Source organism: Bos mutus, chromosome 5 (genome assembly GCF_027580195.1).
Source record: "Bos mutus isolate GX-2022 chromosome 5, NWIPB_WYAK_1.1, whole genome shotgun sequence".
Lineage (NCBI taxonomy): Eukaryota > Metazoa > Chordata > Mammalia > Artiodactyla > Bovidae > Bos > Bos mutus.
In genome coordinates this window covers 52,749,054-53,037,411 of record NC_091621.1, presented here as the reverse complement: position 1 = coordinate 53,037,411, position 288,358 = coordinate 52,749,054, and the positions used below count along the sequence as shown (strand labels likewise).

The 288,358-nt window shown below is 40.1% G+C and overlaps 1 protein-coding gene, 1 non-coding gene and 2 pseudogenes across 4 annotated transcripts; 2 read left to right on the top strand and 2 right to left on the bottom strand.

Annotated features, from left to right (window-relative positions):
* Positions 1 to 25,426: 25,426 nt before the first annotated feature.
* LOC102283059 (small ribosomal subunit protein eS26-like) lies at positions 25,427 to 25,773 on the bottom strand (annotated as a pseudogene).
* Positions 25,774 to 61,235: 35,462 nt separating this feature from the next.
* Positions 61,236 to 193,085, bottom strand: ATP2B1 (ATPase plasma membrane Ca2+ transporting 1). 3 transcript variants are annotated; one of them, XM_070370931.1, is made up of 22 exons: positions 192,693 to 193,085; positions 130,188 to 130,615; positions 118,363 to 118,560; positions 112,649 to 112,903; positions 112,432 to 112,557; positions 108,226 to 108,366; positions 106,878 to 106,916; positions 105,993 to 106,154; positions 104,154 to 104,368; positions 100,920 to 101,162; positions 98,598 to 98,839; positions 95,820 to 96,057; positions 90,913 to 91,092; positions 90,177 to 90,264; positions 89,708 to 89,814; positions 75,772 to 75,963; positions 75,321 to 75,534; positions 74,680 to 74,891; positions 73,157 to 73,264; positions 71,061 to 71,243; positions 70,586 to 70,672; positions 61,236 to 62,767 (listed from the first exon to the last, which is right to left on the bottom strand). In XM_070370931.1, exons 2-22 carry the CDS (start codon positions 130,393 to 130,395, stop codon positions 62,456 to 62,458), a joined length of 3,750 nt encoding a protein of 1,249 aa, XP_070227032.1. In that variant the 5' UTR covers positions 130,396 to 130,615; positions 192,693 to 193,085; the 3' UTR covers positions 61,236 to 62,455. The 3 variants fall into 3 exon arrangements, with proteins under 3 accessions (XP_070227032.1, XP_070227033.1, XP_070227034.1); XM_070370932.1 differs by lacking the exon at positions 192,693 to 193,085 and adding an exon at positions 192,071 to 192,329; XM_070370933.1 differs by lacking the exon at positions 70,586 to 70,672 and having other exon boundaries at positions 192,693 to 193,083.
* Positions 88,722 to 88,854, top strand: LOC138988061 (small nucleolar RNA snR80). Its single transcript, XR_011464403.1, has one exon. It is a non-coding gene; the product is annotated as a small nucleolar RNA snR80 (small nucleolar RNA).
* Positions 193,086 to 205,513: 12,428 nt separating the features above from the next.
* LOC138988064 (5S ribosomal RNA) lies at positions 205,514 to 205,631 on the top strand (annotated as a pseudogene).
* Positions 205,632 to 288,358: the final 82,727 nt, after the last annotated feature.

Below are 288,358 nucleotides of genomic sequence, written 5' to 3'. Positions count from 1 at the left end.
ATTATGAAGGCAGTCTATTACAAGTCAGCATCCTGGGGTCCGGAGCAGAGTGGAAAGTGGTGGAGTGTAGAGCTAAAGGGACAAACAGGAAACAATCAGCACAGAAGGAGGGTGAACCCCTGGAGGAATAAACAAAATCTCATAAAGCATCCTGGGGGGCCCAGGACGTTATTGAAAATTTCAAAGTTGGAGCAACACTGGCCTCTAGAGGGAGCTCAAGGATTTCTCTCCTTGCACTCACTGGCTCTAGAGGCAAAACATCAATAGAGGCTTAAAGAAGAAATATATAGATTCCACGGAAAAAGCCCTCAGCTGGGAGAGGAAAGGAATTGCTCCCAGAAATGGAAAATTTCCCTTCGCACTTAGATTTGCTACATTTGGGTTGATTTGTAATAATACCAATTAAATAAAACTGCCACTAAGCATTATTCACTGGATGCCAAGTTTTAGTACAGCGTTTAGTACAATTCTTCAAGGTATACACCACTTAAATTCCCATTTTACAGATTAGGGGACTGGGAGAGCCTGGATTTGGACCCACATAAGGCTAAGCCACTCTGCTCCTTTTTGCTTCCAGGTTGCTGGTTTAGTCCACTAAAGTTTGCCTTTCCTTAGAAGCCTAATAAAGCCATATAGCCTAATAAAGCCAGGGCAGGGTCCAGGGAAAAGGAGCTTGAAAGTGGAAGAAGCTTTCTATGTTAGGGTTTATCGTCATTGAACAATTTTAAGCACATATTTAATGACTGACACTGACTACCTGCCAGGCTCTGGACCAGGCGCCAAGGTTCCCCAGATGAGAGCACGACCTGCAGCACCTAAGGGAGTTCAGAATCTGCTTAAGCAGAGGCGCATCCCGAGTCTACGACATGCCACCTGGCTGAGCGGGGCCAGGCACTTAAGTCACTCAATACTCTGTTTCCTCATCCATAAAACATACAGAGTAGATAAATACTACTTAAGAGCAATGCCATGGGAGCTTCCCTGATGGCTCAGTGGTAGAGAGTCCACCTGTCAATGCGGGATACATGGGTTTGATCCCTGATCTGGGAAGACTCCACGTGCCGTGGAGCAGCTAGGCCCGTGAGCAACAACTATCGAGCCTGTGCTCTCTAGCCTGGGAACCACAACTACGGAAGCCCGTGCACCCTACGGCCCTCTGCAGCAAGAGAAGCTATCGCAATGAGAAGCCCACACACCACAGCTAGAGAGCAGCCCCGCTCTCTGCAGCTGGAGAAAAACCTGATCAGCAATGAAGACCCAGCAGAGCCAGAATGAAAGAAAGAACAGCACCGTGCATGTTGTTAATGTTACAAAAGTATGAGCTGCTGTCTTTACGACATGCTGTCAGCCTCTGAAGCTTCTACAGTAGGTGGAGAGATAGAAAGACAAGGTCAGGTTTTTGGCCTGAGGAGCCAAAGGAATCAAAAAGACCACACTGTCTGCCACATTGGCAAAGTCCAAGGTTATGTGGGGGGAAAAAAAAGTCTTCTGCAGGCTCTAAGGAAACCCAGTTCAGCTGTTGGTCTGGGGGTCAGAGCTCTAAGTTCCAAGGCAGCAGACAGCGCTTGTCTGGCATTCCAATTCTGATCAGTTGATATTGGCTGCCTAGACCAATAGTCAGAGGGCTTCTCAGACTATATGTAGGATTAATGGAAAGAATGCCACGAGCCAGAGAAGATGTCTGCCGTTGATTCAGGATTGAGAGGGGAGAGCACGTGATTCTAGAAACGTGTTCTTTTGCCTGGAATATTCCTTGAGCAGAGTCCTCTGGGGAGGACTCGGAGGTCCTGACCAAAGTCTGAGATGAAGGTAATCCCCTGGTTTCCCAGTCTGTCCAGGACCGTCCTTGACTCAGCGCTGAAGGAATCCCCTCAATCTCAGGCACAACCCAATTCATGTCACAGGCTTTTTATACCTGACAACGCTTAACAAAACAAACAGCAACAAAAAACTATGAACTCAGACCAGCTGAGATGACTGGGTGTTTTTTTTTTGTTTGTTTTTCAGTCTGAGGAGAGGCATGGATTCTGGCCTGCTGTAATGTGTTGGCCTGTATATCCCCTAAATTTCCTTTCTCCTCACAGCAGCCAATCGTATCTCAATTTCTCAGCGATTTTCCCTGCTCTATGCACTGGAAGTCTTAGCAGGAAACAGATGGCATCCTCAATGGGGTTTAACTGAAAAGCATTGCGCTCAGGGATTATTTACAGAGGTGTGGGCAGGGTTAGTGGGGCTGACAAGATCTAGGGAGACCCCCAGGGATTAGCCCTCAGCCCCAGAGGGGTGCAGCTCCCGGTGTGCTGAGAGCGGAGCTGCCCAGGGAGACCCACGGCTGGGAGCTGGAGCCTCGGCCAGCAGGAGCCCAGGGAAGGCGGATGCCTCCCTGACCTCGCCCGCCTCCTGCCCTCTGGCCTCCTGCCAGTGCCTCCGGTCAGAGGGCAGGGAAACCATGCCAGGCGCCTGGTGCAGTAGCAGTCAGACTCCAGGCCCCAGAGCCTGGCCAAAAAGGACAGAGAAAAGACCTAAGAAGAACCGGGCTAGGCCGCCCTGCTGTCACTCAGCTTCCATTCTAGTCCTTTCCTCCCCTGGAGAAAGCAGCTCAGGTCCACAGTCATGAGAACACTCGAAGTTTCATCACTGAGGGATGACGGAGTTCGTTCCTGCTGCTTGCTGGACACTAGACCCGGCAGGCCACAAGGTGGCCAGGAGAGGGAGATGAGGAGCAAGCAGGGACAACAGAGTCCGGCTGCTGCAGCCCCAGGCCTGAGCAGATCTAATGTGACCATCCTGACTGCCTTCTCCCGCCCCCTCTCCTCATGATGCCCCAACTCTCAGCTAGCACCCTGGCAGTGAAGGCAGTGCTGACCTGAAGGAATGAGCCCACCCTTCAATTCCTCAGGACCCAGCTATCATACTTAGCGCTCTGTCATTATGGAGTTGTTCTGGTCTCCCCTTGACCATGTCAGCTGCACAGGGAGTTCGATAAATCCCATGGGCTCCAGTCACAGCACTGTCCCCATTTGGTAGCAATCCAATTTCTCCCTGTTAAACAGAATCAATCACACTGGCCCATAGAAACACCCAATGCTTTGCCCTTAATTATGGTAGGCACAGCCTGAGATGGCCATGGGGCATTTTCAGTGCTGTGCAGTGGAAATATGCCTCCCTGTTTGGCACAAGGGCTGCAAACTCACTAGATACAAAATGTTTCAGGGACAGGAAGATAACCTTCTTGAAGAGGGTTATTCAGGGTAGCAGTGAGAGAAGTCACTTCCGCCTCTGCCCTGGGTGCCTACAGACATGTACTCAGCACCTTGTATGTATTGACCACTGATCTGACCACTTGATGAACAACACTCCAACCTCACACGAGGTCGTCTCCCTTGCTGCCCCTTCCATAAACCAGACCTTCAATAAGTCAGACAAAGACAAGTACCATATGATATCCCTTATACCTGGAATCTAAAAATAATGATACAAATGAATCTTAAAAATGAACAGATTTAGAAAACTAACTTGATCCACTAAAGGGGGAAGTTGGGGGGGGGGATAAATCAGGAGTTTGGGATTAACATACACACACTACTATAAATAAAATAGATAATCAACAAGGACCTAGGGCTTCCCTGGTGGCTCAGCTGGTAAAGAGTCTGCCTGCAGTGCAGGAGACCTGGGTTTGATCCCTGGGTTGGGAGGATCCCCTGGAGAAGGGAAAGGCTTCTGGAGTATTCTGGCCTGGAGAATTCCATGGACTGTATAGTCCATGGGGTCACAAAGAGTCAGACATGACTGAGTGACTTTCACTTTCACTTTTCACTGTAAAGTACAAGGAGCTCTACTCAATATCCTGAAATAACCTATGCGGGAAAGGAATCTAGAAAAGAATGGATATACGGGTACGGATCACAGTGACTTTGCTGTACACTTGAAACTAGCACAACATTGTAAATGGACTATACTCAAATATAAAGTACAAATTAAAATTAAGGAAACTGAGACTTCAATATGACACTCCACCATTCCATCAAGCCAGGTGCTTCTAGGTGATGCAAGAAACAATGGATTTCTTGATGTCAGCTCTCAGTACCACAGTTATTTCATGGTAACTGAGTTCCGCAGTCAAAGGCAGTGACGTGCCTGATACCATGGGGATGAAGAAGGCAGTCTATCAACCACCTATGGTAACGCTGGCGGAAGCACAACAAGCAGTAAGGGGGGATCACTCTCCAGAATACTCAACTATCCCCATAAAGATGCAGTATAGCACTGCCTCTTCCAAACTGGAGTGCGCCAAAATAATTGACCTGAGTGGCTGATGCTCCTAGGAAATGGTGCCACACAGGGACTCAGGGTTGGATTCTGGTTTAGAAAGTTGGACACTCTGCGGCGGCACGGGCTAGATCAACTGTGGGGAGAGGAAACACACATTTTTGTCTCCATGTATTGCGTCTATCTCGGTTCCCACAGCCACTTGGAACTTGAGCCATTTATGCAAGTGCACAGATGGCCAGGGGAGGGGGTTCACTGACAAACAAGGTGTAGGCCATCTTGGCTGCCTCCTTACTTAGCCTTCCATGCAATGAATGTCCTCTGGGGGCCATTTACGTGAGACTCAAGTCGCTTCAAACACCGTGGCCATTCTTAGGGGTCCATGACATAATTTCCCTGCAGATGATCTTGGCATCAGTCTTCCAAGATGTTTAAAAGTTACTGAGTCCCTGATTAGTCCATCCACCTGTTAGCTATTGCCCATGAAACAGTATATTTCAGGAAAACTCATCTTACCTTTTTTTTCATGTCAAGTGACCAACCAGATCACTTCAGTGCCTGAAGTTCTATCAGAGGGAGATTTCCCTCCGAATTGCAGAGCCACCCTAGACAGATACATCCTTAAATCAGGCCAGAGTCCCCCTGTCTTCTGATTATTTGGTCAGAGGGAGTTCCCTGAGGCCAGAGGTAGGGTTTGAGGGAGAGGTGGGAAACAGCAAGAAATCTGAGTCATCTGCTTCTGCAGCAAAGAGAAGTGCTGAGAATAGAACTGGGGATGTGAAGGGATAACAGCTCACCCACATGCGTGCAAGTTCTTTACCCTTAAATGTAAATGGGATTTAAATGGAACTTCAGGAAGCTTCTTCTTACTTTATGTGAGAAATTCTTATAGACCTAACAGCATCGATATTCAAGCCAAGAAGACAATAAAGGAATAACAACTTAGCACTTGACATATATTTCTGACACACAATGTATTTCTTAGTCCATCTTAAATGTACCTGAGGTAAAAGTAGATGCTTCTTACAACTGAGCTTAATTGATTTTTGCCAGAAAGTCTGTTTGGAAATGTGAGCTTCTGATACATTTCTTTTGTGTGTGCTTTGTAAAACATTTCATTTTTCTGTTTGCTTTCCCAGTGAGGGGAAAAAAATCACATCAGTTCTATAAGATCAGTTATATATAAGCAATCTTAAAACTGCTGGAGCCCCAGTATGGAGTCTTTAAAATAAATGTGCTTAAGCTAAGCCATGATGTCAGAAGCCATGAAAGGTAGCACAAGGGGGCATCTAGTGGCTGATAATGTGTGTTTCTTCTTCTGGGCATTGATTACACAGGAAACTTCATTTTGTGAAATTACAACAAGCTATGTGCTTATGATAGATGTACTCTTGTACATGTCTGTTATACTTCAATAGGAAGGGGAAAATAAAATGCATTTTATATAATCATGACATTCTTGCAAAAGTTTTCCTGAGCTAGAAATTAGATTAGACAATTTTGCAAAATGCTGCACAATTAGTGCCTTTTTCCAACTAACCAACCCACCAGAATCATGTATTGGAAGGTCTAGGATGCACAGCATTGCATTAAATATTGTCCATAGCTTTGTGGGGAGAGCAACATATCTACATTAAAAGCAATTAATTCACAACAGAAATATTTATTGAGTACCTACTAAGTAGCAGACATTATTCTAGATTCGTGAGCTTACACAAGTGAGCAAAACAGGCAGAATTCTTGTCCTTGTGGAACTGATGGCTTAGTGAGAGAACACAGCCAGTTAGCAACAGATAATAAGTAAACTGCATGATGCATCAGATGGTGACATGGGATGTTCAAGAAAGTCCAGCAGTGTAAGAGGGACTGGGAGTGTTGTGAGGGAAGTTGCAATTTTAAATAAGATGTTCAGGGAGGTGTTACTAAGAAGGTGATAGTTAAGTAAAAATGCCCAACTCTTTGTGACCCCAGGGACTGTAGCCCACCAGGCTCCTCTGTCCATGGAATTCTCCAGGCAAGAATACTGGAGTAGGTAACCATTCCCTTCCCCAGGGGATCTTCCCAACCCAGGGATTGAACCTGTGCCTTCTGCACTGCACACAGATCTTTTCACCATCTGAGCCACTTTGGAAGCCCCAAAAGAAGATGCTACCTATGTGTAAAGGTGGAGGAAAGGAATCTAGGTAGAGGAAACAATGAGCCAGGAAAGGACCTGATGAGTTCCAGCCAAGGAAACCAGTGTATTAGGATAAGGTGAGTCAAGGGAAAAGGAGTAGTTGTGAGGTCAGGGAATTAATGGAAGGAAAGATAACTGTAAGCTGCTCTATGATTTTGGTATTTACTTTCAATTAAATGGGGCAAAAATCTGAGTAAGGGAGTGCCATGAGCTGACATACATTTTGAAAGTATCTAGTTGCTTTTTGTAAATAGACAACAAAGGAGGAAGAGTAGTAGGAAAGGAAAGCCTCCCACACTGTTGGTGGGAATGTAAATTGGGCAGCCACTATGGAGAATGGTATGGCGTTTCCTTTAAAAACTAAAACTCAAGTTACCATATAATCAAGCAGTCTCACTCCTGGGCATATATCAAAAAAAACCCCTGAAAACTCTAATCTGAAAAGATACATACACCCTAATGTTCATAGCAGCACTGTTTACAATAGCTAAGACATGGAAGCAACCTAAATGTCCATTAACAGATAAATAGATAAAGAAGATATATATAATATATATGCTATATACATACATAACATATATATATATATATATACACTTTTACACACAATGGGATACTGTTTAGCTGTAAAAAGAATGAAATAATGCCATTTATAGCAACATCAGTGGACCTAAGTGATGATCATACTAGGTGAAGTAAATCAGACAAAGATAAATATCGTAGGATATCACCTATATATGAAATCTTAAAAAATGATTAGAATGAACTTATTTAAAAAACAGAATAGTGTCAAAGACATAGAAGGAGTGGGGATAAATTAGGGATTGGAGATTAATAGCTATACACTGCCGCCGCCAAGTCGCTTCAGTCATGTCCGACTCTGTGCGACCCCACGGACTGCAGCCTACCAAGCTTCTCCATCCGTTGGATTCTCCAGGCAAGAACACTGGAGTGGGTTGCCATTTCCTTTTCCAATGCATGAAAGTGGAAAGTGAAAGTGAAGTCACTCAGTCATGTCTGACTCTTAGGTACTCCATGGACTGCAGCCTACCAGGCTCCTCCATCCATGGGATTTTCCAGGCAAGAGTACTGGAGTGGGGTGCCACTGCCTTCTCCCATACACTACTATATATAAAATAGATAACTAATAAGGACCTACTGTACTGTATAGCACAGGGAACTCTTTGCAATACTTTGTAATGACTATATGGGAAAAAAATCTGAAAAAGAGTAGATATATGTATAACTGATTCACTTTGCTGTACAGCAGAAACTAACACAACATTTTAAATCAACTATACTCCAATAAAAATATTTTTAAATAATGAGGACCTACTGTATAGCATAGGGCTTTTCATATCTTGTAATAATCTGATAGAAAAGAATCTGAAAAATAATATATTTATATATATGTATTAATATATACGTGTGTGCCATGCATGCTTAGTCATAACCAACTCTTTGTGACCCCATGGACTGTACCCCCGCCAGCCTCCTTTGTTTACGGAATTTTCCAGGCAAGAATACTGGAGTGGGTTGCTATTTCCTCCTCGAGTGGATCTTTCTGACCCAAGGGTTGAACCCATGACTCCTGCATCTACTACATTGGCAGGTGGATTCTTTACCACTGCTGCCACCTTTGAAGACCCATATGTTTGTATGTTTATAAATCACTTTGCTGTATACTTGAAACATTGTAAATCAACTATACTTCAATTTTTTTTTTTTAATTGACAAACAGAAAAAGAGTAGCAGCAGGAAGACCCATCAGGAAACTTTTGCAATAACACAGGGGAAAAACGATGGCGATGATGGTGCCTGGGCCAGGCTGGTAGCAGCAGACATGCACATCATTGTCAGAGTTTGTGTATATTTTGAAGATTGAACCGACAGGATTTGTTGAAAGATTGGGCATGAGACTTGAGTAGTCAAGCGTGGTTTTGAGGTTTCAGGACTGAGCAAGGTGAAGTTGTCATCAACTCAGCTGAGGAAGACTGTGGGTAGGGCAGGGCTGGGGAGGAACATGGCAGGTTCGGTTGGGGGCACCATGAGTTTGGGACATCTGTCAGACATCCCAACAGAGAGGTCAAGTAGGTTGTGAAGCATCTATGAGTTTAGAGTTCAAAATAAACGTGTGAATGCAAATGTAAATTACAGATTAATAGGCACACAGGCTATATAAGATTAGATGAGATAACCAGGAAAAGAACACAAAATAGAGAAGCGAACCAAAGAGAAGGACCAAGCAATAGAGAAAGAACAGCCAGTTCTGTTCTAAGGCATCCTAAGCCCGCGACAGAACTGGTTGACTTTCCACTGTAATAACTACCTTCCAGGAAAAGAAGTCCAAGGGCATTTTACTAGTTTCTATGCCAAGCCATGATCATGAATAATCGCACAGTACCTGGAACATAGTAATAAGAGCTTCTGAATTATTACAAATTGTTGAATGAGTTATTTCAGGGCTCTGGGGACAGGCTAAAATCTCCTGAGGTTTGAGCTCTTTTTATTAGAGAGATTTGATATTCTAAATACATTTAGACTTCCTCCCCTTCATACCCTCCGGGCACAATGGGGATCAGATGGGCCAAGGTGCTTCCTCCTTGGGACTGAGCTGAAAGGCTGAAGGTGGCTTCACTCAAAACAAGGTGCTCTTTCTCCCTAATCAACTCTATCTGATCAATTCTTTTTTATTTTGAAACATCTACCTGCTGTGACCAAGCATTCTTCTTGGTATCCCCGGAGAGGGGAGAGTCTCTGGGCCATCTCCCCTCTCAGCAGCTTGCTTCCTCTCTTCACTGAAGCCTCTGTTAATGTCATCTCCTCAGAGAAGCCTATTAGCATCATTTGATCTCAAGCTGTCCTAGTCTCTTCCACTTACTTTTTATACCACTCATTACTATCTGCCACTTTATTAATTTGTTGGATGGTTGGTGATATGAACTGAGATGTATCCCCTTAAACTTTGTATGTTGAAGCCCTACTTCTCAGCATACTATATGTAGATTGAGAACCAATTAAGATTAAATGAGGTCCTAAGAGTGGCTCCCTGATCCAACAGGATTAGTGTCCTTATAAGAAGAAACACCAGAGATTTGTCTCTCTCTTTGTGTGAGGACACAGAGATAAGGTGGCCATGAGCAAGCCAGAAAGAGCTCTCGCTAGAAACCAAATTAGCCAATACTTTGATGCTGGACTTCTAGCTTCTGGAACCATGAGAAATAAATTTCTGTTGCTTGAAGCCTCCCAGTCTACAGTATTTTGTGAGGGCAGGCCGAGCTGACTGAGACCATTGGTTACCTCCTGCCTCTTCCACTAAAAGAGTCTTTTTAAAGCAGGATTTGGGGGGTTTATTTTTCTTATGTCAGTGTATGCAACTAGAACAAAGTCTCACTCATAGCAGGCCACTCACTAAATGTGGATGCACGAATCAACTCTCAGATCTTGTCGAGATGTCACTTAGGGGATGACCTAAGGGGATGTGGAAGGATCACGCTGAGCAAGAGCTAAAGTCAAGAACATGTGGTCCCTGGCTCACGAGAAGCCTGCAATCTGATCACTCTGGGTTAGGTTGCTCTGTTAGGCTGATAGCAATTCACTTCCCCAAACTCTAAATTCTGTTTCCTGCTAGGCTGCAGAGAGGAGGGACAGTGCTTCGGGTAATAACAACCCTCATTTTAGCAGAGGCTCCAGGCTGTTTTCCATGAGAGTCATCTCCGGGCAAACACAGCAGGTTTTCAAAATAAATTTAGTGTCTCATTTGGGATGAATAGTCTGCATTTTCATCTTGTAAATCATACCCAGCAATCCTTTTCTCAACTTTGACCCTTGAAGAGTGGAGGAAATGGTATTTCTGAGCAAACCTGTCACTGGATGGGAGTCTAGTACACTTGTAGGAAAGGGTATGGAGAAAATCCTTATCTCTTTTGTCAGGAGTCTCCCAGTGCAGGATCTTTTATCCTTGACTAAGCTCTGACTCAAAGTTTCCCAAAACACACACACATACACACACGCACGCACCAGAATTAATATATTCAGACTGAAACCAGCAAACACAGTGGCTCATTGTGTAGAAGTTGACCTTTACTGTGACCTGACTCCATGAACTCCATAGACATGAGAGTCAAAACTAGACAGTTGTATGGGGGAAAGGTAATGATATTATGGATCCACAAGGCTGTAAAAGAATAACAAAGAAGATAAGCAATAAGAAAAGCTTTCAAGGTCTCACAGCTCAGTCCCCTGTTTGGAGGGAAAAGGGTTTTATTTCTGTCTCAAACATAGGCTTAGGCAAACCCAAGCCTTGCTCTTTGTGGTGGGCTTATAAGCAGGGTAAATGGAAAAAGGGAAATTCCTGGCAAGTACTGGTTTGGAGATGGTACAAAAAAACCTCAGTAAGTATAGTGTATTTCCTCCTTTCCTGAATCCATACTAACTTGCCCAGTGAAACTTTCTTTAGTCCTTTGCTGATTCCAAAACTTATTTTAATTCGTGTGTTTCGTTTCTTATTTCCTTTCCCACAGATGGTGGGTAAAATATAAGCCTGTAAAAGTGAAGCTTAAAAGACTTTCTTTTCTTTTTTTGGGTTTCAAATATTTCACATGACTATACGGTAGTCCCACCTCATCTGCCCACACTTACATTTTTCCTCTTCCTAGCATTAATAGGTCTAAACATTTGGTTAGGCAGGAAATTTAGAATAGAAATTCCATCCACCATTCTCTTGTCTCTTGTAGGAGTTTTTAAAAACGATTGAAGAGGTTCAATTCTAGGTGCAATAGAGTGAGCACACTGAGTCATTCCACCCTCTTCATCCCACTGACTGTAGCTACGAAACCTGCATACAATAAATGAAGCATCTGAGAGCTCTGAAGGTAAATAGTAGCAGTCAGATTGGAGAAGATGACCAATATGGTGAGTTTATTACTTTTTCCCCTCTAGTATCACTTAAAATGAACTCAAGTCTGCCCCCTAATATGCAAAAACAATAATATACAATGCCAAGTGAAATTTATTCTGAGAATGCAAGACTGGTTCAGGGTTGAATATCAGTCAAGGCAATTTCATCATATCGACATTCTGAAGAGTAAACTAACAAATACCAAAAGTATGAAGTATAAAAGAAGAAATTGATAAATTGGACTTCATCAAAATTAAAAATTGTTGATATGCAAAAGACAGTAAGAGCATGAAAAGACAAGCTATTTGCAAAAGAAAATATTTGCAAATAGTATCTCTAAAAAAGGAATTTAACCAGAATACCTAAAGAACCATCAAATATCAATGAAAAGAAAACAATCCAACTCTGACATAAATCATAACAATGTTTACTTAGGTCAGTCTCCCAAGGCAATAGAAAGAAAAGCAAAAATAAATAAATGGGATGTACTTAAACCTATAAGCTTTTACACATCAGAGTCTCATTTCCTAAATGAGATGAAAAGATAGCCTACATATTAGGAAAAAATATTTGCAAATGATGTGTCCAACAAGGGCTTAATTTCCAGAATATACAAACAGCTCAGACAACTCAGTAACAAAAAATAAAAAAAACTCAATCAAAAAATGGGCAGAAGACCTAAATAGTCTTCTAGTATAGAAAGTTAAAAGTGAAAGTGAAGTCGCTCAGTCGTGTCCGACTCTTTGCGACCCCATGAACACCAGGCTCCTCCATCCATGGGATTTTCTAAGCAAGAATACTGGAGTGGGTTGCCATTTCCTTCTCCATCTACTATATAGAATAATAATAATTTCTCCAAAGAAAACATACATATTCTAAGAGGCATGTGCAAAGATGCTCAACATCATTAATTATTAGAAAAAAGCAAATCAAAACTGCAACAAGGTACCACCAAATACCAGTCAGAATGGCCATCATTACAGTCTACAGGTAACAAATACTGGAGAGAGTGTGGAGAAAAAAGAACTCTCCTGTACTGTTGGTGTAAATATAAATTGGTGTAGCCACTATGGAGATCTTAAAAAACTAAAAATAGAGTTGCCATATGATTCAGCAATCCCACTTCTGGGCATGTAACCAGAAAATGTAAAAACTCTAATTCAAAAAGAAACATGCACCCCAATGTGCACAACAACACTATTTATAATAGCCAAGACACGGAAACAAATGTCCATTGACAGACGAATGAATAAAGATGAGGTGGTACCTATGTACAATGGAATACTACTCAGCCATAAAATGAATGAAATAATGCCATTTGCTACGACATGAATGGACCTAGAATTTATTGTAGCAAATGAACTAAGACAGAGAAAGATATCGTATGTTACCTTTGTGCTTAGTCGCTCAGCCGTGTCCAACTCTTTGCGATCTGATGGACTGTAGCCTGCCAGGCTCCTCTGTCCATGGGATTCTCCAGGCAGTGGGTTGCCATTTGCTTCTCCAGATGATTCCATTATGTGGAATCTAAAGTATGACACAAGTGATCTTACTTATGAAACAGAAAGAGACTCACAGACGTAGAAAACAAATGGATTGTTACCGAAGGGGAGAGAGGGTAGAGGAAGAATAAATTAGAAGTTTGGGATTAGCAAATACAAGCTGTTAATACTATATACAAAATAGGTAACAAAATCCTATCTAATAGCACAGGGAACTATGTTCAGTGTCCTGTAGTAAACCATAATTGAAAAGAATATGAAAAAGAATATGTTTATATATGTATAACTGAACCACTTTGCCATACATCAGAAACTAATACAATGTTGTAAATCAATTATATTTCAATTAAAAAAAATAAAAGAAGCTAATATTAAAACGGGTAAAAGACTTGAGTAGATACTTTACCAAGAAGAATGCAAAGATTGCAATAAGGCCCATGAAAAGATGTTCAACGTTATTAGCCATTAAGGAAATACAACTTATAACCATGACACATTTTTAGAATGGGTAAAATAAAAATTACCAAAATACAAAGTGGCAGCTAGGATGCAGAGCAACTGTAACTCTCGTACTTTGTTAGTGGGGATGTAAAATGGTATATGCCCTCTGGAAAAATTTTGAAAAAAATTTTTATTAGCATAGAGTTGATTTACAATGTCACATCGGTTTCTGCTATATAGCAAAGTGTATCAGGTAAACATAAACATATTTATTCTTTTGGGGGGCTTCCCAGATAGCTCAGTGGTAAAGAACCCATCTTTACCAATTCAGGAGATGTGAGTTCGATCTATGGGTCTGGAAGATTCCCTGCAGAAGGAAATAGCAATCCCTTCGATAGTCTTGCCTGGGAAATCCCATGGAAAAAGAAGCCTGGTGGGCTACAGTCTGTGGGGTCCCAAATGAGTTGGATACAACTTGGCAACTCAACAACAACAAACAGCAGCACATTCTCTCTCAGATTCTTTTCCCATATAGGTCACTAAAAAGTGCTGAGAAGAGGTCCTGTGTTACACCGTAGGTCCTTATTAGTTGTCTATTTTACATATAGCGGTGTGTATTTGTCAATCCCAGTTTCCCAGTTTGTCCCCCCTTACCCCCCACAACCGTACGCTTGTTTCTACATCTGTGAGGCTATTTCTGCTTTATAAATAAGTTCATTTGTACCACATGTAAGCGATATCGTATGATACTCGTCTTTCCCTGTCTGACTGACTTTGCACACTCACCACATCCAGCAATCCTATTCTCGGGTATTTACCATACAGAGATAAACACATTTACAAAAGCAAACAAGCTTTGTACAGAAGTGTTTACATAGCGGCTCTAGTCATAATCACCAAAAATTGGAAACAAGCCAAATGTCCTTTGATTAGTGAATGGATAAACAACCCATGGTGCATCAACATAATGGAACACTACTCAACAATATCATGAAACCAACTTTGAATCATTCAACAACTTTGATAAATCTCAAAGGCATTAAGCTGAGCAGAAGGAACCAGTCTGTAAAGGTTACCTATTCAATGATTCCATTTATATGAAAGTCTCTAAAGGACAAAGTCATAGTGATGAACAACAGATTAGAGCTGGAGAGAGAGTGTGATGGCAAAGGGACAACACGAGGGTGTTTGGGGCAGGATTGAGCTGTTCTGAATCTTGATTTTGGTGATGGTTCTATGAATTTATGTACATGTTAAAACTTACAGGACAGACAGTACATACAAAAAAGTCAACTTTACTGTATGTTAACTTTAAAAATAAAACTGGAGAAAACCCAGAAGATTGCACAGACACAAAGCAGGCAGAAAATCATCATTTTACTCAGTTTTCCATTTCTACTTATCTAGGGTAGAAAACTGTTCAGGCCAAGTACTTTCAGGTTTAATATTCTACATGTGTATTCATTCCCAATTTCCATCAAAGCATCCATGCAGCTTGAGTGACCCAGTGAAGATCTGGAACAGATAGCCGGGGGAAAGGACTGGCTGTCAGAAAGTTAATGACTTGGCCTGATGCCATGTTTAAAGGAACAAGAATGACATTCAAACCTTAATGGAAGTATTAAGGTTCAGTATAAAGTATTCAGTCCAGGAGACAAGGAGACAGGCTTTAGTTTTAATCAGCTTTTCCAGCAATAATCAGCAATATGTTCCAAGAGTTTGCTGGGTCAGCAAATGACCAACTTCAAGTTCTTAAGCCCACAAGAAGGATAAGCCATTGCTCTTCTATGATCCTCAAAACAAAGCTCTATATACAACAGTACTATGCCACCTGGCCTAAAATAAGACTACAAATTTGTTATTTTTTTTTTAGACTGAAGCTGCCTGAGGACTTACCTGCCTTATGCACAGTTGCTCCCAATACCCAACATATAATAGATATTCACCTAGTGTTTACTGGATTGTGTTGAATAGTAGAAAGTAGCTTTAACTTGGGGCTTCCCAGGTGGCTCAGTGGTAAAAAATCCACCGGCCAACGCAGGAGCCACAGGAGACTTGGGTTTGATCCCTGGGTCAGGAGCATCCCTTGGAGTAGGACATGACAACCCACTCCAGTGTTCTTGCCTGGAAAACGCCAAGGACAGAGGAGCCTGGCAGACTACAGTCCATGGGGTTGCAGAGAGTCGGACACGACTGAGCATATGCCTCTACACAGAGCTTTAACTACCAGGATTATTTTAGAGTCTTAGTTCCAGATGAGGTTAGCAGTCATAGTAAAAATAAAATGAGAATGTCTGGTAGGAAAGAGGGCTAAATGTTTTTCAAGGTCTGAACCACAAGCAGAAAAAGGAGGCATCATCTAGAATCCTAATGACGGAAGTCAGGAGACGTGAACTTGGCCCAGCCTGGGCTCTAGCTCTGCAGCACTCACAGAGCAGAAGCACAGGGAGTGCATAGGCCGGGGGGCCACACCCCTTGAGCCCTGGGGAGCAGAGCTGGTATTTTTTTGAAAATATCAAGAATGAACTGAGAACACGCTTTAGCTTGGCTTGGGTCAGTTTTCAAGTCACCTCAGGAAAAGTGAGAGCTACTTGCAGGAATCTCCACGCATTATTTCTGTCAACAGCTCAGGAACGCAGGCAGCCTCGTTCCTGGACCAGCTCTCTCTCAGTCTGTCTGCGATCCTTTATTGGCTCCATTTTCCTCTCTCCACCCACCGAGTCCTCTGCTTCTGCACTGACTCCTGTTGCCACTACTAACAGGGAGATCTCTTAGAATTTTCTAGTTCTGATAGGTTACAGGATGTCACTGGGCCACGATAATGTCACAGCCTAGACAACGGACGGGCTGCCCTTGGGTGATAAACGCCTGCACACATGAGGCCACAAAAAGTCGGGGCCAGGGGTGGGGCAGTTCTCTTCACAAGTGCTAGGAGGGGATGGGACCTGACATTCAAGCACAGTGCTTCCTTGGGGTTTGGGGTTGGGGCTCATGGTATTTGGGTGACTCTCTTCTTACTGAGATGACACAACAGGTGGAGGGGAAGTGAAGGCAGCGACTCTGCAGGCCGGAAGGACAAACTCACAGAGACTGGAGGACACAGCTCCTATTGCTGCCAGGCACTCTCAGGCCAGACACAGAGTTGGAACTTTGCTCTCTGGACCGGGAGGTGCCCTCTGCTGCAGATTTCTTTTGAGGCTCCTGCGACTCCTGCATTGACAGGCGGGTTCTTGATGACTGAGCCACCTGGGAAGCCCAGATCCTGTTACTCTACTACCTAAAACCCTGCATGCCTCCCACTCCTCAGAATCACAGCCCAGATTCTTACAATATCTGACAACGCCCAGAACAACATTGGCACCCTACTCATCCCCAGGCGCCCCCGCACCCCCACCTTGTTCTGCTGCGGGCACACCGGCCTACTGGCTATTACTTGGACACTCCAGACCTGCTCCTACCTTCGGCCCCTTGCACTAGCTGTACCTTTGGCCCCTTGCACTAGCTGTACCTTCTGCCTAGAAAAACCGTCACCCAGGCAGCTCCAAGATTCTCTGTGATCAACTTCCAGTCTGTCCCGCCCTCTGGCCTGTGTTCTAGATTCCCCTTGTCCTGCTTCACTTTTCCATAGCTCGGATCCCTTTCGAACACAGCACATAATTAATTATTGATCAGGCTTATTTTCTCTCTCCGGTAGTAGAACATAAACTCCAGAGAACAGGAATTGTATCTATTTTCTCCACTGATCGGTCTTTAGCACCAAAAACAGAGTAGGTACAGAACAAGAGCACAAGAAAGAGCTTTGAATGAATGAGCAAGTGGGTATCAGCTACCGTGGGCGGCGTTTCCCTCCCTGGCAACCTCAACTTCTGATGATGACCTGAATCACTCCCTCACCTTTCATTCATTCATTTATTCATTTGTTTGCTCAACAATTATTTATGTGTCTGTTCCGTACCAGGCATTAGAGATAGCGAACAAAACTAAGTCACCACCTCTTTCCTTGCCAGGAAGACAGGCGATAAATACATAAACAGATTGAATGTGCTCTAATGTTACATGCTATGAGATACCAGGATATGCTGCCCCCAAATATGCTTCTTTTGCATAAGGATTATTGTAAGCTGATTATTTTGAGAAAGAAATCAGAGTAGAAATTACCCTTTTGTAAGGAAAATTTCCATTCATAAAAGAAATCTCCATTTGTAAAAAGCGTCTCTCACTCTGTACCAGGGAGAAGAGGACTCTAAATCACAGAAACCTCTTCTCCATAGAGAAGGAAGGCGCAGATGTCACTCTGCAAAGCAAGACTTACTCTTGTTTATTATATTTTCCTAGTCACCTTCCCTTAACTTGCCACCTCCCCTCCCACCTTTCTTCTTTTGTTGTAGTGGAAGATAATGTTTAAGTCCAAATTCTAAACCACTTCTGAGTCACTCTTCCCAGAGTTTCTCTCTGTATATGAGGCACGCTGCTGCTGCAGCTATTTAATCGCTCATTCATGTCCAAATCTTTGTGACCCCATGGACTGTAGCCCCCAGGCTCCTCTGTCTGTGGAATTTCCCAGGCAAGAATACTGGAGTGGGTTGCCATTTCTTTCTCCAGGGGATCTTCCCAAGCCAGGGATAGAACCTGCATCTCTCGCTTCTCCTGCATTGGCAAATGGATTCTTTACCACTGTGCCACCTGGAAGCCCAGGTATACACATGTTAATAAACTTCTGTTTGTTTTTGTCTTTTAAACTGTCTTTTGTTACAGGTTTCCCTGGTGGCTCAGACAGTAAAGCATCTGCCTCCAATGCGGGAGACCTGGGTTCAATCCCTGGGTTGGGAAGATCCCCTGAAGAAAGAAAACCCGCTCAGTACTCTTGCCTGGAAAATTCCATGGATGGAGGAGTCTGGTAGACTACAGTCCATGGGATCACAAAGAGTCGGGCACACTGAGAAACTTCACTTTGTTACAAGGACCCCAGCTGAGAACCTCAAAGAGAGGAAGTAGGATTTCTTCCTCCCCTAAAGGCCATCGTATGCTAAAGCTGGAATTTTCCTGGCAGTCCAGCAATTGAGATTTTGCCTTCCAATGCAGGGGGTGCAGGTTCGAGTCCTAGTTGAGGAGATAAGATTCCACATTCCTCGTGGCCAAAAAACCAAAACATAAAACAGAAGCAATATTGTAACAAATTCAGTAAAGACCTTAAAAGTGGTCCAATTCAGTTCAGTCACTCAGTCATGTCTGACTCTTTATGACCCCATGGACTGCAGCATACCAGGCCTCCCTGTCCATCATCAACCTCTGGAGCTTGCTCAAACTCATGTCCATTGAGTTGATGATGCCATCCAACCATCTCATCCTCTGTCATCCCCCTTTCCTCCCACCTTCTATCTTTGCCAGCATCAGGGTCTTTTCAAATGAGTCAACTCTTTGAATGAGGTGGCCAAATTATTGGAGCTTCAGCTTCAGCATCAATCCTTCCAATGATATTCAAGACTGATTTCCTTTAGGATTGACTGGTTGGATCTCCTTGCAGTCCAAGGGACTCTCAAGAGTCTTCTCCAACACCACAGTTCAAAAGCATCAATTCTTCAGCGCTCAGCTTTCTTTATAGTCCAACTCTCACATTCATACATGACCACTGGAAAAACCATAGCTTTGACTAGATGGACCTTGGTTGGCAAAGTAATACCTTTCCTTTTTAATATGCTGTCTAGGTTGGTCATAACTTTCCTTCCAAGGAACAAGTGTCTTTTAATTTCATGGCTGCAGTCACTATCTGCAGTGATTCTGGAGCCCAAGAAAAGAAAGTCTGTCACTGTTTCCACTGTTTTCCCATCTATTTGCTGTGAAGTGATGGGACCGGATGCCATGATCTTAGTTTTTTGAATGTTGAGTTTTAAGGCAGGTTTTTCACTCTCTTCTTTAATTTTCATCAAGAGGATCTTTAGTTCCTCTTCACTTCCTGGTCCCCATAAAAGAAATAAAAAGGAAAACAACCAATCAGGATGAGGTAGAGTGTTAGTCTCAGGAGGGTGACTAGGGAGGCATCACTGTAGAAATAACATTGGTGGAAGAGTCTGAGTGAAGTGAGGCAGGAGCTGAACGGCTTTTGGGAGAGGTGCTCTCAGCAAGAGAACGGTAAGCAAAGGACCAGCAGCAGCGGCGACATGCCCTCACTCAGCCAACCTCAGGTGGTACAGCCTGCCATCACCACCCGACACCTGATCAGTGGGAGGTCCTGATAGCACTGGGCAAACAGCGATGCTGTAGATGTACTGTTTCAACTCTCAGATGGTTCCCCTCTTGTTCTTAGTTCTCTCTCCTGAGACAGGAAGGAAGTGGGCAGGGAACAACCATCAAAAGACAGACAGAGCTACTGAGGATACAACATAAACTGCTTAGAATCTACTAGGCCCACGATGGCAGATTTGATTTCCAGTAGGCCCTGAGTCTCGTTACATGCTCACTGTAACACACCAGCATGCTAAATGACACACCTACAGATGCCATGAAAGTTCCAAGGCCAACACTAGAAGGCCAAAAAGTAGGTGGTGATCCAATTCCTGCAAATTCTCACCCCTTCCCCCAAATAGCTGGAACAATTCTCCCACTCATTAGCCTAGGAAATAACCCAGCTGGTAAAAATTAACCACCCCCACACTAGGGGGTTGCTCTTGCCTTTTGAAATGGACCTGTGTTCTGCCTATGGAGTGTGCATCTCTGTTTTCACTTTACTATGGCTCATTCTTGAATTCTTTCCTGCAGGAAGCCAAGGAACTTTGTGAGACCTGGGACATGACCATTCTCTCAAGCCCCATTTCCTGCAACCTCTTTACAAAGGATATAAATAAACCTACTTTTACCTAGCACTTTGCCTCTCACGGAATGCCTTCTGCACTTAAACATAAAGAAGTTGAGTTTCATTAAGTCTGGAGATGAGTCATGCAGCTTCAGTTGGAAGATGCAAATCCCATCTGAGGTGTGCAGTTTCACTCCCACTTGCCATGGCAGCCCTTCCCAGCATGCACACATCTCCAAACCAAAAATAAAATTAAAACACAGCAATGAAACACAGCCCTTCCAAACATGCACACATCTTCCACACCAAAGATAAAATTAAAAACACAGCAACAAACTTTTACTCGAAGCCTCTATGCTGCAGGCAACATGTTAAATTTTTTCCCACACATTTAATTCATTTAGTCTCCAAATATACAGGTTCAGTTCAGTTCAGTCGCTCAGTTGTGTCCAGCTTTTTGTGACTCCATGAACCACAGCACGCCAGGCCTCCCTGTCCATCACCAACTCCCGGAGTTCACCCAAACCCATGTCCATTGAGTCGCTGATGCCATCCAAACCACCTCATCCTCTGTCGTCCCCTTCTCCTCCTGCCCTCAATCTTTCCCAGCATCAGGGTCTTTTCAAGTGAGTCAGCTCTTCACATCAGGTGGCCGAAGTATTGGCGTTTCAGCCTCAGCATCAGTCCTTCCAGTGAACACCCAGGACTGATCTCCTTTAGGATGGACTGGTTGGATCTCCTTGCAGTTCAAGGGGACTCTCAAGAGTCTTCTCCAACACCACAGTTCAAAAGCATCAATTATTCAGTGCTCAGTTTCCAATGGCACCCCACTCCAGTATTCTTGCCTGGAAAATCCCATGGATGGAGGAGCCTCGTAGGCTGAAGTCCATGGGGTTGAGAAGAGTCAGACACAACTGAGCGACTTCACTTTCACTTTTCACTTTCATACATTGGAGAAGGAAATGGCAACCCACTCCAGTGTTCCTGCCTGGAGAATCCCAGGGACTGGGGAGCCTGGTGGGCTGCTGTCTATGGGGTCGCACAGAGTCTAACATGACTGAAGTGACTTAGCAGCAGCAGCAGCTTTCTTTATAGTCCAACTCTCACATCCATACATGACTACTGGAAAAAGCATAGCCTTGACTAGATGGACCTTTGTTGACAAAGTAATATCTCTGCTTTTTAATATGCTGTCTAGGTTGGTCATAACTTTCATATTTAGGTACTCCTATTTTATAGATGAGAAAATTGAAGCATAGGGATGTAAAACTTGACCAAGGATCTCACTAGTAACTGGTGGAAAGTGAAAGTGAAAGGGTTAGTCACTCTGACTCTACAACCCCATGGACTGTAACCTGCTAGGCTCCTCTGTCCATGAAATTCTACAGGCAAGAATACAGGAATAGGTAGCCATTTCCTTCTCCAGGGGATCTTCCCAACCCAGGGACTGAACCTGGGTCTCCTGCATTGCAGGCAGATTCTCTACCATCTGAGCCACCAGGGAAGCACAGTAACTGGTGGAGCCAAGAGTCATTTTTTTAAAGACAATTTACTTCTTGAATCTTTAAATAGGAATTGTCAACATTTTTGTCCATAATTGAAGCATTTTTTAGTGTTATATGAAATAATGGTGCTTCTGATAATCAGTAATCACTTAGATGTGATGAAATTTGGTAGGTAATTGTATCAGTAATTGTTTGACCATCCCCATGCTCTTCGTACTCAGAGCAGATGAAGTAAGAGATATAGAGAGGTTGTTTGACACTGTAAGATGATGGAGTAGAAGGATGTGTGCTTATCTTCTGGGAGAACTTCAAAATTGCAGCTCGCTGCTGAGCAACCATAGAGAGGAGAATGTTGAATCCCACCAAAAAAAGATACTCCATATTCAAGGGTAAAGGAGAGGCCCCAACCAGACAGTAGGAAGGCAAAATCGCATTTAGAATCAAACTCCATACCCGTCGGAGACACTCGGAAGGGTTGAAATAGAGATGAGATCAGTTCAGCCCTGACTCTGAAGTAACTGATGGAACCGATAGTCAATTCAGAGCCAGGGCTGAACTGACCTTATCTAAATTTCAACCCCATCCCTGCTGGCAAACAATGTCTCTGCATCTCTTACTTCATCTGCTCAGAATACGAAGAGCATGCTGCTAAGTCGCTTCAGTTGTGTCCAACTCTGTGTGACCCCATAGACGGCAGCCCACCAGGCTCCTCTGTCCCTGGGATTCTCCAGCCAGGACACTGGAGTGGGTTGCCATTTCCTTCTCCAATGCATAAAAGTGAAAAGTGAAAGTGAAGTCGCTCAGTTGTGTCTGACTCTTAGCGACCCCATGGACTGCAGCCCACCAGGCTCCTCTGTCCATGGGATTTTAGAGGCAAGAGTACTGGAGTGGGGTGCCATTGCCTTCTCCAACGAAGAGCATGGGGATGATCAATTACTGATACAATTACCCACCAAATTTCATCAAATCTAAGTGAGTATTGAGTATAAGAAGCACCATTATTTCGTATAACACTAAAAAGTGCTTCAAGTAAATTACGGAAAAAATGTTAAGATGACTCCTATATAAGAGATGGTTCAAGCAGTAAATTTTCTTTAAAAAATAGATGATTTTTAAGTATGGTACATCCATAGCCATCAAAACCTTTTTCTTTCCTGTGTCAAAAGCTGAGATATCCCTCCTCCAATCTAAAATTCTCTCATTATGTTCTCTATTTTTTTCTCCTCCTTGACCTTTTCCCACTGATTTTTTCCCTTTCTCTCCAGTGTGTTTCAGTCCAACTTCCTCAGACTAAAAACATCTCCAGCTCTCTTTTATCTGGAAAGTCATCAGCCTGGCTCTCATAATGTCATCCTCTAGCTATTATTATTCCATTTTGCTCTTTCTCTTATTTTCCTTACTTCCTCTCTACTATTTATGTTGAGGCTCATAAAGGCTATCAGACATCAGATATTCAGATCCTAATTATTAATCCTAGTGTGTGTCTGCAACATCTTTGTTGTGAACTTGTTGCTGTGGTTGTTCTTTGCCCAGAAACCTCCCACTAGGGAACCCATCTTCCCTCACACCAACCCTTAGAAACATTGCTCAGGAGAACTGACTCACCCAATTACTTCCACCAGGAATGCGCATGTGATCCAGGCCCTGAGAGAATGCTACCTCAAGACCAACACCATGGGCAGGCACATGATCTAAACCAGACGCAATCAGATTTCTGCCCTGAACTTTCCTCTTAGGGCTCTCATGAGAGATGGAGTCTTTCTCTCGAGACTGTCCTTTCACTGCTGGTGGCCATTTGGTCCGTGATGTGGAAACAGCCTAAGTGATGGAGAAAGATATGGATCCCTCAGGTCATTCTTTGATGTCATAGATACAATTATGTATCAGACTAGGATACTCCTAGACTGTCCCCTACGTGAGTTAAAAAATTTCCTTTTTTTCATGGTGCTTGATTTGTGTTTTAGTTACTTGCAATCAAAAGTGTTAATGCAGTCTTCTACGTGCTTTTATGTGATGGTCAGTCAAGGGCAGCCACAGGAGATCACAAGAAAACCAAATTTATTATACTCATGGGTCTAGACTGGAGTCACTGTTGCCATACAGGGTCACAGGAAAAGCACCAGAATGTGGGTTTTATCTTCAAGCAGAAGACAGGAAAAAGGAGGAAGGCTGAGGCTAGAAATTTTTTGCAGTTTCTAGGGGAAAGTCAAGGCATCCCAGGGTAAACAGTCTTGTTTCTGTGGGCTCCAAAGTATAGTGTCAGTCACTCAGTCATGTCCGACTCTTTGCAACCCCAAGAACTGTAGCCCAGCAGGCTCCTCTGTCTGTGGGAATTCTCCAGGAAAGAACATTGGAGTGGGTTGCCATTTCCTTCTCCAGGAGATCTTCCCAACCCAGGGGTTTAACCCTCATCTCCTGCATTGCAGACAGACTCTTTACCATCTGAACCACCAGAGAAGTCCTAGTCACCTGCCACCTGGCCTAGGATGATTAAGGCAGAGGGATATTGTCTGCTGGGGTGTGAGGCCTGATAGAGGACGGCTCTAATTGGTTTGTTGGTATATCAAAGGTGTGCTCCCAGACAGGTTCTTGGAGCTGCTCAGTCACTAAGTTGTGTTCAACTCTTTGTGACCCCATGGACTGCAGCCTGCAGTGGTTCTTTACCACTTGAGTCACCTGGAAGCCCTTGGCTATCTCTTAAGTTTGCTAGCTCCAGGAGGAACAGTCTATCTCCAGAAAGGCTTTTTAATTTTTTTAAATTCATTTACTTTTTATTGAAGCATAATCGCTTTACAGAACTTTGCTGTTTTCTGTCAAACCTCAGGTGTCAAAATAGCAAATAAACAGAAAATAAAAATATATATGATACCTAAAGTTTCACAGTTTTCAGAGAGCTTTGATATGCTTTGTTTCACTTGATCTGATGGCTTTGCAGGGCAGGATATGTTTGTCTTGTCTTGCTTTTGCTCATGAGTAAATTTCTGGGACTTAGCACATGTTGGACATATGACAATTGCTCAAAAGTATTTGTTGAGTTAAACGAGAAGTATATATGTTATTATTTCTCCCATTTTATAGAACAGGATATGGAAATCAGAGAACTAGTTAGGTCCTAGAGTTGATTTAGAATGGTCTAGATTAGGAACTTCTCTGGCAGTCCAGTGCATAAGACTCTGCCTTCCAATGCAGGGGGCACAGGTTCAATACCTAGTCAGGAAGCTAAGATCTCACATGCCAGCGTGGTTCAGCCAAAAAAGGAGAATGGTCTAAGTTAGACTAGGGTAGCAGGCTATGGTGAAAAGCTAAACTGGGAGTGTAGGACGGACTTGGATTACAATACAGGTGGCGAATTCCATCTTAGCTTTTTTTTTTTTTTTGAGTTCTACAGCAGTTCTTAACTATGTCTCATTAACTTTTGCTCTCTACAATCACTCCATCCACCCAGCAGCCAGAGTGAGCTTTTTAAAGTGTCAAATCAGATCCTATCACTCTTCTGCTGTAAGGTCTTCAGTCGTGGCCCTTTTCTTTCAGAAATAAGAGCTCCAGTCTTCAGTACATAGTGTGGGGTCCTTATGACCTGGCTGGTTCTGCCCATCCTTTGGACTTTTCCTCCTACCCTTCATTTCCTCCTATCCTTCTTGCTGCTCCAGCCCCTGTAGACTTCTTTCCATTCTAGAAAAATACAGTCCTCTCCCAATTCAACGCCTTTGCCTGGAACACTCTCCCTCCTTCGCTCTGTTCTCTCCCTCCTTTGCTCTGTTTTTTTTTTTTTTAAGTATAATTTCCATTTTATTGTCATTTCAGAGAACCCAGTATTTCTTTAATCTTTAAGGACTTGGATTCTTACTTGGGCTTTGGAGGAGGACATGGGGTAGCACCTGGACGTCTAAATCGAGGATACAGGTGTTCAGTCTTTCGGGGCTTCCGAGAGATTCCTGACTACCTTACGATGCATTGCACAATGCATGCAGTAATGGAAGCTTGGGAACACATGGCATCAAAGACACTCGCTTCAAAAATGTCCCTGAAGGCTGCGAGCGCTATGATGTTCTAAATAAAGACTTCTTAGTAAACTTATCCTCGGGCAGGCACCAAGCACAGTTGGTGCAGCGAATAGGCTGCACGTGGCCGAGGCCCTTCTTGGTCCGACCATTATTCTTGTTTTTGGTCATTATTCTTTTCTTGGTCATCTTGGAAGTGCAAAGGCAAGAGAGATCCTCCTTCACTCTTTATCTAGTTAATTCCTCCTCGGTGTTGAATTTTCAGTTCCAACATCGTTTACTCTAGAGGTTTCTGAGCTCTCCTTCCCCACTCTCATTCTAGACCAGGTCTCTTGCTACCCACTCTTTTCCCCGTGTTTTGATTTCATAGCCTCTATCAGCTTGTCATGATTTATTGAGTATAGCCTCTCCAAAAGACCACCAGCATAACCTGTCACTCAAGTAAAACTTAGAAATGTCTCAGAAAGGGGAAGTCAGGAGCTGATATGATAAGAGTTTTGAGGTCTTGACTCAAATGGTTTTAAGGGGATCCAGTTGAGATCAGGCAAAGTTCTTTATTTAATCATTTAGAAGTAGTGAATTGAGAGTGAGCTGGGGGTCTTGAAGCAAGGAGTTATACAGTGAAGAGTTCTGTTATCCTGAGACATTGACTGTTTGAGCAGCTAAAGTTCAGATAAATTGATTTTTTAAGGAAGTTCCTAAAGCAAACAATAAAGATATTTACCAGTGTATAGTCGTAGCTCCCTGGGCAGGAATCACTGGAATAAATCATGCAGTCTTGCTGATGTAGGTGGCCTTAGTTCTGAGTCCCAAGTTACAATGATATGTGTGCAAGCAGTCTCAGTCTTTTTGACATGCCTGTGTCTGTTATCTGCGGCAGTTGTAACTTTACACCAGATGGATATCCATCTCTACCATGGAGTCTATGCTTTGTGAGGGGAGATTGCATATCTGCTTTGCTTACCATTTTATTCCCTATACCAATCAGAAAACCTGGAGCATACAAGGTATTCACCTAATATTTGCTTAATGACTGAGACCTTTGACAAGAGCCTATGGGAGGATGGGATAGAAATCAGAACCTGCATTTGTCTTCACTCCTACATTTGAGTGGCTCTAGTAATGCCAAGTTGGGTGCTGGAAGAACTCATGTAAAGATGAGAAGTTCCACTTTGGGAAATGGAATTTCATCTCTGACAGCAAACACATATCTAGAATTCAGGAAAGGTAAAAGTCAGGGCAATATATGAAAATGTAATGAATTTTGTTGATTCAGAATGGCTTAAAAAGCAAAGTAATGTGGAGCTGTCAGATAACTATCGTTGCTATAAATCTGATTTTATCAGAAAAAAAATCCTTAAAAATCCATTTAGATTGAAAGTCCTCCTCAATCTGGCACGGGCAAGACTAATTAAAATGTACTAGGTTGGAAAGATGATGATAAATAGATACATAACACCTTCTGCGTGCCAGGTACTTTTTCTAAGTGCTTAACCTCCATTAACTCATTAAACCTCATAATAACTCCATGAGGTAAGTGCTAGAATCATCTCCATTTACAGATAAGAGACATAAAGAACTGAGAAAATCTTCTTACAACTATACAAAATAGGACTCCATTAACATAGCTTTCTACACTGGGAAGTTCTTGCCCAAGAAGATAGAACTTGTAAAATATTTGTCTCAAAAACATCCAGAAAATGCATTCCTGTGAAGGCTAGACAGCTCAACTGGGAAAACCAGAGTGCTTATCAAAGAGTTGTTTACTTACCAAGAGTCATTTCAAAACCTACACCTTGCTGAATTCACCAGTCTTAAATTGTGCGTCACACACTTGGTCCAGCCACAAGCAAGTTCCCACACTGGAAATCTCATCTTCACCTTATAAATACCCATCCTTGAAGTTCCACTCTGAGACACCCTAAGATGATGCCAATACAGGGCTCTCCTTCATTGTAATGAGCAGCAAACTCAGCTTTGCTTGAGCAATATATTAATTTGGTGTTCTTTTCAGAGGCCCAGCAGTTAATAGAACAACAAGACTAATGCCTTGTGTCCAGGGCTTTACTAATGTGTTCACTAATTTTGTGTGGAGATGGAAGAAAAACCAGGATTTATTATCCAAATAGATGCCCACTTCATTTGGGTAAAGACAGTTAAGTTTTGAGAAAATTAAGGGCAAAATTCTTTGTATCTGAACCAGAGTTGAGTAGAGCTTTAAACTGCATTAAATAAAATCATAGGGAACTCGGTGCTTTCACTGCCATGGGCCCTGGTTCAATCCCTGGTCAGGGAACAAAGATCCTGCAAGCCATGTGGCCAAAAAAAAAAAAAAAAATTAAAAACAGATATATATATAGTCATAGACTAACAGACAAAAGCAAGATACTTAAGTGAATATAACCAAAAATATCATCAAAACCAGCCAGGTGAGAAGGAAGGTTAGGATGCAGAAGGTCCTATCAGGCACAGAGATGAAAAGCACTTGGCTTTGCATTCAGAAATGAATTTAACTTCTGGCTTCAACACGTAACAGCAATTTGACTTCGGGCAATTAACTTCCCAAACCTCGGCAGCTCACCTATAAAACAGAAATAATGTTCATACCTACATCACAGAGTTAATATGAGAACTGAAAGGGATAGCATATGCCAAGAGTTGGCCATGGTGTAATTGGTGTACGTGCTGCAGTTCATGGGGTCACAAAGAGTCGGACGCGACTGAGCGACCGAACTGAACTGAACTGAACTGATTGTTATTCTTACCATTCACTGCAGGATTTTAGGGCTTGGGAAGAGGGAAGATAAGATCAGTGGTAGACTTGAAGGAAACTGGAGAATTCAAAGAGAAGAAGAAAACTGTCTTGCTGGCTAGGAATTCAGTGTTGGGCTTTTCTGTCATAATCTGGTATTTTTCCGGGAAGACTAGTTACCAAGGCCAGAGGGGTAGTTCCCCAGCGGAACTTTTTCTCTCTTTTTGACATGAAAGCATTGTTTACCTCCCAAGTGGCAGAGTGTAGGACTGTAGCTGAAGTTTGATCTTAAAAGTTTAAGAATTCAGAACCCTGAGAGAGAGAAGGAATCTGTCAATGAGAAACACCTAAACATTTTTGTGTGGCTGGCTGTGCATGAGGTGAGCACTGTGCAAAGGAACAGGAGCTCACTGAGCCAAGACATGTTCTTTTCCAAACTTGCTTTTTCATCAACCATGCAAGTCTTGCCCAGAAGCCCAGATAGGAGGTGTTGGGTGGGTTCAGCGCTTATTGCAGCCACCCCAGCTTTTTGTCTGGCCCCCAAAGATGAATAATCTTGGAAAGGGAGGCCATTTTCTCATGACGAAGAGAACTGTAGAGTCAGTGTTTATTTTGTATTTATCATGAGCCTCTAGGGGCTGCTGCTTTGCCTGCGATACCTTATTGGATCCTTCTCACAAACCTTTGCAGGTATTATCATTCTCGTCATTGAACTCCTACTTGATTTACTTGTGTTTTCTTTAGCTTTGCGAAAGAGCCCCAGGGTCGGGAAAATTCAATGCTTTGTAAGCAGGCAGGAGAGACGTGGTGTGGCGTTTCTCTGAATGTGGAAACAGAAAACAATAGAGAGGATCAATGATCCCAAGTGCAAAGTAGAAGCAGCAGATGGAAAGACGGTAGGTTGAAAAGATAAGAAAGGCTAATGACCCTTATTTTAACAGCGTGGCCTTGAATCGTAATTTCACATGCAGGAAAAAGCCTCTAAATAAAAAGACGAGTTTCGAGGGTGAACTTGAGAATATGAGACTCGAAAGGGTGAATTTCTTTCTGATGCTAATGTGGCCACTTGGAAAACTGGGTGGTTTTCCAGATCCTAAATGAATTCTTGGAATAAGGTTAAAAGGTATGAAACAGAATATTGTATGTATATTTTCAGTCCCACCTTCAGCTTTATATCGTGTGACTTGATTTTAAGTTAATACCATGTCAAGATACAGCCCACATGGGTTTTAATAATCTAAAGTCCATCTCTTATTGCTGTATAAGAGATAGGAGACTGTATAAGAGATATCCTATAAGATAGGAGAGTGATTCACTCCTGTGTTAGTTAATTTCAACCCTTTCTCAGATGCAGTCAAAATAAATCAAAGTTCTTCAAAAGTAACCTAAGGGCAATAGAGCTGTGCCAGTGTTGTGAGATAGACACAGATCCTTTCACAAATGTTCTAACTTGTTGAACTGTGTATTTCCAAGTTTCAAGCTTAAAGAATCCATTATGTAATCTTAAGAGAGGAAACATCATCCCAGAAGAAATGAGATTTGCCAAACTCTTCAAACCTTCTTCAACAACTTAGCAAACATTCCTGAGCTTCTTTTATGGGTGATGCTCTCTGCATGTTTTCATATACACACAGAAATGAGAGAGCATAAGCTGGACAAAAGTTATAACACAAAGTAGGAAACGAGTTAGCATCAAATCTCACTGAGTTTAGAAAAATCAGAGATGGGATTGTTCAATGGAATACCTTAGGGTAGGTGGGGTTTGAATTTTTTCTTGGGTAAGTGGGATGTGGTGGAGGGCAAGCAGTGGGGGTTTGGAATAAGTAGAATGGTTAAAGGGCTTCCCTGGTGGTTCAGATGATAAAGAATCTGCCTGCAATACAGGAAAGTGAAAGTGAAAGTCGCTCAGCCGTGTCCACCTCTTTGCAACCCCATGGACTGTAGCCTACCAGGCTCCTCCATCCATGGGATTTTCCAGGCAAGAGTACTGGAGTGGATTGCCATTTCCTTCTTCAGGAGATCTTCCCAACCCAGGGATCGAACCCAGGTCTCCCACTTTGCAGGCAGATGCTTTACTGTCTGAGCCACCAGGGAAGCTGGAATATAGGAATACAGGAACCTGGGTTCAATCCCTGGGTCAGGAAGATCCCCAGGAAAAGGAAATGGCAACCCACTCCAGTATTCTTGCCTGGAGAATTCCATGGACAGAGGACCCTGGTGAGTTACAGTCCATGGGGTCACAGAGTTGGACATGACTGAGCGACTAATACACACACACACACACAGAATGGTTAATAGCCTACTTTGACTGAAAAGGGGATTATACTGATTAGGGTCCCATGATAGGTCCGGTGCTGTAAGCTTGCTGGTTTGCTTCCTAGAGAGAGCCATTGAATATTAGGTAGAGGAGTGATTTCCTTTGCTGTTAGTAAATAATGTGAAAAGGATCACAAAAGGGCCTAGGATGTCCCTTTGCCCTCCAGACACATCTCTGCCTTCTCCTCCTGCTCTTCTCCCCGGTGGGCAGGCCTGTGGAAGCGATAGGCCCTTACCTCCTGGTTCAGCCACGGAGTGACTAAGGAAGTTAGTGATGCAAGGGAACCTATTTTCTAGGTTCCATCCTTGCAGGGTCATCTCATGCTGCTGCCTCCCATAGAAGAATTGCACACTTCCCCTTGGGTCCTGATAGCCATTTCTTCTTTTCTGGTTGGGTCCAGAGGTGGGGACAGCTTAGCTTGAGTACTATCTTGTTCCTGCTCCCTACAGCCTGCTCACCTTGTTAGTAGTCTTTTTCTTACACTTTCCTCAAGTTGTCCTAAGATGCGTACACTCTCTCTTCCTCACTGAGACCTCCATCAGTCCTGAGGTAGAGACATGCAGGGTACCTGCTCACCCTGATCCCAGGCGGGGTGCCAAGGATCCATGTTCATGCAACAGGGTTCCATGCTCCAGGCCATAGTTCACTCAAAGAATGTTTGGACACCTCACCCAAATTAGTCCAGTCAGATATTCTTCTGGGGAGAATGCCTGAAGGAGTTCTCCATCTGGACTGAAGAGGAGGGGAATGCACGGGTTGTGCTGTGCCATTTCCACCCACCAAGTGGACTGACAAGCTGAGTAAATTGGTCCATAGAGAAATTCACTCACTGAAATCGCGTGAGTTCTGAACGGTTTTGCAGTTTTAGGTTCCAGTCCCTCTTGAGGGCCAGGTAGGTTCTAGTCCTCAGGCCCCATGAGATAACTATTTTTTTTACAATAAACAGCACAGCACCACATCCCACATTCTGTGTGTGCAAACACACACACACACGCCTGCATGCACACAGTTCTTTGTTGGTTTAAATATGTTGCAGTTATTTTCTGTTCACAGAGATTTAATAGAAGACCCAAAACATGTACCCCTCTTAACCACTTACGGAGCTCTTAGTGTGCACCAGACTTCATACGACTTATCTCGTTTAACCCTTCCAACTCCCTGAGAAGGAGTTCTTGTGACTCAGCTCTCTCTTGGGTTAAAAGTTTCCTCTAATAGCTTCAAGCATCCCCAAATATTTTCTTGTGTCACCCAAAGGGGCCCTGGTCACTAGTTCCTGATGGGAGAGGGATTTCCTCATAACACCAACAAACAACACTCCAGCACCAGCTGGGTGTCAATCTGGACTCTATCCACTCTGAGACCGCATCAGTTTCCGTAGGTAAAGGGCTCAGTCCCACAAGACCATGCTCTATTTCAGATGCCAATGGCAAATCCAGATTGTTACTTGTACCTCTGATTGATGGAGTATGAATCAAAGGGTCCCAGGACTCCCTCCTTGGGTTTGATTAATTTGAGGGAGTGGCTCACAAAACTCAGGAAACCCATTTATTCACCAGATAACCAATTTATTACAAAGGATACAACTCAGGACCAGATAGATGAAAGAGACGCCTAGGGCAAGACATGAGGGAAATGTGTGAAGCTATAGTGTCCTCTTCAAGGGCAAAGCTCTCCCCATATCTCTATGTGTTTGCCAGCCCAGAAGCCCTCCCAACCTCACTCTTCTGGGTTTTAGGGAAGCGTCATTACACTGGCATGATGGATTACATCATCGCCATCGATGACTGAACGCAATCTCCAGCTCCCATGCTCCCCGGAGGTTGGGGGCTGGGGCTAAAAGTTCCAACCCTCCAGTCATGCTCAATCCCCTTGGCAGCCAGCCTCCACATTTAGTGCTTACAAAGTTCACCTCATTAACATAAACGCAGTTGTGGTGGAAAGGGGCTTGTTATAAATAAAAAGGCATCTATTCCACCTTTACAGTCCTGAAGTGATTTCCAGAACTGAGGAGAAAAGACTCCCATAACTCCCATTACCCAGGAAATCCCAAGGGTTCTGAAACTGTGAGCCAGGAACCTGGGACAAAGACCAAATATAGATGAGAAATCTATTTTAGTCATTGGAATGACCAGATATATGTTCCTTCTAAATCGCAATATCTCACTCATAGTTTCTTATAAACCAGTCTGTCAGCCTCAGTCACCGCACCGTCTGTTCTGTTCTTTTTCTTCACACACAGATGTCACTGTGAAACAGCATCTACAGTCAAGATCTCAGCTACAGATGCTCCTGAATGCTACTGGTCCTTGGGGTGCCCAGACATCTCTGAGTTTAATGAAGAGACGGGGAGAATGTTTCCTTGCCCTCTGTGTCAACGCATACCTTTAGCATTTCTTTGCATGGCCAGTAAGTAGCTTGTATCTCCTAATGAGAAGCAGGGCTTCCTAATAGCGCACCTGGCGGCACTCATGAACCACAGAAGCTCCTGGGGATATTGGTCCCCTTGGCCCCTGGGGCAGCCCGGTGGGACTGGAGCGACAGAGCTCAAACACCTCCATGTAACCTTGAGCAGTCTTTTTCATCACCCCCCAGTGTGGCCTATAGATACTATCATTTTCTGCACATATTATGACATGAATCTAGCCATCTATACAAACCCAACCACACAAACCTGTGCCAACCACAAAAGGGATAAAAATCCAATCTGGACCAGCTCAACAACAGACACTGTGCCATTACTTGACTGCTTGCCTTTCCTGTTTTCTGGTTTCTCTTCTTTGTTAGGAAATAAAACTTGCATGCAAAGGAAAAGGCAGATTGTGGTGTATGTATGAGTGTGTGGGTGGGTGTATGTATATATTATTAGATATAATATTGTCTATAAAGATCTTCCTTGACTTATGACGGGGTTATATCCTGATAAACCCATCACGAGTTCAAAATACTCAAAGCAAAAATGCATTTTATACCCTAAACATACAGAACATCAGAGTTTAGCCTTACCTACCTTAAAACTCCAGTGTTCTTGCCTGGAGAATCCCAGGGACGGGGGAACGTGGTGGGCTGCCATCTACGCAGTCGCATAGAGTCGGACACGACTGAAGTGACTTAGCAGCAGCAGCAGCAGCAGCAGCAGCTTAAAAAAAAACAAAACTGTAGGGTTACAGTTGGGCAAGATCATCTAACACAAAGCCTATTTTATAATAAAGTGCCAAATATCTTATGGAATTTATTGAATACTGTATTGAAAGGAAAGAATGGTTGTCAGTGTATTGGTCACTTATGATCGCGGGGCTCCCTGGAAGCTGAGCTCACTGCCACTGCACAGCATCATAAAAGAGTTATCGTATTAACAGCCTGGGGAAAGATCAAAATTTGAAATTCAAGGTACAGTTTCTACTGGTGTGTATTGCTTTCACACCATCATAAAAGTTGAAAAGTCATGAGTCAAATCATCATAAGTTAGGGACTGCTTGAACTCTCTTTGTTGTTGTTCAGTCGTGTCCAACTCTTTTGCGACACCATGGACTGTAGCCTGCCAGGCTCCTCTGTTCATGGGATTTCCCAGGCAAGAATTTTGGAGTGCGTTGTCATTTCCTCCTCCAAGGAATCTTCCCTACCTCAGGGATCAAATCCATGTCTCCTGAATAGGCAGGCAGATTCTTTACCACTCAGCCACCAGGGAAGCCCTGAATTCTCATTGCTGCTGCTGCTGCTGCTGCTAAGTTGCTTCAGTCGTGTCCGACTCTGTGCGACCCCATAGACGGCAGCCCACCAGGCTCCCCCATCCCTGGGATTCTCCAGGCAAGAACAATGGAGTGGGTTACCATTTCCTTCTCCAATGCATGAAAGTGAAAAGTGAAAGCGAAGTCGCTCAGTCATGTCCGACTCTTCGTGACCCCATGGACTGCAGCCTACCAGGCTCCTCCGTCCATGGGATTTTCCAGGCAAGAATACTGGAGTGGGTTGCCATTTCCTTCTCCAGAACTCTCATTAGCCAGCCCCAAACACCCTCTTAGAACGACCCCACCCTGACTACTGTGGACTGTTTTGGCCAGCCAGGTCACCTACCTGAGGTCCCATGTTAAGTGACAGCTGAGATTTCAATCTAGGCCCATTTGGCTCCAGAGACATGTGCCTGAGTCTTCATGATTGCCACATCCTTCTTCCTGATGTTGCGTTGATTAGGATGAGAAATTTAACTCTCCGTTTAGAGACCAAGTTCTGGGGCAGCCATGGAAGCGTGCCTCTCAGCACTCCCACAAGAGGGAACTTCATAAGGAGTGGAGTCAGGTGACAGCTTCCAGATGCAACAACTTTGGGGTTTGGTGCAACATTTGAGGCAAGGACACACTCTCTCGGCATAGCTGTGGCCAGCGACTGAGCATGGTAGGGGTACTAGGGCCTGGCCACTTCTGCTTAACTTGGAACTCCTCTTCAGCAAGTCAGTGAGCTGGAGCTCTCCTTTGGGCTAGCCAGGATGGTCTCAGAGCTGCATTATGGTCCAAGGCTCACGGTGCCTGTTGCTTTATCCCTTTACCATACATAAGCATTGCCCCCTGTAGATCTCCTGCCCTCCTAGCTCTGTCTTGGTGTTCCTTCCTAACACAAGCTCCTAGAGAGGTGGGCCCTCCCATATAATTCTATTTATCCTCCACCAGCACCTAGTACATTTTGCACATAATGAGTTTCTTTATTCCTTTTTGTGATGGGGTTTAGGGAGAGGTTAACAAGCAGTTTTACATGGTGGTAATGAGCAGTTTCAATATCTTTTTATACTAGTTCTGGGGAAGCTCTGGACCCATAGTAACACAGGTCAAAGATGCCCCCACCACCTTTTTGGCTGTGCTGCACAACTTCCAGGATCTTAGTTCCCTGACCAGGGTTAAAGCCCCTGACAGTGAAAGCGCCAAATCCTAACCACTGGAAAACCAGGGAATTCCCAAGGATGGCTTTAGAGCATCAGATTCAACTTTAGATTTTGTTTAAATGAGGATTCCTGTGTCCCACGCTCAAAGATTCTGACTCAGAGCCATAGGGAAGGGCTAGAACACCTCATTTTCAGTGAGTATCCCCAGTGGATTCTGAGCCAGAGGTCCTCAGACCATACTTGAGAAGCACGGATTTTGAGACTGACTGCAAGCCTCCAAAGTTCTCCTCTTCTCCCACCGCTACCACATTCAGTGGTGCATGCATCCCTGAGAACTGGGGGGGAACCTTGGCATAGTCTAGAATGAGGGTTTTTCTAACTTCTAAATATGTTCCTGCCTGCATTTAGAAATGAATAGGTCCCCAAGGACTGAAAGGAGATCAAACCAGTCAATCCCAAAGGAAATCAACCCTGAGAATTCATTGGAAGGACTGATGCTGAAGCTAAAGCTCCAGTAGTTTGGCCACCTGATGTGAAGAGCTGACTCACTGGAAAAGACCCTGATGCTGGGAAAGATTGAGGGCAGGAGGAGAAGGGGATGACAGAGGATGAGAGGGTTGGGTGGCATCACCGACTCAGTGGGCATGAATCTGAGCAAACTCTGGGAGATAGTGGAGGACAGGGGAGCCTGGCCTGCTGCAGTTCACGTGGTCACAGAGTCAGACACAACTTAGCTACCGAACAACAATGGCACCAAGAGTAGAGTGTAAAGATTTCCTTGAACCTGGAAGAGACATAAACTGATGCTATTCCCAGCTGACTTCTGGATATGGACTGGGATCATGAAAGGGAAGTACTAGGCTCATCTTCCAGTGTGGATTGCTGGCACGGGAGTCATTATGAAGGTAGCCATTCAGTTTAATCCAACCTTGTCCCTTTGTTATTCAAGCAGAATGTCTTCCGTTCATCTCTTATCTTTCCTACAAGGAAAGTCTCAAATCACTTTCTGACTCCTCCAAGTGCATAGCTGCGTCCCAGACCCCATTGCCCCTTGTATTTTTTTTTTTTAATGAAATATATTACATTTAAGTTACTTACTTTATGTATCCTTTTCACTCACTCACTCACCTGAAAATTATTTGAGAGTGAAGTCCATTTCTTTTTATGTCTTCATTCCAATGCCTAGACTGTGGTAGGAGCTCAATTAATGGGATGGATGGAAAGAGGGAAGGATGGGAGGATGGTAGCAGGGATGAACTCAAGATGACCAGACACCTCCTTGAGACTGCTTCAGTTCACTTCACTTTGCTTCCCATAGGCACATCCAATATCACATTAACTTAAAGATAAATGCTTATGTCACAGAATGTATACACATACATCTCTCCTTTGTGCTTTCAATGGATTTAAATCTACATACTTTTAAAATTATAATTATTACGTATTTCTTTTTGGCTGTGCTGGGTCTTCATTGCTGTATGTGGGCTTTCTCTAACTGCAGGGAGTGGGGGCTACTCTCTAGCTGTGGTGCGTGGGCTTCTCATGGCAGTGACTTCTCTTGTTGCAGAACACGGGCTCTAGAGAATGTGGGTTTCCATAGTTGGGGCATGAAGGCTGAGTAGTGGTAGCACACAGGCCTAGTTGCACCGAGGCATGTGCAATCTTCCTGGACCAGGGATGGAAACCGTGTCCCTTGCATTGGAAGGCAGACCACCAGGGAAGGCCTTAAATCTACTTTAAATGAATTTAAATATATGAGAACATTTTTAAAAAGTAAAAGAAAAGAAAATTTTCTAGTCAAGATGAAAATTTATATTGTAGGAGGCAGTGGGATATAGCAGGCTGTGGAATCCATTATGCTGAGGTTAAAAATCCCACTTTGTGACTTACTGGTTATATAGCTTCAGTATCCTCACATGTAAAATGGGATCCATAATATTTATGTCATAAGAGTTATACAAGCCCAGGCCAAGTCCCCGACACATAGTAAAGGCTCAACAAATATTAATTAGCTTCTTCTTCTTTGGCCAAATCTTAATAGAATCCTTGTACTTGGAGAACAAACCCATGTCGTCACTTTTTAAAAATTTCTAAATGCACACACATAGATTAGATATTCAATAAGTACATGTTAGATGAATGAGGAAATTGTTTCATTGCTTCTAGCTTATTCCAAATTCTAATTTTAGTTCACTGCAGTGTTCAGAAATGAATTTAAAAGCATAGTGACATGACTCAAAAGATTAAGATTTTCTATCCAGAAATCTAGATTTAAATCTTCAGTGGTTGACTTCTGAGTGGAGTGCAAATGTTGGCATTATCTTCTTTATTAGCAATTTGTAAAGAGCTGGGATCTCACACAGCTGCGTGCAGCTCAAAGATGTACCGAGCAAAGAATAAATTTCCTGCCCACGCAAACTCGAGGCAAAAAAACCACAAGCTGTCTTACATTATTCTGACAGCCCAAGCAAGATTTCTTCTTTTTCTCATAAAGAGACTTGACACGATTACAAGAATTTTCCACTAGGTAGAGTTTTTACCTTATGGGATTGGTAAAGCTGATGATATATTTGTCTTAGGAGAGACCAAAGTCTCAAGAGTTACAGAAATGTACAGATCTCACTCTAGCAATTTAGTGAACAAAACATTTCTCCTCCAGGTGATTACTCCTACGAACTGAACTGGGTCTGCTCACAGCCCCTGCTGAGTCACATCTCAGAAGACACCAATACTTTGTCCTCACAGTCGTAGAGGACCCACACTTGTGGCCCAGGTCAAAGTGGGCCACTCCACCTTGAAACTGTGCTGGAGCCGGGTTCTTATTTAAAATGGACAACAAAGGGAAAAGGGGGTTCAACGGGGGGGGGTTCTGCTTACAGGTCTATTTATCAGAACCCATCAGTGTGAAGCACAGACAGGGCTGTAGACATCTAACCCTCTCAATGAAGCTCAGGACTAGGCAAAGACCAAGAAAATTCCTATCTGGGGCATTCATTCTAGAAGAGGCACTTAACATTATTAAGTATTTGTGTATTTATTTTATTTATACCTTCTTTCCAGAAGGAATATAAAACTTATAAGACAACACACAGGATAAGTGGGAACCCTATACAACAGGAAATAGCAATGAAGCCAGAAGTCAGGGGTATAGACAGTACAGCAGTCCCAGTCTTCCTGCCAGCAGTGGCCTGCCAACTCAGCTTACAATTCGTCCCAGCCAATGAAAGATCACTCCAGTGGTTCTCCGTGTCCAAAAGGCAAAAGCACATGAGTTGTTCTGAAACACAGAGCAATTCTTGATACTGAGCCTCCAGGGAGATATTTTCCTCTCTATGCTTCTGAAGGGTGAGAAGTTTTAGTGCATTATACAACCACCCTACCTGCTCCGTACACACTGTCTTGGAGCTCATTCTTCAGGACCCTGTATACACAAAAATAGAAGAATGGGAATCAGATTACTACTTGATTAATAGATGCTCAACCACTTATTATTTTCCCAAGCCAAGGTTGTCTGGTAGAACCACCTTTGGCATGACCTGAAGGCTTGAAGCAGAAGTCAGCTCTCCCCTCTCACACTGGAAATGCACATGTAGGTCAATTTTCGGAGCCTGCCTCCCCTACTACATGAGTATGAGAGAGAGCAGGGCATAATTAACCTGGGAAAGAGAATGTTGTCATCTGTGTGATAAACCACTCCAAACTTGGCGGCACAAACAGTAACGGTTTCTCATGACCATTGTCTCTCATGGCTCTGAGGGTTGAGGCAGTGAAGCGAAGCGTCCTCACACAGCCTCTCCCATGGGTGCAGTCAAGTGGTGGCTGGGGCTGGGATCATCTCAGAGGCTTCCTCACATGTGTGTCTGGTGCTCGATGTTGGCTGTCATTCGAAACTATCCCTGGGACTGTCAGCTGGAAGGTATGTATCAGATGCCCCCAGGGACACTGGACGTTCTCACCCCTTGACATCTGGAATCCAGAGCAAGTGGGGGTGTGTGAGGGGAGAGGTGGGGGGAGGAGGGGAGGTCTGGGTGAAGCTATAGTGTTAAAGTGTTAGTTGCTCAGTCATGTCCGACTCTTCGCGACCCCATGGACTGTAGCTCTGCCAGGCTCCTCTGTCCATGGGATTTCCCAGGCCAGAATACTGGAGTGGGTTGCCATTCCCTCCTCCAGGGGATCTTCCCAACCCAGGGATGGAACCTGGGTCTCCTGCAATTGCAGGCAGATTCTTTACCATCTGAGCTGCCAGGGAAGCCTGGATGAACCTATATCACCTCCTTACTTTCAAACAAACTTTATCTTGGAATAACTTTAGATTTACAGAAAAGTTGCAAACAAAGTCCAAGGGACTCTCAAGAGTCTTCTCCAACACCACAGTTCAAAAGCATCAATTTTTCAGTGCTTAGCTTTCTTCACAGTCCAACACTCACATCCATACATGGCCACTGGAAAAACCATAGCCTTGACTAGAGGGACCTTTGTTGGCCTACAAGGAGATCCAACCAGTCCATTCTAAAGGAGATCAGCCCTGGGTGTTCTTTGGAAGGAATGATGCTAAAGCTGAAACTCCAGTACTTTGGCCACCTCATGCAAAGAGTTGACTCATTGGAAAAGACTCTGATGCTGGGAGGGATTGGGGGCAGGAGGAAAAGGGGATGTCAAAGGATGAGATGGCTGGATGGCATCACTGACTCAATGGACGTGAGTTTGAGTGAACTCCGGGAGTTGGTGATGGACAGGGAGGCCTGGCATGCTGCAATTCATGGGGTCACAAAGAGTCGGACAAGACTGAGCGACTGAACTGAACTGAACCGCAAACAAAGTAGAGAGTATCTATACATGCTTCACCCAGGTTCACTTTCCCCTAATGTTACCATGTTAAAATTCATTAAACTCTAGACTTTATCAGGATTTCACTAATTTTTTTCAATAATGTCCTTAATTTTTTTTTTTCTGTTCCAGGATCCAATCTAGGATCCCACTTTGCATTTATTTTCATGTCTCCTTAGTCTGCTTGGGTCTATGGCAGTTTTGAGGGGTACTAGTCAGTTACTTTGTAGAACACCCCTCAAATTGGATTCATCTGATGTTTTTCTCATGGCTAGACTGAGGGGATGAATTTTTGGAAAAAATACCACAAAGGGGAAGGGCCTTTCCCATGTGTAGGTATACAATATCCATGTGATATCACTGGTGATATTAACTTTTATCACCTGATAAGGTCATATTTGCCATGTTTTACCAGAGCAAAGTTTTTATTTCCCCCTGCCCCCATATTCTATTCTTAGGAAGCAAGTCACTAAGTCTATCCCACTCTCAAAAGGGAGGGTGAGGCTAAACTCCACATCCTGGTGAGGTAGTATCTGCAAGGATCATTTGGAATTCTTTTCTTTGAAATATCTGTCTTTCCTTCCTCACTTACTTATGTCACATATATTTATTTTATACTTTGGATTATAATACTACAAGACTTCTCTGCAGGTCCAGTGACTAACATCCCATGCTCCCAATGCAAGGTGCCCAAGTTTGATCCCTGGTCAGGGAATAAGACCCCACAGGCCACAGTTAAGAGTGCATATGCCACAACCAAAGATCCCACATGCCTCAACGAAGGTTGGAGATCCCGTGTGTCACCACTAAGATCCAGTGCAGCCAAATAAATAAATGAATATATTTTAAAAAATTACTACCATAATACATTACTTTATTGCTCAAATTATTCCAGCTTTCGGCATTGGGAGGTCCTTTAGTTCACCCTTGTGTTCCTTTGACATGCCTTCATTCTTTAATTTTTTTAAGCACTTCCTGGTACTATAAGATGTTTGCAGGATCACTTGGATTTTCCCTATCCTATGCTCTAATTTCTAAAAGAAACCTCAGTTCCTCTCCCTGGAGAATGGTATTGCATTGCTTTTTGTGACCTAGCCTCAAGTCACAGATTCTCTGTCCGCCGACTGAGTGAGGCACAACGTTTCATCCAGGTTCAAAGGGAAAGGGGCCTCAGTGCCGTAGGTTAGCGAGAGAGAGAAAAGGGGATATTGTTAGAAGAGTCTCAGGATGAGATATTTTCTTGGCCATATTTGGAAGATTCAAGCTGTCACAGGGGGTAAGGGCCTCAAAGACTCACAGGAAGTGAGGAAGTCAGCTGTGTGGCCATCTTCGGGAAGAGTGTCCATGCAGAGGAAACAATGAGTGCAAAGGCTTTACAATGAGACCACAGCTGGTTAGAGAAGGGGATGATGAGCAGGGCCATAGAAGATGAGGATGCAGGGTACAGGGCTGAAGATGCTTGGAGAGAAGGAAGGGGTGAACGGCTTGTGTGTGTGCGTGCGTATGGTTAGGAGGTAAGGTTGAAGTTAAGTGAGCTTCTTTGCTGGCCCCAAGAGAGGGAAAGTCCCAGCTTCCATAACCGTTTTCCCAGCTGTGCAGCAGAAAAAGAAGGGGGACCAAAAAGCTACCAGCTGTCACGCATTAACAATGGAGTCAAGGGTCTTTATTACAAATATTTATTACAAATACACGCCACAAATCTCTTAGGCGAGAAGGATAGCATGGTGCTTAAAACTTTAAGCCTGGAGTGAGGCTGAAGTTTAAATCCTAGCTCTTTAGCTGTGTGATTTTCATTAGCTCTTTGAGCTTGTTAGGCAAATTAGTCTCTTTTCTGCATCTCAGTTTCTTCATCTGGAACAAGGTCACAAATTAGGTAACTCCTTGTTTGTGGTGAAGCTTAATGATGTCAGTAAACTGTATGCACAGCTTTGCAATTTAGCATGCCACATACTCTTCTCTCAAAATTCTGTGATTGAGGTTTCTATTTCAGACACGTGTGATCTTCATGGTAGAGCCATGTCAGGTTGCCATCCGTTCTAAAAATGTTATTTTTCAAAATAGTTTATTTCCTTTAATATTGAAATCATTGCATATTCACTGCACAAAAATTAAACTTTTCCTTTATGCTCTAAGCTCTTCTAATAGTTTATAGTTAGAAAACAAAACAACACTTAAAAAACCAGAGAAGGAATCTTGGGTGAATCATTTTGTAAGTAAAGAGTTCTTTCAATTTAGATATTAACTTATCTTTGAAGTTTAATTTTCATAGATAGGTTTTCTTAAGTCATAGGATGCACTTAATGTGTTTTGAGACAATAAAAGCATGACTTTTCAACATTGGTTATTGGCATCTCCTATATGTTTAACACTCATTCGTTCATCAAATAACTATCGCGTTCTTGGTTGCTCAGTCGTGTCTGACTCTTTGCAACCCCATGGATTGCAGCCCGCCAGGGTCCTTGGTCCATGGGATTCTCCAGGCATTCCCTTATTCAAGGGAATCTTCCCAACCTGGGTACCAAACCTGGGTCTCCTGCATTGCAGGCAGATTCTTTACCATCTGATCCACCAGGGAAACACCAACTTTGTTTGAAACCGGGGGATTATGCCATGTGAACAAGCAAATACAGACTATACTCCTAAGGGATTTGGTTGTCTAGTGGGTTTGATGGACAATCAAATAATATCATTCTAATAGGGTTTTTATTTGTAAAAGACAGAAACCAAGTCTGGTTACCATAAAGGGAAGAGGCTGTTTTGGAATGGCGCTGCATAGCCCATAGATACCGTAGGAAACCAGGAGAGAAATCTGCATAGAAAACGGGGATGTTGCTACGGGAGTCTGAGCCCCTGAATCAGGTCAGAGCCCAGTCCAGACATCCCTGCTGCCGCTGCTGGGTCCTGCCATGGAAATCACTGCCACCATGCACCGTCAGTGCAGCCGCTGCCTTTGCTTCTTTGTGGCTCCCACTCTAAGCAAATCCAGGAACAAAAGCGTTCAACTAGAGGTGCCCACAGCTATGCTGTTGGGTTGAAGAGGTCAAGAGGAGGAGGTTTTGTTGAGGAGGTCAAGAGGAGGACCTCCAGCTGGGAGGTAAGAAATGTTGGGTTTTCAACCAATCAATTGAATATAATTACATCCATCCCAGGCACAAAGAAGAGATTACTTTTGAAAAGTGCTTTGACGGGGCACCCACAACAAAAACACACAACATTCTTGTGCTTCCCAGTCTTCTCTAGGGCTGCAGCTGCTGCTGGCATGCCTCCTGGGGAAGCACCTTCTTTCAGTGTTTCCCACACATCATCATTCTCGTGTTTCCTTCCCCAGGTGGCCAGACCTGTGCCCCGTCTACATTCATACTTATAACCACTCCCTTAAATAAGTGTATTTAAGTGTCTATGCATCACTGCTGTAAATGGAAAGCCAGTATCATTCATCATAAATAGATGGTAGAAGAAACAATAAATACAACGGAAGGAAACAAAGCTATGAAGACCTAGCTACCTCCTTTACTGAAAGCTCTGAGGCTGTGTGCCCATTTACAGCAAATGTTAGGTACTGAAAACTGTCATCAATCAGAGATTTTATCTTTCACCATATTAGAAAACTTAAAAGAGGACAGAAAAGGGTCAAACCTTCAAACTTTGTATTCAGCGCTTTTCAGAATGTTTTCTGAGCACCATTTAAAATTACTTTTCATGCCATTAGTAACACATTTCATGCATTGAGTGATAAATGTTAGAAAGAGTGTGGGCTTAAACACGGGCAAGCTTTGAGTCTGAATTTTAGCTCCTACGCTTATGAGCTCTGTGACTTTAGACACGTTATGCAACCTCTCGGAGCCTCAATATGTTGTTGTTGTTTTCAGTCGCTTGGTCATTGACTCTTCGCGACCCCATGGACTGCAGCACGTCAGGCCTCCCTGGCCCTTCGTGGATCACTGCCTTGTTGTGGCCAAGGGGCTTGCATAACTCAATGAAGCTATGAGCCATGCTGTGCAGGGCCACGCAAGACAGATGGGTTGTAATGAAGAGTTCTGACAACACGTGGTCCACTAGACAAGGGAATAACAACCCACTCCAGTATTCTTACTGCGAGAACCCCATAAACAGTATAAAGGGTATAAAAAGAGCCTCAATACACCTCTATAAAATAGATGCAATAATACCAGTTTTCCTGGTGTCTTAATAGATCAGTGCTTCCTGAATCATATTCTACATATGAATCACTGGAAAATCTTGCTAACTGTAGATTCTGATTCAGTAAGTCTGGGGTGAGGCCCGAGATTCTGCATTTCCAAGAAAATCCCAGAAGATGCTAGGGTGTGGGCCACACTTTCAGTAGCAAGGCTATAGTTCTGTGCTGTCAGTATGGAAGTCATCAGTTACATGTGCTATTGAGCCCTTGAAATGTGGGCTAGTGCACCAAAGAAATGGCATACTTTAATTTCAATTAATTTTTACAAACTGACGCTTGGTTCAGTTATCTGAAAACATTTTTTTAGTATGTTCAGAACAACTTGTGAATCTATCTTTTCAGTTATTAATTTAATGAAATCTAAATAGCTGAACATCTTTTTCCAATGGAAACTTTATGTCTGAATTGAAATATGCTCTGAGCATAAAATAAACAACAGATTCTGAAGACTTAGTTAAAAAAAGTAAAATATCTTTTTAATAAATTTTCTAATGATTGCACATTGAAATGATATCTTAGCTATGTTAGGTTTAAATATACTATTTTTGAAAAATGTATTTATTTTTATTTTTGGCAGCTTTGGGTCTTTGTTGTTTTGCATGGGCTTTCTCTAGTTGCGGCGAGCAGGGGCTACACTTCATTGCAGCACTAGGGTGTCTCATTGCAGTGGCTTCTCTCATTGCGGAACACAGCTTTAGGTGTTGGGGCTTTGGTATTTGTGGCTCATGGGCTCTAAAGGATGGGTTCAGTAGGTGTAGCATACAGACTTAGCTGCTCCATGGCATGTGGGATCTTCCTGGACCAGGGATCGAATCCATGTCCCTTGTGCTGGCAGGAAGATTCTCATCCAGAGTTATCACCAGGGAAGTCCAAAAAATATACTGTTAAAGTTATTAATTTCATCTGTTTATTTTTATTTATTTTTTAAATAAAATAAAATAGTGTGGCTACCGGAAAATTTTAAACCACCCTTGTGGCTTACTTTATATTCTAGTGAGTCTAGGGGCTGGCTTGGTCAGCTCCCTTCCTCGGGTCTCAATTGGGTGGGTGAACTCCAGCTGGAAAGAGCAAGTGAAGTGGTGGAAAAAGACAAAGTTTCTTCCTTCCACAGTCAGGAGGCCATGGCAAAAAGCCAACATTAGCAGCAAGTTCTTTGGCCCACTGATGATTTCTTCTGTGGTGGGTTGTTTCCACCACATTCTAAAGCAGGCTCTGCTTTCTGAAAAGGTAAAAAAAAACGAAACACGTTAGCATCCCAAAGTAAGTTGCTCCAAGCTGGCTCTCCTAAGATGATCACTTTTCAAGAGTTAAGGGTCATGGGGAGGGGCCCACTCAACCCAACCTTCTCTGTGACATTCAGGCAAGTTAATTAAAACAGGCTGGCCTCCCACAAATATGTTGCATTATCTGCTGGTCCACTCAGCAGTTCCCAAGGAGGCTGAAAGTTTAATGAACAGTAATGAAGGCATCTGCAAATTTGACAACAGCTAAGAATTTAGCCAAAAGAAATTATGCAGAAATCAAAGTTAGGTTTTTTCATAAGTTTCATTATAGTAACTTCGCTTCCCCTACTTGTGTGGAAAAAGAAAATGTAACCCACTCAGGCAAATATTTACGTGTAGAATCAGACCTGGCAGCAGATTCAAAGGCTAGCAAGAGCTGCTTCTGTATCAGAGGCCTGGAGACTCCAGATCTCCATTAACCTTTCTAAACAGGAACTGACAGCCTTGGATGGAAAATGTGGGGGGAGATGCAAATGTTTTTGAAGAATGTTTGACTACAAAGTAAACAGCCCAAATAGAAAATATTAAATCAGATGCTGCCTCCACATTCCATAAAACTGAGTACACAGTAACATATACTGTATACTTTAAAAAGTCTTCTATAAAAGAATCAGGAAACAATTTTAGCTTTGTGATGATTCAAATGTCATGGACTTGGTTATGTTGACATAACACAGAGAATTTATTTTTTCTCATTATGTTAGATCTTGACATGAAGTTATATAGTTGGCAATGAAGGTATGATTTTTAAAGATATTTATCTTTAGGCCTTCTTGTTCTTTCTGTCACCAAATTAAACCATGAGAAAATATTTACTAGGTAAACCATTCATTAAAGGGTAGACTGTTCTTTCAGTAACCAAAAAAAAAAGTTTTTTTAAAAAACACAAAATAGTACAGTAAATATTTATTATTCTGATTCAGGATTTATTCTGCTTTAGATGCAAGTGAAAGAAGGTGAGTTTAGCAAATTCTTAGTATAATCAAGATTGCAAGGGAAAAGGAACAGCGCATGTTAGAAGCACACATTTATAAGCTATTCATTGTTAGTCTAAGATTCTTATTATCCAACAGTCATTCTTGTCTGAACGCCTTGGTATGTTTAATACAAGCCCACATCTTCAAGAATCTAGCTGATCAAGAAAAGCCTTTCCCTTTAGCCTGTTCTATAGAGATTTTTACCGTATTTTAAACATTCATCATTCAATTAACCTTAAAGGGTAGTGGATTCAGAACAATTGCTTACCTGACAAACTTGCAGACGATCACGGCAGAAACATCTCTGTCTTCTCTGCATGCTGCATCAGCTGCTTTCTCTGTCTGGACTGCCTCTGTCTGTCTCTCTGGGCTGGCAGAGCTCCATCTATCTCTCGATCTCTTGCCCTGAGGACTTCTCTGATAAGCATTCTTTAACCCTGGATTCCCATCTTTGTTGGAGCTAACCCCAACATATATTGTTTGACATCATTATTGCATTTATCATATTATCATAATTGTTCCCATATCAGTCTCAGATACTGGGGATTGTATCTTTTTCATTTGGTACATTTTCTGCCAAGGACAGTCCCTTCATAAGATGGATACCCAATGAGGTTTCTGAACCAGAATTTAAAGCATCAGTTTGAGTGATTAGCATAACCAAACTGCTTATTTCTGCTCTGGTCTGCTCTCCCATTGGGTCTTCCTCACTTGGCCCTTGGGACTATGCCATTTGAACTTCTTAAAAATCTACCTCCATCTCCTTCTCTGACTGATGGAGAAATGGCTTCTCTGTGTATGTCCTTGCCTCAGTTTTTGATGGTTCCATAGGAGAGTGGCTGGGTCCATGGTAACAAGGCTGTTTCATCCCACAGTCCTCTTGGAAGGTGGCCTTTACTGCGTAGTCGCCAGGCCTCTGACCACACAGCTCTTCTGTTTCATGTCTTCTTTCTCAGGAACAGCACTTACTGTGAACCAAGGTCCTCTGCCTTCATCCCTCTGCTGGTCTGGTCACTAAGGATCGATAGGTCATGACTTCCACCTTCACAGATGTGGACTTTTTTTTTCAGGGTGTCCCTTGTCACTTCCAACAATTATCATGGGGTTGCATTAGACTATTCCTAAAATCCATCTAAGTTTTTTTTTTTTAAATATCTAAAACTCCAGTTGTGGACAGTTCTGAAGACACAAGCTGTGGTATTAACTCACCGAATAAAAGCTTCTAAATATACATTCATATTTTAAGTCTGTGTGATGGGGTTAAGGGTAGTTTTTCTTGTCATCAGATACTGTCCCTATTTAATAATGAGTATAGATTATTCTTATAATCTAAATAATACTAATAATCTTTGAACTAAAAACCAAAACTATTTATGCTTAGGAATGTTTCATAATGAATATAATCCAAAATCTCCTATATAAAACTGTTTCAAATCCAATGATAAAAGGTAATGTTCCCAAGGGAAAATATAAAATGCTGTTTTCTTAATGGAATTACTAGCTATGTTGCTTTGTTTTATCTTTAAATTAACTCAATCACACCATAAATCTCAAAAGAACTTTTTGTTTTTATACATCCTAATTATATCTCATAGCATCAGCGACTCGATGGATGTGAGTCTGAGTGAACTCCGGGAGTTGGTGATGGACAGGGAGGCCTGGCATGCTGCGATTCATGGGGTCGCAAAGAGCTGGACACGACTGAGCAACTGAACTGAACTGAACTGAATTATATCTCACTTATTTAGGATAGAGTCATTTGTGAATTATCCATGTCATCTGCTTTCCAACTCCTTTGGGCTGTTTCCCTTTCCAGAAACTGGAGAGGGGAAGAAAAAGAACATAAAATATTGAAGAATGGTTTAATTCAGCTGTTTGTTATTTGTATTCTGTAATGTTGTGGAGAAGCTTGAAATGAATAGTCAGAAGTAATTACAGACACATTACATGAATCTATTATTCACAGGGCTTCTGGTTTCACAGGTAGTCAAGAGCCAGTGCAGTCTTTTCCTGATACGCTAAACCATGTCTGCAACTGACAACAGCAAAACCACCTCCACATGCAGGTTTCAAGGTTGCATGGCCTTCAGGAACAAATTCTGTCCAGGTTCTCCATTCTTGACAAAGGAAAACCATCAATGCAAAGTACTTTTCAAATGGTCTTTTAAAATTCACTATGAGCATTGCAACAAAACTAAAGCTTCTTGAACTAAAAAGCTTCTTGACATTATTGGAAAAATGCTAACAATATGCATTTAAAAAGCCATGAATTACATATGTATTTTGTAGAGGGAAGAGGTATCAGAGAGCTTGTTTACTCTGAAGAGAATTGACACTAATTTCTATCATTTAAAAATTAAGACAAAAATGATAAAATGTTTAGAAGTCTGAAAAATAGAGAAATAAAACTCTACATGTGATTCAGCCTCAAATTTGTTTCTAACTAAAATCTTGGGCATGTCACTGTCTCTGAGGGGTCTTAACTCACGCATACAATGAAGAAAAGATGATTACCTGGTCGAAAGTGCTGGTTTGTTACAGCTCTAGAATTTTAGGAGAGGCTACAGGTTCCATACAAACACCTATGGGGTCAGGTAGGTAACACATATTGAGTGAAAAAGACCTGAGTGAGAAGAATTCTTCTTGAGAGTGAATCCTTATCAATTTTACTTTATTCCACACTTGATAGCAATAAACATGTTTCACTTTGCTCTTAGTTTTACTCTGAAAGAAACAGGAATAAAGGGCCACCAATGCGGATAAATGACAGTGGTGTGGCCCTATAGGGAGTGATAGAGACTGTGGCAAACCAGTGAGGGCAGGTAAAGCATCAAGATAGTGTTACCATATGGGAAACAGGGTCTAGTTTTGCTAGATACTAATAATGTGAATGTTTTTAGTGAAATCTAATTGTCAATGCAGGCAATCATTTAAGAACATTGGAAAAACAGAAGCAACCTTTTTGCACCATTACCGTTCTGGCCAAATGAAAGACACTAACGGATCAAACATGGCTCCCAGACTACTAAGTTTACAGTATCGGGTTTACTTTGTCTCCCTCATGGTACTGGGATCAGCACACAGTGAATAATTTGCTCATAATACTCCTTTAATGACAGCTCATACTGTCATGACCCACAGAGTATTTACTGAGGTTTTTTTACATGCTATGCTCTGTGCTAGGACTTTCTGACATTTAATCTCCTTTTATGATTACAATTGGAGAAGGCGATGGCACCCCACTCCAGTACTCTCGCCTGGGAAATCCCATGGACGGAGGCGCCTGGAAGGCTGCAGTCCATGGGGTCGCTAAGAGTTGGACACGACTGAGCGACTTCACTTTCACTTTTCACTTTCATGCATTGGAGAAGGAAATGGCAACCCACTCCAGTGTTCTTGCCTGGAGAATCCCAGGGACGGGGGAGCCTGGTGGGCTGCCGTCTATGGGGTCGCACAGAATCGTACACAACTGAAGCAACTTAGCAGCAGCATGATTACAATAATCCTGAGAGATGGGTAGATATACTGTTACCCTAACATTTTGGGATGAAATAAGGCTCACAGAGACCAAATAACATGTCCTAAGTCATGTAACTTATTTTTTAAGGAGCTAAGTCTAAAGTACTGACATGTAATTATTTATAATATAATGCATAATGAAAAGACAGCTATAAAAGTATACATGACATAAACTTCCTTTTTCAGACTTTTAATGATTCCTTATTATTCTGTCATGAAGATGTGGTATAATATACATTAAAAAGCCTTTGCTACTGAACACTTGAGTTGCTAGTAAAATCAAGTAGGGCAGTCTTTTTGCAAAATCCTGACTTCATTCACTTGAAATTATTAATTGATGGCCTATACATCAGTCATTTTATTATATGCTGTCCTTGAAGAAGTGCCTGATTTGTAACTGCATCTTTGGTGAGCATAGACACACACCACCTGCCCTACCCCTACCCCACCCCCACACACACGGTATAGGGCTTCTATGAATTTTAAGGAAGTCCTCCGATGAGCTTCAAAAAAACTTAAGACATTTAAGCATTTGCCTCTGAATCAGAGGTCAGGTCCCAAATTATATCGATACTTGGTCTCTTGGGTGGAAAGCAGCTGTCCTCGATAGCTCAGTGTGGAGAATTGCACAGTAGGTTACAGTGGTCTTCTCAGCTAGAAACTTTAGGAGATTTATTGAGATTTATGTGCTGAACTTTTCAAGTTACCCCTACCAACAGGATGTACTTTGGAGTCTCTTTGTCAACTATGCCAATGACAAAAAAAAAAAAAAAAAAAAGGCTCCACATCTTTTCTCAATTTTCCACTTGTCAAAGCAGTAAATTTCAAACTCCACAATTTCAAAATAATAGCTGTCCGACTGTAGACACAGAAGGACATAGACACATTAGACAAAAGGGACCAAGATGATGATACAACTTAAAACATAATTTTTATCATTCCATCTAGAACACTTTTGAAAGTAAAAGACAGGAGATCTTAATAATCACATAGGGATGGCAGGTTTGTATACAGACTACCCCTGGGAACCTGAGACATATGGTCAACCTACTATGAAGAACAGTTGTAGAAACTGGCAATGGTGAGCATGGAGAAGAGAAGGTGAAGATGTGGAGGGACCTGCAAGCTGCCTCAGTATCTGCTGCTGCTGCTAAGTCGCTTCAGTCGTGTCTGACTCTGTGCGACCCTATAGACAGCAGCTCCCCCATCCCTGGGATTCTCCAGGCAAGAACACCGGAGTAAGGTTGCCATTTCCTTCTCCAACGCATGAAAGTGAAAAGTGAAAGTGAAGTCGCTCAGTCATGTCCAACTCTGTGCGACCTCATGGACTGTAGCCCACCAGGCTCCTCCATCCATGGGATTTTCCAGGCAAGAGTACTGGAGTAGGGTTCCATTGCTTTCTCCTCAGGTATCTGAAAAACCCACAAAGAACTGGTTTGATATGATCCTTATTCTAGCCCTTGGAGTGACTGAATCAAGCTAAAGAGGCTTTACCATCTGATGTAATGGTCATGAGCTTGGCTGCTGAACAGTTCTGGATTCAGTCCCAGATGAGGCTAACTAGCTGTGTGACCATAGGTAAGTCTCTTATTATAAAAGGGGAACAGAGTTGTAATGACATACTGAGGTAAAATAGAAGAGCAAGTGACCCAGAATAGGGGTTCAATAAATATTGCTGGGAGTAGTCAAGCACAGCGACAGACCACCAGTGGTGCAGTGCTGTTTTATGGATTAGTTAAATGGATGAGCAGAGCCAACCTTTTGTTTTCCTGAGTAATTTAACCTTTATTCTTATAAATAGAAGAAATTGATTAGTAATTTTTTCCAGGTATAAGATAAAGTGATTTTATGCAAAATCTTTAAGACATGTACTCAAGTAATGAATGATAAATATTTTAATAAAATATTTAATATTCATCATAAAATGACATTTTCCTGTCAAGCTATATATGCTGTTTAACAATGCAAAAAAAGCATGTTAGAAAAAAATTAAAAATGGCATATAGCTTGATTTTGAGACTGCATCTGTATAGAGATTAGAATTTAAGAAACAAGTAAACTTCCATTTGAAATCCTTTCATTAAAGACAATTGATTTTAAAATTGGTCATAATCTATTTTTCCAATAATAAGACAAAGAGGTTTTAACTTCTTACTAAAATGTATTTTGTTAGTTTTTAATGACAGTAAATTAAAAACAAATCTAAATATAGTCCTCTACAGTTTATTTTCTCTTGCTAACATTGATTTTTTGAAGTACTAAAGAGCCCGATTTTTTAAATGCATTTTGTCCAAGTAAACAGAACTTCTGGTACTGAACATCTTGAAGGCAAGTTTATAAAAAGATTACTGTTTATACTCTTCATTATACCTTCTTGTCCTTCAGCATTGTAGTTCTCAATGCCTCACTGTTTACCGCAGTAGTTTCCAAACTTTGGCTGCATAGTAGGATCACCTGGGAAGTTTTTAAAACTCCTGAAACCCAGGCCACAGCCTCTACCACAACGCCCGGGGAGTGGAAGCCAGTATGTTTTAATGTTCCCTGGGTGACTCCACTGTACAACCAAGTTTGGGAAATATGGTCTTATCCCATGGCCCATTATAGAAATAGTTATGACTAGGATTTAAAAAGCCATTAAAACTAGGTTCCAAAACCATCAGTGGTGTTTAGCTAAATACCATAGTTAAAAAAAAAAAAAAAATTAAGTGGGTTTCTAGCACACTCATCTGACCTCCACCTCCAGATGTGCAAGAAGCAAGCAAACTGCTTCTTTTTAAAATGTAGAATGTTTACAGTGACTAAAAGCACAGAAAAAAGGAAATGGAAGCAAACGCTACTACTTCTAGCAAGATGAATCTCCAGGGTACTCTTCACAAAGCCTTGGGTGTTTATAAACCAACTGAGATTTAAGGGCACTTTTCAACTCAGAAATTTTCTATTTAAACCAAATTTATTGGGAGAGACTGGAAGAGCTCTTCACAGGATTGTTTCTGTCGCTGTTGAGTCAACAGTACCATCTTGCATTGCCCTTTATAATTGCCAAAGTGCTTTCATGTCTCCAAGCCCATCTGAACATCCAGAGCTGTGGAAGAATCATAATGGTTGCAGTTCTGTTGAGGAAAATAAGGGCTCAAGGTATTAAAAGCTGGCACAAAGCAGAGTTGGAACCAGACCCCAGGGGTGACGTCTATGGAAATGCTCTTCTGATATTACATCACCTCTACCTAAACCTCAGCCATCTTTAAGCCTCAACATCCTCTTCTGGGAGCTGATTTTTCCTCTAAGAAAACACTCTTCCCTATTTCTCCCTAATACATCTGAGACGTCGAGGTCCGGTGGTTCAAGCACTACAAAGAGGCATAAAGTACAAAAGGGGCCAGGAAAATGGAGCTTCAAGGAGGAATCTGTAAGAGAGGGGAGAGAAGACGGATAGAGAGTGTGCTCAGAGCATGGAGAGCGGGCGTGTGACCATGTAAGGCCAGAATTATCAAGGAGCAATTAAGGGGCATTACAGCAACCCACTCCAGTACTCTTGCCTGGAGGATCCCATGGACGGAGGAGCCTCATAGGCTGCAGTCCATGGGGTCGCAGAGAGTCAGGCACGACTGAGCGACTTCACTTTCACTTTTCACTTTCCTGCATTGGAGAAGGAAATGGCAACCCACTCGTGTTCTTGCCTGGGGAATCCCAGGGACAGGGGAGCCTGGTGGGCTGCCGTCTATGGCGTTGCACAGAGTCGGACACGACTGAAGTGACTTAGCAGCAGCAGCAAAGTGTTTTTTAAAACTGGCTGTTTATTTATTTTTTGAGGAGAGGAGGGGTGATGTGGGCAGAGTGGTAATTTAGAAAGATTTGGGGTTACATGTTATGATGGACTGATGATGGGAGAGGAGAGGACAGGGATGTGGACCATATGGTTAAGAAACCTAAGTATATGGGCTTGAGGTAAGAGGGAACAGATTAGGGCAATAAGAGTGAAAATCAAGAAACTGACAAAATACTTGAAAGCAAGGATGAAGTATCTGTAGCAAAACAGGAAATGCAGCTATTTCAATAAGACATTTACTTTCGGATCTGATGGCTGTGTGTAGGATGACAGAATACTTAGTGACCCCTAATTGGTTGAATGACTGGATTAAAAGGGCATTAATACCAACCTGGTAGTGGTTTTGAAAAGTAAGGTGAAGGGTTGTTGGCAGAGCTGTCTTATGTCTTTCAGTTTTGGTGAGAAACTGGCTTTCATAAAGGAGTACAAAGAAAGCTAATCACTGTCTTGGGCAGCATTAAATTGAGAAGGGTCAGGGATAAAACTAGATGATCAAAATAGGAGTCAAAGTGCTATGAATGGACTAGCACAACAGTTTACTATAAACAGATGTAAAATCTTGTTCTTTGGGACCCCAAACCAGTAGTAGAATACAAGGTGAGGCAGATGGCTGCTGAAACGTGTGAATAAATACATGATTGGTTGACAGTGAGAGGTAAAACAGAAAGGTATGTTCTAAACTGAGACAAACCACATCTCGAATCCTTGCCCTGAGAAAAACGTAAAAGGTTTGGAATGCATACAAAGAATGACCCTTAAGAGAATAAGGGATTAAAGTCTGGTTTGAGCATCAGTGAGAAAAACCAGGAAATGAGTGTGAACTGTGGTCACCAGCAAGACTGTGAGCACACTCTGAAGCCGAGAACAGGTATGAAGCTAGAGGTGGTTCAGGATTGCGCACCGAGGTGTGAAATGTCAAGGAAGCAAAGCCATCTTGGTCGACGACAGAGCAGGTGTGAGGCAGCCTACTGGAGTGCCTTCAATGGGATGGAGCCAGGAAACTAGCTGAAAAAGACTGGGAGATGAAGGAATCAAGACTAGCAGTCACGCTTGGTATAAAAAATAAAGTTAGCAGGTGTAAAGAGCTTTTACAAAGGAAAAAAAAAGAAAAAAAGGCTAGTTTGGAGAAGGTGCAATTATAATCTTAGAGACTGAACAGCTGAAAAATGACTATATTCTATTTGTGACCATGTTTCTGAATAACACAGTAAAAACGCAGTACTATAATTCATGTGGGAAAATGCATATAGTCTAAAGCAAATGAGGAAAATATCTAGGTTCTGTGAATTGACTAAAAATGCCAGCCTTATGTCATCTGGATCAAGCATAAAGGTAAAACATGTAACAAAATAAGGGGTCCACAAGACCTTTTAGTAGCCAGAAGCTTCTAAAATACAGCTTTGGGGCCACAAAAGCAGAATAAGCTAAGCTGGAATGGAAAGCATCCAAAAAGGCAACGGCTCCCTAACTGGTTTTCTAACTTCCAACCTCTCGCTCTGTTGAACAGCCAACGAGCCTCTCAAAGGCTGGACCTGCTGCTACCCGGCCCAGAAACCTCCACTGACTTCCCATCTCACTCAGCCTGAGAGCCAATATTCTTGCCCAGGCTTATGAGGTTAGGCAAGTCCTCGCATTACACCTCTCAGGCTATATTCCACCAGCCACACTGGTTCACTCCACTCCAGCCACACTTGTTTTTCCTCAGCTACCAAGCACCAGCTGCTGGAACCTTTCCTTGGAAGGGTCTTCCAGGCAACGACGAAGTTGGCTGCTTCACTTCCTTCAGGTCTCTGCTCAAAGTCACCTCGTCTGAGAGGCTTCCCTGACCACACTATGTAACACAGCACCGTCTCCTATCACCTGACATAGGTCTCCCACCCATTACAATGGTCTCCAAGAGGAAGGACCTTGATTGGTTCTCCTGTCTAGAATGGTATGAATTTCCCCTGACAGGTACCAAATATCTGTTGACCAAATGACTGGAGAGGAGACGTAGATAAATGGCAGGAGAGCAGTTGTTGGGAGGGAGGAACTGGGAGATAGACACTAGAGTCGTGTTCTTAAGAAGTTGAGTCCCAGACTCTGGAAACACGGTGTGGTTTCACTGTCATACTCTCCTCCACACTTCAGATTAAGACCTATGTGCCATCCTAAGTCTGTAAGCGAGACAGTGAAATATTTTAGATACTTACAGGCTACCCTTCTTGGAGGATGTGAAGCCAACTGAGAGTAGGCTTATGGTTCAAAGAGCAGAATCCTAGATTCATCAGAAACATTCTACATTTGAAGTTCTAACCTCAGATAACACAACTCTCCCTGAGTTCACATTAAAAAATTTTTGCATTCATTTCAAACTACTCATTAAGGTATAAGGTATGCCTTATGCTAAATTTTTATGATTCCAAGAGCAGCCTAACAGGGAAAAAAAAAAAGAATCTTAAAATATTTTATCATCAGTAAGATAATTTTACCTTAAAGATTATAAAAATCAGCAAGTATCTCTTTTTGACAGACTGGGAGGATGGCTATTCACTAACTATAAACAATGTTAATATAAAATGGTATTGAAACAGCTGTGAAATAATGGGTGCAATTTGCTTATTTTAAAAATTATTGAAGTCTAATGTGCAATAGGGTTACTCCCTTAGGCTAAATACTAAAACATTAAAAATTTTCACCAAGGAAAATACAACTGGAAGACAGAATAATTCTTCAGGAAATTTACCCTATCCTTTTAGTTTCATAAATTTCAAGACAAATGATATTATCTCATCAGAGTGATCAATTTTCATTATACATTACTTAGGAAATGAAGCAACTGCTACCGAGTTTACCTTACATGAGGTCTGATTATAAGTAAAGTTTGGGTTATACATCTTAATCAGTGATTCTTTCCCTGTCTCTTCATAACCCAGGAAGGTTGTGAAGAATCTTTAAGACCAACTCTGATGCATTTGATATCAGAAAAGAACAACAACAAAGAAACACTTAAAAGTTAAGGTTTTTAGGCACTGGGTCTGGATTCCAGATAATAAGATGTTAGCACTGCAGTAAAACCAATAGCTACCAGCCTGGGCTTTTGCAAAGATCTGTTTAGTGTCAGTTCCAGCTCATCATGTGACCCCAGAACAAGTTACTTAAACTTGCTAAGCCTCAGTCTCTCCTTATGTAAAACAGCAGAAGTAACACAGGGTTGTCACTTACATAGTCCACATAAGCTGCTTAGCATATTGACAGATCAGGTACTCTATACATATTCACCCGTGATGTGACGAGATTCCTTTGAATAGTAAGGAAAGTATCAGTGTCTATATTTAATTACCTGAAAAGTAATTTGGAAGCTATGTGGCTCTTGTAATTTGGATTTAATTCAGACTTCCCAGGTGGCTCAGACGGTAAAGCGTCTGTCTACAATGCAAGAGACCCGGGTTTGATCCCTGGGTTGGGAAGATCCCCTGGAAAAGGAAATGGCAATCTACTCCAGTACTATTGCCTGGAAAATCCCATGGACAGAGGAGCCTGGTAGGCTACAGTCCATGGGGTCTCCAAGAGTCAGACACCACTGAGCGACTTCACTTTCACTTAAGACAATCTTAGTAACTTACCACATTGAACCCCTACACCCAGATTCATGTAATACTGACTTGGAAACTTGTTTTCCTAGGATATAGTGTGGGTTAAGAAAGTTGGGCCAAAGACTGATATTATATAAGCCCATAGGCCTATTTCTTCCTTTAATTTCCTACTTTGGAACCATTAATGTTAACCAGTTTAATAATGACACTGAATTCAGAGAATATAGCTTGAACATGTCTATGTTTAGTATTATCATCTAGAAGCAGAAACATTTTTCTAATGAATAAGAAAATGTTAAAGAAGTCGTTCTTAAGACAAAAAGTAGAGAAATAAATTATCGAGAGTTTGAGACAAAACCACCCTTACAAATTACAGAAGGATACTTCCTTTTGCACTGATGTACTGCTGAGAAGTACAGAAACACAACCAAGACTCCTCTTCCAGCATGGAACATTCTTTATGGTATTTTTATAATGCCTATTCTAACAGAAAAAAAAATTTCAAGGATCTTTCTAAGATTGCTTTTAGGTAGGTAGTATCATTACACTAATAAAATTTTTTGGTCTACAAGTGAATATAACACTAAGGAGATCAGGCCTGAGATTTCTTTGGAAGGAGTGATGCTAAAGCTGAAACTCCAGTACTCTGGCCACCTCATGCGAAGAGTTGACTCATTGGAAAAGACTCTGATGCTGGGAGGGATTGGGGGCAGGAGGAGAAGGGGACGACAGAGGATGAGATGGCTGGATGGCATCACTGACTCGATGGACGTGAGTCTGAGTGAACTCTGGGAGTTGGTGATGGACAGGGAGGCTTGGCATGCTGTGATTCATGGGGTTGCAAAGAGTTGGACATGACTGAGTGACTGAACTGAACTGAACTGGAAAAGGTAAAAGTCAATGTGGGATCTGGACATTAGGGTCCTAGAGTGGCAGAGGTTAAAAGAAAGAAAGCAGCTGTGGTATGATAGGAGCTCCCTAAAGACACAGGCAAGAAAAAAAGAGTCGATAAACAAAAACTTATAGAAACTTTCCTTAGTGAATTTTACAAAGGGATTTCATTCAAAATTCAATCCTTATACTTAGTACACTTACAGAATTGAACTTGACGATAAACAAAAACTTATAGAAACTTTCCTTAGTGAATTTTACAAAGGGATTTCATTCAAAATTCAATCCTTATACTTAGTACACTTACAGAATTGAACTTGACAAAGTGGAAAAATCTCTCCTCATAAATATGGTAATCATATACTCATTAGTTGAATAATATTTACTAATGGAAAAGTATAGTATTTGTAACCATTCAAAGTTTTCTCAGTAGTTCAAAGTTGCTAATTTATGTTAAAAATTTATTATAAAAATACCAGCAGAGGGCAGATTGACTAATTTTGTTACCATAAACTTCAGATAATTGCTATTGACAAGTTTGGATTAGTTAATGAAAAAATCAGGTCTTACAGTTAATGTGAAAATATAATCTTTTCTAAAACCAAAACTTTACTTTCCCCTGGACTGGAGAAATTAACTCTTGAGCTACAAAGATTGAAGACGGTGGGCATGAGAGAATGGACAACATACCCACGTTCATTCTAGGGGCAAGATCATGCATATTAGGCCACTGATTCACTGTAACAGAACCATAACATTTCAAGTACATTACAGAATTCTCATAAATTATAGATTTTTAAAATTTCAAGTAGAAAAAAGTAATTTCAAAATATGATGTTCAGATTAACTTAAATATTCAAAAAGTTCAGTCAGTCCCCATTCAGAAACAGATAAACAGTATATTTATTAAATGAGTTAAGACAAATAAACTTTACAAATAGACAAATAATAAAAGGCTCAGTGGCTAAAATAGATGGTAAGCATCATTGAAAGAAATCAACACCATCACGGTATCTCAGTTGGCTTACACGTGTAAAAAGAAATTTTCAAAGAGCAGTTTCACAGAAATGAAGCCAGTTTTTTTTTTCTTATAAACAAATTGCCATTTCTTGGTTCAAAACTGACATCTGTTATGAAAATTACCATATCACATATTTATAAGATGACAAGGAGTAACTCATCTTCAAAGTGCAAGTAAGTCTATTTACAACCACAAAAAAGGCAATGATGAGGAGAAAAAGATTTTTAAAAAATATACAAAGATTAAAAACATTTGGGATGCAAAATTAAACAATTTTTTGGTTAGAGGATAAAAGAGAAAGTGATTGAATTACAGATGCTGATTTCAGCTATACATACTATATAATGGGATCCAAGATCTTTAACAGCTTGCTTGCATTTTTTCCTACTTACATAATGCTCTGGAAATTTCTGGTAGAAATTACAGTGTCTCAGAGAGAAATACACACTAAGCATGTCTTGCTACTACTTCATGGATGTCATAAGACCCGTTTATGGATTAGAGTTGGTGTAAAAAGCCATTGCCTTAAGTTGAAAAATGAATACTGTAAAAGCTCAATACAAACCCTCCAAAGCACATGCACTTCTATATCTTTTGGTAATTACATTCATATTTAAGCATAATCAAAATAAAAAAGAAAACTGAAAACACTTCCCTTTTCTCTATTCCCTATGCCTCGTAGGCTCTCCAGTTGACAGGATAAATTTTTAGAGTTGAAAAGGGTTCTTTGAGATAGTCTAGTCCACCACCCTCTTGTAGGGGAGATGATTTTCCCAAGGTCATGCAGCACATTAATAGCAAAACCCAGACTAGAAACCAGGTCTTGATTCCTAGCCTAGTACGCTTTCCAGCATATCATGCTACCTCTTTTTACAGTACGATTCACTCTAAATACCTGATGAGTAATGTACAATTACAAATGCTGACAGAGCCAACGTGTTTCTAAGTCTTGCAGAGGATAACTGCAAAGGATTGCTGGAGAGAAAAAGATTCTCCCCGACCCACCAAAAATACCAAGCACCATCAACTAAATGTTTCTTTGCTGGGTCAGCATTTTCAGATGTTGTAGTAGTCCTTGTAAACTTTATGTCAGCCTGAGGATTATATATCTGGTGAAATCTGGGCCCTAACACAGTGCCAGTTCCTAAATGGTAAAGACAGAGGCCAAAGAGGGGAGAAGGCAGACCAAAGAAATAAAGACTTGAAAAATCCAACTGGCTTAGAGACAGGCATTCCAGCATACGGTTAAGTAATACATCTAAATATATATTTTTAGGGCCTTTCCCATCTTTTCACATTATCATTTTAACTAATTTGTTATTTGGCCACTTAAGAATGAAAACAAATGTATCCGAGACAATGGCGGTTGTTATTTTTTTTTTTTAAACTGAGACTATTTTAGGCAAACTAAATAAACTCTATGAAGAACATGTCAAACTGCAATGATTTTCTTAATCTGCTTCTAGTAGACTGCCACCAAGGAATTAAAGAGGGTACCTCATGGGGCTGTTACCATCTTGAAATTTATTCCAATTGCAGTTAAAGAGAACAGACCGATGCACCACATAGGCAGAATTGAGTAAAGAAGCTGAAAGTTCTTTTTAAAAAAAATTGCTGTGTATTTATTTAATAAAAGGGCATATTTATGTTTACAAACAAGTTTCAAAAACAAAAGGAAAACATGTATGCTTCTACTTATTAACCTTTTTCAAAATGCCAACAGCCCTCATGCTGTATGAAGGTTTCTAAGGATTTATTAGAAAAAAATAAAATCAATACAGTTCACTCACAGTTCACCAAGACATCACTGAACTAACATGTTCAGACAAAAACAAAAAGGACTAAAATTCTCTTGTAGTTTGATAGTTTGATTTAATTTGATTTGCCTGAAATAACAAAAGCATTTCAAGCATCTTTCATTATGTCGTTGATATCCTGCATTAAACAATCTACTAAATTCTGAACAAAGGTTATTAGCAAGTTTTCAAAAATTTTAAAAATTAAACAGTTGTTTCAAAACCATTAAGTAGTAAATGTATTTAAGAAACTAATTAAGACAGATGCCATAACTTCATTAGAACACCACTGCTCATGTTTTTTTTTTGTTTTGTTTTTTTGTTGTTGTTTTTTTTTAAACAAAGCATTAGTGTTATCTATTTGGCTATTAGTATTAGCAATTTATCTACAGTATTTAACAAGGTAAATTGTAGGCAAAAATTTAGTACAGTTTCAATAGAAACACCCCCCCCTCCTTTTTTTTCCTGAAAATACAGCAGTATTTGAAGGACTAATTTTATCTCTGCATCAGTTATAAGGAAGCGTCCCATCTATGAACAGGAACAAAAAAAGTATCTACAAACCTTGTAAACAGATCTGCATCATTTATAAACATAAATAATCCAAATTATTAACAGCCAACAGCAGAAATTAAAGCATCAATTCAATGATCCAGGGCTCTTTGCTTGCTTGCCCAGCTTTATTCCTCCCTCTCTCCCATCAAGGATTGAGATCAACTAAAACTTTGCTAATATACTGTTCAGGACCATTCTTAGGTTCTACTGATGATCCACAGGTCGACTTATGCTGAGTTACTGTTTATCTGTCAGTTCATTTCTCCCACCCCCCAAAAAGCACCCTCAGTCTGGCAGAAAGCTTTGCTTTTTTTTTTAAAAAAATAAATCTACATTCGTACAAGTATGTCTTCTGTTGAAGTCCAGAGACAAGAATACTATCTTGTCCGTCACAATATGTGAAAAGACCCAGTTTCAATTTGTTTCTTTACAATGCAGCTAGTGTGTTAACGTTCAGCTTACAATCAGAGTGATGTTTCCAAACTATGTAGTGGGCTTCCTGGGGATGAAGAGGTAGCAGACTTGTTCATTTCTATTGTAAGGTAAATCCCGCTGTCAACAGCATTGTTATTTTTGTTGGGAGAGGGTGGAGGACTGGAGTTACGTTTTGTAGGAGCATCATCTTCAGCATCAGTGTCATCAATAAGGGGAATATGAGGCTCTGAATCTTCTATCCTAAACTCAGGATGTGTCATAAAGTTGTGAATTGAACTTCTTGATTCCGGTTTTTCTAACCCTTCATATAAAGAACTACGAAATGCATTCACCACTCGAATCTGTAAATATCAGAAAACACAGAAACATATCAGTACGCTGTTACCTTAATTTAAAAATGGTTCATTTATGAGTCTGAATCCACAAACAGCTAGGGATGAGTGAATCATATTTGCATGTAATGCAGTGGAACTTGCAATACACTGTAAAAAAAATGAATATTTTAGTAGGACACTACAGAACAACAAAACCACATACTCTAAGAATTAAGGGGAATAGAATTCAAAGTAATGCTAAGAATATCTCATTGTCACTGGCTAAGAATTTAATAGCCATTTTATAGGATATTTTTCCCTAAGAAAACAAAACCAAAGAGAAAACAAACATAAAATTAACCATACACAAGCGTTAGCTGATTTTTTAAATAAAAGAAATATAATTTTTAAAAACAATTCAAATAAGTTAAACGAAGTCAAGCACAGAGGGTTACTACTCATCATGCTAGGAATTAGGGAGTCACCGACTATGAAAAAGCCAAGCAAATATAAGCTGAATGCCACAATGAACTCACATCTACCCCACTACACCCTTAATTTAAAAAAAAAAAAACAAAACCCAAATAAATATCTATGAAATGCCATTAAACAGCTATAAATATTTGAGTATATGCCATTTGTCTATAAAGTGTTAGTGTTTTTCTCTATAATGATAAAACTTAGATAAGTTTATGTACTACACTCCACTAGAAAGAACAGATTTAAAATAAAACAAAAAACTTTCTGAGATTCTTTTATGAAAAATTTCCCAAGGAGAAGAAAAAGTGTTCAAGCATTTTCACCCTTAAACACACAGACCAACAATTCATCTTCCTTCTCAGAATTCTGCTAAATGGAAGAAAAGAGGTCAATGAGTAATCAACTCAAATACATTACTAAACACACAGACTCGGGGTCTCATTAATTCAGTATCATAAAGACTTAAAAAAAAAACCCCAAATAATTGGATTATTATTATTTATTATGTCAGTTATCCAGATATAACTGACACTGACATTTCAGGAAAAAAGATGATTAAAGTCCTAAGTCACCAAAATCACTTCATAAAACAATGGTATTCAAAAAATAAATTTATTCACGGAGATATTTCAATTTATTTTGTAAAAATGTAACAATTTATGCCCACTTTTTTACTGCATATATTTAAGGCATACAAGACTATTTGATACACATCTACAGCATGAAACAGTCACTGTCTCTGTGTGTTGAGAACACCTGAGGTTGGACTCTCCTAGCCAATTTCAAGTAGACAGTAGTGTTGTTACCTACAGTCACCATGCTATACATCAGACTTCCGGAACTCATTCATCTTGCATAACTGAAACTCTCCACTCCCTGAACAGCATCTTGCAATTGCCCCTCCCCCTGGTAATCCCCATTCTACTCTACTCATATGCGTTTGACTCTTCCAGATCCCCACTTCTGAGACTTTAACCAAAGGAACTGAAATCAAGATTTTGGAGCGATTCCTGCACTCCCGTGTTTGCTGCTGTCAGTGGCCAGTATGCACAGAGAATACGAACTGGAGGACCAGCTAGCCTATCTGGTGGGTGATGAGCTGCTTAACGTGACTCTGAAGTTGCTGCTTATTGGACTTGTTTGCTGGTATTGCTAATAGAGCTCGAGAAGCAGTTGAGGTCTCTCTTTTGTTCTGACCAGTCTGGGTAGAGGAGAGTAGTGAAGAATCACGGGGAAAATGAATCAATTTTTGAAACATGTTAAATTTGTTAAACAACCAAAGTGAAAATATTAAGAGTTCAGAAGAAAGTTATGGGTGTAAGTTACAGATCTGGGAGTTTAGCAAAGCTCCAGGAGGGGTAGAGTGTAAAAAGTAACAAGCAGGTGAGGGCAGCAAGTCTATTTGTACATACAATCACACACACCTGTGACAGCTGAAATCGGATTCCTTTCCACTGAAGTTTTTCAATTTTTTCCCCCTCTCTGACAAAATTTATTATGTTATCCTAGAATATCCAAGCTTGAAAGGATATTTGAGATAGTTTATTTCAACCACTTTACAAATAATACAACCGAGTAACTGAAGACAGGTGGCTGCCTTTCCAGGTCACTCCAAATTAGTGCAGAAAGCCTCAGAGCTAAGGTTTCTGGACTCCCAACTCCAGGTTCTTTCAAGTCAATGAAAGAATACACGGACATTAACTTTATAACTAACTTTACTAGAATAAGGTACTTCCTAAGATTAGGGTCAGCACAGTACACGGGAAGCTTAGAAATGCTCCAAAGCAATATAATTTTCAAGTAACAGTTCTCATATTAGGCACACAAAACAACATCTAGATTAACCAGGGGTCACTGAAACAAATTTAGTTCACTTCCTGCTCGTTAAATAAGAAAGCACCCGACCTAAGGCATGCCACTGAGCTAGTTATATTTGCTCTCATCTCTATAACTTTCTATAGGTAAAATTCTCACAGAACAGTAGTAATTCTGAGTGATGAAAAAGCACAATTGCGTGCATTATACTGTAGGTAGATAGAAAATTATTTTAATACCACAAAGAAATCAGTTTAAGCAGAAACTGATTACCTATTTTTGATAATCCAACCCCTACTGTTTATTTAATCCAGTCTTTAAATGTTATTCTTTTAATAGAAATTAAGACCTCCTATGTACAACACTATTTAAGGAAAATTCAACAATTCCTATGTCAAGAAAAAATTTTAAAGAATAAATTATTGAGAGAAAAAAATCCGAGGCATGAGGCACAGATGGCAAATAATACATTGAAATGATTATTATAATAATAAAGTAATTTTAGGAAACTGAAAGTGATTACCAAGGTAAGCACTACATTAAATCTAGCAAAGTAAGATCATGTACCATGCTAAACCACCCATTTTCTTAAATATAATCCTAACTTTTGATAGGAGAAAAGAATATTACTGACCAAAACATGGTACACAGGAGACAGTTCTGTTTTACCTTCTACAACAGACTTTTCCTGAAATTTGTCATCATCCATTTACTATACGCACTATAAATTAAAGAATTTCAATGGTAAAGTAAAAGGTACTTTGCAAGGAAAGAAAATTCTAGGTTGCTTTTCAAAGTTGTGTCTTTGTACATCAAATTTTCTCAAAGTGAGACCTGGTAATAGCTAATGTTTTAATTATCTGGAATAGGGGCTGGAAAATATTTTCTGTCAAGTGCCAGATAGTACCTACTGCATAGCACAGAGGGCTATATTCAATATCTTGTAATAATCTATAATGGAAAATAATTTGAAAAAGAATGGATATATACGTCTAACAATCACTCTGCTATACCACTGAAACTAATGCAACATTGTAAATTAACTATACTCCAATTTAAAAAAGAGGTTATAAAAAAGAGTCAAAGTTTGACATAGATATTCCTAAGATTATTCTCTACTAGGGCAGGAACCCAGTGATAAAATTAAACCTCCCATTAAATGAATTAACACCATTATCCTGGCTACCTGTGCCCAGCAACTCAGAGGTTTCATACAGAGTTGTGCATCAAAAAAGAGTCTGCAGCAGGTGTGGGTGTGTAAGACTTAAAACAGAGCTTGTGATTGATTTGATATTTAATATAAAGCCTGGGACCCAATTATACAGAGAAATACAATTAATATGATACCACACCTAGTGAAAAAGTCAACTATTTAAAATTTTGCTAAAATAAAAATCAACAGAATTTATACTACCTACTAGATAAAACTTGTCAAAAGTTTAACTTAAAGCTAATCAAGAGCAAACAATTAAATTCAGAATGTAGGACACTTTATAAAACAATCTGCCTGGATTTTTAAAAAAGAAAATCAATGTTATGAAAAATAAAGGTAGAGAAAATGGATCCAGGTTAAAGGAGAGAAGAGTCATAACATACACTATTGAATGTCCTTTCTTGGATCCAGGATCAAAAAAGCTGTAATATATGACATTTTGGGGGCAAATGAAGAAATCTAAATATGGACTGTGTATTAGATAAAATGGTATATACTATTATAAAGATAAAGCAGACATCATAAAACATTAAGAAGTGGTAAATCCAGGCAAAGGGATTTTGTATGGATTAACCTTTCAACTTGCCTATCAGTTTGCAATTTTTCAGTTTTGAGGGGAGGGAATGTATCAGGATTAAGTCTCAGTCTGGCTCCTCCTTGTGGATATACATAGAAGCTTACTTTCCATTCCAGCCTCATCAACTCCTTCATTTCATTACTCTTTTAGTTTTAAACTATATCAGCTGGGATCTGCTTTCCTCAACCAACAAATTCTATCAAAGGGTCAGCTTGCGAGTCATTTCCTTAGATAATTTTCCCTGACATCTCAGGGAAGGGCGAAGACTCCTAACAGTTTCATCACCATGTCGAAATTCCTATCTCATCTGCTTCTCTCCCTAGAGGACAAAGTCGGGAGGTTCCAGAGCATGTGGTAGGCCTTGCAGTGTTTATGAAATACAACAAAGTGAACACTAAGAGCAGGAGGTGAAGGCCTGAGTGGTAACATGCCCTCGAAAGCCAGGAGTCATGTGGAATCCAGATGAGGGAGGGATGCAAGCGACATCAGCCGTCCCGGGCCTAAGGCCAGGCCTAAGGCTGCCTATTCCACGTCATTCAAGCAGGTGGCACCACGGTAACTTCTAAGAGGAAGATTCCTATCTGTCCATACATATAAATGTAACATCCTAAAGTCAGTCACCCTAAAGATATAACATGCCTAAAGTTACACGGTCAGTTTGTCTTTTCAGCACCTGGGTGCTCTTTCTTCTACATCATGCTGCCTCTGCTTATTGGCTATGGACACGTCATTCAAACTCTAAGTCAGCTTTCACACCTGTCAAATGGGGATGGTTCCTATTCTGCCTGCTGTGCAACACTGTCAAAAATAACAAATGAAAATTACTTAAGCAAACAGTGAACAGGCAGACTCTTGAGTGAACAGTCTTTTTTTTTTTTTTTAAACAGCATTATTTTCTCCCTTAATTTATCCTCTCCCCAGTTTCCCAATGGACGTGAGCTTGAGCCAACTCTGGAAGATGGTGAAGGACAGGAAAGCCTGGTATGCTGCAGTCTGTAGGGTTGCAAAGAGTTGGACACAAGGGAGTGACTGAACAACAACGTTTCCCAAGATTCCTCTTTAGTCTCTCACTGGCTAAAGATCGAATGGAAAAGATAAGTCACTGCCCAAATCAGGTATCTCAACTGAGTTGGAGGGTACGGATGAGGGGGTGGGTGTGTTTATATCTTTAATGTTTCCAATATACTGAGAATCCACCATGGAATCAACAAGCTAATTCAGAGTAAGGATGATAAAGGTTATAAGACTTCTGGAGAGTTTACTAAAATGCAACAATCTGTTATATTTCTTTACACTAATAACTACATGAAAGGGAAATTAAGAAAACAAATCTCATTTACAATTGCATTAAAAATAATAAAGTATCTAGGAATAAATTTAACCAAGGAAGTGAAAGACCTGTATACTGAAAACTACAAGACATTAATAAAAGAAACTGAAGATGACACAAATAAATGAAAAGATACTCCATTTTCATAGGCTGGAAGGATTAATAGTGTTAAAATGTGCATGCTACCCAAAGCAATACAGATTCAATGTAATCCCTAGCAAAATTCCAATGGCATTTTTCACAGAAATAGAACAAAAAATCCTAAAATTTGTATGGAATCACAAAAGACCCTGAATAGCCAAGGCAATCTTGAGAAATAAAAACAAAGCCAGAGGCATTACACTCCCTGATTTCAACTGCATTACAAAGATACAGTAATTAAAACAGTATGATATTGGCATGAGTTTGTATACAAATGGAGATACAGATCAGTGGACAAGAACAGAGACCCCAGAAATAAACCCATGCATAGGCGATCAATTAATTTACAACAAAGGAATCAAGAATATACAGTGGGGAAAGTCAGTCTCTTCAATAGATGGTGTTAGGAAAGTGGGACAACCACATGCAAAAGAACGACACTGGACCAATCTCTTACATCACACACAAAAATGCACTCAGAATTATAATGACTTTAATATGAGACATGGAAACCATAAAGCTCCTAGAAAAAACATAGATGCTAAGCTTCTTGACATAGGTTTTGATGACGAATTTTTGAATCTGACACCAAAAGCATAAAAGGAAAAATAAACAAGTGGGATTACATCAAACTGAAAAGTTTCTACGCATCAATGAAAACCATGACCAAAATGAAAAGGCACCATTTTGTTCTCATAAAATGTGAGAGAATATTTGCAAATCTATGTATATGATATGGGGCAAATATTCAAAATATATATATATTTCAAAATCTATACAAATCAATAACAAAACCCCCAAATATGGTCAAAAGATCTGAACAGCCATTTTCCCAAAAAATATATACAAATGGCCAAGTGGTACATGAAAAGATGCTCAATATCGTTAATCATCACAGAAATGCAAGGCAAAATCACAACGAGGTATTACTTCACATCTGTTAGGATGAAATGGAAACAACCAAAGTGTTCTCTGATGAATGAATGGATAAACAAAGTATGGTGGACACACACATGAATAGTATTTAACCATAAAAAAGAAGGGATTCTGGACATTTGTGATAACACAGATGAACCCTGAGAGTATTATTATCCTAAATGAAATAAATCAGACAGAGAAAGACATATACCGTATGGTTTCTCTTACATGTATATGTGACATATTAAACGCCCCCCCCTCCCCGCCAAAACCAAGCTCACAGATATTAAAAAAACAAATGGTTGCTGCAGGAGGTGGGAGGTGGGCAGTGGTGGGAGAGCTGAGTAAACTTAAAAAAAAAAAAAAATTGAGTAAAAAAAATTTTTAGTGCATTTTCCCTACTTTGGAAAACTCAATAGAATATCTTATCTAGGAAGCAATTTTAAATTGATTGTATAAATGAAAAAAAAAAAAACTCACATAAATATCAAAGAACTTAGAAGCTTCTACAGGGTTTCCACTTCAAAACAAAACAAAATAAATAAAAAATTCACAGCAAGCCCACAAAGTCTAGGCTAAGGAGGCAAGTGAGTGAAGTGAAGTCACTCAGTCGTGTCCGACTCCTTGCGACCCCATGGACTGTAGCCTACCACACTGCTCTGTCTATGGGATTTTCCAGGCAAGAGTACTGGAGTGGGTTGCCATTTCCTTCTCCAGAGGATCTTGCCGACCCAGGGATCAAACCTGGGTCTCCCACATTGGAGGCAGATACTTTACCGTCTGAGCCACCAGGGAAGTCTAAGAAGGCAAACACCTGCGTATACGCTCAGAACTTTTCTTCAGGGTACCAACTTACTTTCTAAACTGATCAAGATACAAGTCAAGGCACTACGTTCATTTTCAGCTTTAAAAACACAATTTCTTGGTTCTGTTAGATCAGTTTCAAATCACATGCTTTTGGGAATCATGCAGAATGGAATATGTTTAAAGGCATATACTCAAAAATTTATAGTCGTTTCACAAATTCTAAGCTACAGTTTTATTCCCCGTATTAACTACCAGAGTTAGCGTAGAGACAAAGATTTCATGTCTGATCTTTGGTTGCAATTGTTCCACCTGTTATCTAGCCCTCTAAGAAATAAAACGACAACAAGGACAACACTTTGAGGTCTCAATCCACTTTACGAAAAGAAAGCTTTATGAAAAGCCTGAACAATGAATTCAAACATTAAGGAGAAAATGAGAAACGTTAGGTGTGTGAAGTAGGAGATGTTAATTTCATGCACTTAGGAACACACACTCACACCCCACAGTAGTAGAAGCAGTAGAAGAGGAAAACACTACATGTGTAGGGGTAGAAATATTTGTTACATCATGATGCTGGCTGGCGATGGAGGGTTGCCGCCTTAGTGCCCCCTGAATGGAACTTCCACTCTGGAAAGCATTCACTACATCCATCTGCAAGGAATCAGAGATTGTGACAGCTTGCTCAGCAAGAGAGAGAGAGAACAAGAGAAAGGACCATTCCATCTATCAACATATAAAAAGTAAAGAAAAAGGCACTTTTTACAGAGCAGATAAATAGGCAAGAGGAGCATTTGGAGATGAAGGGGGTGGAAAAAAAGCTAGGAGAAAAGGAGCTTAGGGGCATACGGACACATTCTTTCGTGGTCAGTTAAAACTTGCACTCATTCCAAGCACCAGTACTATTTTTCAAAAGAGTAAGTTCTGTGGGTTGGGGAGGCTAGAAAGGAAGCAAAGGAGCACATTCAAACCTCCTCCCCAGCTCCAAAGGCCCTTGGCTCCCGCTCCCATTGTCTCTCCTACCTCTCCACCAGGCCCATACCTGTGTCTGGATTCTGTTCAGACCTCTAAACCACAAGATCTGGCCACGCCGCAACTCCCGCTCAGCGTGATCAATCTCTTCCACATCCTCCGCTAACTCCTCCTCGGGTATTTCCTCCTTCTGTGTGCCATGACCAGCTTCTTTGAGGAATTTTAAACGGCTAGTTGGAATTGTTGAAATAAGCTACAACACAGGGGAGAGAACTTAGAAACAAACCATATCAAAATACAATGAAACTGATCAACTTCAATACAGAAAAGGAATGAAAAGCTGCACTCAAGAGCCAACTAGCTTTACCAATGAAGCAATGAAATCTTGTCCATCATAGGCCTTCTTTCTCAGAACAAAAAACATTCTTCTGTTAGCTACACAAAAGATTTAAGTTTGAAGGGCAAAAGTTTCCCTGAATGAAAATAACCTGATTACATTTGCAAATTTTATTTAAGACATTCAAGACCATGAATTATCCAACCATGCTTTGATATACATATATATATACACACTTACTTAAACTCATATTAATATTTATTTCAAATAAAATGAAAATCAATCTTATAGGATGCAAAAGAAGTTTACATTTCATTAGCGCGTTAAGAATTCAATGAAGAAAAAACACACTAAAGTTCAGAAAACCTTCGAGGCTACACTGAAAGTACATTTATCCAATGTATTTATTTTCATAAAGTATAACTATTTAAAATTGGATTAACACTGATTGAGAATGACACCAAACAGGAACAAATGCCCCAGAAGACATAAAAGATAGAACAATACCAATATGTATTAACTTGTAAGTGTTAACAGCCATTTCTTAAGGAAGTTAGGAGAAACAGGCATGCAGTGAGTATCAGAACTGCTCCGAGAACTTCTAGTTCAACCACCTCATTTTAGAGACGAAACAGGTTCAGAGACACAGAAAGTGACTTGTTCATGGAGTGACTAAGACCCTAGGTTTCCTGACTTTAACACATCAGTGCTTTCTACCATGGCACCTAAAAATCAATAGACAATGTCAACCAAAGACAGCTACTAATGCCTATTAGGCATGTACACTATATTCAATTTCCTCTTCTTGAAAATAGCCAGATGTCGGGGGAGGCTGGGGGGGTTGGCTTTGCCTGTGAGGGAACATTATAAAGTAACTGGAACAGTTAAAGAAAAATGTGGACCTAGTACAGATCCTACTTAAAAGAAGATTTCTGTTAAAAAAGGTCTTTACAATGAGTAAGAAGAGAAAGCTCAGACCCTAGAAACAAAAGAAAAAGATAAAAAGCACGTAAAGATTGGGTTAAGGTTAAGTACAATCTGAATGTTTAGTCTGACTTGCAAAATAACCATAAATTAGTTCACATCAACTATACACTGTAACATGTGCTAACCTGCGTTTATGAAAATGTTAGTAGATTCTCTTATCAGTTTTCTAGTGATGGTAATAGACTTAAAATGAACACACACTGTTATCACTTATCTTTTAAGAAACAATGACATACATCTGCAAGTCAGCTACCCATCGTGAAGACGAAGGACATCTCATTTTTGAGGCAGTGTATTTTATATGTACACTGTTAAAGTCATTCAATTCAAATCATCTAAAATGTCATTTTGTGGCCTATTTTTCCAGACACCAGGAGTTTTATGGAAACATTTGTCATATCAACTGAAACTCGAGATTTTTTTAATGCTACATTTTTATGAAATTATATAACAGAATGATAAAAAGGCTAAAGCATATAATATTTTTATTAAAATATTAATTCTGAAAATGCAAAGTAGGTCATAGAGCAAAAGATACAGATATTAGCATTCTGACCAGTTATAAATGTATCATTTTAGTAACAGTTGTAAAACTTGTTCTAAAAAACAAGTTAAAAGACTATGTAAGAAATTAGTGTTATTGCATAGGCATAATCATAATTAATACCAAGTGACATACTAGAGCAAATATTATATTAAAAAGAATCTCTGAATGTTCTTTCTTGACCCAGAATGAAAACTACTTAGAATCAAGTTATAGAATTGATTAAAGAGCATACACACTAGAAATTTAAAAAAAAAATCACTTTAGGTTTGAACAAAAAGTGATGAGATTTTTTTACCTGGCCCCAGAGTAACGTTCCCATTCCTAGGAATATTGACCATAGCCACTGTTCTATTGAAAGTTCTGAACAACTGAAAGGTTTTCCACCAAACTGCACAATTATTATCTGGAGGAATAATCAAGAATAAATTTATTTAGTGAAGTTGCTGACTTACACTCTGACCCATGCTCCTTATATCTCATTGTGGACTTGTAATGAACAAACAAAATAGCTGATCCAGACATGCTTTGAGTAGCACAAAGGCACTGAAGAATGACCTTACTTCCATCAGTTGTCCTGGGCATATCAGTCTATGCCAGCAACTAAGTGTTATCAGACTTGCTTGGTAGAGAGACAAGAAGTTATGTTTTTGCAATCCTCATATATTAAAAACAGATAAAATAAACCTAACTTTGATAGTAAGTAGGAACTAACATTTTAGTGTATCAAGAACAATGATTTCTTTTAAATAAAATACTTCCAGAAACTATACAACAACTAAGCAAACAACAGTTCCTCTCAAGTTGACAGAAAAACTGAAAGCTAAAACAGAAACAGTCTGCAGAGAAATAATTAAGTTGAGAGTTTTGGGTTTCAGAATCCACAGTGCCCAAGGCATAGAATGAATAAATGCTTCAAAATTCTTAGATCTTCATTTTGAAACTAGCACCGTCACTGTCTGATTCTATCCTTGAAAGCTCACTTTTTAAATCTTACTGTGTTTACTGACCTGATGTGATCACGCACCACTCACCCACCTGCTCTGATTGCAGATTCTGCTATTAACACTCGTTTGCGTAGAAGAGTACCACAGAATCCAAGGTGGTATAAAACATATGTATAATACACAGTTACATAAAATTTACCATACGTAAAGCGATGCTTAGTTTGCCCTTATTATGGTCTTTATAAAAAATGGCAAAATTCGGTCCTTTCTATTCCTTCTCAACCTCACTGTTCATACCCCATCCTCCACTTCTCTTCTGCTTTGTTTTGACAATATTACAAAATATAAAACTGGCATATAACCAACTCAGGATGCAGTCATTTCAATCATGTGGATTTTAAAATACTTATTTCAAAACCTATTATTACTTAATAATGAACTCAACTGTAGAAATACAACTGCTATTAATTGCTAGAAGCAATTAAGGGATCACTCTAGGTAGACTAAGAAGTGGTTAGCTGTAAGACTGGCCTTAAATAAGATCAACATTGTAACAGTTTTCATAAAAGCAATGTAGAATAAATAATCAGAAACAGTGAGCGTGAGCAAACACTGCTGTGAGCAGTGTCACAGCCACAGAAGCAGTAGTGCAACTGAAGGAGTCCTAGTTTAATATACTCATTCACATGGAGAACTTCAGGACGGGGCAGATTTTCACTTGAGTTGTGATATTTAAAATTCTTCTTTGATGTCATCAAGGCCATACACAGAAGGCCCACACATTGAGGTCAAGTAATTTCTGGAATAAGCCACCTGCTTACCTAAGATCTCCACACAATAATCATATTTGAAACTCTCTTTTACAATTACCCACCTGTACCACAAAAGTGCCTAAAACAATTGTGCAGAAGATGGCATTATTAAAGATTCCTTCAAACACATTTCTTTCACCGTGAATTTTCCGTGCATTTATTTCGTTGAAAAGTTGCATCAGTACAAAGGTATTAAAAACAATAGTATAATGTTCCGATGGAGGAGCATGCAAAGGAGCGTTTCTTCCGCTATCAATATCAAAAAACTTTTCTCCTGAAAGAATGAAAAATTATTGCTTTGTAATTATCATACAAAATAACTGAACATTTTAAGGAAGCATGCAATAAAACCTAGCCAGACCGTTCTTTGCTCTCAAACAGCAGCACAGAAAGAGTCGTGAGGGACCTGGGATCCTCCAGTACCACTCTCTTATTTTATATGGAAGGAGACTGAAGCCCCCCTGAACTGTGGTGACATGTTCAAGATCACATCTAAGTTAGTGGTAGGGCCAAGGATAAGAAATCAGGACTCTACTTCCCACTACTATGACACTGCCTCTCAAAATGTACTAAGCATCCACTGACAGAAGAAATTAAAGATCAATGGGGAGCCAGAAAGAAAAATAACATACATTCTTGAAAAATCTGCAATATAAGCTCAGAACCAGAACAACCGAAGCTTTACTGGGCGTTGAATTCTTACCGGCAAACAAGAGTGTGAAGACTACAACAAGCTGATAGAATGCATGACCCAAAATATTCTTCATCATTGTGCGTGAGATGAGAGGCTTATTTCTACCATACGGTTTCCGAAGCAAGAGAGATTCAGTGGGGGGTTCGGTCGCCAGAGCCAGGGAAGCAAGCGTGTCCATGATGAGATTTACCCATAGCATCTGCACAGCCTTAAGTGGTGAGTCCTAGAAAAGACAGGTTTCTTAATAGACACTCACAACTTTCCAGGGATTCAGCAATTCCCAGGAAGCCACTTCTATTTAAAAACTTAAAGTACAGGAGTTAAAAATTACATTTCTATAGTAATTAACCTAAAATGCTAAGCTTGAACTTATTTAAATACTTAAATATTTAAAAAAGGCAGGTTCTATACATTTGTGCTCTAAAATAAGCAAGTTTTAATAAACAAATTGTCAACCTACCTGAGTAATACAGGCACCCGTGAAAGCAACAATCACAGCTACTACATTAACAGTAAGCTGGAACTGAAGGAATTTTGAGATGCTGTCATAGACATTTCGTCCCCACATAACTGCTTTAACAATGCTTGTAAAATTGTCATCCGTGAGAATAATATCAGATGCTTCTTTAGCTACATCAGTTCCAGCGATACCCTATTAAAGAAAATTTCTGTGAATTAGACTGAATGTTTAAAACACAACTTTTAAATATTTGAAAGGATAATATGTATTTTACAAATAAAAATTTACTATTATACTTAATAATTATTGACTTACATTTACTGTAAAAGGCGGTAATATAGTTAAGTCTAAGATACTATCTCCCAGAAAGACATTCATCTCAGTAGAAATTGAAAATAATAAATGAGACATTTATAATAAAGTTCAACTTGGGTTAAAAAAAGGAGAGAGAGAAATGGACACAGGTACTACCCCAAGTTCCTTCCAAAAGTCACATAAAAGATTTTTTTAAATTAAAAAATAAAAACTCACAAAGGCTAAAAGTTAGTGGGAAAAGAGATACATCGTAAGAGGTTGGAAAGCAGATAACTAGTTAAGAAACTCACAGACCCAGAAAGCTGAACCCTAAAGCAACAGTAGGGAGAGCAGAGTAGCAGCCTTTTTGCACCCCAGGACTCTTCTAAGTAAGGCTCAGGACTTGCAGCACCGGATGAAGAGGTGAAGGCATGAATAAAAACAGGAGAAATTCTTACGTTTACTGAAGACACTGAAGAAGTACTTAGAAGGTCCGCACTAAAATAACAGGGTCTCTCAACAGGGGAACGGGATGGATGAATAAGTTGTGGATTAATAAAAATGAGTGAACCACAGCTCTATGCAACCATGCAGATGAATTTCACAATAATAATGCATAAAGGAAGATGGACTCAAAAATAACATGTAACATATAATCCTAATGTACAAAGTACAAAAACAGACAAAGGGAATCTTCAGAATACTGGTTATCTCTGTGGAGAGACATAGCAGTAATTAGAAGAGAGTGTGGGTGAGGAATATGTGAATACAGAACATATTTCTTGCCTTGCACAGAACAGGTCTGTTGACTTGGGGTAATCCATTCAGTGCATACTTATGACAGAGAAACTTTTCTGTATGTGTTACATTTTAATAACAAAATTAAAAGAAAAGGCAACTGGGGCCCCAGAGGCCCTCCCTAAGTCACACAACTGGGCACTTTGCTACTCCCTGGGCTGGCAGGAGACTGCCTGCTAACTGACCAAAGAGGGTCCAACGGCAAACTCCAGACTCAAGGGTACCATGCACTGCTGAGTACAGTACTCTTCTTCTGCTTGTTTCCCAGAAATCGAGAGTGCCCTGTAGGCAGCAGATATGAAAACTCCTTCCTGAAAATCTGATCATCCTAGGAGATGAGACCGAAAGATACTGAAAATTCACGGCACCCTAAGAAAGTGAAATGGCCAAGCCAGATCACTTTACTGGGAAGCTTCTGGTTGATAAGGCGTATGTAGAGGCCTCAGGCTTTCCAGCTTCCTACTGGTAAAAATATGCAGCAACAACCAATCATCACTTTGACATGTGATGAAAGCACTAACCTGAAAGACACAGACTAAATTAAAGGGAGATAGAGATATAGACTCTACAGAGAGACAAAAGCTGATTAAAAACAAAAAAAAATCCGGGTTTCCCAGGTGGTGTTAGTGGTAAAGAACTCACCAGTCAACGGAGACATTAAAAAAAAAAAATCAAATCCTTAGAATGACAAAAGGCACAGCAATGAAACAAGAACTCAGAGATCCAAAAACAAGTTTTGGAAATTAAATATATGATTGCAGATATGAAAATACAACAGAAGCTGAGGAAATACTCCTGCATTCCTGCAAGATGATAAAAGTATGGCAGATAGGAAAAAAAAAAAAAGACAAAATAAGGCAAGCCCAAGAGGTTAAAAAATCAGGGGGACAAATCCACAAAGAATAAGCAGTGGAGAAGAAATAAGATGAGTATAAGAAAATTTCACAAAATTGAAGACAATGAGTTTTCATAGAAAAAAGTTGCCCTGAGACAAAACATCATGCCATTTCAGAGGAATGAGAACAAAGGAAAGACTTACATACCACCAAAATGGAAAGAAAAACAAAAGGAGGTTCAAAATTCAAAATGATACGTAATAACAATGAAGGTACAAATCCAAAATTCTGAGTGAAGTGCTTTTCGATCTAGATTTTTATACCAAGCAGGATGAAGCATCAAGGAGGAGTCTTTGAAGAAAGAGAGATTTCCCTCATAAAAGTTACGAAAAAGTTTAACTTTCATGAATCCTTTTTCTCAGGAATCTATTGGAGATGGCTTTACTATATGAGAGAGTAAACCAAAAAAGATGATGACATCACACAACTTCATAAATCAACTACACTTCAATAAAAATTGTTTTAAAAACAAAACTACATCAAATCTAAGAAATTCAAATGCAACATAATACAGGGGTAAAGGAAATTCTTAGGTATGGAGAAAGAAGAGACAGCTGTGCAGCAGGCTGAGCAAACAGTTCAGATTAAAGCATGTCAAAAGATCTGGGAGAGGTACTTGTTAGAAGGCAGAATGGTAAAACTGCCTGACACCTCTGAAATAATGAAAGGAGAAGATGCTGATGAATTAGTGTTAAGAACATTAAAAAAAATAAGAAAATAAGCAAATAAATAAAGATTAAAAGGTGAATTGAAAAAGAAAATGTACAGTGAATACAAAAAGTCATGCGAGGAAGTAATAGTAATTATCAGCGACCACATGGCTCAGCTTGGAACAGCATTTCCAATCACTATAACCAATCACAATAAGGATGGTATACTGACTGATCTCTAACTCTGATGGAAGAAGACAGGATAGAAAGTGTGCATGAAAGCTTATAAATGTCTCTGTGTGTGCCTATCAAAGTGCTAAATCCTTACCTCCCTAAATGAAAAGTCATCAACAGATGCTTTTTATTAAACAAATTTAAAAAATCCTTGTTATTGTGCTATTTAGATACATGGAGGCAAACAACTAAGGAAAAGAAACAGCGAAAATAGTTGCTTTTCTTTAGTCAAAAAATGAGCTGTAAGAAATGATATGTGGTAGGGGATATAGTTTATCAAGTCTTATACAACTGTCTGACTTTTTAAAAGCTATGTAATATTGTTTTGATAAACACAAAAACAAAGTCCAAATCAAGCTTTTCTTGAAATAGTTCATGAAGGAGCAATCTTAATTTAAAATTTTGGTTTCTAGCTCCTAATCTGAATATTTTACTTTTAATGTGCAACATATTTAACACATCTAAACCCAACACATTTCCCTGCCTCTAATCATTCTCCATCTTTAGCAAATGCAAATCTCACACTCCCCAGTTCAAAATCTTTTGAAATTTAAAAAGCAACTTTAAGATGTTAATTGGTGTCCAAATAAAAACTAGTTCCATTGTGAAACAAGCTTGGGAAACTTTCTATCAAAAAGAGTTTAAAACAGTTTTTTTATGAGCTTCTTAAAGCTGTATGCTGGGGTTTTCCAGGTGGCTCAGTGGTAAAGAACCTGCCTGACAATGTAGGAGACCTGGGTTCAGTCCCTAGGTTGGGAAGATTCCCTGGAGAGGGTTGCCAATATCAAGAATACTACTGGCAACCCACTTCAGTATTGTTGCCTGGAGAATCCCATGGACAGAGGAGCCTGGCAGGCTACAGTCCATAGGGCTGTGAAGAGTCATCAGACATCAGAAGTCTGCTTGGGAACTGCTGATCTACAGGATAAAAGAACAAATTGCTCAGCTTCATAGTCAAGGCCCTTCTGATCCTCACATCTAGTACCCATCAACACCACACCCTCTTCTAGGGAAGTCAGGCTACTTGTAATTCTTGGGAGTCTCTTGGCAGTACTTTTCTCCCTTCCTCAGTTCGAATGTCACCTCTTTCAGAAAACCTCTCTTAGCCTCTAGAGGCAGAGTCTAGGACTTCTTCCTGGAGGCACTCCCTGGGCTGTGTGTACTCCTTCATTGTTGCCACTGTGCTTCATTGATTTACTCCCTTATGTGCTGAACCTTTAGGAGGCAGCAACTACTCACCTCTGGACCAGAATACTGGAAACAGCTTCTTAATGTTTGGAGAAGAAACAAATGTTTATTAACCCAAAGTTTGAAAGTATTTTAAATTAAGATATTTTAACTACCTTAGGGAAGATTTTATTACCACAGATGCATACCTGGTTTCAGAAATATTAATACATCATGGCATTAGATAGTTAGACTAGAAAACAGGAGTCCAAAATGGCGGTGGCTAAAAGGAAGGGAAAAGCCCTCGAAAATAGAAGAGAAGAAGGTCAAAGGAAGGTCCGAGGACCGGAGTGAGGACTTCAGGTAGAATAATCAGCACTCCTGGCTAAGCCCAACTTGCATAGGGCAGGCCCAGGGGAGAAAAAACATATAAAAAGAGGAGCCAAAGGGCTCGCTCTCGCTTCCCCCCCGCCCCACCCCTGCACACTGGGGCGCTCTTCTCTTCAAGTCTTTGGCTCGACATGCCCTCACACCTTGAAGACGGATTTTCCTGCTATTATGTAAATAAAATAGAGCTGTAACACTGACTTGTCTAACAGCTATAACACGGTCTGTTTGAGACCTGAGAGCTATAACACGGTCTGTCTAAGACCCAAGAGCTGTGACATGCCGAGGGGGGCTTTAATGTCCGTCACTCCAAATCTTTGTTGTGACAAGACAGAATCGAGGAGCGGACACTCGCCTGACATCTATGGTGCCATGACTCGGATTTAACCTGGCTGAAACAACCACGGAGTGGGCCCTGCAAGGAGGAAGCCAAGCACAGCAGGAGCCCAACTCAGTGAAAGCTCCCGTGGTAGAAGCGGAACGTGAAGAAAACCCAGAGCAAGGGAACTGACAAGAGGCCCATCGTGCTGGAAACCAGGACAGTGAAAAACGAACCCAGCAGAAAGCTCACGCGTCTCCGTCTCAGATTCCATAAGACCTCCGGTTAAGGCAGGAGGTCCTCGCTCCTATGGCTGGAGGGACATGCCTAACAAAATCTTAATTTCTTGACAATCTCTCGTTTCTCATCTTCTTGAACCCCCGCAAACAGGCGGGAGGCACTGGGTGCAATTGAGGGACTCTGGAGAGGCTACTCCTCAGCATGTCCCAAAGGCACTATCTGCTGAGCCCCAGTAGCTGTTACCCAAGCCGGTGGGGGTTCTTCTGTCCTTACTCTTCTCTGTGCCAAGGATCAGGCCAATGAAAACTGTGAGCACAGGTCAGGAATTTAGCAGGCTTTCTGGCAGGCTACGAAGGGGATCCCTTGGCACGTTTTTCCCACTGCTTTTTCCTCCTGTCCTTCAGCTCTCTCTCTCCTGGGACTCAAGCCCGGCCAAAACCCATGAAGCTCAGGCTCTGTCTCATTGCAAAAATTCATTGAGAGACAAAGCGAGAAGTAAGAGGTGGATCTGTTAGGATTCAGAGAGAAGCCATTCTTCAGGGTGTGGGCCATTGCCGAGGACAAGGGCTGGGGCCATGGAATGCAGCCTGGCTAGGTTTTGCTGTCGGGGTGAACTCATATGCTAATGAGTGGGAGGATCATCCCAATCGTTGGGGAACCACCCACCCCTCCCTCTTTTGACAGTGCCTTAGAGCTGTCCTGCCACCTCTGGGTGTGTCTTTTGGCTTACAGATTGGGGATTAAGGTTTACTTGAATTTAACTTCATGGGAAATAGATGGGGAAACAGTGGAAACAGTGTCAGACTTTATTTTTCTGGGCTCCAAAATCACTGCAGATGGTGACTGCAGCCATGAAATGAAAAGATGCTTACTCCTTGGAAGGAAAGTTATGACCAACCTAGATAGCATATTCAAAAGCAGAGACATTACTTTGCCAACAAAGGTTCGTCTAGTCAAGGCTATGGTTTTTCCTGTGGTCATGTACGGATGTGAGAGTTGGACTGTGAAGAAGGCTGAGTGCCAAAGAATTGATGCTTTTGAACTGTGGTGTTCGAGTAGACTCTTGAGAGTCCCTTGGACTGCAAGGAGATCCAACCAGTCCATTTTGAAGGAGATCAGCCCTGGGATTTCTTTGGAGGGAATGATGCTGAAGCTGAAACTCCAGTACTTTGCCCACCTCATGTGAAGAGTTGACTCATTGGAAAAGACTCTGATGCTGGGAGGGATTGGGGGCAGGAGGAGAAGGGGACGACAGGATGAGATGGCTGGATGGCATCACCGACTCGATGGACCTGAGTTTGAGTGAACTCCGGGAATTGGTGATGGACAGGGAGACCTGGTGTGCTGTGATTCATGGGGCCGCAAAGAGTCGGACACGAATGAGCTACTGAACTGAACTGAATTTAACCTGTCATGTTGGACCCAACTGATTTTAATTGGTTTACGTTATGCCTTTGTGCTATGTCATTCTTTCAAAGGTTGTGCTCTGCCCCCTTCCCTCCTGTTTCACGCTCCTTTCCTCAGCCCCATCCGGGCCCACAATGTTGCCTCTACAATCTTCTGGAGGGACAACCAGAAAATAGCTGGCCTTGGGAGGGAAATACTATATAATATCCAACCCCTTAATCCTACTCAGCACTGGTCACGCTGGAGATTTTGGGGATGCCCAACTCCAGTCCGGGGGTCCCAGGAGGTCAACCTGCCTTGACCTGCCTAGGGATCTATCTGGTCCTCGAAACCTGCTCGGGGATCTGCCAGGGATCCCAGGGATCCCAGGAGGTCGTCACGCCTTGACCTGCCCAGGGACCTAATTCTCCGGAGGCCATCATGCCTCGACCTGCCCAGGGATTCGATCTCTAGGAGGCTGTCATGCCTCAGCCTGCCTGGGGATCTGCACCCTGACCTGGGAACATTTGGCTCTCGGGTTCCAACAGTACTGGGTAGGATAAGCTTCAGAAAGACTCACCCCTAAGGAAGTCCACCTATGGAAATTGAAGGAGGACTATTAGTTTTTTCTTTTCCTTTTCCTCCCTGTCATGACTGTCTTTCAGATGGGAAATAACCAATCCACTTCCCGGCAGATGCCCTTGAGATGCATCCTTGATAAAGAGAAGCTGTTCAATCCTCTAACTCTGAGTAGGAGTCGCTTAAAATTCTTTCGTGCCACTGCATGGCCACAGTATCCACTGGGGGATGAGGAACACTGGCCTGAGGATGGGAGTTTAAATTACAATACCATCCTGCAGCTAGAATTATTCTGCAAAAGACAAGGAAAATGGACAGAGATCCCCTATGTCCAAATCTTCTCCCGATTAAGAGATATGAAGGTCAAAAAAAAAAAAAAAAAAGAGAGATATGAAGGAACTCTGTCTTAAGTATAGAATTGTTGTATGCCCTAAAAGTGAGCCCACTAGGCAAATGGTGTTAGGCACAGGCAACCAAGAAAAGGAACCAACCCGCACCGCCCCCTGCCACCCGCCCATGAAGGCTCAGCTCCCACAGCTCCTGAGTTGTCTGGTGCTCCTTCCTTGTATCCAAACGTGCCCCCATATCCGGGAGCACCCCCTCCACAAAAGCCAGCTCAAGTATGTCCCTTAGTTGAAAATGGAGGAGAATTCGGACCAACTCGGGTCCATAAGCCCTTCTCCCTCTTAGAACTAAGACAAATCAAACAAGACCTAGGAAGCTATACAGATGACCCAGGCAAATATATAGATACATTCCAACACATTACCTTGGCCTTTGACTTGACGTGGAAGGACATCATGGTCATATTTAGTCAAACTTTATCTGACCCTGAGCATCCTAGGGTCTTAAAGGAAGGTATGCAACGGGGCTTCTGAAGTCAAGCGATAAATACCCAGTAGGAGAAACTGCAGTCCCCCCCTCTGATCCTAACTGGAGTTACAATGACACTGAGCACATCTGGGAAGGGATCATTTTCTAATCTGTGTGAAGACAGGACTGAAAGCAGCCCAACAAAAGTAATCAGCTATGCCCGGGTCTCAGCAATAACTCAGGAGCCCAATGAGAACCCCATTCCCTTTCTGGAGAGACTAGAAGAGGCCCTCCAAAAGTTTACCAATCTGGACTTAAGACTCTTACGAGGGACAGGTGATTTTAAAGGACAAATTCCTGTCCCAGTGTGCATCAGATATCAGAATTATGTTACAACAGCTACAGCAGCAGGACCCTGTTGCCTCTTTAGATGAGATGGTCCAGACAGCCACCAATACCTTTTATAACAGAGAACAGGAAAAGGAGGCCAAGGCCCAGGAGAGGGAGAGAAGCAAAGACACAAGGCATGCCCAGATGCTGGCTGCCCTCCAGAGAAGCCCTACGGCACACCTGAGTCCTTGAAGGACAAGGCACGAGGCAAATGCCTAATCTGTAGACAGGCGGGGCATTGGGCCAAAGAGTGTCCAAACCGTGACAAGTCTCCTAGAACAGCTTGCCACAAATGCCATCAACTGGGACATTGGGCAGCACTCTGCCCAAGGGACCTGAGAGCCTCAAGGTCAAGCGCCAAGCCTACCCTCACGATGGTTCAAAAGGACTGAAGTGGCCCGCTCCAGCCAGCCCGCCTGTCACAGATAACCATCACGGGGATGGAGCCAAGAGTGCAACTGGATGTGGCAGGCAGGTCCGAGAATTTCTTGGTTGACACAGGGGCTACCTACTCTGTCTTGATCTCCTACTCCGGAGCCTTCTCCTCCCAAACCTGTACCATTCTGGGTGTTACAGGAAAAGCAAGTACTAAAAGATTCACCCCAGCACTTCTTTGTTGCTGGGATGGACAAATATTTTCCCACCAGTTTCTGGTGGTCCCTGAGTTCTTACTCCTTTAATGGGAAGACATACTGCCCTGGTGGCTCAGATGGTAAAGTGTCTGTCTACAATGCGGGAGACCCGGGTTCAATCCCTGGTTTGGGAAGATCTCCTGCTGAAGGAAATGGCAATCCACTCCAGTACTATTGCCTGGAAAATCCCATGGACAGAGGAGCCTGGTAGGCTACAGTCCATGGGATCGCAGAGTCACACGACTGAGCGACTTCACTTTCACTTTCATACTCACTAACCTGGGGACCACCCTTGTGATGGGAAGCTTTTCAGCACTTAGAACACTACAGCTCCTGGTTACTACTGAAGAACCCATTACACCTTCTTCAATAGAGAAGGACCAAAAACTAGGGGAAGACAAAATTAACCCCCAGGGGTGGGATCAGGGGATTCCTGGACAAGCCCACCAAGCTGAAGCGGTCATCATTGTCCTCCGAGATCCCACTCGGTTTCCTAACCAGAAACAGTATCCCCTCATAAGAGAGGCTCGGGAGGGACTACTATTAATTTACTTTAATAAGTAAATTCCTTGCTTGTGGGCTATTGGTCCCCACCAGTTCACCATGTAACACCCCAATCTTCTCAGTAAAGAAAAAGGACAGAACCTGGTGAATGGTTCAAGATCTCCAGATCACAAATGAAGCTGTAGTCCCCGCCTCCATCCCACAGTACCCAATCCCTATGTAATCTTGGGAGAAATCCCACCCAGGGCCAAGTGGTTTATAGTCTTGGATCTCAAAGATGCATTTTTTTGCATACCACTGGCTAAAGAATCCCGGGATCTTTTTGCCTTTGAGTGGGAGGCCCCAGGAGAAAAACACCAACAGATGACTTGGGCAGTATTACCTCAGGGGTTTAGAGATAGCCCCCACCTGTTTGGACAGGCCCTTAGCCGGGATGTCCTAGATCTGGACCTGGGACCTAATGGGAAAATATTACAATACGTAGATGACCTACTAATCTGCTCTCCAGATGAGAAAGTGCCCAACAACATGCAATTCAGGTTCTAAACTTTTTGGCAGAAAGGGGATATCAAGTCTCCCGTGCTAAGGCAGAGATGGTTGAGACAAAAGTCACTTACCTGGGAGTTCAGATTACACACGGGTCTAGGAGGCTGTCCTCTGATCAGGTACAAGGAATTCTCCAGTTGCCCTCCCCCATGACTCAAAAACAATTGCAAGCTTTCCTGGGGCTAACTGGTTATTGTAGAATCTGGATACCCAATTATGGTCTAATTGCCCAGCCCTTATATGAAAGCTTAAAGGGACGAGATGATTCAATCCCACTGATGTGGGGAACTCCTCAAAAGAAGGCAGGCCTTAACTCAGGCACCTGCCTTGAGGTTGCCAGACTCAGAAAAAGCATTCCAACTTTATGTCCGTGAAAGAGAGGGAGCAGCCTTGGGAGTGTTAACTCAAAGGTTGGGATCTGAGCCCCAGCCTGCAGCTTACTTATCCAAAGGGCTTGATCCAACCGCCGGAGGCTGGCCTTCCTGCCTTTGAAATCTTGCAGCTATTGCAATCATGATAGAAGATGCTTTAAAATTCTCCTTTGGGGGCAAACTAACTATTTTTACCAGCCACCAAGTAAAACAACTCCTAAATGGGAGAGGCCATTTATGGATGTCTGATCAAAGAATCCTCAGATATCAGGTAATGCTGATGGAAAATCCAGGCCTCACTTTATCCCCCTGTGAGGTTCTTAACCCAGCCACCCTCCTGCTTGCCCCGAGGGCTCTCTCCCCTTTCACTCTTGTCTAGAAACCTTGGACCGCTGGACAAAATCCCGAGAGGGATTGTCAGAAGATCCTCTGACCAATCCTGAGGAAATCTGGTACACTGATGGAAGCAGCTTTGTGTTAGATGGAAAAAGAAGAGCCGGGTATGCAGTAGTCTCCAATTTTAAGACCACAGACGCTAAGCCTCCGCCACCAGGTCAACAAGCTACAACATGCAGTGCCAGTTCAACAAAGATATAAAACTACGGCCGACCATGGAAAATATCCCTCACCCTTAGATGGACCCCGCTATAAGGACTCTGAGGCCTAAGACTAGCAAGAGGGGCAGGCCCAATACTCCTCGCCATCCCAGTTCAGCAGGAAGTAGCCAGAAAGACCTTGATGCCCCTATTCCCAAAGAATTGGGCCTCCCATCTCTTGAGGGGAGACTGTTAAGTAGTTAGAATAGAAAACAGAAGTCCAAAATGGCGGTGGCTAAAAGACAAGAAAGGGAAAAGCCCCAAAAATAGAAAAAAGGAAGGTCAAAGGAAGTCTGAGGACTGGGGTGAGGACTTCAGGTAGAACAAACAGCACTCCTGGCTGGCCCAATTTGCATAGGGCTGGCCCAGGGGAGGGAAAAACATATAAAAAGAGGAGCCAAAGGGCTCGCTCTCTCTCTTTCCCACGCGCTGGGGTGCTCTTCTCTTCGCATCTTTGGCTTGACATGCCCTCATGCCTCGAAGATGGATTTTCCTGCTATTATCTAAATAAAAGAGAGCTGTAACACTGATTTGTCTAAGAGCTATAACACAGTCTGTTCAATACCTAAGAGCTATAACATGGTCTGTCTAAGGTCTGAGAGCTGCGACACGCTGAGGAGCTTTAATGTCTGTCACCCCAAATCTTTGTTGTGATGAGACAGAACCGAGGAGCATTCACTCGCCTGACAATGGCATTTAGGCTTTGACGACAGAAATATCTGTAGATGTGTGGTTAACTGAATTTGGTAAGAATGCATGGATGCTAAGTTGCTTTAGTTGTGTCTGACTCTTTGTGACCCCAAGGACTGTAGCCCATCAGGCTCCTCTGTCCAAGGGATTTTCCAGGCAAGAATACTGGAGTGGGTTGCCATGCCCTCCTCCAGGGGATGGTCTCAACCTAGGGATCAAACCCGTTGTCTCCTGCATTGGCTGGTGGGTTCTTTACCACTAGTGCCACCTGGGAAGCCCCTCGATAAGAACAATGCAATATAATTTTACAAATGATATAATCATATTTTAAACACAGCATGGAGACTTGCCATCTAAAGGAATTCTAAAAGGAGTGGCTAACTAGGGGAAAATGCCAGGTCTCTTTGCAAGCTAATAATGTACTCACGTTAGAGCCCCTTTATTTTATTGTTGTAAATTTTAATGTTGAATTTGCTAAACATACATAGACACAGACACAGAGAAAGAGAGAGAGAAAAAGGGAAAGAGAAAAAAGGAGAGAAAGAGAATAGAGTGTTTTAAAATACTATTTGTCTGAAATATAAGAGACAGGTTTAGAAAGATCTAATCGATAGCAATTTTCCGTGGGTCTCTAATAAAATCCCAAGATAAATAATTTTGTCAGTTTTAAAATATGAAATTGAAAAAGTGAACAAATACACAAAGTAAATTCAAGCTTGAGCAAGAATGTTTTCAAGCCCAAGCCACTAAGTACTTACTCTTTCTCCGTACAAAAAAAAAATCTAAAATAAATTTAGACTTTTTTTTTTGACATGCTACCTTTAAAAAAACAGGTGGTAAAATGGGCTTAAAACTTTCACAGCTTAAAAATCAAATAAGACTAGCGGCTGTATTGTGCTTTTGTTTGAAATACTATATTTACCTGCCTTTATTTAAAGCCCTTAGCATCTGCCTTAAACACTTAAGTTTTAGGAAGAAAGTTTCTTTGTTTTTAAATTTTAAAATGCATTGTACATAAATACATTCCTGGTCAGCTGTCCAGATGAGAGCAGAAGTAAGGATCCTGCTAAATGCTCAAGAGCAATGATTCTGTGTTTCCAAAGTGAACCTGTTTTGCTTACAGGCAAAGCAACGGCCCTGAAATATTCCTTATCCTCTTAGCTACTTTTCTCCACTCTTCAGAGGTTCACACCAACGTACTGCTTACCATAATGAGTTTGGGACAAGGCAGGGTGGGAAACTCTGGGTTCACAGCTACTGGTTGAGGGTACTTTACCCGTATCATTTCCTTCTTCCATCTCCCTAACTTCTGCTGAAAGGCAGCCACCATGGTGATGGTTTTGCTAAACCCTTATTTTAGCAGCGAAACATCAGGGGGATAAATTATGCAAACAAACACTGGTACACATAAATATTCTCTTATCTGAAACACCTGGGGCCTGACTGTATTTCAGAATTCAAAGCCTGATTATACTCTAGAAGCACATACCTTCTATCACAAATTCTCCCAGACAGGGTTAGCATCCCATAACACACATTAATATTTCTAGTTCTACAATGACTATGAATGTTCATATTAAGTGTGATAAATAACATCCTCACATCATCCAGAATATGTATTTTTGCAATAAATGTGTGTGCTGCAAATTTAGGGGGAAAAATTCAGTTTTGTATTTTTGTATTTGAGAACTGTGATTACGGACTTGTATATTCCAAAAGTTAAATAAATCAAATTCAAATTAAATAAAATACTTAAATTTTCTATGTCATGGTAAGTACAAAGATTCGTTCCAACACTGAAACATTAGGATTGGATTCAAAGATTCAACAGTCTAATTTTAATCATTAAACATTTATGTAGCATGTGTATTTCATGATATCTATTTTATAGTAAACACTTCATCAGTACTATGGCTACAGTATAAAGACAATAATGAAAGGCTGAAATTTCCTTGCACTTTTTAAATAATCAAATATAAATTGAGAACTTGGGTAGGGTGAAGCAGATTGTTTTCAATCAAACAAGATTAGATCTATTATATATTAAATGATTATTCTTAAAAGTTACTCAAGCCATTTTCAGTTGAGTGTAAGATTTCTAATTTTATTCTTAATTTAAATACGCTTAACTGTCCTAAGCCTGTCCCCTATTTAACAGGACCACTATAAGGTTCAGATGAGATATAGACACTTATGTGCTTTACAGAGTACAACGTAAATGTATGATCTTATTATAACTGTTCAAAAGAAGTCTTCTTCTAGCATCAAAGAAAGGTATTATATAACTAATTAGAGTTATAAACCAATTTCGGCTTACATACTGTCCCTCAAGAGTAGAGGGACAGTGTTTAAAATCAACAGCAATTTAGTAACAAAGAAAGCAAACAAACAGAAAACCCAGCCAGTAAATTACATCTGAGTATTTGAATTAGGTGAGTGCCTACCATTGCAAATCCAACATCAGCTTTCTTTAATGCCGGGCCATCATTTGTACCATCACCAGTGACAGCTACCACCTGGCGTTGTTCGGAAACAGTGCTGTCAATTATACCTGGAATAAAAGTATTTGTGCTGTAAAAACAATTTGTTTAATAGTGATTCTGTAGGGTATACCTTGGCTGGCCAGTTTTATAGATTCAAAGTTCAAAATAAATAATTAAGCATAGAGAAATGGAAACTGCTGAGATGTTGGGCAAGGAACAACTCCAGAAACTGTTGTATTAGCAATTATATCCTATTTTACTCACTGAGAATAAACACAATCCACCTAAGGTATCAACAGGAAATGTATTCAGGTTTTATTGGCAAAGATGATATCCATGATTCAATCTAATATTTAGTATCTGTTACTATTTCAGGAAACAACGCGTTTCTGTATCAAGAAATTGTGGGAAAATTGCAAAACCTACTCACCTTTAACCAGTGTATGTTTGTCAGTAGGAGATGATCTTGCAAGCACTCGAAGCTTTGGCCAAATCTTGTCTATCCGCTCTTGCTCAATCTATAAATTTTCGTCAAAGTTAAAACATGCCCAAGCCTAGTTTTCTAATTCCAAATTAGCTATCTAGCATTTGTATCAGTGGTTCTCAAAGGGTGGTTACCAGACCAGCAGTATCAGCAACTCCTGGGAACTTGTTAGAAACGGAAATTGCTGAGCAAGATTCAAGGCTTAGCTGATAAAGATACTGTGAGGTGGGGCCTAGTAATCCATGTATTACACAAAGCTCTCTAGGTCACTCTGATGCAGACTCAAGTTTGAGAACAATGTTATACATATCATTACAAAATCAAATTTTAACCATCTCCCCACTGCCTATGAACACGAAAACTCCTTAGCATAAGTAGTGCAGAGTTTGGGGCCTCCTAAAATATGTTCCATAGCAACCTGTCCAAAATTATCTCCCCTTACTGGCTTACACAGACTGTATTTCTTGGGCCCGGACTGAAAAAAAGAATGGCTCACTCCCTTCAAGGCAAATTTCTTTATCACTTGTTCCCTCTATTTCCTATAATGTTTTGCTTCTTGGGGTGAGGGCTGCGCCTTTCCAGGTGTGATGCCTAACAGGCAGTGAATACTCAAAGTGTATTTGTTGAATGAATTTCCTAATATACTAAAAATATAGCAGCTTAAAAAGTAAAACACCCTTACCTCTCCTTTTTCATTTCGTATCCTCCTGTTGAAATCTTTACCTTCTAGGCAAAGAAAATCTTCCCCAGGATGTAAAATACCACATTTGGTGGCAATAGCCCGAGCAGTATTAATATTATCACCAGTGACCATCCGCACAGTAATTCCAGCTCTCTGACATTTCTTTATTGCATCTGGCACCTGGTTAATGTGGAAAAAATTCATATCATGAAAGAAAATTAGAGTATTTCCAGGATGGGGAAAAAAAAATCCCACTGAACAAATATAGATTGCCTCACAGTCCCACAAATGACAACCTTCATTTCATCTCAAGATATTAAGTATTTCTTGCAGTATGCCCAATAACCTCTTCTTTCCTTTTCCACAGTCCTAGTTTAGGTTTCACTTTCAGTTATCATTTACTTAACTTGCCTGCATTATTCATTTGTCAAAGGCCTTTCCCAGCGCCTTTCCCCCTGGCAACCAATAAGCAATTCTTTCCTGGTTGGCTCTCTACTTTTCGGGTTCTACTGCCCAGACACGAGCATATACTGTTGGTGTTCTTGGGGTAAAGAGAGACTCACTTTCCACCCAACTCCTTATTTTTTAAGGGTCATCACCTCTCCTATTCTAGAACCTCCAACCACCATCTATGTGCTAATTACTTTCAGAGCTACATGTTTTTTCCCAGCTTATTGTGAGAGTTGGATTCTTAGTCATACCAGAAAAGCAGACATCAGAATGTAGGTGTCCAAAAGGAAAAGTATGCTTTCTATCTAATAGAAACCTAACGATGATCTGACCTCCTCCATCTCCCTTACCCTCTACATCCTTAAGGGCCAAAGAATCCTGCAGATTGGACCTCAAAACTTCCCTGCACTTCCCGTCACCATGCTTGTTGCCCGAGCTATTGCAATAGCATTTTTTTTTTTTTAATTGGCATCCCTGTGTTTATGTTTGTTTCCCCTTTAAAACGTCTGATATACCTGACAATAGAGTTCTTTTTCTAATACACTTTCTTAAAAATACATGACGATTACTCAACTGTTATACTATAAACCACAAAGTTCTCAGTATAATAGAGTGTCACACTTGAGCTTCAGAATAGTTTCCTAGTAGATAAACAAGGATTTACTGTATAGCACAGGGAACTATATTCAATATCTTGTAACAACCTATAATGGAAAAAAATAAAAAAATGTATAACTGAATCACTTGGCAGTACACCTGAAACTAACACAGTATTGTAAATTGGATACATTTCAATTAAAAAAAAATACAAGATGACCAAATACTGTACTACTGGACACTCCTACATTTAAAAAAAAAAAATTGTTTAGATAAAATTGAAAATTTAGTTGGGTGTACTATATTTTATCTGGAAACCCTACTCTAGATCTAACTACCAGTTTACAGGAAATAGAAGGAAAGCACTCAGCAAAATCTGGAATGTAGAAAACTCCCCAGGACACACGTCTTTCTACAAATAATCTGCAAAAATATGACAGTGTATTTGCTGATTAGAAGAAAATAAAACTATTTGTTCTTTGACAGATAATCTGTAAGAATGGAAAAGAGAGGAAACCTATAGAGCTCTAGATTAAGACTTTGAGGGGCATGGCAATAGATTTAATGTGTGCACTGGGTGATTCTGATTTGAATACACATTTGTGTTACAATTTAGGAAATTTTAAAAATAATGAATATTTAGGAATTATCATTAAAAGTCTTAAGGATCATGATGGTGTTTCAGAAAAGAATTAGAAAAAAAATAGCTTCCAAGATCTAAATTTTTTTCTATTATACACTTTATCTATAATTTTGGGGTCTCTGCTTCTGTAGTTCCCTTTGCCTAGAAAATCCTTTTCTGTTCTTCTCTAACCAGAAAACCCATGACGATCCTTTCAGAACAGAGGTTACAAATGCAAATACCCAGAGGGCCATGCAGGTAACAGAAATGAGGAAAGCAGGCTAAGGAAGTGACAATTGGTCTTGGTTAAAGCTATGTGGCAAATGGTATTTAAGAGAGCAAACTAAATTATTAATAGGCCACTGATCACCAAATACATCCACTTAAAACTCAGAAGTTACCTCCAATTTTACAGAGAAACTGAAGAGAAGCCAAATATCTTTTTAAAGCATCTATGCATATGCAATAAAGCTGGATTTAGTCCAGGTATCTAATTAATCAAGATTCTCTACATGAGGACTGTACGGTCCAGGAGACGCACTCTGGAAAGCTACCTCCTATTACACTGTCTCACTTCATTGAAAGCACTCATCTCGTTTTGAGATACTGAAGAAATGAATTGCCACTTCCATGCTAAAAAAAAATAAACCTATCAACCTCAGTGCAAAGAACACAAAATGAGCAATACATCTTCCAAAGGACAAAAGTTGAAGGAATCCTGATTTAACATTCTATTTAGATAAGATTTAAGCCATAAATCAATGTATAAAACTTTGAATGGTTTTCCTTTGACCAAAGGTTGGCAAACATGATTTATCTGGATGTCTCACAAGCACCTGAAACTCTACAAGTCCAAACTGAATTTACCTTGATCTCTAAATAGGCAGCTTTGTCTCTTATTACATTGGTAATACCATCTACCAGCCACTCAGTTATGCAAGCTGAAGAGTGATTCCTACTCCTCTAGAAGAGTTACTAAGAGAGAGCTCTGTCCTAAGTCTCTAGCTACACATCTTCCTCAAGACATTCTCTTGCCTACGTCACCTTCAGGCTTCTAGTTCCAAATGCCTACTTGACATATAACTGGCTCTTTCAGACACCTCCACAATGTCACGTAGATATATCCAAATCCAACATACGAATATCTAGTGGTTCTACCTCCATTTCCTTTGAAATCAAACTTTTCCTTCCAACTTCCCTGGTACAACTGAAGTACTATGCCATTATCATCTCTTGTTTGAGATCACTGCAACCATCTCATTAGGTTCTCTGTGTCGACTTCTCTGTTTCTTACAGAGTACTCCATGTACAATTTTTTAACATGAATCATGTCACTTCCCAGCCTGAATTTCTTCAATGACTTCCCACAGCATTTCAGAATAAAATTCAGAGCCCTTACTGCCTGGTAAGGCCAAAGATAATCTCGTCTGCCCTTTCTTGTTCAGGCTTACAGCCACACTGCCCTCCTTTCTATCATCAAAAAACTAAATACTTCCTGCATAGCTCAGTCGGCAAAGCATCTGCCTGCAATGTGGGAGACCTGGGTTCAATATCTGGGTCAGGAAGTTCCTCTGGAGAAGGAAATGGCAACCCACTCCAGTCTTCTTGCCTGGAGAATCCCATGGACATAGGAACCTGGCAGGCTCCAGTTCATGGTATCGCAAGAGTCGGACATGACTTAGTGCTATCTTTTTTCTTGCCTTAAGCCTCCTGTATTTTTTGTCCCCTTTTCCTGGAATACTGTTCTTGCAGCTACTTAACATGGTTGGCTCACTTCTAGCCATCAGAGCTCAACTTAAATGTTAAATCCTCAGAAGTCTTTAACATGGGGTCTCTTATCTGTATCACTCTGTGCACATCCTTTATGGCCCTTATTTCACTTGTACTAGTCATAGTTGATGCCCCCTCATACCCCGTGCCAACTAGATTAGAAGGCCTATGATGGCAGGGACCAAGTCTTATTCCTTACAGAATGTGTTTTCCCTTGGCACACTGAGTACCTATCATTTTATCTGTTGTGTTACCTCTCTAGAGCATAAGTTTCATAATTATTGTGTTTCCTACAGTATTTCCAGTTCCTGGTACTACATATTGGGTGTCGAAGCACTTAGTTGATGATAGTCACTGAACAAAAGCTATTTTTGCCTTTGTGCTTTTTATTCATGTTGCTTCTTTGCTCAAATGTGCTTTCCTCTCTCTCTCTCGGTATAGCTAATACCTCTTCATCCTGTAAGACTCACATCAGGTAATCTCTGGGAAGTCAGTGACTTGACACCTCTCAGGGTTAATATAGCACAGTGGTTTTTTTAAGCACACATGTCTTAAGGAGAGCTGGGTTTGAACATACTAGCTCTATGGTTTACAGCTAACTTCTATAAATCTCAATTTTTTTCTTCATCTTTCTGTAAGTAACAATACTTAGAGCTCAGAGGTGAATATTAAGTAAAATAATACACATTAAGCACTAAGCACAATAGCTGGCACCCGGTAAGAAGGCATTAAACATGTTACTTTAAAAGGTTGGGGGCTCATGTTCTGTACTCATGTAACATGCTTTCCACATGTACCTATGTACTAATATGCTGGTTGTAACTATGTATTTGTCCACTCCCACCCAGGACAGTGACTTCTTTGAGGCTAGGAACCAGATCTCAAAAACCTTTATGTCTCCAGTATCCTCGTATAGTCTCAATAACAAAAAAAGCTATTGCTCAATAAACTTTAAAAAAAAGAAACTAAGGAAGAAAAGCAAAGTCTAGAGCCACGGACTGTCCAGCTGGTAGCAAGATGCTTAAATTGAAAAAATTTTTTTTCATTCAGTTTTTCAGTTGAACTAGCCACAGTTCAAAAGCTCAGGAGTCACACGTGGCTGGTGGCTGTGATACGGAACAACACAGAGCAATTCCACGGTCGCAGAAAGTCCTACTGGCAGTGCTGGACCACAGAGCTCGAACACAGATAACTTAATGGTATTTACTGTATAATTTAATGTAAGTATCATTGGGGAAAACCTACTCAGTTCAAGGCACTGGGTATGGTGCTAAATAAACATGGAGGGTCCCAAAGAGGAGTTACTGAATTAAAAACCATAAACAGGCAGCACATGCATCACAAGTACTATTATTTCACTCATCTTGGATTCACACTGGAAAGAAAATCACAAAGGCTAAGAATTTTACTAGAAAACCGGTTACAGTTAGTGCCTTCTGCACATGCAGAACACAGAACGTTTCACCACCTCAGGTCTCACAGGATCTTCAATCCCCACAACAGCAATGCATGTAAGGCCGGTGACAATATCATTTTCATTATCCCACTCTGGTTCTGGTTCTCCTGCTGGGAAATCTCTGAATGCAAGACATATGGTTCTCAAGCCTTCTGATGCCATCGGTTCAATCACAGTTTTTACAATATCATCACGGTCCCTTGGTCTGAATACTTTTGCCTCACCATTAGCACTCAAGATTTTGAAACACCTATAAGGAAATGTTGAATCCAAACATCAATAATTAACAAAGATAATAGTTAATGCCATTTAAGTGACTTGGATGGGCTAGAAATCATGTAATCTGATTATCTGGAATTCAGAGAACTATGTATGTTGCGTTTTTACAGGCTTCAACCATATTTACTTTTCACTCTCCCCTTTACAAAACAGTTCTCTTTTTATGGTTCTCATTTGATCATTCTTCATTGAATCAGTTACTCGAGATATTCTTAAAACTTCTCTTTAGGAAATGCAGGGCTTTAAAAATTTCACCAAAAACCCCTAGTGGCAGAGAAGAATAAACTACGTACCTGTACATTTTGGTACAGATTTAGATATTAGTCTTAAGTAACACAAAACTGCCAAATATGTCCTTCTTTTAAAGTAAAAAGCCACGTTCAATCAACCCCTTACCTGAGATGTTGTTTTATCACCTACATTGTTTTAACCATGAAAGAGAAAAGTAACTTACTGTTAAAATAAGCCTTCTATTAGAATGAAAGATAATGCCGAAATAGTTTTAGTTTCAGTGAAATGAACTACAACCTTTTAACATGTAGTAAATAAAAGTTACACGGTATATACTTCCCTACATCGAGTTTTTCACATTGCCTCTCCTGTTCTTCCTGCTTGGAGATGCCACTGCTTCCTGCTTCTAGGAAAGTGATTCCCAAATCCCCATCTTCTGTTCTGACTGGTTTTCCATCCTAAGAGTCCACTCAGATGTTGTACCAGTACTTTAAACTGACTGCAGGCGAGACTACAGGCCGTCTCCTCACTGACCATTGAATTTATATCAACATTACTACCAATAATTTCAATGTGAAGTCTAAACTCACTTGAATACTTCCTTTCCCCTTGTCATCTATATAGTATTAGCTCCTAAGTCCTATGTACTTGTCCTCTGAATATTTCCTCTCCTTCCTATTGCCCCTGCTTCTTCTTGCTCTTACTTGGAGCTAAAGCTACTGTAATAGCCTTTGAATTGATATCAGTCTCCAGCCCATCCTTTCCCCTCCTCCCAACCCACCTTATTCCCTGATGCAAGAATTATCAATTCCACAGTTTTGCTCCCTCTGCTACCTGATGAAAAAAATTCTTCAGCCGCATTATCTGGCCTACTTAACTGTTTTAACTGCTGAGCCTAGAATTTAAGAGCCTCCACAACAAAATGTAAATTTCACTGTGAGAAGAATACTGTCTACTTAGTATACTCCATGTGAGATGTTTTGCATGCATTGTTTTATCTCACTGTCTTAGAATTAGGAGTCATTATCCTCTTTTTTCAGTGAAGTAAAAATGGAAGCTAAAGGAAGATCTCAAAGCTACTGAGTTGCAACAGAGCCACTACCTGACTGGTTTTGATTCAAAAATCTCCTCCATCCATCTACCTGCTTTCCAACAAGCCCCAGAAACAAGATATCTCACACCTGAGGGAAGTCAGATAACCAAGCACATGTAAAGGGAAGAAAGAAGTCCTATGTGTCACAAAAGCCCACCACCACTCAGCTGAACTGTGTGACTATTAGCTATTCCCCCAATATGGTCTGCACATTCTCACCTCCTTCCCTCCAACGTGGCCTCCTTCACCTTCACGTTCTTACTTCATACCAAAACCTGTCTTAAATGCTACACCCTTCATAGTACGATCTCTCATCTTAAACATTTTGTGTGCATCTGTCATATTTTGCATTAACATTTATGTGTTTTTCTCTTAATCCGTGAGATTATAATCTGCCGAACACGTTATAACATTGGATTATAATCCATTTATAAGCAAACTAAAATGGAAATACTTTAAATATTGCAGTTTCAAGTGAGTTCTAATTTTCCAGAACTGGCCTCAATTTTTAAAAAAAGTTTTCTACTGGAATTAAAAAAAAGGTCAAAATAATTTCAATGCTTGTTGTAACAGATAAGCATTAGGAAAATTATATTTAAACATGTGATGTCGAAACTGGGGTCACTGGTCTGTATATGGACAGTACAAAAAAAAAAGATTACCATCCAAAATGACAGCAGGTATTTAAATACAAAAATGCAGTAGCATTAAGTATGATAAAACCTCACTCTGATATAAAAGGAAGAGCCTCAAGATCAAGTTTTAATGCTTTATTATTCTAAAAACTAATATATAATTCATTCATCACTATCTACAATGCAGTATAGAAGACATGACCATGAAGTTTTCTTCCCAGGAGGCTTTTATTTTTTGTGATCCTATACAGCAATGGACTCAACATCCCTAAGAACAAATATCAATGTTCATTTTGTTAAACCATACAGACTGAATATAATGGGCTTATTTTCCCTGTAGAAAAATACTAAGAAATAAAAGAAGCTGGAGTATGAGAATGGCAGAATATCCTGGACAAAAGATCAATACCATTTAATTACACTAATAAACTCTTAAGGTCCTAGAAAATGCCTGATGTTCACAAAAAGGAAGTATCAACAATAACAACAGAGTAGGTATTTCATAAAGCGACCACAGTGAGCAATTTATTCATCTAAGCATTTTACTCTTACTTTTTCAGAATTATCTCAGATGCACCCTTGCTGAATATTCGGTAACTTCCATCTGAATTTTTCAGGACAGTGCTCATGGACTTTCTGACAGAATTGAAGGTGTAGACTTTGTACAGTGCTTCTTCCGGTATTTCATTTCTAACATCCTGATAATCCCGCTTTAAATCCAAAAGAAATCCCAGCAAGGCACATTCAGTTTTATTACCAACATGACGAGGTAATCCACCCTCTTTCTCTGGTGGCTATAAGAGAAAAAGGTTTAGAAGCTAGTACCATACAGTTTAATTTAGAATGCAAAACAGAATGAGACATTCTAAACAAAATCATATAGGAAACCTCTATTAGTATCAGCATTTCAAAGAGGAACATAGAAAAAGAAAGGCTGAAAGAAGGTCTGGGGCAAAAATGATGTGGATTCCACCTCAGCCCTGCCAATTATTAGCTATGTGAATTTCTGGCAAGTTAACTCAACTGCCATGGTTTTTGGCTTCAACATCAGGACAACAGGAGCATCCAAGAATTAAATGAGGTGAGACATGTAAAGTTTACAGTTGGTCCCTAACACATGCTGCTGTTGTTCAGTCATTAAGTCATGTTTGACTCTTTGCAATCCCAGGGACTATAGCAGGGCAGGCTCCCCTGTCTTTTACACTCTCTCCCAGACTTTGCTCAAATGCATGTCTATTGAGTTGGTGATGCTATCTAACCATCTCAGCCTCTTCTCCTTTTGCCTTCAATCTCTCCCAGCATCAGGGTCTTTTCCAGTGTTGGCGCTTCACATCAGGTGGCCAAAATACTGGAGATTCAGCTTTATCATCAGTCCTTTCTATGAATATTCAGAGTTGATTTCCTTTAGGATGGATTGACTCGTTTGATCTGCTTGCAGTCCAAGGGACTCTTAAGAGTCCTCTCTAACACCACAGTTCAAAATCATCAACTCTTTGGCGCTCAGCTTTATTTATAGTCCAACTTTCACATCCATACATGACTACTGGAAAAACCACAGCTCTGACCATATGGACCTTTATCAGCAAAGTGATGTCTCTACTTTTTAATACATTGTCTAGGATTGTCACAACTTTACTTCCAAGTAGCCAGTGTGTTTTAATTTCAGGGCTGCAGTCACCATCTGCAGCGATTTTGGAGTTCAAGAAAATAAAATCTGTTAGTGCTTCTACTTTTTCCCTTTCTATTTGCCACGAAGTGATGGGACCATATACTGTATCTTAGTTTTGCACATTGAGTTTTAAACCAGCTTTTTCACTCTCCTCTTTCACCTTCATCAAGAGGTTCTTTAGTCCCTCTTCACTTTCTGCCATTACAGTGCTATCATCTGCATATTTGAGGCTGTTAATAGTTCTCCCAGAAATCTTGATTCCGGCTTGTGACTCATGCAGCCTGACACATATAGGACTTAATAAATTTTAATTCCCTTCCTTTTCTCTTGTTTTCATAAAAGTTTATATTAAATAGTTCAAAATTAAATCTACTTTACCATTTATTATGGCTTAAAATAAAAGTACAGTCATTAAAATATAGTTGCCTTAAATACATATAAAACCTTTATTTCCTTCAGAGTGTCTCCACAAATACCTCCTTCTGTAATCATCACAACATGAAGGGCAGATAAAACCATCTTCACTTAACAACTGAAGAAAGTAAAGCTTAGGCTTTCAGCTAGTAAAAGACAGAGCTAGATGTAAAACCAAGATCTCGTCACTTTCCAGTCCAATAATCCAATTCAAGCAATATTAATTTATAGTCTTCATCCATAAGTCACTAGAACACATAACAATCTCATTCTTTATGTTATAAATAAAACTTTTTAAATGTGCAAAGTTAAAAATATTTTATTCTAAGGTACCACAAGTCTAGAGTTACTTTATTCAGTTAGTGCCAAAGGTTTAAGAATCACCTTATAGGTACGATCTACTGAGAAACCAAAAAGAGCCTATAGCAAGCATGTTTGACACATAGTAAGTTAAAATCTGGTTTCAAAATTTGCTCCAGGAAATTGAAAGTTGACTTTCTACAGTAAGATAGCCTAGTCTTTCACAAAATGAATGAAGTAGAAATTTTAAATTGAGGACTTATTCTGGTTATGTGGCTCAAAAGTTTCTAAACACAGAAAATTCAAAATATAGAAGAAAAATACAAGTAAACATAATATATACGTTGATCAACAGATCTTATTTAAAAACTTAACACAACTCATTTCTTCAAATTATGAATAATAGTGATAGGGCTTAAGAACTACATATAGTCAAATCATCACAAATCGAAAAATTAGTTTTCATACATAAATCATTAAAGAAACCTTACCAATATTTTTGATGTATAAGCACAATTCACAGAAATTCCTGTTACAAGATAGGACAAAATATTTGGTGGAATAGCTTCTGGGTCAGGAATCTTTTTATAATGTTTTTCATTTATGTAAGCTTGAACAACTGTCATTCGGTTCATTGTCAATGTTCCTGTCTTATCTGAACAAATAGCTGTAGCATTTCCCATGGTTTCACAAGCATCCAGATGCCTTACTAAATTATTATCTTTCATCATTTTCTACAGTGACAAAAAAAAGAGGTAGTTAAGCTACACATAAAACCAATGACCTCATTATATCAAAATGATTGTAAACTGCTTTAAAATCAGAACTATAACTCCCAACTTTACTTGGATACATAGTATAAAGCACCAATTTAATACTGGAAGAATTTAATATAAATGGCCTATTCAAATAAGCTAAACAAAGTACTAGCTTTCTGTGGCTTCAGTAAGTTTCCCACTACATAACATAATCTAGTAAATGAAAGCAAATCATGCTGACATGCCTCCAACAGCTTCTAGGAAGCATCCTCAAATTCTAAGAGCAATGACAATTTGTACTCACAGCCATGTAACTGTATTTACATGTAAGGTTTAAGTCTCCTTGTTAAGTGGAAAACAAAAGATTCTTGAATCAGTCAATAAGAAAAAAGTAGCTTTTATCAGTTAAAATATAGATTTTGTGGGTATGTAGTTGCCTGAATTTTTTTTTTCTCTTTTTGACTCTGACAGATTGAGGTAACATATCAAAACCAGCAAGGGTCACTTTTATCTTCTCCAAATGGTGGTACACTGGCATTCTCATCCTGAGGATCATCTCTTCCTCTTACTTATAAGAAAAAGATAGTTTCTAAAGAAAATAAGAGTTTTACTATAGTTCCAAAAGGCATTTAGGCTAAAATGCTTAATAACTGATTCCTGAAACATTAACCGGAATGGGTTAAAAACTGCAAAGAGTTATTTTACAAAGTATGTTCTGTGTCTACTAATGTGCAAGATATTGCAAGCAACTGGTTCCTTGAAGTTTGGGGAAGGAAGATTACTGTGATCTGTGTTAATACTAATGATTAAAACAAAGTTCTGCAGTAAAAAAAAAAAGGTGTTCAGTTTTGCAAAACACTAACAGAGGAGCCATAAGGACGACACCTCAGTGAAGAGAAAAGTGGTAACGTTCGGGCTAAATGAACATTTAATGAAAGCTTAAAGAACAATAGTCAAAATGTTCCTACTCATTTTCTGTCAAAGGAATGCAAATCAATTCTGCCTATATCTTTTTGATCAACTGAAAAATCAGTATCACTAATGAGTACTCAAAATGAACTAATTTCAGTACTGATAAAATGATTTTACCCATGTGTCTAAAACTTACATTTACCCTCAATTGTTTTCTAATTATTTTAAGACATCAAGTAGATGAACAGATAGTATCTCACTATTACTTTGATACATTCACCACTTCATTTTTGAAACAAAAGATGTGAAATGCCTGAATATAAACTTAAACAGGAAGCCAAAAAATATTCTTATCAAGACAAGTCTGCTAAAAATTCTTGGGAACACTGAAGATGAGAGTGCAAGAGCAGAAACTATGATTAATTACTTTGTATTGCTTTCTGTCATTAATACTACTTAGGAAGAAATACTAATTAACATTAGAAAACTGACAAAAGCAGCATTCTTTCATTAGGTATAATTTTATATGTGAAGCCATTTTGAAAGAAAGATCAAAACTGTCCAGGCTGAAGCTGTAAGCAAACTAGATGTCCATCAACAGATGAATGGATAAAGATGTGGTACATACATACAATGGAATATTACTCAGCCATTAAAAAGAACGAATTTGAGTTAGTTCCAGTGAAGTGGATGAGCCCAGAGCCTGTTATACAGGATAAGTAAGTCAGAAAGAGAAAAACAAATATAGTATATTAATGCATATATATGGAATATATATATAGTATATTAATGTATATATATGGAATCTAGAAAAATGGTATTGATGAACCTATGTGCAGGGAAAGAATGGAGAGGCAGATGTAGAGAATGAACTTGTAGACACAGTGGGGGAGACAGCAAGTGGGACGAGTGGAAAAAGTAGGATCAACATATATACACTATTGTGCGTAAAGTGGATAGTTAGAAAGAAACTGCTATATAACATAGGGAGCCCAGTCTGGTGCTCTGTGATGACCCAGAGGGGTAAGATGGGGGGAAGGGAGGGAGGCTCCAGAAGGAAGGGATATATATATAAAAATATGGCTGATTCGTGCTGTTGTATGGCAGAAATGAACACAACATTACTATAAAAGTTAAAAAAAAAAAAAAAAATGTCCAGGCTAATTCTTTTAAAATCCAATTTGCTTTTACCATTTAAGATATAAAACCGATAAAAAAGAAAATTAATAATCTTCAAACAGAATATTCCTTTAAGTAAAACAGCAGTCAGCAAAAACATCCAAGCTCATTTTTTCAGCATTCGACTTTGAGAACAGAAGGACTGTATTACTGTAAACGGAGTGGTCAGAGACAGTAACATGTGAAGAGAGCTGAGTAAAGTTAGAGAGCTGACGATGCAAAGAAAGGAGCACACAGGTCCAAAGGTGAGAAGAAGGCTAGAGTTTTTGAGAGGCAGCAGGAAGGCTGGTGAGGCTGGACCAGAGTGGGAGAGAGAGGTGGGAGATGAGCACGAGAAGAGAGAGAGACTGGCAGACTGGGCAGGCCCTGCAGGCCACGGTGAGGAACCTTGGATCTCATTCTGATGAGAAGCCACTGGAGGGTTTTTACACAAGAAACAAAAACGATCTGAATTATTTTTTAGAAACATGAATCTGCCTATCATGTGAAGGCAGGACCGTGGGGTCATGAGAGTCCAACAAGGAGGCCTGAGATTGTTGGAGTCAGGTCAACCACTCTGCTCTTGTACCACAGGCAAATGACAAACACGCTTACTTCAATTTTACAGATAGGAAACAGAAGGGGACCGGACATCTTAACTATCGTACGAGGAAAAGTAAGCTAGAACTTTTCCCAGTGGAGTTCTGCTTAGCTCTGTGTCAAGGCTGCCCCTTCAGGCATGTATAGGTCTCGATGCAGAGATCTTCAACTGGGGAGAGGAGGAGGGGACCAACAACAGAATTTCTAAAGGACACAGAGTAAATGTATGCAAGTCTCCTACTTTCAGAACCTAAAAGGAAAAGGGTAGGCAGTTGTGCATCAGTCTTTTCCGCTTACCTTGACTGAGTAAGCTAGTGAGATAGTGACGGCAAGGGGCAGACCTTCTGGTACTGCCACCACTAAAACCGTAACTCCAATAATGAAGAACTTCACAAAATACTGTATGTAAATCGGTGTGCACTCAGCAAGCCATGGTCTCTTCTGAACCCAGAAGGTATCAATTACAAAATATAAGACAAGAATGATAACTGTGATGGCAGACATCAACAAACCTTTCAGCACACAAAAAGAAGGAAAATGTAATCATTAAATATTCTAGACACGACTCATTGTCAGTTACATATTAGCCACTGGAAGAATCATAACTACTTTGGTGATATTTAATTTCTCTGAGAAACTGTTACCTACTTTTTTGCACCTAACTCATCCCTTGACATTGTTAGATTTAAGTTCTGCTTCTGACTAGGAGAACTGGAAAAAAGTGTTTATGATTCTTTTCTAGACTTAACTGTATCTTCGGTCTTTTACTAAAGCTGAGACAAAATAACAAGCAATGACAAGGAAATACCAAAAGCGTAGCATAAGCTGCTTAAAGACAAAAGAGAAGTTGGTAAGAATCTGATCAATGGGGAGACCTGGAATTAAATATTCAACTCTATGTTTTTTAATGAAAAAACACAAATTACTGAAATTAATTTTTTCATCTATCCTTGCTGCTTTATTAACTAAGAAAACCAAGAGTTAATCACATATTACAAATCATTTACCTTTCTATTTTGTGGGGTGTTTAATCTCCTTATAAATGAATATTACAAAATAAAGCTGTCCACATATCTGGAACTAATAATCCAATCTGATGTTTATTAAAACACCATCACCACCTTAAATCCATCCATTTCTGTATGATTCAGTATTACCATTTGGCTAAATATTATAGAAAGCAAATATCTCCTAGATAATAAGCTTTCTGAGGACAGAGGTAAAATCTTAACTTTTTCTGAGATAATCCCAGGAAGTAACAGAATGATGCAATGTAAGTGACTTGAACTGTTGTTTAGTTGCGAAGTTATATCTCTTTTGTGACTCCAAAGACTATAGCCCAACAGGCAAGAATACCGGAGTAGATTGCCATTTCCTTCTCCAGGGGATCTTCACGACCAAGGGATCGAACCCAAGTCTCCTGCATTGCAGGCAAATTCTTCATTACTGAGCCAGCAGGGAAGCCCCTACGTGATTTGAATAGTATATGCTGATTTAGCCACCTGTGTTCTTTCATAAAGATGATACAGTTGAAGGGCATACTCTGATTTTAGCTACAGCACTGTTTTATTTTCCCCTGAAGAGTGGTTCTATGAACAGGTGTTTTCTAGTGATGGTTCTAATTTATAACTTCAGTCACACTAGGGCGATGCTATAACTAATCCACTCAATTTAAGTAATCGGCAATTTTTGGAAAAACACGTACCTAATTTTTTTTTCATAGTCAATAAAAAGATGAGAAGATGTGTGGTGAAATTTCTTTTTATTAAAATATAGCTGGGTAATTTGTATGGAGTAAGCCCCCTCTCTATTGCTCCCAGAAATTCAGATACGAGCTCATGGGCTTGTGAATTGGGTATAGACTTAAGCACTAATCCTAACCTGACCATTTATTTATTTGCAAGTTGACTGAGGACACTCCCTCTACATAAAAGATGGTAACAGTTTCCAAGTTTCAAAATATTATGAGGCTCTCTAATAACTCAAAAGGTACACTGTAGATAAAACTGAAAATATTGTTAACTCCCCTTCCACTCACAAAGCCAACGATTTCCAGTCTTATGTCAAAAGATATTTTTAAATAGCAAGTCAGCATATTTTAAAACAAAACATCTTATTTGCTTATATATATCATACCTGCTTTGCCAATCTGAACAGCTAGTTTCGTCAGTTTCCCCTGTAAAACAGATTTTTCCTTTTTTGGCAAATTTGCTTTCTTTTTGTCTTTCTCATCACCATCTCCACCTTCTTCACTCTTCAGAGGCTGCATTTCCATGGCTGCACCATCCTGGGCTTTTGCTATGTTGAAGTGCACACATAACTGTTAACATTCTAAAGTAATTTGGTGTGTGTGGGGGCGGGGGGGCGGGAATCAATTTCTTACAGAAACATAAAGATCTAAACATTCACCTTGGTGTGTATATCTGTGCCCACCCAGAGAAAATAAGACAATAGTGACGCTACATTTTGAAACTGTACCAGATTTGAGAATGCTGTGCTAGGAAATAGAGATGAGGCGATGAAGAAATACAGTCCCGAAAGAGCTAAATACCCAATCATCTCTCCTCCTGTGTGTTGTCATTCCAAACACCATAAATTCCTCCCAATAAGTTATAACCATAATGTAGAACATCATGTGAGACCACACAAACGAGAAATGTACATATGCTTACAGACTCTTAAATAGATGCCAAAAAATTTACATTATATATTTTGTTACTTAAGCATTTCTGCCAGCAATCACATAGTAACCAATGATAAAATGCCTGAAATGTTTAAGTTTAAAGTTACCTACATCTGGAGCTTTCTAAGTTTACTACCACATGCCATAATTAAAATCTTATCAAAACATTAAGGCAGCATGAGTCAGGCACTGACCAGACAGACATACACCCAAGTAATACAGGTTGTTAATTTTCTCTGCTACAAGTATCCTACTTTTGGATGAATACAGTACACAAGAGAAATAGTTTTGGCTATAATAAGAATAAGCTAAGTGTACTTTTAACCTCCTGAATTTACCTTTGTTGCGATTCTCAATAGCTCCATCTTGTTTCTTATCTGTAGGAACAAAATGGGAATTAAAGCTTTCCAAAAGAAATGAATACAGCCATGCTAAATTATGCAAAGGTAGTTCACATTTCTATAACAGAAATGTTACACAACGGAGTGTGTGTGTACAGATTAGAAAGCCTGTAATGACCTGATGGCTCAATCTCTCCCTAGGTCTTAACCATGGGGGAACATTCCAAAATAATTTGGGGCATCACATTTGGGTTGACTTCTCCATAAAACTTTACTCTTTTTTATGCTGCAATATCTCCAAAGGTTTTCAAACTAAATATAGATGTAAGCCTAAGAATGTAGGAAAGAGACAGTTAGAGAGGGAAGGAGTGCCCTAGGAAGACCACAGGCACACAGGACAGCTTTGATGGGAAAGAGAAGCAAAGTGGTCTGTGTAACAGGAGAGGCAAGCAAGTAAAACTGGAATATGAAAATACAAAGTCAGTCACTTAAATTTATTTAATTTTACTTGGGCTAGTAAGCCCATATTTTTCTCACAGACATAAGTATTTAAGTGGTTAAACCTCAGTAAACTGCTGTTGCCCTAAAAGGAAAAACTCTGGAGTAAACGATGGTACAGTAAATACTTAAAAGCAGAGTAGGGAAGGCTTTTTTAAAAAAGTGACATACTGCCCAATGAAGTGATTCTGATAACTATTTCCCTATATAAACAGAGCTTCTTATAAGACCCTTGTGGATAAACTATGGTTATCAAGCTTACTAATAACAGATCCCATGTAGGGACAGTAGATACAATGGGTCAAGATAAAAATTTTAACACCTTAACAAGCTAATAATGGGCTGAATATAACAAGACAAATATACTAGGTGTCAAAGTGAAGTCTTGATCTTATGTCTAAAAGCCAACAATGTAAGATAATACATTAGTAGGAAACTTGAAAAAGATGAAAAAGTTCAATAAGGCCAAAATGTGATATGTCTGACCTATCACAGTTGATATGAAAGTAGGAAAAAAAAAAAGTAAACAGGAACTGGGAATTTAATTCACTTTGCTGGTCAAATGAAAATGACGGAGATTTTCAAGTGTTCAAGGAGGTGCTGAACTTGTCTGACTCTGGTAAAGGGGACGATGTCTTTATAAAGCCTTTTATGAACTCTTAAGTCTTAAAACAAAAAAATCCCTTCTATCAATTCTAACACCTGAAAGTACTACACTGGGTAACGAAGTTCTTGTAGAACTCTTTATATCAAAACCTGATGAAAGAATGTATTTATCGGGTGAGTAATTACAATCCAGCTGCTGTATTTCCAATTACCAATTCGTATAGCGTATTGCTATTCTTACTTTTCTTTTCCTTTTTCTTCTCATCTTTCTTCTCTTCCTCTTCACCTCCAGCTCCAAGTAAGGTAAAGATAATTCCAGTTTGAGAATTTATACCTACAGCAGTAACTACCATTCTTCCAGAGCCTTCCATTACATGAGTACCTGTAACAATAAAAAATCCAGTAAGACATTAAATAAAGCCTAAGTTCTTGCGCTTAAGGTTTTAAGTTCGTAATATGTCATCTGAGTTCAAAACCCACTTTACCACTCATTTATCCTGTGATTCGGGGCAAAGTGTAACATCTCAATGACCAGTCCACAGATGGGGATAACAGTACATGTACACTTTGTAAAAATGAGAATCAAGTATAATCTAGGGGTTCAGTGAATGGTCAGTATTTAAATTATAACTGTGTTTTTATCGTTGGGGACATTTCTCTGAGAAAGCCATCACTTAGAAAGAAATATGCTTAGAACCAAAAGGATTACACAGCAACAACCGCCATATCCCTAAGACAACCCCACAACCTCTCCCTAACCCAGGCTGTCATGCCAGCCCACCTTGATCACTGCAGCAGCTTCCTAGCAAGTTTCTGTCTTTCCAGTTCATCCTGAAAAAGGTTTAACTCTCCTCAAATGTGATTTTATCCAAGCCTCTCATGGCTCCAAAACTTCTGACTCTACATGGCCTACTCCATAAAATCCAAAATCTCCACACGGAGACCGATCCACCTTCCAAATTTTTTCATCCATTACTCTCACATAAAACTCCATTACAAAAAGTTAGCGGGCAGAGACGGGACCGTGGACTGAATTCTGACTCTGTCCCTCACAATAATCTTGCAAGCTGACAAGACAGATTCAATCCAGCCCTGGCAGAGGACAGAGGGCATATTCTCCTTATAACGCTGCTAAGCTTGCTCACAGCTCTCCAACCTGTACATCCACACCTCTGCATCTTTGCTTTACTCACTACAAGGCTTCCCACCTCTCTGTTCTACTACTTTTGTGAATTTTAAGTAGCTTTCTAAACTGAAACTCTTGTTTAAATATTGAAAATATTCTTTATAGTTATGACTTATTTATTTGATCTCCTACTTCAGGAGGACAGGTCTGAAGCACCTACTAACATCCTGTTTAACAAATCAACCTTCAGTTGTTATTTGCAAACTAAGATTGTGAAGCATGTGTACTTACTATAGTACTTAAGGATTTGTATGTGGCTATTAATTGCTGAGTAATTTATCCCACATGAATTTTTAAATCTTTGATTTTCTTGCTTTAAAAAAATCTATATGCTGACTATTTCACTAATTATTAGCTTCTATGCCAGCGAAAATGCAAGAGAAACAAGAAATAAAGGACAGTGAAACAATATTTACTGAGCAAGTTCAGTCGCTCAGTCGTGTCTGACTTTGCGACTCCATGAACCGCAGCACGCCAGGCCTCCCTGTCCATCACCAACTCCTGGAGTTTACTCAAACTCATGTCCATTGAGTCAGTGATGCCATCCAGCCATCTCATCCTCTGTCGTCCCCTTCTCCTCCTGCCCCCAATCTTTCCCAGAATCAATGAGTCAGCTCTTCACATCAGGTGGTCAGGTGGCCAAAGTATTGGAGTTTCAGCTTTAACATCAGGCCTTCCAATGAACACCCAGGACTGATCTCCTTTAGGATGGACTGGTTGGATCTCCTTGCAGTCCAAGGGACTCTCAAGAGTCTTCTCCAACACCACAGTTCAAAAGCATCAATTCTTTGGCACTCAGCTTTCTTTATAGTCCAACTCTCACATCCATACATGACTACTGGAAAAAGTATAGCCTTGACTAGACGGACCTTTGTTGACAAAATAATGTCTCTGCTTTTTAATATACTGCGCAAGGACTAAATGTAGAAGACAGTTTCTTTTAACAATTCTAGCTTTTAGCAAATTTCAATTTATGTTATGTTCATCTTTACCACAGATAATCAAATGTTGGCCACTAATAGGTTCAGGCAAAGTAAACAGTGTTTGTTCTGGTCATATCCCCACTGCTAACTGAATAACTGCTTTTAACCATCTAAATTTAAAAAGCCAAGAACAGCAGTGAGAGATGGCATCATGAGAATAAATTTAAAAATAAATACATTTCATGTTTTCAGTACATTTTTGGAAGAGGGAAATAAATGTAGAAAAACTTTCCCACCCGTACGGTGATAAGGGACTCCAGAAAGTTATTTCAGTCTTTTCTTAAACATGGAAAATTTATCGAGTCCCTCTTGGTATATACTTGGTGTGTTGAGAACCTGAGTCTCCAAAAACTTAGCAGCCATCTCTGTTAAAACAGAAAAGGACCAAGGTTCCGTAAAAGGATGTCAACCTAAGACACTAAGAGCTAGGCACTGTGTGAATAAGCTACAAGTACAGCCAGCAAAGTCCATGAAGTACATGTGGCAAAAACACAAGAGGAGATGCCTCAGTTCACCAAACACCATGGCCTGGTCAGTCTATGGTTTAGGTCTGACCAGCAAGCTTCCCTCTCCTTCGGAAAGATCACAGATTTTACTTGGTTAACATGAAATGCAGTTTCTTAAAAGTATGGCAAGGAATAAGTAAAACAAGTAACATTAAACTTAATATATGGACTTCCCTGTGACTCATATGGTAAAGAATCTGCCTGCAATGCAGGAGACCCAGGTTTGATCCCTGGGTCAGGAAGATCCCCTAGAGAAGGGAATGGTAATCCACTCCAGTATTCTTGCCTGGAGAATTCCATGGACAGAGGATATTATATAGCCAAGATATTTCTATCTGGAATGAATTTCAAGCACACCAAGATAAAGAAAAACTTAAAAGGAGTATAAATGGTCTTAGTAGTGCAGGATACTGACAATATACAAATCTCAAGTTTTTTCATAGAAATGAAAGTCTATATTACAACTGAAACCTTCCCCCTATATATAATGGTGTTTATAAATGTACATACATGAAATTACTGTGATTTTTAATGGCGGCATGTTTTGCAATAAGCCTTTTGGAACATATTTACAAATCTTAAAAAGGTAATGGTTAAACTTAGGTATGTGCTCCATAGCTGTGATTCTAACGTAACTGACCTTTGTCACAGGTTTGACTTTGGGTTGAATAAAACCATGTCCGACCAATTAGAATATAAAGTTCACACAGAAGACATGAAAAAGCATAGCTGCCAAGTTATTAAATGGTTAAATAAGCAAAATCTCCTTATAATGTAGGAAATGTTATCATTCCATTAACATCTGAAAATGATAATTGAAGATAAATAGGCAGCGTTTTCTTACTCTAAACGCTAGTGTGACTCAATCTAAAAATATACCTAAAACAAATGTTTTACAAGCAATTCTGCAAATTCTATAAAGAATACTAGAATATTAAGATAGCAAACTGGAAATCAAAAGTTAAGGAACTGGGATATTTTTGGAGACAAGTTGTGGTACTTTGGTTTCTTTTCATTTTAGAAGGCAGCCTGTAATTTTTTTCATCCTTTCCATTTCATTTTCAATTAACCTCAGGTCTAGTTATCAACAGTCAAGTTGTTACAAGAGCCTTCTAAGTAGACACATACTTCTCCTGTTCAGACAGTACCCTCACCTATACACACCCTTCCATTTTCAGAACATGTCTTAACCAGGTGCAAATTCATCTCTGTCTAGTAGATGTGGTGCTATTCCTGGATCTACTTACTATTAATCATATTACCTTAGGTAAATAGTTAATGTCTCAGACTCATTCCTTAGCAGTTAAAATGAGGAAGTGAGATTAGGCTAACTTTAAGGAATTTACAAGCTTTTTAAAAACAGAAAAGTTGTCCTATGTAGATCATCACAGAAAATGCATTAATTTGCTTTAAACACATAATCATTCTTTAATTTTATATTTTACTAGGGCTGACGAATAAATATGACACAGAAAAACTGATCAATTCAACAGAGATCATTAAGTTTATATTTTATCATTATACTAACATTAACAGTGACTCTCAAGTCTTCTGTTTTTTGGACTCGAGTTTCTCATTTATAAAACACAGTTCTGAATTCAAAGATCTCTAAAGTCTCTGTCAGCTTACAAAAAAAAGTCTCTAAAGATTATAAGGCTAGAAGCTAACACAAACTACAGAATCTTCTTTGTATTACTGGCTTTTGGGGAAACTACTGACGGGTGTACAGTCGTGGAGGAGGAAAACGTTAAAAGTTATAAAGAAATTCATACCTGATAAAAGTAAGGGATCCTTATCTAATGACTTCTTAACATGATCAGATTCACCAGTCAATGAGCTTTCATCAATCTTAAGATCATTGCCTTGAATAAGTATGCCATCAGCGGGAAGAAGATCACCTAAAACAAAATAATAATGGTAAGCTAAGCTGTGAACAAGATTACAATAAAATCACATCATGTGTCACATGGACTGCCCTGTTTTACTTACCATATTTCACTTGAGCAATATCTCCAACAGTAATGTCAGCTACGGGTATCTGAATGACCTGACCGCCCCTGATGACTGTGAACTTTTGTTCTTGTTCAATTCGACTCTGCAGACCTCTGAACTGCTTTTCCTTACTCCAGTCATTAAATGCTGTTACTAACACCACACACACCACTGACAAGAGGATTGCCGCTCCTTCAATCCAACCAGTTTCACCTTCACCTTCTTCCTCTCCAACAGAAACGTCTCCACAAACTGTTTGGAAAGAAAGAAAATGCTTATCAAAAAAGATTCTGAATTGATGGCAACAGACATGTAATTATGATGCTTATATGTTCCGTTAATTTTACATAGAGCTCTGAACACCTTATTGACTCAAAGCATTCCACAGTGAGGACGATGCTAACTCTGTTAATTTCAAGTTCTCTGCCTCCAAAGATTCTCATCTTCAGGATGGGGAGGCAGCCCAAGGTGCTAGTTAAGAGGGAGGAAACTGGAAAGATTAAATCTCGACCTAAGGCAAGTTACTTATGTTTGAGACTCAGTTTCTTCATCTGTCAAGTTAGGAGACCACCACTTACTGCAGAGTTGTTGCAAGGATTACATGAGAAGACATTTATAAAGAAGGTTGAGCAGTAGCTAAAACTTGTTCATCCTCGACCAATGGTTACTGCTATTAATTATAACATACAGTAGGCAAGCCACATATAGAAACTTAAGTATTATGTGTTACCCATGAATCATGCCTATTTGACATATCAACACAGCTGAAGTATGATAAAAGCTTAACTTTCATAAGATAAAATTTTAAGCCAAGTGCTGCTCATTAATTCAACTATTTAAGCACCTACCCTGTTTTCGAAGCTAAGGATGTGATGATGAATAAGACATATAAGGTCTCTCTCCTTAGAGAACCTATATTCAGACTGGCAGGTGTGGACAGTATATGAAGAATTCAGTTAATAAAACACAAATAGTTAATTTCAGATATCAAATGCCATGAGGAAAATAAAATATGATGATGTGCTATCAAATAAAAAAGAAGGCTAATCGTGGTTAAGCGAACAGAGGCCCTTCTGAAGTGTCCATGAGATTTGATCCAGGAGCCGAATGATACAAGGGAGCTAGCCGTGTAGATTTAAGGGATGAGAACTGCAGGGAGAAATTAAAGTCAGCATGAAAGAGTTTAGAAGAAGACAAGAGGAGGGAAAAAAGAAAGCTCAAAACTGCAGGGTCAGTAATGGTGAAGAAAGAACAAGGACAGTGCTCTTTTTGGATCTTGGGCTGTAGTCTATTTGTGAGTCTAAAATCAATTCAGTGGCTCATGACCAAACTTTGAGAAATAAAATAGAACAAAACAGAGAAGACATACCTGTAGTAAAGATAAGCATTGTTTTCTGAAAGCTTACTTTGGTCATTTATAAACTCACATGATGGAACATGTTCTTCTGTGTTCCTATGTAAAGTTAATTCTTACTGAGGGTTGAGCTAAACTCTCTGAAAGTCAATGGTTCTCTTAGGACATGCAGAACAGAAAAAGGATTATTCACAAAAAAATAATAAGTAAACAAAACACTAGAAATCATGAACACATATTTCAGAATAGTGAGAGTAACTGAAGAGAGGGCTTGAGGTGCAAGGGTACCAAATAAAGATGAGCTGGTGAGAGGTACGTAGGACAGATAGAGAAGACAGAGATCGGAGGAAAATCAACTGGGGCGAAACGGAAGGGACGATGTGAACAACCATAAAAAATATCCCTGTGAACATCAGTAGGATTCAGTGACCAATGGGTATAAAGTATGTTCTCCAAGAGATGGGAAGATGGTCTACTGAATGTGCCAGCCTAGCCATTCAAATACTGAAACTTCTATTTTGATTATTTTCAAGCTGAACAAATAACCATGTATCACGGCATACAGTAACTAGTTAAGTGAATCTATGGTTGGTATCATTTTATATAGCAGAAGCTGTAAAGACAGCTGATCCTTACCTACGCCCCTGCCCAGAAGATAGGAGATTTGCTTTCTGAGTCAGATTTATCTGGCAAATCTGAACTCAAGAACAGAGAAAGGCTGAAATACTATATTGACCACTTTACTGACCACTTTGACCAACTTGGAGGCAGTGCTAAAATATAATCTTCCAAATAAAGCACTGCAGTGGGCTTTGCTCTTACTAGTTAAAAACATAACAATGCAGTACTTTACAAGATGAAATTTACCAATCATATTTCAACAAAAAACTTTTACATAACTGGTGGATGTATCATGGTGTAACTATCACGATTTAGTGAGTCCACTAAAATTTTCTACTTGGATTTATCTAACATTATGAGTTTTTTCCCACCTATGAGAGACATTAAAACCAAGTTCTGAAAGAAAACAAACTTAAGACCCAAATCAGGCCAAATCAAGATTATAAAATATAATAATGTACATTCAATCATGCTATCAATAAAGATGTCTTATGGCTACTAAATATAAAAATTTAAAACTTTCATCTTTTAAATCTATTTTTTGTATATGTTTTAAAATGCTCACATTATATATAGCTTTAAATATATATAAAACATAAATGTATCATTTGGAGACATTTACTCAGATCTTTTCTTTATAGGGTAAATAACCAAAAAAGTTTAAAGACAGTGAAACAGGTTAAAGGAAAGGAGTTATGAGAGAATTATCTAATTTTCAGCTTTAAATCTCACATGCATTTATAACTAAACTACTGAGTATTTCTAAAGAGAGCAGTTAGTGACATATTTCATTTCATATACAGTTCTACTTTATATCACACTAAGTTAGAATGATCTAAGTGGACAGTAGTAAAGTATTTCTAGAAATTGAATACTTTTCCTACTGATGACCGTTACAAACTTTTAAGGGAGCTGCAGGGAAAGATTAATCTCTAAAATCAAAGTTAGGAAAGGACTGTAGTTTACCAGTTATATGTAGAAAAAAGAAGAAAAAGTAATAATGTTTTCAGTAAAGTCCAAGTATAAATAAAGTAATAAAAACCGATTTTACTAAAGGTGCTCCCTTGTAACCTGAGAGGTACTTACCATTTGAACTCAGCCTATGCTATCACAGGGCAAATACGCCATTCTCAAATCCCCTATGTGATTCTTGGGTCATATGTGAAGTGCATATATGAACAGCACAAAAAAGCAGTTCTCAAAGTATTGTTCAGGAACTCCAGGGGGATCCTCAAGGTGAAAACTGTTTTTACAATACTACTAAGATGCTGTTTGTCTCATATTTCATGAATGTGCAGTGAAACTTTCCAAAAACTACATGAGCTAAACACAACACAATGATTGCAGAAGCTGATGAGAATCCAGTTATCTTCAATTAAAGCCAGACATTAACTAGGCACAATGAAATTAAAAATACCACTACCCTTCACTGTCTCATTTTAAACTTCATTCATTAATTAAAGTATAATTATATGCTAACAATATTTATTATTTTTAAATGCACTGATATTTTTTAATTTCTCAGTTTTAAATTAGAATATAGTAAATGCCTACTGCTATAACTCACATGATCAAAACCTTTGGAGTTCTCAGTACTCTGAGAGTGTAATATGGTTCTGAGACCAAAGAGTCTGAGAACCACTAAGTGTACGGACTGCAGATTTCTGGGTTATAGTGCTTATTTTCATAGCGAACAGCACTAGTAAGAAATTCTGATAATCTGGATTTCTATGACTACAGACTTACAATTACTGGATTTCCTTTTAAGCAAGTCACCACTTCTTAAGTCTTAAATATGATGAAAAGATACATGAAATACATAGAAAAGCATATTTTTTTTTTAAGTGCAAACACTAAATAACTTTTACCACGGAGCAAAAACATCTTTAGATTGTTTATCAAGACCTTCTGGTAGATCTTGAGTCTCTTTAAATGGCCCTAAGACACCAACAACTCTAGATTTTCTTCTCAGTTGGATATAACACCAGTTATCTCCTTAAGCAAATTTGAAAAAGGGCCTGTCACTACACTGTACAAATGAAGCAGGCTGAATTCCAAGGTGTGTCCAGATTCTGTGAATAAAAAAAAAAAACCCACTCCCACTGAAAACATTTTTCTCCAGTTTTCTTATAGTCCTGGGAAAAAAATGTTACAAGTAAAAAGTTTTTAATCATCTGCTAACTCACTTAAGGCTAGAACACCAATTCCCAGTATTCTACAATGACAGCTGGGTAAACCAAGCAGTGAAGAAGTTAGCTGTTATCACCTCCTTTTCCAGATAAAAGACACACACACACTTACACATCCTCACGCCCACCCACTTGTGCACACATGCACATACGTGAGCACCATTAGTGACAACTAAAAAATTTTTTTTTAATCTCAGAAGATACATATATCTCAAAATGGTATAGCAGTAATCTCTAAACAGTGGGATTTTCAGTAAATATGATTTCCTTTGAAATGTCATTTTCCCTCTAATTTTTCAACAGCAAAGTATGTACCATTTATTCAACAAATAAAAGTTTTAAAAATAATCTGGTTCAATATTTCCCAGAATGTTGCCTAAATCCTCTTTTATCTACATCAGAGATTTTCACCCACAGGCACTTCTGCCCCCTTAAAGGATGCTGGCTATCTTTGGAGATGTTTTGACTTGCCTCAACTGGGCGACGGTACAATGAGCAGGTGATAATGAATGTTCCAGTGCAAAATGTCAACAGTGCCACTCTGAGAAACCCTGATCTGCACAGACTTCAGCCTCAGGTAAATCTGCTTATTCTGTGACCAGTTGTCTCCTCCCCCCCTGCCCCCAGACCTCCAAGAAGTTCTCTCTCACTTGAGCTCTAGGCATACCTTTGAAGAATTAATTTAAATGATTACCTAAGCCAAGTTAGCAAATACTTATTAAAACTCTTCATAACTTGTAAGACAGAAGAATGAAGCTTTCGCAATCAAAAATATTTTGGTGAATCATTCTTCTGACATACAAAATACCCACTGGTTCACTCTATAGCTCCTTAAATATAGTGACCAAAACCAAGCTAGATCTCCTGTCAGATATAGAAAGTACTGTCAGGAAAATCCATTTAAAATAATTTGCTCTAAAGAAAAAGAAGAAATTTAAAAAAGAAATGAAAGACAAAGAAAGATAGGAGAAAAACAAAATCATCTGCAGCCACAGGTTAAAGCCAAGTTACCTCAAGCAGAATACTTTGTAGCATAAACACTTCTAAGACGGTAAAGAAATCATCCAAATCATGCACATAACAATAAAATATATACAATATTTAAAGTACTTGGAAAGTAACAGCCTGGGGAAAAGAATAAATTTTGCTTTTATAATGATTTTCCAAAAGGTTCTTTAAAAACCCCCAAATTAAAAACTATTTCACAATAGTGTTCTAAAGAACTTAAAATCCACCATGACACATAACACATTATATACATGCTTAGCTCCTTGCCAGACACAGAATATGCGTATGGGGGCAAGTTATTTAATCTCTGTGTCTCACTTGTAAAATGCAGATGACACCATCTATCTTACAGGACTACTGGGAAAACTATCTGAGGTAATATATTTAAAGAACTATTAAGAAGCACTATTAGAATGATATCTAGCATACAGCACACTTAATAAATGCTGGCCTGCTGTTTTTATCATGTACTAAGTGAGCAAATGAGCTGAACTTCACATCACACAGAACATAGCATTTTCCCCTACCAATTTACTTACGTGCATTATCTCCTTCTGGAGGTTGATAAAAGGAAAGGCCCAATGATACTATGGCTGCAATTTCTAATATAATTAAAGTGACATCTTGTAATGCTTCCCATACTAGCTGAAGAAAGGTTTTTGGCTTTTTAGGAGGTATAAAATTCTTTCCAAATACTGCTTCTCTTCTTTCTATATCTACAGGGTTTCCACTTAAACCTAGTAAAAAGAAAGAAATTTTAGTAAACGGTTTTTCTACTTACAAATGAAAATATTTTATTCAAAACACATTCTCTACACTTTATAGATTCATTACATTTGGACACAATGCATAAGATCCAACCAAAATGGTTTATTCCTGTGAGTTAGACTAACTGTACATAATTTAAATCACCAAAAAACATGCGCAGTGCTTGAAGAAAAAATTTTAAGTAGACAACACAAGGCTGAATTAAGAAATTGCACTTTTCCCAACTGCTGCTTTTTGTTCATACCATCTATACCATCTATATAGACTGCTAGAGAACCAGAGATGATATGTCTGATAGTTTTACTTTGGAATTAAACATTTCCCTGATCTTTCCTGGTACTTTTCTTCCATAAGTAGGGAAGTATATAAAGATGTTCATAGCATCTTAGTTAACAAGTGCAAGTTTCTTTTACTTTCATTCTTATTTGCTGAACAATGAAAAGTTCACCTATCATAAACCTTAAAACTTCTAAAAGTTCTAATTCAAGTGATAAAAGATTTTTAAGTCACAAAAACTGGGGCTTAGGATGACCTTTCCTTCAAGCTTGACTTTTAGGATTTATGGCCACCCACTCCAGTACTCTCAGAGGAGCCTGGTGGGCTGCAGTCCATGGGGTCGCAAAGAGTCAGACATGACTGAGCGACTTCACTTTCACTTTTCCCTTTCATGCATTGGAGAAGGAAATGGCAACCCACTCCAGTGTTCTTGCCTGGAGAATCCCAGGGACGAGGAAGCCTGGTGGCCTGCCATCTATGGGGTCGCACAGAGTCGGACATGACTGACGTGACTTAGCAGTAGCAGGAGAAACAGGCAGTGCTACTGACTGACTGTCACTGTTAAGGAAAAGATACATTTTGTGGGAAATACTATTTACTGCCTAGAGCATGAAATTAGAAAGCTATGAAAGTTAAGAGAGAGTTGCGTGATCAAATTTGCCTTTTCTTCACCTACCAAGTTAGTCCTCCTCTAATCTAATCCTGATGATCCTGCCAAGCCTAGATACATCCCAATTAGCTACTGCAAAGGATGTCCACGCTTACATTATTATGGAGGTAGGGAAACAGAAGCGGCAGTGATAAAGGACATTTTCCCCAAGTTTAAGAACAATGAAGAAGGGGACAAAGATACCGGGATGACATGACTTTTATCATTATATATTTAAATCTATAATGAAGCAACCTCAACTCTTTGTTTTTTGGCAAGAACTCATTCTAGGAGAACAGCCAGGGAGAAAGACAGGAGAGCAGCAGATCACTGGAAAGCTCTTGGCTCGCTTTAGCTATGATTCTGGATGTGAGGCAGGCAGAGAGTAGCAGAGAGAGAACAAAGCAAGCTCACTGTTAGAATAAACAATGAGAAATGTATATACAGAGCTTTAAAGATTTACTTAGGTTTATTATTAATTATTTATTTACTTGTTAAAGATACCAAAAAGCTTCCAGAGAAGGTTGTCACTAGCAACCATAACAAAGTCAGGTCCACACTGGGCAGTGTGGAAAGCACCTTAGATTTCTGATGACAAAAGTCATCAACTGAAACCTTCCAGAGGCTCTGAGTCGGAGTCCATGGAAAGACAGACGGTGAAGGCCTGCGCTGACAGTGACCGGGAAAAGGTAGATGAGAGGAAACCTGCAAAGCAGGACTCAGCCTTCATAAGCTATTTCTTTAGGTGAGCGCAGTCCCTTCACCAGTCCTGGCTGCAGAGAATTAACAGCCATCCACGGTTTAACTGGGGGTTAAGGGAATCAATGCAGTGAGGTTTTCCACAAAATGAAATGTATTTGTTTTAAAGAACTATACTTTGAGATGTCCTGAAATTATGTGCCTAACGCTTTTCAAATTAAGCAGCCTTTCTTTTATGAAGCGATGATTATTATATAGTGGGTAGGTTTGTTCTGTCTTATATTTTAATGCCATTATAGCAAAAATAAAAGATTCTTGTTCCTTCCCTGTGTTAGTCTCCATTTTTTCCCTAAGAAATACGTTTGAAGATATTAGTTCCATCAGTTTAACTCACCCTTAAGAGTCAACCATCAATTACATACAACACCTCAGTTTTAAATATCATCACTGTAACTATAAAAATAATTGATTAAATCTTAACTTATGTTGGTTGTAACAGGGGCCAATATTTTATGTTAATGCTGAAAAGAACAGCCATAGAGCTAAAGATCACTTTAGAATGTTATCTTGGAGGGAATACAGGAAGTAAAAAAGCAACTGACCCAAAGATTGGCATAATTCTTCTATGCTCCCACCACACATACAAGCACATACCTAGAACACTACACCGCCAAAGCTATCTGGTTTAGGAATTAGAAGACCTAGGTCCCAGTTAACCTACTGAAATCTTGTGCAAGTCACTTACTCCTTTTGGGGCTGGGCATGGGGGATGGGCAGAATTAATATTTATTGGTAAAACCTAGATTGTTTGGGAGGACCAAAGAACGTACCAAGTATATAAATCATAAACTACAGGGCAATAGTTAATTAAGTAAGGAGGAAGACAAGTTACAAACTGAACACTATAGGTTTTAACTCTATTTTGGGGACAACTGATTTCTATTAATTTAAAATAACAAACTTACAGAACCTAGTTAAAAGTTTTGCAACACCAGTCTGACCCCCTCTCTGATATTTACTGAATATCTACTATGCCCAGGTACTGTTGTACTTTGCTGAGAAGTACAAACTGAACAAAAAGGTCTTACATTCAGCAAGGTTATATTGTACTGGAGGGAAAGAGAGAGGGTTAAAATAATACAGAGAGAGGACTGGCATTTATTCTAAGTGCAATGGGAACCACTAGAAGGCTTTATAGAAGGGTAGTGATAACTAATCTCATTTAAACTGACTGAAGGACAAACTGAAGAGCATGCATGCGAGTGGAGGAAAAGACCAGCTGGGAGACCACTGGTCTCTACAGTACAAAATGAGGTGGTGGTGGTTGGCTCTGGGTTTCAAAAACGGAGGCAGAGCCCCTGAGTCTTCCAGGTATCTTGTAAGGAAATCAGATAGAACTTGCTGAAGGACTGGATGAGGATGAAAGGGGGAGGGGGAGGCTAAAGCACGATACCTAGATTCTTTTTTGCCCATGCACCTACATGGATGGAAGACAGAGACGTTTATCAAGATAAGGCCGGCTTTGAGAACAGCAGAACTGGGTGGAAAAAGGGTGGCAGGAGTTCATGGCTCTGCTTTACAGGTTTAAACATGATATGCCCATTAAACAAAGAGGTGGAAATGTCTAGTAGATGGCTGGTTATCCATATTCAGAACTCAGGGAGAGATCTGAGCCAGAGAATCTCACTATACAGATGATTCTGGAGCCATGGGCCTAATGGCAGCCCCTGGAAAGCTAGAGTACACTGACAAGAAGGAAGCCAGACTGAGGTGGGAGCCTTGGAGCACTCCAACATTTGATGGTCAGAGAGGGTTCTCAAAACACCAAAGGCAACTGCAAAGAAATGGGGGACACACACAGAGACACATGTTCACGGAGTACCACAGAAAGGCAGTTTTTAAAAAGGATGATGTGCAATCATATCAAATGGTGTTGCAAATGTGGAATAAAATGAAGACAGACTGGACAACTGGCCTGCACTAGACGGGGGCTGACGACTTTGATAAGGAACCTTCAGGAGGCGGCTTGGAAGCAAGGCTGGGAATGAGTTAAGTGGAAACAATAAGCACAGGTAACTGCCAGGCGTGTGATGCAATGACAAGAAATTAAGCAGTCAAGGTAAAACATAGTAAAGGTGAAATAAAATGGCAACCCACCTCTGCAGTCTCGCCTGGAAAATCCCATGGGCAGAGGAGCCTGGCGGGGCGGGCTACAGGTCATGGGGTCGCAAAGAGTTGGACACGACTGAATACACGCACACGAAGGTAAAATACAGTGCTGCTGCCTTCAGTGCTACATTTTACCTTAATGCTTTACCTCTTTATTTTATTTTGCTCTTTACTACAAAATGGATAAATAAAACTGTTCTGCTTTTTTAAAGATGAGTGACAGACATTAAGGCAAGTTATTTAGCAATGGAAATGACCACACTGGTGACACAGATGGTTAATCTAGAGCAAACCTCTGAAGAAGCCAGGGGAAATGGAGTCCAGGGCATGGGTGTCAGGCTACTACAGGTATGGGAAGACATTCCCACTGTGAGGAGGGAGAAAAGCAAAGCATGTGGGGATGAGAAAGGTAAGCCCTGTTGAAACTGGCAATGAGACTGCACGGTCCTAGCTTTAAGAACAGATGAGATATGGTATCAAATCATTTAGAAAAAATTACAGATAAACAGAACAAGAACTCTTCTGCCTAGACCTATTGGCTCCATAGATTGTAGTGGAGCAGCGATGAGGCCAAGGCATTGACCTTTCAATGGCCCAGTTAGCTTCACAAATAGGAAACAGATTTGAAAATAGATTAAAAACCCATCAAAAGTAGTCTCAGAATTTATGCTTTTGGGGTCTGGATCCACCATTCTATGAACAGATAATGGCTCGAGAATATTGTCTGTATATCTGAAAGAGACAGATTATGGGAAAAAATGCAACGCTATCAAGATACTGATGTTTTACCAGAAAATGTAGCATTCCAACTGCGGAGTCTAATAAAACCATGTCTCAATTTAGAAAATGAAGAGGAAAGAGCACTGAAATGGAGAAAGCAGGTGGATTTAACTGAAAATCATGGTTAATACACAGCACGTCCTAATCTCAAATCTTCTACTTGAGATTATGTCAGCATTTGTGCGTGTGTTCTGCCTGTGGACCAGTGATGCCTTCTTTTAGTGAGGGTCACAGGAAAACATAGCTTCCCAAGTGGCACAGAGGTCAAGAACCCGCCTGCCAATGCAAGAGACGCGGGTTTGATCCCTGGGTCGGGAAGATCCCCTAGAGGAGGAAACGGCAACCCATTCCAGTACTCTTGCCTGGGAAATCCCTTGGACACAGGAGCCTGGTGGGCTACAGTTCACAGGGTCGCAAAGAGCTGGGCACAACTCAGTGACTCTACAGCAGCAACACAGGAAAAGATGCAGATCGAGAAAGGACGTGCAGATCTGTGTCGACTCTTTTTGAAAAGCAGATCAACACTCTCATCATATTCTCAATTTCAAAAAAGAAGGAGACTCCCCTCAAATTTAAGTGAATCACTATCTAAAGTCAAACTCAGACTTTGTTCCTGAACGCCAACCGCAGGCCAGATAAGGAGAAGCACAAACATACAAAGGGAAATGAGTCAGACGGGATGCCTTTCTCCGGCACTTGCCTTCAAGGAACTCGTAGTTTGGTGGGGCAGACCGACAAGCAATCAGTTAATCACAACCCAGAGTGTTAAGCAGTAAAGATGGGGGTGGTGAGGATGTTAACGGAAGCCCGCAAAAGGAACTGGAATCCAAATTTAGGGAGTTGGGGTGGATAAGGGAAATATAAGATACCAAACCTGAGATCTCAGGAATGATTAAGAGACAGTCACAGGAAGGGTGAGGTAGCATGTTTAAGGTGAAGAGATCACAAGACCGGAAATAAGAATGAGCTTGGCACAACAGTATTTCAGAAAACTGAAAATTTTGCTATGCCTCAAACACTGAGGAGGAGACAAGAGATGAGATGAAGTAAGCAGGAGCCAGACCCCAAAGAAATTTGTTAATCTAAGTGAGAAGTCTGAACTTCCTTCTAAGTGCGAGTGCAAAACCTCTACCAGCTTTCAGCAGGAAAGTGACAGGCAGTGCGAAGGGAGACAGGAAAAAACACCCGTTAGTATGCTGTTACCTGAATTATGTGAGAGAAAGACAGCAGCCTCAACCAGGGTGGTGGGGAGGTAGAGGAGCAGATACCCTTGAGTTAAGAGGCAGGAGTCATGGCATTTCCATGTCTTGTCGACCCAATGAGTAAGAACAGGTGAAAGGCTCCTATCAAAGTCAAGTCTACCTAGCAAGGTGGGTGACAGTTTCATCAGAGAGCGGGGATTGGGGGAGTATCCTCTCCGAAGGGAAAGTCTGGAGAGGCTGGGGAAATGAAGATGTCTACTAGCAACTGAGCTTTTGGCCCCAAAGCCTGCGAGAAAAGCCTGGACTGGTGCCACAGATGTCAGAGTCTGATAGGAAGTCTTAGAAGAGGACAGCATCACCCAGGGAGAAGGCAGAGATGAAGAGGCGAGTGCCCCATGATCGGAAACCCAAGGCCTGGCGACATGGAAAGGAACGCATGGGAGGCGGATGAAACCGGTCAGACAGGAAAAAGCAAACCTTCAGAGTCCAGTGTTATGAAAGCAGAAGAGAAGCTTTGAGAGGGAAATATTATATTCAAAAAAACTGAACCTGAAAAAATGAACAATGCAATGCTGCTTCAGACTCTACTGAGTACAACTTTACAAAATAATATATATGCTACAAGATTTGAGGAGGAGTCAGTATTGCAATTATCTTCAACAAACTCATAAGCAATGAAAACTGGTAACCAGACCAAGTATTAAATGTATAATTCTCCATATTTTTAAATTGGGGTATGTAATTATCATAGCAGGAATAGATGTCTAGGACAAGGTCACACAGAGTCATCAATAGAACACCCTCACTGGTAACTGTATACAAGTATTAGAACATACGTGGCTGGCATATCACCACCATGCAGATCCTTGTCGAGTGCCTAAAATGGCTGTGCCGGCTGGTATCACCAAACACACGCATCAGGGAATCACTGCGTTCCTGCAGCAGCCTCTAAGTCAATAAGGATTGATCCCGGGCGAAGGCTGATGTCTTTATGGAGTTAAAATACATTTCCATGTGTGAATGCCCATTTTGTTATATTACATCATGAAGACATGGCCAAAGCACAAGGTGACCAATTGCCTCATTACAGCAAGTGCAAACAGAAACTGCCATCTGAAACATTATGGAGACATCAGTCAGCCAGGGACAACTGCTGCTGGCTCTCCTGCTTCCTCCCATACGCTACTTTTGTTTCTCTCTACCACTGTTTCCTTTCCTTATTTCCTTTCTTTTTTCTCTCTCCCTTTGTTCTCTTCTAATTTTAGCAACTCCCACCTTAGAAAGCCTGGTGTCTCTTTCTGCTTGCCTACCCTTTATAAATCCACAAAGCCATGCCTCTTACAGAAGACCATTCAGTACCTGTCTAATTTTTATGAATTCATTTTTATCCTCTGCTTAATACAGTGCTACGAATCAGAAATGATACCAAGGGCTGAGCTCTGCACTCTGTAAATCTTACTACTAGAGTCTGCTCTACCATCCAATAGAAAATATACTACAGATTAATACAAGGAACACATGAAAATGGAAAAGATACCAACAGCTAGTGTAAACATAAAAAGATCAGGAGCGAAGGTTTAGAATAGGAAATGAGAAAGTTAACGTAAGGAAACAGTAATGATACAGAAGAACAAAACTGTAATGACGACTTTATACAGTTAGGTTATTTTGTTACAAGGTTGTTTTGGCATAAAAGTTCTTTCTTGGAGTCTGGGGACTGTAAGCTAGGTGCTTGGTAACAGATAAAACTAAAAATATGAATAAGTCACAATTCCAGTTTACCCTGAAATTTATAGTTCTAATTCTTTTAAGAGTGAAGATGATCAAGCAGAACCACTAGTCCATGGGGTTGCAAAGAGTCGGACATAACTGAGCAACTGAACCGAACTGAGGAAATTTTTAATATGAAAATCACATCTGGCTTCAAACACTTCTTATTGATCAGTACATGAACAGTAAGGTTCAAACTCAGTCAAGTACTAGTCTGCTAGAAAACAAGCAGTGAGTTAGCAGGCCAAATGAGAAAGCACAGAAACACAACTTCTTAAGTAGGGCATATTTTAAACATTGACTGATAAACCCCCATTTTTTTTTTCATTATGTAATTCTTGTCATCAAAAAAAAAAAAAAAAACTATTGTGAAGAGAGAACACAGATACTCCATTCTCAGTATCTCAACTCTTTTGCAAGCTGAATGAGGTGAGCTTTTACAACAGGCAGTACACTACAGCAGTTAAAAGCATGTTCTCTGTAGCTAGAATGTCTAGGTTGGAGTCCTTCCTCTGGGCTTATAGGCTGTAAGGCTTGAGAAAAGCTGCTTAACCTTTTTGTGCTGTGGGTTCTTGGGCTGTAAATTGGATAGGGTCGTTGTGAGGATAAGTTAGTATTTCTTAGTGCTAACTACCAACGTGGCACAAAAACCATTCTGTTGTTCTTAACATCTTTAACTGTTCCTCCAGACTTCAGAGCAATCTAAGATCTACATCCCTACTATTTCTGATTTTTCTTCTCCAGTTTTCTCTTAGCCATACGTCAACACACATCTCATTTTTTCTCCCCTCCCACGTCTCATTTATCTGTCCTGTGAACTTGTGTCCCAGGTGGAAAAACAAGGCAGGCAGTGTTGTTTTATTCATTGATGCATGCCCAGAGGGCTTCCCAGGCAGTGCCAGTGGTAAAGAGCCATATTGGTTTGATCCCTGAGCTGGGAAGATCTCCTGGAGAAAAAAACAGCAACCCACTCCACTATTCTTGCCTGGAGAATCCCATGGACAGAGGAGCCTGGCCAGCTACAGTCCACAATGTCACAAAGAGTTTGACAAGACTGAAGCGACTTAGCATACATGTACATGCCCAGAGCCTAGAAAAGTGACAATCAGATAGAAGATACCCAATAAACACAATAAATCAACTCTAAAACACACATATTCTTACCTTGTATTAACATCTCTGAAATTGGAATGTAATTTAATTATACACGTACAACTCCCAACACTAATTCTTTTTTTAGGGATTATATAAAATATACGATAGTGACCTAGATCTGAAAGACTGTATGTTATCAATGAAGAAATTAATGAATGAAACAACTAAAGGGACACATAAACATCAGTTTTACCTAAACAAAATTCCTGTACGCTGAAGAATCGTATTTCTATCTCATTTTCCATGATCATAAGCAGATCATACTAACAAAAGGTTACTTATTGTCTAGATCATTTCACTCGGGCATAAAACCTCCCCAATGATGAGTCACTCGTTATCATTTGCCTAGTTGATCAGTGACAAAATATTCATTAGCTTTCTGAGTGAGTTATTTCTAAATTAAACTAGAACTATTTCTTTGGAAATGACATTGTTGTGAAAGCGGCTGTTGTTTATATTTATTCTTATAAGGAGTGTAAGTACAAATATAATGCTTACAAAATTCTTTAAAAGAATATTTCACGATGACAAGCTTATATATAAAGAGTAGAAGACAAAAGTCTGTACAAATTTTGACAAAAATTAAATTCACTATACCAGGAGAAAGATGAGCAAGGGTGCTCTAGTAAACGAGGGGGAAATGGCAATCACTTGTTTAACAGCACAAAACAGCAATAAAACATACACAATTTTGAGTGTTGACTATTTCTACAGATTATCCACAACTTCCACCATGTCACAAGAGAGGTACATAATCATTCCCTTCCCCTAAATTTAGAAACTAATGTATTAGGTTTAACTTTTCAGTTAATTTAAGAAACTTCACTAATTAAACCAAAATCAGTGTAAGGAGCACTGCCTGAAATAAGAGAAGAAAAGCAACTGCCGTGCAAAGTAAACAGAAACTAAGTCCATTAAAAATAACACACCATGGAGGGGTTTTTAGTTATGAGAAGACAGAAGTTCTGATTAACTAGGGAAACACAGAGCTATGGTTGGGGAAAGCACAGTTAAGGGCAGGTTTCAAAGTAAGTTCAGTATCACTTTCAGTTATATTGAGGGTTTTTAAAAAAATGTTAATGCTTTTGATCAATTTGGTGATACTGAAACATCCAATGATTAGGTTTTAGATTAAATGTAGTTAAGTACAGATGGTTAAATTACTGAATCAACCAACTGAGAATAGCATAAGTAACGTACAAATCTCTAAAGTCATATGAAGTTAGCTAAAACTTTAAAGTAAGACTTGCATAAAGAACAAGCTCCAATTTTGTCATATTATATTGATTCAAGTCCACGTGTCTGTTTCCGATTCCCTGAAGCAGCTCTTAAAAAGGCACAGCATATTTAAGGTGTAACTGACAAGTCCATGTTTCCAGTGGCTCTGACTTGAGGAGAAGATCCAGACCATCTGGAAGACTTTACAGAAAAAAGAACATGCTCCAAGTGACCTGAGGAAGCCCTTTAAGGAAATGGGAATATTGACATCAGCTTCCTCAGAAAAATTAAAGTAACTACCCATCATTAAAACAATGAGCAATTCACATAGAATTATATGAAGGCTTCAAAGAATCTTTTGGTGTGATTTAAAATTCTTTGATAATTTTGGAAATAACTTTTTGCTATGACCCCAAAATTTATCACAAGTAGTGGCACGGCATAAGATGCTTTCGGAAAAATGATTTCTCTAGAACTGGCTTTAGACAGATACTCCTTTCTACAGAAAGATATAAAGGATATATACTAATATCCTTTAAACTTTTAACGTTACTAACCACCTATTCTTACTAAAATAAACTGTAACCACCAAACACTCATCTTCATATATTTGCCTGCGGCTTCCTTTGCAGTGTGTAGAAATGCCATCCTGAAACTCCCTAACCTTAATTTCATGTTTAACATGATCAGTGTATAAAAAAAGGTCATCCTTTGAAAACACTTCAAAGATCATAATGTAATGAAGTTATAATGAATTCTTCTGCTTCTCAAAAAGAAATTTACTACAAATCAAGAATTATGAAACCAAAGACTTCTTTGAACACGGAAATTGAATATAATTCTAAGATTGAAAACTATTTTTAATCAAAGGAAATGTCTGCTAAATAAAAAATTGCCATCTAATCTACTCCATTTGCTCTGGTACCTTCTGAACAAATTGCTAAAGTTTTAGGTGTTTTTTTTTAAAAAACAACAACAACAACAACAACAACAACTCAGTCAGCTACAGGCAGTGAAAACTATTTTAAGCTGCCTGGCAAAATGAAGGATAGTGAGCAGGGTTTATTTCTACAGAATCTCCTGGGAACTACCAAGCCTGGTTCTACCCTCCAAAGCTCAAGTGGAAAGACAACTATGCTCTTTAATAAACAAGCAGCAACATGTGTGACAGTACAAAATCCTTCCTCCCACCAACTTAAAATAAATTACTGTGCAATACTATTTTTTGATCTAAAGTTACTTTACACCAATCTGATAGCTGCTGCTGCTGCTGCTAAGTCTCTCTAGTCGTGTCCGACTCTGTGCGACCGCACAGACGGCAGCCCACCAGGCTCTGCCGTCCCTGGGATTCTCCAGGCAAGAACACTGGAGGGGGTTGCCATTTCCTTCTCTAATGCATGAAAGTGAAAAGTGAAAGTGAAGTCACTTAGTTGTGTCCGACCCTCAGCGATCCCATGGACTGCAGCCCCCCAGGCTCCTCCGTCCATGAGATTTTCCAGGCAAGAGTACTGGAGTGGGGTGCCATTGCCTTCTCCGAATCTGACAGCTAGCCCATCTTAAATGTTAAAAAAGTATGGCATCATCAAACAACAGCTAAGACAATCTAAGCATGCTTCTTTATGAGTCAATCACAGCACTTGCTGAACAAAGTACTAAAAAGAGACGTGATACAGCTCACCTTCATTGGGAGATGTTTTTAACCTGGCGCAGATTCCATAGACGTCTCCATAGCTTTCCTGTATTTTCCGTAATGCGTCTGTGGACCTGAGCTCCATGAGGGCCCGCAGCTCTGCGAGTGTAATTCCAAAGTCTCCATCGTGATTAGCTTCCTTCAAAGAGTTTTTTACTCCACCATATGCAACTGAGTTGTTTGCCATGTCGCCCATTACAGGTATAATTTATTAGGAGGAAAATGTTTCCCAAAAGACTGTATAATTTTCACTTGATATATTTCCAAGATGAAAATCTCTTAAATAGGAAAATCTTTCTTAAACCAAACATTCATTGTATGACTTTGTAAAGGAGCATCAGCAGCATTTCCCAGGGAAGTATCTTGACCTTTGGCCCATGACTAGTTTCTTCCTATCAGTCATGAGAGGTACATATCTGTAAGAAGAAAATATTTAAAGTGAGTAAAATCCATCTGAGAGTGTTATGCATATAAGCATACTTTAAGTGTCATCAGGTCCCTAATCAAAATATATCATTTAACTGCAAAAATAACAGTCTTGCACCCCTTAAAACGTTTTGCATGATAGAAGTTCAAAGTATAACTTCTAAATAAAACTGTGTATCAAGAGACATGATATTTCACCATTATTAAAGAAAACTGTATTTCACATGAACAATTGAGATTATTAATAGTTATCATTAAGCACATGTTACAAGCAATACGTTAGCGGCTTTAAATTCATTCTCTCACTTAATCATCACAATTTAATCCCATGAGGTGTTATTACTCCTTACTCTACTGAGAAGAATAGGCCTCAGATAAATTGAGGAGTTTCTACACAGCCAACAAATGCCTGACATGAATGACGTAGGATGCCTCTAGGCCCATGTTCCTTCAAATAGACACTATCCTCTCTCTCCAAACCTTTCATATGGAAGAGTGCCTGAAAAGGCAAAAAGCACCAGGAACCTTCTCACATGCTTTCCTGTAGTTCTCCTTGGCCACTCTGTGATGCCAGCACCTCTTGGCTTCCTAAAACTATCTTTCACCTGTTTCACATTTTTCAACTGGTTTCTGTCACATGTTGCCAGCTCAGGTCCTCACTATCTTTAGAGCTATCTAAAGAAATCCTCTACCCCTTAGCCACTCTTCACTGTTACTCTATTTTCTTTGCTGGCCCTTAGTATTACCTGAAATTATCTTGTTCACTTATTTACTTATTTGTTGTCTCCCTCCACCCACAACATTAGTTCTGAAGGCTGGGCACGGGTTGGTCCATTTTTATATCCTGAGAACCTAGAACTGTGCCGGACCCATGGTAGACATTCAGTAAGCACTTCAAGAGTGAATGAATACATACTGTAATTTTCTTCACAACAACCGGTTGGCTGAATGGGCAAATGTGGAGCCCATAGATAGACGGCCCACATGAGCATCTGCAGATTTTGGTATTGGGAGGTTGGGGGGCCGTTTTGGCCTAAAACCAATCTCCTGCCAACACCAAGAGACAAATGTGCTTTCAAGTTCTCCTCTTACTCTAAACCAACTAAAAACGAGCTCTCAACTTTTCCTTCTCAATATATGTCCTTTTAAACTAGGACCACAAAGTTAACACGCCTGACAATGGATTCACTTTATTCCTTAACTGGAAAGCTCCTTCCCAACTATCATTATCTTAATCATGTGGGCTTCAGCTCTTAAATCATCTTTGACTCTGTCCACCTTAGCTTCAGTGAGTTAACTGAACTCAGTTAATGGTTCCTTTGAAAAGCCTCTTCTGTACATCCCCTGTTCTCCTCCATCTTCAAGTGTCCTACACAGATTACAATCACTACCCTCTAGTTTCTTTCTCATTCCATTATCTCCTATAACCAATCCCTTCTACATTTTGAGGCTCCATTTAGTCTTTTAAATAACCACCGTGCCACTCTATCTAAACCTATAGGATGAAAATACAGTCTTAATGTTAATATCTGTTGGGCATTCAAGACTAAGCTCAATTTTACCTACTCAATTTCTTCTGCTCCCCAGAATGCCCCATATTTAGGTAAGTAAGCGTTAGTCGCTCAGTCGTGTCCAGGTCTTTGTGACCCCATGGACAGCAGCCCACCAGGCTCCTCTGTCCACGAGATTTTCCAGGCAAGGATACTGGAGTGGGTAGTCATTTCCTTCTCCAGGGGATCTTCCCGACCCAGGGATCTAACCTGGGTCTCCTGCAGTGCAGGCAGATTCTTTACCAACTGAGCTACAAGGGAAGCCCATATTTAATAAATGCTTAATGACTGGGCTTCCCTTGTGGCTCAGCTGGTAAAGAATCCACCTGCAATGCAGGAAACTAGGGTTCGATCCCTGGGTCGGGAAGATCCCCTGGAGTAGGAAAAGGTGACCCACTCCAGTGTTCTGGCCTGTATAGTCCATGGCGTCGTGCAGAGTCGGACACGACTGAGTGACTTTCACTGTCACTAATGATGAGAAACTAGAAAAGATTACTTGCAAGTGCAATTAGTCTTCAGCAACTGTTACAGGGATGTCTGCAAAATCGTGGTATGTGTTTCTCCCAGTTCAGTATCCATCAGAACTGGCTAGAGGACTTGTTAAACTACAGACTGCCAGCCCCACTTCCAGAGTTTCAGCCTGGCTAAGGCGGGCGCCACAATTTCTGTTTCTAACAAACTATCAGGGGACATCAACACTACTAGGTCGGAGAACACAACGTGAGGGCCCCTGGACAGGAGAGTGGATGAAGGTGCTGACTCTTTACCTGCTGCTTAAAGACACCCGGGGAAGGAAAAGTTCGCTGGCCTTGGCTTAAATTTACAAGGATGTGACAGTTATGAATTCTGTAAGACATTTTCTTTCTTTGCCTGCTTCCACCCACTTCACAAATCCTTATGCTTGCCCAATTATTACTAATTTTACTCATCCCCTAGGCAAAGTGGGTTCATACTCACACATCAATTATTATAATAACTCAACTTCAAAAGCTGGAGAGGGTGGTTAGTTTTACGATCTCTGTGTTTTCCTACCTAAAATTTCTTGGCATCTGAACACCACACCAATCCTAGAGTAAATCATTATTATTTAAGAAATAAAACAATTAAGATTCATCAGTTTGTGTGTTGGAAGCATGTATGTCACCATTCCTCCGGTTTCCAGAAAGAGAAATTTTCCTCAACAAGTTCTGGCCTCCTACCCATCTATCACCATCAAGCTGAAATGAACTGCTTGACTGATTTTCAGAGAACAAGGAGCTTCCTCACCTCCTTGCCTTCTTTGTAAACAACATGTCTGTAAGACTCCCACCATCTGGTCTGAATAAGTAGTGGCAGACCCCCAGGTAAAAAATCGTATCATCCTTCAAAATGCCTGGGGTGGAGGTAAGTAACTGTTAGTTCTGGGTTCAATACTAGAATCTCAGTTATCACACAAAACCTAAGTCATTCATTTCAGCTTTTGTCAGTAATAAAAGTAGTATTTTTATTCCTACATGCCAATATTTGCCTTTTCTCTTGACAGAATTCACGCTGGAGAGAAGGGTATTATTTACTGGGTGGCCCTTAAATTTCTCAACAATAAGGATACATAAGAGAGCTAGAATCAAACCTCTATTTGCAAATCAAAAGTCATGTTTCTTATACTATCTGTCTCTGCTTTAAGTCTTCATCTTTATCAGGCTGAAATGGAAATGTTTGCAGGTTAAACAGTCAAACAGCAGCAAATGTACCAATTTATATGATAAAACGAGAATTCAATAGACATTAGAGTGGTATTTGTTATCTGCTACCTCTGCCCTTCCCCAGCTCTCAATGGTCCATCCCCATATCCAGATACTGCCCTGACCATAAGGATGATGGGTTCGGTCACATGCATGTGACTTGACAAAGGCCAACAGGTGGCAACAGGGCTTCTACTATGACTCTGGAATAGACTTGTTTCTTCTTACTGAACTTAAAACTGAGATGTGGAAAGCCTCTGAGAACACGTCTAAAAGGAAGGGATGATCATTTGGGCGCTTGTGTCAACCAACACCTAAAGTCTGTCCTAACTGTGATCTTTTTGTTATTTGTCAATAAACTCCTTTTGGAGGTTTTTCTATCACTTTGCAACTCGCAGGGCTTTGGTAAGTACATGATCACCATGTTCAGTTCCCCCTACTGTGTAAAGAAAGAGAAGTCCAGAGAAAACTATCAAATGCAAGTGAACCACTTTCCCAAAGTGGACCATCTGAACTACTAATTAACCCACAAATGATAAACTGAACTGTTGTCTATTTCTAGATTGTCCATAACCTCTTCTATTTTCTTCTCTTCCCTACTATTATTCACTCTTCTAGTCACCTAACTAGTAAACTGACAAAAATGCCAAGGACAACAAAAAAGCTTTGCTCTTTATTGTTAGCTACACCATGACAATCAAGAGAGAGATACACTATTTAGAACTGAGATACAACAGAAAGGAGAACATTTCCTTTGCTTTTCATTGTTCATGAAGAGATTCTGATCTTCCATTTGAAAAGTTTAAGAAGAAATCTTGGAAGCTGAGGCTCCACAAGAGGGGGGTTTTAAAGAAAACACCTATCTCCATACATAATTTATCCCAGAATCCCTAGATGATGTCTCTGATCCAAGCACTGTTGGTAATCTTTGAGTTATTACATAAAAAGACAGATGGTTTAAGACTAAAGTTGGGCAAAAATAGCTACAGTCTTCAAAAAGAATGAGATGGATTCCAACTGACACATAAGCTTTACTGTGAATGGGCAGGCAGGACCCCAAAAGAAAACGAAAGGATGACTATGAAGTCTTAGCACTGAGAGAAGCTCATAAAGAGACAGTTTTGTTAACGTTACAAATCAATGCTTTCTTTCACAAGGTCACCTGACTCTGGATCACAGAATGGCTGTATGGTATTATTTAGACTCAACAATGATGAGGACAACAAAAGTACCACACATTAGAAAAACTAAAAGAAATAGCTGGACAGCTAAATAAATTTGGTGATGAAATATGGAGCTGGATGAAACACTGAACTCTAAAACTGATTATTAATATTATACAGTAACATGATGATTCCTGCAGGCAAGAAAACATATGCTACTATAACTAAGTGTACTAGCATAAGAGGAACAACCTGAAAGGTGTTATTTAATGCATTATTGGGTTCCAAATGCCCAACTGTTCTAAACTTCTATTAGTGATGTGAAAACACAGAAGTTATATTTCTCCAATCTACAGATGACTTGAAGCTAGGTAACTCAGCGAGTTTATCAGATGACAGAATTAGAATCTGGAAAGACAGGTGGGAATGGGACGTTAACTATAATTAGTACAAAGGTATGATCTCTTACATTTAATTTCAAAAACGTAACTGTACAAATATGACATACAAGAAACCCAACTGTATACATTCAAAGACAGAGGTTCAGTTTACTCAAAGCATTGGCTTGATGTTAATTAACATGATGTAAGTGCTTTCCCCTCCCATTCCCAAGCTGTCTTAGGCAGCAATGACAGGAGTATTAAAAACTAACAAAGGGAGTTAACAAATCCTTTCTACTTTGCCTTGCACGTACACACTTATAATGTTACAGGATCATACAATACAGACACAACATAACACACCTCCCTAAATGTGTGACTATACATAAAACAATGTGAACTTAGCCTGGCACACAGTAAATTGTAAATGCATATGAGCTATTTTTATTGTTGGGCTTTCCTGGTGACTGAGTGGTAAAGAATCTGACTGCCAATGCACGAGATGCAGTTCAACCCCTGGGTTAGAAGGATCCCTTGGAGAAGGAAATGGTAACCCACTCCAGTATTCTTGCCTGAGAAATCCCACAGACAGAGGACCCTGGCGGGCTACTGTCCATACAGCCACAAAAGAGTTGGCCATGACTTAGCAACTAAACAACAACAAACAAATTTTTATTGTTAAGATTTCTAAACCTAAATAAACAGATAATTCTGATGATAAGTCTAATATAGGTGAGGCTCTGCTATACAGATAAAGCATATGATGACTGAATACATCAAAAAGACTAATGAACAAAAGAGGGGCACCAACTTTTATGTGTATTATGGACAACAGGCCAACTAGATTTTGCATTGGTCAGGTACGAATTACATGAGATGCATGGTGTAAAAACTAATAAAGAGAATGTTGAAGACATCAGAAAACCAGTCCATTACAGTTGTGGAAAGAATCTAGTCTAGGAGAGGACTATCTCAAGATAGCTATTTTTCAAACATTTGAAATTTTTAAAAAACTTTCACTGAAGTATTGCTGATTTACAGTGTTGTGTTAATTTCTGCTCTATAGCAAAAGGAATCAGTTACATATATATTCTTTTTCATATTCACTTCCATTCTGTTTTATCCCAGGATACTGACTACAGCTCCCTGTCCTACACGTAGGACCTCGCTGCTTACCCATCCTGCATGTAGTTAATTACCTCTGTAATTACACGCGCTAATCCCGGACTCAGAACCCTCCCCCCTCCACTCTTCCACTTGCGTGTAGGCGACCGCAAGTCTGTTTGCTATGTCTGTGAGTCTGTCGGTTTCACAGATGTGTTCATTTGTGTTGAATTGTAGATTTCTCATATAAGGACAGCATAAAACATTTGAAAATTTACAGTGTAGAACAGTGACTAGATATATTCTGTAGTGGAGGGCACAACTAGTATGAAATGAAAGAAAGTTACAGAGAGGTAGATTTTTGGCAAAGGCAGCACTTATTAGTAACAAGTTATCCCATATTGGAACGGATCTGTAACAGTTATTAATTCTTTGTCAACTTGACTGGATCCCATGGTGCTCAGGTATTTGGCCAAACATTTATGGGTATGCCTACAAGGGTGTTTCTGGATGAGATTAGCACATCAATGAGTAGACTAAGTGAAGCAGACTTAGTGAAAAAAGACTCTTTTATGTAGGTGGGCATCATCCAATCCAGTGAGCACTCACACAAAACAAAAAATGGTAAATCGTACCCCACTCCCTGCCTGACTGTCCAGTCTTTGGCCCTCAGGCTGGCAATTACCCATCGACTTCCTTGGCTCTCAGGCCTTCAAACTGAATGAAACCACAAGCTTCCCTGAGTCTTTACTTTGTAGATGGCAGATTGTGGGACTTCTCAGTCACTGTAACTGCCTGAGCAAATTCCTCCTGATAAATCACTATAGATGATAAATCACTATACAGATAGATTTCCCATTGGTTCTTTCTTTTCTCTGGAGAGGGAGAACTCTGACCAATAAAGGGTCCCTTGGTGAGTTAGACTCTCTACCCTTGGAGTTGATGAAGCTATACTGAAAGAATGTATGGAGGACAGTTTAAAACTTCAAGACAGCCCATGCTGTTCTGGTGATGACCAAAGTCCTAAAGGGCTTCCCTGGTGGCTCACTCAGTCAAGAATCCGCCTGCAATGCGGGAGACCTTGGTTTGATCTCTGGGTTGGGAAGATCCCCTGGACCAGGGTATGGCAACCCACTCCAGTATTCTTGCCTGGAGAATCCCCATGGATAAAGGAGCCCGGCAGGCTATACAGTCCATGAGGTCGCCAAGAGTTGGACATGGCTGAGTGACTACACACACACACACTAGTCTTGAAAGTCCATCCCTGTTTTAAAAAATAACACCATCAGTCCTGATGCAGTTAAGTAGCTTTATACATGTACACAACTTCTATTCAGCTCCATTCCCGTGATCCTAAACTGCTTAGCTTTTAAAAATCAAGGTTCCTTTTAGTCAAGATTAGGTCAAAGACAACATAACCCAGATGAGAAAACTTATTTTTGTATACAGTGTATGAAACATAACATCCAATCTGAAGATCTGCTAATTGTGGTCATCAGCTTAGGAAAGACATTTCATTAATTTCAGCTTTAGATTTATGCAAACTGGTTATAAATCAAAATTTGTTAGAAACCAATCTTTTCATTTAAACTTTCATTAATCTCTTAATGTGTCCTTCAAGTCAACTAAAGATTCCCAAGTAATTTTGATTTTTCCAAATCACTCCCAACTCAGGATGAAATTCCAAAACTAACAGAAAAAGTTACAGTCCTAAATCTTAGTCTTTAATTTTTTAATGCTTACAAATTCTATAATTAATTCAGTGATTAAGTTACTTCTGATTTCATATATTCTTTCCCAAGAAAATGCCAACATTTCTCTTAAGGTATCTACACTGAAATAACTCAATGTCTTCAAATTTTCATTCATATACCAAAGTAACTTAAGTGTTAGGTCAAATTTCTATTTACTAGATCTATCACATATCTCAGTAAACATGAAAGTAAAGGGAAAAAAAAAGTATTTACAAAGATTCTTAGTCCATGACTCCTTCTGAAGAAGTGAAGTGAAGTCGCTCAGTTGTGTCCAACTCTTTGCGATCCCATGGACTGCAGTCTACCAGGCTTCTCTGTCCATGGGATTTTCCAGGCAAGAGTACTAGAGTGGGTTGCCATTTCCTTCTCCAGGAGATCTTCCTGACCCAGGGATTGAACCCAGGTCTCCTGCATTGCAGGCAGACGCTTTACCCTCTAAGCCACCAGGGAAGCCACGACTCCTTCTATAGGAACACAAATTATGGATCTTGGGTTTGGCGGGGGGCCCTCTAAAGATAAAGACAGCTTATTTTCATTCAGTTCAGTTGCTCAGTCGTGTCCGACTCTTTGCGACCCCATGAATCGCAGCACACCAGGCCTCCCTGTCCATCACCAACTCCTGGAGTTCACTCAGACTCACGTCCATCGAGTCGGTGATGCCACCCAGCCATCTCATCCTCTGTCATCCCCTTTTCCTCCTGCCCCCAATTCCTCTCAGCATCAGAGTCTTTTCCCATGAGTCAACTCTTCGCATGAGGTGGCCAAAGTACTGGAGTTTCAGCTTTAGCATCATTCCTTCCAAAGAACACCCAGGACTCATCTCCTTTAGGATGGATTGGTTGGACCTCCTTGCAGTCCATGGGACTCTCAAGAGTCTTCTCCAACACCGCAGTTCAAAAGCATCAATTCTTCAGTGCTCAGCTTTCTTCACAGTCCAACTCTCACATCCATACATGACTACTGGAAAAACCATAGAAGTCCAAATTCTGCCCCCTCTCCCCTAGAGTGGAAAGTACCTAAAATCTCTGATTACTTATCTCAGACTTCCATCTGTTACTCCGTAGTCTCCTTCACACAAACGCAGTTCAGGTATTGGAGAGACTGGAGTAAAGTTTATATGAAGATCTGTGGCCTCCCCTGTGATTTTCCCACTAGATTTATTGCTACTTTAACAGCCCTAACCTCTGTCCTCTGTTTGAGCAGACCAATATCACTGCAGCTTTCTGCCTGACATATGGCCCTCCTATGCAGCAAAGACTGGGATTTGCTTTTAGACTAAAAGCCATGGGAATGTGAATTTCGCTTCCTTTATTTCCTTCCATCAAACGTTGAACCCTCTCCCTTTTCTTCCTGCTCTCCTTGGCCTTCCTGGGCCTTGTGTGGTTGGCAGAATAGTCCCCTTAAAATGTCCATGTTCTAATTACTGGAACCTGAAATATAGGAAAGGCAATTTAAGGATACATATGGGATTAAAGTTACTGATCAGTTGAGATTACCGAGATGGGAAGATTTTCCTGATAGGCCCAGTGTATGTACAAAAGTCCTTTTAAGCGGAAGAAGCAGGGAGAGGAATCATAACCAGAGGGATAGCATCTTTAGAAACACTTAGGCAAATACTACTGGCTTTGAAGATACAACAAAGTCACAAGTCAAAAATGTGGCCAACTTCTAGCAGCTGAAAAAGTAAGGAAATGGATTCCCCCAAGCGCCTGGAAGGAACACAGCCCCCCAGGAACTTGATTTTACCCCAGTGAGATCTAGTTCATACTTTTGACTTTCAAATGTATGAGAAAAACGTTTCCTAATACTTTAAACAATATTTTACATTGTTTATAATTATTGACTCTTTGAGAATTAGTGCTACAAAAGCAACTCTGCCAGAAGCATAAACTTGAGGCTTTACATGTATTATTTCATGTAAATATTTATGAATTCTTATTTTCAAAGAATCTCTAATATTATTCAAAATCATATAATTCGTGAAATATTAGCAGAGTTTCTATCTTCTATCCTTGTATACATTAGCTTACTTAAGAAAGTGAATTCAGTGCTTGTACACTGTTGAAAATGCCACGAGACTTCTAGTCAGAAGTTCCACTGTCTTCTAACTCTCTTAGCTCACTCTTCTTTATAATTTGTTGTGAGCACACAAGATAACTGAATGTGAATGTTTTTCAAAGAACTGCAGAGATGTAAGGCATAATTGATAAATGTGTGTCCCATGAGTTAGATAACAAAGCATTGTGTGAAGAAATTAAAAAAAAATAGAATTAATTTTAACTGAAATAAAGACATCATGGATATTTCATAGTGTAAAATATGGTTTTTCACTTTTCAATTTTAAATCCCAAGCAAAGGCCAAGGATGTCTAACTAGACAGCAAACAGGAATATTTACCAATCCTAAAATATCAATTCTGCTAACCTGGGAACAACACTATAATTTCTTAAACAATGAAATGAAAGTGAAAGTCACTCAGTTGTGTTGGACTCTGCGACCCCATGGACCATACAGTCCATGGAATTCTCCTGGCCAGAATACTAGAGTCAGTAGCCTTTCCCTTATCCAGGGGATCTTCCCAACCCAGGGATTGAAACCAGGTCTCCCACATTGCAAGAGGATTCTTTACCAGCTGAGCCACAAGGGAAGCCCAGGAATACTGGAGGGGTAGCCTATCTCTTCTCCAGCGGATCTTCCCGACCCAGGAATCAAACCAGGGTCTCCTGCATTGCAGGCAGATTCTTTACCAGATGAGATATCTGGGAAGCCCTTTGGAACCACAGAGCTACATAAATCACTTACGTCTCTCTGCTCACCTAGCTTTCCCCTTAAGTTTTCCATATCTTTATATGCATTTTATCATTCTTGACTTGACTTATGCTCATGGCCAACATCACTGCCAAATTTTTCTAACTAGATCACTGGAACACACGTTCCTTAGTAAGAAAATTACCTTTTACATTACACTACACTGAACTACACTAGTATGTATACACACTAGTAAATATATATCTAGCTGTGTGTGTGTGCGTATGTATATATATATGTGTGTGTGTGTGTGTGTATTTGCAGAAAGATGTTGAATTAGATATAGATGTACATATATTCTATATATATACATTTACTTATACATCTGTAAATGTATACTATAATATTCTGTGGAGAGAGTCTATAATAATGTAATGATATGCAATTTGTATATATATTATATAAATATATATTCTGTACATATATTTTATATACATATACTATATATACTAGAAGAGAAGTGAAGGCAAAGGAGAAAGGGAAAAATATACTCAACTGAAGGCAGAGATCCAGAGAACAGCAAGGAGAGATAAGAAAGCCTTAAGTGAACAATGCAAAGAAATAGAGGAAAACAATAGAATGGGAAAGACTAGTGATCTCTTCAAGAAAATTTTCATTCACTTAATGATAAAAATTGTTTAGGTTTCTAAATCAATATACCAACAGTGAACAAAATTTAAAAAGCCGGTATTCTGCTAAAAAAATTATTACATAACAAAGAATCAGAATTTAACAACTGAAAGGCATGTTGAAGATCAAATCCGATGGTTCATTTTATAGCAATGAAACCAAATACTCATCATCATCTACTGCCAAAAAGAACGAAAGAAAGCAAGCATTAAATGCTCACAAAAACCATTAAAAGAAGGGTAAAAAGATCGAAATTTAAAACATGGGATAAATCATAACAACATATAAGTTCTATGGAGGCTACTATCGAGAAAATAGCTGGTGGTGTGCCTCAAATGGGTGCTACTACCTCAGCTGTTACACACCGTTTGAAGTTTTTGACTGCAGCATTTCAAAAAAGAAGACTCAAGTTATCTCCATTTTCATTTTTTTTTTAAAAAACATAAAAATTGACTCAAATTCCTTTATAGACAGGTAGCTATGAGAAGAGGGACAGTATTTTTATTGCTGTTTCTCACTGTGGCTCCTATTGGCATTTTATTGACTGTGAGCACTATTTCATAAATTCAGAAATCCAGCCTCACCCAGCCCCTCCCTGCCTCACCCCATCAGATACTAGCAGTAACTCTCAGCCAGGGTGAGCAACCTGAAACTCCCCACCTTAAATGTTCCCTAAGGGAGGAAGACTGTATACCTATGATTAAACTTAAGAGGAAATGGCAATCCATTCCAGTACTCTTGCCTGAAAAAACCCATGGACAGAGGAGCCTGGCAGGCTACAGAGCATGGCAAAGTGTTGGACACAACTGAGTGACTAAGCATCCTTTCTACATACTGAACATTTATTTATCTTTGATCTTCATAGCTTAAACAAAATACTATCCTCTTTCAAGTTCCTTATATAGTCACCTTCTGCAGAAAAAAAAATTATACCTGACTCATATCCTAAAATGAAGTTTTTAAAAACTTAAAACAATTTTAATAAGAAATGATAAAAATTTACTGTAAATTGCTGAACAGGTTAAGTACTTAATGTAATATATGACTGTAATGGAGGAAAGAGCAGATGATATAATATCATACATACGAAGGAACAGACATCACAAGACCATGAGTGGCGGGAAGTTTCTTTTACAGGATTTTGTTATATTCAAATTATTCCATTAAAACACTGTGAAGAACCAAGGGACTGTTTGCTTTTAATATTACTCTGAACTGACTTTAATCACATTTTAAGGGGCTTAAAGAAAACATACACACTTGCACAAAATATTAAGCTTGTTTAGAAAAGCAATTTACCTCAGGTGTGTAAAGAATGATACGCATATACAAGATAAAATCCACCCAACAGGATTTGCTTCATGAGAACTGACAAGCAGAAAATAAGCACTATCTACAAGGCCTGATTTATAAGTTCCCCAAAATTCATGCATATCATGGCTGTGTCTGTGTTGAGAAAAAAACTAGCCCTACTCCTCTCAGCACGTTACTTATCCACCAGAGCCTTTGAGAGACAGACTAAATACAATACTTGGAAGGGCAAGTTACAGATGCTGCCAGTGATAAATTCAGCATGACCGCTTTAGCAAATCTCTCAGTGTGGGAAGCAAGCAGATTAGAATAGCGGAGGCGCTAATTTGTTCTTCTAGTACAGCTTTTAAACACGGCTGCAATGATTTGTTTACCACTCTGTCTTCCCCAATGATCTGTGAACTCAAGGCAGGATTTGTGCCATTTAGTTTTAACCCCCAGCACTCTCAGGAATATAGTAGGTGCTCAATGTTTACTGAATAGAGAAACCTATTTGAAAAGTAATCAATGCCAATTCAAACAGCAGAGCAAAACAAAACCTTCTAAACTTCTGTTTAAAATAATATGCTAGGTGTTTAGTTTGTTAAGAGAAAGTCATAAGATTCAAAGAGTTTTCAAACTAGTTTGGTATGCATATACACAAACTTTCCTTTAAATGCTTTCAGACAATGTAAGTTAAGATTTCCAAGTAAATTATACGAATGCTACAAGACAGTGGTTCTTAACCAGGTGCTAGACTCTATGCCAAGTAATAATGCCGAGTTTCAATACTTCACAAAGCCCAGAAGAAATGATGCATTTATTTGAGAAATAATTTGTTAGGATTACTCATGCTAAAATGATGCCAAATCAATATGTAAGAAAGTTAGTGATTAGATCTAAATAATAAAGAAATAATCTTACCCATAAAAGTCCACTGGAAAAATAATCCTCAATCCCACATCTAGCTGTCGTCCTCTTAAATCTGCCATTTCTGTTTCATCTCCAACTCACAGATCACCCCATTTCTATCTAGCTGCTGCTCCTATGCCACACTGAAACAACTCTTCAAGGTGATCACTGACCTCTCTTGTTCCTAAATCTAATGGACACATTTAGTCCCTTTTATCTGACCTAGTGGCAACCTCTGTTATTACTAACCACTTCGCTCTCGAAATGTTCTGTTGCCTTCATTTCTCTGATGTTTGACTCCTGTTCCCACCATGGTGCCATCTCTGGTGGCCAATTCTTTTTTTCACTGCTTGTTCCTCTTCTTGAATTAACTGTCAAGGGAATCAGTGGAGAGAGACTGGGTGGCACTGCAATCCTGACCATAATTGTTTCCATCTATTTTCAGTTAGCAAGCGTGAGATCAGTTTGTAGGTAACAGCAAAAATTTATCTGCATGTGCATTTACAAGATTCATTTTTTTCCTTACATAGCTCAGAATTTCACTGTTCAATTAAAATGATGAACCCACACTATATAGCACTCTGGCTTAGTAAAAGTGTGAAAAAAAACACCCAGTTTCCTTATCCTAGTTCCCACTACAGCTCCCATTCCTCTTAGTCTTTAGTTTATGAAGAAATAACTTTGTCAGCCCAAAGCAGAACAGTTCCTGTTAAACTGGGGCTTCACCACCGTCCCTGGGGCTGTAAGACAATTACTCTTTTGATATGTCATTTCCAGCACGGACGATTTGTTTATGACATCAAAGTCCTTAATTAAGCAGAATATATGATAAAATTGTAATGTGAATGATCCCCAACACAGGGATCTTCAAGTTCACTATAGATATTTTTGCTTTAGGGTCAAACCAGTTGGAATCATCTTGCCCCCAACACCGATGATGCCTGTGTCTCTGGGAAGGTTGTCCTGACCACCGATGAGTGCTTCTCAAACCTCAGCCTGCATCAGAATCACCTGAGGGGCTCCTTAATCCACAGACTGCTGCGATCTCTGACTCCAGTTCAGTAGATCTAGGATAGGATGTAAGAAGAATTTGCATTTCGAAAAACTTCTCTGGCGATGGTGACGCTACTGGTCTGGACAACCACTATTAGAGATAATAAGTATGCCCTGAAACTGGATTAAGGAACAAACTGTTGGATTACCACCTTAACCCCAAATTTCCCAACAACAATAGAAACAAATTACTCACAGTTCTTTATCATGCTATTCTTAATCTTCATGAACATTTGAAAGTAGCCCATACTCTAAAAATAGCTGTTACCTTGATTTTTAATACCAAATATACTGATGTATTACACAAATACTGCAAATAATTTCCTTCAAAGAAACATGAAGACGTACTGCTTTATTCTGAATTTACGTAAAATGATTTTAAACAACTAAATATATCAAACTTTAACAAATTTAACAGAGTACAATTCAGAGATCTATCTTCTCCTACCTGCCCCCACCCCTGAGCCTTTGAAAAGCTCAGAAGTAAGTAATTTTATATAATCCAGCGCTGCTTACCAACAAATATAAGAACATATATCTACAGTTAAATATGAGAACGAAATGTTCTATCATTTTTCTAGCCTCACTGGCTTGGAGCATTTCAGCTATAGTCAAGAAAGCGATTTCTAAATTAAAACAGTGTTTTTCCCCTTCTGTTCAGGAGCTCGAAGGCAACATGAACACTTGAATGTCACACCAGCTGCTCTACCAGCCTACTCAGTTCTTAAGAGCTTCTCTCTCCTGTCAGTTCACAAGAACCTACACTTAACTGCTTAAGGAGGCAGGATGCTCATTATGTCACAGAACAAACTCACAAAAATAAAGTTGGCAATATTTAAGGAAGCATAACTCTTATCTGTAAATTTAACATGAGCTGTCTGTTTTCTTAATTAAAACTTCTAGATTTCAAGGACTATTTATTCCAATATTTAAACAACGGAACACAGATCGAAGAGCAGAAGATCCTTTTCCACTCCTTTCTCTCCTTTTTTTGTTTAAACCGTGTGATAGTAGCTGACAGTCTTTTGCATTTTCCAGCCATGGATACTGAAGAATGGTCCAGTATATCAATACTCACTTCTGCAACGCATTCAAGGCATCTGGCTAAAATATAAGGTTATTTTAAGATGATGTGAGGCAAGAAGCTGATTTATAGTTCACTCACCAAAATGCGAAGAATAAGGACATTAGTGGATGTGTTGAATCATAACCACCCCATCACAGCACACTGATGATCCTTTAAACTCTGGCTTCACACAATTCCTGACCTTCATTCCAAGACTCTGATTTGTACTCTGTGACTGCTATTCAAGGGTAGAGCTGCACATTACAAGTCATGCTCACTGGGAACTCTTCTATATTCAAGACTTTCTCTCTGGTACAACTTCTCTTTATTTCTCTTATACAGAATGGAATCTTATGTAGACATTCTGACCTTCAGGCTCAAAGGCAATCAAGACCTTTTCTGATCATACTTGCCTTCCTAAAAAAGGCTCACTTCCCAGTGGTCAGTGACTGCAGTTTTGCTCGTCTGTCCTCTGTGCTTTCATTCTCATCTTACACTCATCTGGTTACTTAGCTACCCCTGGAAAGACGTATCAACTGGCTGAGCAGCGGTGGGTGAAATTTTTAAAATTGAGTTCTTAGCTCCATTAGAAACTTGTTTTTCTCTGTCACATATGATCCACTCACACATCTCCAACATCCAAGCCTGTTCCTTTTTCTATTCAGAGTCTCCTAAATTTCCTCCTGCTCCTGCCTCTCCAGGCTACTCAAGTCTACTCCCAGACCTTATTTCCTGAACTGCCACTGCAAGCCCCAACCACCACTTTATATTCCTAATCTGCCACTGCAAGCCCCAACCACCACTTTATACTGGTTCCTTCAACTTCCATATTCAGATACCACCCCATAAGACTGTTCTCTGCTCCTCTTCCCAAAACGAGCCTCTCCTGGATTTTGCTAGCCAAACAAGATCTCCTTTTCCGCCTTTCCTTTTGTGCTTAGTCGCTCTGCTCAGTCATATCCGACTCTCTGTGGCCCCATGGACTGTAGCCTGCCAGGCTCCTTCGTCCATGAGAGTCTACAGGCAAGAATACTGGATAGAGCAGGGAATACTGGATAGAGCGGGTGGCCGTTTCCTACCCCCGGGAATCTTCCGGACCCTGGATTGAACCCGTGCCTCTTGCATTTCCTGCACTGGCAGGTGGGTTCTTTATCCTGGTGGCTCAGCTGGTAAAGAATCCACCTGCAATGTCGGCGACCTGAGTTCAATCCGCGGGTTAGGAACATGCCCTGGAGAAGGAAACAGCTACCCAGTCTAGTATTCTGGCCTGGAGCATTCCATGGACAAAGGAAGAGGAGCCTGGCAGGCTACAGTCCATGGGGTCACAGAGAGTTGGACATGACTGAGTGACTTTCACTTTCTTTACCATAAGTGCCAGCTGGTAAGTCCATCCTCTGAATAAGATCGATCTTCAGTTCTTCTTCCTGGATCATCACTCATTGTGATGAGCAAACTGGATCCATCTTCACTCCTGAGTTGGCTGCTTGTGGTGATTAACAATTCCAGGCTTCTTCTCAGTCCTCATCCTCCTATATATTTTTGTGTCGTTTGACAGTATTCTTCCCTCCTCTCCATTATCTTGCTTACTTAGTTCTCCCAGGTCTCTATTCAATTCTCAGCCCACATATTTCCTGGCTTTTTACATTTCTACCATATCTTAAATGAAGTTCTCACCCAGGGATATCTCCATAGGCCTCTCAGAACAGCAAATACCACATGATAATCTATATCGCAGGATTTGATCAAGCCCCAGGCCAATGTTTTCAACTGTTTCAACATCTGAATGTCTTGCAGCAAATCAAACTCAATCACCAGTATCATCCTTATCTTCCTGAATCTGTTTTCTCTGAAGTTCCTATTAGTCCCAAACAAGTTCCTAAAGTCCCTGAGTAAGGCCTTCCCTGGTGGCTCAGATGGTAAAGAATCTGTCTCCAATGCAGATTGGAGGATCAAACCCAGATCGATCCCAAAGAAAAGCAATGCCAAAGAATGCTCAAACTACTGCACAACTGCACTCATCTCACATGCTAGTAAACTAATGCTCAAATTTCTCCAAGCCAGGCTTCAATAGTATGTGAATCATGAACTTCCAGATGTTCAAGCTGGATTTAAAAAAGGCAGAGGAACAAGAGATCAAATTGCCAACATATGTTGGATCATCGAAAAAGCAAGAGAGTTCCAGAAAAAACATCTATTTCTGCTTTATTGACTATGCCAAAGCCTTTGACTGGGTGGATCGCAATAAACTGTGGAAAATTCTTGAAGAGGTGGGAATACCAGACCATCTGACTTGCCTCTTGAGAAACCTGTATGCAGGTCAGGAAGCAACAATTAGAACTGGACATGGAACAACAGACTGGTTCCAAATCAGGAAAGAGTATGTCAAGGCTGTATACTGTCATCCTGCTTCTTTAATTTATATGCAGAGTACATCATAAGAAACGTGGGCTGGAATCAAGATTGCCAGGAGAAATATCAATAACCTCAGATGCAGAGATGACACCATCCTTATGGCAGAAAGCAAAGAGGAACTAAAGAGGCTCTTGATGAGAGTGAAGAGGAGAGTGAAAAAGTTGGCTTAAAACTTAACATTCAGAAAACTAAGATCATGGAATCTGGTCCCATCACTTCATGGCAAATAGATGGGGAAACACTGACAGACTATTTTGGGGGCCTCCAAAAATCACTGCAGATGGTAACTGCAGTCATGAAATTAAAAGACAGTTGATCCTTGGAAGAAAGGTCATGACCAACCTAGACAGCATATTAAAAAGCAGAGACATTACTCTGCCAACAAAGGTCTGTCTAGTCAAAGCTATGGTTTTCCTAGTAGTCATGAATGGATGTGACAGTTGGACTATAAGGAAAGCTGAGTGCTGAAGAATTGATGCTTTTGAACTGTGATGCTGGAGAAGGCTCTTGAAAGTCCGTTGGACTGCAAGGAGATCCAATCAGTCCATCCTAAAGGAAATCAGTCCTGAATACTCACTAGAAGGCCTGATGCTGAAGATGAAATTTTAATACTCTGGCCACCTGTTATGAAGAACTGACTCATTTGAAAAGACCCTGATGCTGGGAAAGATTGAAGATGGGAGGAGAAGGGGACGATAGAGGATGAAATGGTTGTATGGCATCACTGACTCAATGGACATGAGTTTGAGTAAACTCCAGGAGTTGGTGATGGACAGGGAGGCCTGGCGTGCTGCAGTACACGGCGTCTCAAAGAGTCGGATGTGCCTGAGCGACTGAACTGAACTGATACCTGAGTAAAGCCCTAAATCCAGGGCAATTTCTTCAAGAAGTTTACAGCCTAAATGAGGGAGAAAGACAAGTAAACAAGCTGGAATTAAGACTGCCAGGAGAAATACCAATGATCTCAGATATGCAGATGATACCACTTTAATGGCAGAAAGCAAAGAGGAACTAAAGAGCCTCTTGATGAAGGTGAAAGAGGAGAGTGAGAAAGCTAGCTTAAAATTCAACATTCAAAAAATGAAGATCTTGGCATCCAGTCATATCACTTCATGGCAAATATATGGGGAAAGAGTGGAAACAGTGACAGATTTTACTTTCTTGGGCTCCAAAACCACTGCAGAGAGTGACTGCAACCATGAAGTTAAAAGACACTTGCTCCTTAGAAGAAAAGCTATGACAAACCTAGACAGTGTTTGAGAGAGACATCACTTTGCTGACAAAGGTCCATCTAGTCAAAGGTATGGTTTTTCCAGTAGTCATGTATGGATGTGAGAGTTGGGAAGGTTTTTCCAGTAGTCATGTATGGATGTGAGAGTTGGACCATAAAGAAGGCTGAGAGCTGAAGAATTGATGCTTTTGAACTGTGGTGCAGAAGTAGAGGCTTGAGAGTCCCTTGGACTGCAAGGAGAACAAGCCACTCAATGCTAAAGGAAATCAACCCTGAATATTCACTGGAAGGACCGATACTGAAACTGAAGCTCCAATACTTTGGCCACTTGATGTGAAGAGCTGAATAACTGGAAAAGACCCTGATGCTGGGAAAAACTGAGGGCAAGAGAAGAAGGGGCAGCAGCGGATGAGCTGGTTGGATGGCACCACTGATTCAATAGATATGGCTTTGAGCAAACTCTGGGAGTTGGTGAAGGACGGGAAGCCTGGTGTGCTGCAGTTTATGGAGTTGCAGAGTCAGACATGACTGAGTGACTAAACAACAGCAAGCAAACACAATGAGTTGTTGTAGAGGGCATCAGGAATGGTTTGGTGAGCACACAAAGCGTCGAGTGTTAACTGGGATGTGGATCAGAGAAAGGCTTCACTGTCAGGGACACACCTGGAGTGAGGTGGGATGGGGCAAAGTGGATGAAGGGGTTGAACACAGAGGGGTGGATACATCTGAGCTAAGAATAAGGAGGTAGCTCAGTAAAGAACTGATACCATGACAAAAGAAACAACAACACTATCTACTTGTATCTTTGGAAAGTTTCTTGAAAGAAACCTTATCTTTTCTTCTTAAATACAACTATAGCTTTCTGAGGGAATCCCAACTACTGTTCTTTTTATAGTTCTTACAGAGGCTAATAAATTGCTTAACTATTCACTAGAATAAAAATGGTTAATAGTCAATCTGAATTATGGGCGATCAATGCAATTAGAATCCTCAAACTCCCCTAACAGAGTGTTTAAACAAACAAGAATACACGTAATAACCAAAACTTCAGATTATTATAGTACTTAGGGGGAAAAAACATACAGATTTCAAAAGCTCTTGGCTTTTTATTTCTTTATGACAATTTCTTAATACAAATGATTTTAAATCATCTTATAAAACTAATGAGAGATTTTTTATCACTTTTGAGAGGGTCAGAACATGTTTAATTTCCTTTCTTGTGTGCTCAGTCGCTAAGTTGTCTCCGGACTCTTTGTGATCTCGTGGACTGTAGCCCACCAGGCTCCTCTGTCCATGGAATTTTCCAGGCAAGAATACTAGAGTGGGTTGCCATTTCTTCCTCTGGGGGATCCCAGACACAGGGATGGAAGCCACATCTCCTGTGTCTCCTGCATTGGCAGGCAGATTCTTTATCACTGAGCCATGTGGGAAATTTCCTTTCTTAGCACTAGCAAGAAGTAAAATGAAGGAACCAGAAGGCAATCAGAAGGAAGGGGTCTTTTAAGATGGTGGTAAGACACTGGGCAGCATTCAGCCTATGGGCATCTCCCCTGTGCAGAGGTCTTCAAGAGGAGAAACACGAATGCTGAGGGCCTCAGCGTAGGATCGTGTACCCAGTCAACATCCCTTCTCTCATCCATTTGTTTCGGTATTGCTCTCAGACTCCCTAACTCCTTTGTCTTTGCACATGTTTCAAGTAAGTCTCCGAGCATCATCTTTCCTAATGAATACTGGCCTATTTCCTTCACCTTTCTCCTAACCTCTCCTTCAAGGTAAAGTTAACATGCCCGACTTTTTCGACCCCATGGACTGTAGCCCACCAGGCTCCTCTGTCCATGGATTCTCCAGGCAAGAATACTGGAGTGGATTGCCAGTATCGGATTGCCCTCTTTCAGGGGATCCTCCCCACTCAGGGATGGAACCCCCATCACTTAAGTCTCCTGCACTGGCAAGTGGGTTCTCTACCACTAGCACCACGTGGGAAGCCATACCTATTTAATTGTTAAATTAATAATTTGCAGTAACACTGACACTACAACACGTTTTTAGTTTCCAATAAACTGTCACATGCAGCATACACTGTATAATACTTAAGTCAGCCTACTAATATAGAAGGCACATAATATATACTTGTTAAATAAATGAAGACATTAAATTCAATATCTGAATGTGATGTCCTCATATATAATGACATATAATAGCATTTAAAAATTAAAAAGTGAGAGGCCTGGATCACATTCAGAATTTTCTAATAGTTGATCTACTTTAGAAAAACAGTAGTTACACCCAGAGGGAGAAAAAGGTTTTTTTGCCACAATCAAAATTAGACAATTAACCACTGAGATTCTTCAAAACTTAAAAATAATTATTAGGAAATCTAAACACCAACCTGGAAAACTCTCTGTGACACAATATTCAGGGAATAAACACATATCTATGTCTGTATGATGATTACCACCGTTTAGAATTCACATACTGTAAATGGGCAAGAACCAGAAATCACAAGGGAGAAATAGCCAATTTGTCAGAGCAGCCTTTAGATCATTTTCTTTTCCTAAAAGCCAGTGGATGTTAGTTGAGCATTATAAAAGTGATGCATTTGCCTTCAATGATCAGGCCTTCTGACTTTGATCTAGTCAGCATTATGCTGAAATTCTAGTGCAATGAAGGAATCTGCCAACTTTGGTACTGAGCCACAGTATCCTCAGTGGAACTGTCAACATTTTAAACTTAATGACTACGATCTAGGATATAAAACCAGTAGTCATGTACAGATGTGAGAGTTGGACCATAAAGAAAGCTGTGTGCTGAAGAACTGATGCTTTTGAATGGTGGTGCTGAAGAAGACTCTTGAGAGTCCCCTGGACAGCAAGGAGATCAAACCAGTTCATCCTAAAGGAAATCAGAATATTCATTGAAAGGACTGATGCTGAAGCTCCAATACTTTGGCCACCTGATGCGAAGAGCTGACTCACTGGAAAAGACCCTGATGCTGGGGAAGACTGAAGGCAGGAGGAGAAGGGGACTCCAGAGGATGAGATGGTTGGATGGCATCACCAACTCAATGGACATGAGTTTGGGCAAGCTCCAGGAGATGGCGAGGGACAGGGAAGCCTGTGTGCTGCAGTCCGTGGGGTCACAAAGAGTTGATGAGTCAGAGCAACTGAACAACAACACACAGAATGTACAATGGGCAGCAGACAGTGGCTTAATAACTTAAACAGAAAATGCACCATGTAAACTATCAATCAAGGGATTACAAATAATCATTCATGTTTGATGCTGGCCTAGGAGGTAAAAGAGTAAACGTAAAAAGAAGAGGAAAAACGGTGTTACAACACAAAGGACACAAGCAGACAGACAAAAGAAGAGCCTTCTCAGAACCTCGTTACAGGAAGAGAAGTACACCGGTATACACACACCTCCGCATTTAAAGGAAAGACTTCTGGATTCATCAACAGACTTAGCTTCTCATAAAAGAAACCACTGGGACCACTTGGAAGGAATTAACTTTAAAAATCAAGGTATTCTATTAAGCCATATGACCCTGACATTTTTGTATAGGAAAAGCAACAGAAAATCTGCAATTTCATATGGTTCAACCTAATATGATCGATTGTGCAGAGTATCCATATCAAGCACACTAAAAAGGTTAAAATGGATCCCAGGACTCAAGATCAGACATCATGTAAATTGAATGAGTTAATTTAATGGGTGGGAGGGGGAAAGAGCAAGAGTCAGAAATGGGTTGGTCAACCGTAAAAGAAGGAAAGAACAGCTGTCAGAACAGCAAAAGAAAACTTGCTCTTTATCATTTAAGCAGGGTTTAGGGGAGTATTCTCTGGAGGAGGGCATGGCAACCCACTCCAGTACTCTTACCTTGAGAACCCCTCGGACAGAGAAGCCTGAAGGACTATGGTCCACGGGGTCGCAAAGAGTTGGGCACAACTGAAGCAACTTAGCACGCACGTAGGGGAGTACACTAAGCCACGATGAGGTTCCAGTAATAGCTGTATCCTAGTTGGGAGATGGTGAGACAGGGAAGCCTGGCGTGCTGCAGTCCATGAGGTCACAAAGAGTCGGACACAACTTAGTGACTGAACACCACCACGTGGGAAGAACTATAACATTGATGGTATGCACGTGGCAGGAACTATGCTAAGCAATGACCGTATATCCGACCTAATCCTTTCAACACCCTATGAACAAGGTACTATTATTATTACCCCATCTGCCAGATGAGGTCTTTGAGAGCATAAGAGAAGCCTGACTCCATTACACATTCCAAAGATTGTACCACTTGCTCTGCCTACATACTCACTAAGCAACCTTCTAATTATAATGTGGATTCCCATGTGGCATCATCTATGGGAAAGAGAATGTGCTAGCCAGAACTCGAGAATCTGTTTCCCAAGGCAGTTATTTTTTTTTCCCCACTGTAAATTAATAAACTGACATTTTAATATTTTATATGAATCTGATGAGGCTTTGATAACATGAGCCTGATCCCCAAAAATAGATTATTAAGAGTACAGATCAACTGGGTTTCAGAACCTGCAAGTTTCAGCCTCTTTATCATGGTAAACCTACTAAGGGATATAATAAATCCTATCCTGTGAGGGCCCCAGGGGGGACAGCCAGTCCTCATTCTCCCAAAAGACGAGATACATCAACATCATCATTAGCATTTCCTTCCCTTTTGACATCTCTAGGGGACAAAGAGGTAACAGAAGCAACCGGATTCTAATCCTGACTGTGCTGTGCTAACATAACCGGAGCCAATCACTCTCCTTCCTCATTCCCAGTTCTTCATGGATAAAACGGAGGAGCTGGGCTCAATGATCTGATAACCCCTTCTTATCTACACCACTGGCTGTCTATCCTGTTCAACACACCTCCCTCACCCTCCACAAGCACTTTCCAGTTTTACATTTCTTGCTCTTAGCATTGCTTCTGTTTCTCTGACTGGCTCCCCCATCCACTTTCTGTCTCTCCACCCATTCCCGGAAAGTCTGGGGTCCTCTACTCCGACCTCAGCAACACTCAGTTATGACTCTAGATCTGTTCTCGTATAAACACTACTATGCTCCCCATTATACTGAGCCTAGCATGGTATCTGTATATACTTGTGGTATTGAAAAGCTGTGCCTTTATCTGAAAGACCCACATGCAATTCAATAGTCTTAGGTTCAGGATTTCAACTGGATATTAGTATTTCCTTTTCCAAGTTTTGTCTCTTGCTTTCACTTCATTTACCTACAAGACTCTATTTCAGACATCATTTCTCACTCATCTCCAAAATCCTTACAGTAATTTAAGGTTTAGTCCTAACCTCAAGCTCAAACCTCACAATCCATTCCCATTACCAGTCCCCAAATTCCTCTAGACCAGACTTCCGAACTGGTGTCCCAGAGAAGGCTAATTCACAATATGTTAATAGCTATGATGTGAAAAGGTCAGCAGAGCAAACAGGCTTCTTTAGTCAGACTTCGAATAACCTTGCGATTTTGTGAATCTACAAGAGAGGAATATGTATGTAGCATTTCCTGAACTTATTTTTAACTACTATTCCCCCCTCCCTCTCCATGGAGCACCTATTAATATCTCCTGGAACCAGTGTTTCACAGAATATTTTAGGAAACGGTGTTCTATTCTTTCCTAGTTCAGTCAGAGTATCCACCACTTAGGTTCAGAAGTGCCTCTGCTCTCTCACTCTCTCCCCAATATCCAGCCAGTAGCTAAATTCCTTTACCTTCTCAACCTCATCATTTCCATCTTTTCTATTCCCTCCTAAACTCTGAATTCCAGACCCTGTCATAAAAGTGATAGATCATGTCTACAAAATAAATATTAGATATGTTGCTCTCAACCCCTGAAGGCTGTCATGAGGATTAAAAAGAGAATGAAAGTGACATCTTGAATAATGTGTCTTTCATAAGCATCCACCATTTCTCCCTGAGACTTAGGCAGAATTTGTGCTTTATGATGACAAATTTTAACTCGAAGCTCAAGGATACCATCTCCCTAAAAAAGGCAGCACTGGCCTTATACCTACCAGCCAGGACTAGAAAGTTTTAAATGGGTAAATGAGAAATGTGGATAGTACGAATACGGCATGGATAACAACAGTGGCGGAGTGAAGGTCACCTAACACGATCGTCACTCCCTTCAAATTACAATCAGGAGGTACAGATAGGGGACAGCTTACAGCTAGTTTCCTCATTTATTCAAGCATCTGAAGCTGGGCTTTTCTAACTCTCTAAACTGCGTGCCTCCTCTACTACTCTATCAGGTTTCAGAGGAGGCGAAGACCTTCACTCCCCTACACTGACCTGTAGTCCCTCAGTGACACCAGCGTGGAGAGAACAGGCAGGCAAACATGTCCCCTCATCCAAGGTGCATCTGAGTGCTAGGTGTTGAGGCCACAGGAGAAACAAAACAGAACCATCTCCATCCACAGACCTCACGTTCTTCTGGAGAAGATACAGATATGAAACCACTACAACCGCTAGCCGTGTGTATTAAACTACATGCAGCTATTTAACGACAACTGGGACACATATACATCAGTTGATTCTTTTTTAACCTTTAGTTATTCATAGTTCAGGAAGGAGAAAAAAGTGGGCATGAAGCTCTAACAGGGTTCAAAACAGTATGCCTGGTTAGAACCTTTTAAAACCTGCCAGAAAACAAAAAAGGAACCTGGGATAACCCAGGGAACACAGGGGTGGCTGAGGGGGAAGGCTTTGGCCACAAGGTAAAATGAAAAGCAGGTTCCCTGTGACGGCCAAAACAGTAAGAGAAACACCACCCAATCTTGAGTGTTTACTATACAGAGAGCACTGCTACAGTTTTACATTAAACTGAATGATGATGATGGTAACAACAATAATTAACATTTCCATAGTGTTGCATGGAGCACTACGGCCCTATGAGATTGGCAGTATTACTTTCCATTTCACAGTTGAGGAAACTGAAGTGAAACAGGTTAAATAATGTGTCCAAGGTCACAAAGCTGTTATGGAGAGCTGGGATGCCCACCCCAGCAGTGTGGTTCGCTCCTCCCCACTCTGCCCTGCTTTTGCATATGCATTCACAAATATACTGAGGCATGGTACAGACCTGCGAGGTTCATCTGTTTGGAAATTCAGCACATCGCTAAAATTCTCTGGGAATTTTAATTCTGAATGGTCATATGTTGAAGAGATTGGGAACTTTCATTATCATCAATATTTCCTGAAGCTCATTATGTGAAAAGAATTACACTACATTATGAAAAAACAAAGAAGCTAAAAAAAGGAAAAGGTGTTATCTATACAAACCAAGAAGAGAATTCTTCATTAAAAACAGACAGGAAAACCTCAACTTATTCTACTAGTTAAGCTTATGCTCAATGCTTTTTACAGTTAAGACATACATGTAACTGTATACAGGGAATCACATTACATAAACGTCAACAAATCTCTTTCAGAGCCCAAATACTCATCCATTATGAACCATGGCAAACTTGTATCTGAAAGCAGCATTATTATTCATCCTTTTACATATATTATTCTGAATTCTGAGAATATTTGTGTTCTTTCTTTATTAACAATGAGCCTAAAGGGTACATCTTTTACCTGCAGAGAGGAGTATGTGGTCTGGGACAAGGTAGGCACATGAATGTTTGCTAAATGAACAAATGGCACTATTTAATTATAATGGTAGAAAAGCCATGCAAATATAAAATGTGTACCCGTCCCAATACTACTTTTATGTAACTTAAAACTGAAGCAATGAAGTGTTTACTACATTCCAGAAAGGTGGCCCTTACAACTCAAGATCATAACCATGAAAATATTTTACCTGATTCAACCTGAGTGAGTGAAAGGCACTCAGTTGTGTCTGACTCTTTGCAAATGCATGGACTATACAGTCCATGAAATCTCTCCAGGCCAGAATACTGGAGTGGGCAGCCTTTCCCTTCTCCAGGGGATCTTCCCAACCCAGGGATCGAACCCAGGTCTCCTGCACTGTAGGCGGATTCTTTACTAGCTGAGCCACCAGGGAAGCCCCTGATTGAACCATTAGTTACCACTCTAACAAAACAGGTAAGAAAAGAGTCCTTCCCAGGCTGCCCCAGAATCCGTTTTGGTACCAGTGACTGATGTACTATTGCTTTTTTACCTTAAAGCCCTAACTACCTAGAATTTATTTTTATGTATAATTATTTCCCTTCACAATGATAAAAGGTTCTCAGAAAACAGTACTACTTCAGAAATATCTAACAGATCTATTTAGGCCAGAGAACCGTTTTTACAACCTCAGAGACTTGTTGTCATCAACGTTTCCTCAGTGAAGAGAAAATAAGTAGGAAAGAGGAGTCTGCTTTGCAAGCAGTTGAAAACCTGTTGTGTGTGACCAGCATGTAAAACACAAACTCCAAGCTGGAGGTGGGCACTGTGAGAGGAGAGACGTGCAGGCCTGGAGAGAACCTGCCAAGCTCCCCCTCCACCACAGGCTCTGCAAGGACAAATTCAAGGGAAGAACCCAAAGGTCTTCAATTTATCTTCAGCAGTTTCTCACCTTGGATGCACAGAACCACGTAAGGCGCTGCACAAGAGTTACAGACATGGTTTCCCCAGCTGATGGCTGGCAGAATTACTGACAGCAGATTCTGTTAAGACTTTGTGTGGCAGCGCCAGCTAGAACTGCATTTAAAAATTATAATGTTCTCCTACAAAAGATCTGAAAAATAAGCATTTCCTATATTTCAGTTTTTAAGTGAAAGGAGTGTTTCTATTGCTGCTGTTTTTGTAGGTATTATTTAATTAAAAGGACAACAAAGTTTGTATGCAAAGATCAGGGACTACTCTACTATATGAAGACACCACTGATACTTGTCCAAGGGTATAAAACTTGCCAATAGATGCGGCTTTTATAGTTGTGGCCACTTCTCATAACACAAAATAAAATTTTGTGACTCCCACAGTCTTACAAGAAAGTACCCTTCTAAATTCACATTTTTAAAACAATTATAATTCCCAGATTCACAAAGCAGCCATTTTTATTATTACTACTATTACTACAGAACACAAACAAAAGAAAAAAGTATCTTTTTTTTTTTTTTTACAGTTTCAAACCACCTTCTCTCCTTAGAAGAAAACTCTGTAGGAAACAGTATCCATTATGGATCAAAAATTTTTTCCTAAGTCTCTCTCAAAAACAAAAAATAACCACTATCGCTCCAAAAAACCAATCACAGTCCTAGTCCAAAAAGGACTTTACAATTCTGACTATTAACAATAGCAGTAGTGCCCGGAAAGCACCACCAGGACCAGCAGACAGACGCCTTCTTCACCACTGCCAAATGATACTGCACACAAACCCTGCGGGGTATTAAACACCTTGAATTTCCCAGGGATCCAGGGCCCAGCTTCTGCGATACTCCTATGCAAAGCCCAGCTGTTTTGAGTGATTTATCCACAGGAGTTTAATTTCAATTGTGTGCTAGTAAGTGGGAGGCAGTGATTATACCCTCCCCAAATCTTTCTGGCACACTAATGAACATTTTAAGGAATAGTTTCCAACTGAGATTAATTTGTCCTTCAAATACTCTCCTCCTAACTCACTAATGGCACGATCTGATTCACCATCCTTTAAATGGAAGAACACAGGACCAAGTTTCTAACGAAAGGGATGCTTTCTTCATTTGAAGACTTAAAATGACACAGAGCAAGTACACCCTCTTGTGTGTCCTCCCCTACTATCTTCAAAAGGAAAGTGAACTGGGACAAATACCATTTATACTTCCTTGAAAATACATCACCAGGTTCCTTCACCACTTTCTGCTCTTGCTGATTTCTCCTGGTATTAGACCACACCAGTGTTCATTTCTTCTTCCCTATAGTACCAGAAAATCAGGTGTGGCTATTCCTAAGCTTACCAGTAGTTAGTAGTGTATCACATCAATTAAATTATATGATCATTCTGTCCAATACTTTTAATCAAAAGCCTAAAGGCAGACGTAAAAGATGTACGATCTTCAAATGCTACAACCAAGGGAGATCTCGGATACCAGATGGCAGGCTACATGTTCAATAAAAAGGACAGAAAAGTAAAAACATGAAATATTATAAATACTAAACCCTGCATTTAGATTTTCTAAGGAGGGAGGGAGCCTTAAGTACAGAATGGAGAAATCTTCAAAAAGTATTAGGAGTTTTAGTTTGCTATACCCAAAGCCTGCCTGCATTAACATTACACTACAAAAGAAGGGTATAATGCAACACGGGAGACCAGGGTTCGATCCCTAGGTTGGGAAAATCCCCTGGAGAAGGGAATGGCTACCTACTCCAGTATTGTTGCCTAGGAAATCCCATGGACAGAGGAGCCTGGTGGGTTGCAGTCCACGGGGTCACCAAGAGTCAGATATGACTGAGTGACTTAATACACTGAATAATGCTCTTTGGAGGCTTTGCTGATGGCTCAGTTGATAAATAATCTGCCTGCAATGTGGGAGACCCAGGTTCAATCTCCGGGTCAGGGAGATTCCCAGAGAAGGAAACAGCAACCTGTTCCAGTATGCTTGCCTGGAGAATTCCATGGACAGAGAAGCCTGGCAGACTACAGTCCATGGGATTTCAAAGCGATGGACACGACTGAGTGACTAACACTTTCACATAAGCAGGGAGGGCAGCAGTGATCTTCAAAGTCTCCTGAGCATTTCCCTGAATAAGTCTTAGATACTGAGGACACTTGGCCAGTTAGTTTTAAAAAGCACTTGATGACACACCATGGGGAATGGGGTAGGGGTGGTGCTGAGTGTAAGACTTGACAGTACCAATTCCTGGGTCTGGAAGATTCCCTGGAGAAGGGATAGGCTACCCACTCCAGTATTCTTGGACTTCCCTGGTGGCTCAGCTGGTAAAGAATCCACCTGCAATGCGGGAGACCTGGGTTCGATCCCTGGGCTGGGAAAATTCCCTGGAGGAGGGAAAGGCTACCCACACTCCAGTATTCTGGCCTGGAGAATCCCACGGACGGAGGAGCCTGGCAGGCTACAGTCCATGGGGTCACAAAGAGCTGGACTTTCACTTTCAACAGTGACAAGGAAGAAGCCTCAAGAACGTGTGAGGGAAGAAGCACTCCTGTGGAGGAAACAGGAAGGTCCCAAAGGGACAGGAGGAAGCCCACCGCGGCCAGTGCACAGTGGGTGAGGAGGCAGAGGCTGGCTGGGAGTAACCGGGAGAGATGGAGCAGGCCAGATATGGAGGGCCTGGTGGGCCATGGCAAGGTGTTTGAACATTAACTACAAGGTGATACGATCTGATTTTACGATTATGCTGGCTCCCATGAAAAATGGACCACAGCATCAGGGTATCCAACTGCTTTTGTTCATTTTTCTTGTTTGGCAAGGAAATGAAAATCATAATACCACCAAAAAAGTGGAGGAGTCAAGGACAATGCATCAAGCAAATCACTAACCTACCAACTGTCCCTTCCTCCTACACAAAGAGTCCGTGTGACAGACTTTTACATACTAACTGCAGCAGTGAATAATGAAGATAAACAGGATGACTTGTCACCAAAAATAAAGGTGACTAACACAGTGCCTTTTTTTTTTAACTCCATGCTTCAAACCACAGTGATTTCACAATAGAAATCCATCTCCTCATGGATTACAGAAAGATTAAGCTATGTGACTCCTGAAGTCTAAAATGACCTTACTTTTATGGGGCCAATTTGACCTCCATTTCATGTTTTCTTGGGCTTTCCTGGTGGCTCAGTTGGTAAAGGATCACCTGCAATGCAGGAGACCTGGGTTCAAACCCTGGGTCAGGAAGATCCCCTGGATAAGGAAATGGCAACCCACTTCAGTATTCTTGCCTGGAGAGTCCCATGAACAGAGGAGCCTGGTGGGCTGCAGTCCATGGGGTCACAAAGAGTTAGACATGACTGAGCGACTAACACTCTCATTTTTCTTTCATGTCTTCTTACAGTAGGGGAAAGAGAACCTGTCAGTAAATGGCTTTCAGAGATGGCTAAAGACTAATAATAACGAGCCTGCTAATTAATTAAGCCTTGTTCTTTCTTACCTCTATATCTCCACAATACTGTTATTCATGTTATTTCACCTTCCAGAACGATCTCTCTGCTCCTCGCGTTAAAATTGTGCTGTAAAAGCCTGTTTAAAACTACTGCTGGAGAATCAGAAGTGGTAAGGGTGGTTGTCGACACAGTACTAATTTCTGCACTTTCTCCAATACATTTACAGACAACAGAATAACAGCTTTAAGACTAAGAACATGCCCTCTGGTCCTGGGAAACAGAAAGCTATTTTGTGCCTGCCTTACTAACAGAAATCAAGAATTGCCTTAAGAAGCAACTGAATCTGTACGTGGTCAGAAAAGTTCATTGTCAGCTGTGCAAAAAGTCAAAGTAAATTTGGTATAAATCCTTAAAATTTAAACAAATAACTCTTGAGGGATAACTGTGACTCTGAGGCTCCTGATCCCATAGTAATGCACACTGTGCCGGTCGACGTGCTAGGCACCCATCCAAGCGCAGGATTCTGTGAAATGAGCTGGTTTATGGGAGTCATATGCAGTGCTTTCGTTCTTGAAGCAGTTAGCCAGCAACCCTACATTTCCCTTTTCCATTTCACGTTGTCCCTTCCGTGCTCTCTGGCTTGTCGCTCAGCCTGTCTCTTGGCTTACACACCCGAGGAGACCCAAGGCTGCTTAAAGCACTGAATATGGCACTGAAAACATTCACTGTTGCAGGCTCTCAGGAAACAGTAAACATCAGTAAACGCTAGCTCTCAGGCCAAATTCATAAAGAGGCAACTGAAGATGTTCTGTGGCAGGTTATCGGGCAAATCTGCCTTTACCCTGTTTTTCCAAGGCCTAAAGGTAAGAATGACTTTTTAAATAGTTTGAAAAGGTTAAAAAAAAACAAAAACACAGAATATGCAGCAAAGACTGCAGAGGCTCTTGAACGCCTAAAATATTAGTATCTGTCCCTTACAGAAAAAGCTTGCTAATCCTTGGTCTAAGGCAAGCAGTTCCCCAAACTAGCTCTGTATCTAATCTAGACAGCTTTCACTTCACCCTACGTACACCAACAGAATCCGAGTCTCCAGGACTAGGATCTGAGAATCTTCATTTTAAAAAGCTTACTGTAGTGTTGGAGAAGATTCTCGAAAGTCCCTTGGACTGCAAGAAGATCCAACCAGTCCATCCTAAAGGAAATCAATCCTGAATATTCATTGGAAGGACTGATGCTGAAGCTCCAATACTCTGGCCACCTGATGTGAAGAGCTGACTCACTGGAAAAGACCCTGATGCTGGGAAAGATTGAAGGCTGGAGGGGAAGGGGATGACAGAGGATGAGATGGTTGGATGGCATCACCGACTAGATGGACATGAGTTTGAGCAAGCTCTGGGAGACAGTGAAGGACAGGAAAGCCTGGCGTGCTGCAGTCAATGGGTTACAAAGAGTCAGACACAACTGAGCGACTGAACAACCAACACCACCTCTGGGACTTCTGCGTCAGGAGGATAATGGTAACAGCCTGAATCCCAATCTCTCTCTTCCCAAAATACGTAAAAACATGAAGAGCGCAAATAAGACCACACATGACCCCTCTAGTATTAACAAGGAAACAGAACACCACAAACTTCAGATTACCTCAAAATCCAAGAGAGCTCCCATTGCCCTGGCAAACCCATGGGAACATAACACAGGCACCTGAGACTCTGCAAAAAGAGAAGGGACCTAAGGACACAGATGAAGCACAGGCCAAATCACCCACTGAAGAAGGAGGTCCAACATCAAATGCTGACATAACACTGCGATTTTGTAGTTTGCATCAATGGTGACACATAAAGACAACAGCAACAAAAATGCAAGCCCAAACAAGCAGCACTTCTGAGGAAGCAGCAGACTGAAAGAGAAGAGAGGCTGCCCTTAGAGAGAAAACAGTGAAGAAAGGAAACGTAAGGAACCTGGAGAAACCAAAGAGGAAAAAAAACAAATTCCTGCCGAATTCTCTGCACTGCTGCCATGATTCATTAAAAAAAGTCCTTTACTATTTTGATGGAAGGCACTTATAAACCAAGAATCTTGTCCAAAAAAAGGTCTATGAATAGATAGGGGAATTCACATCAATTCCATCAAAAGCTACTGAAAGCAGCAGAAAATGCAAATAACATTCTAGCCAATGAACACGCTCCCCACAAAACATAACAACATACAACAAAACCCACAAAACATTAGAAAATTATAACGTGATATTTCAAATTGAATTAAAGACCCTCAAGCAAGTACCTGAAGACACTGAAAACAAAACCAAAAATCACCTAGAATAAAACATTCAAAAACTAAAAACAGAAATGAAGAAAATTCTAGGAAGAAACGCAACTGGAATTGATCAATCTCAAAGAAGAAAAGATAAAACCATTTCTGAAATTAAGAATAAATTATAAAGTGCTCTGGAGAGAATGGATTTGAGTGAAAATCTAATAAGAGACGTTTAAAGAAAAGGCAGGAAAATAAGAGAATGAAAATAAGAAAGGAATAAAAAGGGTCAGAAAAGAATGTATGAAATATAAGACATGCAAGTGATCCAACACTGTATAACTGGAGTCCTTTAAGAAAAGAAAAGGGGAACAGAATATTTAAAACTATTGTTCAAGAAATCTTTCCAGAAATAAGAGAAAATCTAAACTTGAACCTTGAAAGGGTCCACTGTATACCTGAGAAAGGTGATCTAGAACAATCTACTTCAAGATATTTCTTAGTAAAATGACAAAAACAAGCACCACCAACAAAAACCCCAAACACTAAGAAACAGTAGTGGAGCAGACAAGCATTTTTGAGACAATAAGACTGTGAGAGCCAAGCCTCCCCTCAAATATTAAGTCTACCAAACAGAACAGTCGTGGATTCACAACAACTCAGAAATATTAATATGCACATGCCCTTCCTGAAGAATTTACTAGATGATGAACTTCATCAAATCAAAAGATCCTTGGGGAATTTTCAGTGCAAAGTTCAAGGGTGAGCATTTTAACATGCTTAACAACAGATCTAAGACAAAGATGAGAACGTGGTTAAAAGAAGAGAATGAACACGTTATACAGGCTGACAAAGTAGAAAGAATGCACAAATATACTAAAATAAAGCGACAACAGGAAAAAACTATGCATAGGAAATTTCAAAAAATAGATTATAGGCCTCTATAAAAATAAATCTTAAAACCTAGATGAAATGGGTAATTTCTTAAGAAAATACAGCTTATCAAAAGAAAAACCTCCAAAGAAAAACCTCTACAGAAGAGCACCAGGTTCAAAGGTTTCCAAGTAATTCTACCAACACTTTGGAGGCCAGAGTCCCAATGCTAATTTTCCTTAAACACTGAAGGTATTTTTTTAGGTTGATGGGGAAAAAACCAAATATCCTATAAAAAAGTCAGACAATACACTAAAATATAAAAACAGACCTTAAAAACAGGGAAAGATGCTCAATGTCATTCATAAGAGAAATGTAAATTAAATCTACAGTGAAACACCATCTCTCACCATGTGTGCTAATAAAACTTCAAAAGCTGGAAGCTGTATTGTTTAGTAAGGCTTTGAGGAAACAAAACTATGATCCAGCAATGTACGCAAGGCATCAGGCAGCAGCTGTAAAACAGTTGCAAATTTTTGGACACCACTCCCATGGAGAGATGAAGTTCAAGTCCCTACCCTTGAATCTGGACAGCCCACTCAACAGAGTACCGGAGCAGCAGCATAGGAGACGTGAGGCTTGGCCACAAGCGGCCGCCGAGTTGTTTCTGCCTGGTTGTCTTGGAATGCCCAGTCTCCTCATGTGTATCCCTTCTCAGAATCCAGGCTGCCAACTCTGTGAAGAAGCCCAGGGTCACTTTGAGAGCATGGGTACATATTCTGGTTGACCATCTGAACTGAACCCAGTTTCAGTCCAGGCACCAGATATGGGTAAAGAAGTATGGTCCCTAACAGTTCTAGTCCCTTCCCACCATCTGAGACTCCTGGTGGAAGCTCCAGACACTGTGGAGCAGAGATGAGCCACTATAAAGTCTCCTACCCATATTTCTGACCTAGAATCTAGAAGCTTAATAAAGGAATGTTACACAATTAAGTTTGAGGTAGTACATTAAGCAGAGAGATAACCAGAGCATGGCATGTCCTTAACTAGACAATAGCTAATAAAATTACTATTAACTGATGCTTCACATCAGTACAGAAATTTTATTTTGAAGTATATCTTAACAATATAAAAATACATATGCACACTCATTACAGCATTATTTATAACTTCAAAATGCTAGAAACTACCTAAAATGTCCAAACCCAGGACAGTGATTGCAGAAAATACATGGCAAAATACTAGGAAGCTATAAAAAACAAAAAACCAAAGAAGCCTTCTATAAGCCTATATGAAGGGATGTGCAGAGAATGTAGAGTAGGGGAAAAAAGCAGACTATGTACACCACTTTTTGGGTAAGGAAAGAGAAATAACAAATGATACATAAGTCTGTTTATTTTTCAGAGAAGAAACAGAAAGAATAAAGCAGAAAACAAAAAATCTGGTTACTTGCAAAAAGAGCAGGGACAGAAGGGAAAAGGAAAAGAACCAACTATTCTGAGTACGCTTTCCTGATAGCTCAGTCGGTAAAGAATCCACCTGCAGTGCAGGAGACCCCAGTTTGATTCCTGGGTCTGGAAGATCCCTTGAAGAAGGGATAGCTATCCCTCCAGTATTCCGGGGCTTCCCTTGTGGCTCAGCTGGTAAAGAATCTGCCTGCAATGCTAGAGACCTTGGGTTGGGAAGATCCCCTGGAGAAGGGAAAGGCTACCCATTCCAGTATTCTGGCCTGGAGAATTCCATGGACTGCATTAGTCCATGGGGTCGTAAAGAGTCGGACAGAATTGAGCGACTTTCATCTTAAGGACACATTTTTCATGTGGAGTTTTGAAGCACATTAGTGTTCTACATACTCAAAATATAAAATTGAAATGAAAATGGTTGGGGGAGTTGAAAGAGGATACAACATAAATAAATGAGCCCAACTGTATTTCAAATGAATAAAACAACTCTTAAAGTGTGTTTGAGGACACAATGCAAGTTAACTTTCAGACACAGTATTATTTTTACTTCATAGCTCTTGTCTAAAAGAAAGGGGACTATAAACAAGTCTTAAATTTCTTAGTACCTCTGTCTGGCATAGTGGCATGGATGCAGATGTTCCCAAAAGAAGTGTTCATGTGAGGAGCTATATTTCTCACTGTAGAAATAGAGAGAGAAAAAGATGGAACAGGGGAAGGCAAAGAAGAGCCCTGCGGGCTGGACTGGTATGGAAGCTATCAGTATGAATTCACTATTCCACACATATATACATATATATATGTATATACGTATACATACACATGTATATATACATATACGTATACATATATATGTGATTAGTAAATTCATATACGTATATGTACATATACGTGTATACAGGTATATGTATATGAAACATACATACCCACATATACATGTCTTAAAATATAAGAACTTCTAAGAACGAGGAAAAAAATGATTTAGGGCTATTTCAATACCCAGCCAAAATCAGCCGCACCAAGAGTCATGTTTTAAAAGAAAAGCTAGGTTATTTTGGAGTATCTAATACGGAGCTTTATGGTCACACTGTAAAACTTACTGTTCTCTCGGTCCATCTGAGACTGGCTGAGAGAAGGGAACCTGGCCTCTCTCCCTCTTCCCTGCTCCTCAGTTAATGAAACGGGGACTCCCAGACCTCAGGCTAGGACAGCACTAGTGACTTAGCTTCATTTTTGGATCTTCTTCACACACTGTTACAGTTCTGTTTCTATGAAAAAATTTTGTTCCAAGTTCTAAACCAACAAAATCGAATTTCTGAAGTACAACCCAATTTTAGTCACTGCCTATATTTCAACCCCAAAGTCTGTTTAGCAAATATTAAATGCAAAAGCATCAGAGACCACTCTATCTAATTTGTATTTTTCACTTTATCACCTACCTCTGCCCTCTTTTCTTGGGGTAAAGTCTGTATTTTCATAGATACAATTTAATAGGATGGTCAGGGAATCCCTAACCCAAGACGGGGGCATTTCAGGAAAGATTGCAAGGATGTGATAAATATTCTAGGAATTAAACTCCTTAATAACCAAGTCTAGAGTCCACTCTCCTCCCGGAACAGATAACATAAATAAGTGCTTGCTTCAACACCCAATCAAATGTCTCTTTAACTTACGGAGAGCAAACCTGATGACCAGTGAGCAGTATTTCTTCCACATTCCCACCAAGCCTTTTACTTTACACTGCAGTCGATTTGTCACGCTCACCCCAAGAACTCTCAGGGGTATTCTTCTTCAACTTCTCTCAATTCAAATGAGAGATCTAACAGCCTCAGAGATCTCAAAGGTCTGCAGACCAGTAGCATCAGCATACCCTGGAGCTCACTGTAAATGCAAATTCTCAGACCCACTCTAGACCCATTAAGTCAATGGGTAGGACCCAAGAATGAGTTCTGACGCGCATCTGGGTGATTTTGATGCATGCTACAATTTGAGAACCATTTTCTAACTGACTAAAATCACACTTCAAAGAGTGAACTTCTTTGTTTTTCCTGTTACCACTGGACTGGATCTCCTCAAAATTCTTATGTGTAAGCCCTAACCCAAAAGGGGACTGTCTTTGGAGACAGGGCTTTTTAAAGAGGTAATTAGTGTTAAATGTGGTCATAAAGTAAGTGAAAGTCGATTAGTCATGTCCCACTTTTGGCGACCCCAAGGACTGTAGCCCACCAGGGTCCTCTGTCCATGGAATTCTCCAGGCAAGAACACTGGAGTGCATCAGTTCAGTTCAATGGCTTAGTTGTGTCTGACTCTTTGCGACCCCGTGGACTGCAGCACGCCAGGCCTCCCTGTCCATCACCAACTCCCAGTTTACGCGAACTCACGTCCATTGAATCGGTGATGCCATACAACCTTCTCATCCTCTGTCGTCCCCTTCTCCTCCTGCCCTCAATCTCCCAGCATCAGGGTCTTTTCAAATGAGTCACTTCTTCATATCAGGTGGCCAAAGTATTGGGAGTTTCAGCCTCAGCATCAGTCCTTCCAATGAATATTCAGGACTGATTTCCTTTAGGATGGACTGGTTGGATCTCCTTGCAGTCCAAGGGACTCTCAAGAGTCTTCTCCAATACCACAGTTCAAAAGCATCAATTCTTCAGCGCTCAGCTTTCTTTGTAGTCCAACTCTCATATCCATACATGACTACTGGGAAAACCATAGCTTTGATTAGATGGACCTTTGTTGGCAAAGTAATGTCTCTGCTTTTTAATATGCTATCTAGGTTGGGCATAACTTTTCTTCCAAGGAGCAAGTGTCTTTTAATTTCATGGCTGCAGTTACCATCTGCAGTGACTTTGGAGCCCCCAAAAATAAAGTTTGCCACTGTCTCCACTGTTTCTCCATCTATCTGCCGTGAAGTGATGGGACCAGATGCCATGATCTTAATCTTCTGAAAGTTGAGTTTTAAACCAACTTTTTCACTCTCCTCTTTCACTTTCATCAAGAGGCTCTTTAGTTCTTCGCTTTCTGCCATTAAGGGTGGTGTCATCTGTGTATCTGAGATGAGTGATATTTCTCCCGGCATAGCCATTTCTTTCTCCACAGGATCCTTCCAATCCAGGGATCAAACCCTGGTCTCCTGCATTGCAGGTGGATTCTTTACCGTCTGAGGCACGAGGGAAGCCCTGCCGTCAAAAAGGTGAAGCCCAATCCAACAGACTGGCTGTTCTTATTCAAAGAGAAATTAGAGAGGTACACAGAGAGAAAAGGCCAGATAAGGGCACAGCAAGACAGCCACTTACAAGCCTCGAAGAGAGGCCTCAGGAGGAAATGCAACTTGCCGACACATCCACCTGTGAGACTTCCAGTATCTGCAACTGTGAGAAACATTAATGTCTGTTGTTTAATCCACGCAGTCTGTGGTTATTTTGTCATGGTAGTTCAAGCAGACTCTTACATTCCGTTTTACCTCACGCAATACATAAGCTGATGCTCTTTTTCTTTAGATATGAACTGAAAACACTGGCCACTGTTAAAAGAAAGCTGTCTGGAGTTTCCCTAGGCATCTGTAAAACTCATTCTTCCAGTCACTCTTTCACCCTTTTTAGATGATAAAGGAAGGGTTGCCTTATACCCCACTTCCCTGGAAGATAAGAAGCACAGGCAGTTTAATCTGCTGGAAGTCTATTTCCAAATACAAAATGGTGCTGCTCCACATATCTGTGATCCATACTAATTTGACTTGGGTCTACTCTTTACTTGTCTAAGCAAAGACTAGATCCCTTTCTCGAATTCTCACCCCCTATCTTCCCCTCACTCCAAGAACACCAGATAATGAATATGCTTTTGAGCACACCCACTGTTATTTCAGCTTGCAGTTAAGGATTTTAAAAATCACAACTGTATCTCCCATTTTATCCAGTTTACCTTGAATAAAATGTGATGTGGAGCACACCACAAAACGTTCCATAAACCCTAAGAGGAAATTTTAGAAAAATAATGCTGCATCGAGTGCACGCTTCATTAAGAAATATACACATGCATTTCTTATACATGTTACACAAATGAACATCGGCCAACCAACCAGATTCATCAACAGCCTAACCAGCCTAAGAGCGCTCTCCAGGCACAGGCACTTCCATCATGTATACTTCAGGGCACAAATACTCCTGCTTAGTCTCAGCATGAAACTACATGACTGGGAACAGTTTCCTATTTTAAGTGGTGTGTGTGTGTACGCATAGACACTAAGAGAAAACTGGGTTCAGTTCAGTTGCTCGGTCGTGTCAGACCCCGCGACCCGATGGACTGCAGCATGCCAGGCTTCCCTGTTCATCACCAACTCCTGGAGCTTGCTTGAAAACTGGGTATTAAGCCAGATATAAATATGATCCTGTCCCTACCACCCATAAATGATTAGCCACGGCCAACTTACCAGACAGTAAGGTCAAGAAAGTGGCCGATCTAGCCCTCTAGTCCCTTCCCCACTTAAATAATACTGACAGTATTGCGTGTGCTCAGTTGAGTCCAACTCTTTGCAACCCCACACACAGTTGTCCGCCAGGCTCCCCTGTCCGTGGGATTCTCCAGATAAGATTACTGGAGTGGCTTGCCATTTCCTATTCCAAGGGGTCTTCCTGACCCAGGAATCAAACCTGAGTCTCCTTTATTGGCAGGCGGATTCTTTACCACTGAGCCACCAGGGAAGCCCTGAACTCATCCTCTGCTGTCCCCTTCTCCTCCTGCCCTCAATCTTTCCCAGCACCAGGGTCTTTTCCAATGAGTTGGCTCTTCGCATCAGGTGACCAGAGTATTGGAGCTTCAGCATCAGTCCTTCCAATGAATACTCTGAGCTGATTTCCTTTAGGATTGACTGGTTTGATTTCTTTGCAATCCAAAGCATTCTCAAGAGTCTTCTCTTGCCTACAATTCAACAAGTTTTATTTTTTTAGATTCCATACATAAGTGAGACCATACAGTATCTGTCTTCCTCGTCTGACTTATTCAGCATAATGACCTTGAAGTTTATCCATGTTATCATAAAAGGTAAGAGATCCTTTTCTATAGCTGAATAACATTCTATTGTGTATAAATGCATGCCATATTTTATATAAATCAATATGGCTTCTTAATCCTCATTTATTCTCTAATTTGCAATTATAAATACTTATATTCATCTATTATACCCAGTATATCATAAATCAATTAGGGAGACACTTCTTTTGAATCCAAACCTTCATCTTTTATCCTACACCATACACACAACATTACATACACAGAAGTTTAGCAAGTGTTTTCTGTATACTGAAATATGGTTGAATAGTACAGACACAAAAATTGTAATTGTCAGTACTGACTGTGTATTGATCCCATGACAAACCTGGAACTCACTTTTTGAATTAAATTTACATTGACTGCTTGACTCTGTGGCTTAAAAATAAAATGTATAGAAATTCCAATTATGAACTTTCTGGAGAGTTGGATTCTTTGCAGTAAGCATTTGTGTGAACTGTGACAGTTGCTCAGTCGTGTCCGACTCTTTGCGACCCCCAAGGACTGTATAGTCCATGGAATTCTCTAGGCCAGAATACTGGAGTGGGTATCCTTTCCCTTCCCCAGGGGATCTTCCGAACCCAGGGATTGAACCCAGGTCTCCTGCATTGCAGGCAGATTCTTTACCAGCTGAGCTGCAAGGGAAGTCCATAAGCATTTACTAAGCATCTAATAAATCTAGATTCTGTCCTAGATGCTTATTATGACTGGGTAGCATGACTATAAAAAAATAGCTGATATAGCAAAATATATAGCCTAAAAATATCTATTTTTACATTAAGAATTATTAATACCTTAGTTCATCCTAGTAAGGCTGTCATTGCTAAAAACATTTCAAGCACTCCTATTTTCAAATTTCTTTTACAGTCTGGGGCACTTTTAAAAGAAAATACTCTCAGTAACAGGCAATCTTCATTATTTTTGAAGGATATATCATTAGAAATAATTTTATGGATAAGTTTCATTAACAAGTGAATTACTCACACACTGTAAGTTATAGGGACACGGTTTAAAAAAATTATATCACAGAAACTTGTTTATCAGAGCTAAATGTCTATGAAAGGCAGAGTTTCATAACACAGAATCACTTCAATCAATTCAGAATGTCAACATCCTAAACCCAAATGAATTTTCAACCTTGTGGAATGAATTCAACAGAATTATGGTTATTAAAATTAACAAACATCTGTTTTATCATTTACTATTTATCATATTAATTTTGACATGAATGCTTTCTTGAATCTCCAGTGTTATGTTTTTCTATTATAGATCTTATTGTCAGACATACACATTTCATTAACAACTACTTCCTAATATCTCTGGTAACATAAATTCTCCTCTTAAGACCAAGATACTATCAAATCTTTGTTGTCACTTTAAACTTTTTAAAAAAGTTTAAAAAAAACTTCCTACAACCTAAGCAGAACTAGATTTAAATTTAGCTTTTCACAGATGATATTTAGAGTTAATCAGAATAGTGCAAATCTCTAGCCTCCTGTACATTTTTTGTCAAACCTTAGGGAAACAGATAAGCATGCCAAAAATCATCCAAAAATATTTTAATTCAAAGAAAAGAAAAAGGAAAAAAATCCAACCCTCGGTATTACTTTAAACTTCTGGTGACATGTCAGAGGCTCAAGAGTGTAGAGCAGAAAGAGGAGCAGAGTAGGGAATTAGAGGGCTGGGTCCACAGATCTTCTCTGCCACCGAGCATCTGGACAGGTGAACTGACTGACTCGTTTCTCTAGCTCCAGAGAAAGGAACCATCATTCCGTCTTCGTATCTGGAGGGCTGCCATGCAGAATAAATGATACTGTTGCAACAAGCTTCTGACATAATCAATCCTCTTCTATCAAAGAAAATCAGATTCTTTATCCTCATGACCTCGAGTATTAAAGCCAGTAAGCCAAATCTGTTTTCTTTAACTAAAGCAATGGTCTGAAGTCTGTGATTGTTTCCAGTATAATATTCAAATTCTTCATGATAAAAGCACTTATTTAAATGTAGCAGAATCAGGTTGTGAGATTATTTGCCATAAACTGAAGTTTATCCTTATAAAGAAAAGTTTATTTCAAATATTTTTACACAAAAATCTTTCAACAACATACCACAAAATTATCTTGGACAATCTGAAAAATTCAAACATAATTAAACCAGCAAGTAATCAGTGAAGATTATTACTTTGGGAAAAAAAAAACCCTACAATGTGCTAGATATTATTCTAGGTCCTGGAGACAAAGACAACCAGCAAGTTAAACCTAGCCCTTGCAGAACTCTGCTTATCTAGGAGTATGAACTTGACAGATAAACAGAAGATAATAAAAGATATTTTAGAAATGCCATATTTCTCTGGCTTAAATATATTTCAGAAATCATTCTCTCCACTTCCCAGCATTTTAAGCCCATAAAATAGGAAATTCCACCCTTGCCGAGCTGATGAGAATTTGAATCCCAATTTTTACTTAAAATGTCTTTTAGAAGTTTATAATTAAGAAGCAACAACGAAACCCAAAGCTAGTTTATACAGATTCTCTGTTTTTAGGCAAAGTAATTAAAGGAAACAAAATTTGCCACCTCTCAGAAAAAATACAAAATTATCAAACTAAGAGAGGGCAGCAGTTCCTTTTTATGCATTAGCACTCAGAGTTACATTAAAGACAAAATTAAAACACAAATTATCGAGATGTCCATTTTCAACTTGGGGGGTAATATTTCTGCCTTCTTCTGGACAACATTTCCAATTTCTCTAAATCTGCTCTCATTTGTAGTGTGGTGGAAAACCAGTGAGCAAAATGCTACAGAAATGTATTTAAAATACGAGTAAAAACACCAAGTAAATACCTAAGTAGAATGAGGCACTGAGAGATTTGATGCCTGGATTCCTGGCTTCTAAGAGAACCTATCTGTCAATTTCCTGGTTTTCTACATGTTTTACATGGTTCAGGAAGTTAGATAAACAACAGCCTTCAGGCTAGCAGAGAAACTATCCCACACCTCTCACTCTTCTCGTCTCCTTCCTCTTTCATCCTCTCTCTTTCAGAGGTATTTCAGACGGCAATCACTCTACTAAATAGCGTTCCACGACAAGACCACCATTATTTACTGACTTCAACATTAGAGGTATGTCACTACAGTTTAATTCTTTTACACCTTTAACCTTTCTAAATAATTAAGATGCAGGACTTAAGAGGAAAAAAGCCTGCTTTGAATATTCAAATATATATGATGTCTATCTACTAACTAAATGTAAAAAGGTTACATTCAGTTAACTACATAATCTGTCCTATTTTTCTTCTGGTCGTATCCCACTTCTGTAGCTGTCTAAAGTCCTCAACGATGCTATAATGTAGTGACTTCTGATAACTCTAATTTTTGTTTTAAGTTAAACTATAATCTCTCTAGATCCCCCAAACCACTCAAAATGTTACTTTCAACTCCCTGCAGACCTGCCTTTTGGGGCTACCAGGCACTGAATACTTTTGTGGGACGGAGCCAAAGAAACTCTTTAAAGGAGGAGTTTTCCCTTTTTTTGGCACAAAGACCTTCACCAACACAGCCTGGGCTTGGAGAAACATTCAGTTTTCATCTATGGGTACACATCAAAAAAGGAGACCGACTACAGGGGCAAGTCCAAGATCATGACGCAACTCCGAACTGACAGGCTGGCTCTCTACTGTGGTTGAATGTAGAATACAAGCAGAGCTCACTGCAACTTAAAAAAAAAAAAATCCTTGAAGAGTAGTAGTGACAGGAGAGAGATCACCATCAAGAGTTCCAAGAACAGGAAACGATGGTAGCAAAACCGTTGAGATGAAGGTTGGACAGCTGACTTCAAAATGTCTCTCTTCTAGAATAGTTGGGAACAATGTATTCCTATTCATTATAGGAAGAGATCAGACTAGGAAAGGGACATGTGCACACACTTAACGCTGGTTTCCCTGGAAGCATACGGCACCTGATGAATCACTGCACCAAAAAAGAAACCAAGAAGGAACTCTGGACACACCAAGCACGACAGACTGCAAGCTGTGCCGAATAGCCTCTCTTTCTCGGCAGGTCACAGTCGTCACTCTCTAACACAGTGATCAGGTAACTATTTTTTGAAGGAAATTATTTATCCAAAATCTTAAGTTTTCCACTCAAAGACTGAGCATTAAAAAATAAAGAAATCAACCACTATGTCACAGGAAGAACCTGCCAAGACACCTTTCTAAACCTTTATTTAAGTTTTATTTCATATGCAAACATAGAACATCCATTTTTTTGGATTAACTCAGCATACACTTGCACTTAAAAGCTTAATGCCAAACTTTTGTAGGATTTCCTCCTCTGTTAAACAAAAAGATATATTAATCTGTAAGAAGCATTCTAGGAAAACTTTATCAGCATTATGAAATAAATAATAATAAAGGTAGCATCCATTTCTGTGGGCTTCTTAATATTCTACTCCTTTTAGTAAAGTCTATCTTACTCTAAAAAAAAGTAGGGAGGGTGAACAATTTCAGAAGAATTAAACCTATACAGCACAGTTATGACAAGCTATTTCTCATCTTCAATAGTATGATTCAGCTGTCATATTATTCAGCTTACAATGAGTGCCTTGTGATAAATTCTCACTGCAAGTGTAATAGTTTCTAAAGAAAGACAAAACAAGCATTTCACAGGAGTTCGATGTCACAAGATGCTCGTTCGAGAGTCATTAAGAACATCGCAGGTAAAAGGCACTGTGCGAGAGGTGAGAGATAGATTAAGTCCCCGCCCTCAAACTGAACATCTCATGGAGGGGTCAAACATGTAGAACAACAACAAATTTATGACACTGTAAGAGGGCTATGTCAATTAGAGAAAATAAATAAAAGACCTAGAAGCTGAATGGCACAAACTATACACACAGTAGAAAATGACACAGAATCCCAAATACTTAACCAGTCTCTTGGAAATGAGGCTAGCAGAAAATGTTAATCAAAGATAACAAACTACCGAAATCTCTTAAACCTAGTAATTACAAAATAAACAATCATAAATGAAGATAAAAGCTACAAAAACAAAAAAAATCCCAGATGTTCATTGGAGGACTATTTAACATAAGAAAAAAATTTTAAACCCAAACATCCAGGAACAAGGGACTAGCCGTGGGATGGATTATCATTTCATTAAAATGATGTTAGTGAAAAGAATTTAAGAACAGGAGAAAATGATACAAACTTTTTAAAATAAATAAATTACACCTACATTATCTCAAGCATGCTAACAGGTGTACAACTTTTTTTAAAGGTCAAAAATAAATCAAAATGTTAAAGCTGGCTATTTCTCAGAGGCAGTGATTTTGTTTCATTTTTAATTCTTCTGTATTCTCCCAAAATTATAGTGTTGTTACATTTTAAACTGGTAGAAAAGTTATGTAAGTCACTGTATTCCAGGGTTCTCTTTTAAAACCATTAATAACCCTTTTCATCTTTTTTGGCTATCTCACCCCAAATTCCACAGAGCCTACTCACTGAAACAGGTTAATATCTGCAAGTTGCTTGGAACAGTATCTGGCAGATAGAGAGCAGCTACATCAGGACTTCCCTGATGGCTCAGTGGTTAAAAAAAAAATTGGCCTGCCAATACAGGGGACACAAGTTCAATCCCTGCGCTGGGAAGTTCCCACGTGCTGCACGCCATACTAAGCCAGTGAGCCACAACTACTGAGCCTGCGCGCTGGAACCACTGAAGCCCTCGTTCCCTACAGCCTGAGCTCCATAACAGAAGCCACTGCAATAAGCCCATGCACCACAGCTAGAGAGCAGCGCCTAGAGAAAGCCTGCGTGCAGCAACCAAGACCCGGCATAGCCAAAACAAGTAAACAAATCCTTAAAAAAAAAAAAAAAGGATCTATACCAGTGCTCATTTTATCCACTACTTTTAAATTTCCTATATCCAATAAAAGGAATTAGTGTGTTTTAGAGCTGGTCTATTTTTCACGGCACTTTGACAACAGAACCATAGGTTTTTTTATTTTTCCCCTCTGACTTCCAGCATCTTTCAAGGGATGTCAGCTGTCTCCCTTTGAGAGTTCTCCTTCAAAGAAAGAGCAGGAGGAAGGAATTCTGTCAAATATCAAATTCTTCAAAGAGAAGATGGGAAATTAATGAAGGGGGTGGAATTTTGTCGTAAACTGTTACGACACACACACAGAATGGTATCCTTAACATATTAATAAAGAAGTCTCTCACAAATCAACATTTCATGGGATGAAAGTTTAACATTAAGAATATATACTTATCCAGATAAAGAAATGGAGAAATCACATAAACTCTTAATCTGGGACAGGGCTATATGTACAGGGCTATATTATTTGGAAAAAATGTCTTCACATGTTTTTATGAGGTGCGTGGGCATACACAATCCCACTGCTGGGCATACACACTGAGGAAACCAGAAGGGAAAGAGACACGTGTACCCCAATGTTCATCGCAGCACTGTTTATAATAGCCAGGACATGGAAGCAACCTAGATGTCCATCAGCAGATGAATGGATAAGAAAGCTGTGGTACATATACACAATGGAGTATTACTCAGCCATTAAAAAGAATACATTTGAATCAGTTCTAATGAGGTGGATGAAACTGGAGCCTATTATACAGAGTGAAGTAAGCCAGAAGGACAAACACCAATACAGTATACTAACGCATATATATGGAATTTAGAAAGATGGTAACGATAACCCTGTATACGAGACAGCAAAAGAGACACTGATGTATAGAACAGGCTTATGGACTCTGTGGGAGAGGGAGAGGGTGGCAAGATTTGGGAGAAAAAAAAATTAAAAAAAAAAAATGTCTTCACATGTTTTTATGAGGTGCGTGGAGTGCCTGTGGACCAGTGGTGGTGCTGAGCGACAACCCAGGGAAAACTCAACCGAAGAAGGCAACCAACTGTTCTAATACTAAAGGAGGGGAAATGTGAACTTGCAAAGTGGAGGAAGACTTGAGGGAGAGATCAGGGAACTTAAGTGGACTTGTCTTCCCGAAACAAGTATTCAATCTAGTCTATACTATTTACTTATATGCTTTAGTGAAAATAAATTCTTTTATCCAAAGTAGTACTGAATTCTGCATCTCAGTTGCCCAAGACTGCATGCAGACTCCAAAGCAACAGGAGACATACCTAGTGGTAAAGAACCCGTCTGAAACGCAAGAGACCTGAGTTCAATCCCTGGGTCAGCAAGATCCCCTGGAGGAGAGGGCATGGCAACCCACTCCATATTCTTGCCTGGAGAATCCTACAGACAGAGGAGCCTGGCGGGTTATAGTACATAGCGTTGCACAGAATTGGACACAACTGAAGCGACTTTGCACACACACACACACGCATGCAGACTCAAGAACTGAACAACTGGAGACAGACCTGTCTTACCCACACATACAAACATCCCACTCATGTTTTCATTTTTAGTTTCAACAAACATATACATGCATAAAGTTTGTGTGAAACAGGTGTACAAGGCTTTTAAAAAATATCAGCCCCCTTGTCCCATTCTCCATTCAGAGGCAAAGGTACAGGTGACTTTTGTTTAAGTGTCTACTTCCACTTCTACAAAAAATACCTGCAGCGCTCCCATTTGCTTTTCCAGTTTGAGGTGATACCTATCTATATCTGTAGATACAGATCTATAGACATAGATGTGTAGATATCTTTTAACATCATCCCTGCCTCCACTCCTAGCACAAGTACCATGCTTCCCAAAGTACTTTTATTTAGAGTATACCAAGAAATGACAACTCAATAATAACACAACCTAATGGAAAAGTAGACTGAAGATCTGAACAGACACCGTAAGTTACCGGAACCCAAAAGGTCCATCAATGGGTAAATGGATAAACAAACTGCGGTATATCCACGCAATCAATGAGGGGGGTGGAATTTTAAAGAATGGTAAAATTCTTGTTTTACCATAAACAGTATCAGCAGTAACAAGAGATGAACTATTAATATATGCAGCATGGATGTATTTCCAGTAATTAAGCTGAATGAAAGCCAGACCAGGAGCACATACTTTGTGATTCCATGTACATAAACCTTAGAAAGTTCAAATTAATCTAGAACGACAGAAAGCAGATTAGTGGTTGTTTTTAGAAAGAAGGTGGTGGGAGAGGAAGAGGGAGGGAAGCTGATTACAAAAAGGTACAAGGAAATGTTTAGGTGAATGGCTGTGTTCATGAATGTGACTGTGGAAGGAGTTTCACTGCAATACACATACAACAACACTCAAGTTTTTCATTTTAAATATATGCCCTGGACTACATATCAATTATGCCTCAACAAGGCTGTAACAAATTTTCTTTTTTTTAAATTCTGATGGAAAACAATAGGACACAAATAAGTTAAATAGGAGTTCTTGACTCGTATGTGGGGTTTCTGACTAGGGGCACTACCATAGGGTGGTCTGCAGGGCACAGGCTCTTTGGACAGCCCCTCCCGCAAACACAGAGCTGGCTTAGGACTCTTTCGGTCCTTTCTCTTGAGCTTATCAGAGTCCTTAGAGAAGACACTTCAACTCTGGTAAGCATCTTGAAAGCAAAGTGAGGGAAGGGGGCTGAGGATCTTCACAAATACTGAAAACGCACACTCACTCTCATTTCACTGCACTCTGGCAGGGAGAGAGTTAAATGCCAGCGACAAGGCACTTCTGTAACTGGAAGCCTCAGATAAATATATTTATTAAAAAGCTAAACTGTCCCCATGAATGAAACAGCGTATCACCGATGAGACATCAAATGATCAGTTATAGGCAAAATTAGGTGGCAAACCTAAAAAACAGTTGAAAATTTGGGACAAGGCAGAGAGAGAAGACCACCTAGTGTAGACATACATATTGTTTTAAAAGCCAAAATTCCAGGAAAGACAGTTAACATAACTCTGATTTTGCATTTGGTACTTTTGTGGGAGGTAACAAATAAACCAAGTGATGTACCCATGGTCACTTGGCTTTTTAGTGGCAACGATGAAACTCAACTTTAAATGTGGAGAGAGCTTAAGAACAACATCACAGAGTTAAAAACCAAAATCAGAAGTTTTAGGTCTAGTCACACATAGGAATACCATGAAGATACATAGGCTCAAGGACCTACTATACAGCACAAGAAACTATACTCACTATTTTGTGACAACCTATAAGGGGAAAGAATCTGAAATTCAGTCATATCTATATATCACTATACAGACACACACACACACACACGGCTTCCCTGGTAACTCAGCTGGTAAAGAATCCACCTGCAATGCAGGAGACCCTGGTTCAATTCCTAGGTCGGGAAGATCTGCTGGAGAAGGGATAGGCTCCAGAGTATACTCCCACTCCAGTATTCTTGGCCTTCCCTGGTGGCTAAGCTGATAAATAATCCTCCTGGAACGAAGGAGACCTGGGTTTGATCCCTGGGTTGGGAGATCCTCTGGAGGATCCACACTCACTATATTTTGTGAGTATAGATCACTGGGAATTATACTATTTTGTAACAGCCTGTAAGGTGGAAAGAATCTGAAATTCAGTCATATCTATATATCTCTATAGATACATATACAGATAAGACAGTTATCTGAATCACTGTGCTTTACACCTGAAACTAACATGACACTGTAAAACAACTATAATTCATTCAATTAAAAAAAAATAAAGATATACATGCTCTGAGAAAGGTAGGCATTCCTGGCAAAAGGAATGATGTAGCAAGAGTCCAGAGGCAAAAGAGAATCAGGTGAGTTCCAATGTTCAATATATCTCAGGTCAGTTCAGTTGCTCAGTCGTGTCCAACTCTGAGACCCAGTGGACTACAGCACGCCAGGCCTCCCTGTCCATCACCAACTCCCAGAGTTTACTCAAACTCATGCCCACTGAGTCAGTGATGTGAACCAACCATCTCATCCTCTGTTGTCCCCTTCTCCTCCCGCCTTCAATCTTTCGCAGCATCAGGGTCTTTTCAAATGAGTCAGTTCTTCGCATCAGGTGGCCAAAGTACTAGAGTTTCAGGTTCAGCACCAGTCCTTCCAATGAATATTCAAGACTGATTTCCTTTAGTTGGACTAGCTGGATCTCCTTGCCATCCAAGGGACTCTCAAGCGTCTTCTCCAACACCACAGTTCAAAAGCATCAATTTTTCGGCATCACATTTCTTCTCTCACATCCATACATGACTACTGGGAAAACCATAGCTTTGACTTGTCAGACCTTTGTGGGCAAAGTAATGTCTCTGCTTTTGAATATGCTGTCTAGGTTGGTCATAACTTTTCTTCCAAGGAGCAAGTGTCTTTTAATTTCATGGCTGCAGTCACCATCTGCAGTGATTTTGGAGCCCCCCAAAAAAGTCTGTCACTGTTTCCACATCTATTTGCCATGAAGTGACGGGACCAGATGCCATGATCTTAGTTTTCTGACTGTTGAGTTTTAAGCCAACTTTTCCACTCTCCTCTTTCACTTTCATCAAGAGGTTCTCTAGTTCTTCTTTGCTTTCTGCCATAAGGATGGTGTCATCTACATATCTGAAGTTATTGATATTTGTCCCAGCAATCCTGACTCTAGCTTGTGCTTCATCCAGTCCAGCATTTCTCATGACGTACTCTGCGTATAAGTTAAATAAGCAGGTTAACAATATGCAGCCTTGACGTACTCCTTTTCCTATTTGGAACCAGTCTGTTGTTCCATGTCCAGTTCTAACTGCTGCTTCTTGACCTGCCTACAGATTTCTCAAAAGGCAGATCAGGTGTTCCCATCTCTTTAAGAATTTTCTACAGTTTGTAGTTATCTACACCGCCAAAGGCTTTGGCATAGTCAATAAAGCAGATGTTTTCCTGGAACTCTCTTGCTTTTTCAATGATCCAACGGATGTTGGCAATTTGTCTCTCGTTCCTCTGCCTTTTCTAAATCCAGCTTGAACATCTGGAAGCTCACGGTTCACCTACTGCTGAAGCTGGCTTGGAGAATTTTGAGCATTACTTTGCTAGCATGCGAGATGAGTGCATAAAACTTGTGCAGTAGTTTGAACATTCTTTGGCATTGCCTTTCTTTGGGATTGGAATGAAAATTGATCTTTTCCAGTCCTATGGCCACTGCTGAGTTTTCCAAATTTGCTGGCATATTGAGTGCAGCACTTTCACAGCATCATCTTTGAGGATTTGAAATAGCTCAACTGGAATTCCATCACCTCCACTAGCTTTGTTCATAGCAATGCTTCCTACGGCCCACTTGACTTCACATTCCAGGATGTCTGATCACACCACTGTGATTATCTGGGTCATGAAGATCTTTTTTGTATAGTTCTTCTGTGTATTCTTGCCATCTCTTCTTAATATCTTCTGCTTCTGTTAGGTCCATACCATTTCTGTCCTTTACTGAGCCCATCTTTGCAAGAAGAGTTCCCTTGGTATCTTCTTGAAGAGATCTCTAGTCTTTCCCATTGTATTGTTTTCCTCTATTTCTTTACACTGATCGCTGAAGAAGGCTTTCTTATCTCTCTTTGCTATTCTTTGGAACTCCGTGTTCAAATGGGCATATCTTTCCTTTTCTTCTTTGCTTTTCTCTTCTCTTCACAGCTATTTGTAAGGCCTCCTCAGACAACGATTTTACCTTTTCGCATTTCTTTTTCTTGGGGAATGTCTTGATCACTGCCTCCTGTACAATGTCACGAACTTCCATCCATAGTTCTTCAGGCATTCTATCAGATCTAATCCCTGGGATCTATTTGTCACTTCCACCATATAGTCGTAAGGGATTTGATTTAGGTCATACCTGAATGGTCTAGTGGTTTTCCCTACTTTCTTCAATTTAAGTCTGAATTTGGCAATAAGGAGCTCATGATCTGAGCCACAGTCAGCTCCTGGTCTTATTTTTGCTGCCTGTGTAGAACTTCTCCATCTTTGGCTGCAAGGAATATAATCATTCTGATTTTGGTATTGACCATCTGGTGATGTCCATGTGTAGAGTCTTCTCTTGTGTTGTTGGAAGAGGGTGTTTGCTATGACCAGTGCATTCTCTTGTCAAAACTCTATTAGCCTTTGCCCTGCTTCATTCTGTACTCCAAGGCCGAATCTGCCTGTTACTCCAAGTGTTTCTTGACTTCCTATTTTTGCATTTCAGCCCCCTATAATGAAAAGGACATCTTTTTGGGGTGTTAGTTCTAGAAGGTTAGTTGTAGAAGGTTATAGTGCAGTTTAAGCTTAAGGGCAGGTGAATTTAAACTTTAAATCCACTCTTCATGCAAAAAAGGGCTGGTTGACTGACTGACGTTTGTTTTTCTGATACCTGACATTCAGAAGGTCTGAGGCTGGAGATGCTCATTTTCCTGGACTTTGCCAGCATCTCTTCCCCATTTCACTGACCTTCCTTGTTCTCAGCCCCCTGTATCTGCCCTTGAACCGAGCAGTTCTTCACCATAGTACTAATTATCTGGAATGTGCAAAGTAAAGTTCCTCAAGTTTGTGATTCACTTTTTAAACAAAAAAGGGTAGCTAAGGCATCACTCACTTGATTTGGGGTAAAAGTAGAAGAAAAAAGGACAGTGTTACAGCAGAGGAACTGAAAATTTCGCACAAGCTTCTGCGTAACTATAAGCAAAGCAGCATGGAGTCCACGGCAATGCCATCCATGTCTGTCCCAGGAGGAAAAGATCCTTCTCTAAGCCGTTTATTTCACTTCTGCGGATTCCACTGATGACTTGCCTTCACAGAACTTTAATTTTATTCACTACTAAAACTGTCTACACCCCTGTATGATTAACAATTAATTCCTTCTACAATACTTTTTTCTACATTACATCTGTACAGTTTCAGTGGTGCTAAATGCTGGAAAGTGAATAATCTATGAAGAGCAACTTTTTAAAGCCTTTAAAACTACAACAGCTTATACACCAAATCTACCTCAATTGTTAATTGCCTAGATGTTTGAAATTATGACTCCATGTACTACATGAGCATTCAACAGAAATGACAAAGTCAAGGACAGGTTTTCTTGCCTTGACCTAAGGAAGGTACTTAGAAGAAAATCCACACTGCTGTGCTCCAACACTTAACAGAAACCATGTATCTACACATCTTCCTGATGCCTACAGTGATACTGCACCAGGTCATGGGCCACAAGTTCACCCTCAATTCATGAAAAAGAACGCTCAGAAAGTAAGAATCTGCAATAAGTTGACATTTAAAAACTTGGCTCCAAGGGTATTCCTATCAATTAAGAGTAACTACAAGGTTATCATATTTAAACTTTAGACATAATATATGCTTTGAATTATGGCATTTTGCATCACACAATATGCTAATGGATAGCAGATGCAAAAACATCTTATGAACATCAATGCTGATGAAAGGAAAAGATGTCACAAGCTACAAGAAAAGTGAAACTGGTTGTTTTAGGACAAATGTTAGCTAAGAAAGGGGAAAGACTTCCTACATAGAAGCTAAATTCTATCGTCCTAGCAACACTCTACGAAATGTATAAGTACAACAGGTTGTCCTATGAATTCAGCCCTTGGAAACTGCCCAAGAAAAATTCTTCCATCTTATCTACTTTACCTTCACGTCAGCTACACAATGTCTAAGTTCTAAACAATATACACACACAAAAAATACTGATTGAATGTTTGTGGGATAAAACTCTATATATCCTCAAGAACTCAAGTTCTTACCTGAAGTCCTATATTATCCCAAAGACAAAAAGGATATATAACAGATGGGAAATCCATGAACCATACCTACTGAGCAATGACCGGGAAAGGCCAACGAATGCTGAGTTTTAAAGGGTGGGAACATTTAGATAGGTGAGATCGAGGGTCCTATCGGGGAGAGGAAAAACAGGATGAAGTCACCGCAAAAGGAGGGATAGAGTATATGCAGTATATATAGAGAGACTGCCAGACTTGACTGGCCCGCAGCAAGCAGGACAGGACTGAAGCAGTGCTCTCAACTCCCGGAAACATGATTCACACTGTGAAGCATCCCCTAAAGCCCTGCAAAGCGGTGATCCTGGTTAACTAGTTTAGAAAAGTAACAGGTGGAGGCTTCACTAAAAGGGATAAGGGAGCAAAACACTAAACACATTTAGACAGGTGCAGTCCATACTACCGTATCAAAGTATGGGAAAAGTCCCAAACGGGAAACTGCATCAACCAGCCTAACTCAAATTTCGGTTTTGGCCCTCTCCCTCCAAAACCCCTTCCTATTAATATTTCTCAGAATCAGTGTCCTAAGGCCTTCAGAGCCAAGTTTCATCTTGATAAAGGGAAAAATAAGAAACCACTGGGAGTTTTAGTCAAGAAATGACAGCAGGCAAACTATGTAAAAAACAAAACAAAACATTCTGGCACAAAAATCAAAGGTAGATTAAAGCGGCAGAAAGCAGCAGATCCAAGAATTCTGAGATTAAAAGACTGCTTAAGATCCTTCTGGGAGCAAACTAACTCACTGAGTTAATACAATGAACAATAAATCTACATTGCTAATAATCAAGTTATTTAAAAAGCATCTTTTGAACAGTGAAATCCTTTTTAAGATCTACTTTTCAGAGCACGCAACTTTTAGTCCTATATTTGTCAGATCTTTACAGTAGTCATACCAGTTTACAGTGAGAGTATAATCTCAGATTTCACAATGTAAGCAAGCACTAAACCATCATTTTTTCCTTCAGAGGCCCAAGTGACAAAAATATTAATATAAAGCAGGTATCCCAGATATTGAGATGCCATATTGTTGAAAGTTACCCAACTGAGAAATACTAAATAATATTCTTACCAAAGAGGTAACTGCATATGAATGTTTAGAATAATTAATACAGTCCTAGGAAAATTTTAATAAAAATAGCTTTAAAAGAATAAAAGAAATAGCTTTAAAAGGGTTACCTACAATTTATCTGGATCTCCCTGCCAGAAATCTTTATTAGTTTAAATTTCCACAATCATTAGTAAATTACAGCCCATGATTCCTAAATATATTCTAAAGCATAGCCAATAAGCAATAAGTTTTTGGAACAAATGAACAAAAAAATGTTCAGCATAGTCTTGAGATGGACCTGCTTTGCAATTAAGTTCAATAAATAATGTATTTTAAAAACAGATACAAAAAAAAAAAAAAAAAGATACAGGCTATTTACTATAGTGTCATAAATGAAGCAAAAACAATTGCATTTTAAATCTGGTCTTCAATAGTAATCCATACGGGGATACAGAGTATTAGACAAAATTACTTTAAAAGTCAGATCAGTTTATATAAAATGAATCTTACAGCAGATTGCTGAACTACATAAATTGTTATTTAACATTTACGTAAAACAGCAGTAACTTTTGTTTTCATGCACAGAATGGTAAATTATTATTTAGTCTTGAGTCATTAATATTCTTGAAAGATCATAAAGGACTAACACTATTTCTGAAGGAACAGCTACTTGTTAACTGATATTAATAAAGACCACTACTTATCCACCAATTTATGTCCTTTTAGTTTGAAGGAACATTTATATCAAATGTTATATCAACATAAAATCAGAGCTAGACTAAAGCATAAATATACAGTACTGCAGTGACATAGCATTCAGTATTTTTACATAAATAGGCCCCCATTTTCAACTCATTTGGAAATGGCAGACACTGGGGCATGAAAACAAAGAGAAGAACATTCTCCACTTGGGGCTTTTACAGTGCTTAATAAGTAACTTAATAACTACAGATGGATCTTCTGAAAGAGGACAATGCACACAGATATCACAAATATTTTCAATTTACCGGTTTTACAATTATCACAAAACCCACCAAGCCCACAAATCAAACTTGGCTACAACAGTCAGAACTACTTGAAAGCCCGATGTTCAAAGTCAAATAAATCAGTAACACCCTTTTAAGTTATAAAGGCATCTCTACTATGCAATATAATTTTAACCTAGATGTAAATTCAACGTCAGTGTTTCTCAAAATGCTGACTGCTGGGCCCCACTCAGATGTGCTGAATCAGATCTGCAGGGGCAATGCCAGGGAATCTGCACTTTCAGTAACTCTCCCAGGTGATCCTCTTGCACACATTTTAGAGAACCACCACCTTTCTTGTGAGATTTCCAACAAGGTTTTGGATTTCGAGAACGAAAATCTCTTCATTTGGGACCTTTTATAACCAAACTTCGTTACGTACGAAGTTAATATTTCAAAGAGCTTTAGGTAAAAAAAATGCAGTGGCAGGAAAAAAAAAATGCATGAAAAAATTTACAGCAGTAATTCAAAGAAATTTTCAGTATAAGCTTCTTTTAGTTTTAACTCATGATTTAAGACATCCCTGATCATTTCAAGGACTAACAGGTCTTTGAGAACAAAATTCCTAACTTAAAAATAATGCAATCCACAATATTAAAATTATAGTACTTCAAACATGGTCAAATTCATTTACTCAGCTGTTAAGCAAATCAGGGTATGAACTGCTTACTTACATTATATCAAATACAAGCAAAGATTAAATTTATAAAGTTAAACCCAAACAAATCTGTTTATATTCCACTATTAAATTTACTCTGGTCGGAAACTGATTTTCATAAACTTATATAACTTTCACAAACTTACATAAACATTTATAATGGAAAGAGCAATGAAGCAAAAACTAGAAGCCACCTAGAGTCCAGTTCTAGTTAATCTAGCTGCTGACTGTATTATAAGACGTTAGGGCCTAGAGAAATCATTTTACCTATCTAAAAAACAAGAAAAGTACAGCTATCTACTTTGCTCATTTCACAGAATTACTGACTGTGAGAATCAGAGGAGATAGTATGTAATACATTCCAAAACACTGTAAAGCATTTTATAACTCAAAGGCATTATCATTAAGAGTGAAATTTGAGAGACACTATCTTTAGGTGCCTGCTATAAAAGACTATTACAGAAACAAGGAACATAAAAACTGACCTTTTAGATTCAATTACATATTGGACATTATTGTATATATCCTAGAAATTATAAATAAAAAAAGTAAGAATTTAATTCAGTCATCTGTCTTATGTCCCCACTTATAATAGATCTATTTCTTGTTTAAAAATAGAAATGAAATTAGATGTGCCATGAATTGATAACTGTCAAAACTGGACAGTAAGTATATTATTCTACTTTCACATTCTGGACAATTTCCATAATAAAAAATTTAACAATACAACTGTGTATGTGTGTGTATAAAATATTTATAAAAGCTAAAAAATCTTTAAGTTTTTCTTTGAAAATTATTCCCGTATGTATTGTATCATTTTCCTTTCATGTTACCTCAGATTCTATATATTCCAAAATAAGCTACTCTCACAGTACCCTTCTACATATCATGACACCTATTAAAAAATATTCCCCACAATGGGGCAAGTAAATACTCTTACCCAAGCTGCAAAAACTTAATTCTTAAGTTTCTGCATCCTGATCTTACTCCTTTAATTTTTTGCTCATTCATTACAAAATTTCATAATTAAAAAGTGAAAACGACCAGTTTCAACTGCATATATGTGTAAAAACATAAAGAAAAAGAGGAGTCTCACATACTTTTGGGTTAGTATTGCAAAAGACCACCAATAGTTGTAACTGGCCATTTCTCTTAAAACCTGTCAACCAATACAATTCAGCTCACACGGTAAGAGAACGCTGCACCCAAAATGAAGTTAACATATCTGTCAGACAAAAGAAATCGGTATATTTAACCCCCAAATCAGGATTCTATCAAGATATGAGTAACACTGTATAATTACTCTACATACATCAACCTAATTGCTCAAATGATGTCCTTTAACCTGGGGCCATATTCCACAGACTTACAAGCATAAACTACTTTTCACCTCAAGCAGATTTTTTTACCTTAATAAAACTACCTGGGGCTCAATAGCATACGCTTTATAGTAGTCTATGAAGAAACTGCTCAAAGTGTTGAATTAAAAATTAAACGCAGATAGGAATGCTGACAACCTTGTGGCTTGTGATTAAAACTATATTTAGTAATATTCACACATTTATTCATTCATTACTTGAAAGCTAAATCTTTTTTCTGTTACATCTGCAGTCACAATCATCAGAAGGTATCCGTGTCTGAACAGACAGTGTACCTTAAGTTTTTGATTTGTGAGGGAGGGAGACAGGAAGGAGCAAGTGGTTGGGAAGGAAATCCCATCCATTCAGCTGTCACTACAGCATTTGTTTCCTAAGCATTAAAAACTCCATTTATTTTTATACGAGTTACATGTGAGAAAAGGCACACACAGAAACCACCCTTTCCAATAAGGTCTTCAATAACTTTGAGTGTTAAGTACGCCTGCTGAAGTCCTTGTTTGCATTATCTAAAAACAAGTAATTGGAAAACTCGAAAACCATAAAAGGCAAGCTGTTGGAAGATAAAAAACAAAAAAGAATTACTACACCTTATTCAAACAAGGTTAATAATTCTGCATATTTACTTTAGAATTTGTTAATAGCACAGAAGCTAAAAAAAATTTATAAAACCTCTGTCATGCTAGTGAGTACCCTTATTTATGGCAATACCTAGTTTTAAATATTTACAATGAAACTGTTACTTTCCTTCTTTTCCTAAACAGATTCAAACTATTATTGTCCCTGTTATTTTATAAGCACAAATCAAATCTAGTTTCTCATTTCATTTCAGAGGTCTACATTAAATCCCAGGCTTCAATGAAAAAAACCATGATTTCCCATACAATTGCAGAAACCCCCTTAAAGGAGTGAAGAATTACAAAATACAGAAAAATGAAGACAGTTTCACCTTACACATTTAACTGGAGATGCCAGTAATGACAACAACTCCAACAAAAGTCAAGAAGGCGTAATCTGAATATTCACTATTTTAATAAAAGAATATGCCGAAATCTTAAAATTAAAGGTGGCGCTCTGTCCTCAACTCACCCGATTGTGACTCACTTTTGCAGACTGTATGGTAGGAAATAACTGTTACTTTTCAAAGATCTTTGCAGTTACACCCAAGCCAAAATCAGGACAGAGATCCACCCTTAATTACAGCAATTTAACTGTCTCAGGCAAAGCAAGGTAGAAACTAAAACGTCCCCCTGAAATCATGGCTAAATAAGCCTATTTCATATACAAGTTCTCAAAGGCTCCCTTTAAGGAACATGCTTCTATTTACTTCAAATCTAAACTCACCAGGACAAAAAAAGAAAAAAAGGGGGGAGGAGCAGGGAGACCAAATGAAACGCTCAAGTATAAAAAGCAGATTCTCCTCCAATCCCTTTAATTCCCCTCAATCCGCCTCTGCCACACACAAGGGCAGGGAGTCTGGGGAAGAAGGCTGGCAGCAGGGCGAGCGGTGAAGGCCCCTCATTCACTCACGTGGGCCACTATCCAAAGGGTTACACACCCTCTGCCCGATGAGAGCCTCATACAAAGCAGAGCCTCACAAGTACTTCTTATTATAAAATACACCCACGCTGAACAAGAGCTTTATTTTAAAATAAGACTGTCCTCAGGTGGGGGAGGTTAAACACAACAAAGCCTTCCATGTTGAAAAGCAGACAGTCCAAATAGATGCATATACCTACACTCCGAGGAAGAAAAATCCATAGAACTAATTTATCACGAACAGCAATCGATACCAACAGGGGCCATTAGATTATTAATAAACCCAGAAAAGTAGCGTGAACAGCGGCCCGAGGTGGCTGTCTGCTGCGCTCCCACCCCAGGAAGGGCACAATTACGCCTGCAGAGGATCAAGGCTTCCGCTGGTTGAAAGACCCCCTTGGCACCTCTGGCCCGCCCCGGCACCACTGCACCGCACAGGATTCGGGCACTCCCGGCGTTGCCAGTTCCGAGACGCACTCCTGGCATCTGCCAGGTGCCAGAAAACTGGTGAATGAAATGCGCACAGACACCAACCTGGCCAGGGACCGCGGCGCAGAACCAGGGGTCGCTAACTAGCCTAGCCAGAGGATTCGCCTACAGGATGGAATCAAGGGAGAACACCGCCCCCCCGCCACCCCCGCGAATGCGGTTCCTTCTGACCCTTCCAAAAAAAGAGTGGAAGACGCAAGATTTTTTTTTCTTTCTTTCTTTTAAACTAAGTCTAAGAACGCGAATCGGATGGAAGCAACCATGAATATCCTGGGGGGCCAGACTGGAGGCGCCGGGAAAAAGGCGAGGCGGTTCTCCAACTCCCGGGGAATCATCGTCCGGTGTGACACACATCAATTAGCTAGCCCTAGTCGGGGGTCCGCTCTCCGCCCGCGGAGCGCCAGTGGGGCCGAAGCCAGGGATTAGAGGGGTGACCCTCCCGGGGCGCGGGGAAACAGTGCCGGGCACCGCTGCCCTCAAGGTCACCAGGCGCCGGGGCGGGGGCGGCCGGCCGCAGGATGGGCTACGGCGCGGCCGAGGCGGCTCGGAGAAGCCACAAAAAGCTGCGGGTGTAGACGCGAAGTCCCACCAAGCCCCGTCCCTCGAGCCCTAGTTGGGGACACCCGGTCGGACACGGCGCTGAGGCGCACGCGGAGGAACCCGCTCACCTTTACGATCTGCCGGGACGGGCGCAGCAAGAGACCACCTGCGAGGGGCCCCGCGGACCGCCCCCGCCAACTTCTCCCGAATCGCCGCTGTCCGCGGAGCACCCAGCTGCCAGGATCCCCGCCGCGACGCCCGGACCTCCGCGTTCCGCCCGGCCTCCCCCGCAGGTGACCTGCCCAGCCGCCCCCGCCGCTGGCGGGCGGCGGCCGCGACTCACCTCGCCCGGCAGCAGGAACCATTTTCCGAAGGGGAAAGAAAGGGGAGGCTGCAGGAGGGTCGGGGGATAGAGCGGTGGGAGCTGCGGAAAGCGCGGAGATCGAGGGCTCGGTCCTCGGCTCGTCCGCAGGCGGCTCGGAGGACTCGGGGCGCCACGCGGAGGGTCGGCTGCACCTCGAGGATGAGGTGACCGCGCAGCCGAGAGGCTCGGCGTCCACCAGCCTGGGCTCCCTACTCACGCTGCACTGCGAGGAGGCGGCAGCGGCGGAGGAGGAGGCGGCGCCCGGGCCGGCCCCCGCCCAGAGCCCGGCAGCCGCCGAGTGGCCGCCCGCGTCCCCGCAGGACCCGCCTCCCGGGCTCCGCAGAGCCGCACATAGGGCGCGCCGCGCTCAGCACGGGCAGCTCCGCCGGCCTCACGCCGCCGTCCGCAAAGGCAGCGGCGGGCGGGGGTACAGCCCTCTCGGCGAACAGCGCAGCCCGACCCGCTCGGGGCGGGACCTGTAGCCCCCGGAGAGCCGACCACCGAGCACGAGGGGGGCTGCGCGAAGCTTCAGGCAGGGGCCCCGTTTGCACCGGGTGGCCCGCAGGATTGCCGGGGGAGGCAAGGGGAGGAGGACGCTCACCCGTTCCGGTCTGGCGCTCCCTTCTCTCCACACCCTCTTGCCTCCCGCTCCACGCTGGCGGCGCAGCTGCTGCCGCTGCCACTGCCGCCGCCGCCGCCGAAGCTCGAGCCGCCGCCGCTGCCGCCTTGGCTAGGCGCGGTCACGTGACGCGGCCCGCGGGGAGCCTGGGGGCGGGCAGGCGCGCGCGCGGGAGGAAGCGCGACTCGGACGGAGACTGGGAGTCGAGCGTCGCGGAGAGGGCGTTTAAGGGGAGGACCCGGCGAGCGCGTTCCCGGCTGACGAGCACGCGCCCGGCGATTAGAACTTGCCGCGCGGCGGGGAAAGGGTGGCCGGAGTGAGGGGCGGGGGACTCGCGCCTCTGCGCGCCCTCTCCCTCTCTTCCTCCGCTGAGCGCCCCGACCGGCCGCTGCCCCCGCCCCCTCCTGCTCGCCCCTTTCCTCCAGTCGCTGTCAGCGATTGGCTGAGAGGCTCTGACGTCCGTGTTTCCATGACGTATCGGGGCAGGGGGGGCAGGGGGGACAGTGGGGGGAAGAGGGGGTGGCTCGGACGCGGGGGGCGGTGACTCTGTCAGTCACAGCCGCTGTTTCAGCGCGGCTCCGGGCGGCTCCCGCGACTGTGGACGCTGGAAAGCGATGAGTGCCGCAGGCAGACTTGGTCACCCTTCACCTTGGGGCCACCCCAGGGCCTGCGCCCCTCCGAGCCCGGGAGCCAGGCGGGCGGGCGGGTGGGCTAGGGTGAGCCCTCTATGCGAAGACAGGTTAACGTTGACCCCCGCGTCCGCGGACATTAGAGCGGCTTCCTCGCCGCTTCTCTGCTCCATTCAGTACTGGACTCAGTGCCTGTCTTGGGCCGTGACTCACGCGCCGGACGACAAAAGTGCCACCCAACTCGGTCCCTTCTTGTGGAACGATAGCCCGTACCCCGCACAAGCTCGGGGCGCCCCATCTCTGTTCCTGCAGGTCGGGCCCGTAGACTCCGGGGATCCCCGCTGCAGCGCCCAAAGGGTTAACCCAGTTGTTTGGCGGGTGCACACAGGCCCGTGATGGTCTGCGCTTAGAATCCCCGCGTTTTTGTTTGGTGTTTGCTTTTTCTACCTATGCCAAGCTGTTGGCTCTTTTAGTTCACTTGTAGCATCTCGACCCAGCACTCTTCTTTGCCGCAGGGCGGGGGTGGCGGGGGCGGGGGGGCGGGGGGCGCGGGCGGTGGGGTGGGGGGGGGGCCGAGGGGTGATACACGGGGTAACTTACGATAATTGAGATGCTGAAAGGTAACATGGTTTTTGCCAACCTTCAAAAGATTTTGCAAGTTAATAAAAAATCACCGTAGTGACCTCTTTAAGAATAAAACGGTTTTTCCTTCCTACACAACACATACACACGTGTAAAGACTTGTACCTTACCTAGGACATCCTGCTCCATCTTCGTCTCATCACCTCTGACCTGTCGCCGCTGCTTTAGAGACCATGTCAGTGTTATTTTCAATGCCACTTAGAGCAGAAAGATAAGTTCATCAGAGTCTCCTTTCTACTCACTCCAGGGCTGGAAAAAGTAATGTCTGTAACGTCTTCCTGAAAAACAAATAGGTGATACGAAGGAGTTTATTCTATTTGTTCACTCTGATAGTGTTTAAAATATTTTTTAAGGATTAAAAACTAAATATGTGCAAAGTTAAAAAAAAACAAACCCAAGTTAACCTTGTTGAAAAAATTTTATCAATTTACGTATCTTTCCAGGTCAAACAGTGCCAACATTTTGAGCTGTGCCCTAGACATGCAAAATAAGCACTGGGCATGATGATACTTTTTTTTTTTTTCTCTCAGTCTGTAATCACTGTTAAAAATTGGTGGTGGGTACAACAGCCATTCCTGACACTATTTCTAAACTTCTTAACAGAAGAACAGATTAACTTTTCTAAACGGCTTAGAGACATTTAAGAACCACTGGCTTTTGTCCAACTTTTCCTCCAATAGAAAATTGAATTATGTATTCTACTTTAATCAAGAATTTGACATTAAAGTAATATATGATTCATTACTATAGTGCACTAGCAAAATGGGTAATAGATTAAACTAGGATCTGTTCACTTTGTGGGTTTGTTACAGTCGCAGATAATAAAATATATGCTGTTAAAGTGTTGTGGTTGTGAAAAGTTACTCAACATCTTCACTTTAGAACATGGTTTCAATAGCGTTTTCATGTATGGGGCTCATATACATATATGGCTGGTGGCTTAGCCGCTAAGTCCTGTCCGACTCTTGTGACCCCATGGGCTGCAACCTCTGTCCATAGGATTTCCTTATCCCAGAACATATTTATATGCATTTTAATGACATGTGAGTTACATGCAATAGTATATTTTTACTGTCATAGTTAAGATGATTATACTGTGTTATTTGGTTTTTATATTTTCATTCAAGTAGAAAGCAATATATAAATAATTGTACACATTAAATTAGGAAATTCATCTTTTTCTCCCAAAAGTTTCGCAATGAAACCTTCTTAATGGCATATTTTTCATTGTTAAAAATCAAGAGTTTTGGTCTTCTTAAATAGCGTTTATGTAAAAAATGGAGCTACTTACAAGATGCCACTGTGTTTGATACAATCATATCCTTTTAATCTTATACTTCACTTATTTTATGGGTTTAATTGATCCGGAGATATATCACTGCATAAGAACAATATAATGATACAATTTATTGTTGAAATACTTAATTTTGCAAAATTATTTGAATACAATTTAAATATCTTTTTTAGTTACAGCGAAAACAGTATATAAAGATATTTAAATCCTATGGCAAGTTACCATTGGAAATGTTAACATTGTTTGAAGACAGACTGTGTATTCAAAATGATGTATTTTGCGAACTGTTAAAAGTATGTTCCATTTTGTTGTTCAGTCGCCAAGTCATGTCCGACTCTTGGTGACCCCATGGATTACAGCACGCCAGGCTTCCGTGTCCCTCACCATCTCCCAGGGTTTGCCCAAGTTCATGTTCATTGAACTGGTGATGCCATCCAACCATCTCATCCTGTGTCACCCTCTTCTGCTTTCAATCTTTCCCAGCATCAGAGTTTTTTCCAAATGTTCCATTTAGTGGCATAAATCTAAACTATTGACATCTTTTCTGATAAGTTGACCAATTCAATATGAACTAATCTCGTATAACTCATGGAGAGAATTTTCTAAAACCCTCAATGTAATTAAGTGTAAATGGAAGCATTTGAATCTTTATTCCCTTGAAAATTCTTTCACATGCATCTAGCAAGGGGACAAAATAAAGACATACCAACAGCAGCATATTTTTAAAACCATATCATTTCCCAAAATACACATTTATACATATGTGAATGTGTCACTTCTAATCACCGCAGACTGTTAAAGAAAGCTGACAGGTGTACGGAGGCAGGAGAGGAAAAATATTCAGTGCTTCATAGAAAGTAGTTGTGTGTGTTCTCAAATTTCCATTAACCTGGATCACCAGAGAGAGAGAGATGAAGAGAAACATTACTTAGCCGAAAACAACAGAGAACTGTTATCTATTAGGTCTGAATTAAATCATGGATGATTACAGGTAACCTTAGAATAAGAATTTTCAAGTCACAGAATGGAAAATTTTTATAGATGAAAAATGTGAACAGTTAGATGTCAAAATTTGATGGAATTATTTAACATCCTGTACTCTTCAAGGTATAAGGCTTTTTTTTTTTTTTTTCTACCCCATATGTAATATCTAGGTCATGGGTTATGGCACTAAATCTAAATTCCACAGAATCAAAAAAAAAGAAGGAGGAGCTCTTACTTAAATGTTGAGGAAGACTTCCTACAGGAGGATTTGGACCTGATTTGTGCCACAAAATGTCTAGGAGATTCAAATTAATGCAAAATAAGATGGGCAATAGAAATGCCAGGAAATGTACTGAGAATAAACACGTTTACCATATCCATTTTCCTATCCTTGTATTATCTATGGGCTTCCCTGCTGGCTCAGGTAGTAAAGAATCTGCCTGCAGTACAGGAGACCCAGGTTCAATCTCTGGGTTGGCAAGATCCCCTGGAGAAGTAAATGACAACCCACTCCAGTAATTCTTGCCTGGAGAATTTCATGGACAGAGGAGCCTGGTGGGCTACAGTCCATGGGTAACAAAAGAGTTGGACACAACTGAGTGACTAAAACTTTATTATCTATGAAACAGATTTCTACCTTTGTTATATTTCACCTTGAGTAACTCATTTATTTTTCCATTAGTAATGGTGAGTTACGGTGCATCTAGGCTTGTTGTGACGTTTGGTGAGTTGTTTATGTACAGCTCTTAGAATATTTGGTGTGTACTAAATGCTCAATAAATGTTGTCATTATTATTAGTAAGCATGTAGTCGTTATCCCTTATTACAAAGTGAATGTGCTATAAACAAGAAAAAATATTTTTATTTCATTAATAAGTAGGGACTTATTCTCACACTAAAAGTTCAGGGGTAGGTGATAATATGATTGATTTAGCTATTGAACAGACATCAAGGGTCCAGACTTACAGCTTTCTGCTCCACCCTCCCTGATCTGTGTTTACTTCAGTATCTTTTTATGCTAAAAATAGGAAAATCAGAAGGATTTTCTCACATCTGTGGTACATTTTACATTTTTCAGATTATTTAGTGCTTATGTTGTTATTGTTGTTGTTCAGTCACTAAATTGTGTCTGATTCTTTGTGACCCCGGTAAACTGCAACACACCAGTCTTCCTTGTCCTTCACTATCTCCCGGAGTTTACTCAAACTCACGTCCATTGAGTTGGTGATGCCATCCAACCATCTCATCCTCTGCCACCCCCTTCTCCTCCTGCCCTCAATCATTCCCATCATTAGTCTTTTCCAGTGAGTTGTCTCTTCCCATCAGGTGGCCAAAGTATTAGAGCTTCAGCATCAGTCTTTCCAATGAATATTCAGGGTTGATTTCCTTTAGGATTGACTGGTTGGATCTCCTTGCTGTCCAAGGGACTCTCAAGAGTCTTCTCCAGCACCACAATGGTTTTATATAATTTTTCTTTATTGCCTACCTTTCCTTTGAAACTCCTCCTTTGTTTCTCAAGATATTAGAATGTGGGGCAGAATCACCTGTGTGAACTTAGCTGTGCGGGTTCCTGGAGCCAGAGTGGCAGAGCTTCTGATTCAGACTGTTTGGAGTGAACCTCAGGACCTACATTTTTGGCAGTTCCTTTAGGTGACTTTGATGCACCTCACGGTCTCTGTTTCCCCCCTTTGTCATGACATTCTCTTATTGTGTTTTTCATTAGTTCTTCTTTGTCTTTCCCTGTTTCCAACAGTAAGTTCTTCTACTTGAGCATTTCTATCCAAACTTTCATAAAATTTACCTATTTGCATGACTTCAGACCCTTGAGGGTAAGGATAATGTTAATCATTAATTTATTCATTAATCATTTGTTGATCTTGACAGTTATCCTACCAGCTTACTAAGGAAGAAAAACATGGACGATACCTACTTAGGAGGCATTAGCATCGACATAGTAATTAATCTATCTTTTTATACAAAGAAACTTTTATTAAACATTTATTACATGCCAGGCTTAATAAGATCTGGCACATAATAGGTGATTAAAATAAAATTAGTTTGAAATGAATAAACAAATGAACTATCACTTCTCCAGTGATGAATTCTAAATGTTTATTCACTGCCTTGTTCTTTTATTCTGGTGACCTGAGGGAACTCCTTTCAGGGTCTTTTTTTTTTCTTCCAGGTATAAATAAAGTTAAACCTTGAACAACACAGCTGTTAAGGAGCACCCACACTCCCAGAAGTTGAAAATCCGCCTATAACTTTAGAGTCAGTCCTCCTTCTGTGCCAGAGGTTCTGAATCCTCAGATCCAATCAACTGCAAATGGAGCAGTACTATAGTATATGTATGTACCAAAAAAAAAAAATCCACGTATAAGTGAACCCAAACGCATGTGTTCAAGGGTGAGCTATGTTGAAAAAAAAAAAGCCAATTTACCAATCATCAAAAACCAGGTCAGAGAAAGTCAGTTTGTTGATATATGTGGTTTTGATGGTGAGGAAAGCTGATAATGCAGGGGAGTGTGCAGATCAGAATAAGATAGGTTCTAAAACAGAGGGGAGTCACCTTGGAAAGAAAAAGGAGCATCTCTTTCTCTGATGTAGAAGAAAAAGGCAAGAAGAAAAGAGTGTGAGAAAAGTAAAACTTGAAGTTTAGGGGAGGGGTGCCACAGGCACACAAATGCCATCTTAATATTCATTATACAGTCATAGGTGTTTATGGTCATAAGCCAGGACTGAATAAGGTTAAGGAAGGACTGGAATGGGCTGCTGAAAGAAACTGAAGGGTGAGCAAAGGATAAAATGTTACTCAAGGCCCAGGCAAATTTAGCATACAATTTTATAGCAATGTAGGTTTGCACAATATTCTCTGGTGACTCAGAGCTGGGGTTTCCCATTGTGGTTACAGTTGTTAAGAGTTCAGGGGAGTCTGGTGCAGTTCTCAGTAGGGATGGTCATGGGCACTGATAATTGGACTGTATTAGTCAGCCAGGGCTGCCATAATAACACACCACATGCTGGATGGATGACTTAAGGTACTTTACTTTCTTACAATTCTGCAGGCTAGAAGTCCAGTGAGTGAAAGTGTTAGTCACCTCAACTGTGTCCGACTCTTTTGACCCCATGGACTGTAGCCTGCCAGGCTCCTCTGTCTGTGGAATTCTCAAGGCAAGAATACTGGAGTGAGTCGCCCTTTCCTTCTCCAGGGGATCTTCCCGACGCAGGGAACGAACTCAGGTCTCCGGCATTGCAGGCAGATTCTTTACCATCTGAGCCACAGGGGAAGCCCCTAGAAGTCCAAGATCTGACTCTTTGCTTTGCCTTTCTCCTTTGGAATCTATGGCTTCCGGGTACTCACACTCTGCCAGTAACCGTGCTGGTAAATACTCTTTTCAGTAGCTCTTTAAACTCCAGTGACCGTGTCCTCATGATCTTCTGCTTGCCTCTCCAGTTTCTGACCCAGTGAGTAGACTTACTTCTCACATCTATTTATACTCACTTCTGCTTGCTTATTGCTTAGTTTCTACCTCCCTGGTTCATCTTGAATTTTACTTATGCCTGTTTCTTAAAAAAATGCTCTGATGGCTGATTACCTTGTCTTCTCAAGATTTTCACTTTGTCTGCCTCTCTGGCTTTCCCAGTTCCAAACTCTAGCCCCCTTTTAATGTTCTGCTACCATCACACACAGTCCCTGAATTGAGTTGTATGTCTGGCCACTGTCATTTCATTTCTTATATAATTCACCTAATGTTTTATATTTAAATTTTAAAATATTTCTTACATTCCTTGTTTCAGTGTAAGCTATATGAAGCCACTTTACCATTGAATAAAGAGTATAACACAGCAAAATTATTTTCCCCAAGTAATAGTGCCTTGTTTATAGGACTACAGCAATACTTCAACACTAAATAATCTACCAACAAGGATGAAAATTTTATCATTTTGGTTTGGGGTGTTAAATTCTCTTTGAATTATCATTATTCTACTGATAAAGCATGCGTACATGGCCTTCTGTATTCCTGGGAACGTTTTTTTGAGGTTGTTCAGTCACTAAGTCATGTCTGACTCTTTGTGACACCATGGACTGTAGCATGCTAGGCTTCCCTTTCCTTCACTATCTCCCAGACTTTGCTCAAACTCATGTCCATTAAGTTGGTGATGCCGTCCAATCATCTCATTCTCTGACGCCCCCTTCTCCTCCTGCCAATCTTTCCCAGTACCAGGGTCTTTTCCAATGAGTCGGTTCATTGCATTAGGTGGCCAAAGTATTGGAGCTTCAGCTTCAGCCTCAGTCCTTCCAATGAAGATTCAAGGTTGACTTCCTTTAGGATTGACTCGTTGGATCTCCTTGATGTCCAAGGGAGGACTCTCAAGAGCCTTCTCCAGCACCACAATTCGAAAGCATCAGTTCTTTGGCACTCAGCCTTCTTCATTGAGGTCTTCATTGAGGTAGTCCTATTTTAACTAAAGATCTCTGTAATCAGAGATAAAACCAGTGTAAAAGATTGTATCATTTGTCCAAAGTAGTTCTTGCTGGGAGGCATAAAAAGAAGTAGAACATATAGTGTCTGGACCCAGGGAATATGTGCATCCAGTAGCCTCAACAAGTCATGAAGTAACAATAAAAATAATTCCAAAGAAATACCTAAATATGTGACAGTATAGTACACATTGTGTAAACTCATGCCAAGAGAATTAAACTGAATATTATGTGAAAGATGAATCTTAAACTTGGGTTTGAGGAGGAGGCAATATGACATTTAGAAACAGCTTGAGCTTTGATGGAAATCAGGCCTGGATTCAAATCCCAGTTCTGAAATTTGCCAGTTATGTGACTTTGAACAAGTGCCTTAACTATTCTGATTCTTCAGTTCTCCCCTGTGTAAATGGAGACAGTCTTCTAGTGTGGCTGTAAGTATAAAATTAAATCATGTAATTTTTTTCTAGTAGACATTAAATGAATATGCATTTATATTCAACTCCCATTTAATCTGCCATATTTTATATTGTCTTTATATTTTGTAGTATGTGTGCAAATAATACATTTTACTGGGAAATGTAGAAAATATAGTCAAATTGAATACAGCTTAAAAGGAATTTTATTAAAATTTTATAATCTATATTCTTCATCACCAGTAGTCATGTATAGATGTGAGAGTTGGACCATAAAGAAGGCTGAGCACTGGAGAATTGATACTTTCAAACTGTGGTGTTGGAGAAGACTCTTGAGAGTCTTTTGGACTGAAAGGAAATCCAACCAGTCAATCCTAAAGGAAATCAACCCTGAATATGCATTGGAAGGACTGATGCTGAAGTTGAAGCTCCAATACTTTGGCCACCTGACGTGAAGAGTTGACTCTTAGAAAAGACCCTGATTCTGGGAAAGATTGAAGGTGGGAGGAGAAGGGGATGACAGAGGACAAGATGGTTGGATGACATCACCAACTCAATGGACATGAGTTTGAGCAAGCTCTGGAAGTTGGTGAAGGACAGGGAAGCCTGGTGTGCAGTAGTCCATGGGGTCACAAAGAGTTAGACACGATTGAGGGACTGAACAACAAATATTCATCATTAAAAAGGAGATTTTAAAAGCTTAATGAATTTTGAAATAGTAAAGCACTTGAGATTTAACCTCTGTGTGACTTACATACTAGTTAAACTAGTAACTCAGATAATTTTTTGATCCCACAGGCTCCTTCTATGTCTAGAAGATTGCCACCATTTATTATATTAAGGCCAAATCAACAGCTATAAAGTAATCGTGACAAGATTACTAGTAAGTGTTTCTGAGTAATGATCAAGCAAGAGAGTATATGGTCTTCCTTAAAAGCAAATACAAGCAATTCTTTAAGAATGCTTCAAATGACCACTGAACTATGAACCAGAGCCCAAATGAAAACCAAGCTAACTCCTCAACAAGAAATGTTATCCCAGCAGTGCAGCTGTGAGCTAATTAAACAGCCTAGATCGCTGTGCTGAACTTTAGTACTGCATTTATAGAATTAATTCAGAGGACATGTTATTAAAGTCTGGGGTTTATCAGAAGAAGGCAGCCTCTTTTTTTGAGCAGCATTTAAAAAATTAACATACTGAATAAGCCGCTTATTATAGATGGAGCCTATCAGATCCTCCATATAGATGCAAAAACCACACAATGAATTTCTAACCAAAACAATCAGGCTATTGCCTCCTGACACTAAAATCCAAAAATAGTGATTTAGATACCTTGAGAGCATGTTTAAAAATAAATTTATGTTCTATATGATTGTTTCTAAGATTCTAAAAGACATACTGATAACCACAAATAGACTAGACTCTAACAGTTAGATATATATCCAAAATATGTAGCAATTCTCAACTTAGCATAAATCAGTAATTGGAAGAAGTAAGTCAAAAGTAATTTAAATTATAATACTTTCCCTCCTAATTAATCTTAGTAACTAGGCTTTAAAGTTTATCTCTAGAAGTCTAAATAGTAAACAAAAATTATACTTTACCAATAAATTCTGAAAGCTGTACTTATTTAAGTTATTATACATGGGCCGTAGGGCTTCCCAGGTGACTCAAGAGGTAAAGAATCTGCCTGCTGATGCAGGAGATGCAGGGATAAATCCCTGGTCAGGAAAATTCCCTGGAGGAAGAAATGACAACCCATGCCAGTATTTTTGCTTGGAAAATTCCATGAGCCAGTCCATGGGGCCTCAAAGAGTTGGACACGTCCGAACGACTGAGCATGACACGTGGGGAGTAAGGATAGAAGATAAGAAGGTAGTTAATGATGAAACTTTTTGTAGGCCATAAAATGTTACCATTTCGGGGACCTTGATGCAGTGATTCAGAAAGACACAGAGCCAGACAGTGATGCATTTACAACTGCATCCACTCATCTCCAAAATGGAGAGAGCAGCACTTATCCTCCATTTCTTCCAGTGCTGTAAAAAAAAAAAAAAAAAAAAGGGACAATAGCTTCTGAAGAGTTAAATAGTTTTAGTACTTACATTGGAAGAGGTAAAAACCATTTTGAAAAATACACTAGAAGCCTCAGTAGACACTTCATATTGACAAACAAATGAACCTCACATACAGTACGTACTCTTATTTATAACTTTAATAAATGGGTAAGGATTTAAGTCAAGCAGTGGGGCAAGGCAAAAGAAAGTTTCTACATAGCTTTTCAAAGTTATTTTTAGTTTTCATTTTGAAAATTTTAAAAATACAGTGAAGTATAGAAAAATAATATCACAGGTATTCATGTGCCATATCTACTTTCAAACTGGGAAGGCACAGAAAGTTTGACGGTGATTTTGTTAACAGGTTGACCTTTTTTGAAAAGTAGGTACACGTATCTCTTCTCATTGCTCCATACGGACTTACTCTTCCATGTAGAAGGTGGCGCCATTCTCCCAGGTGCCACTAGTGGTAAAGAACTCGCCTGCCAATAAGAGACTCCGGTTCAGTCCCTGGGTGGGGAAGATACATTGGGGGAGGGCATAGCAACCCACTCCAGTATTCTTGCCTGGGGAATCCACATGGACAGAAGAGCCTGGCGGATGGTCGCAAAGAGTCCAACGCAACTGAGCGCACACTCACGCCATATTTGCTCTCTAGATCCTGCAAACACCTTCCTAAATAATTCTAAGTAGAAATGAAAGACTTTTGTAAGGATTGGTCTTTCAGAGCTAATTATTAGCATGGTAGAGTTTTCAGCGGTCTTAACTTTTTAAGCTAAGACATGTACATGCATGCCAAGTCGCTTCAGTCGTGTCGGACTCTTTGCAACCCTAAGGACTGTAGCCGGCCAAGCTGCCCTGTCCATGGGATTCTCCGGGCAAGAATACTGCAGGAGTTGCAGTGCCCTTCTCCAAGGGATCTTCCCGACCCAGGGATCCAGCCTGAGTCTCCTATGTATCCTGATTGGCAGGTGGGTTCTTTACCACTAATGCCACCTGGGAAGCCCGTTAGTCATAATCAGTTCAGTTCAGTCCATCAGTCCTGTCTGACTCTTTATGACCCCATGAATTGCAGCACACCAGGCCTCCCTGTCCATCACCAACTCCCCCAAACTCATGTGCATCGAGTTGGAGATGCCATCCAGCCATCTCATCCTCTGTTGTCCCCTTCTCCTCCTGCCCTCAATCCCTCCCAGCATCAGGGTCTTTTCCAGTGAGTCAACTCTTCACATGACATGGCCAAAGTATTGGAGTTTCAGCCTCAGCATCAGTCCTTCTAATGAACACCCAGGACTGGTCTCCTTCAGGATGGACTGGTTGGATCTCCTTGCAGTCCAAGGGACTCTCAAGAGTCTTCTCCAACACCACAGTTCAAAAGCATCAATTCTTCGGCACTCAGCTTTCCTCACAGTCCAACTCTCACATCCATACATGACTGGAAAAACCATAGCCTTGACTAGATGGACCTTTGTTGGCAAGGTAATATCTCTGCTTTTAATATTAAAATAGCTGTCTTCAAATAATTTTTGGCTTAACAGAAAAAATTTCTCATGTTCATTCAAAACTGAGTACCTAGCTATAGTTCAGTTCCTATAATAGTACTAGAGCCAACTCATGGAAAAGACGCCGATGCTGGGAAAGATGGAAAGCAAAAGGAACAGGGGGCGGCACAGGATGAGATAGTTAGATAGTATCACAGACTCAATGCAGATGAATTTGAACAAATTCCAGGAGATAGTGAGGGACAGAGGAGCCTGGCAAGCTGCAGTCCATGGGATCACAAAGAATTGAACATGACTGAACAACAGGAAATAATAATAATATAGGTACCATAGGAGATGAGATACAAGGCTCACAATCTAGTGGGAAAACCAAAGAAGAAAAACAATTCTAATTCAATGTGAAGAGTGCAAGGTATGCCTATAGACTGTGACAGCTTCACAGGGTAAATGATATCAAAGCTGAATTTTTGAAAAATTAGCTTGGCCATAAGAGGGTTGAGGAGACATTTCAGATAGAAGGAATCACACATAGAAAGATAGGGAGGCATGAGGAAATGCTAGCTCTTTACAAATTATTAGGTTATTCACAATGCTGGAATACAGGATGTAACTGAGGTTAGATATAGACATTCACTTGCTTGTGAGTGTCTAGGAGTCTCCAGTGGAGGCATGTGTCAGTGGTGGCCTGCTGCAGGGTTGGGGGCACTGAGTGTAGCAGTACATGCATGGGACCTTTTGAAGGAGGTCACCATTATCTTCATTACCTCCACCATAGTTAGGCCACAGGTAAATAGCAGGAGTCTACGGCCATACCACCCTGAACGTGCCCGATCTTGTCTGATCTCAGAAGCTAAGCAGGGTCGGGCCTGTTAGTACTTGGATGGGAGACCACCTGGGAATGCCTGGTGCTGTAGGCTTTTTTTTTTTTTTTTTAATTTTAGGCTTCCCTGGTGGCTCAGATGGTAAAGCGTCTGCCTGCAATGCTGGAGACTCGGGTTCACTCCCTGGTCCAGGAAGATCCCCTGGAGAAGGAAATGGCAACCCACTCCAGTACTCTTGCCTGGAAAATTCCATGGACAGAGGAGCCTTGTAGGCTACAGTCCATGGGGTCGCAAAGAGTCAGACACGACTGAGCGACTTCACTTTACTTCAAATGGCAGGAAGGGAACACAGCTCCACCCATCAACAGAAAATTGGATTAATGATTTACTGAGCATGCCCCGCCCATCAGAACTAGACCCAGTTTCCCCCTCAGTCAGTCTCTCCCATCTGGAAGCTTCCATAAGCCTCTTATCCTTCTCCATCAGAGGGCAGACAGACTGAAAACCACAATCACAGAAAACTAACCAATCTAATCACATGGAGCACAGCCTTGTCTAACTCAATGAAACTATGAGCATGCCGTGTAGGGCCACCCAGGACAAACAGGTCACGGTGAAGAGTTCTGACGAAATGTGGTCCACTTGAGAAGGGAATGGCAAACCACTTCAGTATTCTTGCCTTGAGAACCCTATGAACAGTTTGAAAAGGCAAAAACAGGACACTGAAAGATGAACTCCCCAGATTGGTAGGTGCCCAATCTGTTACTGGAGATCAGTGGAGAGATAACTCCAGAAAAAATGAAGAGACAGAGCCAAAGCAAAAACACCCAGTTGTGGATGTGACTGGTATGGAAGCAAGGTCCGATGCTTTAAGAGCAATATTGCATAGGAACCTGGAATGTTAGGTCCCTGCTGCTGCTGCTGCTGCTGCTAAGTCGCTTCAGTCCTGTCCGACTGTGTGCGACCCCATACACGGCAGCCCACCAGGCTCCCCCATCCCTGGGATTCTCCAGGCAAGAGCACTGGAGTGGGTTGCCATTTCCTTCTCCAATGCATGAAAGTGAAAAGTGAAACTGAAGTCGCTCAGTCATGTCCAACTCGTAGTGATCCCATAGACTGAAGCCTAACAGGTGGCTCCATCCATGGGATTTTCCAGGCAAAAGAGTACTGGAGTGGAGTGCCATTGCCTTTTCCATGTTAGGTCCATGAACCAAGGCAAATTGGAAGTGGTCAAACAGGAGATGGCAAGAGTGCACGTTGACATTCTAGTAATCAGCAAACTAAAATGGACTAGAATGGGTGAATTTAACTTGCTGCGGCTAAGTCGCTTCAGTCGTGTCCGACTCTGTGCGACCCCATAGACGGCAGCCCACCAGACTCCCCTGTCCCTGGGATTCTCCAAGCAAGAACACTGGAGTGGGTTGCCATTTCCTTCTCCAATGCATTAAAGTGAAAAATGAAAGTGAAGTAGCTCGATGACCATTATATCTACTACTGTAGGCAAGAATCCCTTAGAAGAAATGGAGTGGCCACCATAGTCAACAAAAGAGTCTGAAATGCAGTACTTGGATGCAATCTCAAAAACAACAGAATGATCTTTGTTCGATTCCAAGGCAAACCATTCAACATCACGGTAATCCAAGTCTATACCCTGACCAGTAATGCTGAAGAAGCTGAAGTTGAATGGTTCTATGAAGAACTACAAGACATTCTAGAACTAACACCCCCAGAAGATGTCCTTTTCATTGTAGGTGATTGGAATGCAAAAGTACAAAGTCAAGAAACACCTGGAGTAACAGGCAAATTTGGCCTTGGAGTACAGAATGAAGCAGGGCAAAGGCTAATAGAGTTTTGACAAGAGAATACACTGGTCATAGCAAACACCCTCTTCCAACAACACAAGAGAAGACTCTACACATGGACATCACCAGATGGTCAACACCTAAATCAGAATGATTATATTCCTTGCAGACAAAGATGGAGAAGCTCTAAACAGTCAGCAAAAACAAGACAGGGAGCTGACTGTGGCTCAGATCATGAACTCCTTATTGCCAAATTCAGACTTAAATTGAAGAAAGTAGGGAAAACTACTAGACCATTCAGGTATGACCTAAATCAAATCCCTTATGATTGTACAGTGGAAGTGAGAAATAGATTTAAGGGACTAGATCTGATAGACAGAGTGCCTGATGAACTATGGATGGAGGTTCATGATATTATACAGGAGACAGGGATCAAGACCATCCCCAAGAAAAAGAAATGCAAAAAAGCAAAATGGCTGTCTGAGGAGGTCTTACAAATAGCTGTGAAGAGAAGAGAAGCGAAAAGTAAACGAGAAAAGGAAAGATATACCCATTTGAATGCAGAGTTCCAAAGAATAACAAGGAGAGATAAGAAAGCCTTCCTCAGGGATCAATGCAAAGAAATAGAGGAAAACAATAGAATGGGAAAGACTAGAGATCTCTTCAAGAAAATTAGAGACACCAAGGGAACATTTCATATTGAGATGGGCTCAATAAAGGACAGAAATGGTATGGACTTAACAGAAGCAGAAGGTATTAAGAAGAAGTGGCAAGAATACACAGAAGAACTATCCAAAAAGATCTTCATAACCCACATAATCACGATGGTGTGATCAATCACCTAGAGCCAGACATCTTGGAATGTGAAGTCAAGTAGGCCTTAGGAAGCATCACTATGAGCAAAGCTAGTGGAGGTCATGGAATTACAGTTGAGCTATTCCAAATCCTAAAAGATGATGCTGTGAAAGTGCTGCACTCAATATGCCAGCAAATTTGGAAAACTCAGCAGTGGCCACAGGACTGGAAAAAATCAGTTTTTCATTCCAATCCCAAAGAAAGGCAGTGGCAGAGAATGCTCAAACTACCGCACAATTGCACTCATATCACATTCTAATAAAGTAATGCTCAAAATTTTCCAAGCCAGGCTTCAACAATACGTGAACCGTGAACTACCAGATGTTCAAGCTGGTTTTAGAAAAGGCACAGGAACCAGAGGTCAAATTGCCAACATCCGCTGGATCATCGAAAAAGGAAGAGAGTTCCAGAGAAACATCTATTTCTGCTTTATTGACTATGCCAAAGCCTTTGACTGTGTGGATTATAATAAACTGTGGAAAATTCTGAAAGAGATGGGAATACCAGACCACCTGACCTGCCTCTCGAGAAACCTACATGCAGGTCAGGAAGCAACAGTTAGAACTGGACATGGAACAACAGACTGGTTCCAAATAGGGGAAGGAGTACGTCAAGGCTGTATATTGTCACCCTGCTTATTTAACTTACACGCAGAGTACATCATGAAAAACGCTGGTCTGGATGACCCACAAACTGGAATCAAGATTGCTGAGAGAAATATCAATAACCTCAGATATGCAGATGACATCATCTTTATGGCAGAAAGTGAAGAAGAACTAAAGAGCCTCTTGATGAAAGTGAAAGAGGAGAGTGAAAGAGTTGGCTTAAAGCTCAACATTCAGAAAACAAAGATCATGGCATCCAGTCCCATCACTTCATGGCAAATAGATGGGGAAACAGTGGAAACAGTGTTAGACTTTATTTTTCTGGGCTCCAAAATCACTGCAGATGGTGATTGCAGCCATGAAATTAAAAGATGCTTACTCCTTGGAAGGAAAGTTATGACCAACCTAGACAACATATTCAAAAGCAGAGACATTACTTGGCCAACAAAGGTCCATCTAGTCAAGGCTATGGTTTTTCCAGTGTTTATGTATGGATGTGAGAGTTGGACTATAAAGAAAGCTGAGTGCAAAGAATTGATGCTTTTGAACTGTGGTGTTGGAGAAGACTCTTGAGAGTCCCTTGGACTTCAAGGAGATCCAACCAGTCTATCCTAAAGTAAATCAGTCCTGAGTATTCATTGGAAGGACTGATGCTGAAGCTGAAACTCCGATCCTTTGACCACTTGTTGCGAATAACTGACTCATTTGAAAAGGCCCTGATACTGGGAAAGACTGGGGGCAGGAGGAGAAGGGGACAACAGAGGATGAGGATGAGGATGATGCTGGATGGCATCATCAACTCAATAGGCATGAGTTTGAGTAAACTCTGGAGTTGGTGATGGACAGGGAGGCCTGGTGTGCTGCAGTCCATGGCGTTGCAAAGAGTCAGACACGACTGAGCAACTGAAATGAACTGAACTGAGGTTAGATATAGGAATGAGTTTGGAGAGGAAGAATAAGGTAGGCTGGGACCAAAGTCTTTACTATAAATTGAAGAAGTATGGTTTTAAGCAGCAGAGGATCAGATGTATGTTTTAAAAAGCTACTCTGATAGCATCATGAATTCATGGTTGGAAGGGGTGGAGACAACTCCTTGGGAAGTTTGAGCTATTTCAGTAATGCAGTTGGAAGTGATGAGTGTGTAAAACAGGGCAGTGGTGATGGGCATGGAGATTGAGGAAAATATTAAGGAGTTGGACTCTAAAGGACTCTGAGATCAACTGAATTGGAGGGGTAGAAGGACAATGGAGAAGAAGAATTCAAACTTATCTCAGGTTAAGGTTGGAATTCTATGCTTACAAAGTAGTGAGTTCCTCATCTCTGGAAAAGGGAAGCCTTTCAGCAAAATCTGCATTTTTAACTGTTGGGAACTTTTGCATTGAATAGAGGATTGGAATCTCATTATCTCTAACCCTTTTTACTCAAAGAAAAGTCCTATTTACATTTGTATTACTAGAAAGTTAAACTATCAGAGAGTCGTTTTAAATGAACAACTTCTCTAAAGATGAAATCCATAGATTTTCTTCTGTTTCTTCAGTAACTTTCACAGGGCCATAGTGATTTTCCAATAATCACATAAATAATTCCTCATCTTGTCCTTCAGTCGCTGAGTTGTCCCTGACTCTTTTCGACTCTGTGGATTGCAGCATGCCAGGCTGCCCTGTCCTTCACTATCTCCTGAAGTTTGCTCAAACTCATGTCCGTTGAGTTGGCAATACCATCCAACCATCTCATCCTTTGTCGTCCCCCTCTCTTCCTACTTTCAATCTTTCTCAGCATCAGGGTCTTTTCCAATGAGTCGGCTTCTAGCATAAGGTGGTCAAAGTACTGGAGCTTCAGCTTCAGCATCAGTCCTTCTAATGAATATTTAAGGTTGATTTCCTTTAGGATCAACTGTCTTGATCTCCTTGCTATCCAAGGGACTCTCAAGAGTCTTCTCTTGAGAAGTTCTCTTGTGGTTCTCTTGAGCACCACAGTTCAAGGGCATCAGTTTTTTGACTCTCAGCCTTTTTTATTGCCCAGCTCTCACATCCATACAAGAGTAATTGTCTAGGTAGAGTGTCTTGAGATATTAAGTTAATGCTCTAAATGAGCATATACATTTGTTTGTTTCTTTATATATCTAGATAAAGAAAGATAGAGATATCATATATATTTGAAAGTTCTATCTATACAGGAGTTTCTGTAGTATATACCTATGGTTCCTATAAACATTCTATCTGAACCAAACTCCAAAGATTTAGGTTAAAATGTATTTTGGATTTGATACAAATCTTTGGGCTTCCTTGATGGCTCAGATAGTAAGAGTCTGCCTGCAATGCAGGAGACCTGGGTTCTATTCTTGGATTGGGAAGATCCCCAGAGAATGAAAGGGCAACCCACTCCAGTATTCTTGCCTGGGAAATCCATGGACAGAGAACCCTGGTGGGCTACAGTCCATGGGGTCGCAAAGAGTCAGACACGACTTAGCAATTTAATATTTAATACTTAATCTCCATATTAAGGCATTTACTCCATCTGAAGCTGAAAGTTGTCAAAATTAATAGTCGTTAATGGTGATTAAAAAGGAACGATCAGGAAAGGAGCAAGTGTTTCCTTAAAAAAAAACAAAAAAAGCTTCCTAATAAATACACAAAACACAACTTAGTAAGTGGCAAAAATAATTGAGGCCAAAATGACCAATTCAGTGAGTGAGATAAAAGGATTGAAAATATCACTCTTATTCCCTTTGGACCAAATTTTTGGACAATATTCAGTTCAGTTCAGTCACTCAGTCGTGTCTGACTCTTTGCGACCCCATGAGTCGCAGCACTCCAGGCCTCCCTGTCCATCACCAACTCCCGGAGTTCACTCAAATTCATGTCCATCAAGTCGGTGATGCCATCCAGACATCTCATCCTCTGTCGTCCCCTTCTCCTCCTGCCCCCAATCCCTCCCAGCATCAGAGTCTTTTCCAATGAGTCAACTCTTCACATGACGTGGCCAAAGTACTGGAGTTTCAGCTTTAGCATCATTCCTTCCAAAGAACACCCAGAGCTGATCTCCTTCAGAATGAACTGGTTGGATCTCCTTGCAGTCCAAGGGACTCTCAAGAGTCTTCTCCAACACCACAGTTCAAAAGCATCAATTCTTTGGCACTCAGCTTTCTTCACAGTCCAACTCTCACATCCATACATGACCACTGGAAAAACCACAGCCTTGACTAGACGGACCTTTGTTGGCAAAGTAATGTCTCTGCTTTTCAATATGCTATTTAGGTTGGTCATAACTTTTCTTCCAAGGGGTAAGCGTCTTTTAATTTCATGGCTGCAGTCACCATCTGCAGTGATTTTGGAGCCCCCAAAAATAAAGTTTGCCACTGTTTCCACTGTTTCCCCATCTATTTGCCATGAAGTGATGGGACCAGATGCCATGATCTTCGTTTTCTGAATGTTGAACTTTAAGCCAACTTTTTCACTCTCCTCTTTCACTTTCATCAAGAGGCTTTTTAGTTCTTCTTCACTTTCTGCCATAAGGGTGGTGTCATCTGCATATCTGAGGTTATTGATATTTCTCCATTAGTAAGATGTTAAGACTGCCTTTCCTCTCCGCTGCTGCCCTTTCTGTGTCTTCCATTGAATACAAAGCATTTTCCCGTTGCCCAGACTCCTTCCTGGTACTCCACGCTGGCCTCATCCCAACAGACCTAGGGTCTTTCTTTCCTTCCATAAACCTAAAGTGATAAAGCATGGTGTGAATTTTAGACTCCTCAATAAATAGGAGACATATTTTTCATTAGAAAACAGGCACTCCTTCGGGTGAGTCTCAAATCAAAGAACACCCAAGGAACTGCCAACTTTATAACACTTTCTTTCCAAAACTGCCCATTGTAATACTAGGTCTGAACTGTCATTCATTATTTTCTATTGTGTACACTTGACTTCTCTTCTTGCCTTTAAAAAAAGAAACAAAACAAAACAAAAAACCAGGATGTGTGGCAATCAGCTGACTCATATTCTTGCCACAATGGTGACTCAGGACATTGATAAGTATGTGTCTTTCATACTTCCCTCCACCCCTGTCACTTTTCCACTGTATCTCACTTAATGGGTGTGCTAATCACTAAAATCCCCAGTGCAATAATACACAAAATTTTCCATGACTATAAAGAAAGATTGAGTTTTATAGGGCTTGAATACCATCCATGAGTCCACTTTCTTTCGATTTTCTTGCTTGCCTTCCAGATTTGGTGAACAAAAACTTAATAGGCAAAGAGTAGACCATTATCCCTTTAATTGACCTCCACTGGCTAATTCATAGGTGGCTTTCAGAAATGCACTTATTATACAATTAACAGAGATTTGTGTCTCCTTTGTAAGACATTGGCTGTAAAAGCTTTGTTTAATATTAGGTTGGTGCAAACGTAATTACAGTTTCGGACCGTTAATTTCAAATCATTATAACTAGGCTCAAACACATCTTTATTAATCAAAATAGGAACCATTACAATCAACACATTTTTGCTAACAAAAAAAAGTATGTTTATTATTATAGCATAAAAATCTGGGCTTCTGGTTCAGATGAAATTTTGGGAAAGCATTTTCTGCATCCTACTGGTTGTGGAAGTGTTTTCCCTGCAAAAAGTTGTCAAGATGCTTGTGTTAGTCAGTTGGTGAGAGGTCAGGCAAATGTAGAGGATCAGGCAAAACTTCGTAGCCCAGTTTGTTCAACTTTTGAAGCCTTGGTTGTGTGATGTGCGGTCGGGCACTGCAGTAGAGAAGAATTGGGCCCATTCTGTTGACCAATGCCGACTGCAGGCATTGCAGTTTTCAGTGCATCTCATCAATTTGCTGAGTATAATTCTCAGATATAATGGTTTTGCCCGGATTCAGAAAGCTGTAGTGGATCAGGCCAGCAGTAGACCACCACCGAACAGTGACCGTGACCTTTTTTGGTATAAGTTTGGCTTTGGGAAGAACTTTGGAACTTATTCTCGATCGAACCACTGAGTTGGTCATCACCAGTTGTCATATACAATCCACTTTTTGCTGCACATCACAATCCAATCGAGAAATGGTTCATTGTTTTTGCGTACAAAAAGAGAAGATGACTTTTCAAAATGAAATGGTTTTTTTTCAGTCAGTTCACAAGGCACCCACTTACCTAGGTTTTCACCTTTCTGATTTGCTTCAAATGCCAAATCATAGAATGGTCAACTTTGAGTTCTTGGGTAACTTCTCACATAGTTGTAAGAGGATCAGCTTCCTTGTCAACTTCCGATGGCCAGTCACTGCACTCCTCATCTTCAAGTTTCTTGTCTCCTTTGCAAAACTTCTTGAATTACGGCTGCTCTGTATGTTCATTAGCAGTTCCTGGGCCAAATGCTTTGTTGATGTTGTAAGTTGTCTTCACTGCTCAACAACTCATTTTGAACTCAAATAAGAAAACCACTCGAATTTACTTTTTGTCTAACGTTATTTTCATAGTCTAAAATAAATATAAAATAAACAGCAAGTGATAAGTCATTAGCAAAAAACATAAAGTGAGAAAAGCACATTAAAATGATATGTAACATAACCACATTTATATAGAATGCCTTCCAATATCAAAGGGCAAATTTCAACAATGCAAAAACCGCAATTACTTCTGCACCAACCTAACACTTGCCCATCACATTCCATTCCAGTGTCAATAGTTTCCTGCTCAAAGACTGATTTCTCAAAGTCTAGGCAGTCTCCTCAATCTTCCACATTTCTCTTAAGGTCCTCTCTGAAATCTTTCTCTTCAAAAATTCCAGTGCTTCTGCTGGTCTTATTTGTAAAACAAAACAAAACAAAAAACTTCGTATTTTCAAGAAGATTGGAATAATCAGACTTCGTTTCCCTGCTCATGTCTCTTCTGTAATTATCATATCCTGTTGCTTTAGAGTGATCCTTCTACTCTAAGATTCATACTCTGGTTTTATAATTTAGGTAATTATGAAATATATTCCAGACAACAATTCTGGTCTTCAAGTGAGGTGGTTGTAAATATAGTATTATTAGATTTCAAGAGTGTTTCCATCTTCTGTATTTGTCATATATTTGTCTTCACCTCAACGCTGAAATATTCTGCACTTGACTTGTATCTACTTTTTCCTCCTCCTTCTTCTGATAGTTACAAGCTTTTTCCTTCCGTCACCACAAGCTGTCCTATTTCTTCCCTAGTCTAATGGTGTCCTTATGTTCCATATACTTGGGCTGCCTGTTTGCTCTCAAGTTTATTTCTCCTCGCTTTTAAGAGAGTACAGAATTTGAGCATGGTAAATGCAATTGATATTCTCTGTTATTTGTCAGGCAAGTAGCTAATTTAAGACTTAAAATAGTAGTGTACATTGTTATACTTAACAATTATAAGTGGCCAAGTACCAATTTTGTGCTTTTAGCTGTAGAAAAGAAAGTTTTCTTACAAAACCATGACTATATACTATCAGTAATAAAATATTCATGCTGATCATAGTCATAAGATTATGAAAGTTAGAAATGCTGATATTCTAATACCACCATCTCTCCCCCGTGATACTTAGTAGAACACAGAATTAGGTACTAAATCTAGCATTTTTCTTTACAGTTTAATTTTACAGCTCATTCTAACTAAAAAGTAAGTCTTTTCTAAAACTACTTCTGTTACCACTGAACAGTGTTGTTGACAGGCTGTTACTACAGTGTCAGTGGTAACCTTGCTTTTAATAGAATTGATTCTATCGTCCACCCCAGATAGGGCAGAAACTGAACTGGTGAAGCTTGTTGTTGTTTAGTCGCTAAGTTGTGTCCGACTCTTTGCGACCCCATGGACTGTAGCCCACCAGGCTCTTCTGTCCATGGGATTCCCCAGGCAAGAATACTGGAGTGGGTTACCGTTTCCTCCTCCAGGGAATCTTCCCGACCCAGTGATTGAACCCGAGTCTCTTGCATCTCCTGCACTGGCAGGTGGGTTCTTTACCACTGAGGATAAGTCTAAATTTCTGGAGCATCTTTTTTTTTTTTTCTTTCAGAATAAATATTTAATTATGCCAGGACAACTTCTGAAAAAATTGTGACACACAATGGGATTGATTTTCCCTCCAAGTAGGGCACTCATTATGTATTTGAGAAAGGAACTAACACTTTTTAAGTCTTTCTAAGTGATGGCTCTTTTCTAGGCACTTTGAAATATTCATCTTTCAAACATTTGAAACATCACTTTCATCTTCACTGTATCCTACAAACTAGATACCATCATCCCAGTTTTACAGATGAGTAATTAAGAAATAACTTGCCCACAGTTGCACAGTTATTACTAGGAAGAGCCAGGGTTATGACGAAGAGCTGATTCTAAATCTCACATTCTTTTCACTTTCTTTGAATAGGCCCTTCCTCCTCTTTCTTAAGGAGAAATATCAGCCTTGCAGTATATTATGATGCCTACCTTGAGAGCACTATAGCCTAATGGATAAGAATGTAGGCTCTGGAGTTGAACTACTTGGGTTCCTACCACTCACTAATTGTGTATTAATATCTTAAACAACGACTTGATGTATCTGTGCCTCAGTTTCTTCATCTGTAAAATGGGGGTGACTATAGTTGACACCATAGTGTGGTTTTTGTGAGGACCAAGCCAAAGAATACGTGTCAAGTAGTCACTTGAGTGGCTGACATATACAGAGTGTTTAATAGGTCCCATATTCTAGGAAGGAAAAGGCAATGGCACCCCACTCCAGTACTCTTGCCTGGAAAATCCCATGGATGGAGGAGCCTGGTAGGCTGTAGTCCATGGGGTCGCTAAGAGTTGGACACAACTGAGCGACTTCCCTTTCATTTTTCACTTTCATGCATTGGAGAAGGAAATGGCAACCCACTCCAGTGTTCTTGCCTGGAGAATCCCAGGGATGGCGGAGCCTGGTGGGCTTCCGTCTATGGGGTCACACAGAGTCAGACACGACTGAAGTGACTTAGCAGCAGCAGCAGCAGCATATTCTAGGAGTTTACTAAAAACTGGTCTTTCTGTGGGTAGAGAAAAGAAGTCTGGGTTGTAATTTATTTTCTCTTGGCTACTTATGGCTGGCTTATCTAGCAATCAATGTTTTTGACCCTTAACCAATTTTACATATTCATTATTTTTCCTTCATGCAACATAGAAGATTAAAACATGACCATGTGCTAACCCTCCCTTTGAGACAGGGAGTCCAATTCTTCTTCTCTTGAATATAGGCTAGACTTGGTGACTTGCTTGGTGAATAGACGGAGTGGGATATGGGAAGCTAATTAACAGAAAGTTTTGAATCTTCTGCCTATACTTCTTTGAATGTTCATTTAGAAGCTCTCAACCACTGAGGAAGAAACCCGATTGCCTTGAGAACTCCATCTTGGACAGTCAGATGTAGGCCCTCGGGTCGTCAGGCCCGTCAAAGCCCAGCCTTCTAGTCATCTCTGCCAAGGAGTCAGAAATGTGAGCATATCTGTCTTGGATCCTCCAGATTAGCCCACCTCCAAAATGAATATCACTGAAGGCCCTCAGTTGTTAGAAGAATCTCCCAACTGACCCTTGCCCTAATTCCTGACCCTCAAAAGCATGAGCTATAATAAAATTGTTGTTGTTTTAAGCCACTACATTTTGGGGTAATTTATTACATAACAACATATAACTGAAAATGTACCTATTTATTTAAAAAGAAAATATTCTGCCAGTAGCTGTTGTAGACACTTGGGGGATGCATCTGTTAATAACCCAGGCAAGGCCATTGTTCTCATGAAGGCTACATTCTACTGAGGGAGACAGACAATAAAAAATAGACAGCACATACATAATTTCAGATACACATAAATACTCTGGAGAAAAAGTAAAGCAAATTAAAACAGAGACGGACAGGGATAGCTGTGTGTAGATATTTAGGTCAGCTGGTGGGGAAAGACTTTTTTGAGCCATTTGAGCAGAAATTCAATTATGCTTCACTTACTCACTCACTCATTAATCCACCTACCTATTCAATGAGCAAGCAATTATTAACCACTGCTCTGTGTCAGGCATGGTAGTGAAGAATAAAATAATGATACTCTTGTGAAGTAAACCTACATGTAATATGTAGATAACAATATTATATGAATGTGCTATCAAAGAGATATGCACATAGAGCTTTGGAAGACGATAAAGAGGCATCTGGCCCAACTATGAGGAAGCTAGGACGATATAACACTTCTTTAAGTAATATACCTCTCAAAGGAATCAACTGGGGGACCTTAATATTTATTGAAATGATGCTTCTTACTCAAATGCTATGGCTCAAAACATATCAGCAGCTTCCTTTTTGCTACTGTGCACAGAGAGCACAGTGCTTAGCCTATAGACATTGCAGAAATATTTATTGAATTAAAATTGCTTTAAAATTCAGTTATAAGTCATAGAAGAAAATTTCTTGCTATTGCTACTCCCTTTTTTTAAATCAAAATGATCTTAGATAATAATATGATTATTCATTTCCTTTATTCATCAGACTTAGCCCTGAAGTTTTTCTTCCTCCCCGCCCCCATAAAAGTTATGCTAAATAATGAAGATTTGCCATCACTGAGGATGTTCAAAAGAATACCCTTTTCACTTTTCAAAGGATGGCTCCAAAAAAAAAGTGTTGAAAATATTTTCAGCAGTAGTAGCAGCAGAGACAGCACGAATGTAAGGCTTCCTGGGGCAACTCAGCTGAAGGAAGCATCAATTCTTTTGGATGTCTAAGTGAAGCTGTTTTTGTTTTGATGAAGCAATTGTAGCTGTATAATCATGCCATGTTTTTACAGATGAGTTGGGCTTGGTCTCAATTGGACCCCTGTTTTCAACTATCTTCTGTGCTCCATGTGTGTGTTAGTTGCTCAGCCGTGTCTGACTCTTATGACCCCACGGACTGTAACCCACTGGTCTCCTCTGTTCATGGGATTTTCCAAGCAGGAATACTGGAGTGGGTTGCCATTCCCTTCTCCAGGAGATCTTCCCTACCCAAAGATCAAACCTGGGTCTCCTTCACTGCAGGCAGATTGCTTACAGACTGAGCCACCAGGGAAGCCTAAGAATACTGGAGAGGGTAGCCTATCCCTTCTCCAGGGGATTTTCCCGACCCAGGAATCGAACCAGGGTCTCCTACACTGCAGGTGGATTCTTTACCAGGGAAGACCCCAGTGCTCCATGGATTCCCTCAAATATGTCTTCCACTTCAAACTTCTGATTTCTTATTGTCTATACCCAAAAGTTTCCCCAAACCCCAAAATTCTGTTTATCCTAAGCTTAGCTAACTTTCTTGGCTTTCCAAACATGTACTTCTCTTTTAATCCATACTTAATAAATGGTGTTATTACCACTGTAGATGCCTCAGGTAAAAATGCAGAAGTCATTTTGAACACTTGTTTCCTCAATATTCTCGACCAATCTCTCAACACACCATAATGATTCTACTTTCAAAATATATCTGAATTTCCAGTCACCCCCTCCCACTACAATTACCTTGATTCAGGATTTTAGTAGTCTTTTGTAACTATTATCTCTTCTGCATGAAACGCTCTACCTGGTCAACACATTTTTCAAAACATGAGTTAAACTCATTTGTTCCGTATACTGTAGCATCTTGTTCATGACTCGGTAGTAGCCTTAGCCACTTTGCAGTATTAATCATTCATGTTAGGTCTGTCTTTAGTTTTCTTTTTTCACAGTTTATATGACATCTCATTAATTTCTTTAGTCAACAAGTATATATGCAACTGATGTACAAAGCAGACATTATCTTAGAACTCGTGGAGCATATAAGTGACGAAGATGGATAATAAAGAAAATAATTATAGATAGAACAATGAGCATAATGATAGGTGGATGACAGGCAACCATGAAAATACATAATGTAATCAAATGAGGTTAGAAAAAGGTTTTCCTGAGGAAATAACGTTTATCTGAGACCTGAAAGTTGAGTTAGAGTCAGCGAGATTGAGAAATGGGAAGGTAGGGTTATAAGGGAGAATGTTCCATTTAGAGGAAATAGCATATGGAAACACTCAGAGGCCACAAAGAAAGGGAAAGGGTTGAAATAAGACTATAAAGTTATCAGTAAACATCTACTGAGTGAATATAAGGGGACATGAGTCCATTTATGCTGAGCATTCTAAAGAACATAAAACTCTTTTTGGTTTAATTACACAAAAAACTTTTACAATAGTTTGTGGACTTCCCTGAATTCTTAAATAGAAACCACATAATTTCACTTCTATTTGACAATTCAAAATTATCAATAATAATTTCAGTAATTGTATTGATGTGGCAGTCATTATTAGCTGCCTTTATTCATATCCCCAAACTCTCTTCTCCTTTGTTAATAAAACCTGATCTAAAATGATTTTATATGTAAAAATAACCTCTTTTATAGTCATGGTGACTCCTCCATGGATAGCACTGGTGTAATCTCCACACCCTCGCCAGTGGCAACTCTGTACTTTTTTGGGTAGTCCTTATTTTCATTTTGTATGAGCTCATGCTCCAATGCTAAGGCAGAAAATATCCCAAATATTCAGAAGAATTTAAAGGTACTATTAAAACTTATTCCATTTACATTTTGAGCTTCTGTGAATATATCAATTAAGAATGCTTTCAGGTACAAGTAACAGAAAACTAGAACCACAATGACTTAATCTCAGGATATTGTTTTCCCAACAAGAAATCTGGAGATAAATGGCAGTTCAGTGATTTAACAAGAATCTTAGCTCTTTCCTTCCTGCCATTCCACCACTCTCGGCTGTTGGCTTTTATTTTCCAACTTAGCACCTCATGAGGACAAGATGGCTGCCACCACTTCAAGCACCATGGCCTCAAACAAGTGTTCAAAGGAAAACAAGGAGGGAAGGACTCAAAACACTTTTTTCTTACACCCTCTCTCTTTTATTATGAAAGAAATGTTTTTTCAGAAACCTCTTTAACTCACTTCCTCATATTTCATACTCAGCAAAAGTAGGTCACTTACGTATGACAAGATCAATCACTGGCATAAAGGATTGGAGTTGCTTTGTTGCCTTAGATAAGGGCTTGACAAACTATGGTCCTCGACCAAACCCAGACTGATGCCTGTTTTTGTGAATAAAGTTTTATTGGAACACAGCCATTCACAACCCATTCACATACATACTGTCTACGGTTGTTTTGTACTACAGTGGCAAAACTGGTGGGTTGTGAGAGATCGTATGAACTGCAAAGCCCCAAAATATTTATTACCTGGCTTTTTATTTTAAAAAAAATTGTCTTCCTCTAGTGTAGACTATGATTAATTCCCTAAAGCTGGCCATAAAGCCAGGATTCTTTAAACAAAAAGAAGAAAGAATGGCTCTTGGAAAGGCAATTAATACGGACTAGCCCCTCCCCCACTGCCTCACCATCTTTCCTAACATCATTTATCTGGTAATAATGCAAATTTCAACAAATGGCCAAGAAGATACCCTTTTTGAAAACTTTTTTTTTTTTTCCCCAAATTGTCAGTGTGGAACCTTTACCTTGAGTTTCCATTGCCATTCCATCCAATCTTTAATTACATCCCTAATCTCTAATCTCTTCTTTCAAGACTTTCTTTCAACCTTTAGAAATTAAGACAAATTCTTCAGAATCACAGGCCCTGGAGGGAGTGTGGCATAGAATTCAATTACTGAGTAAAATTGAATTTCAATTTTTTTCCCCATCATTACAGACACATTACTCTAGTGTCTGATTTCCTATTTCCTTCCCTGGAAGGACACTGTGGGCCTGGTTGGTGTTTTCCCCCCCAAGTGTAGGCCACTCTCCTCGGACCTAAGGGAGAAACACTAAAAAAAAATTTCTTAGAAATATTAGTAACAATTTGAAGATGCACCATCAGATGCTAAATAAGAAGAGGTGGCAATCTTCAAGTTTGAAGCAGATGAAAGAAGGAGGTGGTGGAGGAATTTTCTGATGTGTGTTTTTCATGGTGTGCAGGCTCCAAATCTCTGTTGTGAGTTTGGGCTGAGGTCCGTTGAAGGAGCTTATGAGACTCAAAGCATTTTTCTATCACCACATAGCCTCCTCCTCTTTTACCCCCAAATCCTACAGCTTTTTATCTAGATGTCACAAGGGAAGCTTTTAAAAATAGAGGCCCTGGATGAGGAACAAGGGTCTGGAACATGAAGGGACTGTATCACTTTGTTCGACAGCTATCAGAAGTCAGTTTCAACTTTTTAGATCTAATGGTATGGAGAGGTTTAACCCACAGTTTGATGAAAAAGTTCAACCAGTATGAAATTTTGGAATACAGAATATCTATGAGTTAGGACGCACAGACCTCCTATGACCCATTTTATGGTTCAAACTTCAGTTCAAAGAAGAGACAATTCAGTTGAGTTGATGTAATTGTGCTTCCGCTTTCCTTGGAACAATAGCCCTGTAGGGCAGGAGGGATAAAAAAGGGCTTCCAGGGTTCTACCTATTTAAGCCCCTGGACCTCTCAGCCTCGCCACGTCTCCTTGCTCAGGCCCTCCCCACAGTGGCCATTTAGGATTTGTTCCTGTTGCCAGTGCTCATTCTCCACCTGCTACTGGCTTGGGTCTATCCTCTCACTACAGCTGTGTCACCCCCTCCTTTCTCTCAGGGGTGTGCAGGCGATCCCGCCTCACCGCTGTTCACAGCTCTGCTTCCCAATCCCAGCGTTAGCCTGACTTACTTACAGGCACTTCTCCAAAAGAATCTGCAGCATTTCCTAGGGCCTGGGAGGAAGTCAAGTTGAGGGACATAATCATATGTCTTAAAATGTTCTCTTCCATACCGCTGTGAACAGGTATCACAGGATGGATTCTAAACACATTGACCTCTTTCCTATGTTACGTGGGGTGGTTCATCATCCCTTTCTTTTTGGGTGAGAGAGTGTCAACCATGGTTTCCAAGGCTTTCCAACTCGATTTTTCTCTCAAGGGGGTTGGTATATTCTTTCACAGTTAGAACTCTTGGAAGCCTGTTTTTGTTTGTTTTAAATTCCCAATTCCCAATGTAAATACACTGGCTCAATTCTTCCTCACTTTCCATCTTTTCTCATCTGCTGGTCCTTAAAGCACTGGCATCTTAAAGTCAGGCCATCAGTATGCCATGGTAAACCTTGGTTTTTAGGATATTAAAAATATAGTTCTGTGTGTTTTCTAGCTGGCGGCCTCTTTCCTTCCTACTGAGAACATCTCAGCCTTAACACATGCTGGCGCATGTGGGACCAGGCAGGAGGTGCTAAAACATGTGTTTGGGTTTTGAAGTAGTGGGAGGCCCAACACCCATGACTCTGGCATTCAGTCATTTATTCACTTATTAGACTTCTAGAAAACATTTGCTGTTTAAGATAATCTGATAATGATGTTGGAAAATATAAAGATGTAAAAGGCACACAGTCCAATTTATGTACAAGGAAGAGGATAATTTAGACAGAATGGGGGGAATTTGAAATAGAGCCTATTTGAGTTATACATTTGGAAATATTTCCCATGGAGATGACATCTGAAGTTTTGTGACAGGCGATCATTCATTGAAATTGAAAGTGAAAGTGAAAGTCGTTCGGTCTTGTCTGACTCTTTGCCACTCCATGGACTGTACAGTCCATGGCATTCTCCAGGCCAGAGTACTGGAGTGGGTAGCCTTTCCCTTCTCCAGGGGGTCTTCCCAACCCAGGGATCGAACCCAGGTCTCCCACATTGCAGGCAGATTCCTTACCAGCTGAGCCACAAGGGAAGCCCAAGAATACTGGAGTGGGTAGCCTAGCCCTTCTCCAGGGGATCTTCCCGATCCAGGAATTGAACCAGGGCCTCCTGCATTGTAGGTGGATTCTTTACCAACTGAGCTGTGAAGGAAGCCTACAAATTTGGAAATATTTCCCATGGAGATGACATCTGAAGTTTTGTGACATGCAATCATTCATTAAGTCCACAAAAAATTATTAAGTACCTATGTGGTAGGCACTTACAGAGCATGAGCAAACAGAAGTGGGGAGGTATTGTTTAATGGGTACAGAGTTTGAGTTTTGCAAGATGAAAAGAGTTCTGAAAATGGTAGTATGGCGATGGTTGCACAACACTATGAAGGTAGTTAACATAATTGCACTATACATTAAAAAACGGTTACCGTAGTAAGCATTATATTATGTGGGGTTTATCACACACACACACAAACTGAACAAACAACCCAATAAAAATAAATAAATAAACACACAATTTTTAAAATGAGGTATAAATGATGTTCAATGTTATTTAAGTTTTAGGTGTACAACATAGTGATTCACAATTTTTGAAGGTTATATTCTATTCACAGTTATTATAAAATATTAGCTATATTCCTTATGATGTATAATATATCCTTGTAGATCGTCTATTTGATACATAGCAGTTTGTACCTCTAATCTCCTACTCCAACTGTGCCCTCCCTGCTTCCCTTTCCCGACTGGTAATCTCTAGTTTGTTCTCTATCTATGAGTCTGTTTCTTTTTTGTTATATTCACTGCTTTATTTTACTTTTTAGATTTCATATGTAAGTGATGTCATACAGTATATGTCTTTCTTTCTTTGACTTACGTTTCTTAGCATAATACCCTCCAAGTCTGTCCATGGTGCTGCAAATGACAAAATTTCATTTTTTTTTATGGCTGGGCAGTATTCCATTGCATACATACACTACATTTCCTTTATCTGTTCATCTGTTGATGGACACAGGTTGCTTCCATGGCAACTGTAAATAATGCTGCCATGAACATTGGGCTGCATGTACCTTTTTGAGTCAGTGTTTTTGTTTTTTTTCAGATGTATACCCAGGAGTAGAATTGCTGGGTCATATGGTAGTGCTATTTTCAGTTTTTTGAGTAACCTCCATTCTGTTTTCCATAGTGGCTGAACCAATGTACATTCTCACTAACAGTGTATAAAGTTTCCCTTTTCTCCACATTCTTGGCAACATCTATGAATTGTGTAACAAACTCATGAATTAAAAAAAAATGTATGAATAAACAAAAAAGATCTTTGCCTCTATGGAGCTTATAATCTAGTAGGAAGAGATAGACCACATGTAATTAAATTACTCCTATGTTAAAAGGTGATAAGTATTATAGGCACAAAAAGAAGAACAGGGTAAGGACAGATTAGACACCCTAAGGTGGGGTGCTATTGTACATCAAATTGTCTGCATGGGCGTTTCTAAGGAGGTGACTTGAGCAGAGACATGGAGATGATAGAATTAACCACATGAATATCTAGAAAACAGTTAGTATGAAGGTTCTAAGGTGGGAGCATGCCTGGCATGTTGAAGGGACCACAAGGAGGCCAGTGTGGCTGGGTCAAAGTGAGTGGGTGGGGTAGAGGGAGAGTGGTAGGAGCTGTGGTCACAGATATAAGGGGAGGTCAGTTCTTGATATCACTTGAAGGAGTTTTGTTTTTATTTGGAAATGGGAGCCATCGCAAGGTTGTCAGGAGAGTAATGCCATGGTGTGATGCATTGTAAAAGGGTAACTCTACGTGGATAGCACAGGGAGCAAGAGAAGAAATAGGAGACCCCTCAGCAGACTGTTGAATCATCTCTAGGTGAGAGATGATGGTGGTTTGGGCCAGGATAGTAGCAATGGAGGTGAAGGGAAATGATTAGATTTTAAAATGTATTTTAAAGTTAGAGCTGACAGAATATTCTGAAAAAGTAGAAGTGAGTGGAGAAAAGAAAAGTCAAGATGACTCCAACATTTTTGACTTAAGTAGCTGGACAGATGGAGTGACATTATGGAAGCATGCTCTGAGTGAGCAGTATTTTTTGGAAGAGGGGATAGGTTGAGGGGAGACTAGGAGTTCAGTTTTGAATGCACTGAGTTAGCTCTGTTTTCAGTGCAATTCATTCTAAAGCTGCACCAGAGAGGGCCATGGAAAGCATGAGTCAGAGATACAGCATCTGTCACAGGGTATCGGCTCAGAGTAGGTGTGTCCTTTAAGATGTGGAAGAGAAAAGAGGATGCAAGAGTCGAAGAACCCCATGACTGACTCATGCTTTTCATGACCCTCATTTGTGCAATTTAAAACAATTAACTGCAGCGATAATAGAGCTAACATGTGTTGATCTCTTACTCTGTACTTGACGCAAGACATGTAAGTCATGCCTATGTGTATAATTGGAAAAAGTGATAAATTTCACTTAGAGCCTACAGAAAGCAAAGGTGTAATTTTTCCCTTATCCAAATGCACGGCACCCTGTCTTGTATCCTTGGACTGCAAGCTGACAATTCTAGGGTGCTTTATAGTTTACAAACACCTCTTCATACACATTACACATCTTTAGAGCAATCTTATGAGGAGATCAGTGAGGTAATCCTTTTCAAGCTCAAGGGGCTGGAGCAGCCAAGAGAGAAATACCAGTTTGAGCTTCTAGGCTCTCTGACTTTAAGGCTCACAATTTCCTAATACCACCTTGCTGTCCAGCTTTTTATTTCGAATGCTTTAAACCTATGAACAGTTTATAATAGCACAACAAACACTTGTTCACCAATTTTGCCACATTTGATTTATGTCTTTACACACACACACACAGTTTTTTGATGACCTATTTGAAAGTAAGTTGCAGACATCCTGTCACCTCCAAGTATATTTAGCCTGCATCTCTTAAGAATAAGGACATCTCCTACATAATAAATCTTTTCACATCTAAAAAACTAATAATAATGATTCAGTGACATCACCTAATATATCATCTGTATTTACATTTCTATAACTGTCCCCCTATTTTTTATTGCTCTATTTTTTTCTATCTAGGAACCAATCTAGGATCATGCATAGCATTTGGGTAGTCTATCTTTTATCTTTTTTCACAGAACAGTTTCCTCATTTTTTATCTTTTATGCTATTATCTTTTGTGAAAAGTCAGGTCACTTGTCATGCAGAGTGTCCTAAATTCTGTATTTGTTTGATTGTTTCCTCACAGTTCGGTTTAGGTTAAAATATTTTGGGCAGGAATAGTACAGAGGTCTGAATGTCAAGTTGTTCCCCTGTTGGTGGTGCTTAGTTTGGTTACTTGTTTAAGATGGTGACTGCCAGATTTCTCCTTTGTAAAGATAAACTTTCCCCCTTTTAATTAATAAGTCTATGGAGTAATACTTTGAGACCAAGGTTTCAGCATCCATTGATGACACTTGCCTAAATTACTTACTACACTGATGGCTACAAAATTCCCATGATCCTCCTGTGCTACCTATGGATCTAGATACTCCTTTTCTTAAAGCTTTACTTCCAGTACTGAGCCAACCGTGTCTAGTATATTCCTCAGGACACGGGGCATGCACCGAGGGAAGGAGCAGGAAGTGAGCCATGGGATCAGATAGCAGATCAGATAGCAGATAGACTGATCTTTGTGTTCCAGAAATGCCAGGCAGGGCATATTATTGTGAAGCAATAGGGCTATTTGGTAACAGAAAAGTTTCAGTTCTGCAATTCTTGGGTGGTTACAGTTTGTGTTTTATATAATTTTTAGCCATCTTTCTCTTCAAAATAGTTTTTTTTTGGTGGGGGGCGGGGTGGAGGAAAAATAAGGCACATTATATTAGCTATAAATCTATTTTGATTCCTTTACTATCCTCTTTGCCTTGTTTTTCTCTTTTTAAAAAATACATGTTTATTTTTAGCTGCTCTTGGTCTTCGTTGCTGCACGACGGCTTTCTCGAGTTGCGGAGAGTGGGGGCTACTTTTCATTGTGGTGCACAGGCGTCTTACGGCCACGATTTCTCTTGCTGTAAGGCACAGGGTCTAGGCATGCATGCTAGGTGTGGTGCATGGGCTTAGTTGCTCCCAGACATGTGGGATCTTCCCGGTCCAGGGATTGAACTGGTGTTCCCTGTACTGCAAAGCGGATTCTTAATCACTGGACCACTAGGGAAGCCCTGTTTTCTTCTTTTTCTTTCTTCCTGTTTTCTATTCTTTCATGTCTCTCCCAATGCCCTTCTTTTTAAAATCTTCTTAAAGGTCTCTTTCTGATGTTTCTGTTTTTTTCAACTTACTTCTTCCAATCGACCAGTCTCTACTTTTTTCTTCTAGTTGATCTGTCCCTTCTGCCTTTCTACATAAAAAGAGGGCTTCAGAATTTATAAGGCAATTTTAAATTAGGGCATATGATGTTCAACTTGTCATATAATAAAGATTTTATTCTTTATTATTTAATTTATTTTATTCTTCATGTAATACCTGATTTTATAAGACTTTAAAAATATATTACATTATATTCTCAAACAACCGTTGATGGACTTAATTGTCTCAACATGATACTTGTTACTTTAAAACACACTATTTTGTTAACCACACTCTTTCTCTTAAAAAGCTAAGAAATAAGATTTTCCCTCTCTTTTTTTTGGTAGTTTCTAACCACATTTTTATTGTTTTCATGTAAGCACTTGATAATCAACTGACAGGTGTTGTTATGTACAGAAGTTATGCTTATGAAGTATGGAAATGAGTGAGACAATATTTGAAAAAAATGTATATTTAACTCGCAAAACATTGTTACTATGGCAAGAAAGACAAATGATTTTTCTCTAATGTGCTCACCTGTTCCACAAACAGCCCTTTGGTTGTTCAAAGATTATTGTCACGATCCACTTTGTAATGTAAAATAAAGATTAAAAAAATTTTTTTTGTCTCAATGTACTTTTGTTGTTTATTTAAAAAATTCCACAGGCTCTAGCAACTCTCTCCTAATTTATAACTCAAAATAATAATAACAGTAGTATAGCATATGGCGTAGTTTTAAACTCATAAATATAATTTTGTTGATTGATAATGATTTACTATTCAAGTCTCAGAACCAAAGTTAAGAATGAGACTCATGTACATGGATTAGAGAAGGCCTTCTCTGTTGGTAGTGCACGAACCTGCTTGTCAATCTCTTTCAATAGTTTGGAAAGAAAAAGTTGACGGAGACTTTTGTTCTGCCCCCAGGACATCCTTGGCCTACCCCTGCCAGACAAGGAATGCTGTTTTCTTCCAAATGCTAACCCAAGCCTTACATAAAACTTCTGAGGGTAGTAATTAGGGCAAACAGAGTAAATTATATTCCAGAAGAATAGATTTTCTGAAGATCAGCTTTGAATCCTGTTTAAGATTAACCAAGAGTTTCCTAAACTTAGTTGAACTTAGAAATTATCCTTCTTATTGAATAAAATAAGACAACACAAAGCATGTGTTTTTTGTTGTTGTTGTTTTATTTTTAAATAGTGGTACTTGCATTCTGTGGAATTCACTTTGGAAATTAAAGTTTAACGACTCTATACTGAAAGTTAAAGGCCTAAACCAGATAGCTTTTGAAGGTTCTTTCAGTTCCTATAGCAATAAAATCCCAGTATAATGTGTTAACAAGATCTCATTTTCAACCTAAAGTGTTAACAAAATACTATAGGTTTTATAAATCTATAAAAAATGTGTAAAGCAAAAAAAAACAGTGTTGTTTACTAATATTAATGGAATTTTAAGGGGAATTAAAATAGTTTTAGCTACATGACTTTTTTTTTGTGGTTAAAAATGATGTTTTAAATTGAAAGATTTAATATTTGATTATAATCTAAATATTAATGGGTTTATGACTCAGATAATTTTATTATAATTTTAAAAACATTCTCCTGTAATCTTTCAAAATTCAAAATCACCTGCCAATGCAGATTTTCTGAGGTCTAAGTCATTACCTTTGAAATCTGTGGTACCACTTAGAAATAACCTAAAAACTAAATTGCTTGCAGGTGGTTTTATCTATTTGATTTCTATGTTTCAGTTCACAAGTTTACATGTCACCAAATCATGGGGTAAATAACAAATCTGATTTGTCTATGATACCTAAATATCCATAATAAAGTGGAATTTATGTGAAGGAACCAATAATGTTTGAGAACCTGCCAATGAAAGATGATGTTGACATAAATGATAGAGTCCTGTTTTAAAACAGTAACCGCTCTGATTCTTTAATGACACAGGTTCTTTATTAGTTATTTATTTACTATAGACTCAAGTAGAGACACAAACCTGTAAACACTGCTACATTTTACCTGTTCTCAACCTATTCTTTTGGATATATACTAGTATTCATCAGATTAGACCTCATCAATTAGTAATTTTCATCAGAGTGAGTAGACTACTTATGTTTTCTAATCTGGGAATATGGTATCAAATGTTGCAGACCAGGGATTGGGCAATCTACAACCTTCAGGCCAAATCCAGCTGACCATCTATTTTCAGAAATACGGTTTGATTGGATGTCTAAGCATGCCAATTTACTTATTGTCTATGGCTGTCTGGCATGCTGCAGCTACAGAGTTGAATAGAGTAATAGAGACTATATGGCCCACAAAGCCTACAATATTTACTTTGTGGTCTTTTATGGGGAAAGTTGGCCAATTCATGGTCTAGATAGCTGTGTGAGGGGGAAAAAAGGTGTTTTTATTTTATAAGTCTACCAGGGACAGACTTTTTGGTTTCTAGAGTAAAAAATGATTCCCATGTTACTAATGACCTGGACAGCACATTTCTGAAATGGAACACATGGGTTATATGCTTCATTGAACTCAGTTTTTCTTATTTACAGCTGCTTGTAATTAGTAGTTATTTTGCTCTTATAATTACTTATTTCTATTGCAAGTAGCTAGTTATAGAACTGAAAAATGGAAGGTTGTCCAGAGGCATCATGTGTTTGGAGTACTTTTGACCTGATGTTTCTTGAAGCCAAGGAGATGCCTGCGCTCACCGTCGGCAGCTTCATTTCCTGAGAGGAAATCACGAAGGGCACATAATAGCGGGCTCAGTACATTCTTGCTGCTTGATTAGTTCAGTGATTTAAAAGAACTGAAATAATGAAGAAAAGTATTTCTATTTTGGAAATGAATTAAAACAAAACATTTTTAATAATGTGACCTTAGAAATTTACCTCATCTCTCTCAGCTTCAGTGACTTTCTCTCTAAAATGGAGCTAATAAAAACACACATCTCATAGTGTTTTGAAGATTAAATGAGATTGCTCACTTAAAAAGTTTTTGACTGAGTATCTTGCACATAATTAAGGCATAATCTATTTGTGGTATTATTATTATTGATATCTCTTTAGCTTCATATCCTTATTCCCCCACCATATTTTAACTATACATACCATTATTCCTTTATCCATTTTGTTTATTGGTGCTTATTGTATTAGTCTGGGTCCTATAGAAAAACAGAATTCATAAGACATACACACTTATGCATGACTACACACATGTACAGATGCATATTATAAGAAATTGGCTTACATGGTTATGGAAGCTAAGAGGTGCCAAGACCTGTGGTCAGTAAGCTGGAGACCCAGGAGAGCTTGTGGTCTAGTTCAAGTCTGAGGACAAAGGCAGGAGAAGATCGACATCCTATTTCAAAGACAGTGTGGCAGAGAGAGACATTCTCCATCATTTTACCTTTCTGTATGATGACTGGAACTAAAGAGCTTAGAGACGGGGCAACTGGATGGTTATCTACAGCTCTGGTGCGGTCATCAAGTATGACAACAATGATGGCAATGGAGAAAGAGTTGATGAGTCTTGTGGCTAAATATTCCATGAAGTCATTCTTCCATGAGAGTGCCATGATTTTCTTATTTCTGAGACTTGCATGTACTACTTTTGTTCGGAATACTCTTTCTTTTTCTCTGGAAAATTCCATTTGTTCTTCCACTGTAGATGCCACTTTCTCTAAAGAGCATGTACTGACTTTCCCCATATAGACAGCTTTTCCTTTGTGATCACATAGCACCTTATAATACTTTTGCCATGACACTCAGCAAATGGAAGAGGAAGTTCTGTGTATAAATCTGCCTCTCCATGTAAACTGGGATGTCTCTAGACTGCAGAGAATACGTAAATCTTATATATCTTTGCTTCCATTCAATAAGTATTTGTCAAGTGAATGCTCTCCTATTAGAATATGAGCAGATTAAGGGCATTATTATATTTCCAGTGCATGTCACTATGTCCAACCGTAGGAGAATACCAATAAATATTTATTAAGGTCAACTATCACTTTTCAAAAAAAAAAAAACCCAGATTCATTGAAAATAATCATTTTCAAGTGTCCCTAGTAGACAAATACTTGGTAGCATGAGCAACCCAGTTAATATTTGATTGCAGTAAAATATGAATCATATGTGAGCTTTTCTATCTATAAATCTTTAAACCATTCTAGCTGACTAATACAGGCAAATGGAAAGTTGAACTACACTTACACAGTTAAAGTTTAGGAGAGAGTTGGAGGGATTTAGATTCAAAGGCTGGGGTGGTTTGCATTGGAAATATGCTTGGAATTTATCGCAGCTGCTGAAAGTGGGATCGCCTGGAGGTGCACAGATTGTGGAATTACAGCTGTTCTGTGGAACTGAGGTAACTCTTCTGAGAAGTGGTCAAACTCTCCTTGTCAGGGAACACTTTAGGTTTGCATAGTAATATCCTAACTAATTCCCCACAGAGAAAAGTGACTGAAGAACCATTCATGTGTTTATGAATTGCTTATATCAGAAGTCTCAATCTTGTTTGTGCATTTAAGTCACTTGCAGAATTTTTTTTTTTCCAGACAAGTAAGTCCAGACTGCACCTTCGGAGGTTCTGACTCAGCAGGTGTTTTTATAAAGCTTTGCAAGTCATTCTGATACATGGTCAAGGTTGAGGACAGCTGAAATGTAGAGTCAAATTCCAGCGAAGGGCTTTTTACTGTGAATTACTTCTAAATTTAACATTAACTGAAATCTTTTGTGCTTACTAAATGGTTTTAAAATTGCATGTTTAAAAAGTGTCAAGTTCTTTTGTGGGAAGGTCTGTGTTATGCTATGATTCATCCATTAGAAAGAAACATTTTCGTTTCTGTCATGCTGCACAGGTTAAACACATTCATTTATATGGACAAGTCTCTGGGTTTCAGTTCTTGAACTTCATGACTAAGCTGTGAGTTGACGATGGCTCTGTTCTGAGATAAATGTTCAAGAACAACATGTCTACAGAGGTAGAGAGCATTTGACACTCTTGGATGGAAAAACATCACATTCAATTTCTAAATAATATGGAAAATATTAACATTTCAGATTTAAAATATCTTATCACTTAATCTTTTTTTGACTTCAGGGCGTACTCCTAATATTATCACAGAATATGAGATAATTTTTGGACTCTGTGTTAACAAATGATATATTAAAAACAACGCTACGCACTCTGAGTGCATCTTTCCTATATACCTTTTTAGCATATATTTATCCAGCTTATATCTTATTATTTGTCTTAACAGTATTCTTATTTCCTATTGTGTTTTTCCTCTTCAAAGATAGTGGTATCTTTTTCTATTGTATCTTGTATCTTTTCTCTTTTATCAGGACACTCTCTAGCAGATCCTGTTCCTTTGCTCATGGTGTATTTAGAGAAGAACCATGCCCTTTTGCTGTACACGAAATTCAAAGCCGAAGACTTAGCTTTGAATCCACATTCTGCCATAACACTGTGACCTTTCTCAGCCTTTTTGAGGCTCCATTTCTACACACGCACACACACACAGGCCATAATCATACAGGTAATTCTAATTCTTGGGATTGCCTCTGTCCTTTGCTCTTTGCATTTAAATCATATTGGTTCCACAAAATAGTATTTGGTTTCTTTCTGGCTTCACCATGCCTCCATTATTTTGATGGCCCTTCTAATTCATCTCACACCTTGCTAATGAATTATCTTTTCTTTTACTCCCATTCTGTGTGGTTTGTTGAATCCAGGCCATTTTTTTTTTTTTTTTTTTGCTAGGATCCTCTGGTGGCTCAGCTGTAAAGAATCCGCCGGCAATGCAGGAGCCACAGGAGATGCAGGTTCAATCCTTGGGTTGGGAAGATCCCTTGGAGTGAATCATGGCAATGCACTCCAGTATTTTTGCCTGAAGAATCCCATGGACAGAGGAGCCTAGTGGGCTACAGTCCATAGGGTCACAAAGAATGGGACACAACTTAGCAACTAATCAACAACAACCAGTGAAGTAGGGTTCACTATAAATGGATAGAATTTAGATTAAAATACTGTTAGTTGGTGCTTTTGGTACACTAACAAAAACACATGCCGTTATCGCATACTCATTCTTACTATTAAGGTTTATTTTATTGGAGGGACACAAAAAGAATGAATGTTAGATATTACTAAAAATTCACTGAGGAATTCATAATAATATGGTGTACATCCATTGGTTTTGTGTTATGAAGTAGGCATTCAAGTTCCTACTACGCTAATAGAGTGTTTATTGAACTGTTACTGGGAATCTAAATTCCTCTGACTGTGCACCAATTGGAAAAGCAAAGGTATAAATGGTTTCATCTTTCCTCTGAAGATTTAGTCACTTTCATGGCCCTTTCCTCTGCATGATTTAATTTTTTACATAAGGAGTCACTACAAACCAATAAAAATTTTTTATATGTTTGCAACTAGCACGTACAGGGAGTCAGATTAAAATCCTACCTGAAGTTCTCAATGGAATCTCAGCGTTTGATCATGCCACCAAGGCTTTAATTCTTAAAGTGTGATAAGCTGATCAGAGAGTTTTAAGATCTTGGTACCAGTATAGAGATGAAGGCTGCCATGAAATCTGCTACTTAGGCAGGCTATCTCCTCTGAGGTGCTGACAAAGAAATCGAATGTTAAGTAAAGAAGTTGAAAATCAAATCAAAACGAATAAAGGATATTTGGAATGCTGTCAAACACACTCTGGACTTTACTAAGCACCAGACCTTGACCAAATTAGGAAATAATAAAAATTTAAGGCCTAGATTTAACACAGGTCCCATATATAACTCCAAGTAGTTTTATAATTATTTTCCCACATATATAATTTTAAATGTGGGCTTCTAGTGTCCCTTGCTCCCAGTCATCGTCCACCATAGCACGACCTTGACAGAGATCTACCTTGTCCAACAGTCAAATACACCTGCTCTTATCCATTTCCCTGCAGATCTGCTAGGTGACTAGTTACCAGCTTTCAGACTCCACATGGGCTGTTGAATTAATGTGTTACTGCCTCCTTCCACTTTTATATCATTTGGTTTTAAGTAGGATCTTCTTGGGAGAAGGAAATGGCAACCCACTCTAGTATCCTTGCCTGGAAAATCCCATGGACAGAGGAGCCTGGTGGGCTATAGTCCATGGGGTCTCAAAGAGTCAGACTACAACTTAGTGACTAAACCACCACCACCAGGACCTTCTTGGGGCTTCCTTGGTGGCTCAGTGGGTAAAAGATCTTCCTGCAGGGCAGGAGACAGAGGACACATGGGTTCAACCCCTGGGTCAGGAAGATCCCTTGTAGAAGGAGAGAGCAACCCACTCTAGTATTCTTGCCTCGAGAATCCCATGGACAGAGGAACCAGGCAGGCTACAGCCCATGGGGCTGCAAAGAGTCGGACACGACTGAGCAACTAAACACACAGCACAGGATCTTCTTAGCGTGTGTTAAAAATAACATAATAATAATAGCAAATTTAATGACACTGCATGCTAACCATTACCTTACACCCAGTCACATTTAATGCTTATACCAACTCTATGAACTACTCACTATTATTAATATTATATCCATTTTACACATCATGGACCTGGAGTGTAGAGATGCCAAGCAGGTCATAAACTGAGAAGCGGTTTTGAAACACTTTTAACAGTTTAACTCCTCCGTCCCTTTGCACCACTAAGCTGTCCTGCCTACATATGGCCGGGGATATACAGTGGATAATGGGAAACACTTGTGCACTAGGGTCAGAAATACCTATTCAAACCTTGTCTCCTCCCTTTACTGGTATGTGGCTTGGGTAAGATATTTAATTTCTCTGAATTTAATTTTCTAAAATGTAGAATAGTAACAATAGTACTTATATTATAAGTTTAGTATGGAATTAAATAAATTAGTACCTAGACAGTACTTATCACCCAAATATAAAGTATTCTTCACATCTGAATGTATGACTGGGAAGAAATGGGGAAGATATTTTTGTGCAAAGGGATTTTGTGAAACAGCTCAGCTGCTCTTCCCAGCCTGTGGGAACAGCAGCATCAGAGGAGTAAACCCAGGGCTCATAGTCAGAAATGGGAGAAGATATAGGTGATGTTCAAGCTGGTTTTAGAAAAGGCAGAGAAACCAGAGATTAAATTGCTAACATCTGCTGGATCATGGAAAAAGCAAGAGAGTTCCAGAAAAACATCTATTTCTGCTTTATTGACTATGCCAAAGCCTTTGACTGTGTGGATCACAATAAACTGTGGAAAATTCTGAAAGAGATGGGAATACCAGACCACCTGATCTGCCTCTTGAGAAATTTGTATGCAGGTCAGGAAGCAACAGTTAGAACTGGAAATGGAACAACAGACTGGTTCCAAATAGGAAAATGAGTACGTCAAGGCTGTTTATTGTCACCCTGCTTATTTAACTTATATGCAGAGTATATCATGAGAAACGCTGGACTGGAAGAAACAGAAGCTGGAATCAAGATTGCCGGGAGAAATATCAATAACCTCAGATATGCAGATGACACCACCCTTATGGCAGAAAGTGAAGAGGAACTAAAAAGCCTCTTGATGAAAGTGAAAGTGGAGAGTGAAAAAGTTGGCTTAAAGCTCAACATTCAGAAAACTAAGATCATGGCATCCGGTCCCATCACTTCATGGCAAATAGATGGGGAAACAGTGGAAACAGTGTCAGACTTTATTTTTTGGGGCCCCAAAATCACTGCAGATGGTGACTGCAGCCATGAAATTAAAAGACGCTTACTCCTTGGAAGGAAAGTTATGTCCAACCTAGAAAGCATATTGAAAAGCAGAGACATTACTTTGCCAACAAAGGTTTGTCTAGTCAAGGCTATGGTTTTTCCAGTGGTCATGTATGGATGTGAGAGTTGGACTGTGAAGAAGGCTGAGAGCCGAAGAATTGATGCTTTTGAACTGTGGTGTTGGAGAAGACTCTTGAGAGTCCCTTGGACTGCAAGGAGATCCAACCAGTCCATTCTGAAGGGGATCAGCCCTGGGATTTCTTTGGAAGGAATGACGCTAAAGCTGAAACTCCAGTACTTTGGCCACCTCATGTGAAAAGTTGACTCATTGGAAAAGACTCTGATGCTGGGAGGGATTGGGGGCAGGAGGAGAAGGCGACGATAGAGGATGAGATGGCTGGATGGCATCACCCACTCGATGGACGTGAGTCTGGGTGAACTCCATGAGTTGGTGATGGACAGGGAGGCCTGGCGTGCTGCGATTCATGGGGTCGCAAAGAGTCAGACACGACTGAGCGACTGAACTGAACTGAACTGAATTGATAGGCTTCCCTTGTGGCTCAGCTGGTAAAGAATTTGCCTGCAATGCGGGAGACCTGGGTTCGATCCCTGGGTTGGGAAGATCCCCTGGAGAAAGGAAAGGCAAACACTCCAGTGTTCTGGCCTGGAGAATTCCATGGACAGTATAGTCCATGGGGTCGCAAAGAGTCAGGCACGACTGAGCGACTTTCACTTTTTCAAGGGCTATAAATCCAAGAGGCAGAGGTGATAGTCACCATACCTACAGTCCAGAGGAGACCCAAATTACAGTGTCAAGAGACTCTCCAATTGACATGCATTTGTGGGTAGTCAACTTTTAGAAGGAGATGATAGAAGTATCAAGCAGAGGTCCATTTAAGGAGGCTGTGTCCCCAAATACAAGTATATATGATGTACTTCCCATGTATAAATATAAAATTTACACTTAAATAGAATATAGAAACCACTGTAATTGTTTTAAATTGTCTTTATTTTTGACATATCAGGTAGAAAATGAATTTTTTTTTTTTTGTATTTTCTCCATATGTTCCTTAAAAAACAAAATTTGAGCTGTTTTTTCTGTAATTCTTTTGAAGTCTACATACTAACAGAAAAATCTGTCAGGAAGCTCTATTTATTTTTTTCTTCTAATTTTGTACACGTCAGGAAAGATATTACATGTCAAAATACTCACATTAGCCAATGGGATTATGGAGGCTGCACTCAGAAAAAACAGTAACTTCCCAAGTATTGATTACTGAGCTAATAATAAGATATTTGTCTTTCAAAACCAAATTCTAATAGGCATAATGAGTCTTGTTATTTTAAAGATTTTTTGGAGAGAGTGAACATTAAGCACATTTTGTACTTGATACTTGTCCTTAATAGTTTACCTTAGCTTCCCCTATAAGGGAAGATACTATTCTACTTTATAAATAGGTCTCATGGGAAAATTACTTCTTCCTTGAGGTTAAACAATCTGATATACATTTTTAATGCTGGGATAGTTAAAGGCAATTTGAAAGCTAACCCATGTTAGGTTGTAATATGCGAAACGTCTGAACAAAGACTTCATTAATTATGGTGTTTTAAAGACTCATTAAGTTTGGCCTCCATACTTTATGGAATAAAGAAGCTCCATAAATAAAGGAATAAAGAATCTAGAAAATGTACTAAAAAGATTAAACAATATTTCTCAAGAGTTAAAAAGCAGGCAATAGCTAAGTGGGAGAAAATGCCACGTAGGAGAGAATGTTATTAGTAAATCCTGATAAAGTTAAACAGGAAAATTATGAGGTAAGTGACAGTGATTACCAGATTTTTCCTAATTCATTAAGGATGGAAAAGGGAGTAGTTTGAAATTGAAATAGGAGAGATTTAGGTTAGATATCAGAAAGAACTTCCTAACTATGAATGTTGCTGATCAGTGTTAAAGGGCATATCACATTCTGAAAGAGCTCCTTGGAGACATTTAAGAACGAGACATAAAGCTTTTCCTCAGGGGTGGTTTAAAAGCTATCCCACTCAACCACAGCAGAGTGGATGGTTCCAGTTCACTTGCTGGTGGCAAAGACTGGGACCCAACCTCAGTGGCTGTGGCCCTGCCGCCTCCCTCCTCCGCCCCACTTTTATGGGCTCTTTCTGTCTGTCAACAGCCTGGAGCATCGGTTGCTGAGATAGTCAGTTTCCTCTCCAGGAATTCCCTCTTTCTCTGCCAAAGGGAAGCTGCCTTGCTCAAGTCTATGCCTTTGCCCCAGGCACAGCCTGCATTCCAGAACTATCTGGTACTGGGGCTGTGGAAAATTAAAAGGCCTAGCCTCTTTGCTTCAGTTCAGGACAATCCATGACCTTTTGAAGGGGCCACTCAAGCTCTTTCACCAGCACACCCTCCGAGGGATCAGCTGAGGCCTTTGGTTCAACTGAATCACAGTTTCTCCATCTGTCCTATCCTGCTTCCTCTGCTTCTCTTAGGAAAGACAGAATGAACTTTCCAGAATGTTTATGTTACTTTCTGTGCTGTCACTATTAGGGAAGAAGACAGAGGAGGGAAGCAGTTAGCTGAAGGGTTAAAATTGGAAGTGAAGTGGACAAATAGATGGAGAAGGCAAAAAAAAAAGGAAGTGAAATCAAACTACTTGTTTCTTCCTCCATCTCAAGTTTCACTTGTGCACAGAGACTGAGAGGAGCGGGTCCACCCAAACTTCTTCCTGATTGGAAATTGGACTTTTTGTCTTTAGTGTCCCCCATTTCATTTTCTTACCTCCTAATTCATTTCCTTTTCTCTACCCATCCTTCAGATTTATGTAAACTATTGGATAATGTAAACATATTCAATAGTTAGCTTTGAATTGTACAGTGAAGAGTTGGGCTTTCTAGCTCTAAGATGATCATGGCCTCAGCTTTTGTTCTAGTCTACTCCAGCTTTTGGAGTCATCTTATGAACACCTCCTCTGTACTCAGAGCCACCAGCCAGCAACACCCCGTACATTTGCACTGAAGGGTTCACATCCTGATCACAGACCATCTTGGCTATCATAGCCGCTGTGTCAATGTCTAGGGAGGTAGCTGCCAGCCACATGTGGACATTCGCTTTTAATTAAAATTAAATTTGCTGATTAATTAATAAGATGAAATTAACTAAAATTTTAAAGAAATAGTTCCTTAGGTGCACTTGATGTTGTTCAGTTGCTAAGTCGTGTCCAACTCTTTGTGACCCTAGAATATGGACTTACTCTATGGACTGTAGCATGCTAGCCTTCCCTGTCCTTCATTATCTCCTGGAGTTTGCTCAAATTCATATCCATTGAGTTGGTGATGTCATCCAACCATCTTATCCTCTGTTGACCGCTTCTCCTCTTGCCCTCAATCTTTCCCAGCATCAGGTCTTTTCCAGTGAACTGGCTCTTTGCATCAAGTGGCCAAAATATTCAGCTTCAGCTCCACTAGCCACACTTCTATGGCTCAATAGCCACATGTGGCTAGTGTCTATTATATTGCACTGTTCCAATACAGAACATTTATTTCACTGTAGAAAGTTCTGTTGGACAGCCTTGTTAAATTGGAGGTCTTTAGAGTACAATCCTGACCATATTTTGCCCTATGTAGACAGAAATGATTTAGGGTGATGTATTTGGAGTGAAGATCTAGATTGAGTCAGATTTTAGGCTGTACCAACTTCCTAAACAATTAAGTGTTAGTGATAAGTTGAAAGTCTGGGGGTACTTACTGTGTCCTAATCATATTGCCTTCAAAATGACCTTTGTCTCTTCTCTTTCCATTTCTTTGCCACCATTGTTAATAATCATGATAATAATGGCAGTTAAAAGTTATTGAGTGTTTTCTACTTGCTGGATGCTATGTGCTTCTTATATAGCAGCTCATTTAATTCTCCTGACAATTCCATGAATTGGATAATATCATCATCTCCATTTTATAGATGAAAACATTGAGTCTTAAAGTAATCAAGTGTCTTGCTCAAAGACAAAGAGCTGGTAAGGAAAAAGCCAGAATTTGGCCCAATATTTGTCAGACTCTAGAGCTAGTCAAGAATGCTCAAACTACCACACAATTGCACTCATCTCACACGCTAGTTGGAGGAGGCAATGGCACCCCACTCTAGTACTCCTGCTTGGAAAATCCCATGGACGGAGGAGCCTGGTGGGCTGCAGTCCATGGGGTTGCTAAGAGTCGGACATGATTGAGGGACTCCACTTTCACTTTTCACTTTCATGCATTGGAGAAGGAAATGGCAACCCACTCCAATGTTCTTGCCTGGAGAATCCCAGGGATGGGGGAACCTGGTGGGCTGCAGTCCATGGGGTTGCTAACAGTCGGACACGACTGAGGGACTTCACTTTCACGCATTGGAGAAGGAAATGGCAACCCACTCCAGTGTTCTTGCCTGGAGAATCCCAGGGACGGGGGAGCCTGGTGGGCTGCCGTCTGTGGGGTCGAACAGAGTCTGACACGAATGAAGTGACTTAGCAGCAGCAGCACGTGCTAGTAAAGTAATGCTCAAAATTCTCCAAGCCAGGCTTCAGCAATATGTGAACCGTGAACTTCCAGACGTTCGAGCTGGTTTTAGAAAAGGCAAAGGAACCAGAGATCAAATTGCCAACATCCGCTGGATCATGGAAAAAGCAAGAGAGTTCCAGAAAAACATCTATTTCTGCTTTATTGACTATGCCAAAGCCTTTGACTGTGTGGATCACAATAAACTGTGGAAAATTCTGAAAAAGATGGGAATACCAGATCACCTGACCTGCCTCTCGGGAAACCTGTATGCAGGTCAGGAAGCAACAGTCAGAACTGGACATGGAACAACAGACTGGTTCCAAATAGGAAAGGGAGTACGTCAAGGCTGTTTATTGTCACTCTGCTTATTTAACTTATACGTAGAGTACATCATGAGAAACGCTGGGCTGGAAGAAGCACAAGCTGGAATCAAGATTGCAGGGAGAAATATCAATAACCTCAGATATGCAGATGACACCACCCTTATGGCAGAAAGTGAAGAAGAACTAAAAAGCCTCTTGATGAAAGTGAAAGAGAGTGAAAAAGTTGGTTTAAAGCTCAACATTCAGAAAACTAAGATCATGGCATCCGGTCCCATCACTTCATGGGAAATAGATGGGGAAACAGTGGAAACAGTGGCTGACTTTATTTTTCTGGGCTCCAAAATCACTGCAGATGGAGACTGCAGCCATGAAATTAAAAGATGCTTACTCCTTGGAAGGAAAGTTATGACCAACCTAGATAGCATATTGAAAAGCAGAGACATTACTCGGCCAACAAAGGTCCATCTAGTCAAGGCTATGGTTTTTCCAGTGGTCATGTATGGATGTGAGAGTTGGACTGTGAAGAAAGCTGAGTGCTGAGGAATTGATGCTTTTGACCTGTGGTGTTGGAGAAGACTCTTGAGAGTCCCTTGGACTGCAAGGAGATCCAACCAGATCCAACCATTGTAAAGGAGATCAGCCCTGGGATTTCTTTGGAAGGAATGATGCTAAAGCTGAAACTCCAATACTTTGGCCACCTCATGTGAAGAGTTAACTCATTGGAAAAGACCCTGGTGCTGGGAGAGATTAGGGGCAGGAGGAGAAGGGGACGACAGAGGATGAGATGGCTGGATGGCATCACTGACTCGATGGACATGAGTTTGAGTGAACTCTGGGAGTTGGTGATGGACAGGGAGGCCTGGCGTGCTGAGATTCACGGGGGTCACAAAGAGTTGGACACGACTGAGTGACTGAACTGAACTGAGAGCCAGTCAACTATTCAATTACACTGCCTTCATTATCACGGACTGAGATGGCTGGAAAGCATTTGGCTCTTTACCGGTCCTTATTTTCTTCCACTTACAGTTCAGATTGGGTACTGTTGTCAGACTAATTTTGTTTAAATTTCACTTAAAATTTAAGTGTCTTAAATTTTAAAATTTAAATTAAAATTAAAAAGTTTTAATGTCTCTATTTTGCTTTGCATCTACTCCATGGTCTGGCCTTTTTACAAATGAGTTTCATTGATTTAATTTTGTAATTTATAGAAATACATCAAATTGCATAAACTGATGACTTTTATTTTTCAGGATTTTTAAAAAATAAAAACATTTATTTTAGTTTTTTTTTCTTGTATATGACTGATTATGGCCAGGCTTTACCATGTTCTCTATATTTCTGCATACAACCAACCTGAATTTACTGTTCATCTTTCTTTAAAGAGCATTTTCTACTAGTCAGAATAGTCACCTTAGATTTCAGGAACATGATTGTTTGCAGACTACAGTGGGGGCTCTACAAGTTTCCATTTAATCATATATTCCCTTGAGTTGCCTATCAACATTTCATATTTATTAATGGGTTTAATAAACACTTACTGGTCAACTGAAATCACATGAAAATAAATGTGAAATTATGTTTCTAAATTCTAGTAACAAGATAGGAGCCTGGAAATACTATTTTCTAGGAAATGTGAAGTGATCAGTCCTATCTCAATTGAATGTTGAACATTTCAGTATCAAATTGTTAAGTACATCTTTTGAGAAGAATTGTGAGATAACCTAAATGTACCATGACATAAACTTCTTTTAGTGCTCAGCCCATCAGAAAATATATTTTCTTTATGGCTCCAGCTGAAAGTATCCAATTGTTGGTAAAATAATATTTCAATGGTGTAAGTCCTGGAAGAAATTACATCAAAATCAGTAGAAATGCAGCTAAATTTTGGCTTCTTTTTGGAAGCTTTGGAAAATGCATTAATTCCTGAAGAATGTCAGCCTTAAATATAGTTAATGGAAGTGTGGGTTTACATGTGGGTAGGAGGGAGGGACGATGCAAGAGCAAAAAATGCCAAATTGCCTTTCAGAGAAAAAACTTTTGGAAGAACACTGACTTGGGTTTGGAGTAAAACAACTTGGGGATTTGAGTCCATTCTTTGCTGCTTATTGTGTATTCTTTGCAAGGCTCTTATTCTCTTTGATCTTCATTATTCTTCTTGAAGATGTGGATAATGATAACGGTGGGAGGAAAATTAATGAATCTCCCAAGATGTTGTTGTTGTATTAGTTACTCAGTTGTGTTCAGCTCTTTGTGACCCCATGGACTGTAGCTGGCCAGGCTCCTCTGTCCATGGAGTTCTCCAGGCAAGAATGCTGGAGTGGGTTGCCATGCCCTTCTCCATCTCCGAAGATGTCTATGTCTTAATCCCTAGCACTTGTGAATGTGCTATGTTACATGATAAAAGGGGCTTTGCAGATGTGATTCAAGACATGGACTCTGAGATGGAGAGTTATCCTGGAGTATTCAAGTGGGCCCAATCTAATCACACAAACATTTAAAACATTTAAAACACAAACATTTTCCTGACTGAAATCAGAAAGATGTTGTGCCAGATGAGGCAGGAAAGATTTAAAAAGTGATTGCAAGTCTGAAAGTGTTAGTCATTTCAGTCGTATATGACGCTTTGTGACCCTATGGACTGTAGCCTGCCAGGCTTCCCTGTTCAGGCAAGAATATGGAGTGGTTTGCCATTCCCTTCTCCAGGGGATCTTCCAGATCCAAGGATCAAGCCCGGGTCTCCTGCATCACAGGTAGATTCTTTACTGTCTGAACCACCAGCGAAGCCTGAAAAAAATGAATGGGACTCATCCTAATGTTGCTGGCTTTGATGGAGGGAAGAGGCCATGAGCTGAGCAATCGGGCAGCCTCTGGAAGCTGGAATGGCTGTCGGTTAACAATCAGCAAGGAAATGGGGACCTTAGTCCTACGACTGCAAGGAACTAAATTCCACTCACAACCTGGGTAAGCAAGTAATTCAATTCTCCCCAAAGCCTCCAGAAGGAAACACAGCCCTACGGACACCTTAATTTTAGCTTGGTGAGACCCCTGTTGGAATTCTTACGTGCAGAACTATAAGATAATATATTTGTATCATTTAATTCAGTAAATTTGCGGCCATTTGTTATGCAGCAATGAAAAACTAATATAATCACACTATCCATCTACCTCACAGAGTTGTGTGATTATTGTATAAAATGCATGAGAAATTATTAAGCAGCATACATAAGCTAACTGCTATCATTGATGTTCTTAGCATTATCAGGCTCTATCTTGCTCTTGAATTGGCAGCTATTAAAATGCCAGTCTTAGAAAATAATAGCTACTGTTTGGGCTTCCCAGGTGGGGCAGTGGTAAAGAATCGGCCTTCAGTGCAGCAGACTTAGGTTGGAGAAGGGAATGGTTACCCACTCCAGTATTCTTGCTTGGAGAATTCCACGGACAGAGGAGCTTGGCAAGCTACAGTCCATAGGGTCGCAAAGAGTCAGACATGACTGAAAAACTATTTACTAAGTGTCCATTCTGTGCAAGATACGTATGTAATATAACTTCATGTGCTACCATGACTATGTGAGATAGAAAGCATTATGCTATTTTGCATATGTGGGGCCTGACCAGAGAGTTGACCCTCCTGGATTTTATTATATTCTATCAAATTTTTAAAATTTAAAAACTATTTTAATTATTTTAAAAATTGAGTTATAATTGGCATATAACATGATGTTAGGTTTAGGAAACAGAGTGGGAAAAATTTAGAAATGTAGATCCAATGAAAAAAAACTAGGAGAAAAATTATTGTAAGTTTTTCTTTGCTCTTTTTTTGATCACTAAAGATGAAAATTAAAATAGAAGTTACCAGAGAGAAAGAGAGGCAGCACTTGAAGTGATTAAATATAAGCCATTATCCAGAGTGTGTTCATGAGAACACTCGGGGTTTACCTTTAGATCTTGGTTGGAAGATCCCTCCTGCTGAACTGTGGGCTCTGATCAGACACAGGTCCCAGGGAGCTCTCTACTATGTGCACACTCTGTGTGATGAGAAAAATTAAAGAGGATGCTCAGTTTGAAAATGAAGCTTAAGGTACAGTGCTTTGAATCCTGAAATCCCAAACATATCTCGATGGAAGGAAATGTTCTTTGAAAATTAATTGAAGAAGTTCAGCCCCATGCTTGGAGATATTCTTCCAAACAGCCGCAGATTTCAGTGATGCTCTTTTGTGTGGTCAGAACAAAACTTTGTTTTTGGCAGAGAGAATGCTAGAAATGGCAGGTCATAGGAAGGTAAGCAAATAGGGAAGATGAGCAAACATCCTGGATTATTTTATGACTTTGACGTTACTTTCCACATTTAAAAGCATGGGCTCTGGAAATTCTAGTTATTATTTGAGTTCCTGCACTCTTGCTCCTCAACTCTCATTCTGATACAATGTGTTTGTCAAAATTTGGGGATGTAGATTGTAGCCTTGGAAAAAAATTTCTCGATTGGAAAAAGTTAAAGAAAACACACCATACACTCACGACATTAGTTTTACAGCCAGTTCCAGGGAAAGCTGTGAAGTAGGCAGATTTTTTTTTCTTTCTCTATAACGTTGCACTTCCCTATTCTCCACCCTTTTCTCCATTTTAAAATCTTCCCCTTTCACACCTGAAAATACTCTTATATTATCCTCATCCTTGATCAGTTCAGTTCAGTTCAGTCGCTCAGTCGTGTCCAACTCTTCGCGACCCCATGAATCACAGCACGCCAGGCCTCCCTGTCCATCACCAACTCCCAGAGTTCACTCAGACTCACGTCCATCGAGTCAGTGATGCCATCCAGCCATCTCATCCTCTGTCGTCCCCTTCTCCTCCTGCCCCCAATCTCTCCCAGCATCAAGGTCTTTTCCAATGAGTCAACTCTTCACATGAGGTGGCCAAAGTACTGGAGTTTCAGCTTTAGCATCATTCCTTCCAAAGAAATCCCAGGGCTGATCTCCTTCAGAATGGACTGGTTGGATCTCCTTGCAGTCCAAGGGACTCGATAATAGTTAATAAATTGATTTACCCTTTTGTATTATTGACATACGTTAAGGATATTTGCATTTTAAAGGAGACCTTGATAGATGTGTTTATTCCAAAGGAAGGGATTTTTAATGGTAACCTTGCAGAATCTATGGGATATAATGGTTACCTATGGGATTTAATGGTAACCTTGTGGAATCTGGGCTTCCCTGGTGGCTCAGCTGGTAAAGAATCTGCCTGAAATATGGGAAACCTGGGTTTGAGCCCTTGACTGGGAACATTCCCCAGAGAAGGGAAAGGCTACCCGCTCCAGTATTCTGGCCTGGAGAATTCCATGGACTATAAGTCCATGGGGTTGCAAAGAGTCGGACATGACTGAGTGACTTTCACTTCACTTGCAGAATCTGTGGGATCCTGAAGCATCTCAAAACGACAATCAATTAGTAACCAGTTGCCTATTTCACCTCAATATCATTCCCTTCTAAGCCCAGTAGTTGAGTGTGGGCACACTAGCTGCTGCTTGTTCAATAGAATCCATCAATATTGAGGTATTTCAGTTATAACAAATATCTCACTAGGACTCGGAGTAATGAAAACAGATAAAACTCATATTCACTAGGCACTAAATCCATAATCACAATTAGTCATACAATACTTACACTATTATGAGAAATACAGCAGAAAAGTTAGACCCCTAAGTCTCCTTTTCCTGCCAAGTGTGGGTTATACCTACCTGTAAATCTGACGCTGATTGAAAGCTGATGTAATGGTAAGTGTTCGGTACATGTTTGTTGAATTTGTTGAATAGACTATGCCTTAAAAAACTGGGCTTTGTACCCTGAGATAGGACACATGGGATGATCAGAGAAATGGGGCTAATTTCTCATATTGGCGACTACTTGAGATTGATGGAAGCCTTTAAGACATATGTCTTTCTTTCTCAACTTTGTGTTTTACATGGGAGAAGAGTTTGGAATGCTCTCTCTCACAACTGGTTTCCAATATCAGTTTCAGGTAACTGCTCTCTCACAGGTCTGAGTTATTTTGCATTCTAAATATTCTTCTGATGTTTAGAAAGAGCTCTAATAGGCTCTGTATCCCTGGAGAAGAGGGACTGATTTGGCAGGGGCATTCTTTCGCCCTTTGCTGGGTAAATTCGCAATTGCTTGCTCTTCCAAGGGAAAGAATTAAACTCTTACTACTGTTGATGATGGCAATATTTAGGATCTTGTTTTGAATCTACTAGTATTTAAATGACTGTGTCAATCTGATAGGAAAAGAGCAAATTATAGAAATAGACATTTAAATTTTAGCCAGGGCACATTTAATATATTATTCAGATAACTTAACAACTCATGCTAACAGTACCAAAAATGACGATATTCTGCATTATGCAGTGGCCAAAACCATATGTGTATGCCCACTGTAGACTCCTCCCACATAATTCATCGCTTAAATCAGATCCATGTTCCCTCCCTCATTGTTCTTGTATATCTTCCTTTCTCTCTAACCCCACTGCTATTGCACCAGCTCAAGGGCTCATCACTTTTATCTTTATCCTCATTTTGACATAATTTTCTACTTAAAGAAAAATTGTAAAAATAGCAAAGGAACTATTATATATCCGTCACCCGAATTCCCCAAATTTTACCATTTTATAGTATTTTCTGTCTTTTCTTTCTCTCTGTGCCTTTTCCCCCCTGAACTGTTTGAGGGTAGACACAGGGCATCTTTACACCTCAATACCTCATTATGTGTTTTTTAAAAACAAGGGCTTTTTATTACATAACTGCAGTACAACAGTCAAAATCAGGAAATTAACACAGGTATAACACTGTTACCTGATTTACAGACCTAATTCAAAATTCACAGCGTGTCCTGCAATGTCCTTGTAGCAGGAGAAAACACTGTCGTGCACCGTATTCAGCCACCGTGTCTCTTTAGTCTCCTTTCACCAGGAACGACTGTGCAGTCTTTCTTTTTCTTTCATGACACTGACATTTCTGAAGTGGATGGACTAATTGTTTTGCAAGCTGCCCCTTGGTCAGGTTTAGTCTGATGAGTCTTCATAATTAGACTCTGGTGCACATTTCTTCTCAGTGAATCATACAGGGAGGCACGTGATACCACTTTGACCTGTATCTGGTGATGCTAACTTGATCATCTAGTCAAGGTGGAGTCTGCTAGTATCTTTTACTGTGAAGTTACTATTTTTCCTTTGTAAAGGATAAGTATCCCATCGGAAGAACCTTATTGTTTGTCACCAGGATGGCATGATAGCCTGTGCTAGATAATTTTTATCAGCTTTGCTGTGTCCCTGTCCCAACCTTCTGCATCCTTTTTTGTGGCCAAACTATGCAGACTAGTTAAGCTGGTCCTCTGGTGGCAGAGTGGGTTTGGTCAATGGGGAGTCCTGCAGAAGAACTGAAGAGGGTGGAGAGTGCGTCCAGGGATATGCCCCCTTGATTTCTTCTCCGTAGGTGGTCACCCTCTTTCCATCCTAGGGCTGATAATGTCCCTCAATTGGAGGCTGGGGGCATCTCTCAGGCTGCAGTTATGGCTTTTGTAATTACCCCCTCCCCTTGCTGTCCCAAGCCTAGAGGTGGAGCACACATCCCGTGTACATTCTCAGGATTTCCTACCTTCTTCCCACACCTTTGTAAACTCTCCTTATGTTTCCCAACTTGCATGTGTCATCTACTTCCTGCAGGGACCATTATAATACAGTCTCTGATAGCCCTGATACTTCTTTTCCTTCCTGTTTGATCAGTGGCCCATGTACTGGTCTTCACTAGTCTCAATCCTGACTTGTTCTTCTGTGAGTCCTGATCCAGGCAGAAAGTACTTCTGATGCTAAAGGCATCAGTGAGCTGGATCTGGGATGAGCGTTTCTGCTCTGCAGCCAGTCCTCCAGCATGCCTGGGGACTTTCTCCTCCTCCCACATCTCTGGCAGAGCATGTGCCAGCAGACTTGGTTTGATGGTTAGCATCTGACTTCCTACGTGGGTGGAGTCCTCTGACGCAATTTATGTTTTTTTTTTTTTTTTGAGGGCTGTAATATTCTACTTCTCTCTGTTGGCCCTTCTCTGGATGCTGGACCCTCATCCCTAGACTCCCACATATTTTGGGGGATCCTGTTTATGTCACCATTTTTTTTGTTTTCTCTGCCAGACTCTTCTCTACCCTCTTCCACCTTGCATTCTTCCTCTCTCGTCCATACTGACCCATATGAACCTACCAATCCTCGCCCTCTGGTTCTGGCTGGGTTTGGCCAGAATTTATACATTTATATCTCTGGATATAAATGTATATCTCTTCCCTCTGAGGCTCCCTTGAGCTGCTGCCTCCTTCCACAGAAGGTCAGAGCTCTGTTCCAGGTGGTCCTCTGTTTGCAGACTCTAGGAACTGCTTTCACTTCTCACCCCTTCTGGCTAGGGATGGTTATAGCCTAGTTAGGTACTGGGGCTTCCCTGGTGGCTCAGATGGTAAAAATCTGCCTGCAATGCAGGAGACCCAGGTTTGATCCCTGGGTAGGGAAGATCCCTTGGAGAAGGGAATGGTAACCCATTCCAGTATTCTTGCCTGGAGAATTCCACAGACAGAGGAACCTGGTGGGTTCCATGGGGTCACAAAGAGTCAGACATGACTGAGTGACTAACACTTTCATTTTCAGGTACTGGGGAATTGTATTTTCCCTTTTGATTTCATCTTACAACTTTTGAAATAGTCCCTTACTTGAACTTTCTTGAATTTTCCTAACCTGAGTGTGATTCCTCTAGGACCCTGACTGACACAGGTTCTGTGGTGACAGTGGCATCTGTCTTGGCAGGTCACCTGCTGCCTGAATCCTCATTTTGCCAAACTGTACCTTCTCACTGGATCTCAGGTGCTGATGACTGCAACCACGCTGGAGGATCACTGTGCCCTTTTGGACTGATCATTTAACTGTAGACTACCTCCTTGGGCGCCAGCCCTGGAGCTGGATTGGTTTCTCCCAGCTTTGTCCCTGCCCAGTCCTGACCTCATTTCCCTCTGTACTTACCCAGTGTTGGAGTATGCAACATTCTATTAGCATGCCTAATAGAAGCAACACCTGCCCAGGTGACAACAGGAGTCTCCTGGTCTTAAGCCACATGAGACAGACTTTTTATCTGGACCAGCCCCTTATGGTGACAGAAAGACCTCAGAAAAGTGTCCTGCTAATCCAGTTCTCCAAGGGATGCAAAAAAGTATCTAAAATATTTATATATGAACCACCAAGGACATGCTTATCAATACAAGTGTACAATATAGTTTGCTAATTTAAATTTGTAGTTCTTTTAGATATTGAAAAATGAGTATAAATTAGCTTCATTCTATAAGAATTTACTGGTCAAGAAAAAACTCTGTACCTACTTGATAACTCTAAAAATCTCTCCATTTATGGAGGTATTTGAAAGTGTTTCAAAAACTGAGATGGTAGATTACTAATCATGTTTTAATGTTTTGCAGCTTACTGTTTTTATGATAATAAAAATTTCATAGTAACCCAGACATGCATCTTTGTATCTTAAATTGTGCCAGGTATGAAGGATAATTTGTAGTGAAATGCCCTAAATTACAATTTGTTATTTTGAAGCATTCCAAACTCAGACTATATCACAAGATCATTACATTTAGAGTTTTCTACTATGTTATTTTAATTGTACATTAATTTGTTTGTTGGTCATATGTAAACCCTATACCTTTTGATAGGATATTACCTACTAAAACATTTTGGAAATGCTATTTTGTACTCAGTTTGGAGTTGGTAGGTTCATCATCTGATAGGCTGTGTTATTTGTCTTATGCCAAATGATGAATGGTCTTAGTCCATTTCCTAATGGGCTTGTGTTTATTTTTGTTGAGGTTGGCATTAATAAGTCTTCTCAGCAAAGATGCCAAGGACTGACCTGGAACAGACTCTAAATTAACGTTCAGCTTTGAAGATGTTCCTTCTAGGTCAGGATTGAGGCCAACTAGTAGCACAATGCACCGGTGCGGACTTGTGTCAGTGCTGTGTTTCTCTTCTGTGAATGGGCGGCGGGGGCGCGGGGCGGGGCATGAAAACTCATCAACAATGTTGAATAAATCCCTTAGTTAGAAGGCAAGCAACCCTAGGTGGGATCTCACCTGAAACATTTTAAGGCCTAATCCACTTACAGTAAAGATAGATATAGGAGGAATTTTCAATAAATTTCATAAATGGTTTTGTGGAATCCTGATAATGGCCAGTGCTTTACTATTGAGAGATCAGCTGTTTGTCCCCCTACCCACACATTTATTGATTAATTGACAAATATAATTGTATATAATTAGTGTGCAGCATGATGATTTGATACACATATATGTTGCCGAGTAACTACCAACATCAATAAAATAAACATGTTCATCACTCACATAGTATTTTTTTTGAGGGGGGGTGGTGATAAAGGTGAAGATCTACTGTCAGCAACTTCCAAGTATGCAATACCATGTGATTAACAGTAACCCCATGCTGTACATTTGATCTTCAGAACTTACTCTACCTATGACTGAAAGTTTGTATTTTTTGACCCACATCTCTTCTGTCTATGCCATCTATTTGATCTTTCATTTCCATTTGTGCAGCTACCAAAACATAAGCAGGAAGAAGAGAAAAAGACATTTAGGGAAAGAAGAGCCAAAAATAAATAGATAAAATTAGGTTTTAGTATTATCAGTTAGAGCTGTCTGCATCCCTTTGCCATTTGAAATAGAAGCATAGAGTATTAGTACTTGGAGGGACTCCAGAAATGCTTGGTTTATTTCCTGATTTATCAGTTAAGAAAGTGCTTGGACATGTCACAGGTCAGTCTCAATTTGCTAATTATATTACCCTATTTTTTTAAAATGGCTGTGATAAAATGATATAATAATTCTGCTGGCAGATTTCTTTTAATTGTTGGGAAGGGCAGTCTAAAGCTTTATTAATTACTGTTTTACTTGAACAAGCTCATGGTGATAAAGCAGAAAATAACTGTATAACTATCAGAAGCCTGGAAGAGGTAGAACTAATTAAAACATCAGATTTTCTACCCCTGCTCCCTACATTTTATTGAAATTTCTGCTTCTCCACTGCACATCCTCTAGTAGACTTGGTCTAGTCTATTGCTAGCCCTCAACCTGGGAATCTATGCTATTTAACTTTGTTGTGTTATACAATACAGAAGGTGAATGGAAAAATAAAAAGGAGCTTCGTGGTAAATGAGATTTGGACTCCCCCAGACATCTTCATCTAGCCATGCAAACCAACCTGCTAATGGAAACACTCAAAAGTCCTGGTCCCATATCTTAGCTTCCAGATATAATGTGGTTGTGAAGTGGCAAAGGTAGGGAAAAGTATCAGTTCATTTGTAGAAACTTTTCTTGCTATTTTAATATCTGAAAACTGAAAGCTGAAATTTTAACCACTGGCGGTGAGACTGCTGTCGTGACGCTAATGTTTGAGCTGGTTCCGTTTCTACCAGTCATGTTCTCATAGAGCTATACCCCTTCAATCCCAAAGACCACACAAACATAAGATGATGCTATCACTTTCTGGAAAATAACTTGTCCCAGGTTGAATACCTAAGTGACAAAGTGACCATGTCTTCATTCATGGACAAGGTTCCTGCCAGGTCCTTCTGATAACTGAACTGAGAAACTACATTGCTACTCTAATTTAGTTGCTCCTTAAGTAGGTTAATAATTTACCTTTAGGCTAAAATCAGTTTAAATAAATGTGAGAGCCCTTGCTGAAATGCCTCCCAATTCCTAACAGTGACTTAACCTCACTAGGGTAGCTGAGCCCCAGGTGTTTGCATCCTGCCTCATTTTTCTTATCAACCAGCCCGCAGGGTTGTAACATGTGGTAGCTGAAACACTGTAATATTGAGGACAGCGGAAAACTGGTCTCCAGCTAAAGCTGAGCATCTCTGGCCTGCTGCTGATACCATCCTGAGGCACCGGTGGACTGATCTCAGCTTTACAAAACATTGAATAATTTTCAGGCCTGAGGACAGGCCACATGGTTTGAGCCTTTGAACTTGATGTTTTTATGTCAAGATTAGCTTTGGGATATATATGAACTGCCATAACTAATTGCTTCATTTTCTGACAATGTGGCTTTAAAGCAGGAGAATATCAACTACTAGTTAAGTAAAATTGTATCCCAAATGCCTTGCATTTGCAAAATGCTTTCACATGCACTGTCTTCTCTGATTCTTCTAACAATCCAGCTGGGAAGACCAGAAGATATTTATATCCTATTTCACAGATGAAAAAACTGAGAGTTATAAGGGCTGAGAGATTTTCCCAGGGACACTGTGGAGCTGATATTTGAGCTTCTGTCTCCGCATCCAGGGCCTTACCATTGTGCTACCTGGGCTGTCTGAGACAGAGAGACCTGCAGTCAGCCAGCCAGCTGATGAGCTAAAATGGATTATGCATGGACTGGTAATCGTACCCACAATATATAGAGATTTTTCTCTTTGGAAACCTAAAATGACTAGGTAAATAATTTCACTTATTTGGTATTCATGTTGATCAAAGAATATGCAATATAGCAAATTCACAAATTAATTAACTTGAAAACTTTGGATAAGAAATCATATCCCATATTGCACAGAAGGATATTGTAATTGAAAAGTAATTTTGTGAAGATTTTCAGTTCAGTCTCCCTGAAAGACTATATTCAATATCATAGGTCCAGGTTTCAGAATTTATACAAAAAAGTTTCCATTCAGTGATCAGAAAAGCAAGCTATTTTTTGGTACCCATAGAGTCAAAGAAATGGAAACATGAACAGAACTAGAATATATTAAAAGCAACATATTAATATATGATCTTATAGAAATGAAGAAGAGAAAGAAAGGAAGGAAGGAAGGAAGGAAGAAACTGGACAAATAGTAGAAGTATGAAATAAAAGGTTTTGTCAAATATTATTCTGTAATTTTCCCCATCTGCTAATATACAGACATTTTAACTCTGCTATTCCTAGACATCTGAAGCATGTTCTATATTCTGGTGCATTTTTGCTCCCTAAAAGCTCCCCTTTTCTTTTCCATAAATGTGGTTTCACATTTAATATGGCATTTGCATTACCAGTGGTACATTCAACCTACCATACATTCCACAATCTTAATGAATAATCCTCTTGCTTTCTCTGACAAAAACTATAACTTCAAAGATCAGAGAGCAGGGCTTCCCTGGTGGTTCAGCAGTTAAGAATCTGCTTTGCAATGCAAGGGACACCAGATCGATCCCTGGTCCGGGACAATCCCACATGCTACAGAGCAGCTAATCCCGTGCACCACAACTGCTGAGCCAGCACTCTAGATCCCATGAGCCGCAGCTACTGAGCTCATGCACTGTAACTACTGAAGCCAGTGCTCCTGGAGCCTGCGTTCTGCAACACGAGAAGCCACTGCAACGAGAAGCTTGCACGCCACAACCAGAAGTACTCCCTGTTCCTTGCAACTAGAGAAAGCCTGCATGCAGCAAGGAAGACCCACCACAGCCAAAAAAGGAAAAGATCAGAGAGCAGAATTTCAGAGCTGTAAAAGTAAGCATAGACATTCCCTGATTCAGGTGGGTCCAGTTAATATTAAACACATAACTTTCATGCCTATATCACTAAGATATGAAGGCCCTAAAAATGGCAAATCTTGTGGTGATCATATCCATCCCCACTTCCTTTTTGTTGTCATAGCTTTCTTAGGAAAGAAGTGTTGTTGGGAAACTTAAAGAAACACAGCGATCATTAGCAGGAAAAATATTGGGAGATTTTACTTTTCACATGGTGTTTACTACACAATGGGGTCAGATACTAATCCAGATTAAACTTGATTCTATGGCACATTTTTATAAAGATTTTGAATTTATGCTTCCATTGTAGCCAAAGAAGATGTGTGATTGGTATCTCCAACTAAAACTCTGTAAGTGGAGATCTACTGGTATTACTACCACAGTTCAAGGATATTGTCAATTAAGTAGATTTTTGTGGGATGCCACAAGGACCTGACTGTCAGGTTGATAAACCACAAAAGGGCAACACTGGCAACATCTTCTGGGCTCCATGCTGACAGAAGCCCAGAGATTAAACTGTCGGGGAGGTCAAACACTGTTGTGGTAGTGGTCTGGAATTTAAGTGAAAGGCAGATCAGAGGGGAAATCTAGATGAACATTAGGCCTGAATCCTAAATTTCAGAATAAGAGAGGGGTGAGGGAAAATTCGCTTGGATTCTAGACCTGGTTGCAGAGTGTTGAAGAAGAAATGTGTCTTTTCAAAGTGTTCACCAACAGAAGGAATCAATAAAGAAGATGTGTGTATCTGAACATACACATACACTCTCTCTCACACACACACATTGGAATATTACTTAGTCATGAAAAGAATGAAATAATGCCATTTGCAGTCACCACATGGATGGACCCAGAGATTATTATACTAAGTGAAGTAAGTCAGACAGTGAAAGGCAAATATAATATGGTATCCACTTATATGTGGAATCTAGAGATATAGAGAACAAACCTATAGTTACCAAAAAGGAAAAGGGGGGATAAATTAGGAATACAGGATGAATAGAAACACACTTCTGTATATAAAAGAGATAAACCATAAGGATTTCCTATATAGCACAGGGAACTATATTTAACATCTTATAATAACCTATAATGGAAAAGAATCTGGAAACCAAATAACTGAATCACTTTGTTGTACACCAAAAACTAACAACATTGTAAATCAACTCTACTTCAATTAAAATAAAATAAAGTCAGGAATAAATCTGACCTGGGGGAATAAAGTTGGTAAAGGGATACGAACTTTCAGTTATCAGTAAGAGCTGAGAATCTAATATATAACATAGTGAATATATATTGAATCATACAATTAAAAAATACGCCTAAGAGAGTAGAACTTGAATATTCTCACCAAAAAATTAAAATAAAATAATTGATAAAACATGTATCTTTTGGCCATCCTTTCAGAAATAAAACACGACAGGAATTCTAATCAACTGGGTGGAGTACTACAGTTGGTGGATACTACAGTTGATTAAAACTCTTCCTCTATTTTCTTGTCTGTTTATTAATTTAATTTTTTTTTTTTAAGCTTAGGATTCTTGGCTTATCTAGAGGAACATGGAAACTCTTGGCCTAAAATGAGGTTTTTGTTAGCCACATGACATTCATCATATCACAGGAGTCAGATCAGGCTCCGATTGAAGCTAACATAAAATTTTAACAGGTATTCTAATGGTATGGGGCTTCCCTCATAGCTCAGTTGGTAAAGAATCCACCCGTGATGCAGGAGACCCTGGTTCAATTCCTGGGTTGGGAAGATCCGTTGGAAAAGGGCTAGGCTACCCACTCCAGTATTCTTGGGCTTCCCTTGTGGCTCAGCTGGTAAAGAATCTGCCTGCAATGTGGGAGACCTGGGTTCGATCCCTGGGTTGGGAAGACCCCCCTGGAGAAGGGAAAGGCTACCCACTCCAGTACTCTGGCCTGGAGAATGCCATGGACTGTATAGTCCATGCAGTGGCAAAGAGTCAGACAAGACTGAGCAACTTTCACTTTCACTTCTTTCAATTTCAGTGAATGATCGCCTGTCACAAAACTTCAGATGTCATCTCCATGGGGAATATTTCTAAATGTATAACTCAAATAGGCTCTATTTCAAATTCCCCCCATTCTGTCTAAATTATCCTCTTCCTTGTACATAAATTGGACTGTGTGCCTTTTACATCTTTATATTTTCCAACATCATTATCAGATTATCTTAAGCAGCAAATGTTTACTATGCAGTCCATGGGGTCACAAAGAGTCAGACAGGACTGAGTGACTTTCACTTCACTAATGGTATGATATTGTTATCTTCTCCAACCTTCTAAGTCTACCCCCACTCTGCTTATCAGGGCAGCCCATTTTACAAGGGGAACAGTCTTGCCCAGGAACTTTGAATTATCCTTTGTTACTTACAGACTCTCAGTGCCATGGGGTTCTGATTATTGGAAGTTTATGTATCAGTTTCATCAGAGACAGCTGGAGACAGCAGAAATATTCAAAAGTGGTTAGTTGGGGTGACAGAAGCAACCAAAGGGACACAGTCTCTGTCCGTTCTTGGTTCCCTGCCTTGGTGTCCCAGCAAACTTCTAGCAGAGAATTAGAGGAGGGCAGTCAGTTCCACACCTCATTTAAACATTAGAAGTTCAATCTCTAAACTCAAATGTATGAAATCTTAATTTAGCAATATCACTCAATATTGAGAAGGTCTTAAATCATCCTTTGGGCCATGGATTCTGGGCAACTGCTCTAGATTTTAGCCTCAAAATGTGGGGGTTCAACACAAGACTTCATCTGGAGGTTCGCAGGCAATCGTATATGTAATTACATAGAAATGTATGGTTTTGGAACTGACAAGTTACAGACATTGCCTAGAAGCTGATGAGAATTTGCTTTTCTACAAGTGCCGGAGTGCGTTTGTGGTGGCAGAAAGTAAGAGTGTCTGATGGGCCCTGAGAGTCTAAGGAACTCTGCTTGTATCTCACCTCTCAGGGTTATCTGTGTGACCTCTCTGGTTCCTGTCAAGTAAGGAGGTATATCAGTGTTTCCCAGCTTTCTTTTGGACTTGAACACCTCTCAGTGAGATAAATAATCTATAGAAAGTGCCTAGAAGTTAAAAATAATTATTATCTGTGTGAAATGTAGATTCGAAAGGCAAGGAAGACTTCCAAATCAGTATGTCTTCAAAGAGCACTATACACATTTTTATTCTTTTTCTTAGTATGTCTTTGTATATACTGTGCATTAGTCACCATATATTTAAATATACCATTTGGCTTTAGAAAGCATTTAAATTTTATTTTTATTTTTAAAATTGAAGTAGAATACAATATTCTATTAGTTTCGGGTGTACCACATCATGATGATTTGATATTTGAATATATTGCAAAATGACCACCATGACAACTATAGTGGATATCCATAGCCACACGTAGCTACAGAATTTCTTTTTTCTTGTGATGAGGACTTTTAAGATCAACTCTCTCAGCAACTTTCAAATGCACAAAACAGTATCATTAACTATAGTTGTTGTTCTGTACATTACATTCCCATGACTTATTGAGAAAAAGCTTAATTCTCTTTAGTTTTCCTGAATTTTATTGTATGAGAAAAAGCATAATCTGCTGGTGAATCAACTAAAAATAATATTACATCATGTTTCTTTGGGGATTAAATACATATTAAAATATATACTAAAATTTTACTGCCTATTATGCATCAAACCTTGACAAAAAGCCACTTTTGTAGCTATACTTAGAATTTTAACATTTAAAGCAGTTTTGCTTTAAAAAAGAAGCTAGCTTATTTTCATAATTTTTTTCTTTTGTTTCTAAATGGTAAGATAAAAGAGAAGGCTTCAAGCTGCTATTCCCAACCACTCATCCACAAATAACACATTGAGAGTTTAGAAAGATTTTATTCCTAACAAATTATAAGTCAGATTGGATAAAATGTTTTTAGGTTTTCCCTTTCAACAATGATTTTTAAAGTACTAGAGGTACATTCATGCATTGTATAAATTTTTTTGATCAGATATGCAATTTATTAATTCAGTGTTGATCATTTTAAAGGAAATGTTCATAATTATCATTTTTATGCTTCTTTTCAGGATTATATGTTGCAAACCATAGAAACCTATTCTTGAAAAACTCAAACAAAAAGAGAATTGACTGGAAGGCCACGGGTGACTCACACATCAAAGGACGCTCAAGGGCCAGTTTAGAAACAGCAAGAACCTGGAAAGCTCTTGGGTTTTGTGAGCAGTAGGTAATTTAATCGTCATGTTAAGGTATCATCACAGAGATGAATCAGCTCTGTCATTCTTTCCTGTCCCAGGAAAAGGAATTTGGTTGGCCTGTTGCAAGTCCCACGTTCACTGCTTGGTTATGGGATAGAGGGACATCGTGATTAATGTTGTTGCTGTTTAGCTGTTAAATTGTGTCTGACTCTTTTGTAGCCCGCCAGGCTCCTCTGTCCGTGGGATTTCCCTGGGCAAGAATACTGGTGTGGGTTGCCATTTCATTTTCTAGGGAATCTTCCCGACCCAGGGATCAAACCCACATCTCTTGCGTCTCCTGCATTGGCCGGAGGGTTCTTTACCACTGAGCCACCAGGGAAACCCTAGTCCTGTTTATATTGTGCCCACTAGGAAAGAGGTGCTGGTGCTGTGCTCAGTCTTTCAGTCATGTCAGAATCTTTGTGACCCCATTGACTGTATAGCCCATCAGGCTACTCTGTCCATGGAATTTCCCAGGCAAGGATACTGGAGTGGGTTGTCATTTCCTTCTCCAGGGGATCTTCCCAACCCAGGGATAGAATCCATGTCTCCTGCATCTCCTGAGTTGGAAGGTGGATTCTTTACCACTGAGCCACCTGCTAAGTCTCAAAGTGTCGGTACCCTCCTATAAGAAAACTGTGGTTCTATCATCAGAAGGTGCCGGGTGAACATGAACAACACATCAATATGTATACCTTTCTGTCTTGAAACAGCAGTCCCTTGTAGATGCTAAATTATACAATACACAACTAAGAATAAAAATTATCTTAAAGTGAAGAACAAATAAAGCATTAAACTAGTAGTATTAATCTAGATAGTAAACTGAATGAATGATTGAGTCTTGAGAGTATCCCTCTGATATCCACTGGCTGCCATGAATGGTCATCTGATAAACTGTTGGAGGCTCTAAGATGCATCTAATTTGAAAGAAAACATCTGAACAATTATTTTACTTATCAATTTTAAAACACTCCCCTCCCCCATGTATGGCAGACATTTGCCATTTCAGACTTCTTGGCATTCATTGCATTTTCTTATGGCAGTACTATCTTAGTTTTCCATTTGTCTCATGAGAAAACAACTCCAACCCTAGCTCTAGGACTTGGCCCTGATCGAGGTCCAGTTCATTCTCTGGCCCACAAGGATTAGGTCCCATAAACCAACCTGGGCTAAAGGAAAACCAGAATATATTTTTCAAGGATTTCTAGAAAAAGAGAATCCTTGTTGTTCTTCAGTGTTTATCTGGAGTGACACTTTCTCTTTGGATGGTATGGGATGTGATGAGAGGCCTGATACTGCTGCAGCTGTTTTGCTACAATGACAGACATCAAGTTTGGAGTCAAAGTCGATTGACATAAGGAGGAGAGTGAAACCAAGACATGGCAGAGAAATGGAGCTGGGGCAAACTGCACCTGAAACCGTCCTTAGCCGTGGACCTAAAATGAGTGAGCCTATGTGCTTGATCAGTTATGCTACTTTGAGTTGGAGCTACTGTTATTCACGTCCTTCAGCTACTACCTTGCCAGAAATCTTTTGTGAGCTCTTGGGTCCATGAATTACTGGTTGCAAAATGCTGGATTATATGATATCTAAAACCATCTCTAGCAAAGACTCTGTGCCATTAGTGTGATTAAAGACAAGTCGGAGAAACGTATATTAGATCATTGGACCTGCATTCTGCAATGGATTTCAGCCTTATTGTTGAAGCACATTTACTATCTAGCTAGCTATTTTCAATTCAGAAAGAAGAGATTTCATAATATATTTTCCTTTTTGTATTCTCTGTGATTGAATATTTGTGGTTCTTACAACTTTTTGTTTTAATGCATCATCTTTCTGCATAGTTTCAAGTGTTATTAATAATCTCACTTTCAGTTGTTTTCTTGGGCAACAGGAAATTCCAAAACATGGCAGGTATTAAATAATTGTATGTTTGATTGAAGTTATGATCTTATAGATAGTTTATTCCAAAACCAGTGGTTCTTAAACTCCACTGCACATCAGCATGACCTGGGTCGTTTTAGGATGTGTCTGTGGGTGCTCAGTTGCTTCAGTCGTGTCCGACTCTTTGCAACCCTATGGACTGTAGCCCACCAGGCTCCTCTGTTTGTGGGATTCTCTGGGCAAAAACACTAGAGTGGGTTGCCATGCCCTCCTCCAGGGGATCTTCTGGACCCAGGGATTGAACCCACATCTGTTATAAGCAGTTCATTACCCACTGAGCCATTTGAGAAGCACCAGTTTTAGAATAGTGGCACTTAAAAGTTCAGTGTACATCAAAATACCTGGTAGGCTTGTTGAAACAAACATTTCCTGTGCCAACCTCATGAAGTTTTTGACTCAGTCGTTATGGGGTAGGAGGGAGAACCCACATTTTGCTTTTTTAACTAGTTCCTAGGTAATACTGATGCCACTGATCTGGGGACCATTACTGTAAAAATTGTTCATCCTAGATTATTTAAATCAGAATCTCCTTGGTGGAAATAATTTTTAAGACTCCATACTGAAGGCAATGGCAACCCACTCCAGTACTCTTGCCTGGAAAATCCCATGGACGGAGGAGCCTGGTAGGCTATAGTCCATGGGGTCGCTAGGAGTCGGACACGACTGAGCGACTTCACTTTCACTTTTCACTTTCATGCATTGGAAAAGGAAATGGCAACCCACTCCAGTGTTCTTGCCTGGAGAATCCCAGGGACAGAGGAGCCTGGTGGGCTGCCGTCTATGGGGTCGCACACAGTCGGACACAACTGAAGTGACTTAGCAGCAGAAGCAGCAGCAGCATACTATTCTGATGGAGAACCAGGTTGAGAAACAAACAGAGAAGGCAGACTGGCTTTTGCCTCCTGACTAAGCACTTACAGAACCCTTTTATTATCCCAATTATGTTTCATATGTGAAAGGAAATCCTTGATCCACACACACTAGATCACTAGGAAAAGTTAATAAACTCACATTGAAAAAAAAGATAGTCACTGGATATCCCTGGTGGCTCAGTGGTAAAGAATCCGACTGCCAGTGCAGGAGATACAGGTTTGATCCCTGGTCCGGGAAGATCCCACAAGCTGCAGAGCAACTGAGCCCGTGTGCCGCAACTATTGACCCTGTGCTCTAGGGTCTGGGAGCCACAAGTACTGAGCCCACACTCGGCAGCTGCTGAAGCCCATGCACCCTAGAGCTTGTGCTCTGCAACAAGAGAAGCCACTGCAATGAGAAGCCTTCACACTGCAACGAAGAGTAGCCCCCCTCACTGCAACTAGTGAAAAGTCCCTGCACAGCAATGAAGACCCAGCACAGCCAGAAGTAAATAAAAATTAGAAAAAAAAAGACAATCACTAAAGTTGATTTTGAATCACAGGCCAAGTACCAACTATCTCTTGCCCCAAGGCGGGGAAAAAAAACTGCAGATCAACTCAAAAGAATTATTGCAATAATTTTATCAGTCAGAGTCCAATCAGGAAAACAGAAATCATCATGCAGATTAGCAACTGCTGGAGACTCTCAAGGAGGAGGTAGTATTATCAGAGCCTAGTGTTCAGGGTTATCTAAAGGAAGGTGAAACCAAGATGGGCTTTTTAATTACAGCTGGAGTCAAGGAGGAAATATATATGCTGCCAGAGATGATCCTCAAGGCAGAGTGGGAGAAATGACCTCCCTTCTCTCTTCCTTTCCCATCCTCTGTTCAGCATTTCTCATTGACCACATCCAGCAAAACAGCAGTTGACAAAGGAGTCTGGGAAAAACAGCGTGTGGGACAGCCCTTCTGCACATAGAGCAGAGCAGAAGAGTGGGAGGGAGAGCTGTGAGTCTGAGGACAGTCTAAGGACCAACACACTGTTCTTATTTCATGAATGATTCAATCTCTTATTGATGAAATCATTAGAATGTGCATGTCACTTCATTTCTAACAACATTTGGAAAATGTTAATCTCTCAGTCATGTCTTTGTGACCCTATGGACTGTAGACTGTCAGGCTCCTCTGTCCATGGGATTCTCCAGGCAAGAATACTGAAATAGGTGGCCATTCCCTTCCCCAGAGGATCTTCCTCACTCAGGTATTGAACCCACATCTCCTGCATTGCAGGCAGATTCTTTACCATCTGAACTACCAGGGAAGCCCTCAAATATGATATATAGTCATATATAAATGTATAGTTTTATTAGCTATTACTAATCATTGACTTCTCAGTAAATGTTATGTCTTCTGAGAGGATTGGTTTTAGGAGTTCTTCTAATGGAATTAACTTTTTAATTAGCTTTAGTTAGGTAGATGATCCCATCTGGGGCCTGTGAGTGAATTAGCAGCTACAGCATTGTAAAATTACTGTTCTTTGGCTCACCCAACATCACTCCAACCTATGGATCATGCATTCTTGGAAAGAAGTGGCTGAAAGTCAAAGCCTACATTTCACCATTTCCCTTATATTTGGGATTTTCCAAATATAAATTTTTGGAAGTCAAAAATGATTGTGCTTCTGTTGTTACTTTGCACAAGTTTGTTTCTGAAAAGTTTGGTTGTGAAGCATTTGTTTTTCTGCAAGAGGTGTGGTTGTTCCTAACTTCTTGAGTGTTGAGAAGCAGGACATAGACTATCCATTTTGCTTGTGTGGATTATGGTTAAGATGGTGTGCTCTTGAAACGAGCAATTGCATTTTTCCTATTTTCTAGATTTCTGATGGAGAAACAGCAGTTCCCACACGGGTTCATTGTTATACCTGGGAATCATTTCTGGAAGCTAAGACTAGATCTTGCTCCTCAAACTTTGTGTATACCTGTTTCTCTGTATTAGTCATGTTTCTGACTAGATAAGCTGGAGTGTTTCTGCATACCAGGACTTAATTAACTACAACTAAAATCTAATTAACTGCTAAACACTAAAAATATAAATGGCATTATTTCCTCTCATTTCCAGAAACATACTGCATACTGGAGATCAGAGGAGAAATAACTCCAGAAAGAATGATGGGATGGAGCCAAAGCAAAACAACACCCAGTTGTGGATGTGACTAGAGATGGAAGCAAGGTCCGATGCTGTAAGGAGCAATATTGCACAGGAACCTGGAATGTTAGGTCCATGAATCAAGGAAAGCTGGAAGTGGTCAAACAGGAGATGGCAAGAGTGAACATCAACATTCTATGAATCAGCGAACTAAAATGGACTGGAATAGGTGAATTTAACTCAGATGACCATTATACCTACTGTGGGCAGGAATCCCTTAGAAGAAATGGAGTAGCCATTATGGTCAACAAAAGAGTCTGAAATGCAGTACTTGGATGCAGTCTCAAAAACGACAGAATGATCTCTTCATTTTCAGGGGAAACCATTCAATATCACAGTAATCCAAGTCTATGCCCTGAACAGTAATGCTGAAGAAGCTGAAGTTGAATGGTTCTTTGAAGACCTACGAGAACTTTTAGAACAAACACACAAAAAACATGTCCTTTTCATTATAGGGGACTGGAATGCAAAAGTAGGAAGTCAAGAAACACCCGGAGTAACAGGCAAATTTAGCCTTGGAGTACGGAATGAAGCAGGGGCTAACAGACTTTTGCCAAGGGAACGCACTGGTCATAGCAAACACCCTCTTCCAACAGCAAAACAGAAGACTCTACATATGGACATCACCAGATGGTCAACACCGAATTCAGATTGATTATATTCTTTGCAGCTAAAGATGGAGAAGCTCTATACAGTCAGCAAAAACAAGACCGGGAGCTGACTGTGGCTCAGATCATGAACTTCTTATTGCTGAATTCAAACTTAAATTGAAGAAAGTAGGGAAAACCACTAGACCATTCAGGTATGACCTAAATCAAATCCTTATGATTATCCAGTGGAAGTGACAAATAGATTTAAGGGACTAGATCCAATAGACAGAGTGCCTGATGAACTATGGATGGAGGTTCATGACATTGTACAGGAGACAGAGATCGAGACTATCCACATGGAAAAGAAATGCAAAAGAGCAAAAATGGCTGTCTGAGGAGGCCTTACAAATAGCTGTGAAAAGAAGAGAAGCAAAAAGCAAAGGAGAAAAGGAAAGATAGAAGCATCTGAATGCAGAGTTCCGAAGAATAGCAAGGAGAGATAAGAAAGCCTTCCTCAGTGATCAATGCAAAGAAATAGAGGAAAACAGCAGAATGGGAAAGACTAGAGACCTCTTCAAGAAACTTAGAGATACCAACGGAACATGTTATGCAATGATGGGCTCGATAAGATATTAAGAAGAGGTGGCAAGAATACACAGAAGAACTGTACAAAAAAGATCTTCGTGACCCAGATAATCAGTATGGTGTGATCACTGACCTAAAGCCAGACATCCTGGAATGTGAAGTCAAGTGGGCCTTAGAAAGCATCACTACGAACAAAGCTAGTGGAGGTGATGGAATTCCAGTTGAGCTATTTCAAATCCTGAAAGATGATGCTGTGAAAGTGCTGCACTCAATATGCCAGCAAATTTGGAAAACTTAGCAGTGGCCACAGGACTGGAAAAGGTCAGTTTTCATTCTAATCCCAAAGAAAGGCAATGCCAAAGAATGCTCAAACTACTGCACAATTGCACTCATCTCACACGCTAGTAAAGTACTGCTCAAAATTCTCCAAGCCAGGCTTCAGCAATATGTGAACTGTGAACTTCCAGATGTTCAAGCTGGTTTTAGAAAAGGCAGAGGAACCAGAGATCAAATTGCCAACATCCGCTGGGTCATCGAAAAAGCAAGAGAATTCCAGAGAAACATCTATTTCTGCTTTATTGACTATGTCAAAGCCTTTGACTGTGTGGATCACAATAAACTGTGGAAAATTCTGAAAGAGATAGGAATACCAGAGCACCTGACCTGCCTCTTGAGAAACCTATATGCAGGTCAGGAAGCAACAGTTAGAACTGGACATGGAACAACAGACTGGTTCCAAATAGGAAAAGGAATACGTCAAGGCTGTATATTGTCACCCTGCTTATTTAGCTTATATGCAGAGTACATCATGAGAAACGCTGGGCTGGAGAAAGCACAAGCTGGGATCAAGATTGCCGGGAGAAATATCAACAACCTCAGATATGCAGATGACACCACCCTTATGGCAGAAAGTGAAGAGGAACTAAAAAGCCTCTTGATGAAGGTGAAAGTGGAGAGTGAAAAAGTTGGCTTAAAGCTCAACATTCAGAAAATGAAGATCATGGCATCTGGTCCCAACACTTCATGGGAAATAGATGGGGAAACAGTGGAAACAGTGTCAGACTTTATTTTTCTGGGCTCCAAAATCACTACAGATGGTGATTGCAGCCATGAAATTAAAAGACGCTTACTCCTTGGAAGGAAAGTTATGACCAACCTAGATAGCACATTCAAAAGCAGAGACATTACTTTGCCCACAAAGGTCCATCTAGTCAAGGCTATGGTTTTTCCAGTGGTCATGTATGGATGCGAGAGTTGGACTGTGAAGAAAGCTGAGTGCCAAAGAATTGATGCTTTTGACCTGTGGTGTTGGGAAGACTCTTGAGAGTCCCTTGGACTGCAAGGAGGTCCAACCAGTCCATCCTAAAGGAGATCAATCCTGGGTGTTCATTGGAAGGACTGATGCTAAAGCTGAAACTCCAATACTTTGGCCACCTCATGTGAAGAGTTGACTCATTGGAAAAGACTCTGATGCTAGGAGGGATTGGAGGCAGGAGGAGAAGGGGACAACAGAGGATGAGATGGCTGGATGGCATCACCTACTCGATGGACATGAGTTTGAGTGAACTCCAGGAGTTAGTGATGGACAGGGAGGCCTGGCATGCTGCAGTTCATGGGGTCACAAAGAGTTGGACACAACTGAGCAAGTGAACTGAACTGAATGGAACTGACCTATTCAACAGGTTAGTTCTTATAGTTATCAAAGATATATCTGTAACAAATTAATCTTTACTGGGAAAAAAGGATTTAATGTCACTCAAAATTGTATTTGGCAGGAAATGAGATATTTAACAAATGTTTAGATCAGTTATATACTCATATCTACCTTGAAATTCCATGTTTGTATTATCTCTACTGTGATATATGGTGAGTGGTTGGCCTTAGCCAAGTATTCATTGAGATACTCAACATGATGAAATGTTGCTTCTGTAGAAAATTTTAGCTCTATGGAATTCCAGTAAGAAATGGAGTAGTTGGCACTGTCCCCAAGTGAGACTACAAACTGTTCTTTTTTTGGCAGACTCCTTCTCTGAATTTGTATGGGAGGGTTGAGCACATGTAGAAAGAATTTGCTTTATGGGAGTACATCGGTTATTTATTGCTGCATAACAAGCTACCCCAACAGTTAGCAGCTTTAAACAACAACAATTTTTTGTGCTCACAGTTCTATAGGCTAGGAATCTAGGCTAGGCTCAGTTAGGTAGTTATTTTGATCTCTGTGGATATTGCACGTTTGTCCACAGTCAGCTGTTGGCAGGTCAACCGAGAGCTGGTTGGCCTAAGATGACCTCACTCGTAGGTCCAGCAGATGGTTCACTGTCAGGTTGGACAATGGAGGACACCTGGGTCCCTTGTCTCTTGCATCCAGTGGGATAGGCCAGGCTTATTCACATGGAAATACAGAGGGTTCCGGATGAGAGGAAGAAAGCATGCAAGCTCTCCTGAGGCCCAGACTAGGAGCTGGCAGAATGTTGCTTCTGCAGCATTCTACTGGCCAAAGCAACAGATAGTGTGAAGAAACCCACCTCTCTCTCTTAAGGAGAGAATCTGCTAATTCACATGGCAAAGGGGTATGGACACAGAGAGGAGTGGATATCGTGATGAAAATATTTTTGCAAGCTATCAGAGAATTATATCTAGTATGAGGTGGCTTGACAGATTAATAAGTGTCTTAGTTTCTTATGGCTGCTGTAACAAATTATCACAAACTCAATTACTTAAAAACAACATACATTTACTCTTGTTCAGTTCTGGAAGTCAGACATCTGCAATCAGTTCACTAGCTGAATCAAGGTATTAGCATTCATCTAAAATTATATAAGACAATGTCATCTCTGCCATGGGCAAATTTGGCACTAACAGAATATAGGCATTATAGAACACTTATATTCCACATATTCCACATTCTTTCATTCATTCCATAGCATTATGAGCACCCAAAGGGCAGACATTACTATGCTAATCTAGGTTCTAGAGATATACCTGTGAATAAGAGTTTACATTTTAAGTTGTTCTGTCTAGTATGGCAGCCAACAGCCTCATGAAGCTATTGAACATTTGAATGTGGCTACTGAGAACCTGAAATGTGGCTCATTTGAATTTCAATGTGTTGCCAATATAAAATAAACCCTGGATTTTGAATACTTAGCATGAAAAAAAGAATGTTAAATATTTCTTTAATTTTTTATTGTTTGCTATTGAAATGGTAATATTTGAGATATACTGAGTTAAAGAAAATATATTACTAAAATTACTAAAATTTTTTTATATATATATTTTGGTGTGACAACTAGACAGTTCAAAATTACAAGTGTGACACTTGCATTTATGATTCACAGTATATTTCTGTTATCACAATTCTAGGGGTTATGAGAACAGAATAAATGAAATACCAATAAACAGACTGAAAATAAAATCTAGTGATGCATTAGAGAGTATCTGAGTAGGCTTCTCTAAATTGTGTGGTCAAGGAGGAACTAGTTTGACTTCTGCTGGGATCTGGTTACATGAAAGTGTCAGTCATGGAAAGAGTTTTGGGAAATATTTTCTAGGTAGAGGGTTTTTTCCCAAGTGCAAAGCCCTAATGTGTGGGGAAGACGTTTGGTTGGTAAGAGTCATTTTACTTCTTTATAAAAATTCACTGAGGAAAGAGGATAAAAGAGTTAGATAACATTGGAAAGGCAGGAGTGGTGCAACTCATCTTAAAGACAACGGACTTAAGAATTTTGAGTCTTGAGCTCAAACTCAAGAATTTTGTTATTCAACTGCTTTTGAATTCTTGAATGAGATCAATAATATTTGAAGGAGAAAAAAGGTAGGAGGAATATTACCAATGTTGCTGTGTGAACTGGGTAAGTTATGCACTTCTTTGCCTCAATTTTCTCATCTGTAAAATGGGAATGGTAATAATTGTACTAACCACAAAAGCTTTTGTGAAGATTAAATGAGACGTTGCATGTACACACCTCCTAAATGATACATGCTGGCTATGACCAGACTTGATTGCATATAAAGTTATAGCATCAGAGATATGGGTATATATTACTTGAATTGCTTACAGAAATGCCTTTATAGGAATATAATGAAATATGTTCTCAGGTTCACTGATGGTAGCTCTATGTATAGTATTTTTGTTTATTCTATTAGACCACATTTGCCTAACAGTTTATTAAACATTCCTTGTATGTGTCCATGTGAAAAATTTCTGAGACAACGGACTTAAGAATTTTGAGTCTTGAGCTCAAACTCAAGAATTTTGTTATTCAACTGCTTTTGAATTCTTGAATGAGATCAATAATATTTGAAGGAGAAAAAAGGTAGGAGGAATATTACCAATGTTGCTGTGTGAACTGGGTAAGTTATGCACTTCTTTGCCTCAATTTTCTCATCTGTAAAATGGGAATTTTACAGATGAGAATTTAGTACAAAGAAAATGTGTCTCCTGATGAGTTAGTATATATCATTTTAGACAATAAGAACTTAAAAAAAGGTTTAAAAAGCAAAAAAGAAAAAAGAATCTCATAATTTTCTCCCTTTCATATTGTATTGGCTGACAAGATTCTCAGTTATTTCTATGTGGTTTTGGGTTAGTGTAGGCTTATGAGATTTATGATATAATTACTTTCCATAGGCCAAATATATTGTTAATAGACTTTCTTTCATTACTGTAATAGTTTATGACATGTGCATTTTATTATATACTACCTTAAATCATTTTAAAATAATTTAAGTCTAAATTAAATAAAATATATAAAACATTGTTTCTACGAGAAAATGCATTCCAAGTTTCACAAAACCAAGTTATAAAAGAATGTTTGGAACATGGCCCATTTACAAGTTCAGGAGTTCCTCATATATTTGTGGGATATTCTAAAATATCTTATTAGATCTTTTCCCTAAAAGATTTATTTCCTAAAAAAAAGAAGCAAAATAAGACCCTATTTTTTTGGATGATACATGTTAAGTTTTAAAATAAAGAAGCTATGTGAATTTATATATGACTAAAAATTATTTTTTAAAGATTTTTTTTTGATGTGGACTATTTTTAAAGCCTTATTTAATTTGTTACAATATTGCTTCTGTTTTATATTTTGTTTTTTTGGCCATGAGGCATGTGGGATCTTAGCTTCCTGATGAGGGATCAAACTTGCACCCTCTGCATCAGAAGACGATGTTTTAACCACTGGACTTCCAAGGAAGTCCCTGGATAAAAGTTATTATTTGTTGAAGATAAATAAAGTCAACATAACATTTTTTTTAAATCTAAGGATATCTTTTCCAGAATTCTTTCATTCATTCATTCATTCAGTAGGTGCTTATCAAAGGCCTATCTTGTACTAGGGCTGTAAATATAGAGATCAATATTTCTGTGAGATGCCAGATAATGAAAGGCCTTATATGGTAGACATACTACAGAGTTAAAATTTCATCCTTGAGGTAATGTGGAACCATTGAAGTATTTTAGGCACAGAAATGGCATGATCAGATTTGGTTTTTAGAATGACCTTTGACAGCTTGTTTTAGAGATGAATTGAGTGGTGATGGGGAAACGGGGGCAAGTGAGTAGGTGGATCATACACAGGTGGACCAAATAAAAGGCTTTTTCATAATAACCAGGAGAAATATTTTGAGAGCAGCAGTGAGCATGGGGAAAATGGGCCAAATACAAGAAATATTTAGAAAGTAGAACTGAAAGGATTTGGCAGAATAATCTGGAATGACTGAAGTTTCCAATGTGGATAGATAATACTGGTATTCATGGGGACAGGGAGTCAATGATGTGAATATTGGTGGGATTTAATACAATGCAACTGATTTAGGGCATGCTGAAATGGCAGGATAGCTGACGTGTTTGTGGATTTATTGATGGAGACCAAGATTTGGGAGACGTTAAATCAATACTCATTGAAGGCATAGGAGTATATAAGATTTCCTAACAGAGTATTGTAGACAGAAAAGACTGTTGACAATGGAGCCTCGGGGAATAATAGCATTTACGAGAGATGCTTTCAGTGAGAAGGGGTAAGTAGGGGAAATCCAGGGAATGTGGTCTTCCAGGGAGAGAGTTTTAAGAATGGAGTTATAATGCCAAATGCCAGAGAGAGGTCAAATAAGATAAGGGATGAGAAGAATACTTTGACATTGAAATTAGTATATGGTATCAGAAACTGGCAAGAACAAGTTTAGCAGAATAGAGGGTATGAAAACCGAGTCACAGTATGAAAAATGAATGAGAAATGAAGAAGTGGAGACAATGAGTTTAGACTTTAGTTTCCGAATGGAAGGAAAGAATGTGATTGTTATAGGGGGATAAAAGGATGAGCCAGGATTGTTTTAATATTGGGACTGATGGCTGTAATTTTACATTGAGTAAACCTACAAGTGAAGAGGGGGTATTTGATGGCAAAAAGCCCCCTAGGGTGTGACGGGGATGGAATTTACAGTGCAGGTGGAGGAGAGGTACTTTTTCATTTTCATTTTGCTGAAACTTTATACAGCTCCACAACAATAGGGTAACTTATATGTGTCCTTCATCAATTAGTAATCTTCATTTATAACCAATGGGAACTTCAAGAAATGATTCATTTTCATTACGCTCTCAAAAAAGAATAATACCTACAGTCATGGCCCTCGTAAAGTCTGCAGAGTTCCATTTTCCCTCTACTCATTCTTCAGATTTTATGTCCCATCAGGACTTGTTCTCCATTAATTCAACCAAAATTGCACTTGCTGTCAGGGATATGATGATGAATGAACACAGTGCTGGCTTCTGAGACCCTGCAGAGGCCCACAGGCCCGAGCTAGGAGTACTCTCAAGGTGCTTGTGATTGCTGCTGGCAACGGCAACATGACCGTGACATACTGACGACAATGATACGGTCCTCTGTTTGTCCGTTTAGTATGATAGTGACAAAAGAAAGTGCCCACTTGTACTTTGCACATGCTGTTAGAACTTCCACCAAACAGTCCTGTAGAATTCCTCTTATGAAAAGAAAATGGAGAAGTACTGCTGCTGCTGCTGCTGCTAAGTCGCTTCAGTCGTGTCCGACTCTGTGCGACCCCATAGACGGCAGCCAACCAGGCTCCCCCGTCCCTGGGATTCTCCAGGCAAGAACACTGGAGTGGGTTGCCATTTCCTTCTCCAATGCATGAAAGTGAAAAGTGAACGTGAAGTCGCTCAGTCGTATCCGACTCTAGCGACCCCATGGACTGCAGCCTATCAGGCTCCTCCATCCATGGGATTTTCTAGGCAAAAGTACTGGAGTGGGGTGCTATTGCCGTCTCCGCCATAGACGGCTAGTAAAGCACAAATCAGTTCTTCATACAAAATGCTTTCAAGGGCATCAGTTTTTTTTTTTCTGCTATTAATTAGATATCTTGAGGGTAAGGCTATTTGTCTAATACAATCCTTTCAAGATAAGCTACACTGGGAAATACACAGTGCTTAGGATTCACAGCAACTGGAGTCAACTAGTTGTAAATAGCTGTGCAATTTACTAGCTGAGAGACCTTGAGCACAGAAGGCCTGGTAGGCTGCAGTCCATGGGGTCGTGAAGAGTCGGACACGACTGAGAGACTTCCCTTTCACTTTTCACTTTCATGCATTGGAGAGGGAAATGGCAGCCCACTCCAGTGTTCTTGCCTGGAGAATCTCAGGGACGGGGGAGCCTGGTGGGCTGCCGTCTATGGGGTCGTACAGAGTCGGACACAACTGAAGTGACTTGGCAGCAGCAGCAGCAGCAGAAGATGAAGGTAAGACCTGTCCTGCCCATTCGTCTACTTCTTTATCTATCTATCTACCTACCTACCTGCTGCTGCTGCTGCTAAGTCGCTTCAGTCGTGTCCGACTCTGTGCAACCCCATAGATGGCAGCCCACCAGGCTCCCCCGTCCCTGGGATTCTCCAGGCAAGAACACTGGAGTGGGTTGCCATTTCCTTCTCCAACCTACCTACCTACCTACCTCCATTATCTATTAATAGCAATCCAATAAATGTAAACATTCTTTGTAACTTAAAAACTCTGGGCCCATGGTTTGAAAGGGTTCATGCCTAAACTTTTTCATTTAGGAAAGAGAATAACTTCCCAGTTCTTCCTAAACAAACTTGAGCTGGGTTTCTGTCCTTTGTAACAGAAAGAATCCTGACTTACACAGTCATCTCCTACAGAATTCAGGCACCTGCATTATCTGACAGCTCATCTGAATCAGATGAATAGCAGCAAAGGGGCACAAGGAAACCAACAGGAATAAAATGGCTTCTGGGGGCCATCCCAGAGGCAGGAGCTTCCCCTCAGGACCATCTCTTAAAAGTGCAAGGGTGACCGTGGGAACTGACCATACATGTGTGATACTGGCTGGGAAGATAAGAACAAGACTGTAACCACACCCTTCATGCATATACTCAGACTGGATCTCTGACTGGGGAAGGACCAGATCTTCTGGACCCTATGAAACACTGGACTGTTCTTGTTATTGGTAGCAAGAAATTCTCTTCACATTTTTAAAGTTCAAGATTATTCTTGGAGGAAATAAACATGTGTATCAACTTGTAAAGTTAGGAATTCTGGTTGATTCAGGGGAGCAGAATAGAAGTTGGAAGAAAATGCAATCAGGTTTCCTTGTAGTGAATTAGCAGTTACAGTCTTGTTCAACAGTCAGTTGAGAAGGAACCATCCATGAGGGGTGGATCTCTTAAGAAACTAAATACCTTTGCTACTCAGGTTACTATTTCAGGGGACATTAATGATTGACAGTACAAGGAGAATGATCTGAGTTATACATCCTTCTGTAATTAAAGTTTTCTTTTGCCTTCTCTTGATTTCTGTGACTTGATATGTATTGGTCAACTTTACCTTGTCTTCATTTTTGGGTTTGGGAATTGGGAATAATATCGACAGCTTCTGTATTTTGAAAGAGCCTAGATCCTAGATATTAAGTCATAGGGCATTAACTTTTGCTAAGCACCTGGCAAAACAAACCCGCATAGATGCTTAATGAACAACAGCCTTTGCCCTGAGCTTCTTGGTCCCATAAGAAGGCTTTCCACCCTCATATCCATCGAGTAAGATGTAGTTTAATCAACCTACCCTTAACAATGTTGCTTCCTACTTTTGGAAGCTTCATCTCTTTCCACATCACTGAAATAAGAAAATATAAATATTTACAAAGAAAATACAATTTCTCAATAAAAAATGGTTTATATTGAATTAAATGATGATTATGCATGAATACGTTAGGACTTGATGCCTATTTTTCTTCGGATATGCCTATTTTTTTTTAATGCCTAGCCTAGTTTCATGGTTCATATAAATAATATTTACCAAGCAGCTACAGCCTTTAGAAAGCTGTGTGCTTTAATCCTTCTGTCAGCTTCACCTCTGCAAGTTCTGTCTTATGTTCAACAGAGAGTGGGGCTGTTTTGATCAGCTTATCTCACGTGAGCATGAACAGGAGGGGTGGTTAAGAGTGAAGACTCTGAAATCCTACAGAGCAGCATCCAGACGCAAGCTCTGCTTTATTCTGATTTTGAACCTGGGCAAGTGGCTTCAACCCTTTAAGCCTCCATTTCTTCATCTGTAAAATGAGGATTACTCAAACCTCCTCGCTGTTGTAAGATTAAAGAAGTTAATATAGGCAAATAGTTTAGCTGGGTGCCTTCCACAGAGTAATCACGGATGACTACTGCTGTTATCATTTATGGCTTTTTTCAGAAAATAATGGGATTTTGTCTCTAGGTTAAATCAGTGGTTCTCAACTGTGAGATGGTTTGGCCCCCTTTACCCCGCCCCCACCTGGGGACATTTAGTGATGTCTGTGGACACTTCCGGGCTTCCCAGATGGTTCAGTCAGTAAAGAATCTGCCTGCAATGCAGGGGACTCAGGAGATGTGGGTTTGATCCCTGGGCTGAGACAATCCCCTGGAGAAGGGTATGGCAACCCACTCCAGTATTCCTGCCTGGAGAACCCATAGAGAGACGAGTCTGGTGGGCTACAGTCTATAAGGTCACCAAGAGTCAGACATGACTGAAGCAACTGAGCGTGCACGGGTTTTTGTTGGTCTCACTTCATAAGAGTGGGGAGGGGAGGCTGCTATTGACATCTAGGGCTATGTTTGGTTTCTCAACATTCTACAACACACAGGTAATCCCCACCCCTCACGTTCCACATTTCAGCAAAGAATTATCTGGTTCATAATGTCAACAGTGCTGGGGTTGAGAGCCCTGAAGTAAATGGAAAGGAATCCTTCCATAGATGAGTCATGAATAAATCCTAATCTTGAAACCAGTCTGCCAACAACTGTTTGTTGATCTTCTGCTCCAGGTATAATATCATTGCCTTCCAGCAGTGGAGCTTTTTACAGTTTATGTGACATCTTCACACATATTAATCTATTAACTCTGACAAAAACCCTAAAAAACCCAAGCAGGACTGGAATTAACCATCCACTTCCTTATTATTTTTTTTTTTCTTTTGCAGATGAGGAGTTAGGCTGAGAGGCTGACTTTCTCACAAAAGCACAGATGGTAATTAAACCCAGATGCTCTGAGTTTCAAATACAGAGCTTCTGCCACTCTCACGAGCCCAGCATTGCATTTCTGTGAGGAAGGCAGGAGACATTTTAGACACGGTTCCTCCTCTAGGATTCTTAATCAATTGTTAAAGAGATTTACACCCATGAACACTTATTTATACCTATTGGGCTATAATTGGTACACATCGCCATCCCCTCCCCATCCTTCAGTAGAGAACATTGCAATACAGCTAACCTGAAACCAGAGTGGTTTTTTTCCTCCTGAGTCTTAGAGGGCTCTTTTGCAACATAAATGTAGTTACTTGTCTGCAAAACAAGGGTGCTACCCTTCTTTACAATCTGTACTTTTATAGCATATGCCATCATGTTCCCTTTCCCCAGCAGTCCTCCTACAGAGCCCAGATGGTGCCTGGCCTGCTCCTGCAAACTTCTGATTGCCTCTGTTTCTTTTTCATACTCGTCCTCTTCTGAGCCATGAGAAGCTGAGGTTTATCCATACACATCCAACTTGAGGCCCAGATGTTAGAATATTCCAAAATGCAACCAGTTTTGACATGTTAACTTTGGTCTCAGCTCAGCGGCTATCATCATGTTAGCACCTGCAGATTATTTCATGAGGTTCTGGAAAGCACTGATTTTTAATTCAGATTTTATGACAGTCATAGGAATTTATTTTTGAAAAATGAGAAATGTAATGCCCAGTCATTGCATAGCTGCTGGATATCTCTAAAGAACAATGTACCTTTTTCTTTGCACACGTTTGTTTATGCTGTCAAATTAGCTCGGTTATTTTGACAAATGAGTAAAACTGATTCTAGCTGACAGTCACAGAGAAGTTTTAATACCTAAGCTATTAAAAAAAGGAGCTCAAATACCAAGTAATAATCCTTACTGCTGAGGGAATAAACAATTTGTGATTAATTTAGTGCATAGTTATTATCAAAAAGTTATCAAAAGATGCTTAGAAAACTTTTTATGAGGAGTTCTTTGATGATGATAATAAAATTTGTCCTTGCATTTCTTATTCAAATATATGTAGCCATTATCAACACAAACATTAGCAAATATTATATCAGTATATGACACTTTGAGAGATAATATATAAAGTTTAGAGCTACTTGTACCCAAACAGGGAGGTTTTTGTTTGTCCCTATGTTTCCTTCTCCGACTTGGGAAAATATACCTTAATTAAAATCATTGAAAGTTCAATGTTGCTTCAGACATTTTCAAGATAAATGACTGGGAAAGATACAGACCCTCCAAGCCTGTCTTTCTTCCTGCCTAAGGACACGCAAGGACTTGAAGTATAAAACACAATCCTTGATTTATTTTACTTGAGTGACTTTGGAGGTTACTCAGAACTTACATGCTCCATAAAAGACAGAACTGAAAGTGTACAAGATGCAATTCAAGTGGAAACTACTGGCTAGAAATATTTCCCAGACTCTGCCCCTGACTCTCGTGGGGGGCTATTAAATCACCCTTGGAGCTAATCACATAAAGACATGCTAAGTTACGCCAATGCTGAAGGATACACATGCTACTTCTCTCTGAGCAGTCCTTCTTTATGTCATTCCCCTGATCAGAGCCCTTGCATTGCTTCCCATTAAAGCTTTAAAGGCTTTAATCCCTAACATGTCATATTCACATCTTTCTAGATCTGTCTCTGACTAGCTCTCCAGTCTCAGCTGACACCACCCAAACAGGCAGGAGTATGCAGGAAACTGCTAGCAGTTGACTTAGCAAATACTTGTGGAGTGCCTGCTCATTCATAGGCATAGGGCTTGGCACGGCTGGCTGTTATCAGAGTGTGAAGAAGGAAGCAGGGCATGGGGGCAATGCAGCACTGGGCAGGGCTCTAGGCACCAGTTCTAGAGGCCTTGTGTGTTAGGAGAAGGATCTTGAACTTAATTTTATTGGTGATGGGTAGTCCCTAAAGCCAGGCTCCAATAGTATGTGAACCGTGAACTTCCAGATGTTCTAGCTGGATTGAGAAGAGGCAGAGGAACCAGAGGTCAAATTGCCAACGTCTGCTGGATCATCAAAGAAGCAACAGAGTTCCAGAGAAACATCTACTTCTGCTTTATTGACTATGCCAAAGCCTTTGCCTGTGTGGATCACAACAAACTCTGGAAAATTCTTAAAGAGATGGGAATACCACACTACCTGACCTACCTCTTGAGAAATCTGTATGCAGGTCAGGAAGCAACAGTTAGAACTGGACATGGAACAACAGACTGGTTTCAAAGAGGGAAAGGAGTATGTCAAGGCTGTATATTGTCACCCTGCTTATTTAACTTATATGCAGAGTACATCATGAGAAACGCTGGGCTGGAGGAAGCACAAGCTGGAATCAAGATTGCCAGGAGAAATATGAATAACCTCAGATGTGGAGATGACACCACCATTATGGCAGAAAGTGAAGAAGAACTAAAGAGCCTCTTGATGAGAGTGAAAGAGGAGAGTGAAAAAGTTGGCTTAAAGCTCAACATTCAGAAAACGAAGATCATGGCATCCGGTCCCATCACTTCATGGCAAATAGATGGGGAAACAGTGGAAACAGTGGCAGACTTTATTTTTGGGGCTCCAAAATCACTGCAGATGGTGATTGCAGCCATGAAATTAAAAGATGCTTGCTCCTTGGAAGAAAAGATATGACCAAACTAGATAACATATTAAAAAGCAGAGACATTACTTTACCAACAAAGTCTGTCTAGTCAAAGCTATGGTTTTCCCAGTAGTCATGTATGGGTATGAGAGTTGGGCTATAAAGAAAGCTGAGTGCCGAAGAATTGATGCTTTTGAACTGTGGTGTTGGAGAAGACTCTTGAGAGTCCCTTGGACTGCAAGGAGATCCAACCAGTCCATTCTGAAGGAGATCAGTCCTGAGTGTTCACTGGAAAGACTGATGCTGAGGCTGAAACTCCAACACTTTGGCCACCTGATACAAAGAAGTGACTCATTTGAAAAGACCCTGATGCTGGGAAAGATTGAAGGTGGGAAGAGAAGGGGACAACAGAGGATGAGATGGTTAGATGGCATCACCAACTCAATGGACATGAGTTTGAGTAAACTCTGGGAGCTGGTGATGGAAAGGGAGGCCTGGTGTGCTTCCATCCATGGGGTTGCAAAGAGTCAGACACAACTGAGAGACTGAACTGAACTGAGTCCCTAAAACATTTTAAAATAACTTTGTAGAATGAATTGCTTTGCAAGGACTTAGTTTATATGGTGGTGACAAAGGCAGCATTCTCAGCATTAGAGTTTAAAAAGAAATGACTTGCCAACATAAAGACATAAAATAATTTTCCAGTATGACCTCTTCTTGGGCATCAATTAATTTACTGAACAAATGTTTATTGAGAATTTACCAAAGACAGGCACAGGGATATGTACTCACACTACAGTATAGAACTACATATTCTGATCCCCTTGCCATGGAGCATGCAATGGGATGGAGGTCAAATAACCAAGCAAATGACAAATGATGGTATGTGTTAAGAAAAACACAAGCAAGGAACTATCCCTATTCCTCAAATAGGAACTAACAAGGAGGGTTCCTATTGTGACAAATTACTGGGAAAGACCTGACTGGGAAGGTGATATTTAAGCTGAGGCCTGAGTGATAAGCAAGCGACCATTCAAGGAGAGGAAAGTTAAGCATTCCAAGAAGAGGGGAAAGCTAGGGGAGGGCTAGATATGGTTGTAGAGCTGAGAGATCAGTGTGGCTGGATTCTATAGGGTGAGTGAGGAGGAATAAAGCATGAAAGGAAATTGCAAACACAAAAGTCAGAATATGAAGGAAGTTGTAAACTGTAGTCCTAGTGTTCATTGCTCAGTTGTGTCCGTCTCTTTGCAATCCCACAGACTATAGCCTGTTGGGCTACTCTGCCCATGGAATTCTCCAGGCAAAAATACTGGAGTGGGTAGCATTCTCTTCTCCAGGTGGGGGATCTTCCTGACCCAGGGATCGAACCCGGGTCTCCTGCATTGAAGTTTGGATATTGTTTTCATTTTCTCTTTGGGGACAGGATGCAGGGTCTTTTAAACACGGTTACATAGGAATTTTTACCTGAATTGTCCTAAATATGTGTATTTCCATAAGTACTTAAAAACATTAAAAATAGAGAACGATTGTAATTATTTTTCTGTGAAAAACAGTTAAAATATTTATAATTTTAAAATGATCTATTTCATCTTTTGGATAAAAAAGGAAAAAAAAAACTATTATTGGATAAAACAGGAAAAATAACCACCGTTTTAACTGATCTTCTAGGAAAAAGCTAGTAATGTCTTAATCTTCCAGCTGATCATTGTTTGCTAAGAATATAAAAGGATTTTGACTTTCAGAAGAGATTTTTTGAGAAACTTTTGGTTATCCAGTCTGAAGGTTATATCTTTCTTCTGTAAACTACCAATCAATTTCACTCTCTAGTGTATGTCATACTTGACAGAGAAGACAATTCTGTGAAGCTGATTCCTAAGTCAGGAGGCTGATACCATTTACAGCACAGCCTCTTAGATAAGGTTTCATTCCCTTTAGTGCAGTAAGATGTTAGGTCTAATGATGCAGTCTGGACCATTGTAATTTTGACCATGGCAGGGTTCTAAGTACAAGTTATAGGCAGACTGTAGATTTCAAAGTGACTTGAGAAATAGTTTTTCAAGTCTTATTTCCTTGAATGGCGCTCCCCCCAAATTCACATATTAAAAACCGTGGTTGCCTTTTCTATTAACTGGATAACACTTATAATGATTCCAATATTTGGAGCAAATAATTGGAGCAAATCTTAAGGTTGTTTGAAAACTAAAAGGCCACTTAGACAAATAAAAATCTCATTTACCGATGTCTGATATGTAATACAGAGTGTAAAAGACCAGTGACTCCAGCTTGTCACTAAGAGCTGAATAAAAATTACCTGCCATCGGATTTAAAGCTGTGTTGCTCCTGCTGCTAAGTCACTTCAGTCGTATCCGACTCTGTGCAGCCCCATAGACTGCAGCTCAACAGGCTCCACCGTCTCTGGGATTCTCCAGGCAAGAACACTGGAGTAGGTTGCCATTTCCTCCTCCAATGCATGAAAGTGAAAAGTGAAAGTGAAGTCGCTCAGTCGTGTCCGACTCTTCACGACCCCATGGACTTCAGCCTACCAGTCTCCTCCGTCCATGGGATTTTCCAGGCAAGAGTACTGGAGTGGGGTTCCATTGCCTTCTCCTTAAAGCTGTGTTAGTGTCCAGCTAACTTTATAACCAAGCTATTAAAGCATATGAAAAATGACAACATGCTTGATATTCTTTTATCCCAAACATTCTCCCAGGATTCTTTCATTCTCTTTGTTTCAAAAATGTGCTTACACTGAGAGAACTTTATTCCTTTGTCACTTCTCTATCAATGAGATTCCGGTTTAACAATATATTGGAATTATAATAGAGTTAATACGAGCTGTCCTGTATATGAGTTACATAATATGCTGAGTAGATCCCTACAAAGCCATACTTATCTAATTATAATGAGATCAACTCCTTGAAGAACACATGTTTGTGTCTCATATAACTAATTAATGAAGACTGAAATAATTGATGGTGAATGTAACAGAAGTATACCAGTAGATACTGAAGTTTATCTCCTTTTTCACCATTGGCTCTTTATTGGTAGTGCTAATATTAATTGAATAATGTGACCAAACTATAGCTTCATTTATATTTTTTATCCAAATGGTGCAACATTCCTACAGGACACAGTATATAAGATTGAAAATTAAAAAAAATAATGAATGGTGGATTACTGTAGAAAATTAAAAATAATATCAAATAGTCATTTTTGAATCCGTTTCTTAAGTTTCCAGATCATGGTGGTCTCTTTTCATGGGTAAGTAAGTGTTGTCTAAGAGTCTAAGCTCAGTTTATTCATTTTTAAATGACTGGACCTTTCACTCTCATTAAGCTTGACACAAAAAGACTGCACTGATTGATCCTTCCAGAAGGGAAACAATCTTCATTTCCACGAAATAAATTCTAAGACCTCCCTTTTGCAGCAACACAATAGCATCAGCTGGTTAACTAGGCCTGTGGATATCTTTGTAAATACAATGTTGGATGAATGAATTTTTAATAAAGTTGAGAATAAGAGATAAAGATAAAAATAAGAAAAATTAAAAAGAATGATACGTTTCATGAATTATGGACCCACCAATGGTAAATAATAAAGCCGAGTTAGCTGAGAGGCAAAATAGGATGGAGATTCCCATAGCTGTAAGGAAATTTTATAAGAATGACATTACAGTTTATGTTCTGAAAAGCAGTGAGATAAATGATGAATAGTACCAGTATCCAGATTCCCTAGGAAACCACAGGTCAAGGGTTTTTGAATGAAATGAGTGTTTGTCCCTCCACATTTTTAATCTTTCCTTTCCCATTCAGTATTGGGATTCCTTTCCAAGTAAATACTCAGCTAATTGAAGTCAAAAAGCTTTTAGCAAAGGTACAACTCTGTTACTGGAAAAAAATCTAAGAACTTTCCTCAAATAGTTACATATACATCAAGATCTTATATCTTTTTAACTGTGTTAGATTGAGTTTTCTAAATTTGCCCATTTCTTGGAAAAATCTTAGTGGATTTATGCAGATAGTTTTCAAAAATAATATACTCCATAGTTCTTTTGTAGTTGTTGGAAGTAATAGGAATTTATCTTTTTCTTATTTTAAGCTACTCTGTATTTTTCCTTCTGAGGGAGATAGAACAGGCTATAGTTATCAATCTTCTTTCTTTTTTTTTTTTTGCCTCTTTTTGGATGGGTGAAGGGAGAGTTGTGTGAGTTTCTGTATATGTCTTTGGCTTATAGCACAGAGATAATGGATCACCTTTTCTGAGGGCCTGACTCCCACATACATATATATATGTATAGCTTCATCAATACCTGCTTTACTGAAAAGGAGACCTTAATTCATCTCTTAAACTTTTATCAGAATGGCTATGACACTAGGGAAGATGATTATTGCCAAATACTCATTGTTCAAACAGAAATACTTTCACAATAATATAAGGTAGGAATGAAAAACTTGAATGGTATATAGTTCTTAAAGGAAAACTAGTTTATAAGCAGTGAACAATTTAAACTTACATTTTCAGATTTTATTAAATAGTTTAATAAGAACATTGAAAAGTCACAAGATATTGCAATTTTTTTCTCTTATTGATGGGTTAAAAAAATGCATCTCTGTGGAGGGAGGCTCAAGAGGGAGGTGATGTGTGTATAATTATGGCTGATTTGCATTGTTGTATGGCAGAAACCAACACAACATTGTAAAGCAATTGTTTTGCAATTAAAAAATAAAGTAAAAAAAAAAAGAAAAAATAAGAAAAAAATGCAACTCTGAAAACTTGACCTACTTACTTTACAGTCTGAGATGGAGATAACAAACTTCATGAACTTTTGATTCTCTGTTGTTCTCAAATAAGCCACAATTTAATTATGAGTAATTACAAAATTCACACACTCATGCTGAGTACGAATTATATAAGATTTCTAGAACTAAGGGAATGAACACAAGTACTGTGCACAATCTCATGGTAGGTAAACTGTTACATTTTCTTTTTTCCAGATCAGTTTACGTGGTGTAACTATAGCTTTGCTTTATCTACCTTTAAACTCAATTCACCCAACGGTAGAGGATCTGAATTGGTAATACAGTCTAGACAACAGATAAGATTGTGTCACGTGGTACAAATGGAGGCTTCCATTCTCTTTTTTAAAGAAACCTCTTAACAGGCACTTGACTTAAAGACATTTTTGCACACCACAAGTCCAAGGCATCCTTTGTAACCTGTGGTGACAAACCAGATTATTTCAAGCTGAGAAACATTTTCTCCTATAGGATAAAGACAATTTTATTTGTGGACAAAATGCCCTATGGAGAGGCTGTTAATCAGATCACCCATTATCACAATCATCAAATGCGTGCAACATCCAAGTCCAATTAGTGGAAGATGGGACCATGTGGACGTCTGTCAGAATGGCATGCTAAGAAGATAACGCTTGTGTCTTCAGTTCAAGTGCTTTGAGTTCAAGCATTAAGCTTCTCAGTACCTTTGTGAACTAGGTAAGCAATTTCCTATGCTCCATTTTCCCTTTGTGCCTCAATATATCCAAGGTAAGGCTGCTGCTGCTGATTATCTTTGAATGTGTAATGATAACTATGAATTTAACATGTCTAAGTTTCCTCAGGAGGGACCATAGCTCATTCTATGTTTTACGGGATGTCTTAATGAGGAAAAGACCCACATCTCTTCATTATATCACTTCTACTGTGCTTGTTAAAGTGACCTCATTCAGAAAGCAACTGCTCAGGCAAAGGCAGCTTTTATCACAGACATACGTAAGGATGCTTTCTGTGAGCTCTCTGCTGAATGTAGGGGAGGTGAAGCACTTTTGACACAAAAGGTCAACTCAGGTGACTTTGCCCTCGCACTTTCTTTCTAGCTGCCTGTCTCTGCCTGTCTACTGTTTAGGGAGGAGCTGGGAGCTGGCAAGAACCAGTGGCCATGTGGCCATGATGGTTTTGTACCTGTATGCTCAAGGGTGTCAGCTATATGAAGGGAATATGTTGTAGGGCAGCAAAAGAATGCTTTGCTTAGATGTGTGGCTCAGGTAGTAAAGATTCTGCCTGCAATGCAAGAGACATGGATTCAATCCCTGGGTTGGGAAGATCCCCTGGAAAAGGGAATGGCTACCCACTCTGGTATTCTCACCTGGAGAATTCCATGGACAGAAGAGCCTGGTGGGCTACAGTCGATGGGGTCTCAAAGAGTCAGAAGCGACTGAGCAACTAACACGTTCACTTTTTCTCATAAATAGGTGAAAATGTTTTTGAGCTCAAAGGGAAGATGCAGGGCACAGATGTTGTATAATTCTGTATAGTATCATACAAGTCAGAGAATGCTGAGCCAGTGTGGACAGTAGGCATCATGAAATACATTATTTTATGTCTTGATGGCACTGATATGATGTTTTTACAACTTATACACATAGTGTCAGTGTTAGTTAAATGAAAGTTTGATTCCTATAGAACATTTGTAGATATTGACTGTGATAATTCTGAAAAAAAATCACTATTTTTGAATTATCCTTTACTATTGCCCTATTGTGGAGAAGGCAATGGCAAGCCACTCCAGTACTCTTGCCTAGAAAATTCCACGGATGGAGGAGCCTGGTAGGCGACAGTCCATGGGGTCGCCACAAGTCGGCCGTGACTGAGCGACTTCACTTTCACTTTTCACTTTCACGCAATTGAGAAGGAAATGGCAACCCACTCCAGTGTTCTTGCCTGGAGAATCCCAGGGAGAGCAGAGCCTGGTGGGCTGCCGTCTATGGGGTCGCACAGAGTCAGACACGACTGAAGCGACTTAGCAGCAGCAGCAGCATTGCCCATTGACTTCCATAGACACACAATCCAAAAGTTGGGCACATAATATCACTTCTTTTTTTGTTGTGAAAATGATATTTAAAACATTGTTGATTCTGTTTCTTCATAAATCTGCTATAATATATGGGTTTTATAATTTGATACTAGAAAAAATGTTTTTCTCAAAGTCTTGATATAAGAATTATGTAGCTCATCATATTTGCTTTGTTGCTTTGGCTCCCATGCAGCTTAAAGATAAATAATAACTGTGACAATATAGTCTTTACATAATGATAGAATTTATTTTCTCATTTATATAAAAAGTAGTCACTTCAGGCAGACTAGAAAGACTTACAGTTTTTCTTGAATTTAACAAATTGGTTGGCAAATCTTTTGGCATTAATTTGGCTAACCTCCACTTGAAGAAAAATGTAATGACAAAAATATTGAAATTATAGTCTCCTTGTTACTAATAGAAGGCAGCAAAGTGTGTTCATTGGTAGAGAGATTCGAATTCAGAGTCAGACTGACTTGGATTTGAATCACAATTCTACCTTTATTGGTAGGATTGGAGCATATTGTTATCATTTCTGAGTTTCAGGATTCTATTTGTGGAATATGTGAAACTCTTAAAATGATGCCTGCTGCTAAGTCGGTTCAGTCGTGCCTGACTCTGTGCGACCCCATAGATGGCAGCCCACCAGGCTCCCCTGTCCCTGGGATTCTCCAGGCAAGAATACTGGAGTGGGTTGCCATTTCCTTCTCCAATGCATGAAAGGGAAAATGAAAGTGAAGTCGCTCAGTCGTGTCTGACTCTTCGAGACCCCATGGACTTCAGCCCACCAGCCTCCTCCATCCATGGGATTCCCCAGGCAAGAGTACTGGAGTGGGGTGCCATTGCCTTCTCCAAAATGATGCCTAGCACATGATAAATGATCAATAAATATTGACTACTCTTATCTTTCATGGGGTCACAAAGAGTTGGAAATGACTTAGCGACAGAACAACTGTTCTTTTTAATAATAATTATTGATTAAAATGTAGACTAGATAATACTGATTAAAGTTTAAACAGGATGTTTTTAGATGATTTTGTAAGAGGTGCAAAAGAAATATTGATGAACTAATGAGCATTTTCTATTTGAATGTAGAAGTTTCATAAGTAGAGTAGACCCTTGAACAAAAGTTTGAGCTCTACAATTCCACTTATATACAGATTTTTTTCAATAAATACAGTACTTGAATTTTTATTTTGTTGTTGTTGTTCAGTTGCTAAGTTGTGTCCGACTCTTTGTGACCCCATGAATGGCAAGTTTCCCTGTCCTTCACCATCTCCCAGAGTTTGCTCAAATTCATGTCCACTGAGGTGGTGATGCCACCCAACCATCGAATGCTCTGCCACCCCTTCTCCTTTTGCCTTCAATCCTTCCCAGCATCAGGGTCTCTACAATGAGTTGGCTCTTCCCGTCAGGTGGGCAAAGTACTGGAGCTTCAACTTCAACATCAGTCCTTCCAACGAATATTCAGGGTTGATTTCCTTTAGGATTGACTGGTTTGATCTCCTTACAGTCTGAAGGACTCTTAAAAATCTTCTCCAGGACCACAATTTGAAAGCATCAATTCTTTGGCTCTCAGCCTCCTTTATGGTCCATTTCTCATGTCTGTACATGATTACTGGAAAAACCATAGCTTTGATGATATGGACTTTGTCGGCAAAGTGATGTTTTTAATACACTGTCTAGGTTTGTCATAGCTTTCCTTCCAAGGAGAAAGTGTCTTTTAATTTCATGCTGCAGTCACTGTTTGCAGCGATTTTGGAGCTCAAGAAAATACAGTCTGTCACTGCTTCCATTTTTTCCCTTTCTATTTGCCATGAAGTGATGGGATTGGATGCCATGATCTTAACTTTTTGAATGTTGAGTTTAAGCCAGCCTTTTCACTCTCCTCTCAAGAGGCTATTTAGTTCCTCTTCACTTTCTGCCATTAGACTGGTATCATCTGCATATTTGAGGTTGTTGGTATTTCTCCCCCAAATTTTGATTCCAGCTTGTGCTTCATCTAGCCTGGGAGCTGCATGACGTACTCTGCATATAAATTAAATAAGCAGGGTGACAATAGACAGCTTTGACGTACTCTTTTCCTAGTTTTGAACCACTCAGTTTTTCCATGGCCAGTTCTAACTGTTGCTTCTTGACCCACATACAGGTTTCTTAGGAGACAGGTAGGGTGGTCTGGTACTCCCATCTTTTTAAGAATTCTCCACAGTTTGTTGTGATCCACACAGTCAAAGGCTTTAGTATAGTCAATGAAGCAGAAGTAGATGTTTTTCTGGAATTCTCTTGCTTTCTCTATGATCAATCGAATGTTGGAAATTTCATTTTTATTTTATAGATCTTTAAATTAACTAAGTGTGAGGAAAAGTTTGTGTTTGATTAGAGATGATAATATGTGGAATCAAAACAACTAGGGTTTGAGTCTTGACTGTATCCACACTGTTTCAGCTTCTTGTCCTTGGGTAAGTCATTTATCAATTACTTTGTTTTTGAGGCTGAGGTGGCAATATGTGGATTTTCCACTGCTTTGCTTGATGTCCAAACTCCCGTGCTGTTCACAGGGCAGCTACATTCCATTACATATATTTAAACATTATATGGAATGACTTGATAATATTCTTTATTTTACTTGTATGATATAGTTCACAGACTCACAGATTTAGAGAACAAACTAGTGGTTACCGGTAGGAAGAGGGAAGTGGGAGGGGAAAGATAGGAGGAGGGGATTAAGAGGTAGAAACTATTAGTACTGTGTATAAAATAAATAAGTTACAGGGAGTTATTGTACAGCACAGAACATATAGTCAATATTTTATAATGATGATAAATGGACTATAAGCTTTAAAAATTGTCAATCACTATGTTGTACACCTGAAAATTATATATTATTGTAAATCTACTGTACCTCAATAT

Coding starts and splice junctions, on each gene's coding strand:
- ATP2B1 (XM_070370931.1), bottom strand. CDS start 130,395: ATGGGCGACATGGCAAACAACTCAGTTGCATATGGTGGAGTAAAAAAC. Junction 98,840..100,919: donor CTTATACATCAAAAATATTG/GTAAGGTTTCTT, acceptor TTTCTCTTATAG/CCACCAGAGAAAGAGGGTGG. Junction 90,265..90,912: donor TACGAAATGAAAAAGGAGAG/GTAAGGGTGTTT, acceptor GAAAATTTATAG/ATTGAGCAAGAGCGGATAGA.